General features: G+C 38.4%; 6 protein-coding genes across 12 annotated transcripts; 4 read left to right on the forward strand and 2 right to left on the reverse strand.

Moving 5' to 3' along the window:
* Window positions 1-12528: 12528 nt before the first annotated feature.
* Window positions 12529-15566, reverse strand: wfikkn2b (WAP, follistatin/kazal, immunoglobulin, kunitz and netrin domain containing 2b). Its single transcript, XM_066666543.1, has 2 exons — window positions 15378-15566; window positions 12529-14067 (listed from the first exon to the last, which is right to left on the reverse strand). The coding sequence occupies exons 1-2, from the start codon at window positions 15564-15566 to the stop codon at window positions 12574-12576; spliced, it is 1683 nt and encodes a 560-aa protein (XP_066522640.1). The 3' UTR covers window positions 12529-12573.
* A 9036-nt stretch (window positions 15567-24602) lies between these two features.
* abcc3 (ATP-binding cassette, sub-family C (CFTR/MRP), member 3) lies at window positions 24603-86515 on the reverse strand. 4 transcript variants are annotated; one of them, XM_066665680.1, is made up of 32 exons: window positions 86474-86515; window positions 86256-86340; window positions 69886-70062; window positions 69636-69749; window positions 69145-69282; window positions 67938-68063; window positions 67704-67765; window positions 66257-66388; window positions 59061-59291; window positions 57646-57823; window positions 53962-54123; window positions 51544-51636; window positions 51091-51294; window positions 49575-49721; window positions 49175-49262; window positions 48910-48976; window positions 47873-47999; window positions 47614-47790; window positions 46316-46483; window positions 45075-45258; window positions 44395-44503; window positions 43892-44048; window positions 43114-43324; window positions 38119-38432; window positions 33363-33562; window positions 33028-33154; window positions 32218-32319; window positions 31382-31528; window positions 28607-28765; window positions 27288-27454; window positions 27007-27201; window positions 24603-25367 (listed from the first exon to the last, which is right to left on the reverse strand). In XM_066665680.1, exons 2-32 carry the CDS (start codon window positions 86286-86288, stop codon window positions 25259-25261), a joined length of 4605 nt encoding a protein of 1534 aa, XP_066521777.1. In that variant the 5' UTR covers window positions 86289-86340; window positions 86474-86515; the 3' UTR covers window positions 24603-25258. The 4 variants fall into 4 exon arrangements, with proteins under 4 accessions (XP_066521777.1, XP_066521778.1, XP_066521780.1 ...); XM_066665681.1 differs by lacking the exon at window positions 38119-38432 and adding an exon at window positions 40121-40431 and having other exon boundaries at window positions 86256-86505; XM_066665682.1 differs by lacking the exons at window positions 24603-25367; window positions 27007-27201; window positions 27288-27454; ... (2 more) ...; window positions 32218-32319; window positions 33028-33154 and having other exon boundaries at window positions 33440-33562; window positions 38213-38432; window positions 86256-86509.
* A 5120-nt stretch (window positions 86516-91635) lies between these two features.
* radil2b (Ras association and DIL domains 2b) lies at window positions 91636-125070 on the forward strand. Its single transcript, XM_066665501.1, has 16 exons — window positions 91636-91780; window positions 94605-94922; window positions 98502-98734; window positions 100945-101294; window positions 106063-106752; window positions 107147-107184; window positions 108235-108413; window positions 108515-108627; window positions 116327-116546; window positions 116646-116818; window positions 118490-118634; window positions 119362-119543; window positions 120062-120428; window positions 122021-122118; window positions 123159-123298; window positions 123763-125070. Exons 1-16 carry the CDS (start codon window positions 91650-91652, stop codon window positions 123851-123853), a joined length of 3468 nt encoding a protein of 1155 aa, XP_066521598.1. The 5' UTR covers window positions 91636-91649; the 3' UTR covers window positions 123854-125070.
* Window positions 125071-130937: 5867 nt separating this feature from the next.
* On the forward strand, window positions 130938-147172 carry LOC136692259 (sulfotransferase 2B1-like). Its single transcript, XM_066665502.1, has 6 exons — window positions 130938-131154; window positions 137923-138134; window positions 139577-139703; window positions 144262-144356; window positions 146516-146696; window positions 146812-147172. Exons 1-6 carry the CDS (start codon window positions 131016-131018, stop codon window positions 146919-146921), a joined length of 864 nt encoding a protein of 287 aa, XP_066521599.1. The 5' UTR covers window positions 130938-131015; the 3' UTR covers window positions 146922-147172.
* Window positions 147173-155311: 8139 nt separating this feature from the next.
* Window positions 155312-162136, forward strand: LOC136692071 (sulfotransferase 2B1-like). 2 transcript variants are annotated; one of them, XM_066665147.1, is made up of 7 exons: window positions 156492-156556; window positions 156689-156747; window positions 156935-157146; window positions 159385-159511; window positions 160744-160838; window positions 161471-161651; window positions 161758-162136. In XM_066665147.1, the coding sequence occupies exons 2-7, from the start codon at window positions 156732-156734 to the stop codon at window positions 161865-161867; spliced, it is 741 nt and encodes a 246-aa protein (XP_066521244.1). In that variant the 5' UTR covers window positions 156492-156556; window positions 156689-156731; the 3' UTR covers window positions 161868-162136. The 2 variants fall into 2 exon arrangements, with proteins under 2 accessions (XP_066521243.1, XP_066521244.1); XM_066665146.1 differs by lacking the exons at window positions 156492-156556; window positions 156689-156747 and adding an exon at window positions 155312-155648.
* Window positions 162137-163063: 927 nt separating this feature from the next.
* On the forward strand, window positions 163064-239334 carry wu:fj29h11 (uncharacterized). Of its 3 annotated transcripts, XM_066664333.1 has the most exons (48): window positions 163064-163483; window positions 164681-164798; window positions 167413-167853; window positions 169124-169666; window positions 170738-170884; window positions 171146-171609; window positions 172971-173099; window positions 174721-174918; window positions 175782-175922; window positions 176262-176522; window positions 181665-181848; window positions 185994-186160; window positions 186858-186986; window positions 187667-187842; window positions 190238-190407; window positions 192984-193208; window positions 193931-194034; window positions 195291-195491; window positions 196504-196639; window positions 196712-196931; window positions 198532-198679; window positions 199273-199450; window positions 199852-200029; window positions 202492-202618; window positions 203207-203326; window positions 203932-204079; window positions 204391-204503; window positions 204895-205048; window positions 206118-206366; window positions 207420-207614; window positions 212459-212637; window positions 213224-213410; window positions 215450-215592; window positions 218292-218476; window positions 221568-221827; window positions 222478-222700; window positions 223812-223989; window positions 224075-224201; window positions 224307-224387; window positions 224755-224955; window positions 228050-228324; window positions 228465-228610; window positions 228700-228784; window positions 231119-231230; window positions 232801-232932; window positions 233416-233637; window positions 235757-235952; window positions 236400-239334. In XM_066664333.1, the coding sequence occupies exons 3-48, from the start codon at window positions 167421-167423 to the stop codon at window positions 236965-236967; spliced, it is 9138 nt and encodes a 3045-aa protein (XP_066520430.1). In that variant the 5' UTR covers window positions 163064-163483; window positions 164681-164798; window positions 167413-167420; the 3' UTR covers window positions 236968-239334. The 3 variants fall into 3 exon arrangements, with proteins under 3 accessions (XP_066520430.1, XP_066520433.1, XP_066520431.1); XM_066664336.1 differs by lacking the exons at window positions 163064-163483; window positions 164681-164798; window positions 167413-167853; ... (2 more) ...; window positions 171146-171609; window positions 172971-173099 and adding exons at window positions 174019-174051; window positions 174201-174294; XM_066664334.1 differs by lacking the exons at window positions 163064-163483; window positions 164681-164798; window positions 167413-167853; ... (2 more) ...; window positions 171146-171609; window positions 172971-173099 and adding an exon at window positions 174019-174294.
* Window positions 239335-260097: the final 20763 nt, after the last annotated feature.

Consider the following 260097-nt stretch of genomic DNA (forward strand, 5'->3'; position numbering starts at 1 on the left):
ATTACATGTGCCGCATCATCCACAGATAGTGTCCTTGGCACTGAGGTCTGCTCACATTACAGCATTAGCAACATGCAATGGAGGATCATTTTCATTTACGGCTCTGAATAAATGGAATTTGCTGAGATTGCTGCTGCAGCTTTGAGCAGTCGTAAACACCCATTGCTTTGTAACAGCACATCTATGCTACTTCCATTGCTAAGCTGTAAGAGAGGCATAAAGTGTGATGTGTGCTTAACTGGAGTGTGGTTGGTGTTGTTTAGTGTGTTACACCACTTCCTTATACAGCAAACTAGGGTTCAATTCCCTGCCAGAGGAAGTGTGCAACACTATACTAATAGGGGTCTAAACTCTTAACACTACCTTTCTCTACATTTGTAATGTCATAATAGAATTTTGAACAGAACACTCTGGATAAAAGCATATGCCACAAATGTACACTTTTTAAAGTAAAGACTTTTATTCTGGAAAATAAAGCTAATAAAAATATTGCCAACAGTTATGAGAAATACAATAATGAGCAGGCCCAATATAAAATAAATAGGCTGAAAATTGTATTATGCTAAAAAAGTTTATTATGCTGGATTCAAATGATTTACTAATCTAATTTACAAAGAATAACAAAATAAATTTTGAATTGAAAAGTCCTAAAATGTGATTTTGTCTAAAATTCTGTTTAATAACCAAGTTTGGTCCACTGTCTTCTGACTATCAGGCCTGATCAGCCACAAAATTAAAATGACAGCTGTTTCTAAGCTCAGCTCACTATTTAGGTGCAGTTTGCATATCTACAATGACAGGTTTGTAGTTCATCTTTTGCCCTGTTCTTTAATGGTCAAGACCTCCGCAGTGCAAGTATTATTATATGGATGTGGACAGTTCTCAGCAGTGCCGTGACACTGATGAGGTGGTGGCATGATAATATGTGTTACACTGAAACATATTACCAATATGTACATGATGACTGTTTTCATGTACAGCCTTGAATAAACAGAATCAGCTTTCGTAGCCAAGCCACTCACAAACACCCAAAGCTGTGCGACAACATGTCCAAGCTGCTTACTCCATCAAAGTCCTATTTCACCTGGCAAATGTACTCAGGAGGAACTCCAACTTCAAAGCTATTTTTGTGAAGAAGGACCTCCCCTACAGCTGCCTCCAGCAGCTTCTCCTGGGCCTAAAGTGAGAGGACATGGGCCATCAGAGAGTGTCCATGGAGGAGCAGGGGAAATCAGGGTTTAACAGGCTTTGCCTCACCGTAAAGGAGTAATTTCTTTCCAGCTACCTATCACTAAAGTAGCACTAATAAAACCACAGCAAGGATTCTCTCCATGTAGGAGCATCTGTGCTATAAAAAGCTGTGGGTACAGCTAGTCAGATACCTAGTTGGATATAGACATTACATAATATATACACAAATATGTTCCTTTTTTTTTTAAATAAAATGTGTAGTGCTAACAGCTAAATGGGAGCTGGGCTAAGCTAACGGTACTGTTTCATAAAAAAACACAACAGGTTTGAATTCTGTTTCTGTTGCTCTGTGCTGCTGTAGTCATAATGAAAACTTGAAACAAATCCTCTCTTTGTAGCAGGTAGCAGTGAAATAGAACAGAGTTTTGAGTTAGCCATGGGGGCTAATCCTGCAGTTTCATATATAATACACATACAAAGATATATTGTCTCATTTTATCATTATCATTTGCTAAATTCTGCTGTATTAAGCATAAATACAACCTCAATAGATTCTCTTTATGCAGCAATGCTGTTTAAAAAATGTTGAGTAATTAAAGCCTAATCTTTTCTGTAACAGAAATTACATAACACACACACACACACACACACACACACACACACACACACACACACACAGAATGTGTTTTCAGTGCTAATAACCTCAGAGAGGATTTACTCTATGTAGCATATAGCACCAGTGCTATTTAAAACCCTAACCGAGGAGGGGACTAATACAGGACTAAATTAAGTATCCTGTGTAATGGAAATGACCTGAGACATACAAGGTAACATGTCCTGTATTTTCAGGGTGTTTTTGTTAATAATGTTTATTTCAATGGCATTATATTGATACTTTATATGTCTGTATCACCTCTAAAACATATTTTTACTATATTTATCTTCTAATGTGATTGTCTATGCTGGAATATTAGTAGTCTAACCCATAAGTGGCTGGAATCAGATGTGCTGTTGCTTTAATAAATAATTGAATGAGTCATTTATGACTTTTTCTTTCATGCATGTTTCAAAGTACTAGCTTTGTTCAGCAGAATTTTGAGTTAAACATTAAGCCAAAAAGCTTCTGAATAATCTCCCTGGTTAAAGATATGGCACCCATAAATCCTGGGTTTGAGAAACATAGCCATTAAAACAGCTGAGGTATCACAGAGGACACACTCCTAGCTGCAAGACTGCTCCAAATTTAGCTCACACCAGATCAGACCTCCACTAACAGCAGTTTCTTTCCTATGCTGCAGCACAGCACCAAAATTATTTATACCAGCAATTAGGAAAAGGGGCTGAATAAAGCATAACTGAAAGAAGTGCAGAGATGATTCCAGAAGGTCGCAGCCGGAGGCGATGTGACCGCAATTTGTGCCAATATACATCAAAGAAATAGTAAAAGAAATCTCACTGTAAGAGCAGGACATGTAGTGCATGTTGAAACAATGAACCAAATATAGCATGGTAAATAGCATGTAGCATTGTTCAGGTATATGTAGCACCTGAAATGTTTAAAAGTATAAAAGAGAAAGAGTATAAGAGTTTAAGAGTATAAAACTAGTACAAGCAGTCATATAAAAAACAAAACAAAAAAAACAAACAAAAACAAAAACAAGTTGAGTTCAGGTCAACAAATCCTCAAGCACCAGCAGGGAAACTAGTCAGAAGATCCAACATGTATCAGCAGAGGAAAAAAAACTTTGTTTGCCGTTATTTGCGTCATTTTGGGATCCTTTGGGTTTAAAAAAAAACATTGACTAAACCCAGAGCAGCACAGATTTTGAGTAAACTCAATAAAAATTATGTTCAATAATTATGAACTGAATTGATATTGATGAAAAGTACAATATTTTCCTCACAAACAGAAATTACAAAAGAGTAGAATCAACATATTTATGTAATATTAATAGAAACAGTAAGGTGTGTGATATTAGCAGTAATGGACAAAGGTACATATTTATGCCAGTAGATTATTAACAGTACTGTAATAAAAGAAGCAATAATACTGATGGTACTGGCATAAGCATTAGTATTATTAGTACTAATTTTTTAAAAGTTGGAGATTATTTAATAATTATGTTTACAATGTAGATTGAAATGTTCAATCAGCTGGAACAGTCCTAATCCATTTGGTTATTTATCATTTAAAATATTTTCAAACATGGTATACACACTACGAACAAATTGCTATACACTGTAAATCTCCAAATACCTCACTATGTATAGATATAATGTTAGACCCATAAGGCATGATATAATTTTTATATTGTCAAAACAATGTCAATTTAAAGACATTTATTTTGATTTCTTAAAATATATTAGACATGATGCGTACATTTGAATCAATACATTTGAAGCATTACATGTTCAAAGTAGAACCGAGTACTGTAATGATATTCTTCTAATGACTATAGTTTGCTGTGAACCCGAATGTGTCACCACTCTGTGGGAAGGTGAAAGCCGATTGCATAAAGGCTAGAACTGGGGTAGTGGATATTTGGAGCACCTTTACTGCTGCCACAGCGTCCCTACACAAACAAACACACACACACACACACACACACACACACACACACACACACACACACACACACACACAGGAATTACATAAGACTCCAGCAGAGAGAAATCCAGGTCTGGGCAGAGTCACAGCCGAAGAGAAAAGAAAGGACAGCTAAGAGAGTGGGAAGAGAGAGTATGTGTGATTCAGAAAGCTAGACAGAGAGGGGTCTCCTACTGAGGGGTATCCTACAGAGGGGTTCCGGGCTTTGAGCTGGAGTAATGGAGGATTAACCCGGGTCTGCCCCTACCTCAGCAGCATTACACAAGCACAGCAACTGACCACTCTATTCCTGAACACAGTGTGCGCTGATCTAAAAATAAAACACAGTGGAAGCTTTCACAACACACAGACACACACACAAACACAATACGGTGCACACAAACCGACTGTGTTTGGCTGACGTCAAGGTAATAAACCCCTCTGCCTAAAGATAATGGGTTTGTAGAGATACTTCAATAAAAAGAACATTAGCTCCACTCACTGGTGGAAGGTATATAGTGTAAACAGAAAACAAAATATATTTATTTTTATATGTTCAGTATTTATCTGGATAGAAACCAGTTACACTTACTCAGTTAAGTGGGCAGTCAATGCTTTTAAGTGTGTAGGATTTTAAGTGTAAGTGATTTAAGTGTAAGGAGTGTGTAATTTTAAGCATGTAGAAGGTGGTTAATTCACTCAGTAACCTGTAATTAAATATATAGCAACAACAAGAAACTGTAAAAACAAGAAACTTTTATTGAACTAATAAAATTACCACAAAATTTAATTTAATTTAATTTAATTTAAAACATTTAAGCACACTAAGGGAGAGCTTCCTTCACAGGGGCATTATGACGGGAAGGACCTCTAAAGATCTGGCTTAGATTCTTTAACATTACTGCTCTCCTTATTTTTTTTTTTTTTTTTGAATTTCTTTGTTCTTCTGCCTGCACCATTTAAAGGCAATGTTTTCATCAAATTTTCATCAAAAAAAGATGAGGATATTGCTCTATTCCTGCTCCATTGACCCCATTGTTGGGTAATATTGATTTATTTTTGCTCTTTCAGATTACCTGGAAATGTTTCTGGAAAAGTCTCTAAACTCAGGAGGTGGCTAACTGCATTACGCAAAGTGCTACAAAGTGTTACAACTTGAGTAACAAATGCAATTTTGTGGTAATTCAAACAGTGAATAAAAGCTTACAAACAAGTTAAACTTCAGCCATGTACAAAACAACAGTATTTTTTCCCCTCAAACATATCATTCCATCTTAAAAGATGCAGAGCTTCTGAACATAAACAAACAAGAGACTACAGCCTTTCCCTACAAGCGTAGACTTTCCACTTTAAGGTGGAATGGGAAAATTTGAACAAATAGATGAGTAAAGACCTAAGTAGCATCATAATGTTAAGGAATTAGGCAGATTTTTAGAGGTGCTGTTTGACATAAGGCCATGCGGAATTAATAAGGGGAAAATCTCCCTTAACATGCTAAGTAAAGAACCCAAACGGAAACCATGGTTGTATTGACACAGAGAAACCGAAGGCCCAGGAATTTGCTCCATGATTACCAAAATTTTCCTAAACCTTGGTCACATATCTGGATTTCATATAACAATGTCTAGATTTCTGTTGATATGATTATGGTTATATTTTATTAATCCTTAAGAATGATGATGCTAATAATAACTGAGGATTTGGTCCCACCCCCCAGTTCATGGCACAGCCTTGTTATTTCCAATAACATCTATCAGTGTCTCTGATCTACTTCCCCCAGAGTCACATGCTGATCAGTATTTCTAAGAAACAATTACATTTATGGAATCAGAACTACAGCGATCCTGCTGTTCTTGTGAACGAACTCTAATGATGTGCATTTGTGTAATAATAAAAACTTTAATGACAAAGGGTTTTTTTTAAACATTTTTTTTAATGAAAGTAACCATGTTCCTTCTCTATTGTGTAGATCCCACTTTAGGAAAATATTTTGTTTTAATAATTAATTTTATTACTCACTAGACTGGTTGGTCAGTAAAGAGAATATATCTGGTTTTACGCTGTCATATATCTAAAGCATATGTTACTGACACATTAATACACACACACACACACACACACACACACACACATTATTAAAAAGTTTGATTGGAATGAGCTGCAGTGGAGAGTGTTGTTGAAGAGATCAGAAATCTTACACAATGCTGACACCTTGTGGTTGACACAAACACAAGCGATAATAAAAAATTAATCATTCACATTATACCTTTGCAAACATTTACTGAGTTAAGAACTGAGGTAGATCTTGAAATTGAGCTGAAATATCTTGACCTTTATTAAAGAAAATCCTTTGTAACAGTATAGATCTGTGCCTTTTTCTATCTTTTTGATAGATGCGCTCCTGTCTTTTGTGCCTCAAACAGAACAAGATTTTCCACATCTTTACGTCACTTTCACAACTCGTCATAAAGTCTACTTTAAAAGATCATTCATTCATTATCCATAACCGCTTATCCAAGTCAGGGTCGCGGTGGGTCCAGCGGCTACCTGGAATCATTGGGCGCAAGGCGGGAATACACCCTGGAGGGGGCGCCAGTCCTTCACAGGGCAACACAGACACACACACACCCACATGTTTTTTGGAGCACCCGGAGGAGCACCCAGAGGAAACCCACGCAGACACGAGGAGTACATACCAACTCCTCACAGTCAGTCACCCGGAACGGGAATCGAACCCATAACCTCCAGGTTCCTGGAGCTGTGTGACTGCAACACTACCTGCTGCGCCACCGTGCCGCAATGTATCCATTGCTAACATATGTGTTGCGTGCACACACAGAGCAAGTATAATCTCCATAGATTAATATAGACGTTAATATTGCCAGTACTCAGCTGCATTTCAGTGTAAACTCAACATGCCCAAAGCCAGGTGTTGGCTAGAGTAGTAAAAGCCCCTCACTTTTGGGCTGTGGTGTGGTGGAACTGCATTCTCTGAACTAATGGAAGTCAATCTAATACCATTTTTTTTTAACCCAGAACAGTTAATAAAACATCAGGACTAACATTTACTAACACTAACATTTATTTGGCTATAAGTATAGAGGAACATACACCATACTGATATCCTACGTTTCAAACATAGTTTGAAAATGCCTCTAAAAATTTTAAAATTTGAGTTTGTAGTTTATATATGGGTTTTATTTATTTATTTATTTATTTCTATATTCTTTTTAAGGCTTTGTTTAAAGGAACACTAGTTTTTTTTTTTTGTTTTTTTTTTTTTGTTTTTTGTTTTTTTTTTGCTAACAGTTTAACAGAGTCATATGTCACTGCTTTGGAGTCTGTGCATTGTCGTCTGTTTTTCCTGAGAAAGAGAAAAAAAATTTTACTGGAATATTTGCAAATTATAAGATCACAGTCCAATGTAGTATTTAATAAACCTCTTGTGATAAAAAGGAAAACCCAGTGTAGTATTTATTTATTTATTTATTGCTCAGCACTGCAGAATCTGCACTATGTAACTTTTGGAGGAGTTACATAGGAAACCACCCCTTCCCTCCCCCTCCCCGCCAATTTCAGTACAGGGCTGTACAGGGGGTGCCCCAGGAGCAGAAAAAAATCTTACCCAAATCTTACCTAGTGTTCCTGCGTAAGTAAAAATCTATGTTCTGGTGCAGAAAACACATTAAAGGCCAATTTATGCTTTTTGCATAGACTATGCCACAGCCTGCACAAGTGTACTAAGCCATTGTCCTATGCCATTGAAAGTTAATATTTTTGCGATGGCCTCTGCATTGCTTTGTAATTACACCGCCAAACCACATTTACATAATGTAGTGGTGTAGTGGTATTAGATTTACAAATCTTTAAGGTGCACTATTTAGGGAGTGTAGTGTAGAGGAGTTAATATTTCTGCACTTCTTGACGTGAACCATGTTTGTCTGCAGACAAATCACATTTGTAGTGGTCTGCGTAGACAGGACAATTTACATTTCTAGAGAGGTGTGCATGAGGTCACGCTACCTACAGCATATATGTTCAACACAGAAGAATAAATATTTTATAATACTCAGGAGACAGCGACCTCTGCTGGTTTGGAGGGGTAGCAACTTGGGTGAATGTAATAGTTGATATTAGAATTAGAATTAGAATTAGAATAACTTTATTGGTCACTGTGTTTGCACACAGAGTTTTTTTTCTCCACATTTCACTCAAACCTTGCAGTGAAACACACATTTATACACAAACTATTGAACAATAGGGGGAAGTATTCTTGGGTTATTATTGGGGAAGTTTTCTTTGGCCATTTCTGCTGTTCAGTGTCAGACTAATTTTCTATTAAAAGACTGGGGAACCAAGAGTGACACAAAAGTATTTTCACCTACAATGTGTTAAGCATGAGTTTGTTACAAAAATTATAATAGGACATTAGAAACATAACACGTCATGGTACTTTTACTTTCAATACTTAAGTACATTCGAAGGTAAATACTTTTGTACTTTTACTCAATTCCACTGGCAATATATCATTGATGTGTATCCTCAGTTTGAAAATTATTTAAAAATGTAATCTTCAAAAAGGTTCATGTAGCACATAAACCTGCCTCTATCCTGCCATTTTAGGCATGTGTTGCAGGTTATTGTTTTTACAGCATTTTACAAAAGATACAGCATACAAAAGCAGTATAATTGAATCATGTTTAAGAGTTTTGCACATATTTACTCTTATTCTTATTATTTATAAAAAAAGTCATGAGGTACTCTTTAAGCTTTAAGGGGAAATGGAAATTTTGTGTCACTGGAGGCAACCACAGCTAAGAAGACCAAATTCAAGCTGTACTGAGACATGCTGATTTTATTTCCTGCTCAAACTTGTTATCTGAATGCCTATGTATAATTGATTTTAAAGAGAAACAGAAGCTGTTTTTGGGAATCCATAAATGAATATGTATTATTTTCTTGAATGTTACCTTGAAACTATTCCTGCATCTTGTATATAACAAGTGTTTCCAGCAGTATCTGCAAAATGTTGTCTAATATCGTGTTTGATCAAAATATTTGTCAAACAATTAGATATGTTAAACATTACATTTAAATTAGTTTTCATTTTAATATATATAAATGCATATAAATATATAAATGCAGGGGTGATGCTTCTTTGCTCACCCTGTGGCCACCATGAACCTACAATGGATTAAGTGGAAAATAAGATGATGAAGGTGATGATGAAGTCCATTTAACTGATTAATTAATAAATATGAATTGTTTTTCATTATTATATCATTTTATTAATTATTTGCTCACATTCAACCACATAAAGCAGCAGCATCAATAGCTTTTTAGTAACAACTATACTCACCACAGAAATAAACCACATTCTGAACAAAATTGAGCCAGTAGACAATGTAGAACCAAAAATCCACATTTTGTAAAGAACAATGTTCTTTATGGAGTGATTCGGAACAATAGCAACTCATCCACAAAGGTGCAGGCCACGTAAAATGACAGAGCAGGGTCAGCAGCTGCTGAGGCTCATTGGGCGCAGAGGTAGTCAACTGTCAATTGCTACAGACCTCCAAAGTTTATGTGGCCTTCAGATTAGCTCAAGAAGCTTTCTAACTTTGTGGAAACAGTTCGGGGATGACCCCTTCCTGTTCCACCATGACTGTGCACCAGTGAACAAAGCAAGGTCCGTAAAGACATGGATGAGCAAGTTTTGTGTGGAAGAACTGGCCTGAACAGAGTCCTGACCTCAACCTGACAGAACCCCTTTAGGATAAATTAGAGGGGAAACCACAAACCAGGCCTTCTCGTCCAGCATCAGTGTCTGACCTCACAAATGCGCTTCTGGAAGAACGGTAATATAATATTTATCACAGTTCATATTTCTTAGTATTTCTCAGAAAAGTTTAGATTTTTGAAGAATATTTTTTAAAAAGTAGTTTTTGCTCATCTGGAGAGCACAGTATTCCAGCATATTTCAGTATTACATAGGGCCCCTTAGTTTTTGATTCATGTGGTTTTTATTCTCTGTCTCTCACTCATTCACTCACTCACTCACTCATAGGCTGCATCATTCCATGTGAGAGTGACTGTGTTCATCTTCTTGTGTCTGTGTGGGCTAGATTGGAGGAACAGAGACAACTGAACAGGAACTGCCAAGCTAAATCCATACAACAAGGTTTACATAACCTTACATGCACTCGGCAGATCATAAGAGGAGCACTTGAGGCTCCCATAAAGCAGAGCTGGAACGGCACACAAGCGGCAATAAATTTTCTTTTATGATGCCAGGAGGATTTGTTGGTATAATGAACCATTGCGGCTTAACGATATTTAGGATTGGAGAGTTTCTAATAGAACAAGGAAGCCAACATGTTTACTTTTGTTGGATGAAGGTATTCCCTGATCCCTCTTTACTCTGTACAGGACCTACCCCCGTCACATGAGCAAATGTCATATTTCTTCTTGCCAGGCAGCTAGAAGGATTATGAGTGACACTATTACTGTCTTTATCCTGAAATACTGAGTGCCATAACGTGTAATAGACCAAGTTATTATTTCCCAGTACTTTTCCATTGCTGGCTTTACTAAGAATCGGACGAAAGAATGAAGGTCCTGCTTTGCCATGTTTTTTCTTTCTGCCACTCCCTGCCTCTAAGGTCACGGATTTGCTTTCCACCACCTGCAGTAGCTGTCTTTTGAAGCCCACCCTGGAAAACTATACGGAAAGCAGCTGGTGGGACTTTGGATCTCCGGCTGTGGAAGTCCCAAATGTTCAAACCTCATATCCAAACATCTTCTTGTGCCCCCCAGCACTCCCCTACTCAACCCAGCATGACCCTGCATTCGGGGTGTGTGTGTTTGAGGTGGTCTGCAGGAATAAAATGAGGGGCCCCACTCTGGCCTTGGACCATTATCAAGAGAATAGTTTCAGACTCTATCAACCTTTATTCTTAGAGTTTGCCTGCGGAAGTGAGGAAAGGGTCAGTGCAACAGTGGCCATAGGGTCATTACTTACTGGTATTTCATAGTGGAGACTTAATATATTACTTTCCCATTACTCATAAAAGCAATGTAAGAAAAAATCGCACACCACAGAGACACTGATGCATTGTAATGCATCAATTTGGAACCAATATTAATAAATAATAATGAATCAAATCTGTTTATCCTGAGCAAAGTATTGATCTGTTAGCTATACGTCATTTGTAATCTTTTGCTGTCCAAATAATTTTTTTTTTTTTCAGTTTTCAGATTCATCTGATCACCATGTGTTTGTCCCATCATGTGAAAATTATAAATGCTCAAAATTAATTTCCATTGTCTGTATTATTTGTATTTTATACCTTGTGTATAATGTCTATAATCTATGCATACAGTGTACATTTCTAAACACTAGAGAGACACCAATTGCCAAAAATAATTCCAAACATACTTGGACAATAAAACTGATTAATTTTGATTCTGATATCTGTCGTCAACATTTAGTAATAAGCCTTACCATTAGGTAATGTCACATTTATTAAATAAGTAATGATAAAAAAACAAGAACTAGCAATAACTAGGATTTTAAAATAATGCTTGAACTTGATTCTCTCATTGCTTACTAATTGTGATTTTACATAATCCTTTAAAAATTTTCCCTTAGTGTGAAATCCCTGCCATTTACACATCCATAAGAAAGTGGAGTCAGAGAACTACAGGGAAAATAAATCTAAAAGTTTTGAAAAACATAAACTAGTGACTCAATTTTTAAACTTTTATTTTGTCAGTGACACTTTGTGTAATCTTGACAAATATGAAACAAAATCAGTATAAAATAGAAAATATGCAAAATATGTATCCTTTCAGGAAACAGCAAAGTTAGTGATTTTTATCAAGATCCAAACACATTAAAATAAATAGAGAAAAAAAATTATATCAAGATTGTCTTTGATTTCCTACCTGTACATTCAAATTTCACCTTTACATAAAGGTGACATGTATAGGATAAAGATATATACGCTTTAAAAAGCTGCAACAGACTTTAGATCGAATATAATACAACTTATCCAAGTGCACAGAACACACCTAATTCTACAGTATATTACAACAGTTTTACTGTGATGTGTCATTAACCATAAAACAAATGTTTCCAAGGGTAAAGAACTAAATGCAGAGTAGCAGACGACATGCAGTTCACTGGATTCCTCAGATGACTCTGAGCTTGCGAAAGCATGAACAAACTATATTTCCAGTAAGAACCAACCTGAATTTATAGGGCAGGCATGGGGTTCCTTTTGAAGCAGGGGGAGAGAGAGAGCGCTGGGATTTGGCCTACCAGATGGATTTGATTAATGCTTCCTATGTCCACAAATGTGTTCTTTCACTTTAACCTGAGAGATGCTTTAGCATGTTTCCTATGTAAACTCCAAAAGTTGATGTTGTCCAACCGGTGGACATTTCCTAACAAGCTGCAGAAACAGAGCCATGTCTCATACTGTATATTCAACCCTGTCAAAGCAAACATCTAAAGTGGACTGGAATCTTTTAGATATTACAAGGTTACTGTATATAAAAGTCCAGGAAAAAAAGAAGGCATTTAAACAATAGCTTTTAGCAAAGGTACAAGGTACAAGCAGAAACATGTGGACGTAGTACAGGTAAACTGAAAATCAAGAGCAACAAAAAGTTCTTTTCAGTTTCTCCCATTTGACCTTGCATATTCTTACACTGATAGACATTTGACATCTTTTCAAAAGGAGTTTTAAAAGGATTTAAAAGGCAGTCAGTTGTTAGGTAAGGGCAACGCACTATTGGATAAACTCTTTCAGAATGTCACATGTATTCTTATTGATGACCTCGCGCAGTCTGCGCACCCGCCGGACACTAAACAGGCTCACAAAGCTGTCTGGCTGCAGGACAGCCATGCCATTGTGCACGTCACCCATGATGATGATTTGGACATCTGAAACGGTTACGTTGGGACACGGGCATTTCCAGTCCATGTTCTGCAGCGTAACCTCCAGGGGTTCCTTCTGGAAGAACTTCAGCCCCATCTTCTCGTCCTTCAAGATCTCCTCCACAGTAATCTGCGCCCTGCCTGTGTCATCCTCCTCCACCAGCTCTGTCACACGACCCAAGATCACAAAGTCACTCTTGCAGAAGCTGGCCACCATCTTAAGCCGTGGCTTGCATGGCTTGCAGCTGTGATTCTTGGGGAATGGACAGGAGTCCTCACATGCTTCCCTGGTTTCAAAGTTGTTCTCATTTCCACCACAGCCACTGAAGATAAATGGCTGGCACTGGCCCAGGGCACCACTGTAGGCCCAACGTGGCTCATATGCCTTGCAGGGACCCTGCAGGCTGGGAAGATTGCAAGGTGCAGCCAGTTCCCCCTGGCAGGATAGCATACAGGATTCAAAGGTATTGAAGTGGTTTTGGTTGCCATGACAGTTGCCGTAGGTAAAGGTAAAGCAGCTGTTTCTTTTGCTGTCATAGTACCAGCTTAGCTTCTCTTCACCACAGTTTCCACTATCAGGGACCTTCAGACACTCTTCAGCAGGGAAGCGAGTGGAATTCTTCAGCTCTTCTTTCTCAACCTCCTCTTTCTGGACGACCGAGAGTGGAAAGTGTGCTTGAATCGAACCTCCTGGGTTTGTGGCTGTGCAAGTGTAGACTCCCGTATCTTCCAGTTGGGCATTGTAGATGACTAGTTGTCCAACATTTGTAACCACTACATTACCAAGTACATGATTAGGTTTCATAACAACATTCTCCTTGCCCTCTAGTTGTTTTTCCCAAGTTATTTCAGGCTTTGGCCAGCCAGAAACTTCACACAAGAAGCTGGCCGTCTCACCCACAAACACGGATTGTTGAGTCGGACTTCCCACAATGACAGGGGCTTGCACATCCAATGGGGTGGTGTGCAACAGAGCGGTCGTGGGTAAGGCTGTGGTCCCTGGAGGCAGAGGGCTGGTGTTTGTAGGATGGGACCGGCAAGTTACTACTGAGAGGGAAATGCCCTTGGTGCATGCTTCTGCATCCATGTAGCACTTGTTGTAGTATGTCATACCGTCTGAGGCGCAGGTGAAGTGGGGCTCCCTCTCGCAGCGATCCCGGCACTTGCACACTGGCTGCCCATTCCAGATATGGCACTCAGAGCCCTGCTGATTGCAAACAAACTTGTCACAGGTCACTTCTTTGGCCATGGGACTCTTCTTCCCCGTTGCATCTAGGTGGCGTGCAGCTACACAGCTCTGGCTCCCGCAAACGTTTGAGCAGCACTTTTCAAATGCTTCACATTCCTAAAATACATCAGAAAGAACAGTACTGCTAATTTTTTTAATACCTTTGAATTCCTACTCATTTACTCCATTCACATATTTAGTGACTTCTGTCACTATGAAATATGCAATAGACAACAACTGACAGATATAATGTAACTTAAATATTCAGTGAATGTTCCTCAACACCACCACAGTTCAGATCAAAAGTGATTTCTCAGGCAGTGTTCACAAGATCATTTGGCAGTCATTTTTTTTTACCTCTGCCATTTTTCTATGCTCTTTCCCTTTGACTACACCCCTTCATCCATTTTCCCATTCAGTTAATTTGTAATCATTCACACTCACTTCATCTTTTCATTCACAATCTCTCATTCACCTTATCCACCTCCCATTCACATTCACCTTATCCCAGCATCCCCATTCACTTCATCCTTTCATCTATTATTTCATTAACCATCCACCTTAAACATTCATACTTTTTCATCCCTTCATCATTTTTTCATTCACTTCTTGAGACAGTGTCAGCTGTGAAGTGTGTAACAATTTAAATAAAATAGATTTTCATAATTTTCCAGTTAACTTCAAGCCTTTCATGTCACATCTATCATGTCATTTCCATTATTTTCCCTTTTTTTTACGTTTCCCCATTTACTTTTTTTGCCTTTCTATTCATAAACATGCCATCTTTTCACCTAATTTCTCATTCACTTTGGTTTCTTGTAAAGTGCTATATAAATAAAATGTATTATTATTATTATTAGTTCAATTTTACTTTCTTTGTTCCTTTATCCACCTTATTATTCCCATAATTTTAGACTTTCATTCACTTTCCTACTCACTTTATCTACTTTTCCCTTTATTTAATCTATTTCTCCTACATATGTGAATACATTTCCAGTTCCCATTCACTTCATTAACCTTCGCATTCCAATCCACTGAAGACTTTCATTCACTTTGCCCCTCATTTCATCTGCTCTCCCAGCTCTTTCATCTTTCTGTGCATTTTCCCATTCACTTTATCCAGCTTCCATTTATCATTCATCACATTCACCCTCTCATTCACATTAATTTCATCTCTTTGACCACTTTCCCATTCACACTCACTTCATTCACCTTCCCATTAACTGCACTTTTATTCACATCACTATCACTCACCATATTTACTTCCCAATTTATTGGAAACGATCCCGTTTCTATTATTTTCACTCCTCCTTTTTCCTCCCATATTTCTCCCATTCTCGCCTTCAAATTTACCTCAGATGGTTTAGCTAATGCTAACTGACTTTCTGGCGCCTACGTGTGTGCCGCAGTGTGGGGTCAGTTCTCACCTGGTCAGACAGACACTCTCGGGTGCAGGTGCTCATGGCGTCCACCCACAGGTTTGGGTTCACCTCGTTGGGACAGAGCCCCCCGTGAGCGCGCGCGGTGCCGTGCACGCTCATGGCTTTTACGCAGCGGTGCGCACACAGGATCAACAGCTGACCGCAGAGCAGCCACGTCCAGCGAGGAGAGAGCATCTCTTGTTTTCCTCCGGAGGTCACCGACCACTCTCGCTGAACCGCGGGCGCGTCTCTGTGGCTTGGAGAGCGTGCGCAAAAGAACCACGCGCGTACAGCTGTGCCAGATGTGTCCAGCTTCTTCTCCAAAGCGGCGCTGAGTCCAGTGCGCGTTTGTGGAGCAGCGAGGCAAGGTGCTGCTATTTATACCGGACGTCTTTAAATCTGGCTACTCGCTCCTGACCACAGGACTCGCCCTTACGCGCACATGACAGTTATGGATTGCTGTGCAGTTCAGGGGTGTTTAAAAGGCAGCTGCTGCGCTACCTGCCTCTCTTCAGCACATCCTTCTGCCCCCCCTTAACCCCTCAGCTGCCGGAAACTCCCGAGCTGTTCTTAATCAGATCATACACACCTTAAAATAAGTCACACAGTGTAACGGTGTATTTTATTTTACTTTCTTTCACGTGCATTCAGACGATCTTAGTCCACAACTTCAGTTTCTTTGTTTGGTTTAATATAAATAAAGTCAAATTGTACCATCATTTTTGTGCATGCCACATACTTTGTGCTGCATTCCCTAACAGTAACTTTAAAATGTTAAATGATTCATTTACTCTTAATCAAAACTGTCATTTCACATTCTAAACATTTGCACACAACTCTATTTAATACAAATATGCACTGACCAGTCATCAAGGTATGTGCATTTTGTATGTGATTGGTGTATGATGAATCTGATGTATTTGTAACCAATGGAGAAGGTAAAAGAAGATCTGTCATGAGATCAGTAACCAGTGAGATCTGAGGGTTAACAGCAGAAATGGACTTGAGATCACTATTTGGCAAGATATGCCATTGTTGTCCTTCTTATTCGAGTGCTATAAATGCTTATTAATGATTCTAACTATTGTGATCTAATTAATCACCAGTAATATACAATCATACTATTATAAAAAAACGTATTTTTAATACATGAATTAAGCACTGATCCAAAGCATATTGCCAATTTAATGTGCTAAATAAGTGCACTGGTCACAATCTACATTGAACACACTCAGAATACCCACTGTTCCTGTAGCTACAGTTAGATACTTACTGCTACTATGGTGATAGAGAAGAAAGGTATTATATGTGACCCATAGGAAACATAGTTTATTTTAATAGATTGAAATAAATGGAAATAAACATTTGAGACAGAAAGGTTCTGACAAAGGAGTTGGCGCAGGTCTCCGATTCTACAGCTCTCTGATAAGGAGGTTATTTAATCTTCTTAGTGTTGTGGCAGAACCTGAGCACATGGTGCAAAGGTTGAAAATAGAAAACACATTTCACATTCCAAAGAAATTGTTGCAAAGTACGAATAGTACAAGCACACTCCTCTGGATCTGAGTAGATACAAATCAACAGCTGCACAGCATCATTTGACACAGAGTTGAATGGCATTAAACCTGATTGTGTACATTTCGTTGAAGCATAGCATCTGCTTTGGAGAAATGCTTCTTGTTCCTTTACAATTTATAGATGGCCCAACAACATTGTCAATTACCCATTTTTAGAATTGGCACAGGAATATATACAGAGGCTCAACTGGTAAATATACTCCTGATATAATAACACAGTGTACTCTGTATTCAGTGCGTCCATCCTTTGCTTCATTTCTCTTTCTTTAGAATATGCTTTGTCTGCTTTTCAAGGAACCCAATGAATCTTAAATAAAAATGTAGCCACACAACCATCCACAGTACCTTATGCCACATCCAGATGCCCAGTTGTCCTGATTTGTTCCAAATTCATTTACTTTTTCTCTCAGGAATGACTGCTTAACAGTTACACATCCTTTTAGACCCTTTGTGTTGAGTCATCTTTTCACAGTGGAAGGAAGGACAAAATCAGAAGACACATTTTATTGTAAAATGTACAATGATCGTGCACATTCATTCATTCATTCATTCATTTGGTCTGACCTGATCTGAGAGTGGAGTCTGATTTTCTCCTGTCTCTCAAAGATGAGTGCTGTAGCTTATGTTTATCTGATGAGGACAGTTTTGGTGTCTACTGAGACAGAAGTGGATAACAGCTGTAAAGTCTGTTGTGAAGTCTGCATGAAGGCAAATCATTCAGGTTTACTCACTACCTACAGTAAAATGACAGCGGTCCACACACTTCAGGCCACATAGTGTGAATATATACACATCAATCAGTTGTAACATTATTTATTTTAAAACCTAGTTTATAGGTATTTAACTGTAACATACTGTAGCAGAGGGCAAAGCCAGATACACTCATTTAGTGCATTAAACTGCAGTGTGCTTTGGATCAGTGCTAAATTAATTTATTTAGTATACTCCAAATCTTAGTATTTGTACATTATTAAATGGATCATTAGAATCATTAAAAAGCAGTTAAAGCACATGAATAAGAATGACAAAGACGTGTCTTGCCAAATAGTTAGACCCGGAATTCCATCGTTTTCAACAACGGTTCTCTGTCAACAACGGTCTGTATTGCTTTCTTGACAGAACCAGCCCGTAAACTACAGAATTGTCCCGTATTTGGACACTAAAAGATGCGTTCAGTTTTGAATCAATATGAGACGTGTTTTGTTACGTATTTTTGAGGTCACACATTTATGTTAGAAACAAAAACACACAGCTCTCTCTTTCTCTCTTTTAGGGGCAGATTCTGCACGGCTCCAAAACAAAGAACGCGCTTTTCATTGGTCGCCACATGTATTTAGCCAATCAGCAGCTCTACAGCTCTTTCTTGAGATAGAACTAAAGTTGTCTTAGCTTTTTGTGGCTTTGCTTAATCTGTACCTCATCAAAGAAATTTGCTGCTATGAGGCAATTACTCCAGACCCCACTGGTTATATCTTAGCCCCCCTAATCATTAATATCTGCCCTGTCTTTTGTTAACCCTCAGATATCACTTGTTACTGATTTCACAACTAATCTTCCTTTAATTCCTCCATTGGTTACAATTACTCCAGTCAGATTCATCATACACCAATCAGCCAAAACATTAAAAAAAAAGACATTGTTTGTACACTCACTGTCCATTTTATCAGTTCCACTGACCATACAGGAGCACTTTGTGGTTCTACTTTTAAAAACTAGTCCCTCTGTTGCTCTGCCTACCTAAGTCATTATCCCCACAGGACCCCACAGAGCAGGTATGATTTGGGTGGTCTATCTTTCTCAGTGCTGCAGTGGCACTGACGTGGTGGGGTTGTGATAGATTGTGTTGTGTTGGCATGAGTGGATCAAACACAGCAGTACTGCTCAAGTTTTTAAACACTGTGTCCACTCACTGTCCACTCTGTTAGACAGCCCTGCTTTGTTGGTCCACCTTGTAAATGTAAAGTCAGAGACAATAGCTCATCAGTTGCTGCACAGTTTGTGTTGGTCATCTTCTAGTCCTTCTTCAGTGAACACAGGATGCTTTCTAGAAGATGCTGTTGGCTGGATATTTTTGGTGCTCAATCAAGCAGTGATTGAAGGGGTTCTGTGAGATGGTCATGAGCAATTAAGAACAAGGAAAAGGGCCCTGCCAACAAAAGGCATAGCAAATGGTAAACTAGATTCTGAAATTATAGAACTACAAAGTGCACCTAGTGGCGCTGATATATGGACTATGATTGTAGAAACAAGGTGACTCTAATATTTTGGCTGATTGATGTGAATTTGTACATATTCACACTCTTTGGCCAAATTTTTTTCAAGATGATACACACTGTTTGTTCGCTGTTGAACATCTGTGTCCACTGCAGAGCTCTGAATAAACATTTGGACGCACCGTCTACTTTTCATTGTTTTTTAAATTATTGTAAGCAGCTTAATTGTCAGAGTCAGCTTCAGCAGCCGTTGTTTGGTCTGGACTGGCTTGTATAGGTTCCTTCATCTCCTCAGGCAGAGTTTAGGAGCTTACAGCGAGCACATAAACAGAGTTAATCACTTTCACAGGACTGTAGCTTAATTGCCATCAGGGAGGTCGGGGTTCAGTCAGAGAAAGAACACCTTCACCTATGATGAAATACACATACTTGGAACGACGTTCCTTCTTTAAGAAGCCTTGCCTAATGAACTTCAGGAAAGCTTTGAACGCCGGCTCACTCTTGTGGAGCTTCACCTCGTGTTACCCCTCCTCACACAGTATAGGTGCACTTTTACAGTGCCTGTTTTTGTGCCACGGATTAACTTTCCAGTTAACGAATTGAGGAGATTTATATAATTCTTGGAAACTCTTTGTCCTCGAATACCCTCTCAGAGAAAAACAACTCGCAGTCTACACATCTGTCAAGGGTGTCAAATGAGGACAAGGAAAGACGCTATTACAACTGCATATCGTAAGCTCATTTTGTTGCCTGTTTTTGAACAAAGTATGCTGACATTCCTTTCGATTCTAAATAGGTCAGTTTGGCAGGGTGAACACTGACCTTTACAAGGGTGTAAATATGTGGGGGACCAATGTCAGGAGGCTGGGGCTTACATACAACACCTCAGACAAGGTAGGCCAACAATTACATAATTACACAACAGATGAGCTACTGTCTCCGACTTTACAAGGTGGACCAATGAGGTAGGTGTGTCTAACAGTGGACAAAGTGTTTAAAATCTGAAGCAGCACTGCTGTGTCTGATCCACTCGTACCAGCGCAACACCACCACCATCACATCAGTGTCACTGCAGAGCTGAGAAGGATTCACTGCACAAATCATACCTCCTCCTCTTATGAGCTTGGGGTTCTAACCATTGAAGAACAGGGTGAAATGGGGATAAGAAAGTATGCAGAGAAACAGGTGGACTACAGGCTGTAATTTTAGAACTACAAAGTGCTCCTGTTTGATCAGTGGAGCTGAGAGAACGAACAATGACTCCTAGTCCAGTGACGTTTGGTAACTGATGTCGTATTGTTATTTCTGGATCATAAACATCACTCCAACTCATCTCAAGGGTATTGAACGGTGCTCCATCATTCCAGAGCACACCATCCAATAGCTCCACAGCCCAGTGGCAAAGTCCAGTTGATGCCTGGGCATTCTCCCTCTATGTTCTGCAAGAATAGCCACTCAGGTCTCCTTGGATCTGGAGTTGCAGTTAGCTCTCATGAGCGTTCATCATCTCAAGGATATCAAAACACATCAGGCTCCCGCTTTGAAACGCATCAGCGCTCTAATAACATTTCAACGTCTCCTCTGAAAGATCTGAGACAAACGACGCTAGATGTCTGCAGTCAAGCGTCTCAGGCTGGAGAAGCTCCAAGATGAGGACAGCGCAGCCTGAGGCCAGGATCAGACTCCTTAATGGCTCAGAATCTAACTGTTGGCACATTTAGAACATACTGAAGCATCAAGCTAGACATTTCAGCTCATGATTGATTACTTAAGGAGTAGCTGTGCACACTGCATTCTTTCCTATCTCTCACCTCATCTGCCCTTCCCAGTGGCAGCACATCAGCTATTTGTTGAATGAGATGTTTCATTCGGAGCTAAAATTAATAAACTGTTGTCAATACACCAGCTTGTAGTGAAGACGGATGCAGCCCAAGGCCAAGAATTGCTAGACAAGAAGCGGCCTATTATTTCTGGAACTCTCAGGTATAATAAACAGCAAGACGTTCAAAGCAATATTCAAATAATTGGTACCTGTCTGTTCCTTGTAAACAAAGTCTTTGAAATTGAGTGTAATTTTAAACTTGAAAGTTTAGCTTTAGAGTCATGCCAGCTCTCTAGGTCTAATAGCAGACTCTTCACCTCATGGGTTTCATTGAAAAAGTTCATGCTAAGATTTCTGGTTGAAAAAAAAAAAAATAAATAAAAAAAAAAATAAAGACAAAAATGAATTTGTAAAGTCTCAGGTTTGTTGAATGACTGCACTGAGCTGAATGCTTGCTTAATGATTATTTATAATGTTCTTCTTTGCTTGTTGTTGGGCACTAACCATAACTATGATTAAAAAAAGGTGCTGATTTAAAGTTGCAAGAAGCAGAGGGAAATATGGGACAATGACAGTGAAATTGAGCATTCAGACGAGGTCAGCTTTTGGTTAATCCACTCATGTACTTGGCTCATCAAATCTGGTTCAATGGCCAACAAAAACACTCTGACATTTCCAGTCAACTTCAGTCGTACAGTACAGGCTCCCTGGCAACACAACATGAAAGAAGATTGCCAGTGAATAGTTTCATAAAGATATATTGCATGACTGCTGATTTAGTGTAAGAGCAGTGGGACTGTAACTGTACAAGTATCATTCTGCTTTAGAGGGGTGTTTAACCATTAATTATGCAATATCACACCAGAGCGATTTTAAAAGCGGAGTTCTACAGCATCAGCAGCTAAACTGGGCTTCGGGAAGGTTTAATGGTGATGCCCACAATTTTTACCCAATATATATAATTTCTATTTTATATAGTTTCTACTCAAATAAACCATTCCACCTTAAAAAGACCTGGAGCATCTGAATGAACACAAATAGTTTGGGTAGTTTGTTTTGCTGTGGGAACAGCAGTTTTCCAGAATCATCTATATCGCCTGCCTGTGGTAACGTAAACTTACACAAAGTAGTAAGTTAGTGTGCAGGAAGATGTTTATGTGCCACTTGGCAACAGTCCAGTTAAAGAAATATTTGTGTGGACAGAGACTAGATAATTAAATAAACCAGCAAAAATAAAATTTATTTTAGCTTATTACCGTGAACTAATAAATGGTGCTTGTAGAGCTGCTGTATAAAAGCAACATCACAAATCACATTGGCATATTGTTGTAGCTAAAAAAACAGCCAAGATTATCTTTGAATAATTGTGTCAATGTGTAGATCACAGCTGTGCAGAAATTCAGTGCATGATTTCTATATTATTTTGTTGGATGAAGCACCTTACGGTAACTGATTATTTACACATTGACAATAAACAGGAAATAAGTTGGCAGCCATTTGCTATTTATTGATAAACATAAAAATAGCTGATTTAAAGAGAAATATTTGGTTCAGGTTAGTCAGCCTTTCAAACATTCAACTATATATTTAAAAGAATTGAACTAATAATTTGACTATACATCTCATGGTTACAGGAGTTTTTTATCCATGCATGGCCCTAGGAAAAGTGGCATGGACCAGTCCTTTAAACCATGATTTATTTATTTTTTTCAAAATAGTTCCAAGTTCAAGTGTTTGTTTACAAGAGAGCTTTGCTCAATCTGCTTGTAGACTGCCCAGCTTTCATCATGACCTGCGTGTAAACACTAACTGCTTTCTGAAAGTGCCCATATGTCAGAGTCCTGACACCTAGGCAGACGTCTGGAGGGAGTTTCAAGCTTTAGGCTGTTTTGTTCATAAAACACGGCAGAAAGCCAGCTTTTAGTCAGAGCTGTTATGAAAACTTTCACGTCCACCGGCGTCTATATGTGGAAACACAGAGAAGGACCACACTTCAGTAACAAATGCTGGCTTTGTTCTGTTTGTCTGAGTAATCTTGCTTTGTCACTTCTCCCTTTGCTCTTCCCCATTGCCAGCTGCATGCAGTGATCCAGGAAGGAAAGCAGGGGCAGCAGCCAAACTCAGCCATATTTCATGTGGTTTGGCCCGGGGTGTGATGTTCATACACATCCTGTCAATTTGGGCTTATTCATTCATTCAGGTCCATCATCTGTCAGAGGCATGGTGGGCCGGCCCAGGAGTCCTTCTAAAGTACCACCTACGCTAATTAAGAAAATGAGAGAAACCACAGCTCCCCCGCTCTGATCCAAGCACTCTACCACAGAACATGAAGTGTCTTGTCCTGGGCCCTGAAGGGATAATCTGATATTCTGTTAGGGCTCTCTTTAACACTTCCAATGATTGGGACCCTCTGGGAAACACAAGTCAGTGGAGCTTAAAATATTCTTCATCATCCAGGTCTAGAAGAGCAGTTTCATGACTAAGCTGGATTTGACAGGTAAAAATAGCAGGGAAGTACATGTCAGGAATGTTGTGGTCCATGCCGTTCAGTTGGGCAATTTACTTAATGAAAGGTTTGACACATGAAATGGATGTTTTCACTAAATTGATTTTTTTCACAGAGATGGTAAATAGAAGTATTACTGTGAAAGAAAAGCAGCAAGTTTGTCACGTAGCCACTTTCCCACTGTATTCCTGCACGGCTTGTTTTCATTCGACACTAGCGCACAACACTATGCAAAGGATCTGAAACCACCCTTCTTTTATTTCAATTCCAGCTTTTAGTGAGCACCTGGTTTAAGAAAACTTAATCAAACAAGACTTGGGAGTGAGAGAAGGAAAAGATCCCCCTGTAGATTTCTTTGCAAAATTAAAGCCTCAGAAATGATTAAAACTACAATTGAGGCAAGGAGTGGACACTTTTTGGACATGCTGTTTTCCTTGTAGTTCATTGCAAACATTCTTTAGATTAAACTAAAAATTAAAGAAAGTATTCAAATAAAATAAATCAATCCCAAATGTCCTCTCTGAAAAGTTTCTGATAAATGGTTTGATAACAATCACATGGTAATTGCTGCTGAAGCTCCCATTGACTTTGCCTTGCTTTCACTTTGCCCTGTATTTTATATTACAGCCTTTATTTTACACAGCAGGGACTCGAAAGGTATTTGAGGTGACTGAGGCTAAGAATGCTGAGCAGCTAAGACAGCTGCGTCCACTGTGATTGGAATGGCTCCCGTTGGGCTGCAACTCCCTCTGTGTTTTATCTGTCTCTATATGATCCATAGCTTCATATATCTCTCCTCCTTTGAACGTGTCTTGGTTTTCAGGTCAGGACTCAATGCTGACAGCTTTAAAATCCAAAGAGGTTCGATTAAAGACACGGTCATGTCATAAACGCACTGACTGGCCACTAAATCACTGGCAGAACATTAAAAGTTAATGCCATTTATCATCTAGTGGCGTACAGTATGAGAAACAACTGTGAGTAGTCAGATTTTTGTTAATACACTCAATTTTCAAGTATTCATAATGTTTGATAAAATATGTTATTATTGTATCTGTTTACAAATGAAATATGTATAAAAAATACAAACTCAATGCAGATTTTTTAGGTGTAGGTGTAGAATCACGTGCAAATGTGTGGTAAAAATCTAAGTAAAAAAAACAATCAGTGATTTGTTAATTCTCTTGAAAGTTTATTTCAATTTTATATATAAAAATACAATCAAGTTGGTCAGTGAAAACACTGGAATCTTTTTCATTGTACATTGGTCAGTTAAATAAAGCTTGAAGAGAATTAACAAATCACAGACTGTTGTCTTTTTTGCATTTTACAATATGTCCCAGTTTTTTTTCCAGAAGCGGGGTTTGTAAAATGCGTCAGGTGCTACGCGGTTCCCTTATTTGCAGTGAGAAATACATACACTTATAAAGTAGTACAGTCCAGTTTGATAACAGAATTCATGTCTTTGCACATGTGATTTACAAAATGGAATCAGACATTTATTTCAGCAGTAATCTTCCCTATTAAACAGCCTCAAATAGTAACTTAAATAATACAGTACAAAAATAGTCGGGTTCATTGTGAAGTAACAGTGGCAATGCAGTTTATAGAAAAACAAATAATGCAAAAAAAAAAAAAAAAAAAAAAAAAAAAAAAAAAAAACTACAGGTCCTGGATACAGCTTTCAGAGTAATAAACAAAGATACATTCACTGGCTCTATATCACTTAATGTATGAAGGCACTGTTGAATTTATACAGCATTGGAGGCTCACGCCAAACCTGCATCCTTAGCCATACCATAGAATATTCCTTTCTGTGCAATAAGTTTCACTGGTGTGTCAAACTCTGCGATCTCTCCCTTGTCCAACACGAGAATTCTGTGAACAAGACAAGCAAGGTGGATTAAAAACTAAAAAGTAAAAAGTGTTGAAGGAACACAGGTCTGCTTACACCTGGATCACCTGATTAAACAGCATATGCATTTGTGAAATCGACAGGGGTTATCCCAGGTCAAGTCATAGCAATAGAGGATTTTTGAGTATCTTTTAATATGGTTAAAATCATACTATTTTAGCTTCCCTGTGTTCAGCATTTCTTGACAGATCTGTTACTATTCTAACAATGCTAATACTGCTGAATATAGATTTACATGTTCTGTATATCTTCCTACCAACAGTGATGTGGAAAATTCAGAAGATTGACGGAGGCGAACGCACTTGCTAAAACACTTGAACAGGAAACAAAACGACATGACTTGGAAAGAACGAAACGACTTGACTGGGAAGGTAACAACACAAAACAAATGACCGATCAAAGGAAGTGACACAAGGGAACTTAAATACACGAAGAGACGAGACACACCTGAAACAGATAACGAGTGTTAAGGACAAGGAGGCGGAACAAAGGTGGGACAAGGGCGGGGACATGGACAATAACAGACAGGGCCATATGCTGAGAGAGCACATGGCGGAGAAAACAAACAGGACTGGGCCAGGATGTGACAGACATATCAATATTTTATCTTCATTATGTATAAATAAAATTTATATAGCTGCACAGATAAAAGAAAATACCCAAAACAATAAAAAATGAACAGAAATGCCATTTTATTCTGTGAAACTAAGTACACCCCTGGATCTAACAACTGGTATTGCCTGCTTTGGCAGAAACAACTTCATGTCTGAATGTCTTTGACATAGACTGGGAGATACTACCAGTCCTCCTTGCAGAATTTGGCTGTGAGGCGTTTGAGGGGTTTCTTGCTTGTACAGCCCATTTCAAATCCCCCCACAGCATTGCGATGGGATTTAGACTTGGCTTTGACTTGGCATTTCCATAACTATCAATTACTTCCTTTCAGGCTATTCCTTGGTGAATTTACTTGCATGTTTGGGATCATTATCCTATTGGAGGGTCTGCTACTTCAGCTTTAACCTTTTGATAGATGGCCTCACATTCTCTGGTATGAAAGAGAATTCACAGTCGATTCTATTACTACAAACTGGCCAGGCCCTGAGGCAGCAAAGCAGCCCCAAAACAATAACATTTCCATTAACATACTTTACAGTTCGTATGTGGTTCTTCTGATCTCTGCTGTCTTTGTTGTTCCTGCCAAAGTATGGCTTTCTGGTATTGTAGCCAAACAACTGTATCTTTGTAAATTAACAAGTATCTGAATTAAAAATAAGGCTGTTTACTCCAAGATCCTCTACTATTATGATCTAATCATTTGAAACTAATCGGAGACACCTGATTCTGATTTTACGTATTTAACATATTAGGGTTGTACTTACATTTTCCACAAAAAAAATTTTGTATTAAATTTCACAGTAGACTACAACATGTAATGTTGCATGATATTGGATATATCATGTTTACATAAAAATTCGGTTGATTAAGTATTGTTTTAAGGAACATTAGATATCTATGTTGAATAGTATTAGATCTGTTTAATCACATCAATTTATTTAATTAAGTTAGTCAGTCTTTAATTTAATTTAGTTAGTCTTTCTGTACCTTGTGTAATCCATGATGGTGTTCAGTCGGTGAGCTATGGTGAAGACAGTACAGTCCTCAAACTGTGTGCGAATGGTTGACTGGATGAGGTCATCTGTCTCTAGGTCAATAGCCGCTGTGGCTTCATCAAGGATGAGGATTCTAGTCTTCCTCAGCAGGGCTCGGGCTAAACAAACGAGCTGTCTCTGTCCCACGCTGTATACATCAGTAAATTAGCTTGCAGAGAAAAAACTGCATTGCAACTGCAAATTGCAATTTAATATGGGATATATTTTTCATACCTTAGGTTTTCTCCTCCTTCTGCGCATTCCAGGTTGAGTTTAGCTGGGTGATTGCTGATAAACCTATGAAGGTGAGACTGTCTGACAGCACTCCATATATCATCATCACTGTATCTACTGAAGGGATCAAGATTCATCCTCAAAGTTCCTGAGAACAGGACGGGTTCCTAAAAAATAGACCACACACATTTATTACATGCAGAGTGCCAAAAATACCTCCGCTGTCCAAAGAAACACATGCATCTCCAAAACAGTAAATTATAGGAGATGGGAAAAAACCCATTGATTTTCAGTGGAAGTCAATGTAAAAGTAATTTTGAAACATTTTTATTGGTCCATTCATCTTGAAATTTTGACACAGACTATGAAGCTTGTGTTCAAATGATGTAGTAAACAAAAATCCACAAAACGCTTTTCTTTGCACAACGACAATATGAGAAAAAGAGTATTTAGTAAGTGAGTACAGTACATTAAATAATTAATTAATTGGGAGGTTGTCCTCTTTTGCTGTCCTCTGTTCTGTGCTTTACAAGAGATATATTAATATTTTGCAAACATAAATATAAAAATTCTGCTGCTCTTCAAGACCAAAGCCCATTTTACTTGACATCAAAAACTAACAACTGTTAACTTTAAATTTTGCATTCTTTTACAGCTCTAAACATTTTTATGCACATCAACTACAGCTATTCTTCCAGGCTGTCTTACTAAGGGCTAAGTGGGTAGAAATATACATACGTCTTAATACAAGAAAGCTAGTCTGGCTTGGGTTATACTATACACACTAATAGAATATGTGGCAGATAATGTGGCAATACATAACTCGTGTTCATGGTACTTTAAAGAAGCTCTTGTAGCTGGTCACACTCCTTAAGGATTTAAATGCTGAGATCAACTATGAGGGGTAAATGAGGCCAAATCACATTTCCTCAATGTCAGAAGTGAATTAGCACAAAAAAGAAAAGCGTGTTAAAAAGTGAATTAGGGTCACCGTCAAGAACAAGAAAACAATAGACGAACCAAAAATGTTAACAATCTGGATGCAAGCTCACAACAAATTAAGCACAGTTGTGTTTGGAATCAAACAAGCTAATTAGCCACTGAAGAACAAGCTGTTTCCAGCTGTTTTGTGGGTGTAAAGGTGCTTTGGCCCCCTTCACTCCTTTAAAAAAAACACTACCTTGAAATACTTTATGGCATTCAGTGTGAATTCTTATTCTCCTTTTTTTGCTTACACCGTAAACCCCACATGAGAGAGATATTAATATGCTGAAATGTGCTTAAATTAAAACAGATTGCATATTAAAGGCAATGCAGACCTGAGGAATAATGGTGAGTTTGGATCTCAGGTCATGTAAGCCAATTTCTTTGATTTTCACATCGTCTATAGTGATCTCCCCTCCAGCTGCCTCCAGCAGACGAAACAGGCAAAGGGTCATAGAGGACTTTCCTGCACCAGTCCTACCCACAATGCCAATCTGTAGACAAACACACATTACATTGATATTAGAGGTATATTCATATAAGCGTGAACATTGATACAAGCCCCATTGCCAAAAATGTTGAGGCACTGGGCAAAATATAAATTAAGAACTATTTAATTATGTTCAAATCATTTAAACCAGCGGTCCCCAACATTTTTTGCACCACGGACCGGCCTTCATATGCTCAGGCCTACATTTGCTCATAATCGTTAATGACGTAATTTAATAATAAATCATCCGCAGTGGTCTTATGTCAAATGCAAACATCAACACACAATAAACAACCTTTTGTTCATAAATTAATAATCAACAACATCTCTGTAAAGGAAAATATTTATTTTAGAACGAAAATCCTTTCTAATAAGAAATAATTATAATAAAAAACTAAACTTGATTCAAGTGACAATACTGGTCATTTCTCTATAAAAGGGTGAACACATCAATCAAATAATAATAATGTCAATTAGTGAGAGCCTTGAGCTTGTTTCTCTGCAACGAGCCGGTCCCATCTCGGGGTAATGGGAGACGGTGACATCCGAAGTGTGTTCCGTACGTTCAGTGTGTTCCGTAGTTTCGATTTGGTTGCGGTCACTGCAGAAAATCCTGCTTCACAAAGATAGGTGGTTGGAAATGGAAGCAGGGCTTTCAATGCGTTTTGGGCGATCTCAGGATTGTTCTGCCTTGATTTTAACCCAGAACACTGGTACAGTTGTTGTTTGAAACATACTTTTAAGGCCACCGTCATTTGCAATGTCCAGCAGTTGATCCTCTTCTAGCACGGACAGGCTCCATTCACCAAGTTTGTTTACAAATGGGTCGCGGATCCATTCTTTCGCCGTCCATGGGTTACGCATGTATGCATCTGTGCGTCATTCCGCACAGAAGTCACTTTTCAAAATAAAACATCAACATTTAGACTGATAATCAATTAAAAAAAAGAAAAAAATCACACGTTCTGTGCGGCCCGGTACCGGGTCGCGACCCGGTGGTTGGGGACCGCTGATTTAAACCCTATATTTAACTCAAAATAGCACAAAGGCACAATTTTATATGTTGAAACTGAGAAAGATCATTGGTTTATGCCCATTTTGTATTTAAGGCCAGCAACGTTTATTGGGACAGGGACATGTTTACCACTGTGTTGTTCTACCTTTTCTTTTGAGAACCCTCTGTAACGTTTGCAAACTAAAGAAACCAACTGCTGTAGTTTTGAAAATAAACCATTTTCCCATTCTTGCTTATAGAATTTCAGCTGCTCAACAGCTCAGGATCTCCATTATAGTGTTTTCCTTTGGTGAACTGTCTGGACTAGTTTAGCTCTACCCTTTTACTACGGCTGTCAGGATGCAGCATGTTGCTCCAAAACCTGTAAATATCATTCAGCATTAATGGTTTCTTCACAGTTGTACAATAAACTAGACCAGTGCCTCAGGAATAGGTTTTTTAAACAGGTTTTTGTAATGTCATTGGATTTTCACACATAATGCTATTTATTTGTTTGAACTAATTTGCAGCTTTTTAAATGTTGTGATTGTTAAGGGGTTTGGAATGCACAGCAGCCACTGAAGGTCACTGGGGGCACCAGAGACATGAAAGGAAGTAAGACATGACTGCAATTTTTTGGAGGGAGGTGCCTCAAACACCACCAATGTGCAGCATCCACGTGGATAATGTGATGGGAGGCAATCTGCCCCCTACATAGCTACTGCATAGAGAGGAGACACTCTACCTTTGCAAAGCAAGTCTTCTTTTAACCTTCAGCATTTAAACCTGTCCAAATCTTTTGCACCTCTCAAACAGTGTGGCTTGTGGAACTGACAATACTGACTGCTGCAGCTAAATGCTTCCACTCAGTAAACTTGCATTTATTGGTGATCCCACTACTGAGGTTACTCAACAACACTTTTCCTATCATCAGTCTCTGGCTTGAGAAATTCCAACCCACATTCTGCAAAAACCCCCTTCTTTGCCTTGCACACCACTGTTAAATGTGAGACCCATTTAAATATTCATAGCTCAGTTTTCGTAACACATTTGTGGATATTTGTAGGCTGTAACAGGCACCGTTTCAAGATTATGATTCATATGGGTCTAAGATATTCAAAGATAATAAATTAATTGTTTCATACCCTTCTGGGAAAGACTAAAACTTAATGACTAAAATAACTATTCATTTTTTAGAAAGCCACATTTATATACATGTAAATTATATAACAATTTTTTGTTTATTTTAAAAATGTGTGAGGGACATGTCCCCACTTTCATATATTAATGTGTTCAGTTCAAATATTAAATAAAATGGGTATTTTACAAAAACTGATCTTGGGTTTAGGAATGAAAAATAAGAATAGAGATGTACTAAGATGTACTACAGAAATACTACATTATGGGTGTCCAGTCCAACAGAACTACCACCCTGGAGAGTTTTGATCCAACACACCTGGGTCTAATAACCCGTCTCTCAAAGGCTTTCATTACCTGGATCAGTTGTATTAGATTAGGGCTGGAGCTAAACTCTGCCATGTGGTACATCTCTGGGACCAGGCTTGTACAGCATTGCATTACACTAGAACTGCAATAGCTGAGAAAGTTTCATATGGTCCTGCTTACTTTCTCTCCTCCTTTGACCTTGAGGGAAATGTTTCTCAGCACCAGGTCCAGTCCCTCTCGATATCGCACGCTGTATTCCAGAAACTCCACATTGCCCTCAGAAGGCCAGTCATCATGGGGCTTCTTATCTGGCACTTCCCATGGTGCCTGCACATATACATCAGTAACATCTTATCATTGAGATAATGGAGACCGTAATACCCCATAAATCATGTGTATATACAGAGTATGTTTGTATAGATGAATATTTATAATATTTAATTGAAGGGTGTAAGCATATATATATATATATATAAAAAAAAAAACAGGAGGAATCCTAATGGGAGGGGATTAAAAAACTGTCCCATGCAGACTTAAATTAAACTAAATAATATATATGAGGTAAATGGATGTTTGAAAGTGGGACATTTTGGTTTTCGTTTTGAATTTTTTGTATAGAACTGGTTAAACCTACACTCTCAGAAAAATGGTACGGTAGAGGTACATTATTTGTCACTAAAGGTAAAATCAGTGTAAATATACAAAGATACAACAGTGGTTTTAAATCTAGTTGTGTTCCCTAAAGGTACATTACGCTCTGTTCTCCAGAAGGTGAATATTTGTAAGATTTCATTATAAAAGTGTGTAAAACTAAAGAACATATTATTAATCCTAGAGATGAAATGGGGTGTATGAAACCACAAAATCTACAACTATAATAGAAGAAGGTACAATTATTTTCCCTAATTAAAGGTACCGAATATGTACCCTTTAGTGTACTGATCCTACAAAATTACCTACTCCAGTTTTTATTTTTGTGTCTGGTAACTGTGTTTATGTGTCTATGCTAGTTGTACCTCAGGTGTTGTCTCTGAATACTCCTTCACTCTTTCTACTGCAACAATGTTGCTTTCAAGGTCAGAGGTCATTCTCACCATCCAGTTCAGGGACATAGTGACCTATACAAAAAGAAAAGATGCCACCATGTTTCCAACCAGTAATGTGTGATTACTAGATTAACACATTCAATGTAGACTAATGTTAAGGAATTGTAATTTAAGTTATTTTGAATCATATTTGTTGGTCTGCTAATCAGTTTAAAGGCTAGCGGAATTATCTTAAGCATATTTTGGCTATAGGTTTGCTCTTTAAAGTAGTGCAATTCCATTATTAAGCTTCTATATATCATTATATCAGTGGCATACAATGGTCTTAAAATGACAATAGTACTGTCTATCTCATTTATTTCTGCTACAATATGAAAATAATAAATAAATATAAAATTGCTATCCTGACAAGACTACCTACAATTACAGACAATTACTGTTGGTATGAGTGGATCAGGCACAGTAGTGCTGCTGGAGTTTTTAAACACTGTGTCTATTCACTGTCCACTATGTCCAGTTTATTTCTGGTGCCATGATGGGCTTCTAATCATTAAGTGAAAGAGAGAAAAATATTTACAGAACAACAGATGGTCTACAGTGAGTAAAGTGCTCCTGTATGTTCAGTGGAACTGAGATAATGCACAGTGATTTGCTGAATGTTTAGTATTTTGTTTAGATTCTAAAATATAATGTCAAAAATAGTTAGTCAAATACAGTCATGAATGTGTTCCAGTGATGAAATAAATTATGCAATACATGCATTACTGGTTCATTACTTACCTGCAGGGCATAAGACACAGAGAGCCCCACCAAACTCGGGTTCAACGACTCCTTCCCAATCACAGCAAACAGAGCAGCAAACAGAACAATGCAGTTTCCGATAAACTCAATGCGGACACCCAGCCACCTGAATTCATCACAACACAATCATGAAGGCCCCACAACCTTCCCCTTTGTGTCAGTGCTAAATGAAGCAAAGGCCACTCGTGCCTCTGAATAAGACATTGCTGAAGTGTATTTTTATATACAACACATGTACAGAGAACATGTGGAGAGTCTGAGGCTTAACATCTGCAGACAATCATGCATCCAAGAGTGAGTGAGGCCAAACCTACCTGTTGGAAACAATACCAGGGTAGTAACTCTTTTGGTTTTCATCCACTTTCATATCACTCATGAGTACAAAGGCACTGTTGCGCCCATAAGCACGGATCACGCTAGTGCCAGTGATGGTCTCCGAAAAATGAGAGTATATGGGGGACCTACTGACCGACTCCAGTCTCTTTAGCTGCCGGGAAGTGGCTACATAAAATCTCTACAGAGGATATCAGGGGAAAAGAGACAAACATGACGTTTAACCACAAGGGATTAAATACAGTGTAGAAATGACACATACAGAGCAAGGTACGGCCTGGTGAAGACTCTAAAAACACTAGCAGATTGAACTGGGCCTTTAAAGGAATTACTGTTTCATTTAATTTTTAATTAGATCAGTTTTAGTCAAAATTAAATTTAGTAAGATGCCCATTATTTGTATTACTGTGGCCCCTTAAACAGATACACCCTTAAAAACAACGTTTAAATGTTCCAGATTAATTGAATTGTACAATTCTGCCTTTGTTTCTAAGCATTGAAACCTGTCATTGCACATCAACTATGTTTGTTTTCAGGTTTGTTCCAATGGTACTTAAAACAAATAAAAACAACCCAGAGATCCGTTGTTTAGTCTTTTTTGTTTTGACACACACTGTAAAAAAAAAAACAAACAAACAAAAAAAACCCTGTAAATGTTTTTATTATTATTATTATTTTTAGAAGTGCCAAATGTTCAACTAGGAAGACAAAGCGTCCATGTATGAGATCTTTTATAATGTGTACTTTGCATAATATGTTAATTGTCTTTGTATATGTCAGTGTTTTTAATCCAGTTTCTAGAATCTTCACCATTCCGAGCTTTAAACATTAAATGCATACATTATATATTTAATTACATGACTAAATCTTCAGAATTACACAGGATCTGAAATAAATCTAATTTACATGTGATTTAAATTAAGCATTATCTATGATTATCTTAATATAATAAATATATAATCTATGAATATCAGGGGTGGGGACCCTTTATACCACTGGAGGCCAAATTAATATGTATGGTTGCGGACCACTAACTGCAACAATGTTTTATATATAGTCAGCTAATAAGGACATTATACTCTTTCATAAACACTATATATGAAGAGTGGGATAATTTGCGTGTTTGTTTTAAGATGTCTTTTAACATTGCTTCTCTTGAGAACGAATGTCCCTCTACAAATTAAGGCAAACTGATTTTCCTCTCATTTCAGTGCCGAAGAACTCCATGGGCCATTCTTTTTTTAAAGACATGACACTCGTATTTTTCTTTCCTTCGCTTAGCATTTTTGCAAACTAGACCTAGACACAGCCTTTGGATGAAACGGCAGTCACGGTTGTCACAGCAAACTGGATAATTGCATAAACACAAATGGTTTTGCATAAAGCTCTAAAGCTGTAAGATATAAACAATAAAAATCCAGGAAATATCTGCCAGGTCATTTATGGCTGAGCAGTGGGCTTTATGTCACCCGTAGGCCGGAGGTTCCCCACCCCTAATGTATACTATCAAAATGTTGTAGTGTACAGTGTTTGACTTTTCTTAATATTTGTTCATTACCTAGCTATTTCAACAACATGCCATATATGTAATGATACAAACAAACCCATTTCCAGAAAAGGAACACTTAATTGCTTGATCTTTTGTTTCAACTGATAAATGTACAATCGTTTTTAACTGACAAACCTAACTGTACTTTGTAAAAAAACAAAAGCAAAAAATAATACAATAATAAAAGAAAAACCTAAAAACAACAGAATATGGTGCCTGCAGCAGCAGCACACTCAAAAAAGAAAGATGGGACAGAGGATAAATGTGCAGTGTTGATTGTAAAGCCTAAATAAATAAATAAATAAATAAATACATACATACATAAATAAATAAATAAATAAGACTGAAAGGTCGATTCAGGGAGTCATGGAAAATCTCTGTATGTAAAGGCCAAGGGTGGAAACCACTGCTGAATGTGCATGACCATCAAGCCCTCAGGCGGTACTCTTTTGACAAACTGTCATGCTACAGCAAATGTCACAGCCACATGGGCTCAGATGTACTTTGTAAAATCCCTGTCAATTAACACAGACTACTGCTGCATCAAGAAATGCAGCTTAAAAGTGTATTATGCAAAGAGAATGCCATATATTAATTCTGTGCAGACTTTTGAGAGTTCCCTGGGCCCGAATTCAACTGACATAGATGCAAATACAGCACAAATGGGTTCTGTGGTCTGATGAGTCCACTTTTTGACTCGAATAGGGAAAATTTACACTTGCAACAATTAGTATCTTCAATTCCTAAAAAGTAAAAAAAAAATTATAATAAAAAAGGTGATGTGACTCACTGATAAACATGCCCCTGTCCCAAATTTTTAAGTGTGTTGCAGGCACCAATAACTAAATGTGTTATCTGTTTGCCATTAAACTAAAGATCTTTTCTTTGTCCTTTCATCTGCTGAATGAAATTTCAAGCAAATAAATACATTACGGATATCAATATTGTTTTTTTTTTGTTTGTATTATTTCTTTGGCATTATAAGGGAGTGTCCCAAATTTTCTGGAAATGGGGTTTGAATATCAAAGTTTTGGACACTCAACAAACTATTTGAAGAGAGATTCATAAACCCCAGAAAGAAAAACAGAGGGAGGCTGGAGGGTTTTAACGCCATGCAAAGCTGAAGCCAAATCAAAGGCATTGTTTGATAAAGAAAGAATCTATAATGGTGGCATAAGTTATGTCAATGTAGTGTAAAAGTGTTGGTAATTGGGTTGTAACAATACACTCAGGCCACAATTCAATATGATCATATTCTAAGGATATTTAGAACATACTTCATCTCCATCTACAATAAGCAAACCACACTCCCATCTCATTATGCAACATAAGAGGATCAGTTTAGCTAAAGTTCAGCTGGCTACGCTGTTTTCTGTGGCCTAACTGCTTAGATCTTAATCAGTAAAGCAAAGCTTGAAAAATACATTTTAAAACCCAGAACATTTTTAATCAAGAAGACCCTAAGCTGATGTAGGACTGATACTACACCCAAACCTTTGAACTTTTAGCACCAATAGCCTTCCAGATAAGAGCGATGTTGTTTTACAAGCTAAACGGAGGAAGAAAAATCCCACTGTCAGTTAGCTAAGTTATTAGTAAGAATGGCAGTGAAAGCCCAGTGTTAAGAGTGGAACAATGTAAGCCATGATTCAAAAGGAAGTCTGACTGATGGAATGAACCAGAGCATGGGAAAACAAAACATATCAAACCAGAAAAAACATGGCAAATGAATCCTCGTCTAGAGAATCTAAGGCCACTGCAAACTAAGTCTACAAACAGCTGTTCTTTATGTATTTCCATTGCAGGTATTCTCACCAAACGTGAAATTAATTGAGACAATTAAAGATACTCAGGGCCAGATTTACAACCACAAGAAGACAGTGTAAAATGGTGTTGTATGTATGCGTGTTTGTGTGTGTGTGTGTGTGTGTGTGTGAGATATACACTGATCAACCCCAACCACCTGCTTGTTCACAATCCATTCTCTGCTAGATATATTTCTTAATTTTGGTCGATATGATATAATTCTGATATCAATATAAACAATGTATAATCCACTGAAAATATTCCAAAAACATGACATCACCATCAAACAAAAACCTATTAGCTTTGTAAATATTAATATTTTTAAACTGTTATAAATTGAGTGTGCTGAACTGACGACAGTGCCCTGTAATGAAAGACAATCAGTGACAGATGCTGTTAATAATGTATATTAAAGTATTGAAAATGTGTTTAAAAATCATAATCATAGTTATTGAACAAATTTTATATTGTGACGTATATTGATATTGAATTATTGTCCAGCCCTATTCTCTCCACTCCACTGACCAGACAGGAGCATTTTTGTAATTCTAAAATCACAGAGAATAGCCCATTTGTTGCTGTGCATACTTTCACCCTGTTCTTCAATGGTCAGAATCCCTACAGGACCAGAGCAGTTATGATTTGCAGTGATACTGACGTGGTGGTGGTGTGATGGTTTGAGTGGATCAGACACAGCAGTCCTGCTAGATTTTCTAAAGCCCTCAGTGACACACCTGGACTGAGAATAGTCCACCAAACAAAAACTGCTCCTGTCTGGTCAGTGGAGCTGAGAGTATGGACAGTGAGTGCAGAAACAAGGAGGTGGTCATAATATTATTGTTAAATAAATTAATTCATTCATACTAAGGATTTTTGCAGAGAAAAAAAATCACATGAATTTGGACACTAAAATGATGTACTGAGCTGCATATGTCCACTCTTTTTTCTCAGAATCCTCTCAAGTTTTAAATAATCCCCCAAATGCAAAAGTATGGAGAAAATCACATTTTTGATTTTTCTATGTATGCAATGTGTAAAATGTGTTTTAATGTTGTGTGTACAACATTTCATGGTATAATACGACGCAAACAGAGGCATTATTTGGCTAATTCCCAGGGTGTAAATGTCTTAGTACATCTGGCCCTCAGGGTCTAATATCTTCAGGTTTTAGTAATCTTTTGCTCCAGTACTTGCTGTTTTAGCTTGGATAAAGAACAACTGTAACTTAAATTTGCAGGGAGTCATATGACCAAACCATAAGAAACACTATTACAGTGGCAATGCAGCTAAATACAACACATCAAAAATCAAAACAAAACAAAATCAAACAATGACACGTTAGCATGCTGTATTAATGAGTTAGCAGACTTGTTCCTATTTACCTGGACCCACCAATAGAACAGCATTAACGGCACTATGACTATGAGGAACATAGGGGTGAGGGCAGAGCATACGAGCAGCACATTTACTGTGTACCAGAAAGTGCGCATCCAGATATCAATATTGTCTGGAATGAGAGAGTCTATTGTGTCCACGTCTTTGCCGAAGCGGTTCAACACGCGCCCTGAGGGAGTGGCCTCAAAAAAGGCCTGCGGTGCCCTCAAAATGGCGGTGAGCATGATGAGGTGGGTGGTGTGGGCTGCCTTCAGCATACTGTAGGCCCGGCACAGTAAACAGTTGGCCAGAATCAGCACACCTGTGAGGAAAGGGGCAGCACAAGCGAAAGACAACCAGGAAAAGTTGTGTTAATCCCTGCACTCACAAACACTCTCTTGCTCTACATCTGGAAGTAATGACCGGTAAACAAAGACAGATACTCAGGCACAGTCAACAGCACCAATAGCAAGTCACACTGGAAAGTGCTGTTCATATTTCTGAAGCTCTTCCTCTTTCAACAAACCTACACAGCCAAGTACTTAAAGCTGGTTTTGCAAAATGTCTGGAAAAGAAAAAACATTAAGAAACTCAGAAGTTCACTTGCTGGGACTGCAGTCCAATATGACAAGCAAACTACGAGGTCTAATGCTGTAATACTGCTGGGTTGCTGCATCCAATCAGATCAAAGATCCATTATCTGCAATGAGAAGTCTCTTCTAAAGTCATGGCTATTTACAATGACTAGATACGTCAAATGAGCATATTGATATTAGACAAGCTCTATCTATAAGCCAAAAGAGCTCTGCAATACTGTTTTACAACAACATTTGCAGAGTTTCAAGACCTACATAGACCTACAGATATATTGAAGAGCTACTTTAATGTTTTCTCATGACCTTTGGCTATTAACACTATAGACTCCATATTTTGTTCTATGAATGACACAGCGCTGATTACTGAGTCCTGGTATATTGGCCAATTTTTTACATATGAAACACCTCAAGCCACTGGCTCCTGGAACTGATTTGTATCTCATTCATTCATTCAGTCACTCACTCACTCACATGTTTAACAAAATGCTCTACAAACAAATTCTATTCTGTGCTTTGCATCACTGTTTTTTTTCTGAACCCAGTATTGCACAACAAACTCATTTCATGTAATTCCATATTTCCAATCTTTCACCCCATCACCCAAAGTCTCAAAAGATTACGTTTCGACCAGTAAGTTTAATCGAATATAAAGTGAAAATCTAATGTGAGTGTTACAAGTTACTGACATTGGTTAAAGTTAATTGTTTTAAATATATGACCTCTTTAACGCAATGTATATTATATATGGGTGATATTACTTGGTTTGGAAGCTCTGAATGTAAGGCTTACTGTTTCAAGGATTTGGCACTTACCTTAACATATCTTATATATCAACATATTAAACACTTCCAATTACAGGATGTAATGCCAATGTTTTACCACAAGAGGTCGGTAAAATATCATATATCTACACAGTCCTACTGGGGAGGCTCTGATCATAAAATCACAAAGCCTGGAGCTAGTATCAGGCATTAAAAACCAATGTGCGACTGTATGAGTGTTTGTGTGGGTGTGCCTTTTTGTGTGAACATGTGCATTTATGAATGTGTTTATGTGACAAAGAATGTGAAAGCAAACGGGCAGAGCAGGAAGTGGGTGGGTAGGCTGCTGGTGGAGAGAGAGAGAGAGAGGAAGTGAATACTTGCTTAGAAAGGGGAGGGGGGAAACAGCGCAGAGAGAGACATAGAGAGAGAAAATGGGAAATGAAGAAAGACAGAAAACACAAGCAGGAGGACGGAAACAGAAAATGAGGGAGAATTCACGATCAGAACTGTGCTGTCATCTGCTTTGCTGCAGCCTGAAGCACAAATGTTCCAACCTTGAGAAGTGGGGGGGGGTTAATGAAAATTAAAAAAATATTCAGAATTCCACGATCTTTAAAACCTGCAAAAAACCCAAAAAAACATCACAATACCTGTACAAAGAAGTAAATCAAAGCCAAGGGGACAATGACCACGGCAAAGATGGGTGTGCTGGAAACAATAACGATCATTGTAGACAAGGAGGCAAAAAAGGTGCCCAGGAACATGAGGATAGTGGAAGGGAGAGCTTCATCAATCACGTAAATGTCTTTGGAGAAGCGGTTGATGATACGGCCTATGGGGGTAGTGTCAAAGAAAGCCTGGGGAGTGTGAAATTTGTTGTCCAGTAGGCCTTGGTGCAGCTTACGGGCAGCCTGGATTTTCCCCATGGCAAGAGTAAAAGCAGAGAACATGACCAGGATGCCTATTACAAAGAGAGGAGAGTATGAGGGAGACCGTCACTACACTATGGTGACGTGCTCAGGAGTAAAGAATGTGTGAAAGGGAGAAGGTCTGGATATCATGGAGCAGGAACTCAAGCTAAAGAAAGGGGAGTAGCCCTGGCTAACATACTTACTGATATTACCATTCAAAGTACACCTTATGAAGTTTTCACACTAGAGGAAAAACTTGATATACAAGATAAATCAGGAATGACTTTGATAATACTTTTGGAGCATATTTCATATACCATTCATGATAAACTTTAATAATAATAACCCTTAAAGCACACCAATAGGACAAATTAAACACAAACCAAACCCTTCAAAATGTAGAAACTGTAGAAAACTATATCAAACATGATAATAATACTCAATTTACTATATCTGTTATCAGTTTTGATGTTTGTTACTCTCATAATAATAATAATAATAATAATAATAATAATAATAATAATAATAATAATTAGCAGGATGCACTAAAGATTTCAGCCACCAAAGCTTTTTTTTTTTTTTTTTGCAAAAACAACATTTCATTTTTTGCCTAGTTAAAAATAGGTTGAAAGGCTGAAAAAGGTCTATAAAAGATAGACAAAATCTAAAACTATTTCACATTTTCTTCTAGGGGAATTAGAAAAGCCATGTTTAACCAATGTTTTATGCTGTGTGAGAGAAGATACAGAACTCTAGAACTTCTAGACTCTGAGTTTGATAAAATCTCGCTCTCTGCTGTGGTTTACATCCTCTGTACTAGACCCTGGTTTGTCCAAGATTTAGGTGCTATACTCCGACAGAGCTACATGGTTCAATAACTCAATTACCTCTCTAAAGCAGCTGCTGTAAAACAGGTATATTGCCCTGATGGCCTGAAACAATGCCGCAGCCGAATTCTACACTACCTGGGAGGCTCTAACATAGGCTCATCCTGGACTCCATCTCCCACAGTTGCTCATGATATGTGTCGTACTGCCAGTCTGGGTAACCTGCTTCTGTAACTGTAACTCTGTGCCTCCTTCTCCTATTGTCTCCTTTGCACTCTTGAATAATAACGTCTCATCCATTTCTACTCTTACCTCCTTCCTCTTTTCTTTCTAAGTTTATCACTGTTGATCCATCCTCCATTGGAGAAATCATAATTAATTTAAAACTACATGTTCTCTTGATCCTCTTCTAACTACCTAACTAAAGCTTGTTTCTAAGCCCGGTTCCCTCATCTCCCAATTTTCGTCAATACATCACTTCTTTTTTGACAGGTACCCTCTCTCTTTACAAGACATCATTAAAAAAAAAAACTGGTCTTAACCCATTACATCTGAGAAATTACCAACCCATCTCTAACACCCCTTTCCTGTCCAATGTATTTGTACAAATTGTGGCTAGCCAATTCCATTGCCATTAGTATCAGCTAACAGCCTTTTTGATCTGTTCCAGTCCGGATTCTGTCACTTCCATAGGACAGAAACTGTCAATCAATCTTCCTATCAAGGCTGCATAATCGGAGCATCAGGGGCACCTCCCTGGATTGGTTCACATCATAGCTGACTGACAAAAAGCAGTTTGTTACCCTTGGTTGCCTCACTTTTCTTTTATCTGTTGTTACTCAGTGGGTTCCTCAAGGCTCTGTAATTGGACCTCTTTTATTTAATCTGTACATGCTTCCATTGTGCCACATAATACCTAGCTTCAATCTGAATTTTACTACTCTGCAGATGACACTCAGATTTACCTTAGCACTAAATCTATTGAAGCCACTCTCCTCATTCATCTAGAAAACTGCTTATCAGAAATTAAAACCTGGAAGAAACACAACTTCCTTATGTTAACAAGTGATAAAACAGAAGTCACAGGATTTAAATCAATCCAATATCCTTCCAAATTGTCAGATCTACCTAATACCTACAAACCGATTCACACTCTGAGGTCTTCTTCTGATGGATTACTCATTAATATCTCATCATCCAACCTACAAGGGTTTGGCAATCATACTTTCTCTAAACCTGAAACAGTCTAACTATATCTCCACATTTAAATCTAAACTTAAAACCTTTCCTCTCCTGCTTATAGTTGTCCTCGCCAAAAATCTGCCTGCTGCCACATCCTGTCATGCGTCTGTCATGTTATGATTTGTGCTTCCTGTCGTTTTGTCTGTTTTTATTGCTTTGTGTTTTGAAAATGTGTCTTTGAGATCCTGAAAAGCACCAGATAGGTATAACATTATTATTATTATTATTATTATTATTATTATTATTATTATTCAGCCATGTGAAATGGACTAAAAAGTCACAAAAAACCTGTGACAAATGGTATATAAAACTAAACCAATAGTGGATTTTTTCTACCTGTCAAGGAATAAATTTGTTTTAAAGGAGACTAAATGGTAAAAAATGTAATGTAAGTTTTATATAACAATATTTTTATATTTCTATGTGTTATATGTTTTAGTGTGTCCTAAATATTTAGTATTATTGTTATTACCATATTCTTTCCACTGTGATTTTATTCTGTCCTGTTCACCCAACCTTATCAGCTGGCTCAATATATGGTCAATATTATTCATTCTAATAATATTCCATTTGATTATGGAACCCAAACCCAACGGTCACATGCAGATTCTGTACACCATAACAGCAACAAGGATATCCATTTAAACTATCCATGTTCCGTACCTTGTGCAATGCCCAGCGCAGCGTACACCCCCACTCTCATCTGCACTTTCTCCTGTGCATGTGTACTGTTCCCGGAGTCATTAGTCCATTGGCTCAGCCAGATGTTGGCTCCGATAGCAGCTGCACTCTGACTGGCGTACAGGAAACAGATGAAGACGGACAGCATAGGTCCTACTGCTTTTGCATATTCCCAGTAAACCTTGAACTTCACCTAAAAATATGGTGTAGAAAGTAAATACACAGTGTGAAAGCTCTGTAAAAATAAAGATAGATAAAAACATCACTCTCTGACAACAAATGTTAGTCCAGCTGTGAATGATTTTTCCAAAACTCTATCTGCAAAGTGTAAAATATACTTCCTTTGTACATTTAAGACATGTCCATCTCACCTACTGGGTATTCAGCTTACCTTGAACTACTGAAGTAGAATACAGAACAAAAAATTAAGCTCCTAATAAGTATATGCAAAAGATTTGGTGCCTCTGTCATATTACATGTCCTGTTGATTTTGTAAGTTAAAGAATGATTTAAAACATCTCCAACAGGGAGCAAACTGAAACTGATTTTTTTTAACAAGTGAAGGGCAGACTCCAACTTTCATTAAATAACAGTAATTATGAATTGTAATGCTTCATGCTTCATGTAGAGAGTAAGTTAACATATTAACACTTAGAAAAGCTTAAAAATCTGAAATTTAAGCAGGGTTGCCTTGATTTCCCATGCCACTGAACATGTAGTATTAAACCTGTTCAGATGGGGGCACTGTTGAACCACCTACCCGCCCAGTCTCTGTGGTCTCGGCCTGGATGAGCTTCTCCCCTTTGGCCTCCTTCTTCTCCTGATGTGGATCCCCATGTCTCTTTTCGCTGCAGCGGCGTCGGCGGACAGACTTAGTCTTTGGGCTCTCCACATCATTGGACATGACGCTGAGCTGCCTGCCAAAAAAACAAAAGAAAAGAAAAAAAAAACACCTCAGCAGCACAAACATTTCCATGGGCCATGACCCGGGTGTCTAGAAATGTTTATGATGTGCTTTAAGATGCCTTTTGTTACTGGAAGCATCTGTTTTGCACATTAACCATGTGTTCACAATGGCCGCAGCAGCCCACAAACCCTGCAGCACTCTAGTAATTTGCACAAGGAAAGGCTGGCCGGAACGCCTTGAAGCCCTTCCTGGAGTGGCAAAGGCCAACTTTTATTCTGATTTGAAACAGACACAAATGAGGGACAGGAAAAGGGGATAATGCATAAGAGCAAAATATGGGCAAGCGTTATTTTTACCTCATGAATTGTCTCCGGGCCTCGTTGACTACAGGCTCATTGTCCACCATATCAGTGTGGTTGCTGAGAGCATCATCAGGAAACGTCTCATCCTCATCAATCAGCATCTCTGGAATGGGCACGCACATGAACAAGCAATAAAAATAAATAGAATGAGTATGATAAAATATTAAATTTGACATAATATAACTACTGCTATTGTTTTATGTGGTGATTTTCATTTGGCTTGTTCAGTAGTGTGTAATATGCCTTTAATGCTGAAGATTAGCACCACACTATATGAATAAAAGTAATTGGAAAAACTCCTAATAGCATTAGCTTCCCTCTATGACATGAATGAAGTCATATTCTATAAAGGTATATGTAAAGGTTCTTGTTATGGTTTGCACTCATGTGTCTTAGTTTGAAGCTCCTTGCTGTGTTTGTTTCGCCATTTGCTCTTGTTTATGTTTTAGTTCCTGTTCTCTAGTCACACCCTGGAGCTGTGAGCTCTCAGGAGCACATGACCAAGCTCACAGGTGTTCCTTTTCATCTTAGCCCTTATGAATCATCCATTGTTCCTACATTTTCACTTTTGTGTTTTCTAGTTTGTTTGTTCACTTAAATGTTCATTAAAGCTCACGTTCACACATGCATCTCAGCTTCCTAGTCTCTACTAGCATTAATATCCCATTCTTTACCTGTCACTTCATCGTCCTCTACAATGTCTTCTAGTGAGTAATTCCTCAAAAACTCAGCAAAGGCTCCATTCTGTTTCAGCAAGTCCTGGTAGGAGCCCATTTCCGACACCATGCCATCCACCAGCACCAGTATGTTATCCACCTGAGGCAGGAAGCTGATGCCATGGGTCACCAAGATCCGAGTCTGCACCGCATTACAAACAAATTTACACATGTGCATAACAGTAGTAGTAGTAGCATAATTGTAGTGTAGTACATTAAAAGAAAATCTGTAAATTAAACACAAAAAGCCACAAATTTCCTCAGAGCACACACCTAAACATCACCGAATGCACGTGGAACTACCAGGCTATTGAGAATTAGTTAATACAACCAGCTTCTAAGATTAAACTTTAAAGGTGAAACAAAACATCCTAGGAGATTTTTTCTGAAAATAGGTCCTCAACTACGAGAATACATTAAATACTGAAATAATTATACTATTATATTTTGTTTTGAAGCTTCTGTTTAATTCTTTGTTTTTTTTTTTTTTGTTTTTTTTTTTGTATACTTACAATAACAGGAAAGCCATTTACATTGTAAACCATTTAAAACTGAGATATTTTGTAAGTTGTATAATATGGTACATTCAAGTAGCTCTTAAACGTGCAATACGTTTTTTTTATTAATATTAATGTAAATTATAAGTTGCATTTTAAATATACTAGTTTTGCTTAGTTTAGAACAAAGTATGTTATGAAGAGCATAGGAGTCAAAATGTTGTGACAGGGAAGAATATACCAAGGCACATATGTATGTAAGCGACCTAAATTAAATGCCAGGTGGTCAGAGGTATGACGGTTTGTGTCTGGTACATATAGGACAGATAACCATCTTGTTCCTGAGAGGGATCTGATATCATTGGACCGTTGTCTTCTGTGCCTGTCTGGATATCTAGTGTATGATCCAGGTTTAAAAAGAAAATGAACATTTAGAGCAGTACTCCCCCCACCTCAGAAAAAGACACTATTTCAAATTGCCTGTATACATTCATACACTGTATGAATATTTCACAATGAACGGACCAATTAAAACTGATTCAAAATGACTTGAAACAAAAACCAACAGTGAAGATTTTTTTATATAATATATGGTCAAATAAACAAGGTTTAGATAGAAGAGCATCAGTACAGAGGTTAGAACTTGAGTGGACCTTGTAGCAAATGGACCATTATGTAATATATAGTGATGTTTATAATTACCTTTCCACGGAGTGCTCCCTCTGGACCAATGACATTGTCAAAGATGTGTTTGGCCACATGGGCGTCCACCGCAGACAGAGGATCATCCAGTAGGTAAACATCTGTCTCACTGTACAGAGCTCTGGCCAAGCTCACCCTCTGCCTCTGGCCTCCAGACAGGTTAATACCCTGACCAAAAACATTCCTCACATTCACTAACCCATCCACTAAGCACAAGTGATTTATTAAGGCTTAACATCAAAGCAAAACATCATGATACTAAAGCAACAGAATATAAGAGGGCGCTACTACTCTATCTTTACACCTTGGGATGATACCATTATCCGATATTTTTCATGTATGTATCTGCTGATGTATACATAGTGATGAATAAATATTTATTATTAGTATTAACTGGGACTAGACCTGGAATTAAATTACAAAGAAATACGATATTTATAAAATGCAGAGTGCCCACTATGCCTAAAATTACACCTGGAGGGGGCACCAGTCCTTCGAGGGGCAACACACACACTCATGCATTCACTCACCATGAGGCAGTATACTGTGGGAGGAAGGTGCAGTGTCGCGTCTGTGTTTAAAGCTTATTTAAAATGCTCTTCAAAGTTGAGCACTAGTGTACAGGTGCCCTGGCAATGTGCTGAAATATTGAATACACTCTAATGTGACTCGGTTACAAACCTTTATTTCAAAATGCTGCCTTGTGAGGCAAAAAGAGCACAAGGTATCTGCTGCCTTCTGTTTCAGACACAGCCCTGGTGTGTGAAAAACTCCCACCTGCTTTCAGGGTGTAGCATTTTGGGAGAAACTCCTGTGAGGAGTGGAGCTGTCTGTCGGTGTGTGTTATCAGAAAGTTTTTGGTGGTTAATTCAGGGAGGATCGTTTGGGTACTAACAATGATCAAACACAAACAAAACTGTGAAAACAGTCTTTATGTTTGGGGTGTCTCATATTTTCAACATTGGTAGTGTGGGCCAGGCATTATTGAATAAGGATACTTCTTAATGGTGGTGGTTGGAACTATTCATCTGAAGAGTTTAAATCTCAGAAACCTGTCTGAATAACCTTGAAAGATGGTGAAATTTCCATCTAAAGTAAATGTTACATATTTGGTATTGAATAAATAGTGGCCAATTGAATTATAGATATTGTGTACAAATGCAAAAACATACATATTGGAACTATTTTTGATATTACACATGCAACAAATAGCAAATTAATAAAGTGAATTAAAAACAAGGCTATTTTTTACAGTGGAGAGTCCAGCATTTCAGCAACTTCAGCAGAAGCAGAGGTACCTTCTCTCCAATTTCTGTTTGGTCACCTCCAGGAAGCACTTCCAGGTCAGGCGTGAGAGCACAGGCCTCCAGCACACAGCGGTACTTCTGCTCTACGTAAGGCTTGCCAAACAGGATATTGTCTCTTACTGTTGCATTTTGGATCCATGCCTGCTGGGGCACATAGGCCACAGAGCCCTAACACAAGAGAAAAAAGTCTCAGTACACTATGATAAGCCATCTAACTCTCATTAACTGTATGAATTAGAAGTCCACTCACTCTTACTGAAATCTGTCCGTCCATCTTTTCCATCTCCCCAAGCAGAGCAGACACCAGCGAAGACTTTCCACAACCCACAGGACCCACCACTGCCAACAGTGAACCCTGAGGCACCAGCAAATTAATGCTGCAAACAAAAAGACAGACAATTATTTTAACAATAAATAACATTAGCTTGAATTCAGGTTTCTGTAGGCTCATTTATATTTAAAATGCTTTTGATATGTTTTGAGAAACGTCTGTTTTAATTATTTATTCTTCATTGTTGAATACAATATGAATTCACACTTTTAGTATTCACACTTTTAGGAAGCTGAATATCTTACTGCATCCATAAAACTGAGGAAGCAGTCTACAAACTTTCATTACAAGGGAAATAACTCATTTTCAAAGAAAGAAATACTTGTAGAAATAGCTATAAGAAAAGGTTAACTACTGGCTAGAGGCTGTACCTCAATTTAGTGGTTAAACTACGGGTCAAAACTAGGGTATGTTTCCTGAAAGCTTTGTTAAACAGCTACAATTCGAATGATGAAAAGATGAATTTGGAGATTCTTCATGGTTACGATAGCAGGGAAAATGCAGTCCTGGTTGAGACCACAGGAATTCCAAATAGTTGTATGAGGTATTGCTGGATAAAGTAGTGAGGGAACACTGGTGAATGTGTCTTAAGAAGGTTTAAGAAAGTTTTAAGAAAGAATGCTGCTTTAAATATGTGTTATGTTTTAATAAACAGACACTGTATTTAAAATTAATATAGGGTACATTGCAGTGATATACACAGAATATATTATGTTTTTTTTTTAATACACCTCATTATAAATAATATTTTGCATATATTTTATTATTGGTGTGTGTTGGAAAAAAACACTGTACACAAACTTTTGAAAAGAACACAAACCAAAAGTTCTGTTTAAATAAATAAATAAATAAATAAATAAATAAGTAAGTAAGTAAGTAAGTAAGTAAGTAAGTAAGTAAGTAAAATATCCAGAAAATACAATGGGAGAACGTTTATTGAATTTTGTTATGCTTACTTTTGAAGTGCAGGCTGATCTTTCTTTGCCCATGAGAATTTTCCATTTATAACTGTTACTGCGTAATCTGGAAGAATGAGTAAGTGTGGGTGACTCATCATGACCCAAGTAGAAAACTTTGAAGCTGAAAAACAGCTGTGTCATTACAAACAGGCAGCATGCCAACAACAAAAGCAGCACCCAAGACTTGACAGAACAGCACTGACACACATGCAAATCAAGACCTGTCTGAAGTGTTTTAAGAAACTGGGGCTTCCTGCCTTACCAGAAGGTGCTGGCTTTCTGTCAACATTTTCTGGACTCAGCTCATCATGGGTCAGGAATTCTTGGATGCGCTTGAGAGACACACTCGCCTGTGTTCCAGGAACAAAAAATGGTAAGGAAAAGAAAGTTCTTGAAGGGTCAGGAGTGTCTGAAAATGGCACTGAAAATAAAAGCTTGTAAACAGTGTGCATTCTACTGTTAGGGACAGCAATTTATTCATTTTCAGACAGGGCCATAACATAAAATATGGACTAAGAATTATCTTGTTTATACCATTAAAATAAACAATGACACTGCATTTGGACAAAGGTTACAATGCTGTGTTATAAAAAACAACAATGTGGTGTGTAAAAACATACATCAAGGACTTCCATAAACAGTAAAAGGAAAAGTGCACTCACTTGCACAAGGCTGCTTATGACCTGCGGAAGCATGTTGAGTGGAAATCTTAAGATGTTGAACAGAGACAGCGAGACAAAGGCCTTCTTGGCGTCTAAAATGTTGTTTTTGTCCACACTCACATATACAGCAAATGTTGTCAAGGCAACCTGAGGTAACATTTCAAGAGGAGTATCCATTAGACAACTCCTACAAACTCAGACATTGATATCACTCCATTAGCTCATGGCAGGGGTCACAATACATGCTGGGCAAGGCTGCAATGCAAGTAAGTTGTGACTAATGTCAACACAAAATGTGAGTCGCCTACATGTTGCCTTGTATACAAAGGTCTTTTAAGTCCAACTTGTGCAAACTTGAGGAAATCTGGACTGGTGGTAAATTTATTTATTTATTTATTTATTTAGCTATTTTAATATCTGCATTTTAAAATAAACTATTCAAATATCTCTCAATAAGAAAACACATTTTATTATGTTATAAACAACAAAAAAAAGGAAAGTTTAAAATTTGTTAACCTTTTGATTAAGGACCAGATTTAACATATTTTTCCAGTCTTACACAACAATATTTTAGAGTTAAAGGAGGGTTTGATCTGTCATCTGTTTGACTGAAATATTTTTGTATGTAAAATATATAGTACCAGTCAAATATTTGTACACATTCTCATTACTCATTAGTGGAGTAGGGTTATTTACAGTATAGATCTGTGTACCAGCCCTACCTCTGCACAACCCAAGTTCTGGTCTGATACACATTAAGAAGGCGAGCAGTTCTACAAATTAACTTATGACATCTGTTCACTGAAAACCATTCCAGGTGACAACCTCATGAAGCTGACTGAGAGAACACCAATAATATATAGATTTATATATTTATATATATATTTATATATAAAATATAAAACATAAACATTCTGTTTTTGTTTTGTTTTTTTTTACACTTTTTTGTTTACTACATAATTACATATGTGTTCCTTCATAGTTGTAATGTCTTCCAAATTCATTTACAATGTAGAAAATAATAATAATAATAAAAGAAAAACCATTGAATGAGATGTGTCCAAAATTTTGACGGGTACTGTACATTCACAATATGTGGAAAATGTCCCAAAACAAAGGAAACTCTACTTGAGTGGGCGTATCCAAATATTTGACGTGTACCGTACAACCAAAAGTATGCTGACACATTTCTACCTTTGTGGTTTAGCAAAATTATGCGACATTAATTGTGCTGACTAGCCACTTGACTTTAACTTTGTTACCACTCTTTAGTTGATTTGGTCAGCAGGAAAACATGATCTTCCTAAGTTAGATGGAGGGCTGTTTTTCATGATTCGTTCCCTGTACATAATGTGATATGCTAAACCTGCTCCTTCTGTGGTTCTATTTTGCATTCTGAACTACATGTGCTTTATCTGAATATTCAATTAATACAACAGTTGAATTCAGATATCCAAATATTGCAATAAGCTCTGTGACATCAAGTTGGAGATTATAAGATTATAAAACACTTCACCAGAAAGGGGGCGCTGGTCCAGGCCATGGTGGAGAGAGCACTGAGGTAGGCAGTTTTACGCAGCACACTGAGCTCTTTTTGGCGAATCTGAAGAATTTTCTCCTTAAAAGACACCTCCCAGGCATAGAGTTTGAGAACCTTCATTCCATTCAGAATTTCATTCATTAGCTTGATGCGAGCGTCTTTGTGTTGCATTTGTTCCACCTGCAGACAACAGAACAGAATCAAAAACTGAGATAAAGACCTGAAGGTGATTAATACACTGCAGAAAGGTTAAAACTGTTGTGGAAAACAGATGTTTATCAGTAAAAACATTCACACATTTGTGTGGAAATGCATTATTCGGTTAGGACTTCTAATCATTTGATTGCTTCTACTGTTATTTAATAAAGCTTTACCACAGACTGCATGAATACCACCAATTAACAAAATACAAAAAACAGACAGACGGACCTGGTAAGCTCTGGTTTTCATTGCGATGAAAGCATTGAAGGGAATCAGCAGGACCATTACAGCCACACCTGCCAGGACAGAGGGCCCCAGAGTCTATTAGATAAAATAAACAGTTAAAAAAAACATAGATAACAAAATTAGGAAAAATCAAACACTAATATTGGTACCTCTCATCGTGTATCCACAGCAGCGCTTGAGTTATTTGGGCTTTTATTTCTAGCAAAACAGCTTCAGTTTGTACCTTTCTGTTCATGCACTACATGCCAGAGTCATCTCTGGAATGTGCACGGATTAAGCTTCTATGTCTTATGGTTCGGAAAAAAAAAATTGTTTACTAATGAAATACAACATTAAGTATGTATAAGCCCCATACAGGGAAGCTCAATTCTAAGGTGCAAATTCATCCAAGGTGCAAATTGGGAGCCCAACAAACACTTGAAAGACAATGCACACGTCTCTATCAGGTGCAATTACTTACTGTAAAAAATACCAGCAGAAAATTTTAGAAATACCACATTCCTGTTTAACAGACTTTTAGTCATAAACACCTATCATATCGGTGCAATATGTAGGTTTACACTTGCTGCACTGTTGTTGCAATATTTATCAAACACCTCTGCTCCATCAGTCACTACACCATTCTCTAAACAGCAGAGATATTGACATCATAGTGTGTGTTACACTTACAGATGTTTAAACACAGAAGCGGTCCTAGGTATTTTTAAAAATCCCATCACTGCTGGCTTGGGGAAGATCACACTCACCCTTGTTAACTTGGTAGATTACTTGGCTAGGAATAAAGGAGACCAAACATCAGTTTGTAGCTATGTAGGTTTTAGTCAGGCCTTTGGTAGAGTCTGTTATAACATCGTGTTTAACAAGGTCCCGAATAAGGAAATACGGTCTAAAAATAACCTATGGATTTATTTCATTTCTAACAGAAAACAAAGAGTACACTCTCTAGGAAACCTGTCAGACCAGACAGCTCTTACGATCCTCTGCCTTGTTTTGATAGATGATGCCATTTCCTAACAACTTTAATCCAGCTTGGAAATATGTACATTATGTCAGTCTGCTGGAGTCCAGAAAACTGAAAGAACATTCATCCCTGCGATATGTACATAATGGGCTTCTCAATTAAAAGAAATGTACATAATGTACATAACAGGCAGTCACAACTTCAAATGAAATACATCCCTCTCTTTATGATGTATTTCTTTATGATGTATGTCTCTTTCTAAGTTAAAAAAAATGGGGCTAAATATCCAGCAAGCACTTCAGTGGATGGTCAAGTAAATGCTATGACAGAAACTGCCAGCAGGAACTGTTTTCTCTTAAAGCACATTAAATGCTTTTTGGTGGCCAAAATTACCTTTTGAGCATTTATAACAATTACAGTACTGTATACCTAAGATTATTACTATTATTTAAAATAATTTATTTTCTCAGTGGTGGTGCCTGTATAAAATTACATAGAATTTAAATAAATACAAATGTTGTACTTATTGTATAAAAACTGTAAAAGTAATATTTTCTAAAATATATATATATATATATATATATATATATATATATATATATATATATATATATATATATATATATATATATATTGATGTGTTGTGAGTTAATAAGTAGAAAAAAAGTGTTTCCAGATAGTAAAACAAGGTATTGGATGATCTGGTTGAAACAAGTTAAACCAACACATTCACATACAGTATATCACTACTTCTTGTAATATTATTTGTTTTTATTCAAATGTTATGCTTTTTTTATTTTTATTTTTTTAGTCAATTAACTGCTCACATATACAGCTTTGTAAATCTCATTTGCTCAGGTGCATAAAACCTTTGCACTGTAATGTATATTATCATAACTGGAATGTGTGCAAAAGAGGACATGCCACATTATTAAGGGATCATATCAGTTACCAAACGGTCCTACATATACTGGGCGTTCCTTCACTTCAGACGTCAGCAAATTAGCATGAAATTTGTGCAAACCTTGCAAATTTCCACATACTCTCTCACCTTCCTGAGAATAAATATCAGAATGGAACTTGAGCATTATCCATAAACAAAACACCCCATTTGCAAGGTCTAGGCGTTACTATATTTCTCCTATTCCATGTCTTACAAGACCCAATAATAAATATGCAATATATGGTATTGTATTAAAATATATCTCCAAAAATATATCCAGGATTTTTGGTAATATAAGTTCATTTAGGATCTATTTATTGTAGTTTATTTTAAAACCTGTTTGGACATATTAAGCAAACTAATTAGGTAGAAATATGACTTTGATTGATGTATCATTATATTTGTAAACAGGTGTGTTAAATGAGTTTTCAACTGCAAAAGCCTAGTAAAATGTACTACTATCTTGTATAACACAACTACAGGCTAAAATACTGACCTGCCAGAGGAAGAAGAGGGCCAGTATAATCTGCAATGGTGCAGACCACAGCATATTAAGGAATGTAGTGAGGTCCATGAAGCGCTGTGCATCCACAGACATCAAGTTGACCACTTCTCCCACTGTGGAGGACCGCTTTGCTTCATTCGTAATAACCAATGACTGTGTGAAAAGAAACAAGAATTACAGTGAGAAACTCTTTATTTTTGTGCTGCAGTGTTAATGGATTCTTCTTCTTTGTTTTTTCAGTAATTATTCATGTACATAACAATCCTGCAGTATTGGGGTAAGGAGGGTGGGGGTGGGGGGCTCATTTAGGCTTTGTTGTTTATTCTGACTATTTGTGGCAGGAGATTAGGCCCCATTGTGTACAAAAAGCAATGATGCAAATATGACTCACTCACCTGTGACACAGTACAATAATTGATACATAGGAGGATACAAAATTAATGTGTCACTATTGCCAGGGACATGGCCGTTTAGAAGATAATTAGTTGCCAATCACATATTGTCACTGTCCATCTTCAAAATAGCAACTTTAGAGAACTGTCAGTGGAAGTCTATGTAAAAGATTTTATTCCAAGTAATTTAAAAGCATTTCCAATGGTCAATTCATCATGTAAATGTGTTCAAATGATGTAGTAAACTAAAAACTGATAAAATAAAGATACATGTTTTCACTGAATGGCAATGATACACTTGATGTTTCTGAGACACTTCTGAATTGACAAGATGGCAACTTTTGTTCACTTGGAAAATATTACTCCTCTGTTATCCCGTTCTTCAGACAATTTGTGATTTGGTTACATTTCACTGGATGCCTGCTCGAAGCCATGCTGCATTTGAAGGATGGTGCAGTACTATACCAAAAATATCAACTGTTTGGAAATATTTCAAAGTGTGCAATTAAATATAAATATATAAAATGTAAACATTTTAACTTAGCCTATGGTGGCACGGTAGCGCAGCGGGTAGCTAGGGACCTAGGTTCGAGCCCTGCTTCATGTGAGGAGTTTGGTGAGTTCTCCTGTGTCTGTGTGAGTTTCCTCCCAAGCTCCAAAAAACCATATTGGTAGGTGGATTGGCTATTCAAGTGTGTCCATAGGTGTGGGTGTGTGAGTGAGTGTCGCCCTGTGAAGGACTGGCGCCCCCTCCAGGGTGTGATCCTGCCTTGTGTCCAGTGATTCTGGGTAGGTTCCGGACCCACCGCAACCCTGAACTGGATGAGTGGTTACAGACAATGAATGAATGAATAATTTATCCTATAAAGAATGAGCTACGGGTAAAAAATAGATAAACAATGCTTTTGTTTCCTTGCTGTCTATTGAATAAAGAATAATAAAAAAAACCCTTAAAATTCACTAAGGCTGCAACAATCATTTGATAATGTCCTTCCATTAAATTATAAAAACACAAAGGATATTCCAGAAATTGATACTCATAATAATCAACCCTTTGTACTTCTGAGGGGTCATCAATGGTGCAAAATTAGAGTCTCCTGCAAGTCCAAGTGATAGTATTAATTGTTTCTCCAGATTAACTTGCTATCATGTTCTTAGTTGCATTTATTTCCCTGTCTAAATGACAGCACACATTCTATCTGTACCGAGCTGTAAACAGAGCCACTCAGTGCTGCTCAAACAGTATCAGAAAGACTGGGCAGGGTTCCTTGTTTAGTAACTTGGAAAGTAAATATCAGTGCTGTGTATTCATTGTCCTGTAGTTTTATATCTTATAAAAAAAAAATAATATATTATAATATAATAATATTATGCAGTTTTGTAAAATAACACTAATGACACAAAAATTAGAATTCTTATTAATGTAATGAAAAACAAATCTGCGATAAGGAGAACAGCAATAATAATAATAACGAGATGCACACAAACTACATCTACTCTCCAAGTGGGGAGTCTGTACGACCTACGGTCTCTTCCGCATAATGACATTTGTCATTTGGCACGGTGGCGCAGCAGGTAGTGTCGCAGTCACACAGCTCCAGGGGCCTGGAGGTTGTGGGTTCGATTCCAGCTCCGGGTGACTGTCTGTGAGGAGTTGGTGTGTTGTCCGCGTGGGTTTCTTCCGGGTGCTCCGGTTTCCTCCCACAGTCCAAAAACACACGTTGCAGGTGGATTGGCGACTGGAAAGTGTCCGTAGGTGTGAGTGTGTGTTTGTCTGTGTTGCCCTGTGAAGGACTGGCGCCCCCTCCAGGGTGTATTCCCGCCTTGCGCCCAATGATTCCAGGTAGGCTCTGGACCCCCCGCAACCCTAAATTGGATAAGCGGTTACAGATAATGGATGGATAATAATAGGTGTAATACAAAAGAAGAAATAAGTGGTACAGTTCACAGGATCAGTTTTGTAAGGCTTTTGTAAGACCAATATTTAGAATTTGATATGGGACACTGCATATACTATTAACAGTACAGCATTTTTACTTGAGTACTCTCATACAGCGCTCTTCCACAGCATGACATTAGCTTGGCTCAGCTTGACTTGGCTTGGCACTCTCAGACTCTGTGTACCTCACTGCCTGACCAGTTTTATTCCTCCCTAAAGCAGTAGAACTTCCAATACAATCCACATTTCCATCCTTTTGTAAATACAGCGTATGAATCAGACAGGAGCGGTCCAACAATTACTTTTACACATTACTGTGTAAAAGTGCACTAGAGCAGCAAAGAAATAAAAACTTACTCACACCCAGTGAGTCTTTTTAAACATACATTCAACAAAGCCCTAATACAAAGAAACCTCTGCACATGGCAAGTCACCCAAACTTTTGTGTCCTATGAAAGCCTTCTGACTCAGCGTTTTTGTTCAATGCAAGACTCTTCAATCAGCAGCACATATCTACTCAGATCAACACAAGACATCGCTGACCTTTCACACAGTCACCACGTAGTGGTTAACCTGCAGGTTATTTCATTTGGCCCTATTCAAGAGTTAAGACATTTTTCATAGAGGCAGGCAACATTTACCACATAAATATGATTAATATGATAATATGAGGTGCTCTGTGCCCTTGCAGCTCACTGCTGTTCAAACTAAAAAGATTTGATCATGTGTTAATGTTTTACAAAAAATAAAAAATAAAACTATAGTATTATAGTTAATAATAATACTATTATTAATAAAAATGATAATAATAATAATAATAATAATAATAAATAATAATATCCAACAAAAATGTGTTGTTAAAATGTAAAAAAGAACAAAAAAATCACAATGTAGTAATTAAATATAATATATATTGAGTTTTTGTTATTATTTAATAATATGCTACTATTCAAAATACTGGTTATACATAATAATAATTAATTATATTTATTAAAAAACAATCCTGTCTTACAATGAACTCAATTTATAGTAACAGAGGGAACCAGTTGTGTAACTTATCCATTACTGAACAGACTTGCAAGTAAGTCTCTTAGGAAAATAAGGTTGTATTAAAAAACATGTTGCAGAAGGCATAATGGGTGTACATAAAAAAAGCAAGAGGACATGTGTACAATATTCTAGCCTGGGGCATTTGTGCCTTGTAATTTTAGTATCAGATTCACACAAAGAGCAGGGTTTGCATCAGAACTTTATGTTGTGTTGCTGAATGTCTCAGAAACATCTGCAAACAGCAGTGATAATCTGTTACATGTAGTGACTGTATGTATCTGTGGGTGGGTTTACCTTCCTGTAGATGGCTCCAATGATAGCGGTTCGCAGTCTCATGCCTGTTACAAAGCAGTACTGAAAGTGCTGGTGGAGGATAAGCGTTTGAAGCAGGGCACAGCCAAACATCATAAAGGCAAGGGCAAAGCCCCACCATGAGGGAGCCCCCTTCTGTTGGGTGAACTCAATCAGCAACCTGACAAACACAGACAGCACGGGGGTAATTCACAGAATCAGAATCAGCTTAGCCTTTCAGTATACAGCCATTCTGACTTTTGCAGTAAGCGTTTGCACTGCTGTTTGCCTCAAGCATGTAATAATACCAAACCACTAAAACAGTATACAATATTATTGTATAACCCCATCCCTAATATTATTAACACTACTGCAGGGGCTCATTTTACAAAACAAGGCCTGGCTGTGACATGGTCCAGTTTGAACAGATCTTAGACTCAGATCTCAGAGAGAAATGTTACATTTCTGTAGTAAAATTCTTTCTTTACTGCATTGCATGTGTGCCTTCAGGAAAAACACTAAATTAGTAACAAATATGCATATGCCTTTTGCTTTGCAAATATCTTCAGACCAAGTGGAGGTTAATGATAGCAACAAAGCAAAAACAACATGCAAATGCTGCCAGGGGCATTTACGCAAAGCAGCACAACACACTTGCATTGTTCTCATGCTGGCCATCTAATCAGCATACACAGCTCCATATGAACTACAGTCACCCCAAGCAAACAAGATAAAGGAGCTTGGTAAAATTTGTGTGGGTTTTTTTTTTGTTTATATGGTCTACAGCCTTTTTCTAGTCTAGGATTCAATGGTACAAAGTCAGAGGTTAACATCATGAAGGTTAATCTGTACTTCACAGTTCCCATACAATGGATTTTACACAGGCAAACACTGCACTGAGATCTGCTCCTTATCCAATTTTCCTTCGGTGCCACTTGATTAAGTCTCGCTGGTGCATGTTTAATGTCTTTTTAAGCAGTAGATAGCAGCGTTGCAGGAAACCCAGCAACGGCAGAGTCACTGACTACGGCTCATAAATACTCCAAACCTAGAGATAAGGCTTATAAAACAGCATTTATCACCTCACTTCATCTTTCAAACAACTATTCATCATGGCTGCTTGTCAATGGATGCCACTGTCTTCCCACTGTAAAGTCCTTATGACTCACAGTTGCTCTATATGACATCTGTCTAAATATAATAGTGGGAGAGCCAAGCAACTCTATATTCAAGTACTAAATGTCTTTAAAAAGTGACTGAAACACGTATTTATATTGAAGCATCCTTTAAGCATCCTTTAATATGATTGTAACCTTCCAAACCATTAGTATTGTTTTCATTATCTCGGTCTATCTGTACTGTGCATGAATATGTGTCTTTGCTGTTTTTACATTAGTATAATGGCCACTGGCCTTCACCTGAGCAACTGTGGGTTGATGAAAGTGATGAGATCTTGCAGAAGTTTGAAGCCAGAGCCAATGAGGAAGTAGGGACCAAATGCCCTGAGCAGAGCACGCAGAAACGAGGGCTGTTGGGACTTTTTCTGGTCAGACAGCAGCACCTCCACCTCCTCAGGACTGACTGCTACATGATTGGCCTCTTTTCCGGATTTAGAATACACTGCCTGTCCATTCACATCCTGCGCGATGCTGTGGAAGAAGGGAAATGACACTTGCTTAAATGTAACAAACTGAATCGTGGCACAGCTGTGTTCTAAAATGAAGGGTTTTAAAATGCAATTTGTCTGCTGTAGTAACTATTCCTGAAATTCTTTACACTAGATATTTGTGGATACCTGTGGATACTTGATGGCATTTATCCTCAAGAGCATGAGTGAGGTCTTGTGTTGAATGAGTTGATTTGAATCACAAAAGTAACTAATTCAAAGCAAAGATTTTGGGCCATCATTCCAGAGAAGCAAAGTTCCACTGCTCCACAGCTTAGGGCCGAAAGACTTTTAATAAAACTTTCTCACACATATGACTTCCCCAATAACAACTTTACCGAGCTGGTAAAGTTAGACTGTGACATTTGAAACCAGCCACAATCTCTTATCAAGCTGCCGCTAACACAATTCCACCAGCAGCTGAATGCATTTGGAGAGCATTAACAGTCCAGATGTCTTTTGCCAGCTAAAAGGTGTCTGCGTTAGCCAGCATGACTCTTGTTGATGGGAGAGTTAGCACTTTTTAATTCATCTACATTTTACAAGGACATTATCAATGGTGGACAAAGTACACAAACCATGTACTTGAGTAAAAGCACAGACACTAAATGTAAAATATTACTCCAGTAAAAGTAGAAGTCCTCATCGTAGATGTCCACTTGAATAAAAGTACAACAGTATTTACCTTCAAATGTAGCTAAGTATCAAAATAAAAGTACCAAGATGTATTATGGCTCTAATGTTCTATAATCATTTTTGTAACAAGATGTTTAAAACATTGTAGGTGAAAAGACTCTAGTGTCACATGTGGTTCCCAAGCCTTTTAAAAGAATGTCATTAATTTGTCTTACACTGAACACAGCAGAAATGCCACCCAAGGTGCTGGCCCTCTAAACCAACAGAAGTCGCTGTCTCCAGAGTATTAAGCACAATTTATGCTTCTGTGCTGAACCTAAGCCATAGGCAGCATGGTCTGATGTGCACCTCTCCAGAAATGTAACTCGTCGAGTCTACGCAGGCCACAATTAACATTTACAGCCCTGTACTGAAATTGGTGGGGAGGGGGAGGGAAGGGGTGACATCCTACCCTCCTCCAAAAGTTTCATAGTGCAGTTTCTGCAGTGCTGAGCTCTATTCTCCTTATTACAAGCCAGAGAAGGATCATAATGATTTTGAAGCTATATAATTTTAAGGTAAAAATGTTACATGGGGTTCTTTAAGTTTTGTCTACACAGATGCAGATTATAGTTTGAGCTACTTCTGGAATTCTGAGAAACCTGATCCTTAAACAGGGTTACAGTTTTGTTTTTCTGACTTTTTGCCTGATACTGTTTTTTTGTCTTTTGGGATTATCTCTCTGTACTGATTTTTGGGTTTGAGTTTAATAATCTCCATCTTACTCTTGCCCTCGGGTGAATGATTTGTGACATCTACAGATCAGTAAACCATATATGTGAATGAATAGTAGTTACTGATGACTCAGATACAGCCAAATACTAAATGGTAAAAATTATATTGGTAATTCATAAGGGTTCTAAGAACTGAAAGTGATTACTTACAGTCTCAAATTCACACAACAGCTGAAAAAAAGTCTGCCTTTGGTGTTACTGGTTTTAGGTGGAGAAACATTTTCACTTGTTTTCACATGGCTACTGTGTTCATTTGTCTCCTAGCAACAATGCCGCTGTGTGTCATGCAGACATTTCTTTGCGGAGCAAAGAGATTTATTCAGACACTTTAAAGTTTTATTCAACACATAAACAGCAAACTTTCGTAATGTAGTGGAGTAAACAGTAAGATGTTTGACTTTGAAATGTAGTGGAGTTAACGTAAAAAGTCGTCCAAAATGGAAATACTTAAGTAAATTACAGATACACAAAAAAGTACTTAAATATATTAACAAATTACATTTCCGTCGTTAGTGTCCACCACTGGACATTATATGAATGGGATAAATATATGTAAAAGGGTTTTAGAAAAACAATCCATCATAAAGTCTCTTAGTAAGAGTTTTAAAGCAACTGACAACGTGGCTGTAGAGGCCATAGCAAATGATTTACCTAAGCATTTAGATAATTCTCTTTCATCATCAAAATATTCAGTGACCCTTCATGCCCTGTGCAGACTCACTTATGCCAAAACCAACAACACTAGAAATAAAGCTAAATAAAACGGTCAAGCTTAGTCTAAATAGCTTTACAGGTGCTGGTCATAAAATTAGAATATCATGAAAAAGTTGATTTATTTCAGTAATTCCATTCAAAACGTGAAACATGTATATTATACTCATTCATTACACACAGACTGATATATTTCAAGTGTTTATTTCTTTTAATTTGATGATTATAACTGACAACCAATAAAAACCCCAAATTCAGTATCTCAGAAAATTTGAATATTACTTAAGACCAATACAAAAAAAAAGGATTTTTAGAAATGCTGGCCAACTGAAATGTATGAACATGAAAAACAGCACTCAATACTTAGTTGGGGCTCCTTTTGCTTGAATTATTGCAGCAATGCAGCGTGGCATGGAGTCGATTAGTCCATGGCACTGCTCAGGTGTTATGAGAGCCCAGCTTGCTCTGACAGTGGCCTTCAGCTGTTCTGCATTGTTGGATCTAGCGTATTGCACCTTCCTCTTCACAATACCCCATACATTTTAAGGTCAGGCGAGTTTGCTGGCCAATTAAGAACAGGAATACCATTGTCCTTAAACCAGGTACTGGTATTTCTGGCACTGTGTGCAGGTGCCAAGTCCTGTTGGAAAATGAAATCTGCATCTCCATAAAGATGTGGTCAGCAGCAGGAAGCATGAAGTGCTCTAAAACTTCCTTTTTTCTACCACATCTTTTCCTTCCCTTCACCTCTCTATTAATGTGCTTGGACACAAAGCTCTGTGAACAGCCAGCCTCTTTAGCAATGACCTTTTGTGTCTTCTGGACAACTGTCAAGTCAGCAGTCTTCCCCAAGATTGTGTTGCCTACAGAACTAGACTGAGAGACCATTTAAAGGCCTGTGCAGGTATTTTGTGTTAATTAACTCATTAGAGTGTGTAGAGTGTGAAGTCACCAGGTGACTTCAATTTTGAACCATTTCACAATATTCTAATTTTCTGAGATACTGAATTTGGGGTTTTCATTAGTTGTCAGTTATAATCATCATATTAAAAGAAATAAACACTTGAAACTTATCAGTCTGTTTGTAATGAATTAGTATAATAATTCTTCTTCCACTTTTTGAATGGAATTACAGAAATAAAGCAAATTTTTCATGATATTCTAATTTTATGACCAGCACTTGCATATTGATCTATAGTGAACCTAACATCGGTAACCAAATACGAGCTAAATGCCCACAGCATAACAGAGTTACCCTCAACATTGGGGTCAAACACCCAGGCCTGTAACTTTCATTCAGCATATGCCACAAACAAACTCTATATTGCAAAAAGTTTACACTCACCCATCTAAATTATTGCATTCAGAAGATCACTTCCATGGCCACAGGTGTATTAAATCACGCACGCATAGGATGCTACCTGTGCAATAAGTCCAGTCATGAAATTTCTTCGCTACTAAATATTCCACAGTCAACTGTCAATGATATTATAACAAAGTGGAAGAAATTGGGAACAACAGCAATGCAGCCACAAAGTGGTAGACCATGTAAAATGACAGAGTTATATAGGTGGATGCTGAGGAGCATAGAGCATAGTGCACAGAGGTCAATGACTTTCTGCAGAGTCAATCACTACAGACCTCCAAACTTCATGTGGCCTTCAGATTAGCCCAAGAACAGTGCGTAGAGAGCTTCATGGAATGGGTTCCATGGCCAAGAAGCTGCATCCAAGCCTTATATCACCAAGGACAATGCAAAGCTTCAGATGGAGTGGAATAAATCATGCCACCACTGGACTCTAGAGCAGGGCACACGTGATCTCTAACGTGACAAATCACAATTCTCCGTCTGAAATCAAATGAATGAGCCTGGGGCTTGCAGTTACCAGGAGAACGGTACTTGTCTAAGTACATTGTGCCAAGTGTAAAGTTTGATGGAGGGGGGATTATGGTGTGGGGTTGTTTTTCAGGAGATGGGCCCAGTGAAAGGAACCCTTAATGCTTCAACATACAAGATATTTTGGACAATTTCATGCTCCCAACTTTGTGGCAACAGTTTGGGGATTGCCCCTTCCTGTTCCAACATGACTGTGCACCAGTGCATAAAGCAAGGTGCATAAAGATATGAAGAGCGAGTTTGGTGTGGAAGATTTTGACAGTCCTGAACTCAACCCGACAGAACACCTTTGGCCTTCCCATCCAACATCAGTGTCTGACCTCGAAAATGCACTTCTGAAAGAACTGTCAACAATTCCCCCTAAACCTTGAGAAAAGCCTTCCCAGAAGAGTTGAATCTGTTAAAGCTGCAAAGGGTAGGCCGACATCATGTTAAACCCTGTCGATTAAGAATGGGATGTCACTCAATTTCATATGCGGGTGAAGGCATACATGTGCTAATTAAAGTGCAATTTTTTTCTGTAAATAAATATCCAGGCATGTATGTATTACCAAAAAGACCAAGTAGAGCTGGCTTTAATTTTGAATGCAAAATGGTGTTTAGTCTTCATTTAGATGTTTGGTGGCCTCTGATTAGTGTAACTCTCTTAGATCAGCTAAATATCTTACTTAAATTGTCTCACCTAACACTTAAGACAATACACTTGATTAAATTGAAATTTGCACTTTTTTAAAATAAATTATTTGTTCAATATAAAAGTCATTAATCTTTCAGCCCTATGCACTTGCTGAGAATATGGAAGAAGATGACTTATCTGATCATACCTCCTTTTTTTCACAGCTTTGTAGACCCGTGTATATTTGCATTTGTCCTGCACTGACATTCTGTCACCTGATAATCAGATCTTATTTTCCATGGCCCAAGGTTCATCATTAACAATGTGTTCAGGTTGCACCACAAGGTGTATCAGAGAAGTAATACATGAGAATCAGTAACTGAATGTGTGCTTTCACCCACATATTTCCAGCTCTAGACTGATGTTTTTTTCTTAGCTCTAAAGCAGATGTCACTTTAGTCACTGCTCCTATTGAACTAACATCCAGCATAGAAAACTCTGTGATTGAAACTCCTGCCATCCGTTCATCAGTTGAGAAATATATGGAATATGTTCAGATAAAATTGGATGAAGAAGATCCAGCCAGAATATATGTAGTTATAGTACTATTTAACATTGCTGGTGTCCTAACTAGGAATGGACAATATAAATGGACAGTATAAATATATATCAGATTATAAACTGTTTCAATAACAATGATATGATTTTTTTAACATATTTGTAATATTTCAATATACATTATTTACAGCATCTGTCACTGATTGATGGTCATTACAGGGCGCTGTTGTCATTTCACTGTCCTGAATTTTAAAATTAGTTTAAAAATATTAATATTGACAAAGCCAAGAGGTATATGTTTGATGGTGATGTCATGTCGCTTTCAGTTCTTGGCAGGTTTTCTGTGGCTTTTTTCATATCAGTATCAGAATTATATTGTATAGACGGAAATTAAGGAATATATGACGATATAAATTTTGGCCGTATCGTCCATCCCTAGTCCCAACTTCACAGAGGTTAATGTGAGAAATGAGAGTGGAATGAGAAATTAAGGCCTGAAATGAGAGCGGAAAACCTGCAGCTTTTTATGCTCAGGTTGACAGGACACACCCAAGTGTCAAGTGCACCAAATGATCTTTTAAAAAGAACTGAAAATTTCCACAATGGTTTCAATTCTTAAGCTGGCAAGAAGCACATCTTAAGGGATTTTCTACACACTGCAAATAAACGTCAAAAGCAGCAAAAATGCCAAGTAACCAAGTTTCATAAATACACACTACTGCCATTACACTAAACAAACAGGTCAAGGAGAAAGTTCCTCTGATCTGAAGAGACTTCAATCCTGCTTCTGCTTTCACTTTGTTTTTCACTTTAGATTCACGTGATACAGACCCAGTGGAGCAACAACTCACTATTCTTTGAGTATTTCAAAATCAGTTCAGCTTACATGAAACTGCAGGAATGCAGTATAACCCTTAGGAACTTAATGTATACAAAAAGTATTATATATAAATACAAAGATCAGCTAAAATTTCAAAATGACCTCAACACTCATTGTGCATTTCATCAGCTCCACTTACCTAACAGGTGCACTATGTAGTTCTACAATTACAGACTGTAGTCCATATATTGTTCTGAATGCTTTGTTAGGCACCTCATAATCCGTTTTTCAATGATCAGGACCTCCAAGACAACACAGCAGAGGTGACTAATACAAATTGTGCATTACCAAATGAGCTATTGTCACATATTTTTATATCTACGTGTCCTAAGGATACGGCAGTGTTTGAAAAAACTCCAGCAGCACAGCTTTGTCTAATCCATCCATACCAGCTTAAAACACAAACTAACACACCACCATGTCAGTGTCACTGCAGACATGAGAATGATCCACCATCTGCTGTGTGGTGGTCCGAACTATTGAATAACAGGGTGAAAGAGCATCAGTTGGACAACAGTCTGTAATTATAGTGACAAAGTGCACATATATGGTCAATGCTAATGAAAAAATGGAAAAGTGTAGAAACAAGGAAGTGATAGACTAATTGATAATGCTAATTCGTGTATATTTAAAAAAAAAATAGCTAAGATTTTAGCTGGATTGTTTATATCAGAATATCACATAATATCAGCATCTTCTCTTGTCCCACCCTTTTAAATGTGTGAGAGATTGTACAAACAGTCTAGTCACAAACAGAAATTATCTTAAATTCTATCCGTTTGAAATGGGGAAATGATTTTAGTCTAACTGTAACACCCATAGAAACTTGTGCTCAAATATTTAAGTTGTTAATAAAAATCTCTGGGCAGTAGCATACCTCTGTGCATTAGATTTTTCCACCTCCCATTCCCTGAGGAGATTGGGCACCACCATCTCTGAGCTGTCCTGCTTGTTTAGGGACCATAGGTCTTTTGTCTCTAATGGGGATTTGTAGCCTTTTATAGCCATGCTGAGAAACAAACGAGAAACAAGTATCAATCTCACACTCTTGCGCATGTGCAAACATACTGAAATACAGTGAAATATCACTGAGCAAAAACTCAACCTTAAGTATGAAACACAGAAAGAAAATGTATTCAGAGGTCAAAGAATTGTATTTATTTAAAAACATGAGTGTGTAAAATGGCTCTCCATCTTCTTCCTTCACTTAGCATGATGCTAGTCACCAGAGGAATCTCTTCGCTCATGTAACAGACCAAGGAAACTAACACTGTCCTCCAAGCATGTTGAGCTTTCCAATGATCACTGGTGTGGTACTTAAGATGTCTGATGCCCCTTTCTCACATGCACAGTAATCCAGAAATGTTCCGGAGTTTACACACCTACTCCTCACAGACAGTCACCCGGAGCTGGAATCGAACCCACAACCTCCAGGCCCCTGGAGCTGTGTGACTGCGACACTACCTGCTGCGCCACCGTGCCACCCATGATGGGAAATCAACCATGGCAAAAGTGAGGAAAAACATATGGTGGAAAATGTAGATGCCATTTTACACAAACATATAAGCTGGAACTTTTATTATACTTAAGGATTTAATTAAGTTTTGGAAGTTTTCCCCAAAAATTCTTAATTCCAGCTTCTGGCTCAATGTTCTTCCTTGGAAAACAAAGATGAAAGAGCAGTTATCATTAGTCAGTATTAACCAAATCCTGCGGTTTCTCTGAAGAAATACAATATTAAAATATTTATTTCAGCTATGTACTGTTAGGATGCAAATGCTTTGGAGACTTTGTAAAAGCTATTTTGGTCATGATGCGAAAATGTGATAAATTAGAGGTATTGTCTAAATATGCGTGACTCCAAGTTATGTATTCCTAATGGAATGACAGGATTAGCTTCTGTAACATCAAATTCTAATGTATTCAGATGAAAACATACCACTGTAGATACTGCAACAGAAACCACTGTTCACAGGAAAATTGTTAACATTCACATTTCACCTTGACATAACTGGCATGATATATAGCACCAGACATTAAACATTAGCTTCACATTTAAACTATTATTTTTCCTGTATATCTAGTGTGTAATGTCCTTCAGCACAAACCCTAAAGGACAACTACAACAGAATATAAAACTTGGGAAAATCAGACACATTGGATCATTGGATCACTGACCAAAAAGAAACTGCAAAATCTGATGAATTATGTGATTATGTGAAGATGAATATGACATTTCACCCTCAGATATTCACATCAGAAAAAAGTACACTGAGGCAAATCTCCTGCCCTGAAGATGTACAACAAAACAGCTTCATCTGTACCTTGTAAACCACCAAAAGGTCATTTTTGAGAGGAAGCCAGCAGTTGATTCTGGACATGGATTCTAGGAAATAAACAGATCATTCACCAGGTGCAACAACATATGCACATTCTACAGGATGTACATAAATTATTAAACATGCATGGACAGACCTGTCATTTAACATCAACAGTATTTGCCAGACCTAAGCAAATCCCACATATTTATTTTCCACCAACCTCCCAAGCAGACTTACAGGATCTGTGACCACGCTGGAGAAGAGAGGGGGTTTCTCGTTGAAACAGGACAAGATGAGTTCTGCCAGGGTGAGGCCGAAATACATGTAGAAGGTTGTGAAACGCAGAGTATCTTTGACAATTCCCTGCAGAGACAGGAGTATGCTATAATGCTAGTTGAAAACTCACAAATACTGCATTCTTCTAAACTCTGCTTAAAGTTCTTCCTTCAAAATCACAGCCATCGTGTTGTATTTAATAATAGATTTTTACATTCAAATCATTGGTGTGACGTATGTCTTAATGCCTAGAATTTAGATCCCTGCAATCCTTGAAACCCTTTAGTTAGATAAGTGCATTAGGAGATGCACTACTCTCTTTCACTCAGCAGCAGCACAAGCAGAAGCAGCTCTGTCCTCATCTGAACTCCACACAGAGTTGAGCGCTCGACTTGCAGCGTGGGAGGGTCGAAGGATAGGAGAGTGACAAGGGGGGGGGCAGCTAATGGGGATAAAAGTGGAAATGTGAGAGTAACAGATGTGAGAGACCAAAAAAAAGAGATTGTGTATAAAGGAGTGAGAGAAATGTGTGAAAAGGTGCATAAAAAAAACATACAACAGGAATCTGAAAGCTCAGACCTGCCCAGCAGAGACTTGCATAAAAACATAAAGGATATTAAATATGTTCAGCTGATTAATACAGAATAATTAAAACAAAACCACATTAACTATTTACAACTTTACAAATGTTGTGACAAAGCACCTTTACATTAGTCCTGTAATATACAGTTAATCAATAACAACAAAACAAAACAAAACCCCAGGTGAGCAAGCCAGACACAACAGTGGCAAGGAAAAACTCCCCCTGCAAGGTGAAAGAAGAAACCTTGGGATAAATCAAGACTCAATATTAATACTTTTAAATGGAAATATGATGAGGTAATTAATAATTGGAGTCCATGTGAATGTTATTGATAATGGTGGGTGGGGAGCTAGTTCAAAGCAGGTAGCAACAGATAGTAATAGATGCTCTGTAATTACAATATCTATTTATTTTAGCGCCATATTATGTCATGATTTTCTGTGTAACGGAAAAAAAATCAAAATACCAAGTTATTGATACTGAAATTACCACAACAAGCTAAATTTCCATTTTGTTTATACTGGTGTGTACAATTTCAATCTGTAACTGAACTTTAAGTATTGGCTACGTGACATTGGTACGCACATCATTGCTGGCATGGATGATCTTAGAGCGGAAAGGCACGATGGCACACAGCACCGAGAGCAACCAAAATATGAAAAGCACCCCAGAGGACTGTACCCCTCGCAGCCTTTCAAACTGGATAATGAATGTGGCCAACAACTGAAAAAGAGAGAAGCAAAAAAGTAAAGTACATTCAAAACTCAATGCTCAAATGTATTGTATATGTATATACATATTGTGCTCAGCTTCACATTCACATTTACTAAATGAATAAATAAATAAATATATTTGTACACAGAATATGGGTGGGCAGTCTTTGTTTAATATCTATATAGCAGCAGTGTTGTAACAGTATTTACAGTGATAAATACATTTCTGCATAGGGATTACATTTGGATTTCCTCATATTCTTGATTCTTGATATGCTTGATTTACTACAAATCTTTTTTTTTTAAAACATTTCCCACCCATAAGCTTAAATAATTAAACCATACTATTGTTTTTATATTTACCATAGTCATGCCAAGTATTAATGGAGTAATAAAGTATATTGGAGGCATGTTTTGTTGATGAAAAGAGGCAAAGAGGTCTGTCCAGCATACAATCCATAAAATAAAGCCAAAAACCTGAGAGAGAGGGAGAGAGAGAGAGAGAGAGAGAGAGAGAGAGAGAGAGAGAGAGAGAGAATATTATATACTATGAAAGCAGCATAATCTGAACTGAGATATCTCTATAGTGACTAGCATCTCAGAAATCTCTTACCGTTTTGACTCTATTTAATAAAGACATCATTATGTAGCCTTTGTTGTTCCTCTTGAGGTAAAAGAGGTAGAGAGGGGAGACAAGCCACAGATAAATGCAGGGGATCCATGACAGCACAGACAGCTGAAAGCACTCAGGCAAGTCAGGGATGTCTGTGTAGAGGGTCAGATTGGGCTCCTGTGAACAGAGAGGGAAGAGAGGAGAGAAGAAAAGGCTCATTACAATTTTGGCTTTAGCTTACTAAGATGATGCCTGCAGCACACACAGACTGGCACACATAAGAGCTTTCTGTACAGGTGTGACCTGACGAGACCTACTTCAGGTTTAGGCCAACTCCTGGTCCAGCAGAGTGCAGCCAAGGTTGCTGCTCGGCAGCAGCAGGTTTTCTGGCTTTAATCCTGGCTGGACACTACAAGTGCCTGGCCTAATTCCAAAAGGCTGCAGGACTCAGACCGAGCACTACTGAGCACTATGTCTGTGTTAGCAATACACAGCCAGCGGTATACCCTCAATAAAGCTTTGGCAATACATGCATCAATAAGCATACCTATATCTAAGAATATAATTAGACAAAGCATAACCAACACTGTTGACAGAACAAACTTAATTATAATTTTCCTGCAAATGTATGAGTAGGATTTCTAATTATAGGCTAACAAATCAGCATAAGATTTTTTTTGTCTTTGTGTTTGTTTATTTATTTGCAAGTACTTGGGTCATTGTCTGTGAGGAATTTGGTGAGTTCTCCCAGTATATGCATGGGTTTGCGCCAGGTGTTCCAGTTTCCTCCAACAATCAATTAATAGACATTAATACGGAACAACAGAATGTGGCGGTGTCCGCATGTGAAATGAAGAGGGTAACTTTTAAGAATAAACATCTATGTATGTCACTCTAGGTACTGCTAATCGGGAGGTGAGATTACCGTGTTTGTTACAATGAGACATACTCAAAAAATTACTTACTTAATTATTCTTTTTTTAATGTCAAAGGGTTGCATGAAATTAAATCATCAACATTCAGAGATATAATCCGAGTAACATGGATTAATTGTCAAATTATATATCTGAATGCATATGATTTAATTTTAAGCAACCCTTCGATGTAAAAAAACTAAGTTAAGAAAATCCAAAGTGTCACTTTTTTAAGTGCAGATGATGAGTGTAGCAAACATTTTTTTTGTAAATGATACCAAACCCTAGATAAAATGCACCCAGATGCATTGTTTTGGTTACTGACAGTGGTAAATGAGAAAAAATCACAAGAATCTGTGGGACATATCAGATTTAAATGTGAATACATTGTTTAGAACAGGCAATACTGAACAGCCTTATTGCTTATTATATGGATCTGATGCCCTGTTTAGTGTCATTGTGTACTAAATTTGGAGACTTCTTTTCTTCATTTTCCAGACATCAGTCAACCTTACTGAGCACAACTCTCTAAGTCCTGCATTTTATGATCCAGATGTTATATGGTAACTTATAGTCCCTGACTAGAGTGGTCTTGAAAAAGCGAGAACTGTTCTCTTCACTCCTACACAGAAATAAACAATGGCTTGGCAAAAAAAAAAAAAAAAAACACTGAATTTAACAAGCAACACTGACGCAAGCTCCAAGCTGGCATCTGACATTGTGCCTTGGTAAGAGAGAAACAGCGGAGAGAAGGAGTATTCTCCAGGCTATCAACTGCATACAGAAGAGCTCAGCAATGGCAATCCCCATGAGAACTCCTCTTTTCTATTTCAGACTGGGAGCTTTACTGCAGGCTTATTACAACATAATCTGTTTGACCAAGTCGTCCAAACAGCTGTAATACCGAATCCATGCAAATCCATAATAAAGATGATAGCCATCATTACGGAAACTGAATGGGGCCCTGTAATGCTGCAGATATATGACTCAGCATCATAAAGAGAGTAAAAAATATTTGTGTAAATCTGGGTGAAGAATGGGAGTCTGTGAGTAGGTGAATATGTACATGTAAAAAGAGCTGGGCAATATGTCATCTGTGCAGTACACTTCCTTTTAGCTTTACACTGCCATATATTCAAATGCTTGTAGCACTCTTGTATACACAAAGGCTGTGGCCTTTGAAGCAATAGGAATGTGTTCCTTTGAGTGAAGCACCATCCAATACATTTGGAATAAGTTAGAACAGCATTTATGATCTGGAACTAATTATCCAACATCAGTACCTGAACTCACTAATGCTTTCATGTATATCATTGTAGCTAAAAGGGTCCAACTCCCTATTGATATATTTTTAATTGCAGAAGAAATACTGCATCAGAAGAGCACAAACCTTTGGACAACTGATTAAAAAAAAAAGACTGGAACGACGCTAGCAGATAAAAGAGAGTTTTTGCAATGATACAGCAAAAGAGGTAAATCAGAGAATAGCCCAATGTCAAACCAGGACACAGAAACCATCAAAATGATAGCATGGGAAACGCAAAACATAATGCACAATGAAAGAACTTTGCAGCAACACACCTAAAAAGCTTATATACTGACGGCTAGTGATATACAAACAGGAGCAGGTGTGTTAGAACTTAGATGATTGGGAATGCTCAAAAGCTTTCAGATTGGCTGAACCATCCATGTGATTCTCCAGAGGAAACTGGGTAATATAGTCCTCTGTGAACCTGGGTGAGTTTGGTGAGGCAATCTGAGACAGAGTGAGAGACCTGATTCTCCTCAGGAGACGGCATGATAGTTAATGACATAGTCAATACACTTTGCTTGAAAATATTGGGGTACGAATTTTTGTCAGCCACACCGTACATATGGAATACACCAGAATATATTAGAAAAGAGGCAGTATTAGAAAAAGCAGCAGTACAGGAGGGTTTTGAGTCTAACATCCCTACTTAAAGTTTCAAAGAAAACCTGCAACTTGAGCTTGAATTTCTGACTGCTGTTCAAGGTGTTAGTTTCCACACATTTCACCATTCCCCTTCACTGGAAATTGCCAAGGAATTTAAAGAGACCCAATACAAGCACAACAGGAATTTCAACACTTGCCACTTGAACACACCCAAAAGGTATGAAAATCCCTGCCATGCATTCCATTACTCCATTGCAGCTTTTTGCACACTCTGAGCACTTGAGAAAAAACTCGTTCTGAATGTACAAACCACTTGTTATTATTATCACCAGTTTTAATCTGCAACTGTTTCCTCGGTCTCAGACTAATTAGCCACCGCATCACTTTTATGTGACCTCGAAAATTTTGAAACCTGTAGAGCATTTTCTACATTTTTTGTTCAAAGTGAGCAAAGTGAGCAAGCTGAGGTGACAACAGCGAGGAAAAACTCCCTCAGAACATGAGGAAGAAACCTTGAGAGGAACCAAGACTCAAAAGGGGGCTCTATCTTCCTTGTGATCGACACCACATCAAAACAGCTATACATGACACACTTAACACACTCCCATACCCCATAACAAACCACTATATCACTCTTTACCTTCTTGTTTCACATGCTGTTAAATGTGACATCAAACTGCATCAAATGAGATTTAGCAATGTACAGCTACTTTCAGGAACTACTTATTTGTAACCAGCAAGGGCTGGAATATTAAATGATGGCTTTTGCCAGTGATAGTGCTGATAAAAAAAAGACTTGATGATGATTACTAAAAAAAATGAGAAAGTAGCAGAAATCCTAATAACAAATGCTCAGATCTGATTGATCAAAACCTGAGTAAGCAGGACGTAATTAGCATGATTGACTGAGAACTGTTTACAATAAGAAAAAGCCATTCATTCTCTGGTTTGACAGGTATAAAAAAAAAACAGCACAGACATGTTGAAATACACTTTATGGTACCAAAGGATGCTTGTTAGGTTTTAATGTAGCTGTTGGAGAAAGGAAACTCGTTTCATGAATTTCCCAAGCTGCTGTTCATGTGCTGCTCCTAGAGGCAATACGGAGGTCTTTTTTGTTTGATGCAACAGAAAACAGGCGATATTTATGTGCGATGTGCTTCAACACTCATCAGATCTGCTCAGTGAATTTGCATGGTCTACTGCTTAAGGTCTAAGCTGTTGTCATTCATAGATGCTTTCATTTCATTATAACAGCAGCTAAACTTCCAGATGCAGCAGGGCAGAACTGTCATATTGGACTGAGGCAAAGATGGCAGTCTCTAAGATCTTCAGTATGACCCCAGAGATCGCAAAGCTATGTGCTTGATTTTCTGTTAGCGATGTGTTTGAAAATAATTAGCAGGAGTGTTGTATATATGCCCACGTATATGTCGGGCATATATAAAAATAAGTCTATAAATCTGGTCAAAATATAATCGAACCATTACACTAGGATAATTTAAAGAAAACTATCATTTAAATTGCACTTATCACTGACCATTTTAGTTAGTGTTGTGGTTTTCAAACTGTAGTTCGCATACCACTGGTGGTTAGCAAGATGACATAAAAAATGTACTATAATTAATGAATTAATAAATAACTTAAAATCTAAAGTTTTCATGTGTAAATACCATATTGTTTCACAGTTTTCATTATTATGATTTATCAAAATCGTTTGGGTTAAAAACAAATAGAACATGGACACAGCATACACCGTTATGTCTGTAAGGGAAGGTGGTGGTGGTGGGGAGTGGGGGGTGGAGGGTGTCTGGACAGGTGTTCCAACGCTTTTTTCCAAGGAGGGAATACGACCCCCCTATACCAGCGCCCTGAGTGGCTTTGAACACCTGCTACAAGCGCCTCGCTGTTTTCACCTATACTCAAAACACATAAGTGATAATAAATTAACCTATATATAAAATCTTTATATATATTTGTCTTTTATATATTTATTTATATTCTCTCAAAATTTTTATAGAATTGTGTGAGCGTTTCAAGTAAAAATGCATTCATTCATTCATTCATTATCTGTAACCGCTTATCCAATTAAGGGTCGCGGGGAGTAAAAATGCAAAAAAAAAAAAAAATAAAAAAAACCAGAGGAACCAGGGGTGCACATGTTTCTGTGGTAAGACACATACATTGTACTTTGGGGTTGTACTTGGTCTAGTTTGAGAACAAATGTTCTAGAGCAAACATATATTTGCTGATAAACGAATGGAAGGTTTGTAAGCTCTAACTGAAAGGGGGCCCAAGGAAATGTGGGCTTTCTGTAGTGAACGCCCAGTGAAAGATAAACACAGCTGCCTGGCTTTCTCTCCATCTGTCAGCACGGCCCTGACTGTGAACATGAGAAGAGGACACCCACATTAACCACCAAGAAATCTCGTACTATCTAAACCCAGAGCCAGTAAGAAGCTTTTGGATTCAGACTGGTCATCCATTTTAGTTGTGTCTGTCTGGTTTCCCAAGATAGGAGTTGAGCGTATAATAGTGGGACAAATAATCTGAAGGAATTCAGGACACGAAGAAGCAACAATTTATATTAACCGGTAAACATTTACCCAGAAGGGAAATCTGGACTCTGCCTGAGACAGCATCTTCTTAAACATTGACCAGGGAGAACATTAAGTTCAAGCCCACTGCTGCCATGACACTCCATGGATAGTGTGGTTAAGACTCAAAAGACTTTGGCTAGTGTTTATATGAGGTGATTATTGATTTCCACAGGCTAAATCTCATTTGTCATAAGCTCCACCTTCTAGCAGGGCCTAAGCAGGGGGCCACCTGGGCTGTTAACTCTCCTTGTGGCTGGTTGAAGGACAGGCTTTGTCTCACAGTGTCCCATTTACCATAACTCCATCTTAATCGATGATTTCGCAAACAGAGGAAAGCAAGCTGTGCACATTAGTCAAAGTTTACACTTTACTTCCAAAGGAATATCTGATTACAACAGCATAATGTGAAAGTACAATAGGTTAATATTGACTCTAGATGGAGTTTCATGGTTGAACATAAAAGCTCCAATAAAATCTACACAGACACTGTATTAGAACTTGCTACATGATAAAAGGCATAGATTATAGAGGAAGTGTTTTTAGTTCTCAGAAAGTCCCTCACACAGCTATACTGAGAACATGCAATGAATAAAACGGTGGGGGGAAAAAAATAATAATGGATTCTTGTGGATAATGCTGGTTGAAATATCTAAGCAACTGGGAAGTCAAAACAAAAAACTGAAAGAAATTTAGTCCTGTACTAAAGTGTAAAGAGTATTCACCTTTCTTGGAAAAACTCTAGAAATAATAGCCTTTTCAATTTTTTTTCTTTAATTGCAGCACACACGCTTTCTTACTGTTCAACACTCTTACTCATTCTGAGTATGAGTAATACCTATCTGTTATGCTTATGTGTCACTTACAACATCTTCTAGTCTGCTCTTAAACAATAATTTCTGAAATAATCAACATTTAAAGATTCAACAAACAAAATGCACTTTTGTGAGTAGGTACCTATTAGTTGTCTGTAGCCAATCTATTCAATCCAGGGTCACTGTTGGTGTAAAGCCTACACAGAATAACTGGGCACAAGGAGGGAAAGCACCCTGGAGGGGGTATAGGTAGTTATAATGTTCTTAAATAAAGTAAATGTTACATAATTATAGTATTGTATATATTGCATGTACATATTAAATATTGTAGTTATACCATATAGAAACATAGAAGTATTTCCTTTAACAGAGTAAAATTATTTCCCACACTTTTATTAAGGAAGTACAACATTTACCACATACATCACACTGTAAATGATTGCCAAACCCAGTGTGTTCCTTTTACTGATAAAATCTACTTTACTTCTACAGTAAGTATCTACAGCCCTTTCCTGTAATTTTTTTGTGATATAAGTAAAATAATCAATGTTTCATACAGACATGTATGCAACTTGGGTCCGTAGAAATCACTTGATGAACTCCCACCCACCTAATGGAGTGGTGTCAGCTATATGCCTGGGCTCTTTAGCACCCGTACAATTTCTCTGCAAATATATGTTAATGTCGCTTTCAACTTTCAGTAAAAACATACCATGTTAATCATTATTCGCTAGCATTATATTTCATTCCCCTAGGGGTACCAGAACAAATGAGCTAGAAATGATAATAGAGGTGTTTGTCACTTAGGCAACTATTAGGTATCACTAAGCCAACTACCAGGTACGGGGCCAATATCAACAAAAAATGAAGGATTGGACATCAAAAGAAAACAAAGAATGACTGAAATAAATGGATCCAATCTGACCAATACAAATAACAATTAAAAATGTAACATGAAACAGCACACATTCACCGTGTGTGATGACTGTTTATTTTGTCCTCTATGGTAAGAGAGTTTGAGTAGTTTTAGTGAGATAGGCCGTGTTTAGGTCTTCAATTCAGTAAAATATTTTATAGGTAAGTAGACGAATTCCTTGAATGGTATTGGCATCTGGCAAATACTTAGGTTTTGTTATCAGTATGCCCACAACCAACAAGCTATGAGGGTACAATTAAGCAGCTCACTAAATTCAGAAGTCAAAACAACAAACAAGTTTTCTGTGATGAACCTAAAATACTAATGTAAGAGACACATATCTAGTTTGTTTTCACCCAAATCATGTACAAACACAGCCATAGTAAGACATCAGTAGCTCAAATGTTCAAATTACACTGCCCACCAACACAGTGTTTGAAAAATTCTTGCTGACAACAGCAAACTGTTCCTAGCCAAACACTCAGCAGGCTCTCTGTGTGTGTGTGTGTGTGCGAGAGAAATACACTGCTGTGCCTTTGTTTAATCTAATCCAGACAGAGGCAGAGGTCAGTTCTCCAGATCAGCAACATTTTGTTGAAGTAGTGTATGGGGAATACACCCTTGAGGGTGCGCCAGTCCTTCACAGGGCAACACAGACACACACACATTCACTCACACTTTTGCGTCGTCAATCCACCTACCAACGTGTGTTTTTGGACTGTGGGAGGAAACTGGAGCACCCAGAGGAAACCCACATGGACACGGGGAGAACACACTAACTCAGTCAGTCACCCGGAGTAGGAAACGAACCCACAACCTCCAGGCCCCTGGAGCTGTGTGACTGCGACACTACCTGCTGCGCCACCGTGCCACCCACATTTAGACATGTATTTTAAATTTCACACCTTTTAAGGAGGTTGAAAGTTACAAAATGCAATTAACATGTCAATACCATAGCAAAGATCATTTCAATATATATTGTTATATTAGCATATAAAAAATATGTTACCAGGATTTAAGAAGCATATGTTTTACAGCCATTTATAAGCTATCACAAGATTCTCGTATGGCTCAGTCACAGGAAAAAAGCAGTGCTAACTCCAAAAGGGGTCCCAATCCATGACTGTGCACCTATACTGTATATGTGCTTTTCCCACAAAGGGCTCCTTTCATGTGGGTTTCTTGACTGAATTTAGTAAAAACACACAGGCCCTTATTCATGAACGTAAAAACAAGCGCAGATTCAATCCGACTGAACATTGTGCAGACCATTAATAAACTGATTAACAAAAATTTCATGAGACATGAAAGCAATCAGAGTGCTTGAAATCAATTACTGTATTTATAGCCTACAACTAGCCCAACACTGTGTGATTTTAAAAAAGCACCATAAAATATGAAAGATCCATGTTAGATGGCAGTTATAAGCAAAGATATTGTCCAGTTGAATTCTAATGCAGCACAATGAAACTGCTATCTGTAGGGCAATACAGTGCAGAAACAATTCCATCATTATTAAATATCAGGAATTATCATTACATACATTGCACTGTCACAAAGCAAAGTTTTGCCTTCTAACACAGAAGAAAATATTGCTGACAATGACAAGTGATGTTCAGAAAGAGGAAAAGGAACACAAGATATCACTTTGCATTTAGGCACATAATATAGCATAATAGGAAGTAACGCAGTTCAAGCTCCGTTTTACTTTCCTAACACTACCTTCCCTGTTTCCTTTCTGAGTTCTTACGACACTTTGCCAGCAGAGGCTGATGATCATATGAGTGGAATCATCATAGGGAAGTGAAAGCCTGTAGGTTAGTTTGGTATTTTCCCACATTTTCTAAGCTTGTTTGAGGAGGAAATGACAATTCATTATTGTTAAATTGAGGACCTCAAAAACTTTGGCTTTCCAAATACTAGCATTTTCTTTCACTTTACCTGAAGTTTCAGGACTGTGATACAATCTGAGCTGGTCCTGGACAATCTAGTCTAGTTTATCTCTGTTTCAAGTGATGATTATCCTGTGGAAATGATTCATCTTGTGATAAATACATTCTATTTACCTTTGTTTCTTTATAAAAGACTCATAAACCAAATACTTTATTAGATTTGAGGCTAGTAAAAAAAACTTGATTTGAGTGAAAAGTTATGACAGTTCCATTTTGTGAAATGCATATTCACCTGGAACAAATGACTGATGCACTCCTTGATTCTGACCTTAAATGCTAAAATGAGCAGAATAATTTTGACTATAGTGTCTACTGTAAACAGAAAAGCTGAATGTACTGCTAACACAGAACAGGGAGGGTTGAGTGTAGAATTAAAATAAAGGTTTTTAATGTAGTAATTATATTTTCTACAAAACCTTTGGCAAAACATTACAATCCTAAAATATCCAAGGGAGAAAACAGGAAGAAAATAGTAAATTGTAGTTATCTCATTAAAAGCTGAGGGGTAAATTCAATATCTTCATTTTAGAACAATATTTTTGTCATGTCACACTCTCCTTGCCCCTTCAGTCCTACTCAATCTGTTCCTATGCTGTACACCAAATAAAATTCCCAGAATCCTCATGGTTTTTGACATTTGTATGCTCTCATTTTCCTGTTCTGTATTGTCTTCTTTTTTTTGTCCTTACTATTAAAGCTACGCTATACCATTTGTCTTCTGCATTATTACCCTGCATCCTAACAATTTTCAGGAAAACATTTGCTGAAATATCTTTCTATGCATCAACCACATCTCATCTTTGCATTTCTGATCATTTTTCATGGAGGAAAAAATTTAGAAACTAACAAAATCTAAATATAAAACATTTCAGATTTGTCAAAGGTGTTGTATATAGAGGCAGAGAGTATGTACTTTTCTATATGAAGTCTTAGTACTGTAGTTCTGGCACTTGTGTGAAGGAATCATTTCAGATTTACTGCTGACCTGAAATGACCCAGACTCTAATACAGAGCATGCCTTTAAAACCTTAGAAAGCAAAGGGTCTACTTGATGCCATTCCAGGTCACTAGACAAAACCCAGGAAACTGAATTTGCACACAGCTTTCTCAAAGAAAAAAAATGTGAGCAACAATACTGCAAATTGGGCCAATACTGTAAATAGAAGAACACTGCACCTCATTTGCCAGGATTAGCTGCTTACCTTGAGTGACATTTCACTCCCGCATTTAACTGCTTTAGTTACAGTAATGTTCGGTATTGAAGACTTTGTAATAATCCATTCCAGCTTAAGTAGCTAAACCCACTTGCACTCATTTGAAATTAGGGCATAACATTTCTACAACCTACTGATCTCATTGTAAGAATGATGGCTGTCACAGTGCCGACCATAGTCCATGACTGACCCATTTGTCCCGAGTTCTGTAAGAGGAAGTTTACCTTAATGTTTGTTCATTTATTAATTCATTCATTGTCTGTAACCGCTTTATCCAGTTCAGTGTCGTGGTGGTTCTGGAGCCTCACTGGACACAATGAGGGAACATACCCTGGATGACACCCTGGGGGTGCGTGTTTTTTGGACTGTGGGAGGAAACCCACCCAGACACAGGGAGAACATTTTACCTTGACATAAGGTACAGAATAAAGATAATGTTGAACAGCAGCCCACATGACTTGTTGACACATCACAGTTATCCTTTTAGCATGTGCAATGTCTGAAAAAGAAATTAGGTCACATAAATGGCTTAGGTTTTAATTGTGTTTCACAGCCAGCTTAGACGTTTGACTGAGCACTGTTAATGTTATCTACAAAGCAAATTATGGTGGAAACCCTTAGTGCAAGCCCTGTAAGTCCATACCACTGCTTCACAACACTGTACCATATTATGTGAATGAGAGCTGGTGTTATGGCTACTGAGTCAAATCAGGTTTGTAACATACCCACCATTTCCATTTTGTAACAGCTATTTTCAACATTTCATGTCAATTCTGAAAAAACGTTTTCATCTTTTCACCAAGAAAATAAATAAATTAGGAAAGTGCAGATGCCTGCTCCATCAACAGAGTGCCTAGGATGTTTGAGGACACAAACAGATTGTGCTGCATGGAGAATAGATCAGGAGCATGCGAGAGAGAGAGAGAGAGAGAGAGAGAGAGAGAGAGAGAGAGAGAGAGAGAGAGAGAGAGAGAGAGAGAGAAGAGAGAGAGAGAAAGAGAGAGAGGTTGTGTGGAATTCAAAGTACAAAATTACACCACAATGTATTCTGCAATTAAGATCACCACTAAAGCACCTTGTGAGGAGTGTGGTGACCAATGGAGTGGAGAGAAAGAAACCTCCACTAAGAAATGAGTATAGACTGCCCGTTACCTTACATGCCCCATGCCTCTGGGCGAGCTAATCTGAATGGGACTGGGGAGAATAAAATGGACTCGCTCAGAGCTGAATTCAACCAGACAGCAGCGTCTGAGCCTTTTGAGTCCTGAACCAAAGAGCAAGAGCTTCAATCCACTCACACAGCATAATATGTCTATATGTATTCAAAGCAGCACTCAGCACAAAATACAGATGAATCATAAAGGCATCAATTATGGGTTGAAGAAAATAAAACAATAAACTTGGACAAAACAGTAAACAGTGGTGGAATGCATGAGGTTTGTCCACCAAACTACCCTTAGAAATAACTTGAAGTGAATACGTGCTTTAAAAAAATCTGCACTAACTGATCGGGTGTCAGCTTCTATTACATGTTAGCTACTCTGTGTCCAAAGGTTTGAGGTCCTTACTTCTAATTTCTTTAAGATACACAGATGTTCATTAATGCACACACAGCTAGGAAAATCTCCACAGGAAAGCACTGTCAAATAGAATAAACACTCTGGAGCAGCTGCACTTCAGTTTAACAACACCATCAGTCTATAAACTTGGCTATATAGTGTGTGTACATTTGATTTTTTAGAAACTGTTTTATCATTTGTTCTTCATAAGAAGGCTAATCTCTCAATGTCAGTTTTGTCAGACATTTGCCACTACTCTAACTCATTTTCTCAGTACAGGAGGTGTGGTTTAGATCCATTGCTCTGGACTGCACAGGTAAGATATACGTTTGATATTTTTAAGATGGTTAATTCTAAATAATCAAATGCAGTCACAAATTCAGAAGCTTGTATTAGCCAAGCTTGCTAATATAGTGCAATATTCAAAGCAGACACTTTATAATTCAGTTTAATAGTATATTTTGTATTTCCCATTATACCAAACTTCAAGATTCCCTCCAGGGAAATGAAAGCAAAGAGCTACATATAAGTCACTTTTAAATATGTAAAGCTGATGGACATAGATGAGTTTTAATTGATGACAGGAAGGCTGGTCATGAAAAAATATATTTATCTGTTATGTTTGCATCAAGTTAAATATTTGTGTTTTTAATAGTGTCTCCAAATTTATGAGGATATCTGAAGTTTGTAACAGTCTTTATTGGGTCCTGAGCCTACATTGAATCACTGGACTTGCCCACAGCTTGTGAGATTAAAACAAAAACACCCAGAGGACACCAACGCAGACATGGGAAGAGCACACCAAACTCCTCAGAGGCAGTGACGTTAGGCCTGAACCCACATGACAGGAACACTACCTCTTGTCACACAGTGCCACCCTTGTTAATTTCAGATTTTGCAAATATGTATGTAGTGTGTCTGCAGTATTCAAAATTTACAGTACGTAGGCTAAGCTAAGTTGGATCCTTGCTTAATGCACAATCAAGAAGTGAATCCCAGTGTTCAAAGTTTATGTGAAGTAGCAAGCAAAATTCACTTTTGATTCTTAACAGCAAAAAAAAATAAACAGCAAAATATCACCAGGTGACATGCAACGTGCTATTCTGAGCATAATCTCAAAATCATTAGTGCCTAAAAAGCTCTGAACAACTGCATGTTTCATTGTACTGTGATGGACTGGCACTTTGTACAAGATGTGTTTCTGCTTTGTATCCAGTTATTCCAATTAGGCTCTGGAAAAGCAGTAAAATATTACAATTTAATTACAAGTAAAGCATCATTAATTGGATTTGCTGTATGCACAGTATACGAAATACTGAATAAAATTCATGGTATTCAATTGTCATTTACAAATCTCAGTCTTATTTTATTAAGATCATATCTTCAGGTAGATCATTCATAAATACCAGTATTAAAAGTGCAGGCTGTTCTACAGGAAACTGTAGGTTTAAAATTAAAATTTAATTAATTACAATTGTTTTTGTATGTAAACCTATAAAAGTTCCATACTAGGACGTCAGTGTAAAATATACAACAAAAATAAAGGCTAAACGCCCTCTGAAGGTCAAAAAATATTGCCTAGTATAATCACATAATTTAGACAATACTGCCCTAACTAGCATGAGTCTACACAAACTGAGTAAAAGGACATGAAATGTTTCCCCTCAGTATTTTCAAATGGTCAAGTCACTTCTGAAACCAGTGTGACATCATGTTGAGCAGAAGATCTGTTCATGAGTATCTGCTTTAAACAGGGTCAACCCACTGAAAAAATCTACTGTTGGTTGCAGTAACCCTAGGTTTATATACAAGTTCAGGATGTGTGGGTTTTTTGGTGAGTCTATCATGCACAAGTAATGCACACTTCCTCATCCATTCAGAATTCATGTAACTCTTTTTCTATACGTCAATTTTCATTTAGCTGTAAATTAAAAGCAAGATATTAACAACCCTTCTGTGTTAACACCAATGATTCTAAACAATTTCACCATATTTCTGTCTCTGAACATTCACAAGCAAAAAAGTAGTGTGTTACTATAAAATAAAATAAAAAAATTGAATTGTCCTTGGTGTTTTATAGAAGTTGGACAGCTTAAAGCACACTGCAGCCTGGTGTGGTACTTCAACACCCCACCCCATTTATTCAGGCAGATGGTTTAGAGCTCTAGTTAGCATATCCCTGCATTCAGGAGGAGTGCTACAACTTTTTTGTGAACTAAATGCCCTTATAAGACTAAAAATGCATGTCTTTATTGCCAGCCACTCAAGTCAAGGTAATAGAAATATTTCTGTGGTCGAGGGTCTTTTACAAAGGCTACAGAGAAAGATGTAGTTTATTGTTTGTATTTTTCTAATATTTTTCTGTTATTTAAAATAATTCTTTAAATGGCGGTAATGTATAAAGTATTAAATTATATTTATATGATTATTACCAACATATTACAATATTCATTTGAGTTTATCACTTAGCGCAGTAAGACTTGTGGAGAAACACCTACATAATTGTGTTAACTGCCCACCTTGTATCTACAATCACTGTCCATTTAATCAGGTCAGCGTACCACAAAGAACTGTATAGGTTTATAATCACAAGCTGTAGTACATTTCTGTGCATAATATGGTCCCCTTTCATCAATTGTCAGGAACTTCAGAGGACCACATCTGTGATTTGGTTTTTGGGTGTTAGGTGTGACACTAAACTAAATAGTTGCATGTTGGTGGGTGAGTGTTTTCTGCACAGAGTGGGTGACACAATATAGTTGCAATAATATTAAAACACCTCAGTGTCACTGCTAGACTTTAAAGGGTTATAAGACAAATATATCCACCCTACAGCATCCTGTGTAACACTGTTGGTCTACAGGATTACACAAACTGTGCAGTGACAAATGAGCTATTGTCTCTAAGTTTATATTTACAAAGTGGGTCACCATGGTATATTTTTAAAAAGCACCTTTCACACATGCAAGGCAATCCAGACGTTATTCTGAGGAGCTGTATGTATGAAGGGAAACATCCGTAAAATTTGTCCTGGACATTTCCCAGAAGTTATACTGCTAGCCCCCTAGTACGCTAGTAATTAGTCCAGTTAATGTCAGAGTGAGCCCATTTATAAACAGAGTCGGGAATGTTCCAGAGATTTGCGCTGTATCTCTTGCACAAGCTACACAGGCGCCGCATTATTCCTAAAGCACGCTGAATTCCCGGCTGCGAGAATTTCCAGCTGCATCTGATTTTCATCTGTGCCTCACATGTGTGACAAAACAAACAGCTCTGGAAAATCTCTGGACCCGGTTCTCTTGACTTTTTCTAGAATTCATATGTGAAAACAACTTAATAGATGTGGCGGTAAGCAGACACTTTAAAGAAAATAAGCTCCAGTAAAACACTGTGTCTATGTGTTGAGAATGACCAAAACAATATCTACTCAGTGCTGTACCTGATCACTGAAGAACAAGCTAAAAGTGTGTCTTCCAGACAAAAATTAAGAATGAGCAAATGCAAGGTAGATGTGGTGGCCATTCCTCAGACACGCGTACTTGGCACTGTTTTAAAGTAAGGTCTCTGTGTGGAAATATAACTGCTTCCATGTGAGTGTACAGCAGGCCAATACTGTATCTGTAATGCTGAATGACTGTAAAGTTTTTTGAGGACTCCGGTGACCACGAGAATATTAAGCTTGTTTGCTTTGTCGCCTACAAGAAGTAGGCCATGCACAAGGATGGCCTTACCTGAAATAACCTCGTAAACAACTGAAATTCCTCTCAGAAACCGACGGGGACAGTCAAGTCTGGGCTCAGCTAAGCTCACCGTGTTAAGACCTCGCTTATCAATAGGCTTGCCATCGTGTGGCCAATTTTGAAACGACAAATGTCCAAATGATGCCTAAGAGTAGAGGTCGCTATGAGGCTTTTCCTCAGGACAAGACTTGCGTACATTTTCTGGACACGTTTTCTCCATCAGGGAAACTACTTCAGTCCAGCGCCAGGAAGATTTAACCACGGAGCCTGAAGATTGTCTGATAGAGATAACGTTAGCACAGACTCAGACCACAGCTACAGCCATGTTAGCTAGCTTCTCGTACACGAAGTTAAAGTTACACCTTTATGTCCAAGCAAATGCGTAAACAGGCTCAATAGCAGACAATTTTTAGCAGTCAATTTCTGCATTATAAACATTGTAACACCTTGTTTCTTCTGTTTCCTTGGTACAAAAGGGAGTTTTAAATATAACGTTAACGTTGCCGGCAACCGTGTACTTTTAAGTTTGGATACTGTGTTTAACGCTTCGGTGTTGGTAAAAAAAATAACATACGGACTGTAGCTACTTTGAACGATGGAGGTATGCCTGTTTTTATTGTGCCAATTACTTACAGACTGTAAGGTTAGTACATACTGAATTACACGCAGACAGTGTGTGTAAACGTTAACGCTGTCAATGAAGAAAAGAGCGAGAGAAACCGAGAGAGACGGGGGGCGGGGGACTTACCCAGAAAGGTCTGTTGCCACATAAACGCTCCATTTGGGATGGGTTCTTTTTCTTCTCTACTTCAGTGGACCTGTATTTTTTCTTCCTTATGGGGAACAGAAAAAGACGGGTCTTCGTTTCTCTTTCTTCTTCTTCTTCTTCTCAGCTCTGTTTCTCGCTCGTACAACACACACATGCGGACAAACACACATGAAGGAATTAAAGGAACTTGTACCCACCACCCCTGGCCGACCGATACCGTTTTGAGTCGAAAATACCTGTTCTCCGCCCTGTTGTTGTAGTGAAGGAGGAGAAGTCACTGGGGGTTGTCATGACATGCAAAAACACGCCCCCTGTACCGCCTTCGCTTATCAGACCGACCGACACATGTACTAGATTCAGCTAGATATACACACAAGTGGATAAAACTTCATACGTCTGGTTATTATCACCAACACTAACTGTGAATATGGGAAAGTCAAGAGGTAAAAAATAATAGGCTGCATTTCTTAGACACTGAAAATCAAAGTGTGTGAATAATACTTAACTCAGTTTTGGGGAAGGTTGAACTTCTACATTGTTAGTGTTTAAAACGCAGTTAAAACAAGAATCCTTAATTTGTTCAATCTCTTGAGTCTGTATTTAACTGACAAACTGTACATGTAAAGGATTTCCAAAATTTTCACAGACCAACTTGATTTTATTTTGTAAATATAAAAATGTTATCAATTATTAACTGATAAAGGACAGGCATGTTTTCCACAATACGTTTAATTTACAGTTTTTAATGATGTGGAAAATCTGAAGTGGATTTTTTATTTATTTATTCTCAAGGGCAGCAGACAGAGAAGTCTATGGCAAGTCTTTTTAACAGTAAATTGTGACTTATATTACAGAGATCTATAATTCGTTTATGACTAAGCATATTACTGAATTTAGATATCTCTAATTATATTCTGACTTGGTGAAATACCAATTTGATATATCTGTAATTACATTAGTGTGAATGGCATCACATTTACCATTGAGTTGTATGCAAGCTCCAATTCATGGTATCTGCTATTAATTACTATCTGAAAAGTAAATTTCAGTAATGATTAGGCAAAGCTAAGGAATATTCAGAAATGTTCTTATGCCTGGTTTTTAGATAACTAAAACATTACATTTAGATAACTTTATTTAAATGTAAATTATCTTGAACAAAATTTAGCTCGACTGTTCAAAGGTCTTGAACCACAATTAACATTTACAGACACAGCAGATTTACATTATGTTATCATGCCAAGTTTATACAAATAAGCACTTGTTACTGAGTAAGGACATTAGAAATGCTGAATATTCTAAATGTAATTGTTACTAGTCAAAATCCAGTTTTAGATATATTACCTGTATGTTTGGATAATCATATGAAAGCCATTAAAGGTTAAAACAGCTGGCGATACAGGTTTAATATTAGTGTTTTGTTATGTTGTATACATTTAAGGTGGTAAAATGTTATATCAACTAATGTTCACTGGTCACCGACACAAATGCAGCCTTGTCAATTAAGGCAGCAGGGTATGGTTATGATACTAAATTTGCTGTTTTTACAGGTTTTCTATATTTTTGGAATGAGATACCCTGTATGAATCTGTTATAAACATTGCAGATAGTAGTAAAAAATATTACCCAAACTACTCCGATAAAACTAATCCTGTCCAAATAGGGCTTTAGATTTAATATGTTAAATACAGAAATGTGTTGAAAAAAAAACATGATAATAACGTTTACTGAGTGATGATAGCCTCTAATTAGTGCAAAATTCCAATATGTACAAAAAAGTGTTTCAGGCTGAATTTCTTTATGCAGAGGCACACTGTTTTACGTGACAACAGTTATTCTAAGTATTATATGGAGAGGTGGGAACACACCCTGTGCATGGTCCCAGGCCATCACAGGGCATCACACACTCACACATATAAGTACACTTTCGAATTGCCAATCCACCTACCACCATGTGTTTTTAGATTGTGGGAGAAAACTTGAGCACCCAGAGTGAATTAGCAGATCATGGGTTCTTAATTTTACTGCATTTTACCAAATATCTCAACATTTTTGTAAATGGGTTTGTGCTTATTATTCTGTGATGATGCCCCCTCCTGGCCCCACAAAGAATGGAGCTAAATGTCTGACACATTACAAATGTTACAACCTGTCTCCATTTTCCAGGAAAACATACAGATCAGTCTCTTTGAAGGGAGTCAGCTACAATGTGAGACCAGCTTCATTGCTGTGTTGCTTCATTAGCTGTTAATTACATTTCTATAATTCCAGAAGCCCCACCAGTGTGTGGAAGACACAAAACATGACAAACACTCAGCGCTGTACTGAACACTGAAAATGTTTTTGCAGACAACAAATAAACTTATGCTGCATTTCAAACTAAAGGACAGATATCACACAAAACAACACCTTTCTCTCTTTAAAAGTGCTTGATATGGATTGTAAAAAATAGTATGAAAATGACAACATATTACTCCTGTTCAGAAACAGCTGGTTTAATTAATCGTTCTTGTGTAGTCATGCAGAAATTTGGTCTACATTTGTATCTCTGTCAGTTTAGCTCAACCCATTCAACCTGAAGGTATAAGGATTCAGCTTAGAATATGTTTCTGAACTAGGCACAGCACAATGCAGCCAAACCAGATCTTATAACGTACATTTTTCTCTTAAAGTCACAGCCTGAAAAACTTGTGCTTTGTCACTCCAGCATAATCCACTGCTCCACCCCTCAATGCTGGAGGTCTTTATAATACTTTATCCTTTCTTGTTTGTAGTTGTTCCAGACTGTTTCACTCACAGCTGGCATTTATATCTTCAATAAGAGCACTTTAACAGTAGAAAGGATAAAATTTCTTAAAAAATGAACGTGAGTCCCATTTTGCAAATAACAAAGCAAGAAATAATTTTGGAATAAAAAAACATTTATAATTATTCATCTAAATGAGCTGGCTTAGGGTCAATATTTTAATATATAGAGTCAAATATGATAAGACTGAAATATGCGCTAATTTACAAAAATAAATATATTACGTTAACAAAAATGTCTCAATTTCAATTCAGTTTCCAAATTGACCACATTGATATTTCTAGTGTAATAGGAGTTGAGTTCATAATTAGAAGTGTCAGGACGTTTCTGGCCTTATATGTATAAATTCTTACATATTTACTATTGGGGCCGCACGGTGGCGCAGCAGGTAGTGTTGCAGTCACACAGCTCCAGGGGCCTGGAGGTTGTGGGTTCGATTCCTGCTCCAGGTGACTGTCTGTGAGGAGTTGGTGTGTTGTCCGCATGGGTTTCCTCCAGGTGCTCCGGTTTCCTCCCACAGTCCAAAAACACACGTTGATAGATGGACTGGCGACTCAAAAAGTGTCCGTGAATGTGTGTGTGTCTGTGTTGCCCTGTGAAGAGCCCCTCCAGGGTGTATTCCCAATGATTCCAGGTAGGCTCTGGACCCACCGCGACCCTGAATTGGATAAGTGGTTACAGATAATGAATGAATTTTTATTATTTGTTTAGCTTTAAATTGGAAAAAAACACTAAATATACATACATCAGAATGTAGTGTGTAATAACAAAGACTCTTGCTGAGACACAGAATTGTGAAGGCTCTGCTTATGGACAGATATACTGTCCCCACTATAGACTACTTTATTCAGTACGTGCTACCAATGCTAATGATGCATGTTGCACTCTAAGCATGTATTACAGTGAGATGTATGTGCCCTCTAGAGGTCACATTTGCAGGAATTGCCAAAGCTCTGACAGTACAAGCTTAACTCTGCATCACTAAGAGAAGCTGGCATTGTTTTAGCATTAATGTTCTTGCAAAACATTGCTGTTTTAAAGCCTTTGTTACTGGTATCCTTACATCCTTATATACATGCAGGAGGTCTGTGCACAAAAGGACCAATTCTTCCTTGCATTTCACAGCACAACATGTCTTCATATTTTAGAGCCCTATAGAGTCCATTTCCATAATGTGAAATGTATTTTTACAGTCAGGAAAATTTACAGTCATCACCATTAGGATAAAAACATAGACATATATTTAACTGCCTATTTATTTATTTATTTATTTATTTATTTATTAGCTTCTCATGGTCCAAGCAATCAATTCTGGTCACAGGATGTTATAGGTTGGATCATTTTTAGGGGTGTTTTTTGTGCGAAGCAATGCATGTCTACAAACACGTCACTGTTGAGAATGATTCAAGGGTTGAGCTGACTCCAGTTCTTACATCATGAGCCAAATTATCCTTATAATGTCTCTGTGTTTGAGTGTTTATTTTATTAGAACAGTTTGCTCTCTGTTGAAATTCTTTATATTCAGATATACAGGCACAATGAAGAAGATAAATGATGGTGATTTTGACAGTAGAAGGCTTACAGTCATTTTCTATAAGTAAGTGTATAAAAGATGCAAACTTTATAAAGAGGACAATGGTTGGGAGCACAAATTGCAACCGAAGGTGCCCAGTGCTGTTTTGGCCTGTGTAGAGTCAAGAAGTGAGCAGACGGGGGCGCTCTTAAAGTATGATAGACTTTTATAATGGAAAACTTATAATACACAGTTTTAGAAAGCTGTAATTCCCACCACGGGACTCCGTATAGTTTAGAATGGTCCATAAAATTGTAAGGCATCGATTACTGCTTCGTTTAATTTAAACAGCGAGTCCATACACAAAATAGAAAATACAAATTAATTAAAGAAACAATGTCGGACACGGGTTTACAACAGTACAGTTAAAAAGTGTAGTCAAATGCTGTTTAGCTTTGTCTTAACTCAAACCTGATGAATGGCTTCTTATTAAGAGCAATTCTTCTGTGGAAGTCATGGTAATATTGATATTCATAAAAACTATTTAGTACTGTGTAATAGTTACTCAACAGCTTCGGCAGATAAACCTTTGTGTTCAAACGTCAAAAAAACCTTTATACATTTCCAGTTTAAATGAGTGAAGAGCACCAACATTTACCAGTTGACGTGAGGTAAAGACCCTCCTCCCTTTGGCTTTAGCATCACTCCCTTCTTCACACAGAGCAGAGCCGAAAGAGAGACGAGACCAGAGTCAGAAGACAGGATTAAGCATTACATAGAAAAGAATAGATATGTACTATATTCTATCAGTATTAAGTTCCAGAGCTCAGAGAACGAGAGAACCTGCTCGATAATATTTGCTCCTCCGTTAAAACATGACCGTTGTACTTCTTGGGCGCGAGACCGTTTTTGGCGAAAAAGCCGCGAAACTCAACTTACGTGAACGCGCACTGGAGTGGAGAAATGCCTGAGTAATTATTGGATTTCTAAAGGATGTTCGTCTTTAAGGAGTTTTTGACAAAGTGAAGGCCTGAAGGGGTGTTTTAGAGACACAATGATGCCGAGCGAACGAGGTTTGACGGCTCAGAGGAGTCTCCCTCCATCACCGGCGAACATCTCTCTCACCTCAGCGGCCAGGAGACCCTTCTCCAGGACCAGGAGGAAACACAGCAATGGATCTGTCCAGTGAGTGTGTGAAGACACGTCCACACTTATATACTAGAAAAACTCCATTAGAAATGCATTCGATAGCACTTATAGGTTGTTAAGTGTTAATAATATGTAATATTATGTCATAAATGTGTATATGCCTATAAATTAAATGTCAATTTCCTAATTCAATATTTCACCTTTTTATTACACCCAAAACAGTGAAGTAGTTCTGCTGGAACTGTATGATTTTGTTGCTGTAAAGTTTTATTCACGTGTTTCTGCTTATTTTCTAACCTGTGATGTCTTTACATGGTCAGTTACAAGGTGAGGTATAGACAGAGTTAATGCATCTCACACCAGCTGATAACACCAGCTCTGATCTGGGATTTACCCAAGCCGGATATTGAACCCTAGTCATCAATTATTACAGATCTGTGCTTTACCGGAGCAGGGAATCAAACTGCACTCATGAGTTTTTACAGATATGTGCTATACTAGAACAGGGAACTGAACCCTTATCATGTCCTTATTGATCTGTGTAGTACCTGAGCAGGGAACTGAATTCTACACACTTAAAATGACAAGGGTTCTTTATTAAAGGAAGTGGTTCTATATAGAACCCTGAACATTTGAGGAACATGTTGCATCATGAAAGGTTCTTCAGATTGATGAGAGAATATGCTACAGATGGTTCTGTATAGAACTTTTTAGAAAAGGGTTCTATATGACACCAAAAATTGACAAAGCTTGACTTTGTTGAACCATAATTTGTAAGTGTCATCAGTTCTTTATGATGTGTCATTTACCCGAGCAGTGAACTGAACCCTAGTCATCTGATCTGTGTTTTACCCAAGCCGGGAATTGAACCCTAGTTAACAAATCTTACTGACCTGTACTTAACCTGAGCAGGCAATCAAAACCTAGCTATCAGTGCTTACTGTTGTGTGCTTTACCCGAGCAGGGAACCAAACACTAGTCATCACTTTTACTGATGCAGAGCTTTAGCTGAATCAGGTTTTGAGACTGTACCTGACCCACCAAACACAAGCTATAGAAACTACACACATATATTTCAGAATTATATTATGTTATTATATTATGCTAGATTCAGTACCTAAGATTCAAGATGAAAAACTGTGTTTATTGCAGCTCTAATACCATGATGTTTCAGATCAAGAGCTGCAATGTTTTGGGGTTTTAGCATTAATCTTACAAAACTAGGTTCTAGGAGCAATTACTGAATATATTTATTAGGAACAACTAGGATACTGGTATTAGATTAATGGGTTAAACTGTTTGCTACCATATTATTACAGACTTACTGTGAATATATAAAATGCAACCATGCATTCATTACTGCAGTGTGTTTAGCCTTGTTCTTCTGCTTATTCTGTAGAATGAAGCAAGAGTGATTGAGGTATGAAACAATATTTTATAATGTTTTTTTAATCATACTCTCAGTTAAACTAAATTGTTTCCTCTATTTAGTAATTCATTCCCCCAACATCAAAAAATATTTGTAAATTCTGTTTAATATGGTAATTGAGATGGAATCAAAGTCTTTCAGAGTGGTTTGCTGTGAAATGCAGCAACTGTGGTACCTGGTTCACAAATATAGATTTTTAATTTATACTGTCTGAAACAACCAGTTAATCAAACGTTTTCTGAGGTTTAGTGCATAATATTGTTGAAGTACTAGGACTGTAATAATACATTGTGACATTATGATATCACTGTATAAAACTATAATGTGCCCAATGAGGAAGAATGGAGATTCTGATTATCCTAATATAATATATCCTAATAATCTAATATAATAGATTTTTGAACACCTTACAATCAGCACCTTGCTCCAATACTGCTTCTGGAGTCAGAGGTAAAAGAGAAACCATGAGGTACAAACTACGGGCACCTCTTATTTTCTTTAATGGACAGCCAGAGCTTTGTGAACAGAAAAAACATAGGGGACATCCTAAACACTTCTAGGACCTATAGGGAACACACAATCATAGTTTCTGTGCACAAACAACAACACAAACATGCTACAAAGTTAAACAGCACATTATTTCTATTAGCCAAATGGTAGTAGAGCACAACAACGTTAATTAACAGTATGTAAACACTCCCTTTTTGGGAATTTACAGAAGGTATGCTGGGAGCTGATTGGTATGGCTCTAGCTCTTACCGTCCATGTCCATGTGGACTGGGCCAATCATTAACACCACAAAATAGCACAAAAACACAAAATAACAACACAACATCATGAACTGAATCGTCTTACCCTGGTAACGCGGTGTTTAATGTTTATTAAGGTTTTGTGGTAGATATCTGGCAGTTCTGACTTTGTATATTACTCTAGAAAGGAGCATGTCACAACAGAGAACTCTGAATGACTTGGTTAAACTAATCAGTTGATTTATCTAAATTGTACAGAGGAATTTCTCTTTAATTTAAAGTGCTGTACCTTAAACATACATGTTTCAGGTATTGAATATTTAACTAATTTGCTGTAAGGAAATGTGAGGTTTATGGTGTTGATGCAGTCCTTAAGACCAAACACACAATAGCCTTTGTGCTCCTCTACTAAGCAGATTACAGGCTCAGTAGTAATCTACAGACTGTTGTTTGATTTGTTCAGGGGTAGAGTGGTGCAAGGTACAGAGCTTGTGTGTTTTCGAACTTCTGTCCATGCTCCAGTCTCAGCTACCGTCAGAACCTAGTCTCTTACTGCAGCACTGGAGGCCCCGTTGTGGATCAGCAGGGAGCATGAAGCAGTTCTGAGATGCCACAAACAGATGTGGTTCTGTACGTTTGTGCTCCCAACTCTCTTTGGCCACTCTTGCCCTCTGTTGCCCAGGTCCAGTTCCTCCAGTGGCACGGCACGGTCAGCAGAGAGCGTGGGCATCAGACAGCCGGCCAAGAGCAAGATCCGCCGGCACCAGCACCGCCTGTCCTCCGTGTTCAGCCGCAGCGTCCTCAGGACCCGTGGGGAGATGACCTCAGCGGGAGAAGAACTGGCGGTGACCGACGACCCCTCCGAACTGTCCAATCACATTACAGCACCTGGGATTCTGAAGATCTTTGGCAACGAGATCTGCGAAGGTGCCAACTATAAAAGTGTCCTGGCCACGACCCACTCCAGCGCCAAAGAACTGGTCAAAGAGGCGCTAGAGAGGTGAGAGCAGACTTACAGTTGACATGCAATTTATCATCACTCAAACTGTTAAATGATCAGTCAAGACAATTTTGGTGTTGGCTTTTTTAGTTTTGCACTGGAGATAGTTAGTATTGTGTTTTTATGGCACAGTATGACCTTTAGATATATATAAAATATTAAGCTTAAATACCTGTTTTCTGCATTTGTCTCATAGCTCCAGTGGAAAACCTAATACTCAAGTTTACAAGACCAAGCATGTCTTCATTGACTGACTACATATGAGTATAAAAAAGCTGTGTAAATACGTTTAAAGACAGAATTTTAAGAATTAAATGTAGATTTTTGATTTTTTAAAAACTAGAAAACATACAAGAGATGTTCTCTTTATTGCAGTAAAAACCAACAATCTATGACATTGTTATTCAATGTAGTGTTAGATGTTGCAAAATGGTGGATTAGGATTATTTCTGAGTCATAAAACCACACAAATATGGACATCACAGTTGAAATCTGTATTGCAGCACAGAGGCACATCAGGTATGTCACTGTAGCGCCTGTAGGATACTGGACTTGTGGGTTCAAGACCTGCCTCAGGTGACACTTGGTGAGGAATTTGGCGTGTTCTCCTCGTGTCCATGTGGGTTTCTTCCAGGTGCTATGGTTTCCTACCACAGTCTTAAAGTACATGATGGTGTGTGGACTAGCCATGCAAAACTGTCCTTAGGAGTGAGTGTGTGAGTGAATGGGGGTGTGTGGTACTCTGCGATGGACTGGTGCCCCATCCATTGTGTGATCCTGTCTTGTGCCAAGTGATTCAGGGTAGGCTCTGGACCCACCACAACCCTAAAGTGGAAAATCTGTTACAGATAATGAATCCCAAATTTTGGAAATGATTGTAAAGTAGCTTTACAAACCGCACTGAGTTATTATGGTAATAGCTGAGATCATTCCAGCAACTGTGGGCCGTTATTTAAGTTAGTAACTATAAATCCCTACATGTTGCTATATTATCTGCTTATATCAATTATAAAATTACTCCTTGGCTTTACATTTCATAAAGTCCAGAGATGGACAGTGACACTACACCTTTAAACTTCAGATTGATGGCTCCCTACTCACTATTCCCTACATTACTCACTATATAGTGCACGATTATTGGGAAGTGAATTCAGGGGGGTAGTGAACAATGTTGGAAAATACCTCATGTGGGTTTTTAGCAACACAGTAGTGTATTATGAACATCTGCTCTCTGCAAGGGGGTATCATTCATACAGTGCATTGTGGGATTTTTTGAGTGCACTGATTTGGATACACATACAAAATGTTAGAAGTAAAAATTGTGCATTACAAAGTAAAAAGTTTCAGACAGCATTATAAAGTGTTATACAGTAACTGCCATGATTTTTAAGTATTATCTATATCTATGTTCTAATACGTCATAAATGTAATGAGCACTCAGTTGAAATAAATTTCAGAACATGAAAACAAACATAGAAGATGTCTCTTCACATATGCTCTTAAAATTGTACATATTCACCTTAAAGTACAGATAAAGTAGATTTGTTTTAAAAGCCATATATAAGTATAATATAAATTTATGAAACATGATAAGGTTAATACGTGTCTTTGAGGTTCTCAGCAATGTAAAATTCAAAGCTGTGGAAAATGAATGAACATTGAGGATTTCAAGCTAAATTCAGCTAAATATTCAGAATAAAAAAAGCATGAAACAGCCCTTGTGTGCATGAGAAGCCGTCTGTTAAAGTTATGATGAATGTCTCCTTTGCATTGGAGATGTGGGAAATTCTAGCTGAACTGAATTCCTTGGTGAATGCAAACCACTAATATGCTGACTCTGATCTTTTAGGAACTGGATTTCTTTCCGTTTTCACATATTCCCCAACCAGATGTATTCATGTCTGCGTATTTGTGTGGCTTTCTATTACTTATTTAAACTGATTTTTTACAGTTCTGACAGACACAGTTATCTTCCCCAGTTTTTTAAAAAATCAGCAAAATTAATTTCTTAAGTTTTTACAAAGTCATTTGCTGTGGTTTAGCATGGGATGCTCCATTCTACAAATATATATATATAGTAGTGTCAGAAATGTTCACATTAATGGTAATAGAAACCAGATTGTCTGAGTCATTCCAAGCCCCAAAAAGTTATCACAAAGCCATTTACATTTACTTTACATTACAAACATTTCAGTGAAGGCATAATCCCCTTGGAAAGCAAGACCCTTTTTTCTTTATCTCTTTTACGTTTAAAAACACAAAAGGCACATGTGGACACAGATATGTGGAGATAGTTTGTGTAAAATGATAAATGTTAAAATATGACAAAATGTCTGTGTAATAGACATTATGATCGCTGATTTCTGTCTCAAACCTATGATAAAGTAGAAAAAAAATAGAAAATATTTAGGACTTTTCCCTCGTTTACCTCTTTCTGCAGTGTCCTGAATGGCCACCATTTCATCTATTTTTCTTTGTAGTGACATACTACTTGTTAACACAATGTTGTGAAAATGCTTTGTTTGAAATGTAATGAACACTATAAAAACTGGACTTTTATAGATTTTATATTGCTGGTGTCATTTTGTAAAAAAATTAATATAACATATAAATACTTGAGATTGAGTTTATTGATAAATGAATAAACAAACCATTTACAAATTATGATATTAAAAAGTACTCACTCACTCAAATAAAAGTCTAAAGCCTTGTCAGTCATCTGTGCACTATGGTAGGAATGGTAACACATAATAAGCTCTTATTTTCCTGTGATTTCTTTCACTCTATGCAGCTTGAACATGCACATGCTGTGACTCCTCTATCAGCAGATTTAAAGCATGATAAAACAAATAATGCCAGTATATGTTCATCCCAACATACTGGATCCCAACCTACAAGATACAACTGATATTTCTGCATCTACTTTAGCTTCAGCAAAGTTAATAAATGACAGTAAAGAAGTACATGCAGATATACATGACCCTAGGTTTAAAGGATCCAGTTGTGTTGATTTCATACAGTTGCAATGATCAGATTCAGATGTTTACAATGAGATTCCAGTACTAGATGTGATATAACAGAAGTGTCTCACAACAGCAGAAACTAAACCCTAAGAAGTTCTTGTAGACTCACAGATTCAGAGGCACCTTCCTGCTCCATCATGGCTGTGCCACTTTGCAAAAAAGCAAGGTTTGATGAGGTGTGGAATTCCTCCAGTGGCCTGTACAGAGCCCTGACCTCAACTCACCTGAAAACCATTAAGATGAATTGGAATGTAAACGGCAAGCCAAGTCTTTTAATCATCATTGCCTGACCTCACAAATGCTCTTTTGACTAATTTATCAAAACCTCCCACTGACAAAAAAGTGTCTGTAGGTGTGAGTGTGTGAGTGAATGTGTGAGTGTGTGTTGCCCTGTGAAAGGCTGGCACCCCCTCCAGGGTGTATTCTCGCCTTGTGCCCAATGATTCCATGTACGCTCCACCACGACCCTGAACTGGATAAGCGGTTACAGATAATGAATGATTCAAAGTCATTCATGGAGGCTGTAAGTTGTAAAGGTTTTGATATGTTTTCACAGATACTCACTGAGCAAGACTGATGCTGATGCCTATGTTTTGTGTGACGTAATCGGCTGCATCGGAGAGCAGGAGTGGAGGACTGAGTGTGTGCGTGTCGTCGGGGACAATGAGCGGCCTCTCCTCCTGCAGTCGCTCTGGAAGCCCAGGGAAGGCTACGCTAGGCGCTTTGAGATACAGCGCAGAGCCAGTGTGGAGGAGAAGAGCTCCAGAGACAAGGACACAGTGACTGCAGGTATCTACAGGTGGCTGGACCATATGGGGAAAATATCTAATTGTAGTCTTAAAAAAATACAGGGAATCCTTCTATCAGTCCTTTTCTCAAGTGATTCTTGTTCATGTATAGAAACAACCTTAACACTGACATCTATTAGCCTGAATGTATCCGAGTTTCTTTTCTTTCTTGTGTTAATATGGCCACCCAAATGTGGTGGACCTGTACTACAGAGCATGAAGCGGTTCATTCAGGGATTACAAAGCAATCTGATTATTCTTCTCATGTGAGTTGTACATGACAACAACAATTTTATTATAAATCAAATCAAATCAAAGTTATTTGCCACATACAGAGTCGTGCACACTACAACAAACAGTATAATGCTTTGATAAGTTTTACTTCTAGGAGAAAGAAACCAAAATATGATAGAATTTGTAAGATATGAGATTAAAAGCTAAAATAATATAAGATAATAAAATGATGAAATGATAAGAATAATTAAAAAAACATTTGTAATTATTGTTACTTGTTTTGGTAAAAATGTACAAGCCTGTTACTATTGCCAAGTTGAGCAACAGATTTATATCAGACTTAAGACCTGACAACTCCCAGTTACTACTGGTTAACTGTGGTTATGTCATCATGTACAGATTTCCCCACCTAAAACCTAAGGCAATAACGTTAGCCTTCATTTCTGCATATTTCCTTGAATTCATTTTTAAATGAATTTGATACCTGTCAGATTTATCTTAAAATTTCAGACCAACCTCAGTTATCTCCATAGTGAGGCCTCAGTTGATCTAGAGCCCTATGAAAAGAGATCACTTGAATATGAAAAACTGAAATCTCATACATATTTATCACAAAGATAGAAATAAAACCAGCTAAATTTGATTATGGGTGCATTTCTGAACCCCAGAGCACCGAGGCTGAAAATTACGGCTACAAGTTGACAGTAAGGTTCATATTAAGGGCTAGAATCAGAGCTACATGTTTAACATTTTAACCAGTCCATTTAGTGTGGATCCCCTTCAAGCGCCACAGTGAGATTCCCAAACATAGAACATGTACAGCCCCTTCTACTCCATCATTCTAGGGGGCTTTACATATACACATATATCTCTGTTTCCAAGCAACCAACCCCTCTGCACACTTTTAATCTGTGTTTACATGTTTATTTTTCTTTGCTCCATCAGATGAGCTTGCTTCCTGCACACAGTCCATTTCACACTCTTAATGACCTTGGCTCATGCACAAGATGCCACTTTTCAGACCCAGTTTGGTCCCATCCCTGCAACAGAAAAACACAGTCCATGAAAGGTTTAGACACCTTGCGTTGTTTTTAATTTTTAATTTTTGCACCCTCAGTTAAAACTGAATAAGACACATCAAGTTATATATATATATATATTTCATCAAAATAAATTGCTTATTCTGTAATATGTTCAGGCGAACCAAAAAGAAAGCAAGCCCTGTTGTATTAAAAGCATTTTTTGAAAAGCTAGGTGTCCCCAAGGATTGACAGGTTGCAACCATAATTATTAGATGTATGACTCTTTAGGACAAAAGGCACATTAATTCATTCATTAATTATCTGTAACCGCTTATTCAGTTCAGGGACGAGGTAGGTCCTGAGCCTACCAAAAATGTCTGGGCACAAGCCAGTCCTTCACAGGGTGACACACACACATTTACTCACACCTATGGACACATTTGAGTCACCAATCCACCTAACCAACGTGTGTTTTTGGACTGTTGGAGGAAACCCACATGGACAACAAACCAAACTCCTCATAGAAAGTCACCTGGAGTGGGACTAGAACTCAGGTCCTTGGAGCTGTGTGACTGTAACACTACCTGCTGCGCCACCTTGCCACCAATGAGCAAATGAATTTGTTGAAATTATTCATTCAAATATTTTTTGCTTCGTCTGCTGGGATTGGAATTTGGAGTATCATTATTATAAACATCATCATGTAAAATGGCTACCAAACCCTAAATTAAAAGAACATGAGGCCATCTGTGTTTCAGATTTGTTACAGTTACAGATTTACAAGAAAACTCTGTTTCTTAACTTTTTGCAATATTTATGCTGCATGCTCACATATGACTTAATAATTTTAAAAATAATATGTCGATTACTGCTCTCATGATACTCTTGGTGAAAAATAGTCCTTGGCTTGACTTCTATAAATACTCAAACATTTTTCCTGTTTGGTGTTCCACAGGGATCAATGCTCAGGCTCGTAAGCTGCAAAAGACACGCTCTCGAGGGAAGTCCATGGCCCTGGTGGCAGGTATGTGTGGAGGTGGGATGGACGGTGGTCTCTGGAGGAGCCGTAGTGAAGCGGACCTGAGGGCAGAGAGCCAAGGTCAGCACGGGACCTCCCCCGAGTCCCAGAACAGTCTCAAGAACCAATCACAGATGGAGAAATCAGATGCCTACAAAGCGCCTCACTGTCCAGTCACAGAAAAAGAAGAGACAGAGAGCAGCGATGACAACTGCACACAGTATTCCATTCACCCACCCCTGCACTTCCCCTACTTCCTGCTACTGCAGGGCTTCAGTTACACACAGGTAGTACAGATCTCACATGCAGGCACCATGCACACTTAGACATACATACACACACACACACACACACACACAGACTCCTTTCTGCGTTTCTTTCCCCCACCTCTTCCAATAAAAATGCCACTGTTTTTGTGGAATTTATGGCATGTTTTTTTTTTTGCCAGTGTAGCATGTTTTGGAGCACCCATCTCACACTATAACTAACACTACTACTCACATACACATTTCCATATGAACAATAAAATCACTTTTTATTATCAATAAAAAAAAAATCATCCATAATGACACTTATTCAGGAGAAGGCAAACACATCCCACGGCATTTCTATTGGTAGAATAATGAAATATTTACATAGAAAATAAGTTGAACACCACCAAAAATATTTTGTTTTTATTCTTAAAACTACAGTAAACTACATCAAACAATTTGTTCTTTTATTCGGCAAAAATTTGCTGATGTAATATTTTCAAAGTATTCAAGTGCACTCAAAAGTTGAATTACATTTTTCACTTTTTGATCAAGCCCCCCCAGGGTGTGTTCTGGCCTTGTGCCCAATAATTCCATGTAGGCTCCAGACCCACTGGATAAGCGGGTACAGACGATGAGTGAGTGATTCAGTGAATGAATGATTTAACTTTTTAGTCAACAACTCTATAAAGTGAATTAGCTTTTTGGTCAACAACTCATATAAATACTCATAGCACTGGCTTCTTTTCTGTCTTGTGCAAGGTATTTAAGCGCAGGCCAATCAAACGGGTGCTGTGCATATCTCGTCTCAGGGGGGGTTTGACATTCCAGCGTCGGGTCAGCACAGCTGATGTGACGTCAATGTGCCATGGAACAAAGCTTTATTCCATAACACCTCCATCCCTATGGAAAAGCACACAGAAAGATCATGAGTACCAGGCAGAGGGAAAATCCCCTGAAAAAACAGCCCTGTGTGCAAAATCAGCTGGATATTAACACAGCACAGGAAGTAGAGTTTCGAATGCGGGGTGTCCAGAGGGTGGACACATTTCCTGACAGATTAACTTTGCCTGTTGAGTGATCAACAGGGCACCAGTACACACACAGACACAAACATAGAGAGACTGTATAAAGTATGCTTGCTAGATGACATGGGTCAGAGGTGTGTTTTAGGTTTATAAGTAATAATACCTACAGCACATATTAGTTGTTGAAATATTTAACTGTCGTTTAAAAATACATGTCACGAAGTGCAGGGATTTAATTAGGATCCTTTTTACATTAGTGTACATGAACACAAAATAGCAGATTCACACTTTTGCTTTTCCTCAATTGAAATGTTGCTTTTCATACATGAATGTGCTGTTCATATCTGGTATATAGTTTGCATATTGTGGGACTTTAAAACAGGTATGTTGCATATACATTTATAGACAGGTGAAAGACTGTATATTCTTTGCTTGTATTTCCAGAATCATAATCTGAATTCTGAACTTCATTTGGCATATTTTTGCTCCAAAAACACAGTTGACCATTGTCCAGATTATTATTTTTATTCGGGCTCATCCTTGTTGCAGTTTTAATGCAAATAATGCTCACACAGGATTTGAATGCTGCTACAGCTATTCCACAGTGTAGTATTATTTATATGTATGACTTATGATTCCCATTTGATGCAACATTTTATTTGAGTCATATTATTTTAATAGTCAAATGTTATCACGATTTATGAATTTAAAACTCTTGCTGAGAAAAAGAGTGAGATAACCACACTTTTCATTCAATTTTGTTTCATCTGTGTCTTTTTAAAGTACATTTTATGTCAGGGTTTTGCCCTTGCTCTGGTCCTAGATTATTTTTTACCTACCTAAGGTAATTTTCCAGCACAGTCTGGTAATGTCCTGCAGTTCACCTCATTAAACACATAGTCAGTCAGTGGCCAGATTGAGTGACTGTTTGAAGATGGGAATAGTACAGTTATAGTACAGTTAATAGTGGTCATTATTTATACTGTTTATTGACACCTGATCTTACTGGTCTCCTCATGGTTTAATGTAATCAACTCCTCACAGCAATGTTTCAAAATGTGATACAACGCCTTCCCAAAAGGCTGTGGTTATGACAGGAATAAGGGACACATTCCAGACGTCAGGTGTTTTACCCTATTTTTTCTATTTTACGCTGCACTCAGCAGAACGTGGAGTTCTAACAAGGTATTTAAAAACTGATGACTTAATACGAATTCAGTACAGCAAAGATGGAAAATAGTTGTTTACACAAAGTGTGTCCCGCTTGATTCATGACTGACAAATGCTGCGGCCTCCACAGGTTCATTAGCAGGATTCAGTTTGTGTTCTGTTCAGAGAAATGCGCCTCCGCTCCAGCTTATACTTGTGGCAGAACTTAGCTTTACATCTGAATGGCACACAAATCATTATTCCTGATGCTTCACTGCTGCTGCCTCTTTCCACTCTGATCCTCCTACCAGTCCCAGTTTCATATGATGACAGAACACAGTGAGCTTCAATCAGAGCACTCATTATGAAGAAATATGTTTTGTTTATATTCAATGTGAAACCGAGTTCATATCCTCACACAAATTGTAATGCTCCATTACTTTTCACCACTGTCCAAAGAAAAACTTGTTTCTCCGTTTTTGTGGACTTTTAGTTTACTACATCGTTTCTACACAGCAGCTGTTCTTCAGAATGTGTTAAAAATTCATGATGAATGGACCAAGTGAAATGCTCAAAAATGACTTGGAAAACCATTTTTTCATATCGACTTCTATTGAAAGTTAAGTTTTTTCTTTCTCATATAAATCATTTCATATAAATTTTGAAAATTTATTAATTTTGGACATACATGATTTCTTTGGGGGTGGCACTGTGGCGCAGCAGGTAGTGTCGCAGTCACACAGCTTCAGGGATCTACAGGTTCAAGTCTTGCTCCGGGTGACTGTTTGTGAGGAGTTTGGTGTGTTCTCCCCATGTCCATGTGGGTTTCCTCTGGGTGCTCCGGTTTCCTCTTGCGGTCTGAAAGCACACATTGGTAGGTGGATTGGCGACTCAAAAGTGTCCATAGGTGTGAATGTGTGAGTGTGTGTCGCCCTGGGAAGGACTGGCACCCCCTGCAGTGTGTGTTCCTTCCTTGCGCCCAATGATTCCGGGTAGGCTCCGGACCCACAGCGACCCAGAACTGGAAGCGGTTACAGATAATGAATGAATGAATGATTTCTTTGGACAGGGATGATATATGTCCAGCTCAACAAATAAGTAAGGTCATCATGGGCTAAATTCTAGTCATGGTCTAAATGGGTATAAACCCCCACAGGACAGTGGAGCAGTGTCTTTTGGAATAAATGAGCACCACTCAATATCTTTGGGAACAGTCAGACTGGTGTTGGTGATTCAGAATGAATCATCCAACATTTCTTGTGGCTGAATGCAAACAAATTATTACAGCAATGTCCCAGCATCTACTGTAAAGAATTTCCAGAGGAGTAAAAGAAGTTAATACAACAAAGAGGGAGAAACTCCCTGTTAATACCTTTAAACCCAGTAGAATAATTGGATGAAAACATGTCTACAAAGATTTGTTTGTTATTTTCCCAGTAGAAGATGTCATATGACTTGACCAAGCGTGTTTATATTTAGACACCCCATAGTAATTTCTGTCTGCCATGAGGGCTACATAAATGCATGTGGCATTTACCCATTACAGCGTTTCCACCGTGGAAGAAAGTGACTTGTGGTGACAGGAGTAATAACACATCACTGTATTTAATAAAAGTCTTTATAAATTACGATACATTTAATTAATAAATTATGACTTATTTAATGAATGAGCAAGATCAGCACGTGTATTTGTATTTACATTAGTAGTATTTTTTGATTAAAAAAACGCATTCACAATAGTAAATGTAAAATGCTATTTTGGGAGGGAGATAAATGTAGTGTGATAAGCAATGACAAATTGACAAACTAGAGGAAATGAGAATCTCTTAATTTGCTGAGTAAGAGTTTCAGGAAGAGCTTTAGCATCGCACACACAAGCTGTAACAGAAAAAACACTACAGTGAGGCTCGTACATCAAACATCACAAAACAGGAACTGTGTGTGTGTGTGTGTGTGTGTGTGTGAGAAAAAGAGAGAGAGAGACTGGAAGGGTAAGCATTAAAGTTAGTTATGATATTTCATACATATTTCAGTATAAATAAAGTTTAACCTTCCTTCTGAACTCAGCAGTAGAGACCATGTATTTACATTGCTAAATTAAACAGCTAATACGTCTCTGGACTCAACTTATGGGAGGAAGTTGTGGCCAAATTTGGCAAAGGTTTAATCAGCATTTAAAAAAACAGTAGTAGTGTTTTTGTGAGTAGTCAAATTCTGCTTTTCCACTTACATGATGTTGGACGTATAAGGCGTGTTTATTTACAAATTTGGTTTTATAGTTTTAAAGTACACTGGTGCTATGAGGCTCCCAGTGCTTACTGTACTGTCAGTTTATAGTATTGTACTGTGCAGTATTTCACAGCAATTGAACTTCCTTTGCATTAAAATCCTAGAAAATTCCTAGGAAATGTGAGACCTTGTCCACCCCAGCAACATTTACATAATTTTCTGCGTGATTTACTCTATAAATATTGTAGCTATAGAACCACCCACAACAAAAATTGCTGTAATTTTAGCTTGAGTAAATATACTAATTTCACACAAGTCTGAAATAAAAATTGGACCCATCTGTACAGTAGATTTATTTCTACTACTTCATCATCACCCAAAAATGTTTCTCTTTCCAGGATTTCGTAATTTATTCACTAAGTGGGAGCAGCACCATTTTTGGCCATAACCTTGAGCAGTCCGATCAGGAGAAAGAGTGTCCAGCTCTAGACGTGGAGCTCTGGGCTCCAGATATTCAACAGCAACACTGCTGTGTAGAGCGACTCGAGATCAACCCCGCCTCAGAACCTGAGCAAGAGCTGAGGGGAAGAGTGGGGGTTACAGTGCTGAAGCCCCTGAATGGAGCAGCGGTCAAGAGGAATGGAGCCTGCATCAATGAACAGACAGAGCTATGTTCAGGGGACGTTATAGGCCTGGGGGACCATTATCTCTTCATGTTCAAGGACCCACGCACTGAAGAGTTTAAGCATGACCATCCTGCTATGACCCTTCCATGGCTCACCGAGTCGAACCAGCTCCCTCTCCTATGCAAGTCCTGTGTGTTATCCATGTCAAAAGGCCCAGCAACCACACTGTCCAGCTTGAGGGATGCTGGCGGGAGAGCAATAATGCTCGTCTATGATGTGGAACATGAAGAGAATATCCTGAAAGAGATATTCACAAGGGTGGACAGCCATGACGGCACACACAAACTAAGCCAGTCCTTTCTGCTGTGCTTATGCCTCCAGCGGTCAGCCACATATTTTGCCATGGCTGACCTGAGACGACTTCTTCTACACATAGCCAATGAGGTTCAGGTGTCTGTGTGGGTAAGGCTCCAAATACAATTGACAGCACGTCTAACTCAGAGATGGTCTCTATTTGTTATCCATTACTTTCAGAAATCTGGGTCATTATTAAACATTATTATGTGGAATTGAACTGGTGACATAGTAAACAATTTATGACACATTATGCAAATTAGCTCATTAGAGTATGCCATCAAGGTCATGTGAATATTTAAACTGAACATGAAGCACATTATAGATGTTTATTGTCTACTAGGTGCATCTTTTATACTCTCCTTATTACTGTTTACATGTTTAATCACCAGTAAAAACAGTTCACTTTATTGTAAATTTTACATTTTAAATTGTAATTTATTGTTACTTCTGTCTGTGAATATTTTTTAAGTCTGCACATTTCTGCATTCGATTTTCACAGGAAAAGGCAAAGGAACTGGCAGCAATTCAACCAGAAATGTAGGCATCTTTCTCTTAATGGTATTATCATAGTAGAATACTTCATCTGCATTAGGGCTGCACAGATAATGATATATAATGCTTTCATGCAATATTACAGTTCATTCATTCACCCATCCTTCTCAGGATTGTGGTGGGTCTGGGTCCTAACTGCAATCATTGGGCACACAACATAAACATACCATTGACAGGGCACTAGTCCATTACGGGGCATCACTTGTTCACAAAGTAATTCTAATGGGTCCAAAGCAACTCGGATCAGGAGTGGGTACAGAAATGGTTACTGAAGATGAATGAATAAATGAAGTATCATAAAGTTGTGTGACTATACCAAAATAAAATTTTTGATTAATTCATATTTAACAGGTGGGAAATATTTATGTTTCAATTGTTGGGACTGGACAGAGCTGTGTTAGCTTTTTAAAGGAACACTAGGTGTTGTTGTTCCTGGGGCTCCCCCTAGTGTTATTAATTTTTTACAGCACTGTTCTGAAATCAGGGGAGCGGGGCAGGGTAGTTACATAGTGAAACTTCTGCAGTGCTTAACTCTGTGTTGTAATGGCAGAGGCTCAGAGGAGTATCACAATCATTTTGCAGCTGTAACTGTAAGGTAAAAATATTAAAAAATGTGTTCTTTTAAAGGAGCCACTGAGAAAATAACTGCCCTAATTAAAACACTTGTGAGAATATCTGTGAACTGTATATTCCAGTATTGTCCAGTTTAGCTGCAGCAAAGAGGACATAAAGGGCCTTAAACTCCAATAGTTTAATCATGCAGGACCTTATCATAAAACATTATGATTTAACACATATGGTTTAAATATATTTGCACTAATAGTTCCTCTGTTCACGTCTTGGGGACTGACTACCCTTCACATTTTAACACAGTTTAACAAGATTTTATTCCAAAGTATTTTGGCTGTTTTTATTGGTCCATTCATCATAAACTGTTCAAGCATTGTTAAAGACAGATGCTGTTTCCAAATGCTGTTTGTGTTAATGTGACGGTGAGAGTATGGACCTCCACAGATGTGTGTTTTCTCTTAACAGAGGAGGTGAGGAGGACCCTGTGGAGCCAGACAACATTGAGAATCTCCTGAGAGGGCTACAGCCACTTGTTCTGTGGATGGCCAACTCAGTTGAGCTTCTCCATTTTGTCCATCAAGAAGTGCCTCACTTACTGCATGGGCTGTCGAAGGAGGAGGAGGAAGAGGAAGAGGATTGCATGGGTAATTACTCAGTAACATGAGCTAAATTCTGAGAGAATTCCTCATTAAAGCCATTTCATGCATTTCATTAACAATGTCTCACATGGGTTTTTGTTTGTAAGCTGTGCTGGAGTTGCGCTTGTCCACTGTTCGTCCAGCCAGTGAGGAGGCCATGACTGTCCTGGAGGAGGTCATTATGTTCACCTTCCAGCAGTGTGTCTATTACCTTACTAAGGTCAGTGGTGCTCCACTCACTCACTGTTTAGCTATAAAATGGCTGCACTTACTAAAAGCCTGCTTGCTAAAAACAGCTGCTTATTTCCTCACATAGGGCTTGTTGTTTTTGTAAGAAAAATAATCCTGAGCTAACCTTACCACAGCAAGAGCTTGTTTTGAGTCATAGTGGCTGTAATGAATGAGACATTATCAGGAAAACTTAAAATCAGCTCAGTGAGCAGCAGCTACAGCAGTGGCATTGTATGTTAGGTAAATATGGTGTGTTTATGTAGTGCTTAAGGTCTCGCAATTTACAGATCCATGCTGTTGGCCTTGGGTGCTTCCAGGTTGCACTTTTACAGAGAGATCTGTCAGAAGCATGTTGACTGATGTTATTCCAGCTCAGACCCCAAATGCCATATATGCAATCATCAACCAAAACATTAAAATGACCACCTTGTTTCTAAAATTATTGACTATTTTATAAGCTGCACTTAATATATAGGTGCACTTTGTAGTTCTACAATTGCAAACTTTAGTTCATATGTTTGCCCTGTTTCACCCTGTTCTTCCGTGTTGAGGACCCTAAAGAGCTGGCATATTTTGGATGGTGGATTACTCTTAGCACTGATGTGTCACTGCTGTGAGTGGATCAGACACAGCAGTGCTCCTGGGGTTTTTAAGGTTTTAATGTCATAGCTAATTGGCATTTAACCTGAATGCCTCTGTTTGCTCTACGTACTAGCCTGATTACACACTAGTAGGGATAATTGGCATAAACTGAGAATGCTGGTTCTTATGATGGTTCATTTTGCTTAGTCTGTTAAAATTGTAGTTATCACCCGTAATTAATCTTTGTTTGTTGTTATAATCTGTTGTAATCACAGCAAAAATAGAATTCAGTGTTGTGACGTATTTCTACCGCACCATAGCGATTAGAGTGTAGAGCTGTCTCAAATATCATTTTTAGGGCTTTGGAGCCTCGAAGCTCACCTCAGCATTGCTTGCTATCCTTGTCCTAACTCCTGTATACATGGTACCACTAAGTGCACAGTGTATGACCAGGTAAACAATAGCTTAGTGGAGGTGGTCCTATTCGAGGTATGAAGCTGATAAAATGAGTTGATCTTTATTGATAGCCTACATTTTTCAAAATAAATAAACAAATATAAAATAACAACAAAAACAAATATCTGAATCACAAAATTAAAAACCAAGGACCTACACAACGAATAAATAGACGAATATACGGGGCCCAGCCACAGGAGTGGTAAAATAAATACAGGCTATAATAAATCTAAAGCAAAAATATTAAAGGTTTTGCATCAAAATGAAAAAAATGAAAGAATTAGAATTTTTTTTTTCTAAAAAATAAACATGTATCTCCATTTTTGTCAATAATCTTTTTTTACCACATCATGTTAACACAGCAACTGTCCTTCACATTGTGTGAAATTTTCATTATGAATTAACCAATTGAAATACTCCACAATTACTTTTTATATTGACTTTCATTGAAAGTTAAAAAGGCTTTTTTTCCTACTCTTTTAAAATTACTGTTTTGGAGATAATGTGTTTTTCTTTGGACAGTGACGATATACAGATTTGGCCTGTCAGTACAGAATGCAAATCAGTTGCCCACAGGACAACACACACACATACATTCACACCTACGGACACCTTTGAGCCGCCAATCTACCTACCAACATGTGTTTTTGGACCGTGGGAGGAAACCGGAGCACCCGGAGGGAACCCACACGGACACAGGAGAACACAACAAACTCCTCACAGACAGTCACCCAGAATGGGACTTGAACGCACAGCAGTGACTGTGACGGTACCTGCAGCACCACCGTGCCACCTGTTGTTCAAATTCAGTACACAGTGGAAAGAAACAGTGTTCTTCCAGGACCAGCTCATTTGTTGTATCAGGTTTGTTGGGAGCAGAGGAATCTCTAAAATGTGTTTGAGAACCACGGATGTAATTAGGCACTAGTATAATCCAATGTGTAACTGTAATTACATTGGCATAGTTTAGCAAAACAACACGAATAAGTAGGGTTTTTAAGGGTTGAAGTATCTGTATCAGTGATATCAGTATCTCTGCAATGCTGTGAAGAGAAGGAAGAAATTAAAGACATATTTCCTGTCCTGGAAAGTGGTTATATATGTCCATACACTGAGAGGCATGTTCTGGATCACTAGGCTGTTCAGTAGTCATTGTTATACTCTACAGATTCGAGATTGAAATAGAAGTCCTGGCTCCACTGCTCGTTTTGATTGAGGTTGTTCCATTGAGTCATTGCCAGGGCTTATCACCCTTTCCTGTCCCTTAAGCACAGAGGTGAAGCATGTGTTTTCGAATGATAACTGAAGATGTAATTTTTATGTGTTTTTAAATGACTTTCACTTGTGAATGTGTCTCTGGCCCAGTGGGTAATTACTTGGCTTTGTTGTAGCCATATGGAATGAATGAATATTGTTGAACTGTATCCCGTGTAGTTTTTTTTTTTTTTTTTTACTATCCTACATTAGGAATTTTGGTTTCCAAGTTTCAAACCTCCATCCGGCCTTGAGGTGCCAATGAATATTTTGCTTAATGTTCAGTTCTTACAATCTTTCTGTCTCCTGTTTGTCTGTGTTAAAGATGATTATGTCTCCTATAACTCCACTGACAGCCATGTTGGCTGAAACAATGTGAGGAATTCAGGCTGACAGTGCCCTAGCCCACAAGTTTTAAACTCTCTGAAAGAATGGCTCAGAAAGCCACAGTCTGAAGGAGAGCGCTGCAGCTCTTGCCTGTAAGTGCCATTATGAAATATAAAGTTAGAATAAATCATTGCTGGTTTGTTACCACAAGAAACATTGGGCATAGATGTAAAGTTTAGGGGTAAGAGGAGATGTTTTATGGTAGACATTTGCAAATTCCCTTCTCACAGGAGTAGACCTTTTTTTTTCTTCCTCCAACCCCACCCTCCCATGTCTTCCAATTGTGCAGACATAATTTCATAGAGCCTGGATTTGGGGCTGATCCATGTTCCATTTGTGAAGTACCTTGAGGCAACACTTCTCTGGGAAAGTTCAATTCATCTTTGGTCAGGGAGAGCGTTGTTCATGGGAAGAAATGATTTCCATGGGCGTAGGTTGATTTAAGGGGTTCGAAGGCCCAAAATGTGGACATGCCTTGCCTTGGGAAAATGGCATTCGAGCCTTTGACAGGGCTGTGAATGGAGCAAAGCTGTCGTCATCCGCAAGCTAGAACCAATGTGGCAAATGCGGTTGCTTGAGGAAAATCAGTCTAGTAAATCATAAACTTGGCTGTATTTTTAGCATTAAACCACATGCACAGAGTAAACAAATCCCAAATCTGTTCATCCAATTAACACTAAATCTGTTTTATTTAAATAAGTTATGGCGAAGTGTCTTGTGTTCAATATGCTATTGGACAGCACCTGTATTTCTTTTAAAGAAAGCTGTTCCCTCAGGCAGTGTTGAATTAGCACTAAATTAACAACATCACACCCTCTATTTCCACAATAATGTAATAAATACCACAGATTGTATAAAATAGCAGTCAGGCACTAGCTGTGGTCAATATTTTTATTAGGAAAGTGTAACAAAATGCAAACATGGTTACTAGGAAAGCCAGATAACACATCTGGAGCTATCTCTCTTGTTTTTTAGGCTTGTTCTGTCGTTGTATCCCACTGAAAAGGAAGCAGCTGCTAGCAGGCTTAAGAAAATAAAAGCATGGTGTGTTTGTGGGTTCAGGAGTCCTCAAGGCAAACATACACTAACCTGGGGGCTTCTGAGATCATCATAAACATTATGAATGAGAACTCTGTTTGGTGTTTTTGAAAATACACTTCTTGTCAGATTGTAAGGGCAAAAATATAGGTCTACCTGCAAATATAAAACACCTACTAATAGAATTTGCTTTGCAGTCACTAAAGTGCTTATGTGACTAAAGACAGTATGTAACAAGTGTAACTATAATCAAAACAACATGGAATTCACAGTTCATGTAATGTTTTGAATAATGAAGAGAAATAATGATTACAACTGTAGCATCCCCTGTAATGTATGTATTATTTATCTCTACATATTGCTGTATGTGCCCTGTACTATGGAATCACAATCTCACAAAGTGATTACACACTAAAAGCTAAAACACTTAGCTTAAATAACTGAAAGGACTGAGTGCTGACATCACAATAAGGGGATAAAATGTGTGAAGTAAGGCATTAGTTTCAGGCTAGTACTTTTGTCTGCCAGGAAATGGCAGAAGTGGTTTATGATGTTCTCTCAGTGTGCAGAAAAAGCTGAATTTCTACTAAAACCAGTATGAAAAGTGTGTGTGTGTGTGTGTGTGTGTGTTCTCAGACCTTTGACAGGCTGTGTAAATATTCAATTCTGACATGGCCAGCAAAAGTCTAATTACTGATTCTTGGCATACGCTTTTAAGGACTGAGGCATTGTTGAGTAGTCACTCTTCCTTTTCTTCTTTCCATTTTGTGCTTGGAGATGAATGAGATGCATGATATTTTCAACACGAGCAAGTTGCCAAAGCAGTCAGCGGTTGCCAAGAACATGTCCATGCCTGAACGCTAAAGCTTTTTCAGAATGTAAGCTATACTGTACATATGATGTGTTGGGCACTGGCTGCCAGAAGCCGACTGGACACAGCTGTCCGCGAGCTGAAACAAAGGCAGCGTTGTGGGGCGCTGGCACACGGAGCATAAAGGAGCGTTGAGCTGGAGAAAGTGGAGGCAGCTCAGAGGCCAGTGGAGATGATCTCTCACTCATGCGAGACCCTGTTCTCTGACCTCCTTCTGCTGGTCAGCTGCCAGGAGGAGTGACATTCCTCCAGCGGTCTCCTCATGAGGGACTCTCCTCCGTTTTCAAATACACCACCCCTGGCCAGATACTTTTCACATTAACTTTATTAGCCACCATCTGATTGGCTGAAAGAGTTCTATCCATCTAGACATTATTTTTAACAAACTTTATTGTTTACTATAACCATATTATACAGGAGACACAGATTGCTGATAACAGCAATGTTCTCTAAGTTTATAAAAAATACTTTTTGGGTGTAGGGATGGGCAGTATCCACATTTTTCATACTTTTTCAAAATATTATCATGGCATACGGTATTACTGTTATACCGCCCAACCCTGTTTGGGGGGCTTTTTTTTGGTGTATAGTAAAAAATAAACCTCGCCCAAAGAACACTTAACAAGCTTCCAGTATACTTTGATGTTTCTAAAAAGCGTACTTGAATAATACAACCTATGAAAAGAGTTCAGTTGTTTCCGTTTTCAAGTTTTCACCCTATAAATAAAACAACTTACACATTTTTCCATATAGTTTCTTGGAGGTAATATATCTTAGATGGACAGACATACAAGTTGTTAAGAATATGCACTTGCCAAGATATTTAAATGTTTTATGTTTTCAATGTTTTAAAGCTCTGTATTCATAACATAATGAAATATGCTAGAAGTTTCAATATTGTCAACAGTGAATGCAATATAAATTATAAATAAATTATAATAAAACCCTCTAAGCCTATGGCAATGGGGGTCCTAAATACTTGAGCATTTCTTTATAATTTTTTATTATTTGAGATAATTCCTATTATTATTAATATTATTATTATATATTACTGATAGTATTATGCTCTCCCCGTGTTCACGTGGGCTTCCTCTGGAGAATTCCGGTTTCCACCCATGGTCCAAAAACACACATTGGTATGTGGATTTGCGACTCATAAGATTGTCTATAGGTGTGAGTGTGTGCACCTAACCACTGGAATGCATCGCATTGCAGTGCCAGTCGCAAAGCCTGGATAAAAGAGGGAGGGTTGCGTCAGGAAGGGCATCAAGGGCGTAAAAATTCTGCCAGTTCATCATATTTATTCCTGTTCTATGTATTCTTAGCTTAGTTTTTGTCAAGTCTTCAGAGAGATAGTTGTTTTTAACAGCTTTTAATAATAATAATAATAATAATATTTATATAGCGCTTTTCTAAAACCCAAAGACGCTTACAATCAAAAGTACATAGACAGATATGTAGAGACACTCAGCACATAGACAATACAGTTTCAGTAATTACATATTATAATAAAGGTTTACAAAAATGTTTATCATGATGATAAACATTTACAAAATCATTTATCATAAAATGAAGAGAAATGCATGGCATAAGTGTTGAAGCACTATTTCAATGCACTTCTGTGCAATGACAGTAAGAGCATGTTTCATTCCTTGTGGAAGAATCAAGCAAGATGAGTTTGTAAAAGATATAGAAATATATAGTAAAAACTAAACAAAGGGAGAGGCAGATTAACCCTCTGTAGTCTATGAATGCACATATTTGATTAACATCTTATATAATATAATATAATATAATATAAGATAATATTGCATTTAAATACACTGCCCTTTTGATTCCATCTCATCATGAAGTCATACATAAAAAGGGGGTTGAGATACACAAGATAAATGTATGCACAAGAGCTAGGAACAAAATTTGACTTCAACTTTGCAGGTTTAAGACCCAGATTATTTATTCACAGTGCTGTGGATAAAATCAGGCCTCATAGGAACCCAGGGCCCTAGTGTCACAATTTAAATCTTCTTTGCAAACTTGTTGTCTACAAGCAATAAAACATAAAAAAAGTAATAAAGTCACCCAGGACATAGTTGTGATATTATTTGTGATAACTTGCTCCTTCCCTTGATTTATTGCTTTAATGAATGGCTAACAGATGGCTTTATTCTCCTGTGCACATGTAGAACTCCTACAGGTCGGTTTTTTGGCATGTGTCTGGACACTGAAGGGCAGTGGAGAACATAGGGAAGGGAAGATGAGCAATGAAATGGAGGGATGTGCATTGTGTTTTCCTGTGTGGGGGGCTCCTTTGGTCAGCCTGACCGTGAGGGTTACTAACAAGAGCAGCCTCTACATGCACATGCCTTTAATAGGTTAAGTAAAACAGGGAGGATCCTTAAACCCTGCCAGAGATGTGGTATCTTCTGAGAAAGAAGAGGAAGTTCCTGCATGTTCTCTGTCTGTGCTTTCTTTCAAAATTTCTTGGAAAATCAATAGCCCTCTCCAAAAGGTCCATGAGTTAAAGATTACATGTACATTTTTTCCCCACAAGTTAAAACAGGTTAAAACAGATTTTAAATGAACATCTGTGACATGCTTTGGTCAAAATAATACAATGATCTAAGAACACAACACTGTTCTCCCTCTGTCTAAACAACCTTGTTCCAAACAAGTGGTTTCTGCACCTGTCCCTTTAAATGAGAATGAGCCACCACTCACATTCAGCACGAGTGCCCAGGAGTTTGTTTCGTTTGGTTTTACCTAGTCTATGTACTCATATAAATGTGGGTCCAGCAATGTTACTGCAGAGATGAGGATGTCGAACAAATTAAAAATGTCTTTTATTTATGTTGGAGGCAGCAAAAACAAACAGAACAACCCTTTAAAAAATCATGTGCAGCTGCTCTGGGGCCTCGCATTTTTATCCCAATTTCAGGATATTCTATGGAGGTTAAGACGTCAGCAGTGAGTGCACGTTACAGAAGCTGAATTCACTAATTATAAGGATACAGACTTCTGAATAGGGTATTTTTTTTTATTCTCATATTGATATCATTTGAATACCTTAACTTTTGCTGTGCATCATCCTGTTTCTCCCCAGCTCCTGTATCCAGTACTGCCAGGTCTGTTAGACAGCAATCCATTCTCAGAAAACGGGCAAGTGCAAATATCTGATGACGTTGGCAGTGTGTTGGGCATCCTTACAAAGGCACTGAATCTGGCCAAAAACTTCCACCTGCATCCAGATATCTCTTTACAACTCTTCACTTATCTCTTCTTCTTCATCAATGCCTTCCTCTTCAACCTGTTCATGGAGAGAGGTAAAGATTTGTATTTTTTCTTGAATATTTCTAAATGAATTGACTGCTTTACTCAGCTGAATGAGGCTGATTTCTCTCTCACATGACGTCTGTACACAGGATCAGGAGGGAGCTTTTACAGCTGGTCGTGTGGAGTTCAAATCAGGGCTAATATGGATCTGGTAATGGACTGGGCATACGCAGCTGGAGTCAGCGAGGTAGCACATAGCTACCTGCTTAAAATCTCTTCGGCCGTCAACCTGCTTGCCACACCCAGGGAAAACCTGCTACAGGTCAGAAACACTTGCTTATTTGCTTAATGTGTCAATATACTTAACCCCCCCTAAAGTCCTACAGGGGAACAGAGTGTCAATATGTCTCACTTAGAACTCATTTAAACAAGTGTTGGGAACTAATCTTTTGAGATCTAATCTTTTAACTGATATCACTTTTTTGTTTGTGAGTAGAGGAGGAGTTATTGTACTTACTTTTCTTCAACACAGAACCTAAACCTGGTCCTAAATCTAACCCTAAACTGTTGCGTTTCACATTTGTTTCTTAACATTTAAAATTTCTGTCGATAATCTTTAAAGGAGTACATGTGACCCATGTCTTATTATGATACAAATTTTAGGAAAGAGTTTATTACTATTCATTATTTAACTGTTTTTATAAATTTCAGAAGATGTTTTTTCACCATCTTCACCATTTGCTAGCTCTCCAGTCTGTTTGCATGCTCGAAACGGTGTTTATGAAACCGTGGTGTCTGTAAATCAGTATTTAAAAAAAAAAAAAAAAAAAAAAAAAAGTCTGTGTCTCTCTCTCTCTCTCTCTTCCTCTAAACTTTGAAAATCACAAACCAAGATGACGATATTTCTTCATTCCTGCTCTGGGTAATATTGACTTATTTTTGCTTTTTTGGATCACTTAAGGTGGAAACTAACTGCATTACTTTTCTAATGTGCTAAAAAATACTAAACAACTCGAGTTACAAATGAGTTTGTGTGGTAAATCAAACAGTGAATAAAAACTTAGAGACAAGTTAAACTTCAGCCACGTACACACAACAGTTGTCATCCCCCCCCAAAACACACCGTTCCACTTTAAAAGACACAGAGCTTCTTAATGTAAACAACAAGAGAGAACAGCATTTCCCCACAATCATAGATGTCCATTAAGTGTTTTGACATTAAGAGTAAAGTAGATTACGTCCATCCAAAACTATATGTTTTTTTTTTATTCTCATAATAGTGTAACACAAAGCATACAGTGTGGAAAAGAACACAGAGAGTAGAGTTTTCAGGGCAGTGCTGCTGTGTCCTGAACCAATTCTAAGTTTACATCAATCTTCTTTCCGAATTATCTCAGCAGACATCAGGAATTAGTGCAGTCTTCAGAAATGATTAACAGGAAGTATTAATCATTAAAGGATTAAGACTCATGGACACAGAGACTCGTTCATTCCAGCAGATAAAAATGACAAGGAGGATAAGCCTTGTCTGGATGTGTAAAGCTGGGTTTTTTTTCTGATCTATAGTGTGCTGACATTGTTCAGTTATGAATGTATCCATTCATACTCTTTAATTCTACATTCTAAAAGCTGTCAATTGGGCCAAGCCTGCCATCTTGGGATAGTATAAAAATAGCACATTTCTCACAGTTTGAATATTTTAATGCTTTAATGACCCATTTCAAAATGTGTCTATATCTATAGTCTATAGTCACTGCCAAAAAAGGTGGTACTCTGCACTTAAGTGACTCCTTTTCTTAAAGTAATTCCTATTGCTTGGACCACTCAGGTTTCAATCAGAAATGAACATAAGACAATCCGACACCATTTATACTCAAGTTAAATCATTCTCTGCCATCAGAATTCAGTTCATTAGTGTCAGTTATGACACATTGATACAGTTCATTAGTGATTAAAACATAGAAGATAAGTATATGTTTGTTTATCTTCACAGTCTTCTTGGTCTTCTTTGCGGGTGGAGTTTCCCTCACTGAGCCCCGCCCAGCTGCACCACATACTCAGAGAGTACAGCCCACGCCGGCCCTGTCCATCCAACTGGACACCAGCCAGCGATGAGGCCAGTGCAGCCCTCCGTACTGGTGAGAAATAATACAAACTTATTGTCACTCTCTGAATAAATTTGTAATATTATAATAATTCTGGAAGGCATTGTTGGACTGAATATCTAGAGTGCTTATCTACACAGTTTAGAAAATCTATAATTTCTTGAAAACCAGGCCAGAAAATAAATTCTCTTCAAAAAATTACATCTTATCCAGTTTACCTGTTTCCTTTTACCTTTTGCAGTAACTTTCATTAGCAGCAATGCAAAATGATATGGTTTCTTTTAGCTTTCAATAAAAATAAGCTAATAATTCCGCTAATAATCTCATTCATCTTAATTCAGCAGATTATTGATATTATTTAATAACTGCAGCAAAACTAATATTAAAGTCATATTAATTAAAGTCATGAAAATGTTATGTACATTTAAAATATTAAACAAGATTAAATTTTTGAAAATCTTGGTATCACAGATAGGTTTGATTTCCCATATTTCCTTATTTCTTTATAAAGATTTAGGTTCTCATGTTTAGTTTTAGATTTTTAGTTCAAGATCAAGCTTGAGTGGTCCAGTAATTGTGGAAGGCACTGTTAACCATGGTGCCATGCAGCTACTGACTTTGATTTGCAACAGGACAAGACCAGTCCAGTTTGACTGAACCAGTTTGGCTGTGTGTCCAGACATCTGCGTGTGGGTATGTGGAAGAACGCTGTTTTGACTGTTGTATAACACACAATGCCCCTTTTTCTCTGCCCTTCTAGCTGATATTCTGGAGAGTTTTGACGACCATCCTCCTCTCATCCTGCCTATAGATGGCTTTCTGCTCGACCTAAAAAGGCCCATTGAAGACACAACTCTTTTAAAACAGCTCAGACAACTTCAGGTCATTATCAACAAGCTAAAGGACCCAGAGCCAAGCGCACCAACAATGACGACTTCTCAGGTAAAAAAGGAATCATCCACAGTAACATCAGGAACATTAAGTATCTCACAGCATGCAGTAAAAATATGATTGGATAGAGAGCTCATTCCCATATTGCAGTTATCTGTGATATTATTATTATTATTATTATTATTATTATAAGGTATATCACTACAACAACAAACATATATTGGAGGAATATTTAAGTTGCATCACACTGATCTGATTTGAGTCGTGATTCTCTGGAGTGTATATGTGTCGTGTTTGTATTTGCTGCTGGGATTGTGTCTAACAGAAGTAAATCCCTTTCAGAAGAGTTTCATTAGAGAAATCTTTTATACCAAAGGACAAAACAGAGGCGCTCCATGCAGGAAAAGTAGTGTATAAAGAAAAGTGGGAAAACAGATTTTTAAAGGACTGTTTTCATGCCTTAGATCCTGTTTGAGTCACAAGTCAGTCAACAAATGACTCAAGTCTCAGACTCCAGCATATTTCATAGCTCTACATCTCACAGCTTGTTTGTTATTTGTTGTTTTTAGAGTGAATCTGTTGTACCACTGGAGGCCAAACGCACAAAAATGGAGGTTCTCCCAAAAGCTCATATTGAAGTGGGCCACACAGAGGTGGTTCTGCCTACAGACAGTGTCCCAGCATGCACTTCACGAACAGGACATCTTGGCAGTTGTGAAGACCTTCTCACTCAAAAGCTAAAGGCTCTAGAGCTACAAAACAAGCAACCAAATTACAGCGGGTGTAATAAGCGCCTAGCACTGGACCCATCGTGCTTGCTGACCCCTCCTAACACACCACAGAGCGTGGATCTGGTGGAGTCGGAAACAGAGAGCCAGGATCCAGATTCAAACCACCAGAATGTCCAGTGCTCTGAGGCATTGAAACCAGAGAAAGGTAAAGAAGAGCAGAGTACATACTAAAGTACATAGCATTATGCTGTAGATTATGTCAACACTAAGCTTCTGTTATGTACACATTCACCACTTCATGCACCACACCTACTTTGAAGTTCCACTATATTCATTATTATTGTTATTTAAAACAGTTCATCATTGATCATTTTTTAACTCTTTTAAAAACGGTCTTTTTAACAGTGGCTGAGAGTGAGTTTGGGATTGGTGAACATGCACCACTGTAAATGAAAGAGAGGCACTAGATGTATAACACAAGACATTGTGAGATCATCTTTGTGAAATGGATTACCACAATTACCTCGTTCTCCTAAACATTGAGAGGGAACATTGTAATTGTAAATATTTTTATTAAAAAATGAAAATTATAAATTGCCCAGCCCTAATATTTTATGTATTATGTAATTTGATGTAAAAATCATGCTATGGCAGTGGTTCCCAAAGTAGAGGTAGCTGTTGCAGGGTGGGCACAGAAAAGCAGATGTATACATATAATGCATGTGTCTTGCAAGAGTCTCACTGTAAAGGTGATTTAGCACTTTATTTTGTTTTGTTCAACAAGATATTGCGGTTTTGTGGATGATGGGAGCACTGTGTGTCAGAATGGGGGGCCTTTTTCACTTTTCTCTTCTGCAAAGAGGGGGCCTGTAGAAAAGTTTGGGAACCACTGTACTAATGCATGGAGAGTGCATTGTGAAATGATGTCATCATCTTTGATGATCTGCTGTAAATGTTGCTGTCTGGTTGATTATCTCCTAAATGTGTGGCTTCTTTAGACAGAGCTCCTCTGCCTGTATTGTTTTATAGGCCAAGGATTAAAAAGTAAAGGAAAATATATGGCCCACATTTGTGTATAGTATCAGATATCTGCACATTTATGAATTTATTCATTCATTCATTCATTTATTGCTGCAGTAACATTCCTCTCTCCTCTAATAAGACTTTTGAATGAATTATGTATCATTTCTGTGAGGTTGACACTGTGAGGTAAGATCAGATACTGATGGGAGATGGTTAGTTTTAGATCACAAACACTACTCCAGCTAGGGCTGGACAATAATTCAGTATCAATACATATTACAATATAAAATGTTTCAATGATTTCTTTTTCTTTTCTATATTTCAATATACATTATTTACCACATCTGTCACTTACTGACATTCAGTACAGGGCACTGTCATCAGTGTAGTGCACTAAATTTAAAATTTAGTATAAAATATTAATATTTACAAAGCCAATATGTTTATATTTGATGGTGATATCATGTTTCTCATATGTTCTTAGAATTTTGTGAATTGTATGCTGTTCATATCAATATTGGAATTATATCTTATCGATCAAATTTAAGAAATATATCATGATATAAATTTTGGCCATATCGTCCAGCCCTTACTCCAACTCATCCCCAAGTGTGTAAGAGTGCTTCAGTCTCTAGCACCAGCAGATTTCTAATAAAGTGGTCAGTGAGGAGATACAGTCTGGATTCCAAAAGCTAAGCTCAGTGAATGATCACGTGCAGATGTAGACAGTTTTATAGTTTTTACATAATGACTGTAAGGTGTTTTATTTTGTAGGTGTGTGCGAAAAGCATGAAGTGGGACACGATGAGGTGTTTGTAGTGGAGCTGCAGAGGGGTCCTGGAGGTCTGGGTCTGGCTCTGGTTGATGGGATGGTGAGTCCTAGTATATGTAGTTTGATTAATAATATTTGGGCACCTCTTTGTTTCAAACGTTTAGAACTAAAACAGATTAGCTCTAAGGACATTTTCCTTTCTTTTTTTTTATGTAGCATTTCTCTGAGAGTTTGTTAGTTTTTACATGAGACACTATATGACTGGTGTCCTATGAAATAATGGACTTGAAATAAGTGATATGAAATAATGATTTTATAGGTCTGATGCTTTTTTAACTACTGTTCAGAGCATTTGTGTGTGTGTGTGTGTGTGTGTGTGTGTATAAATGGCTCCCCCAAGTGCTTGAGGACTGTTATCTAATGTTTCTATGTTTATTTGGTCATGGCAGAATTCATAGTGTTAGTTTCTCAGACTAGGGTTAAACCTATTCCATTTTGTCATATTTCCCCAATAAGCTTTTAGTTTGTGATTTTGGCTTTAAATTAGGGCTGGACTATAAATCAATATCAAAATATATATCGCAAAATAAAATGTTTCAATAACAATGATATGACTTTATATACATTTTCAATAATTCAATACACATTATTTACAGCATCTGTCACTGACTGATGGTCATTACAGGGTGCTGCCATCAGTTCATTGCACTCAATTTTAAAGTTAGTGTAAAAATATTAATATTGACAAAGCCAAGATGTTTTTGTTTGATGGTGATGTCATGTTCCTTTCAGTTCTTGGCAGTTTTTAGTTGTGGCTTTTTTATTGTGCATGTCAAAATTGGAATTATATCTTATCGACCGAAATTAAGAAATATATTGTGATATAAATTTAGGCCTTATCATCCAGCTTTAGTTTAAATGCCCCTTTCCATTCAGAGAGTGGTCTTGTGTGACTGGAAATCAATACACAGGAGTGCTGCCAAGATGGCCTTTAAGTAGACAAACCTTTATGTACTTTGCTCAGAAGTGCCAACTGCAGAATTAATGTGTAGATAGCATTATGTGGTTTATGTTCTAGTATAAACAATGTATTAAGTGCCACTGTCTATGTCATTGTTTTCTTTTTGTCCTTTTAAACAGGAGACACCATTACAGATGAGTGGAATTTATGTTAAGTCTGTGATCCCAGGGTCTCCAGCAGCCATGAGCCAGAAACTGAGAGCAGGCGATCGAATTCTAGCAGTGAACGGTCACAGGCTTGTGGGAGTGGACTACCATACGTGAGTAGTATTAAATGGTAACGAATAACAGTAATAATATGTAGATTTCTTTATGCTTTGGAATTTTTTTTTTTACATTTATAATCAGGAAAGTGACAATTACATCAATGTAACACAGCTAAATTAAATGATGCTCCGCATCCTGTATCATTACCAGTATCAGAATGTTAGAGCACTCATTTCTAATCCCAAATACATTAGCTCCTACTAGTGGCTCCTACCAGACAACACAGTGGTTCAAGTTGCCATTACACAGTGGTGATTTATCCCCTTGCTTTGATGTTAAGCAGTAAACTATTTATCAATTTCAACTTCTAAAACCTAAGTGTAAATGTTTTATGCTTTTTTCATAATATATTTTCTTAATATATTTTCACTTATTTCAATGCGTATTAATATATAGAATTAAAAATACAAATATACATATGAAAACTAACACCGTTGTTGTTCTCTTCTCTCTCCAGTGGTAGGAAATTTATTCAGAAATCTGGGGAGAGGCCTCAGCTCCTGATTTCCCGGACTGAACCAATTCACAAAAACAGAAGATTAAAGTAATGAGTGCCAATACAGCTCCCTCTCTAATAAGTGCACTTTGAAACACAAGTGGGAAAATGCAAAGCATGTAGTGTCCTGGTTGTACCCACACTCTGAGACCTGTGCCTAAATCGAGATTATGAAGATTGCAGTTTTTTTAATGTATTTTATTTTATGTCATATGTATTGATTTATTTTATTCCACTGACACTTGTTATTGAATTCTCCTTTTATATCAGGTTCTGTTTACCAAATTAACTTAATTGTATTTCAATGCAAATGATTATTAATCAGTACAGCAATATTCATGCCTCAGGACTGAAGGACTGTTCACTGACACTTTTACTCAGCTATAAATAAATATGTTTTAAAAAGTGTAAAAAAAAAAAAAAAAAACAGACAAAAAAACAAAAAAGGGTTGCATTCCTGCCTGCTTTTTAAAAGACAAACTGTATTAGACAATGTGACCATTTCTTATAGCGCTGAGGCTCAAGATGGGACCTGAGGAGCAGGGGCGTCTCTACTTTGGAGGGTTGTTGAGCCTAAGACCACCAGATATCGCTGTAAAGCAGTGCAGGACAATCTAAATAATTCAGCATTACAAAAAATATGTACATTTTGTTCTTAGTAAACAACATTGTTGTGCATTTATTATATTTATTTAGGGTGACTAGACGTCCTCTTTTACCCTGACATGTCCTCTTTTTTAGACTTAAAAAAAATGTCCGGGCGGAATTTCACAAAAGTCCAGGATTTTGTTTTTCTAGAGTTTACATAGAATTTCGAGAAGCATTTCGTTCACAAACTAGTCCCGCCCTCCCCTACTCCGATTGGTTCACTTGAGTGAGAAGGGGGCGTGGCGAAGCAGCCTAAAATCTGATTGGACGGTCTGACTGTAGAGCTACCGTTATTGGTCGATAACTTTCTCTGCAAACATTTAATTGGTCAGTCTGCACGTCAGTAGTTCTTCTTTACTTCAGGCAAAGCTCATGTACCCACCCTCATCTCGAGCAGCTATGCCAGAACGTAAATGTAAGTTCTCGGATGAATTAAAAAAGAAAAAGGTGTAAAGGACCTAAAAGCACACATAGGTTCAGCTAAGCATACAACGGCAATGCCCCTGGAGGCGTGTCCTCTTTTTCACCATCTCAGATCTGGTCACCCTATATTTATTACACAGGTAGAACTGACCAATACATTCCAGATGTCTTCTTGTCTGTCGTGTAAAAACCAGTACCCCCACCCACCCACCCCCCCCCCCCCCCAGCTTTTTTATTTTTATTTTTTCATGAGCATGTGGCTGGACCCTCAGGAGATGTTTAACCAAGCAAGGAGTTGAGAAACACTGTGCACATGTTCAGTACGCTTTCAGTATTAAGCCGTGGGGCATAATTATATTGGCCTCATGCACAGAGCAGCCAATATCATAAACATTTAATAAATAGCACTCACAGCCTCTGTGTTGCTACACAGGCTCAACGGTTGCTAAGCAGTTTTTTAAGATATAGGGAACAAAAACAGGGTCTTAAATAGTTGTGTAATAATATTACAAAAAAAACTCTTTTCCTTTAGTCTCCTGTGTGTTTATTCTGCAATTACATTTTTTAAACACCCTATTTTTCTGTTTATGCTCCTTTTTTCCTCTTGCACTCATTTTCTTTCACATTTTGACATGGGGTGGGGCAACAAGAGAGGTGTGACCTGTGTCATGATCCACAGTTGGTCTCAAATATATGATTGAAAATGCACATCTTTTGCAGCTCTTCTTTTTGGAAGTCACTTGCCATTTTCAAACTACTTAATTTTTTAGGACATATCATTTTTTTATACACATTGACATTTTTATTCCTAACAGTTACAATAAAAATGTTAAATGTTCACAAGAAAAAAAACTCTTTAAAAAAGATTATTTGAATTCCTAAATTGTTTAAACTGTGGGAGAGCAGGAAGCATCAGATGTGTGCAGCGAAATACAAAAATTTGCAAAACAGGCTAAGGGAGAGGCTATAATTAATATTTCTGCTTGCCCTACCACATGCACATTAGTCTCTGTGACTAACAACCAATAAGAAGCTGCCACATATATGCATATGGGCCAAACTTTCTTTGCTATCTGGGTTACACTGTTGCACAGATCATGACTAAAATACATGAACAGCATGCCAATTAATGTTTGGCAGATAAAATTAGAACTAAAACTCTTCACAAACCATCCTGGTTTCAAGCAAAATTTACTGTGGCCCATCGAGAAGAAACAGCACAAACAAAAGAGACTCAGCACAAACAGTGAGAGAAAGAAGGAAATGAGATAGAAAACTGAGATAAAAGGGCAAGTGTGACGTTCACTTAATGTAAGAACTCAAAGTTCGTGGTACTGTAACAGAGCTCAAGCAATCTCTGAAGGCTGTGAAGTAATAGCCCTCTCAGTAAGCAGTGTGAACATGACAGAAGCAGACTTATTTGTTGAATACAAGGGGATTTATCTCCCTAAACATCTCCACCCGGCGGAAAGCCTGAAATATTATGAGGAATTTATTTTTCGACCAGATGATGTGATAATTGTGACCTACCCAAAATCCGGTAAGAATTCACCTCCAACCAGTCACTGACACCAACAAGAGATTTAACACAGAGCAGACACTACAGGCTATAATACAGTGAAGTAGCTGTAATGTTTCAAACGATCAATGTCTAATACTGTAACTGTGGTTATCTTACAATGTGAGTGTAATGTGGGCTGAATATGACTTTATACAGTAAAACAATGACCTATGAACTCTATGAAATTTTAGGATAAAAACACTACCTATGGTTGCTTTAAGCCTAAAGCTGAGGACTGTCCAATATGAATCTCCCTTAGCTCTGTTGTGTTATGTGGCTAAATCATACACCACCCACCCCTCATCTGGTAGAACTGAAGCTATGGTAATGGGTCTGTTTATCTCTGTATACAGCACCAGTCAAAAGTTTGGGTCTGATTAGTCATTGGTGGAATAGGGCTATACATTGTAAAGCACTGTGTACCAGCCCTGCCTCTGCATAACCCAAGTTACGGTCTCAACCAGATTAAGAATGTAAGCAGTGCTACAAAATAACTCTTAACAAAGCCACAACTGTTCACTGAAAGCCATTCCAGGTGACGACCTCATGAAGCTGATTGAGAGAATGCCAAGACTGCAAAGCTGTCATCAAAGTAAAAGGTGGCTGCTTAGAAGAATCTACCGTTTAAAACATATTTTGATTTGTTTAACATTTGTTTATTACATAATTCCATATGTGTTCTTTCATAGTTTTAATGTCGTCCATATCCATTTAACAATGTAGAAAATAATAATAAAAAGAAAAAACACTGAATGAGATGATGTGTCCAAACTTTTGACGGGTACTGTACATTTATTATATGTGGAAAATGGCCCGAAACAGAGGAAACCCTCACTAAGTAGGCGTGTCCGAATATTTGACCGGTACTATATGTCAGTATATGCAGTCGGACACACATGCATTTCAAACAAAATGTCTGTATCCGTTTAAAATTACGAAAGAAGAAATTATTTCAGTATCAGGTCTATCATTCAGCAGCAAATGTCACACATGCAGGATGTTCTGTGCATACACATTTCCAGTAAGGCAGGAATTCAAATTTGTGTATGAGAAGATGTACGAGAAGATTTTTGCTGCCATTTGTATTCAGTTATTCTGTGGTCAAGAGTGGGAGATTATCAGTGTCAGATGAGTTCTCACAGTGGGAAATGTTCTGTGTGTTTTAAGCAAGGAGCAGTGCCTGTGCAATGCGTGCAGGGGGTACTCCGGAGCATTAATAGCTTCATTCTCACATGGGCTGACACAGACTTTACCCCGAATCTTTACTAGAGGTATAGAAGGATAAAGTCCAGTGACTGTGTGTTGCCCTGCCAAGGACAGGCACTCTCTCCAGGGTGAGTTCCTGCCTTGTACCCAGTGATTCTGGTTAGGCTCTGGACCCACCCCTACCCAGAAACATATAAGAAGGTACAGAATGAATGAATAAATGAATATCCCCATAGTTTTTATGTGCAGTATAGACAAACTTGCATTTCTTTGCATCACCACTAGTAGTGGCTTGTAGAATTTAAGTAATCTGGTAATGGTGCTGGCTGTTCTTAAAGAAAAAAGTCAGAAAAGGCTGGAGAACAGCAAGTGGGAGGTTTACACTAAATGAATGGTTAGGGTTAGGTTTAGAGTTAGGATGTACCCCCGACTTGGAGCTGGCTTTGGCCTGCAGATGTATACATCTCAGAAACAGCAACAATCTTAGAGCTGGACACTGAGGAATATGTGGAGAACAGGAGCTTTGCTAAGTTTAGAACTGCTCAAGAAATGTCACGTTTCCTCTCTCAGTAACACAGGCGGAATAGTCTGAATAAACCTGGTGTTCTGTAAATCTGCTGCATTGTGACAAGTCAGTATGATTAGTCAAAATAACGGAACCATCAAGCTCAAATATGTCAAACATACCTGTTATTTAGTTGGATATATATGAATAGGACCCTCAACTATGCATAAATACACTTCTGGATATCCCTATCTCCCAGCATGCAAAGCAGTTCCTTTTCGTTCATTATTTGATCTTATTATGGGGCTTTTATGTTGTTGTTCTTGTGTTATATGAGTGGGTTGTTCGTTGAGATTTTGTGATGTTTTATTCTGCTTATGTGTGATTTGTATATATTTGGGCTTGGTCTGTGCTGAGTGTTTGGTTGGCAGGCTCTCCATGAGGGTCAGGTCCTCACTGATCTCTTCACCCACACCACACCCAGATACTGCCTTTCTACTTGTTCTCTATGTATTTTTCATTAAAAGCAGTTATAGGTATGTTTAGTTTTACCTGACACTAGCTGTCATACTATTTTAATTTTTAAAGGAGCAATCACTAATACTGAAAATGGGTACTACAATACAGATTCAAAACAGGGAAAAGAGCCATCTGCCTCCTCCCTTCCTTCCCAGAAGCAAAGCTTGATCAGGTTGCCAGTTTGAAGAAAACTGAACCTACATGAATAAGGGCAACACCAGTTTAAGTATCTATTTACACAGAAGTGTGCATCAATTCACTAAAACAGTGCTCACCAAGCTTTTTAAGATTTTTTAAATCTGAACAAATTAAATATCTACCAGCGTAAATGCCAGGCTTATGCCAGTAAAACAAATTAAAAAGCTGTGTACGTCTCCATTGCCTCCAATTACATAACATTAAACTGTTTACTTACTTCATTAATGTACAGCTGAGTGTTGGCTGTACTTGGCTGTTAGTGACTGTGGCTGCCCGTAGAGCTAAATAGGTGTTCTGACATGTTGTGCTACCTATTGATAACTAACCTATAGCACCTTTGCGCATGCTCATACCCAAAACTTTTAATGTTTTGATGTGTTTTTAATGGGAAATCTCCCATTATTTTTTGGCGCATTATCCAATTTTAGCTTACTGTTATTTGCTTCAGGGCTCCAAAACTGAACATGCTGAAACAAATGCTCAGAATAATTATACATTCATAATCAACGGATTATCATTCTTATTACCTTCAAGTACCTTATCTTTGCCCTCATAAGGGGATTTACACTGTGCATAGTTCTGTTGGGAGCATTTTCTGATATACTTCTTTTTCTAAATAGCCTACATGTTATTTAGGTGGCTGTACAAAGTACACTATTGTCACAACTCAACAGAACACCAGAGTAAAGTGCAACTCTCGCTGTGTTGTAATTTGTAATCTGCATAAAATATTTGTGTAATATCTCTTGCACTGAAACCAAGACCATCAGCGCTGCCGTCATGTCGGCTCAGAGAGGGCAAAGACAGAGCAGCAGCACTCAGGTCAGGGTCTCGAATTTGCATGTCAGTATTTATATTTATACGTGGTTTTATATGTCCTTGCTCAAGTAGCTCAGAAACCACTGGGAATACAGAATGAAGCAGCTATAGTAACTTAAATGCCATAACTGAAGCAGCCATGATTTATTGCGATCAACTTGCATGGTCTTGGAGATCAACCTATCAAATGCGTGCGACTGGTTGGCGACCACTGCACTAAAACATCTACCTACAATATGGTTGGCACGATGGCGCAAGGTGGTAATGTCACTGTCATACAGCTGTAGTGTCTTGGGCTTGTGGGCTCAAGTCCGGGTGACTGTCTGTGAGGAGTTGCTGTTCTCCCTATGTCTGAGTGGGTTTCTGCCGGGTGCTCAGGTTTCCTCCCATAGTCCAAAAACACACGTTGGTAGGTGGATTGGTGTCCATAGGTGTGAGTGTGTGTCGCCCTGCGAAGGATTGGCACCCTCTCCAGGGTGTGTTTCTGCTTTGCACCCACTGATTCCAAGTAAGCACCAGACCCACCGTGACCCTACACACGGTTACAGACAATGAATGAAGGAATTAATCTACCTAAGCTAGAAAAAGGCAAAGAAATTGAACAAGTGGCCTGGGTCGGTTTATGAGTCTTATTGGCATTGTATTCCAGGTTCTTATTCAAGTCCTCTATTCCACCTTAAGAGCTTATGCATGGTTTTTTCCACAATGTAACGATTTGTTAATAATACATTGAACTGGAGATATAGCTCAGGTGTGATACAAAATATTTACAGATATCTGTAATGTAAGTCTGGTTACACATAGTAACACTCAATCCAGTAGAACTGGAGATGAGCTTTTTTTAATTACCCCATGAACCATGTTTCCGAGGCGTAGCAAGTCCCGCGCATCTAAACTGGACCAAGAAGCAATTGCACCTCCTCTTCTCGCTCTGGACCAACGACACCCTCACCTCTCTATCTTCGTCGCTATAAACAACCGCGAGCAACATCTCCCAACCTTGTTACACCCGCGCGGCTCAAATACACGTCTCTTCGCACCCAAAACAAACCCCTTTCTTTTCATCTCACTCACTTTTTCAACTCTGAAAACACTCAGCCACTCGCCCATTAGAGGCACCGCCCCCTTTCACTGTTCCACACCCTTCACTCACTACAGAACTCCACGCCCCTGCTGCGGGTGAAAAAGAGACGCAGTAGGAGAAAAAGGAGGAGGGAATTAGATTTAAAAAAAGATAAGAGGGAAGAAATTCAGAAAACCAAAGAGCTCGAGGTTCGTGAAGTTCTTGCAGACTCTTAGGTCGAAGACTAACTCTCGGTCAGCTGTAACAAAATCATGACAGAAGCCGATTTATATGTTGAATACAAGGGGGTTTATCTCCCTAAATCTGTCCACCCGCCAGAAAGCCTGAAACATTATGAGGACTTTATATTCCGACCGGACGACGTGCTGATTGTGACCTTTCCCAAATCAGGTAAGAAATCACATCAGTCCTGGAGTGTGGAATGCAATGGTAACCTGAGCTGAATATATTGAATATACTGATATATTAAAAAGATATATATTATGTTTTCTGTAAATAATCTGAATATATTTAATAACTTTATGCCCATCTTGGGCATCCATGTTCGAGCATATTGTAAATGAAATGGAATTGTTTCCATTAATGTATAACTAGATTTATAATGAATCAGAAATTGTATAAGTAGGGCAGTACAGTGGTGCAGCAGTTAGTGTCTCTGTCACACAGCTCCAGGGTCCTGGGGCTGGGGTAGTGGGTTTCGAGTCCCGCTCCGGGTGACTGTCTGTGAGGAGTTTAGTGTGTCCTCCTTGTGTCCATGTGGGTTTCCTCTGGGTGCTCCGGTTTCCTCCCATGGTCCAAAAACACATGTTGGATTGGCTACTCCAAAAAAAAAAAAAAAAAGTCTCTGTATGTGTGAATGTGTGATGCCCTGTGAAGGACTGGTACCCCCTCCAGGGTGTGTCCCTGCCTTGTGCCCAGTGATTCCAGGTAGGCTCCGCACCCACTGCAACTCTGAACTGGATAAACAGTTACAGACAATGAATGAATTCATTAATTAATTGTATAGGTGTATTGTTTAATTGTGCTGATACATGCACGTCTGGGTTCAAAATGAAAATTCATTTATTCATTCATTATCAGTAACCGCTTATCCAGTTCCGGGTCGCGGTGGGTCCAGAGCCTACCTGGAATCATTGGGAATACACCCTGGAGGGGGCGCCAGTCCTTCACAGGGCAAAACACACATTCACTCACACCTACGGACACTTTTTTTTTTTTTTTTTTTTTTGAGTCCCAAATCCACCTACCAACTGTGTTTTGTCCTCCAAGACATCAGTAGCTCAAATGTTCAAATTACACTGCCCACCAACACAGTGTTTGAAAAATTCTTGCTGACAACAGCAAACTGTTCCTAGCCAAACACTCAGCAGGCTCTCTGTGTGTGTGTGTGTGTGCGAGAGAAATACACTGCTGTGCCTTTGTTTAATCTAATCCAGACAGAGGCAGAGGTCAGTTCTCCAGATCAGCAACATTTTGTTAAAGTAGTGTATGGGGAATACACCCTTGAGGGTGCGCCAGTCCTTCACAGGGCAACACAGACACACACACATTCACTCACACTTTTGCGTCGTCAATCCACCTACCAACGTGTGTTTTTGGACCGTGGGAGGAAACCGGAGCACCCGGAGGAAACCCACACAGACACAGGGAGAACACAAACTCTTCACAGACAGTCACCTGGAGCGGGAATCAAATTCACAACCTCCAGGTCCCTGGAGCTGTGTGACTGCAACGCTACCTGCTGCGCCACCCTGCTGCCTAAAATGAAAATTCAAATTCAATAATTCCATTATTGATGATTTTGGATAAGCCTATGGGGTTATTGTGTTTATGAAATAATGTCTACATTTTATCATTACACTTATGTAGTAACGCCTTTCTAAACACCCAAGGACGCTTTACAATCTGCAGTGCGCAGGACAGCATTCCTTACAACATTCAATCCACACACACACACACACACACACACGAGAAGCAGCAGCCAAATGCCACAGCGTACTCTCGACTAGGAACAACAGTCCCCCTGGAGAACTGCATCGGGCACTAGGGCTTCACCCAGGACAGAGCACCAATCCATATCTGGGCTCACACACATGCACTCACAACAGGACAGTTGTTACAGAAGCCAACTCACCTAACCTCCATGTTTTTGGACTGTGGGAGGAAACCAGAGACTCTGGAGGAAACCCACATAGACAACATGGAAACTTTAACTCAAGATCCCAGCACTGAGAGGCAAATGTGCTAACCACCAAGGAGGGAGGGAGGGAGAGAGAGAGAGAGAGAGAGAGAGAGAGAGAGAGAGAAGACAGAGAGAGAAGACAGAGAATGTCCATCAAAGAAACACTAAACCAAGGGAACTTAAATACACACAAGGACACCTGAGACTGATAACGAGGGGACAGGATTACAGAGGAGACACTGATGAGGTGGTGGAGCTAAAGAGCAGACAAGGAACAAAACAAAAACAGAGCCATGTGCTCCTTCAGCACATGGCAGGCAATGGAAAAATAAACAAAACAGGAAAGCACAAGCACAGGGCCAGAGCATGAAAACATACTTTGACCAAAGTGTTGTACATAAAAAATATGAATGTTCACACATGAATACAAAGGTAAAAGAAATCAGATAAATAACATATTAAACTAAGTAACAAGAAATAAAACAACAAAACACACAAATCAAACAACCATAAAAACCTCATGTTACCACAGTCTCTGTTCACTGTTCAAAAGCAAGTTTGTATAAGTGAGTTTTTAGACCTAATTCGAAAACCAAGAGAGGTACAAACCAGATTCCAAAAAAGTTGGGACACTAAACAAATTATGAATAAAAACAATGCATTGATGTGGAGGTGCCAACATCTAATATATTCAGAATAGAACACAAATCACAGATCAAAAGTTGAGCCCTAGGAACAACCAACAATTCTGTGATGAAGATCTCAGAGAGCACTGCATGATTGTGAATGTCAGCAGATCTGCAATATAAGAAGGGGACAGACCATTTAGTGCTTTACAAACAACTACAAGCGCTTTAAACTGTGTCCTATTTTGTAGCCAACGAAGTGAGGTGAGGACTGGTGTAATATGTTCTCTTTTCTTGGTTGTAGTCAATAATCTGCATGCAGTATTTAAAGAGGAAATGGTGCTTTTACAATTTGCAGTGACATCATCACCCTCTTACTGTAGTCAGTCTGCACCAAATATGTTTGTGGAAGTACAAACCGAGCAGACTTCCTTCACATTACCACAGATTTCCACATCTGTCAATCCTGTGAGCGCGACACTTGAGCCTTCCAAATTTCTGTGTAAATGAAATGTCAATAGTAGTGTACAAATGTAAATGGAATTAATTTGAATACTGAGCTAACCTGCATGATGATTCGATCCAAGATGGCGGCTTCTCTCTCTCCTGAGTATACAGTTTACAGCGTTTAAAATGTGTTTGTCTTGTAAGTTGCAGTGGTTTTGTACATCTCCGTCGTGTGCTCACGTCCCGGAGCACTCATACAACCGTAAATCCCTGCTTGATGTCGGCAGAAGCTCGCATTTGGAACTTAACCCCGAACTCCGCGAAGAGCTGCGAATCCACGGCTTGCTCAGGATACCGGCACCATCACTGACCCCCAACGCTGCACCTCGCCCACAATGGAAGTGCCACAAGCGGAGCGAGAGGTTGCAGAAGAGGGGGAAACGTGGAGGTATCAGAGCGAGGCTAGCGGCCACACAAGCCAGCCATCCCCACCCTGATACTGGCCAATGTACATTCGTTGGATAATAAACTGGACTAAATCCGCTTACTTCAGTCATCTCAGAAGAGCGTGAGAGACTGTTGTGTTTATGTGTTCACAGAAACTTGGCTCAACAACAGCGTCCCGGACCACACCGTTCAGCTCGAGTTGCTACCAGGCGGACCGAGTTCTCACTGAATGTAAACACGTGGCGGCGGGTGGTTATGAAGTGCCGACCGTTCTATCTACCGAGAGACTTCTCAGCTCTGCTGTTAGCTGCTGTATATCTTCGCCCAAGCTCCACCAACATCAGGAATAAGGCGCTAAATGAACTGTATCAGCACATCAGTGAGCAGCAGACAGCCCACCCGGATGCTTTTCTTATCTGGCTGGAGATTTCAACCACGCAGACCCAAGGGCTGTGTTTTCTGGACTTTATAAACACATAGACTTTCCAACACGGGGCAACAACACTCTGGACCAGGTCTTCACGGAAAGCAGCTTACAAAGCCCTGCCCCTCCCCCACCATGGTGCCTCTGATCACCTCACTATTATGTTAGTGCCAGCTTTTAGACCACTGGTTAAAGTCATCAAACCAGTTCTAAAGCAGGTACGGGTGTGGCCGGAAGGCTCATCAGAGGCACTTCAGGACTGTTTTAGCACCACAGACTGGAATGTGTTTAAAGTGGCTGCTAATTACAACAACTCCACAGATATTCAGGAGTACACAGAAACTGTCTCTGCTTACATCACTAAGTGCGTTGATGATGTAACTGTCCTCAAAACCATCACCATTCGTGCTAATCAGAAGCCATGGCTGACAGGAGAGGTCCAAAAGCTGCTGAAGGTTAGAAATGCTGCCTTCAAAGCTGGAGACCAGGCAGGCCTGAAGACAACTAGGGCCAACCTGTCCCGTGGCATCAGAAAGGCTAAAAGGCAGCACTCCAAGAGGATAGCCCAATGCTTTAGCGACAGCAGAGACACTCTGAGCCTGTGGCAGGGAATTCAGTCCATTATGGATTACAAACCCCCGCCACAGACCTGTGACAGCACCTCCTCTCTGCTGAATGACCTGAATGGGTTCTTCGCTCGGTTTGAGGCACAAAACCACACCCTGGCACATAAATCCACCCCCCCTCCTGGAGAACAGGTGCTCATACTGTCCTTAGACAAGGTGAGGAGTGTATTCAGCAGGATCAACGCTCGGAAAGCTCCTGGACCTAACAGCATACCTGGTCGTGTGCTGAAGGACTGCGCTGGCGAACTTGCAGAGGTGTATTCTGACATCTTCAACACCTCACTGAGTCAGGATGGGGTCCCTGTATGCTTCAAAGCCACCACTATAATCCCTGTCCCAAAGAAGTCAACACCCTCCTGTTTCAACAACTACCGCCCGGTTGCACTTACCTCCATCCTCATGAAGTGTTTGGAGCGGCTAGTCATGCAACACATCAGGTCTCCCCTCCCCCTCATTGGACCCCTACCAGTTTGCATATCGATCAAATCATTCGACTGATGATGCTGTCTCCACTGCTCTCCATTCAGCCCTTACTCATCTGGACAAGAATGACACCTATGTCAGAATGCTTTTATTGATTTCAGTTCTGCATTCAACACAATCAGACCACAAAAAAACCACAGGCAGTACGGGTTGGCAGTAACTCGTCTAGCACCATCACTCTGAACACGGGGGCTCCCCAAGGATGTGTGCTGAGCCCCCTTCTGTTCACTGTGCTAACCCATGACTGCTCTCCATCACACACCTCCAACCTCTTCATCAAGTTTGCAGATTGTGACACGACTGTGGTAGGCCTCATCAGCAACAACGATGAGTCACACTACAGGAGCAAGGTGAGCCGGCTGGCCTGTTGGTGCAAACACAACAATCTCTCTCTGAACACTGAGAAGACCAAGGAGATTTTTATGGACTTCAGGAGAACTCGCACACAACATGCCCCTCTATCCATCAACGGGGCTGCTGTGGAGAGGGTGAGCAGCACCAAGTTCCTGGATGTGCACGTCACAGAGGACCTCTCCTGGACCATCACCACAGCATCACTGGCCAAGAAGGCTCACCAACGGCTCCATTTTCTCCACAAGCTAAGAAGAGCAAGAGCTCCCACCCTATCATGATCACCTTCTACAAGGGGGCCATCGAGAGTATCCTGACTAGCTGTTTCACTGCATGGTACGGGGTCTGCACAGCATCCTGCCGCAGAACCCTCTAGCTTATTGTGAGAACTGCTGAGAAGATCATTGGTACCTCTCTCTCCCCTGCCTTCAGGACTTATACAGCTTCTGCCTCCTACAAAAAGCCCTCTGCTTGGCAGGTGATCCCACCCACCTGCTACACAGCTTCTTCAGCCTGCTGCCATCAGGGCGGAGACTGTGTAGTGTCAGGACTAGGACCAGCAGAGTGAGGGATAGTTCAATCCATGTACATCCAGTATCCTACCTCCTCCTATTACGATTATTTTGCACTACTGTTTACTCTGCCCTGTACATCCAGTATCCTACCTTCTCCTATTACGATTATCTTGCACTATAGTTTACACTGCCTTGTACATCTAGTATCCTACCTCCTTCTATTACAATTTTTTGCACTATTGTTTACACTGCCTTGTACATCCATTATCCTACCTCCAAATCAGGTTATTGTCTTCAGTTAGAGTCCCATTGTCTCATTTATGTCAGTGAGCTGCTGGTATTGTATGTCCTGCACTTGTCTTCTGTTTGTTAACTTTCATATATTTATATACTTAGCTTAGTTGAATTTTGTCTATTTTTTGTTAAATGTTACTGCATCTTGGAGAGGAGAGTAACGTAATTTCATTCCTTTGTATGTCCTGTACATATGCAGAATTGACAATAAAATTCGCTTGACTCTTGATGTATAAATAGGAAATTTCAATTCAAACATAGGATTACATTGCCATTTTGCATATAATATTTAAATTTTAATTTATTAAATTAAAACTGAGATGCTTTAATTTTGATACTGTTCTGACTCTCAACAGAGCTAAACCCACATTTATGCGAGAGGGCAAAGACTGGGTTAAACTGAGCAAAATATACACAAGCTTGGACCTATCAGTCTGCTGATTAAATATAAAGAAAAAGAGAATGGAGAATAAAAGAAAGTGGACTAAGCTTTGAGCAAGAGGTATATTTAGCACAGATAATAGTATTTTAGTTGGTATGCCACAAAGCCTTATATTATGCACAAAGGAAGTGTTAGAGCAGGTGTGTTTAGTATCCATTAATCATTTGTGATCAGAGCTCTGAAACTGGATGATATGGGCTTAATCATAACCCATGACAAACCATGAAACCATGACACCAACCCTTCTTGCCCTAATAATCTTGAACTGAAGTATATTCCTGGGTGAATGAATGCTTTTTGCTGTTGTTTCATTTGCTTTAGGTACAACATGGATGCAGGAGATCACACCCCTGGTCCTCAGTGAGGGAGACCTCTCCTCAGTTCAGAGTTTACCCAACTGGGACAGGGTGCCATGGCTAGAAGAGCATCGAGCAATTTTACTGAATTTGGAGCAAAGACCCTCCCCTCGAGTCTTTGCCACCCACTATCATCGTTACATGATGAATGAGTCTTATTTTAAAGTGAAGCCAAAGGTACGCTAATTGTGTTGTTGAGCTGTCTGCTGCCACCTGTTTGTCGCTGAGCATAGTACTTCTTATTACACTAGAAATGCTTTGTGTTTGTGGACACCTTTAATATTCACTCATTATGAAATTGACATTCAGCAGTGCATATATGGTTTGCATAATCTCCATAGTGAAGCATTGATAAAACCTTGTAAATACCACACATGGTCACAATGCCAAGTATCAGAGGGATGAGAACGTTCCAGCACTGGCCTACAAGGGTCTGGAACAGCATTTCCCAATATCATTACCTGACCTTACTAATGAATATTTGAATGAATGCAGTCAATTTATTACAGCATTTTTCCAATAATAAAATGCCTTTTATTTATCTATTATTATTATTATTTTTTTTTTTTTTTTTTTTTTGCTGCTTACTCTATTAATAAATTCAATTGAATAGAATTTCTTTTCTGTATAAAATGTAATTTTGTCTCTCACAGTGTTCTGGTCAACTCTGTTCTAGTAAGATGCATTTGACCTGAACCTAGTGATGTCACTTCCTCTTATACTACATGTGCTTGTTGTGAACTATGATGTGAATTTAAGCCTCTTATTTTCTGAATTTTTCATAAGGTAATACTACAGATGGAGCAAAGATGGTTTTCGAACAAGGTCTAGGCAGTAAAAATCTTGTCTTGATTTGTTTTGGCTTGGCTCAGGTATTTGTGATGAGAAGATTGCAGCTTAAGCATATTAGTTGTTTTGTTTTTTTTTAATCTGTAGCCTGCTATATTCAGTTTTTGGACAAATGTTGTGGTCTTTAAGTTTTCAAAAAATTCTTATTTGAAATTATTTGGACATAAAGATGCACTTTGTTATTGAGTAGAATGACCCAACTCTATAGCCATGGTTCAATTTTGAAACATTTGTTCATAGTTTTATAAGTTTTATAAATGTTGTTTGTGATCTTCTTAACAGTTAAAGAGCTTGATATTTTTTAACTGTCAAATTTAATTTTACCCCAAATATATATATATATTGTTTGTCATTTTTTTTTTAGATTTTTAGTCAGATGTCCATTCTTCTCAGGTCATTTAGATTTTTATTTTTAGCTGTTATACTTTTAACAAGTGAAGTTTGAATAACTACAGGATTAATTTTGGAATTGCTTCATAAGGGGATGCCATGTATCTTAGAATCTACATGACATGTAGACATGATTTGTTTGGAACCACTTCACATGACATGTTTATGTAAACTGAAAATAACCATGGTCAGTTAAGAGAACTTAAGCAATGTACTCACTTTGTATTACTTGAATTCATTCAGTACATATTACTCAGATTTGTGTCTTAGAAGCTAAGTATCAAAGTTGTATGAAACCGCTTGACAGTTTTAAGTAAATATAATGTTTACATTTTTTTAAAATATCTTTTAAATTGATAATCTTTTTAATTGTTTTCCAGGTACTTTATGTAATGAGAAATCCCAAGGATGTGTTCACATCCTCCTTTCACTATTTTGGAATGGCTTCTTACCTGGTGAAGCCAGGCACACCTGATGAGTTCTTGGAAAAGTTTCTCAATGGCAAAAGTAAGGCTTATTGTCTTCCCATCTCTTTTCCCATGTCACAGTATCAATATGAAATTTAAAATCTTGACTGAAAGCTGTTTTAAATATATTGTTGCTGTTCAATGAAGAATCTCAATTTTTGTGGATTTTTAGTTTGTTACATTTGAACACATTTTTGAACAAAATTTAAAAAGGGCCAATAGAAATGATCCAAAATTACTTAAAATTTATACCGCACACTGTTCTAGTGCATATTTTCTGTAGTCTTGATATGGTAATATACCCTCAATTCATAGCGTTACACAGTGTTTTTTTTTTTATTATTTAAGTTCAGTTTTTAGTTTAAGTTAATTTTCTTAATTAGTTTCTTACTTTTATTGCTTGGCTGGGGCTCTCACGACTGGCTCCGTAAGCTCCCAGATAACACTAAATGTGTAGTTCTTTTTTTTTTTTTTTTTTTTTTTTTTGCTGGGGGGTGGCGGGGTTCTGTGTTCACCTGTGTTTTGCAGGGGATGAGGGGGTGGGTTATACTTGGCATTCTATTATGGTTACTGTTTTTTGTAAATCCTTTTACACACATTTAAAACAGATCAATGCAGACATTATATCCTTGCAGGAGACCCACTTACATACATTTTCGGCTAAGAAAGGGATGGGTAGGGCATATGTTCCATTCAAAAGCTAGGGGGGCTGCTAAACTGATTAGTAAAGATGTGCCATTCACAGTCTCAAGTGTAGAGGCAGCTTCAACAGGGCGATATATTATTGTGGTGGGGTAACTATATACATTTCCAGTAATATTGGCCAATATATATGCACCAAATTGGGACAATCCTAAGTTTTTCTCAAATTTTTTCTCATCCTTACCAAACACATCAACTCAATTGTGCCATCTCTCTGCGGTGACATTAATTGTGTACTCTCTCTTCTGTCTGCAGTTCATTAAAGCGGGTGTCCACTCAGTTCACACTATCCAGTCATTTCTGGAATGTTACTGAGTTTTTATGACAGTTTTGTAATCCCACTTTCAGGGGATATTCCTCGTCATTACAAACTGGATTTGATCTCCTGTCGACACGACAGGCTGAATATCTGATTCATAAATCACATCACAGGAGTTATGAACATGTGGAGAAAGTTGGTCGGTTACTGTTTGTTTATCAGCTGCAGCCAAGAACTGCTAATCAAACAATACCAGCAATTAATGATGATCTAGGACATATCCACAGCGAGAGGCTTAAAAATAATTCATGTTTTAAATGTTTCTACCAGTTATTATACACTTCTGATACAGGTTCTAATCCATCTGAGCTGGAGGATTTTTACAAGACCTTGCATATCCCTTCTTTAGATTTAGAGACGGCTGGAGGAATATCTCTTAGTAGAAGAAATAACATTAGCAAATCAATCTATGCAGAGTGACAAATCTCCAGGGCCTGATGGTTACCCTACAGAGATTATTTTAAATATTCTCAGAACTACTCTCTCCATTACTACTTTGAAGAATCACTTTCAGAACAGTCCCTACCTTTAACCATGAGACAGGCAGTTATTTCCTTGATTCTAAATAAGGATAAAATACAGATGCTCAAAGTCCTAGCTCACCGTTTAGACTTCTCTTCCCTATTATTTCTCAGGATCAAACAGGTTTTATTAAAAAACATTTATCTTTTTTTAACATTAGACGCCTGCTAAACAGTCCTATTCTTTATACTCCTTCCTCGCCTGGTATGTCTGAAGTAGTGCTTTCACTTGATGCAGAGAAGGCCTTCAACCGAGTGGAGTGGGTTGGGTTGAGTTCATGAGTCACAAGTGACATTACAGTAAAGATAGAATATGCTACTGGTGTTGGTGTCATACTGTGAAGGTATACACATATTTGTATCCCATGTCTTACAGCAACATTCTTCAATGCAGTTTTACTCTGCTGGTTTATTTGGCAATTTATTAGACAGACATGTAACAGCAGTTTGTCATATTATCATTTTTGTATGTCATCTACTGTACTCCATATACCATATTTCAAAACTGGACATTTTTCCAATACCGCTGTATACTTCATTACTGTCATACTGCCCAGCTCTATGCTCTATTATGAATAATTAATAGAAAATGTTATAACTAAAATGTGAGAATTAAAAATGAATAAAGTGTTTTCCATTATACATGATCTGCATATTTTTCAGAAACCTGCCTTATTCAAAATTTATCAAAATTAAAATGCATATCTTTTTAATGAAACATTAACACAAACATTAATATAGCAGCATATAATTAATATCTATGTAAATATATAGTATAATAAAGGCAAATAAAGTCACACATACTCAAAGCCAGACTATGTAGAACCACTGGCTGACTACGCATTTTGATTTGCCACCCCAAGGAGACAAATCAAGGATTTGTTGAGGTGAATGCGAATCTGCAGATATTTCACCACAAAAAAACGGAAAAGGTTCACCAATTTAATAAACCAAAAATTTAATATATGTGAATATTCCACTAAGTTTTCAATCTTATCTTGCCTCCGTCCAAAATTTTCTTGTATATTTACAAAATAAATTCAGTTCCGTTAAAAAAATATTATTTCTGCTTCTTCAGTTAAAAAAGACAATGGCACCGGATTGTGGAATATGAGTGTAAGGGTTCTCAGCTGATTGAGGGCTTAATAGCCCACTATACTAGAGACATGGCAACATTTTGGGCTTTGTTAAAACATGTCTGTACTGGATCTCTGCCCTGGAACAAGCTGGGCCTCAGGGAACATGTTTATACACTTCTTCATACTGGATGTTTTAGGTATTCAGCACTGCAGTTATACCATGTGTGTGAAGCTCAGAAAATAAACTTTGGGTCTCTTTTTGATGCATACTGTGTGCAGCAGTCTAACAGTTTCTCTGCAGAAACAGTACAGATCTACACCAATAAACATGTCAACAAACAGATTTATTTTAACTGTTATCAGAATTTCAAGAATTCAACTCCTGACCTTGTACAAGTAATGAGACCAACAGCCTAATGTGGCAACAAATCTGTTTTAGATTCCTGAATCTCTTTCACACTAAAAACTGCTTAAATTTTGAAAACATAAAGCTTATTTCAGCAAAATACCCATAGTAAAGACTATTGTAGACAGGAAAATCCAGGGCAAACAGAAAACTATTTCATCACGCTACTTCAAGTGTGAAGTAACAATTGTTGCAGAATGGTTCCGATGTTCTTTGTGAGCCACACAGATTCTGGTATGTCATCGGCATGACTCATATTGATGGGTCTCTAAGCTGGGACCTTTTGATTGGGTGGTGCAATCCAGGAGTAATCTCTCATAGTGAAACTCAGAATGAAGGTAGACAAAGACTGCTAGGAAAGAAAATAGAAAAATATTTCTAATGCATTCTAATACAATAACCTGCCTTCATAGATACAGGGAGCAAGATAGACAAAGCTAAAGAGTGTCAATCACACATGAAGGATGCTTCTGCGCCCCAGCCAGACTGCTAGACACAGAGGTGTTGGCCTTTCCCCTGGTCTTAATACAGAAAAAGGTCAGAAAGTCAAAGTTCTTTTGAAGCACAGCAGAGCTCAAAACCATCAGAATTTGGGGAGGGTAGAAATGTCTCTGAAATTTTAATTTCTGGAAAGTTGACCATGGTGAAGCTGCAGGGGCGGAGCTCAGTCACAGATAGACCTGTCTGTCATGGACAAACGTGATGCAGTTGGAGCGACCCTTGTTGGTCATGCCCAAGGCAATTTCCATTGTGAAACACCTCACTGTTTTATGAAAGAACCAGGGATTACTTTACATAACCGAAAATTTTGTTCATGTCTATAAGCAATTTGTGTTAAGCAGCAGTGCCATATAAATAAGATGCATTATTGCAGCAGGTAGTGTCGCAGGGTCGCACGCTCCAGGGACCTGGAGGTTGTGGGTTTAAGTCCTGTTCCGGGTGACTGTCTGTGAGGAGTTTGGTGTGTTCTCCCCGTGTCTGCGTGGGTTTCCTTCCATGGTCCAAAAACACACATTGGTAGATGGATTGAGACTCAAAAGTGTGTGTGTGTGTGTGTGTTGCCCTGTGAAAGACTGGCGCCCCCTCCAGGATGTGTTCCTTCCTTGCGCCCGCCACAGCCCTCAACTGGAAAAGCGTTTACAGACAATGAATGAATGATAACTTTAGCTATGTAATGTTAGATGTTACTAACATTATGAATATTGGGAATATTATAACTCCGCTGTACTACTATATTTCCCCAGCATCTCAATACTGACCATTCTGAAAACATGACAGGATTGGGGAGCCGTGTCTGCAGGGAAGGGCATGGCTAAATACGAAGCATTTGTTTTGGACTGAGATGCTGGTGCTCTAATGAAGTATTGTAATCTGATGGCAGAATATCAGAGTTGGCACCTTTTTAAATTGACAAAGTAATTATCTTGACTCTTACATGCTTCATTTGAAAGTACTTATTTCACTCCAGAGTGAAATTGTGCTTATACTATAAAAATAAAACTCAATTTCACTTATGTTTACATAATTATGTACCTATACATACATTAATATTAACCTTTCAATGTTTACAGCAATGTTTGGTTCATGGTTTGACCATGTGAAAGGATGGCTGAAAGCAAAAGATGAAGACCACATTCTCTATATTGCTTATGAGGAAATGATCCAGGTGGGTTAATATTACATATCATTGTTGTCCAGTGAAAAACATTTGTCTCTTAAAAATAGCAACTTTACAGAAGGAAAAACCCTTCTTAACTTTCAGTGGAAGTCAGTGTAAAAAGCATTTATTCCAATTAATCTGGAGCATTTCTACTGATCAATTTTTGTCATTAAATTTTCACACAATGTGGAGGACAGCTACTGTATTATGTAGTGTGGTATGATGAATGTGTATTCATTTCTAATAAGAAATGTGACTTTTTGGGATGAGTACTACTGCGTGAAATTAATTCCATTTAAACAATCAAAATGAGTGGAATTAATTTACATGTGTTTAAAATCACCTTTTTATATGGACTTTTGTAGGAACCAATGAAGCCACATACTCTGTGTGTTATTTGGTTAAGAATGATATAAAACATGGCTTTTTCTGAATAATATTACTTTGTGTTAACATAATCCTTTATATTGCAAAAGCATGGTTCAGAATCATTGGATATTATTTCAACAGGAATCCTCCTTAAGTCTTTATCTTGTCAAGTGTCATAAATTGGGTACAGAAAACATCCAATCTAGAACAAAAGATGCTCCAATCCTCAATCCCTGAGGACCAATCAGGCCTTAAAGGTGGGTTTCCTAAAATCTGCTTAAAACCCAGTGGCTCCTCTTAGGCTCTTCTCAGTCTATAACAGACTCTCAGCTCTCTTCCAGAGAGAATACAGACTCTCCTATGGCTCTTAAACAGTCATGGGCTCCTCAAGCAGGGTCCAGACAGCAAACCCACAGCAGGGAAAGAAAATGTAGAGAGAGAAGAAAAGAGGAGGGGTGGAATGAAGGAGAAGGGTGAATCTGCTTTCAGCCCAGAAGCTCAGCTAAGAGATTCCAACCAGAAGTTTTATTTTATTTCTGGTAGAAAACTATAGTTTAAGAAAAGCAATAGTTTAAATCCAGCAAAGCTCAATGCCACGCCCAGAGCATGAAGGAGACCTCTGACCCTGAAAGTGGTGACAAGAGCTTCAGGATCAGCAACGAAGAAGAAGGCCACATGCTCCCTCAGAATGATCTTCTGAGCAAAGGCCCAGGAGAGACCTGCATGGCCGTGTCTCTCACCAGGAGGCAGCGATGACGGAGAATCCCCACAGAGACCTTCAGAATGTCACCAGCTCTGACAGAGTGGTCGCTGTATCTAAGACTGTGTCTCTGGCCAAATGGGAGAATAAGAACGGCTGCTGATGCAATGCTACCAGGCCTGAGTCTAAAATGCTCCAGAAAGCCCAGCGCCGGAAGTCCATCTCCAGGGATACGTAAGGTCACATGGTTTCATTTGTTTCATACCTCGGGCGATTGGTGCTGAATGCTTTGCTGGGATAAACTATGGCCTTTTTAGAATTTAGGATAATTATCATAGAGAAATACCCTCATATATTATTGTCCCTGTAACGATTATATTCATTATATGAATGTATAATCAAAATTCATTATTCGATATAACATTTAATAAACCAGTTGTGTGGTAGAACCTGTTCTTGGTTATTTGTTTGTGTGTGCATCTTTCTTGTACGGAATTATTACCTTTAGTTCAGATTCAATTTCGGAGCCAAGAACCTACAGCGAGTCCATGAGCATAATTCATTAATAATAATTAATTCTAGCTAATTATGCTATATAATATGTAAGTCTTCCAATATGATGACCTACATGTCCAAGTTAAAATTGGACAGGAATAGGCACTACATATTATTTAATGGCTCCCAACCAAGGAGCTTAAAATTAATTAAATAATTAATAATAATTAATTATCACTGACTCAGCTATATATGTGTGTGTATATATATGTATATGCTGCAACTTGTGACATAATTATTTTACTACAGTTAAAATCATATAGTACCTTTAAAAATCAACAAACCTAGATACAAGTTTTTTATGCTGGACAACGAAAATATATTTGTGTGCTAATAGTTCTGAATGCTACACAATTCATATTATAGCAGCTTGATATTACATGAAGGCGTTAATGACCCTCTTAAGCAGTGGTTCTCAGACCATTCTTCATAATCCCTCAGACATGCTGCATGGCTCTGGGGATTGTTTTGAGTATCCCTCCTCTAAAACATTATGTAGCATGTCTGAGATTGCTTAATGTTATCTGAATTTATGCCGCAGGATCTGAAAGGGTCTGTCTCGAGAATTGCACAGTTTCTTGGAAAGTCACTGAGTGAAGAAGTGGTTGAGAAAATAGCCGACAGTTGTGTGTTCCAAAACATGAAACAGAACAAGATGTCCAACTATTCTTTGGTTCCGGAAGAGTTCATGGATCAGAAAAAATCAGCATTTCTCAGAAAAGGTAAATCACTAAAGAAAACAGTTATTTCCCAAAATCTGTTTAAAGTGTTCTGTTTAAAGTTTTTTTTCCTGAACCAATTTGCTCCAAAATTCATAGTTTACCTGTTGTTTGTCAGGAATCGCTGGCGACTGGAAGAACTTTTTCACCGAGGCTCAGACAGAACGATTCAATGCTTTTTATGAAGACAAAATGAAAGATGTGGAGTTTAAATTTTGTTGGGATTAAAGGAACTCACCAAATCATTTAAAGCTGGATTTAGCTGCTACTATGATAATATACCTGGGCAGTGGGGTTGAGAGGGAAGAAGAAAAGATTCTGGATTCTGGAGTGAAATGGATATGCACCTGGTTGTTAATGTGTGATAGTCTGATGAATGAAGGTTTTTTCCCTTAATATCTGAAATACAAACCGGATTCCAAAAAGGTTGGGACACTAAACTAATTGTGAATAAAACTGAATGCAATGATGTGGAGATGGCAAACGTCAATATTTTATTTGTAATAGAACATAGATGACAGATCAAAAGTTTAATCTGAGTAAATGTAACATTTTAAAGGAAAAATATGTTGATTTAAAATTTCACAGTGTCAACAAATCCCCAAAAAGTTGGGACAAGTAGCAATAAGTGGCTGGAAAAAGGAAATTGAGCATATAAAGAACAGCTGGAAGACCAATTAACACTAATTAGGTCAATTGACAACATGATTGGGTATAAAAAGAGGTTCTCAGGGTGTCAGTGTCTCTCTGAAGCTAAGATGGTAAGAGGATCACCAATTCCACCATTGTTGCGCAGAAAGATAGTGCAGCAATACCAGAGTGGTGTTATCCAGTGTAAAATAGCAAAGACTTTTAAGTTATCATCATTACCCCTGCATAACATCATCAAAAGATTCAGAGAATCTGGAACAATTGCTGTGCGTAAGGGTCAAGGCCGTAAAACTCTACTGGATGCTCGTGATCTCCCGGTCCCTAAACGTCACTGCACCTCAAACAGGAATGCCACTGTCAAGGAAATAACAGAATGGGCTCAGGAATACTTCCAGAAAGCATTGTCAGTGAACACAATCCACCGTGCCATCCGCTGTTGCCAGCTGAAACTCTACAGTGCAAAGAGGAAGCCATTTCTAAGGAAGCTCCACAAGCTCAGACGTTTGCACTGGGCCAGGGGTCTTTTAAAATGGAGTGTGGCAAAATGGAAGACTGTTCTGTGGTCAGATGGGTCAAGATTTGAAGTTCTTTATGGAACACTGGGACGCCATGTCACCCGGACCAGAGAGGACAAGGATAACCCAAGTTGTTATCAACGGTCCGTTCAGAAGCCTGCATCACTGATGGTATGGGGTTGCATGAGTGCTTGTGGCATGGGCAGCTTGCATGTCTGGAGAGGCACCATTAATGCAGAGAACTATGTTCAGGTTCTAGAACAACATATGCTCCCATCTAGACGTTAGAAACTAAAGTTGAGAAACTGGTCTCCTCTGTCCCCAGACAGTCTATTGAGTGTTGTAAGAAGAAGGGGGATGCCAAAAAAATGGCCTTGTCCCAACCTTTTTGGGATTTGTTGACACCATGAAATTTTGAAACAACATATTTTTCCCTTAAAATGATACATTCTCTCAGTTTAAACTTTTGATCTGTGATTTGTGTTCTATTCTGAATAAAATATTAGATGTTGGCACCTCCACATCAATGCATTCAGATATTATTCACAATTTGTTTAGTGTCCCAACTTTTTTGGAATCCGTTTTGTAGATTGACATATGATAACACTCATGGTAACCAATGGAAAATGTACTTAACATCTAATTATTCCAAAGTTATTGTTCATTAAACAAGACAACAAATATACACAAAATTCACAGTGTCCACTCATTGCTACCACCATTACAAATTTATAGGCTTTTAAGGTGCAATACCTTCTGATCCACCTCTATCCTAGTGACACCCTGTGACATCTAGCTATACAACTTTATCATTCCAAGAATATTGAACTTATCTGGTTGGCTTGTACATTCAAAAGCAGAATCTCTTCCTCGTATATACTGCAATGGTGTTAGTGGTTAGTTTTCCCATGCCAGAACAAAACATCATATGAAAAAAAAAGAGAGACAGAAGATAAAACAGAATTTTACTACAAATCACAACATATTTGGATTTTCATGACCAAAAAACTAGGTCTTTTTTTTAATTTAGAGAATGCATTCAGCAAATGAATCCTGTGGACTTTTCAAGTGTTGAATTACAACTAGAACTTGTCCTTGAATATCATAATTTATCAAGATTTATTATCTTCTAACTGATGGATATAGCTGATTGGGCATGGCTACATCTTGTAGCTGAAATAGATAATATATTTACATATAAATATATAAATAAACAAATATTTGAGATTATTGATGCACTTTATTTTTTGTTTTGCTGTAATTATACTGACGTCTGATTTAAAGTTTTGTGTTTTCAGTTAATTAGATATCTGCTTTATATGTTAAATTGTCCTCTGTGTTTTGTATTTATGTCCTAATATTTACTTATCCTCTGTTCTATGGTGGAGTAGTCTAATCCAAATGATAATCGGACGTTAATATATTCACATTCCCAAAGAGATATTCTGTGTGCCATGGGGGGAGTTTAGGCAAAGTAATAAGTCATATTGCTACCAAAAAAAAAAAGACAGTAAAAGATATCGTTTAGCTGCTTGTGTGTTTGTGTGTGCATCAACATCTGTTTACACAGTCACATTAAACTGCATGTACACCATTGGACCACCCAAATTACTGTCCTGTGTACAAGATGTAACTAGTTTTTATCTCCTCAAATAGATTTTACATTCACAGAGACTTTAATTCTGGAAAAGAAAACAAATAAAAATATTACCAACATTTATGAGAGATAGCCTGAATAAAAATGAATGCTAAAAATATTGACACTGGTCTGGATTAAAACTATTTACAAACTTACACTAAGTAATAAAAATTATTGGAGTAAATATCAGTAAACTGAATAGAAAAGTGCTAAAATGCAATCTTTTGTCAAAAATTTTGTTTAACAACTGGTGGTCTGTCCAGAAAATGCTGTGCAAAACACCAACAAACCTCCAAATTTGCCCTCAGTAGACCGGTCTGCTGGATTCTTACTATCAGGGACAGAGTGGCACCAGCGTCTCAGTTTACTAAAGACCAAGCTGGTTGAGCTGCATATTTTCCAAAAAGTAAAGGATGTAGTGTGTTTTTCAGATGTGTCTCTACACAAAAAAATATTTTAGATCCATCTGTCACATGGATGTGTCACAATAGCAGTTTGTTGCATTAAAAACCATGAAAATTAAAATAAATCACATTTAACATGTAGTAAATGATTTTGTTTAAACATGTAGTGTTTTTCAGATATATCTCTATACTACAACTGATTTTACATCTGTGTATCATACCAATATGTTACGGTAGAGATTTGTTTCTATTGAAAATACATTCAGATTTTGTCCCATTATAATGCTTATAGCATGTTATGATAATGTGTGTCTCTTTGCATATGTTATGTATGTCATGAGGATGTTTAACAGCAGCAATCTGTAGCTTTAAATTAGTATATTACAATTAAACTAAGGCATATATTACCAAACTAAAGGTTGTAGCATATTGCTCATTTGAGTCAATTTAGATCTTAATATCAAATTGAAGTTTTATATTAGAAATTTGTTACTTTAAAAGTTTATTACAATGTAATGAAGACATATTTTACCAAAGAAAAGTTTGTAGTATAATTGATAAATGTGTCCCTGAAAACTACAAATGATTTCATGAAGTGGATCATATACAGTAGTGATTTATTTATTTTAAAAGTTAAATAAAATTCTACAAAACATATTTTTTCTAACTAAAGGTTGTAGTATATTTGACAGATGAGTATCTGTACACTATAATTGATTTTATATCTGTATGTCATATGGATGTCTCACAGCAGTGATTTTATTCATAAAAACATTTGTGAAAATTTAACCAAGTTATATTTTTAGAAATTGAAGGTAATTTGTTGGTCAGATGTGTCTCTATACACTGTGTTTTTAGATCTGTATATCATATGGATGTCTCACAGTAGCGATTTATCTTAAAATCTTTATAAAAATGTAACCAAGACATATCATAAAAAACTAAAGGTTGTAGTATATTGGCCAGACATTTCTCTGTAGACTACAACTGATTTTAGATGTGTATATCATAGATGTCTAACAGTAGCGGTTTGTAACTTTAACAATTCCTAAAAACTTCACCAAGATATTTAAAAAAAAAAACTAAAGTTTGTAGTATGTTGGTCAGATGTGACTCTATACACTACAACTGATTTTAGATCTGTATATCATACGGATGTCACATGTAGCAATTTAACTTTTAAAAAAATTATCAAAATTTAACTAAGACATTTAAAAAAAACTAAAAGTTGTAGTATGTTTGTCAGATGTATCTACAACTGATTTTAGATGTGTATATCATACGGATGTCTCACAGTAGCGTTTTGTTACTTTAAAAAAACTTATGAAAATTTAACCAAGACATTTTAAAAAAAACTAAAGGTTGTATGTTGGTCAGATGTGTCTCTGTAGACTACTGATTTTAGATCTGTATATCATATGAATGTCTGAGACTATCAATTAATTTTATGGAAAAAAACATTAAAATTGAACTGAGCTACATTTTATGAAATAAAATGTGCAGTATATTTGTAAGGTATATTTCTGTGAACCACAATTGTTTTAGAATTCGTAAGTGATATAGATACTTCACTGTTGCAGTTTATTTTCTATAAAAGCACTACACGTATATATTTACAATGTCTACATTGCTTAAAACTAAATATACATATGTATAAATAAATCACATTTGAGGAGGCTGTTAAAGTTGGCTATTGCTTTTTAGCTCTTGCTTGGTTTACGTTATGTTTTGAGTCTTTAAGTATCACTAGTTCGCTCCTCATCTATGTGCATGGTTTACGTTTTTAAATAGGTTGCGCACTTTGCCGACGGTTCCTTAGCGTCTTGGGCGCCCGCTGTAGCCATTCCAGCTATTTTCAGTAAATGTACCCCGCGCAATGAAAATATGTGGTATTTTGGCAAAATAAAATAATTGTTGTTTGTTCCCCGATTCTCCACGATTAAGAAAATAACATTTTTAGAGATTTTAGGACGTTTTTTGTGAACAAGGGGAGGGGCGAAATCCAATATAAAACTAACTGTACCGACCAGTCAGAGACTGAAGTCAAGCCAGCCTCCACTTGGAAAAGCTTGGTCAAGCCAGCCCCCACTTAGATTTGGTGGAACGTCGTATTCTGAACATTACGGTAATAGCGTGCAGAGGAACAAATTTCTAAATAAAAGCCAAAAGTCAATGACAGGAAATGTATGTATGTAATAAATAATTTTCTAAACAAATAATAAATGGATAAACAACAAATATTTGCTATTTTGTGGAAATGATGAAGATTTTAGGACATGACTCTCAAGTCACTCTGATGTGCCATTTAAAAAAAAGGCCCTTTGTGTAGTCCTATGTCTGTAAATTTATTTCCAAATTTAAATAATTATTAAAAAGAAACCTTTAGTTTGTACAGAACAATTTCACTTCATAATCATAGTACAACACCTGATTATGTCACTCAATTAATATAATGTCATTCTGATATGTCATTTCAAAATAAAGGCCCTTTGAATTGTCCCATTTCTGTAAATTTAATTTCAAATGTAAATAATTATTAAAAAGAAACCTTTAGTTTGCACAGAACAATTTCACTTCATAATCATAGTACCACACCTGATTATGTCACTCACTTAATATGAAGTCATTCTGATTTATCATTCCAAAATAAAGGCCCTTTGAATTGTCCCATGTCTGTAAAATTAATTTCAAATTTAAATAATTATTAAAAGGAAACCTTTAGTTTGCACAGAACAATTTCACTTCATAATCATAATACCACATCTGATTATGTCACTCACTGAATATCAAGTCATTCTGATGTGTCATTTCAAAATAAAAGCCCATTGAATTGTCCCATTTCTGTAAATTTAATTCCAAAATTTAGATCATTATTAAAAAGAAACCTTTAGTTTGCACAGAACAATTTCACTTCATAATCAAAGACTGACGGAGGCGGACACACTTGCTAAAGCACAGTAATTTTAATGAAACAAAAGATATATCAAAACAAAGATATCAAACAAAGACATATGAAATGAATTGAGGAAAACGACAGAGACAGACCGAACTAAGAAACAAGACACGGATACACTGGAGGCAAAACAACAATACTTGGAGGAAAGAAATGACAAGGCTTGGGGAGAAAAACGAAATGACATGACTACAAATGAGAATTACACACACCGACATGACTTTGGAAACAAAATGAAACGACTAGGAAACAAAAACAACCTGACTTGAAGTGGGAGAGAAACAACACCACATGACTATGAAAAAGGAAGAAACAACACGAATGGGAAACTAAACGAAACGTCTTGACTAGGAAGTTAACAACACAAAACGAAATGACATGACTTGACTGGGAAACAGCAAAAAAAATGACATTTAAACAAATACAAACGAGACACACCTGAGACAGATAATGAGGACAGCGGACAAGGAGGCGGAACAAAGGCGGGACATGGGCGGAGACAAGGACAGCAACAGACAGAGCCATGTGCTGAGAGAGCACATGGCGAGGAAAACGGGCATGACAGGACGAGGGCGTGACTGTGAACCTCTGACAGAAGCTTTATTTTTAAGAGTGTACAAGCATTTCACTAAGGTAAAATAGGAACATGACCATAAAGCCAATTTAAAAAACATTCCTAAAATATATAATGTAGTCTTACCAATAACCAGTTCAGTGACTGACGTTCAGGTGTAATGTAATCCATTGTTTTCCATCAAGTCAGAACCTTTACAGCAGCATATTGGACTTGCTTCATTAGCATAATAGAGCACATTGGGAGCACATATATCAGTAATGTGATCTGGATGTAATGAGTGGATGAACAAATTAGACACACTACAATAGTATGACATTAAATGATTGATGCTTGCATGTGCTGTACTATCATTATGAAGTGAAAGTAGTGTTTACAAATTGGAGGATTCCTTTTATTAACAATCTCAACATCTACAGTGAATATAATTAAAATCTGATTGATTACAGTGGTCCTAATCTGAAATGGCACACAAGAATGACTTGATATTAAGTGAGAGACATATATTTAGGGGGTGTACTTTCATTATAAAGTGAAAGTGGTGTGTGCAAACTGGAGGATTCCTTTTAATAACAATTCCAACATCCGGAGTGAATATAGCTGAAATGTGATCATTTACAATAGTTCTTTTTTAAAATGGCACACCAGAATGACTTCATATTCAGTGAGTGACATAATCAGGTGTGGTACTATGATTATGAAGTGAAATTAATCTGTGCAAACTAAAGGTTTCCTTTTAATAATTATGTAAATTTGAAATTAAATTTACAGAAATGGGACAATTCAAAGGACCTTTATTTTGAAATGACACATCAGAATGACTTGATAATTAATGAGTGACATAATCAGGTGTGGTACTATGATTATGAAGTGAAATTGTTCTGTGCAAACTAAAGGTTTCTTTTTAATAATGATCTAAATTTTGGAATTAATTTTACAGAAATGGGACAATTCAAAGGGCCTTTATTTTGGAATGATAAATCAGAAAGACTTCATATTAAGTGAGTGACATAATCAGGTGTGGTACTATGATTATGAAGTGAAATTGTTCTGTGCAAACTAAAGGTTTCTTTTTAATAATTATTTAAATTTGAAATTAAATTTACAGAAATGGGACAATTCAAAGAGCTTTTATTTTGAAATGACAAATCAGAATGACTTCATATTACATGAGTGACATAATCAGATGTGGTATTATGATTATGAAGTGAAATTGTTCTGTGCAAACTAAAGGTTTCCTTTTAATAATTATTTAAATTTGAAATTAATTTTACAGACATGGGACAATTCAAAGGGCCTTTATTTTGGAATGATAAATCAGAATGACTTCATATTAAGTGAGTGACATAATCAGGTGTGGTACTATGATTATGAAGTGAAATTGTTCTGTGCAAACTAAAGGTTTCTTTTTAATAATTATTTACATTTGAAATTAAATTTACAGAAATGGGACAATTCAAAGGACCTTTATTTTGAAATGACACATCAGAATGACTTTATATTAATTGAGTGACATAATCAGGTGTTGTACTATAATTATGAAGTGAAATTGTTCTGTGCAAACTAAAGGTTTCTTTTTAATAATTATTTAAATTTGGAAATAAATTTACAGACATAGGACTACACAAAGGGCCTTTTTTTTAAATGGCACATCAGAGTGACTTGAGAGTCATATCCTAAAATCTTCATCATTTCCACAAAATAGCAAATATTTGTTGTTTATCCATTTATTATTTGTATAGAAAATTATTTATTATTACATACATTTCCTGTCATTGACTTTTGGCTTTTATTTAGAAATTTGTTCCTCTGCACGCTATTACCGTAATGTTCAGAATACGACGTTCCACCAAATCTAAGTGGGGGCTGGCTTGACCAAGCTTTTCCAAGTGGAGGCTGGCTTGACTTCAGTCTACAGACAGGGTGAAATAAGAGACAAAAACAGTAAAAAGGGAGGGGGGAATCAGGTAAAAGATGAGACAGGAGGGACGAAATTCAGAAAACCAATGAGCTCGAGGTTCGTGAAGTTCTTGCAGACTCTTAGGTCGAAGACTAACTCTCGGTCAGCTGTAACAAAATCATGACAGAAGCCGATTTATATGTTGAATACAAGGGGGTTTATCTCCCTAAATCTGTCCACCCGCCAGAAAGCCTGAAACATTATGAGGACTTTATATTCCGACCGGACGACGTGCTGATTGTGTCCTTTCCCAAATCAGGTAAGAAATCACATCAGTCCTGGAGCTCCACCAAAGAGAAAAACAAGAAGTGTGGAATACAATGGTGGCGTGAGCTGAATTTGGTGTTTAATGAACGGCAACAGAGATGAATGTGGTTTCATGTATTGAAACAAGAAAAGAGCAAAGTCCTCTAACCCCACCGCAATGTCTTATTTACTAAAGGCAAACTCGGCGTGTGTCAGTAACGTGCATGTCGGTGAGACTTTTAAAGTGTAATTTTAAAGTGATTCAGCAATGATTTTAACCGGATAAAACACCTGATGTCCCCATTGTCGCACTTGAAAGACATTTTAACGGAAAGAATGTGGAGAAAATAATAATAAACACACAGACAACAGAAATAAAACTGCCCTATCATTATTGTTTTGAACATACATGTTACATCCGTGAAAGTGTACATGTGCTGCCAGTGTTTATAACTATCATCATATTTTATAGTTGTTCTTACACACAGAAAGAAGTGCACCCTCTTAAATTTGGCTACATTATTAATATAATCATGATATTCATACAGATATTTTTCCCCATGTATTTATTAGAGAAAAGTGTCATAGTTGTGTGTCAAAGGAAGGAAAGTTATCATTCTCTGTAAGCGCTTATCCAGTTCAGCGTCGGGAATCATTGGGCGCAAGGCGGGAACACACCCTGGAGGGGGCGCCAGTCCTTCACAGGACAACACTCGCACGTATTCACTCACACACACGTTTGAGTCGCCAATCCGCCTACCAGCATGTGTTTTTAGACCGTGGGAGGACACACCAGGCACAGACAGTCCTTCGACCTCACGTTGTCACCCGGAGCGGGACCTGAACTGTGACGCTACCTGCTGCGACACCGTGCCGCTCTCATCTGACTACACACTTATTTAATTCTTGACACATTTACAGGTCTCTTCATATATTAAAGGGATGTATATTGTTCAAAATAATTTGAATATATTTAATATAGAGTATCTTGCTTATGAAAATTGTTCTTAAATAAAAATCAAAATGTGGTGTTTATGTGACATGGGCTTTTAGAAGGATGCTGTGACAACTTGATGCCCATCTTCAGTTATGAGACATGGTTGGAGCATATGGTAAATGAATGAAATTTTGTGTTTACATTAACGTATAATTATATTGATAATAATGAATCAGCAATTGTACAAGTAGATGGTTCTTGGAAACAAACCATGACACCAACCCTTTTTGCCCTAATAATCTTGAACTGAAGTATATTCCTGGGTGAATGAATGCTTTTTGCTGTTGTTTCATTTGCTTTAGGTACAACATGGATGCAGGAGATCACACCCCTGGTCCTCAGTGAGGGAGACCTCTCCTCAGTTCAGAGTTTACCCAACTGGGACAGGGTGCCATGGCTAGAAGAGCATCGAGCAATTTTACTGAATTTGGAGCAAAGACCCTCCCCTCGAGTCTTTGCCACCCACTATCATCGTTACATGATGAATGAGTCTTATTTTAAAGTGAAGCCAAAGGTACGCTAATTGTGTTGTTGAGCTGTCTGCTGCCACCCGTTTGTCTCTGAGCATAGTACTTCTTATTTAGCAGCAGTAGCTTAGAAGGCACTTAATACACTAGAAATACTTTGTGTTTGTGGACACCTCTTCTTATTAATGTGATTTCTGCTTCTTTAATATTCACACATTATGAAATTGACATTCAGCACTGCATATATATGAATAAATCAAATCAAATCAATACAGCAATTTTCCAACAATAAAATGCTTTCCCAGAAGAGTGGAGACCATTACTGCAGCAAACAGTAGACAAAATCCTCACTAATGCCCTTGACTTCATAAGAAAGATTGGATGTCTACAAAACTTAAAAAAAAAAAAAAAAAAGTGCCACTAATCACATTTAAGAACAAGAAAAATCAGCTTTCGTGTTACCTTCAGTTCCTGGTTTTCAATTTACAAACCCCACCCTGTGAAGGACTTACACTTCCTACAGGGCGTGTTCCCGCCTTCACCCAGTGATTCTGGGTAGGCTCCGGACCCACGAGACCCCAAACTGGACAAGCGGTTACAGAAATTGAATGAACAAATGAATCTTCATAAAAGTTGGGACATTGTTCATTCATTCAGTGATACATACAACTCATTTAAACCACATATTTAACTGAAAAAAAACTGTACAAAAACAACATTTCTAATGTTGAAACTAATATATATATATATTCCGTTCATGGGTTTCATTGCACCTCTTTTTGCTTTAACAGAACATTTTTCTAATTTGGTTACATTGGTGAAATGCCCAACATGTGACATTTTGCTCAGAAAATTCAAGACACCAGAGTCAGAGTGAAGTTAACTTGGTTTACTGAATAACGGCAGCTCATCCAGACACTTATTTTTGTTCCTTTGATACAGTCTCACACCCTCTTAGGCTGACTTAGAATGCTTACAGGAGAGTATATGTCGACGTGTGACTTAATAGGAACAGCCTTATTAATATGTAAAGTAGGACAGGGAAGGTAGATATTAGGTTGCATGTAGCTGATTCGCAGATATGAACACTGACACGTCTAACAAGTATAGCATATAACTGGTTCCTTACTTCACTCAGCTTAACAAATGTATTATTCTTTACATAATGGAACACTTACTACCTAACAAACTAAGACTGACTCATAAAATGTCATGCACGCATATCAGCGATAATAACAAGGCTCATTCAGCTGCCCGCGATGCTGTGCTCTCTCTCGTGCCCCCTGGTCGCTGCGGTCCGGCAACTAATTCGGTCCGGGTAGAAACTGATACAGACTCCTCAGCCCTAATAACACAAAATGTACTTCATTCTATGTTAATCTTGTAAAATCAAATTAAATGTTAGACATTTTTGATATTCCACTTCACCCACTTAAATATCTGTGGGATTCGAACCTAGTTCCTAGGTCATTTCACAGGTTACTAATCATTGTTTAAGATTTTGCCATTACTATGAACATCAAATGTCTTTTCATTTTTTAATATGTTCCTGTAACGTGCTCCTGTTCCTGTTCCAAAAATGACTTTTGAACAGTGGACAGCCCCATTTTGAGCCTGTTGAAAGGATGGAGTAATATTGATTCAAGCACAATTTCTGCAAGTATTTCAAATACTTTGGATTATTATCATTATAACAAAATGCTCATTATTATTATTATTTTTAAATTGGCATTATTATATTATATTATTATATATTATATATTATTATATTATTATTAAATTGGCATTTTTCTAACTTTCATTAACTGCACATAAATGATCCACTTTCATAATGGACATGTATATGTAAAATTGTCAGGCTTGGTGCACTTTTAAAAAAGATATAAACAAGGTATTATATTGCACAAGGTAAAGACACAAGAAGTTATTCTGGGATTTCTGAATAGCACAACCTTGAGGTTGATTGATGTGGCATTTTACAGGCTATTAAAAAGTGTGTGTGTGTGTGTGTGTATGTATATAAGCTGAACATAACCATGGCCAGTTAAGTGAACGTAATGAAAAGTGCTTACAAATTAATAATTCAGTAAATTAAAATGTACTCACTTTGTATGGATGTTTATTGAATTAATTCAGTACATATTACTCAAATGTGCGTCTTAGAAGCTAAGTATCAAAGTTGTATGAAACCGCTTGACAGTTTTAAGTAAATATAACGTTTACATTTTTTTTTTTGAGTCAAAGAAATATCTCTTAAATTGATAATCTCTTAAATTGTTTTCCAGGTATTTTACATAATGAGAAATCCCAAGGATGTGTTCACATCCTCCTTTCACTACTTTGGAATGGCTTCTTACATGGTGAATCCAGGCACGCCTGATGAGTTTTTGGAAAAGTTTCTCAATGGCAAAAGTAAGGCTTTGTCTTCCCATCTCCTTTCCAAGGTCACAGTATCAACAATCATACCATAATATGACATTTAAGATCTTCACAAAAAATATTTTAAATATATTGTTGCAGTTCAATGAAAAACATGTATCTCCATTTTTGTGGATTCTTTGAACACATTTTTTGAACACTATTTAAAAAGGTCCATTAGAAATGTTTAGTTCCAAAATGCTTTAGCCACCATTTGTAAGAATTTACAAATTCTTACAATTTGGGGGTGGGGGAGGGATCCTGTCGTACTGTGAAAGTATACACATATTTGTATCCTTGCCTTACAGCAACATTCTTCAATGCAGTTATTTATTAGACAGACATGTAACAGCAGCTGATAATTAAAATGCCAGAATTAACTGACTTTGAACAAGGTTTCTCTTGTCACTCCTTTTATACCCTTTCAGATGCATATTCATTTGCAAACAGCAAAGGTAAAAAATAAAATTACCTGCCTTCATAGACACAGGGAGCAAGAGAGACAAAACTGAGGAGTGTTAAACACACACACAGGACGCCCAGTCACAGATAGGCCTGTCTGTCATGAACAGACATGATGCAGTTGCTACCCTTGTTGGTCACGCCCAAGGCAATTTCCATAGTGCAAAACCTCACTCTTTTTTATCAAAGAACTTTATGTAACACAACATTTGTGGATGTCTATAAGCAATTTGTGTTATGCAGCAATGCCATATAAATAAGATGCATTATTATGGAACATCTGTCTGGAACAATAATAATCAATAATAATGGCAGATTTTGTGAGTGTTTAGAGTAGGCATGATATCTTTAAGGGCAGCACAGTAGCGCAGCAGGTACAGTCGCAGTCACACAGCTCCAGGGACCTGGAGGTTGTGGGTTAAAGTGCTGCTCCGGGTGATTGTCGGTGAGGAGTTTGGTGTGTTCTCCCCATGTGCGCGTGGGTTTCCACCTACTTTCCAAAAACCCAATACGAAGCATTTGTTTTGGATTGAGATGCTGGCATTCTAATGAAGTATTGTAATCTGGTGGCAGAATGTATAGATTTAGCACCTTTTAAATTGACAAGTAATTATAATTTCACTACAACCAAAAAACAAAACAAACAAACAAACAAACAAACATATTTTTGTGCTTATACTCTAAAAAAAACTCAATTTAATTTGTGTTTATTCATCATTATTTACCTGTACATACATTAATATTAACCTTTTCAATGTTTACAGCAATGTTTGGTTCATGGTTTGACCATGTAAAAGGATGGCTGAAAGCAAAAGATGAAGACCACATTCTCTATATTGCTTATGAGGAAATGATCCAGGTGAGTTAATATTGTAACATGACTAGTTTTGTGTTCTGTTTTGTATTGTTTCTTGTGTGTGCTCCCCTTGTCATGTGACTGTTCCCCCTGCCTTGTGTCTGCTGTGTTTCTGTTTCAAGGTCTCTGTGTTGTATCTTGTTCTGTGTTAATCTACTAGCTCTTTATGTCCTTGCTCTGGTTGTAAATAATGTCTCCTGCACTTATCTCCATTCCTATCCCTGCTCCTTGTACATTTTCTTTGACCACCCCTACACCTACATCATTACAAATATTACATATTGTGGCTGCCCAGTGAAAAAATGTCTCTTAAAAATAGCAACTCAACAGGATCCCTTACCTTTCAGTGGCAGTCAGTGTAAAAAGCATTTATTCCAATTAATCTGTAGCATTTCTACTGATCCATTCATCATGAAATGTGCACACAATGTGGAGGACAGCTACTGTTAAAATGATGTAGTTAATTAAAGATCAACAGAAACTGAGATACATGTTCAAATGTCAAATATCAAATATATGAATGCCTTAAAAGCAGAGTAAAAATATGACTCTGGGGATTGTTTTGAGATTCCCTTCTCTAAAACATTATGTAGCATGTCTGAGATTGCTTAATGTTATCTGAATTTATACCGCAGGATCTGAAAGGTTCTGTCTCGAGAATTGCACAGTTTCTTGGAAAGTCACTGAGTGAAGAAGTGGTTGAGAAAATAGCCAACAGTTGTGTGTTCCAAAACATGAAACAGAACAAGATGTCCAACTATTCTCTGGTTCCGGAAGAGTTCATGGATCAGAAAAAATCAGCATTTCTCAGAAAAGGTAAATCACTAAAGAAAACAGTTATTTCCCAAAATCTATGTTCTGTTCTAAGTTTTTTCCTGAAGCAGTTTGTTCCAAAATTCATAGTTTACCTGTTGTTTGTCAGGAATTGCTGGCGACTGGAAGAACTTTTTCACAGAGGCTCAGACAGAACGATTCAATGCTTTTTATGAAGACAAAATGAAAGATGTGGAGTTTAAATTCTGTTGGGATTAAAGGAACTCACCAAATCATTAAAGCTGGATTTAGCTGCTACTATGATAATATACCTGGGCAGTGGGGTTGAGAGGGAAGAAGAAAAGATTGTCAGTCTTAACCTTATCAAAGGTCTGGGTATGTAACTGGCTGTTAATGTGTGATAGTCTGATGAATGAAGGTTTTTTCCCTTAATATCTGAAATAGATTGACATATTATAACACTCATTGTAACCAATGGGAAATGTACTTAACACCTAATTATTCTAAAGTTATTGTTCATTTAACAAGACAACAAAAATAAATATATATATAAATATACACTGTGTCTGCTCATTGCTATTACCACCGCCCCAAACGTATAGACTTTTGAGGTCCAATACCTTCTGATCCACCTTTAACCTAGTAACACCCTGTGACATCTAGCTATACAACATTATCATTTAAAAAACTCATCTGGTTGGATTGTACATTCAAAAGCAGAATCTCTTCCTCCTGTATACTGCAGTGGTGTTAGTGGCTAGTTTTGCCATGCCAGAACAAAATATTTTATAAAAAAAAAAAATACTGTAGATAAAACAGAATCTTAAGATAAATCACATCATGTTTGATGTTTTAATGCAATGTACTTTATGACATTCAGATAATGTCAAAAAAGCACACTGCTGACTGTAGGTCACTGTGTGTACACCATCGGACCACCCAGATTACTGTCCTGTGTACAAGATGTAATTAGATTCTCCTCAAATAGATTTTACATACTTAAAACTTTCTTAAAAGAGGACTAATAAGAATATTACCAAAGATTTTGAGAAATAGCCTGATATAAAATGAGTAACAAAATAAATTATTCAATGAACTATAAGTAAACTGAATAGGCTGTGAATAGAAAACACTAAAATTTAACATCTGGTAGTCTGTCCAGAAAATGCTGTGCAAAAGGCGAATGGACCTCCAGGTTTGCCCTCAGTGGACCATGGTCTGCTGGAGTCTTAATATCAGGAACAGATGTTTCGTTTGTGTGGCTGTTTAAACATTAAAAAATATTTAATTTCAGATTTTTCTGATTGGATTTGGGCCACAGTCAACGGAATGGTTAGTGTACGTCTAATATTAGTAAGGGTTAAAATAAGGTATCAAAATAGAAGGTCATAGAAACGTACGTGTGTGTGTGTCTCCAGTTCGGTGGGGGGCGATACTGAGCGTTAATTCTGAGGTGTTAACCGTTTCCAAAGAGACCGGTCTGAAGATAAGCGGCATGAGAAACAGGACAATAACACACTGGAGCTGGAGAGACACGAGCGAACTGCAGTTACACTGAAAGAAAAAGGGGACTAAACTTGTCTCCTGTAAATTTCGATCTCGCCCACGGTTCAGTTTGACATACAGAGGCGACAGAGTTTAACACGTGAGCTAGTCGAGGTTTATTAAGAGAAATATGAGCCACATAAGCCTTTCATGGCGGTTTGGATCTCGGGTGTTTAACTTCCTCTCGTGCAGTTCTTCCAATAATTCAAATGAACATGTGTACGTTGTGTAAGAATGCAAATAATATAGCAGTCCGGCTCGGACCCAGACTCTCTCCACTCCTTCTCCAAATTAGAGGAGGATTTACAACCGTCCAACAACATCAACAGGTACACAACACTCTTACACCAGGGTCGGTTCCACAAAAGGGATTTAGCAGGCGTTATCTAGCTAGGGACAGAATCCTGCCTTGGACTATACCCCCAATCTATTTATTTTTCACACGGTCTACATTTGGTTTCACACAGATAACGATGCACCTTTAAACTTGTAGGACACTTATTCTTCTGGTTAACGTTTAACAAAAATCTAAGATTATTATTCAGATATTTGGCAAATAACTGTGTGAAACTGTGTTATTTCATATGCTAGCCTGTATTTTACTCTTGAGGCATGGGGAGCAACGAAGTGACCTCATAATTCTTTAAAGAAAACTAGCTATATACACGCAATCCAACATACTCACATAAAATCTTGTACTTTATATATGCTTTTATATAGTCAAATGTGTGCACGTTCTTTAATGCATCAACAATACGTTGCCAAAAGTATGTGATGTTTTATATTTTATTTATGCATACTTTGAGTAGTTGTCAAAGTCAAAGAATGTATATTGAAAAGAAAGGAAGATATTGGTGCATTGCTGTTGGTACATGTGTATATATATCAAGACAGTATATTGAATTGTGATGACTTGTGAACTGGTACAGTTTAATGACTGTTTATATAATTTTGACTTGTCTGTAGACATACCTCTGTATTTATAATAATGCAAAAACATGTTAAGAAACAGTTTGAAACAGTTTCTTTCTTCATCAATAAGTAGTTACTTTGTATATCAACAGGTTTTGTGAATGGGTAACGCTTAGTTTCATTGTCTGAACTGTACAGGGTTAACAGACCATACCTACTTTAAGTCTCGTATTTTAGGAACTGCAAGCATTATCTTAGGCTTCAGATGGGAGCTAAACAGCTCATGCTTCTGCTGACAGCTGTGTCATGTGACTTCCTCAGTAGTGGATCAGCTGAGAGTCGGAGCAGGAAAGTGAAACCTAAAAGCTAGAACAGGCTTTCGTAAAAACCTCAGTTACCATGCGAACAGGGTCTTCATAGATCAGTATATCACTCTTTGGTGAGGTGGATATGTTGGTCATCATAAAAACAGTGACTGAGACCTAGTGAATAAAAACACTTTTTTCACTCTCTGCAGCTGAAGAGTGCCCCTCACTTCTCTATTTCTCTGAAAATGAGAGTTAAGGAAAAGAGCATGTTGCTTACTTTCTGTTTCTTATCCACAAATCTCTCAGCTCAACTCTGACTGGCTGTTCATAAAGCTAAAGGGAGGAGAATGCTATAAGCCGACAAGTCTATTACGCAGTTGTTAGACAGACGTAAACAGCATTTTACACGGATCCCTCAAATGTGGTAAGTTAGTTATTCTCTTATTCTACTTGTGCTGGTGTTTTACTTCTACTCTGGATTTAATTTTATTTTCCTTTGTTTAACAAGTGAGCTTCAGGGTTCAACTGTTTATCTCTTACATATGAGTTCCATAGTAGTAATTGGATATTTATTAATATATCCTCTGATTTACCACAGATGACCAGCTAACTAAAATATGGTTACAGAATATCCAAATAGTTAGCCAAATTATCCACTTTGTTCATCCTGTGATTTTTACACTTTTTCCTAAGGAAATGTATGATTAAGCAAATAAAAGGAAATTGAATCTTGTTCTGCTACATGTTTGGGAAGGGCAGGAACAGAGTCATGGCAAAAGTAATCTACCCTTTTGTAGGATGGCTGGGTTAAAATGTCTGCATCTGCTAGATGCTTTGTGGGAGCTGAGGTTGATGTGGCCCTATGGTTTGATAGCATTAGTTTGACTCATGACAATGTAATCTGTGGCCAGGAGTCCAAGAGAAGATAATTTGGCATTATGTGTATTTTTATCAACTAATGGCAACATTGTATAGAAAGTGGACCATTTGGAAACAAAATTGTGAGCTCAGGTACTCCTGATGTATCCTGATTAGTTCTGCATCTCAAACAACAAAAAACTTATCTCAGATGTATTTGGATGTAACTCATTGTTCAGACAATGCACTTTCACTGATACCCAACTCAATGCAGGGAGGCTTTATACCACTATATTCAACATTTTGCACTGAGCATGGTGACCTTAAGTTCATGTGCAGCTGTTTATATATTTATAAAGGGCTGTGCCATATCATATCTTTCACGATTATACTGATATTCTGACGTAATGGCGGCATAGTTATCCATAGTATAATGATAATTATATATATATTATATTATATATATTATATATTATTATATAATACATATTATATATTATATACTATTACATATTATTTATATATACTAATAATATATAAATGTATATAAAAATATATATATTTACATTTACATTTATGCATTTGGCAGACGCTTTTATCCAAAGCGACTTACAAAAGAAGATCTAACATTCGAACTACAGCACAAATTATACAAAATACCTTTCATTAAGTGCAATATGCCAGGAAGTAATAAGTGCATTAAAGAAAGACATTCAGTGCAAAAGATACTCTCGGAAGAGTTGGGTTTTCAATGATTTCTTGAATGCGGAGAGGGTTCCTGTTGCTCTGATAGTGCTTGGAAGCTCGTTCCACCAGCGTGGCACCAAAGATGAGTATAGCCTCAACTGACCTGTTGATCGTGTTAGTTGGTGCTCCTTTGAGTAACGGAGAGGGCGGGCGCTAACGTATGGTTTTAAGAGTCTATTGAGGTAGATGGGAGCAGAACCAGTGAATACTCTGAAGGCCATCATTAGTGATTTAAGTTTGATGCGAGCAGCTAAGGGTAGCCAATGCAGCTCAACTAATAGGGGCGTGACATGTGCTCTTTTTGGTTGGTTGAAGACCAGGCGTGCTGCAGTATTCTGGATCATCTGTAGGGGTCTCACAGCACAGGCCGGAAGACCTGTCAGGAGGGCGTTGCAATAGTCTAGACGGGAGATTACTAACGTCTGAATGAGGAGCTGTGTTGTATGTTGAGTTAGGTATGGCCTAATCTTCCTTATGTTGAATAGGGAGAAGCGGCACGATCGAGCTACAGCAGTAACGTGATCTGCGAAGGTCAGCTTGTCATCAACCATGACACCTAGGTTTCTTACAACCTTGGTGGGAGCCACTGATAGGGACTGATGTTGTGGAGAATAGCTTGCTTGGCTGGGAGGACCAGTAGTTCAGTGTGTGTGTGTATATATATATATATATATATATATATATATATATATATAATTATTATTATACTATGGATAACTATGCCGCCATTACGTCAGAATATCAGTATAATCGTGAAAGATATTATATGGCACAGCCCTTTATAAATATATAAACAGCTGCACATGAACTTAAGGTCACCATGCTCAGTGAAAAATGTTGAATAAGTGGTATAAAGTCTCCCTGCATTGAGTTGGGTATCAGTGAAAGTGCATTGTTTGAATAATGAGTTACATCCATATGTATTTTATGAATTACTTTACCAATTATAATAATTTCATCAAAAAATAATTGTTTGTAATGAAAGCAAATTATTAAAAAGAGGTTACATTCAATAAATAAAGCATAATGAAGGCTGCTGAATTGTGTCTGAAGTGTGACAATCCAAATTCTTAAAAGATCTGTGGCAGATTCTCAAAGCTACTCGTTAAAACTACAATCTAATTTATTTATAAAACTTTATAAACTATACCTTGGACTAATATTTAATAAGAAAAAAAAGCATATGGTAGTTACATATAATACTGGCTTTCTTTAGTTTATTAATTTTTGCTGCACATTGTTGTGTTTTTCTTTCAAGTAATAAAGAATTAATTCCATTACTTTTGTCATCTTTACTTTCCAACATCTGTTGTATGTGCCTAAAACCTTTGCACTGTGTATATATATATATATATATATATATATATATATATATTCTTTTTCTGATAATTTATTGATTTGAATTCGCTGACACTTGTTATAAATATTTGCAGATAAAGAAATGGCTAAAACCTGTAAGAATGTCATACGTCTACTGGAAGATCATCCTAATGGCATCCATCTCACAAAGATTGCAGAGGCCTACAGTCAGAGGTACCATCGGAACCTGATCGTAGCAAACCTAGGCTTCAACTCGATATCTGACTTCATTGCCTCGTTATCTGATGAACTGGTGATGCAGGATAAGATCGTCTTCCACAAGACACATTCGCCCAAGAGCCAGGATTCTAAGGACATGGTGGAGGTGGTTAAAAACAACCCAAAAGGCATTCCACTCAACAAACTAGCAGAGGCCTTCAATCAAACATACAAAAGAAACTTCAGCCTGTCTGCATTAGGATTCACAAATATGGCTACCTTTATCGACTCCCTAAGCCAAGAGCTCGTACTGAAGGGTAATGTAGTGTACCACAGCAGCCACATTACACTCCCAGGTAATGACCCAAATGCAGATGGATTTGTTTAATGGCAGACAGATAGCTATTTTTATAGATTTCATTGGTTGCTGTTTTTCCTCTTCCATGATCACTAACGCAACTATCAGCAGTGCAGACTAGTCTCCTAATATCTGCACGCTAATTTACAATCATGAGTAAAATTCTGATATGATTAAACACTAGCACTGATGAGGGTTTCAACTTGGCTGAGACAAGGTAACCACAGGTAAACAATTAAATCAAAGCAAATTATGGTGCCTGCACAGAAGAGGCTAACAGAGCATCAGAAAGTGTGAGTAAGTACGGGCCGACCACAGACGAAAATCCAAGATGGAGGACAGTGTGGGGAATTTTTTACCATTGTGTAGGATGCCATCTTGACAAGTATAAAGATGTACTTTGTTGTCTGGCACACTGGCACAGTGTGTCTGAATATTCTGGTTTGTCAGGTTAGTTTTAGATTTCTTTTAAATGGCCCAAATGTTTTGTTTCCTGCCGTATATCAAAGAATGCAAACTCCACTCCTGCTCCAGGCATTTAAAAGAGTTCTAGACAGACCACAGGTACATGCGCACATGTCCTTGCTTTGTTTATCAAACCCTGCATTGCGAGACAGAAAAAGAAAAGGGTTGCAGGGGATAATAATTATACTAATATAATAAGTATTAAACAACTGAATTTACATGTATACATGTACAGGAACGCCCTCTTGTTCAGCCTTTGTTATTCTGCAACACGGAGGGTGCAGTTTGCTCAGCTGCTGCTGTTCTAACTTTAAGGGTGAATCCCATTACTTATATTTACCCCTACCTCTTGATTTCAAGTATGGGATGACTTGAAGAACCTGATCCATCATCAGAACACACAAAAAACACACTAGTGCTTCATTCCCAGGCTACTTGCTGTGGCTGTGCTCTGTAAGCAGCTTCGCACCAATCTGTAGCTATATCTATATATATAAGTAGTGCTAATGGACTTTAGGTAAATTTAGGATTTTATATATGCCACAGTTTAATAGGCCTACTTCTCAACTGTGAGGTCTCAGAACCTGAAAACACATCTCCTGATTGAAGATGTAATAAAGGCAAAGTATTGAAATGTCTGCCAATATGTTCAATATATTTTCTGCTTTTTCCTGATGCTGAAAAAACACAAATAATTTATATTTAAAGGCAGTTTTGACCAGAAAATAAGTCAATGATTGGCAGTGTCTTCACAGTCCTGTGCATGACCTAAAATGTTTGCTTGTAATTTAATATCTTTCCAGCTGCAGACAAGAAGATAATTTCTCAGGAAGTTGTGGAACTGGTTAAAATGAACCCCCATGGCATCCCCCTGAAGAAGCTGGCTGTATTTTATAGTCAGCAGTACAAACGGAACCTGAGTCTATCAGAGCTTGGTTTCCCATCAATTGGAGCTTTTGTTGATTCTTTATCCAAGGATTTGGTTGTGGAAAATGAAGTGGTCTTCCACAGGATACACAAGGCAACCCCTGGTCCATCAGCACCGTTGATTAAAACCCCACCTTCTTTGATGTCGGCTACTGGAATCTCATTTGGTGCTAGTCCTGCACCGAAAGAAAGTGAGCTGACCCAGGACAAGCTGCTCCAGAATGTTAAGGAGGTTATCCGCATCTACCCATCTGCGGGAACCTCTATTACTCAGTTGCAGAACGGCTACTTCCTGCACTTTGGGCAAATTCTGCCACTGAAGTTGTATATGTCACTGTATGACCGCCAGACAAACAGATCACAAACATCTACTAGCCAAACACCTCCTGACACACCATTGGAATTTAGAAGCTCTGCTGGTATGTATTAGAAAGGCTTAAAACCTCTCAGTGGCCATTTGCTTTTACACACTCTTGCAGACATTCAAATTTTTTACTCTTCAGTTATCCCAAGTGGATTGGCCATTAGTGTCCCAAAATCAACATATTTGAAGTTTGCTTCTGCTTTGGAGCTACAAAGCTTATATAAAGAAATCAAAATCAGGTTTATTGTCAGTCACATATAACAAGTGTAAGGTGAGTCAAATACATATATATATAAAATCTACCTATAGAGCTGAGTTATAGAGAGAGTTATATATAGAACACATAACACATTGTTCCAATATTTTATATATATAAAAAATGTGTCACTGTCCAATTAAAACATGTATTTCCCAGAATGCCAATCTTTGAGAAGGAAAAAAACATTCTAAAATTTCAGTCAAAAATATGTAAAAATAAAAAATATGTAAAAAATATTTAATTTCAAGAAATTTTGGAGCATTTCTATTGATCCATTCATTATGACATTTTGACACAGGGTGAAGGACAATCTTGCTGTGTTTAATTGATATAGTCAACTAAAAATCCACAATAAAATGGATTGAGATACATGTTTTTAGTTGGACAGTGACGAAAATTGGACAGAAAAAAATAGAGAGATGAAATACAATTCAGGCTTAACAATACCTGCAATACACGTCTAGGACAGCAGTTGTGGCTTTGTGTTGCCGTGCTAGTGTCCATGTCTCCACAAATATGGCCATACTGAGATAAAACAGAAGAGGGTCCACAATATCCCACAATAAAATAATAGGTTTTAAACACATTAAACAGAGATTGTTAAATGATTAATCATTTATTTAAAAAAATCAAATACAAATACGAAAGCAAGATCAAATTTGTTTTGTAAGTTGTACAAATTTTTGTTGATATATTTTTCATTGTTTGGCAGCAGTGGTAGACATTACATTGGTAGATCCATTGCAAAAAATAAATCCAAGGCATGTAGGGCAAAGAACATGTAAAAGTTAATTGAACTAATTTACTAATGCTATGACTTCTATTTTCATTTTCGACTTAATTCCCCATGTATTCTTGGCCTTACAGCAGCACCAGTGAAGATGAGCACTGTGGCCTCAGTGAGCCCAAAGCCTGCGTTCGAGGTTAACGGAACAGCTGAAGATGTCCGTTCCAAGACTGGCTCTCCTCTGTGGCAGCTCCAGCCCACTACCACTTCTTCTGCTTCTAATTCTGGTATGTATCAGAAAGGCTTAAAACCTCATGGCGGCCAGTTGGTTTTTCACACGCTTGCAGACATCCTGAATTTTTTCAGTGGAAGTCAATGTAAAAAGATTTTATTTCAAGTAATTTTGGAGCATTTCTATTGGTCAAAAATGGATTGAGATGCGTGTTTTTAATTGGATAACGATGAAAAGCTAATAAAAAATAGACATATGAGATATTACTTCTATTTTCAATTTCAACTTAATTTCTCATGTATTCTTGGCCTCACAGCAACACCAGTGAAGACGAGCACTGTGGCCTTAGTGAGCCCAAAGCCTGCACTCGTGGTTAACGCTGGTGAAAAAGTGGTCCGTCCCCAGACTGCCTCTCCTCTGCGGCAACTCCAGCCCACTACCTTTGGTTCTGCTTCTGCTTCTGCAGGAGCTCCTTCCAGTGTCTCACTGGAGGACTTCCCAGCTCTGGGCACCAGACTGTCCAGATCTGAGCAGAGGAAGCTGAAGGAGAACCGGGAGGCCAGTGCTCTGGTGTTTCGTGAGGCTCACCATGCCCAGCTGAGGGAGGTGCATGGAGCAAATGTTCGGGCAAAAGAGGCATTGGAGAAGGAGGAGGAGGAGGAGGAGGGGAGTACGGGGAGGCGCAGGAGGAAGGTCATGAATCCAGATGATGTCAACAGCCTGGTCGAAGATACCATCCGAGCCATTGCAGTGGACGGGGAACACGTCACTGTTGAGAAGGTGCATCACTTCATAAGCATGCAGCAAAGCAAATATGCGGGACACAGATTTTGTAAATGCTGTTTGCTATTTGTTAGTGGCAGAAATATCTGTCTGCTCGTTGAGCTTGCAGAGAGGAGAAAATGTTTGGGAATGTGTGTTTGTGTGACCTAACTTCCTGTATGATGGTGTGCTTTATGAGGACATTGCTTATTTTAAAAGCAGGGTTTCCCGCAGTGCTTTACAGTTAGGGCAGGCACCTTGACAACGCCGTCCACCCCTTCCCCCACCTCCATTGTAAACATTTAATAATAAGAGATATTTCAAAGTTCCACAGGCATTCTGTGTTTAATGCGTTATTCCTCAGTTTTCAGTCACAAACAACGCGTTCTGGAGTATAATCCAGTTTAAGGCGAGCTGTGTGTCGTGTCTGAGTTTCTCCTCGGCTGTGTGTACAATGTTTTGAATCATTGATTTGAATTTGCATTCAATTCGTGAACAAATTCACTCAATGAGTTGACTCAACCATTGTGTAAGTTCCTCGAAGCGTCCAAACACGACACAGAGAACATAATTCACGAAATATCAGTGGATTTTTAATACACTGTGCGATGACTCAGTTCGTTTCTTGAGGATTGATTCCCAATGCGAGCGCCCATGGGGGTGGGGCTGATGACATCACTGTTAAATAAATTAGTTAATTATTATTATTATTATTATTTTAGAGATTTTCTATTTAGGTGGACGTTGTTGTAGTTCTGGCACACTGTGTTACATGATATTGTTTACTAGCACATTTGTTATTATAACAGTTATTGCACTTTAACTGCTTTGTTAATTTCTAAATAAAGTGTAAGCAATGTTAAAAGGTTGTTGACTGACCCCGCCCCCCCACCACCACCCCCAACAACAGTACCACCTTAACTAACGGATTTTCTGCAGGAAACCCTGAAAAGTATATTTTTGATTCTAAAGGGTGTGTTCCAACATTTTTTACAATTCAAATGCGTTAGACACTGGTCCTGTGTTAAATAAGACACAATGATTCCATTTCAGGAACAAAATGTTGAAATATAAGTTACAAAATGTTTGCTGTGATGCTTGTTACACTGGCTTTTTAACCCCCAAATAATTACAGAATATGGAAAAAAATGTTAAAAAAATGTGTTCCATGTTGCTTCTTTGGTCTGTTTTATATTTCTCTTAAATTGACTTTATGGTGAACTGAGTCTCTGCTCTTATGGGTTAATTTTAGATATAGACAGATGTTAAAACTAGTACATCATTTCCAAAAAATGTAAGAACTTGTGGCCAGAATTATAGAAATGTTTATATGTCATATTTGACTGTCACCACTGAGTTGACTTGTTTTGTTTTAACAGGTGATAAGTAAAGTGTGCTCACTTCTGCAAGTGTCCTCATTGCACAAGGTGAGGATTGACCCTCATTGGCAGCTGCCAGCTATTAAAGAACTGAAACGCACCATTAGAGAGATCAACCTTTTCATTGAGGTGAGGATAAGTTCACAGTAGGCCCACTGCCCTACCATGTACGAGATCTAGAACAGTGGATTTTTAAAGACAGAATTTCTGGAAAAAGTGCAAATCTTGAGTAACTACTTACTATGTATCAATGTATCAACACAAAAATAAAATGATAAAGTACGGTAATAAGATAAAGAAGCAATCAGTTATTTTCTCTACTAGTTCTCCTTCATGTCTGAAACAGCCATTAGGCCTATTATACTGAGACCTAGGGGCCTGGATCAGATATGCTATACAAAACCTAGTTTAGAAATGGCCACCCCCTGAGGGAGGACCTGCTCCATGGAGAATAAACCGGTTCAATCAAAAACAACAAATTAATTTGATAATACGTCTTCTGTCAGTTCAGCTTTAGAATGAGAGAATGTTAAAAAATGAATAATTCTTTTTTTGAATATTGTTTTCTTTGAGGTGGTGACAAAATGGCTCTTTTAATTTGATCTTGTAATTTATACTCATGCTATTTACAAATATATCTTTTGATGTTTGTGTGTATATTGTTTTTAATTGTACAAGGGTGTAAAGCAGGAAATTTAGTGTAATACAGCCAAACTCTTTCTGTTTCTTTTTTTTCTTGTTTGGTTTAAAAGTGGTATGAACAGACATGGGGTAGGATTGGTGCGTGGTGGGGTAGGAGTTCGTTCTGATCATTGATAGAATATGTTACACCTCTAGTGCAACTTGATGTGCAATTGTAAAAACACATTTCTCCTTGATCTCGCTTTGCAGATACTTCATTAACCACATCTTTTTGTTTTCTCAGTTCGACTTTGATTACAACTTGACTCCTTCTTTCTGACTAGGGTTGATTTTTGACTGTTTACCTAGTTTGCTGTCAAATAAAGTAAAAATACATACCACCGAACTGTACGAGTGTAAAGAAATCAAAGGCTGACAAACAGCAGCTACTGGTCTTAAGGTTAGAATGTTAAAAATGTATTATACTTAGAGATGGCTTGAAGCTAGGAACATTTGCTCACATTCTGAGTTTCATGTTTATTTACTGATACATTTTTATGTTTAATTTCATTCTGTTTTCATGGTGTACTGCTTTGTGCTTGGTTTCAGATTCACACTTTAGAGGCTGAGCATTATCTTTTGGACTCAAATGATTCAGAAAGTTCAGCTGTCACTCAGAATGTAAAGGGGGAAAAAAGAAAGGGTAAAAAAGTACATATATTTTAGAATAAATATTCAGAAAATAGGTAGGTTTTAAGCTGAGTTTTGAAGATGGATAAAGAGTTAGAAGAGCGAGTAAATGAGGGTAGAGACTTTCAGAGTGTGGGAGCAGCAACACTGAAAGACATGCTATCCATAGGGGAGAACTTTAATTCAATTACTTTCTTCTTAGTACCTTTAATTCTAGTTCCGTTGTTGTATATAAAAAAATTGTAGATTTTGTAGTTGGATTGATTTGGTAAATCGGTACTTTTATTTTAACTGAGTCAGTTATTTACCCGAGCAACAGTGTTTGTGCCTGACTATGGATTTAGGCTTCTCTGTCCTCCTGTGTATATTCTGTATTTAAGAGCGTAAGAGTTTAACTTGTATTTGCAGTACTATGTTTTTGTTTTCTCTGTTATATCAGTCTGTAGAGGCAATCTCCTCCATGTGCACTCTGTATGAGATGGGTCAACATATTGCCAGCCTCAAAAACAAGAAGCGCTTTGAGGAGCTCCACCTTGGTCCTCTCTGCAAGTTCCCACTCATCCACCGGCTGTTTAAAATTGACAGCAATATCAAAGATGATGACATACAGCAGATTGAAACTGTGGATATTCTTAGGGTGAGGCTTATTTTTTGGCACTGGTATATAGCGCAAGTTAGATGTGGTGCAAGAATCAAGCTACTCACTCAAAGTTATTTACATTGCATTCTGTTTTGTTCCTGTTTGTATGACCTATGGTTTACAAGACCATCATATATATATATATATATATATATATATATATATATATATATATATATATATATATAGTCTTAATAATAATTTACATATTTAAATATTTTACATAAATCCACCCAGCATTTTTTTTTTTGCTTGTTTGACTGTGTCTACATTTGTTTTACTTACTAGTGGCTGGTTACGTAAGCTTCATAACATCTGCCTGTGCTGATGCTTATGTTTTTAAATGCAAAAATAGGGCATTGCAGTCAAATGAATCTCTGAAGTAGCATGAATACTGAGTGGCATGGCTGTAATTAAGCTGTAAACAACTTAGCTTTTATTCCAACTTAGACATTCATTCATTACAAACTGAATGTCAGATTTAAAGGAATGAGTGGAATTTTGAAAATTATTCTTACTTCACTGTCAGTTACTTCACCTACATTCAACAGGAAGAAAAAATGTCCCATCTAATTCTTCTGTTAAATGTAGGTTTACTAACTGTGTATGTATTTATAATGCTAGTAATTGCCAGGCAGATTGAGATGTCTGCTGTACACTGGAACAAACAGTGCTTTGAACTTGTGATTTACTGTATGTTTATACATATCAGAAACAACTAAGCTGAAAGAGAAATAGTATTGATGTGATTTTTTTTTTTATTCATTTGGCAGTGTACACATTTGAACAATATTACTTCAGTGTATCACTTTTTATTGCTTATTTCTGTTCTACATTGAATTTATTACTTCTCTCTGTAGAGTCTTCGTAACTTCAGAAAAACTCAGGGCAGATGTAAAGTAGACCTTGCTGAGTTCATGAAGTACATTGCAGACCAGTACAACTGTGAATCACCTTATGATCTGGGCATTAGGATCCAGAGTGTTGGGCTGCCTATTTCGGTAAGACATTGAATTATATACAAGGCCTAGCTGTAAAAAAAAAACAAAAAAAAAAAAAAAACTTTAAACCCATTTCCTGAAAAGGTTGCTATACTAGATAAAATGTAAATAAAAACAGAATGCACCAATCATGTAAATCCTACTTTTAATTCAAAACATTAAAACACTAATGCAGCTGTGAAACAAGGATAATGAAACATGGGCAAAAATACAAAAATGTTTAAAAAAACAATGTAATTTCTCAGTTTAAATATTTGATGTGTTGTTTTTGTATTATTTTCAGAAACTAAGTTGTCTGCTTGTATCTATCATTATTTTGTCTCCTCTTATTCTTTAAAGACGTTGTCCAGAGCATATAGCTGTGAAAATGCTTGCATGGACAGAGCAAGACAGGGCATTCAGAAGGAGATTGAAGAGGAGGTGCAGGCCAGAATGTATAAAATCAAAAAGAGCCTGCTGGAGCCAGCCCAGGGAGCACCACTTTACTCCTCCACTGGTAGCCTGGAGCTCAGGAAGAAGTATGCCAATATGACCGCTGCTGAGGCCATCATGGAGGTCTTCACCAACTCTATGGGCATTTTTAGTGAAAGGATGACCAAGGTGAATATCTTTTTATTGAGTTAGAGAATGAAAAATGCTGTATTTTGTATTATTACTTTTTGAGAACATTTCAGAACAGGCTCTGTAGTAAGATACTGGGGACTAAGGGGTGCTTTCAGATTTAGAGACTAGAAGGAGGTAGGCAATGTGATAATATTTTTCAGTTGTTATAGTAAATTATTTTATTGTAAGTATTATGGTTACCTGAACACATGCTTTTAATGAGGCTTTAAGATTTGCATTTAGGGATAGAAGATTGGGCATTTTTTTATATTGAAATTGTGATTTGAAAGAGTGTAATATTCATATCATATTTTTTTCATAGTCTACATGATCAGGATTTCAGACTATGCTATGTTTAGTACCTAATAAAATTGGTCCACGGAAAGACTCATACAGAATAGGAACATCCACCAATGACCCAGTTGCCGGTTTACCATATTGGGAATGCCCCATAAGACCTGCTGTTTTTTAGATGCTCTGATCAAAACCTGATGACCATTACAAGGTGGCCCATGTCAAATTCCCTCGGATCCTTCTGTTGTCCGTTTTTCATGCTTCCAAAGCACAAGCTTATATAACATACACGGCTAGGCAATAAATCAGGTTTACTTTACAAAATAAAGTTTTAGCAAAAGTTTTAGACACCAGAGGTTATGAGATTTAAAAAGCTATTTATCTGAGCAGTAAGTGCTTATTTGCTAAAAAGCAAGCAAACAAATAACAGCCAACATTAGAAAAAAACCAAATAATATTATTCCAGTAAGTGTGAAATTCTCTGTGTGAATGTGATGGTTTAACCTTTTCCAAATCTCTCCTTGTGACCATCCATAGTTTTTGAAGTTATCATCCAATACCTAGTTTTAGCAGTTAATAAATTATGATTTTAAATAATGTGTGCTGATGATTTAACAAATTAATGCAATCAGAGAGAATCTGAACAAAACATTGTTCTTCAAACACACTCACACCTACTACTTTATAGAAAATAAAATCTTATATTTCTTATTGCTCCCCGTGTCCGCGTGGGTTTCCTCCGGGTGCTCCGGTTTCCTCCCACAGTCCAAAAACACACGTTGCAGGTGGATTGGCGACTCGAAAGTGTCCGTAGGTGTGAGTGTGTGAGTGAATGTGTGTGTGTCTGTGTTGCCCTGTGAAGGACTGGCGCCCCCTCCAGGGTGTATTCCCGCCTTGCGCCGGACCCCCCCGCGACCCTAAATTGGATAAGCGGTTACAGATAATGGATGGATGGATGGATGGATATTTCTTATTGTTTTTTATTATTATTACTTTTTTGTATTTACTGTGATTATATATAACTTTGTACAAGCACCATGCTTACTGAGAAGACATTCATTTATATATATATATATATATATATATATATATATATATATATATATATATATATATATATATATATATAATTATCTAAGTATTTAAGAGCGAACAAGAAACATGACATCACAGTCAAACATAAAAAATTGTCTTTGTAATTATTAATATTTTTAAACCTACTTAAATACTGACTGCAATAAACTGACGGCAGCACCCTGTAATATGAATGTCTGTCACTGACATGCTGTAAATAATTTATAGTGAAATAATTCAAATCAGTGGCGATTGCTCTAAGACTGCAAGGGAAGCTCAGCTTCCCCTACAATGTCAAAAAATAAGTGATTAAATATATACTGTTGTGTGTACATGTCATTGAATAAATATGCACTACAACGCGATTAACTTTTGTTCAGAATCAGCTTCTTATCACTGGTAAAGACGCGGCTTTCCTCTCAATCATTCGCGCAGATTCACAGTGATTTAAACAGTGAGGACGCTGAGCGTCCACAGAGTTCAATGGAGAAGCAGCGAAGTGCAGAGAAACGAGACGAGTCATTGGATAAATGCTGGGCTTTGTCCCGCCCATCGGACGCTCAGCGTCTCTGGGGGTCTATGGGGCAGTGGGCAGGCCTCGGCTGGCCCGGACGCTCAGCTTCTGCATGATGATTGGATGATCTGTCTGAGGCTGAATACCTTTTTGATTGACAGCGAAATGAGCGAATCAGCGATTCTTTTGTGTAAAGATCCAAGGGAGCATTACATTTTTATCCTGTTCTGCGTTGAACCAGACTTTCTTAATCCTCTTAGCGGCATTTTCTTTGTTTAAAACGACTAGCGACAAATCGAGCTTCTATTTCTGGGAGGTTTTTTGTAGCTGCTTGTGTTTGGAGACTGACTTCTATCACTCTTTCTGACTTCTATCGCAGTTTCTAGCGGGTGCTGCTGAGCCCCTCCACCGTCACAAAGCACTCACAGGCGGACACACTTCACATGGGCCAAGGCCGTTTAAGCAGCCTAGCTCTGCTGGCCATTGAGAGGACACTAGCCAAGTCCCTGGAAAAGACGCCTTGTTGGTACGACAGGGTCACAGATCATTTTCTTGAAATGGAACGGAAGGTAGAATTTATGTATAAATAAACCGACACATTTTATGATGTAGGCCGAAATTGAACTTCCCCTCCTTGAAAGACCAGCATCCTCCACTGATTCAAATGTATTTAAAAATCACATTGTAAGTACGGAGCCTACCTGGATTCACATCCTGAAGCGAGCACCTTTCCTTTGCAGGGTGACGCACACTCACACCTTCACTCACACGCTCACACCTATTGAGAATTTGAGTCGCCAATCCACCTACCAATGTGTGTTTTTGGACTGTGGGAGGAAACCGGAGCACCTGGAGGAAACCCAGGCGGTCACAGGGAGAACACTGCATAAGATTATGTATTGTGAAAATAAGTGATTTTAAATATTTTCTTACTCCGTTTTAGGCCAAGTTTGATTTCATTCGGGTCAAAGAAGCTAGTACACATCACGGCATTTGTTATTGCACTGGATATTATAGAGCATATAGTATAAGTCCCTTTAATTCTTATGGCTTATAGGCTATTACTTTAATCACCAACCTCACTGTAGTAATGTAGTCTGACTTCCAGAGTGATATTTCATCAGCAGGACAGATTGGACTCATATTTCATACTGGAGTTTCCAGTACCCAGGCTTAAGTGAATGCTTCTATTGACTCCTATCATGTTTCTAAGGGCTTCTACATTTCCTCATTATCCCATTCTGACCTTCTTTTCTCTCATGCGTAATGAGTTTTCCCCAGGCTTAATTCACTTTAGTCTACAAGATAGGTGGGTGTCTGTTGTCAGGGATTTTTCTGCATTATCCCTAAAAAATAAATTAAAGAATAATGTCACAACATGCATGCATCTTTATTTAATGCTTTATTTTTCAATGAAAGCCAGGGTATAAATTTTTTCAGCTTCTGGTGTGGATTTTAAAAATGTAAGTGGGTGGCAGGCGAGCACCTGAGAAGGAGCACAACGTCCTTGCCTCATTAATATGATGTCACTTGTAATCTATTAATCCGGACCAGAATTCATAGACTGGTCATTATCTATAGCGCTGCTTACAGCCTCAGCTTTTAGGCTTTTCCTCTTTAAACCTTTGAAGATATTGTCTCCCACTTAAGTGTAGGGCTTAATAAAGTGTCTGGCAAAGTTTTCAGTTTATCCAGTGGAGCAAAGGAACATGCCCTTTCCATGATGTTTTGGCTTGGCTGGCTGTGTTAAGTGCTAACTGTTGTGCTGTGTGTTAAACAGGTGTAATGTTTCTTATCGTTATGAGGGTCAGGCCTGTTGTGTTATTCTGGAACTAGAGTAAATGCGTCTGTGCAGAGCTGTTTTGATACATATATCATTGCCAGTCATCTCAGAATCTCTGGTCAAATAGTATTTGTTGTTTATTTTCCCAAACAATAATTGTGTGTTCCAATAGGTTTTAATGTGTTTTTTTTGTGTTGTTTTTTTATTATTGTTATTATAGTTTTTTATTTATTTGTTTGTTTGTTTTTGTTTTTTAAATTTTTATCATGTACAAACATTAAACAAATCAACAAACAAAAAGAAAATAGAATAAATGGCCCCACCCGAAACTAACAATGAGCACTGCAATATGTATCTATACATATATTCCCTAATATACACGTGCATCCACATATAATTAATATAATAAAGAGCAAGGCAACAAGAGACAGGTAAATGTATATCAAATATAAAATAAAAAATAAAAGGAAATTTAGCCCTTTTCGAGGGACAGATGGGACATAAGAAGGAATGCAATGGTTCCCTGATCCTCCAAAACTTGTCAGATTTGTGGTTAAGGTCTTAAGTCAACTTCTCAAGAGGGATAAGGGCAGAAATATTGACCGTAAGGACCTGGGGAGTTGACCACCACAACAAAATATATATTTTTTTGGCAGAAACGAACGTTATCAACAGAGATTTAGTGTTCGTGTCAAAAAAATTTTCTGGAGTATGATTAAGGAGACAAAAAGAAGAAGTCAGTAAAAACTGTTTGCCAGTGACCTCCTGTATTACAGAATGAACCCACTTCCAGAAAGCCTGGATACATGCCCACAACACGTGGATTAATGTACTATTAATTGTGTATTTTACATTCCTAACAAAGATTACAGGTGTCACGGAACATTCTCTGGAGGTGAACAGGCGTGTAATAAGTTTGGTAATAAGTTCTGTTCATGTATAGAGATAGAAGTACATTTAGGGAAAACCCCATTAAAGATCTCGTCCCAGTCTACAGGATTAAACATCACCTTCAGATCACAATAACATGTGACATTTTTAATGTTGTTTATAACATTATATAAGTATCATTTCACAAGTTTTATTTAAGAACTGATATTTGCTATAAACTACATTAAAATTTCTTCCCTACGGAGTATGTAGGAACTTATTTTCACTGGGAAAATCATCAAAGCGTGTAATCTCATTGAGTGCCCACAATGTACACTGTTATGTTTTATCAAAATCACTTAATTTAGCTGCATATGTTTCATATGCTATTTCTCTTGGTAAGTCCACCTATGTGTGATTTTGTAACAAACTGAAAAAGGACAGTACAAGGACAAAGGCTAGTTGCAATATTCAAGAAAAAAGAAATTAAGCTATGTTCATGATTTATTTGACAGTTGTACAGAATGCATGCACACTTACAAGCATTTACAGAAAACTGTAGAGGACAAAACCATGAAAGAATGTTATGTTTTTGTGTCTCCAGCGGGTTCAGGACTTTCTCATGTGTGTGTCATCGGACCGACTAGCCAGAACGCTGTTACAGCTGGCTATCTGTGGTGGATCCCTCGCTGTCCCTAATGACCTGGTATCAAAGGAGAAATCCCAAAAACAGAAGCAGGAAAAGAAACCGTGCGAGGACATTTCCAGCACAGCGCCCCCTACTGAAGGTGTCTGCTTTATCTCATTATTATACAGACTTATATGTCCAAAAGTTTGAAAGAATAACAGTGAATTTAATTTCTTAATTTTACCCCTATCCCTTTTTACAATTGTTAAAATTTTCCCCTCCGAAATAGAAAAACACTTCAAGTGCCTGGTACTGCATCAGAACACAAAAAAAGAGAAGCACTTCAGTGGTGGTCTGCTGCCTGTCTGCAGTGTTAATCCGAGAAGTGCTTCTGGACATTAACATAGTTAAATTTAGGACATCATGCCTTCAGAAGTGTTCGTCAATCATATAATATCACTCTCTCCTAACTCTCTGTGATATGAAACTGAATTCAGCTCCTTATTTGTAAGATTTTTGGTCAAAATTTCCAGTTCCACATTAAATAGCAGCAGGCATTATAATGTAATTGCTTCTGTGTTTAAGGTGGAACAGGAAGTACTAGCCAAATTTTATGCTTGGATGTGGGGATGTAATGCATTGAAACTAGGGTAATACAACAGTTATCATAGTTTATTAAAAGGGCAAATAATGATATATGTGCCTTTTTTTGGTTGCCCGCACCACTATCTTGCCAGTGATTCACAAGGCATTAATAGGCCATTGTTCTGAATTTCCCTCTCTACGTTACACCTTTTCCAAGAATTGAGACACACCTACACCTATGCCACTTTCGCACATGAACTCTGAGTATTTCTAGAGAAACTCTAGAGTATTGGGTCCAGAGTTGTGGTCGGTCACACATGCAGCTCAGAGGGGAGATTTTCTAGCTCAGGAGCGCTCTTGTAGTGGGAGATGAAACACGTGGCTCACAGCGCGTGCAGGAAAAACATTTCCCATGTCATTCTCACATGTGCTGACTCGGACTTTACCCAGAACATTTACTAGGGTTAGAGCAGTATAATGTCCGGGTAAGGTTGGCGACGAATATATTCCAGGTGTTCGTGTTCACACATACAACTCCTCTGGGCAAACTCCGGAACATTTCTGGATTATCATGCATGTGTGAAAAGGGCACTAGGCAAAAAGGAACTGAAATGGGATTCAGTCTAGGACTCTCTGAAGATGCTCACATGACTGAATGTGATTTAATCCTCATGTCAGTGTTTCAACATCAGCACCTTTTTTTATATGAACAATTTTTTATTGTTGAATTACACAAAAACATAGAAATCAAAATATCATCAGCTTCTCACCATCATTTAAAGAGTAGTGTTGCACGGTATACAGATACTAGGAAAGTATCTCAATACTTTGTTATTAAAAATGGTGCAATACCCTATATAATTAGTACCGGTACGTTAAGAAAGAGGTATGTCCAACGAGTGCCACAGGGGTGTAGAGTCTGCAGCGATTTGCCTCCTCTCCCTCCTTTAATGATTTTGCCGCTAGTTTTAGCAACTTTTCAGACCTTCTAGCGAGTTATTTAAAAAACGAAAAAACAGACTAGCACCAGCAACTTTCAGAGAATCACTGGTAGCACAACTCGTTAGAAAACAGGGACTAACTGTGAGTGGGAGAGCTGAGAATGTGCAAAAAGTGCTGCCAAAAACATGTTTGCTTCCTTTTATGATGAATTTGTTCCTTTTTCTGAACTGAGATCACATCATATATTGAGGCATTCAGCTTTATTCAAACAGTAAACAAGTCTTATGAATGTATGACATAGGGTTAAAGGTGCGATTGGACCCAGAAATGGTTAAACGTCACGTGTAGCATCACAAGTTAACAAGCAGATACCAGCGTTTTTGCCGACCGCCCTCAGCTTTGGAGAACGTACATTACTTCTGATGTTTTAGGTTTTTGCCATGGTATCGTTTCAGTATTGGTATCGATATATTCAGGCAGGTGTCGTATCGAATGCCGTAATTTTGGTATCATGACAACACTATTAGAGAGAAAAAAACAAAACAAAAAACAGAGATAACACACTCACCCCACACCCTGTTGGAGGCATCAGCAAATAAGTAACAGAAGAAATAATAAGTAAGCAAACAATAAATTAGATGACATTGTCAATAATGTCAGTCAAAATGGAAAGTGTAACAGCTGAGAGTGGAGTTCACAGGGAGGAGAGAAGTAGCTTCAAGTTTAGGGTCCAGGTGCATCTGTCCAGTGAGCATAAGTGCAGATAATAATAGCTTTCTCTGCCATACCAACAGCTGGAGAGTCAAAAAGATGTTCAGAAAATATTGATCTGGAGTTAAATGTAACTTTATTTTAGATCAGTATCGAAACATCAATAGAAAGCTGCATCCAGAATATAGTTTTGGACAGTACCAAAAATAATTCATAAAGTCCCAAGTTCTCCTTGTGAACATAAGTCCCATAAAGGTGAGGCAGTCAAGTGCATGTGGAACCATTTCAAAGGGGTTAAATAAACTCTGAGAATGAACTTCCAGTAAACTACCTGGTGGTTTGGATTTTTAGAAGACAAAAAAGTTAGACCCCAAATATCATCAGAGAAATGCTCCTGTATATTAAAGTCAATATCGTTTTTCCAAATTAAAAAAATACCTTATAGAACATAAGTAAATTTGAGTAATAAAGAAGATATATTACAAACAAAATTAGGGACATGCTCGCTCTGCAAAGGAGGTGCCATGCAAATTATGGGTTTGGAGTTCCGGAAACGATTTTAGGCCTTTATAGTTGTAAAGGTCACCACGTTTTGATGTTCTTTTGAGTCCACTGTGGACAGCAAAACGGAGCATTAACAGAAAGGAGATTATAGTTATAGAAAAGTGGAGAATATGTATTCCATTAACCATTATATACAGTTTACTATCTAATAGAGGCTGAATATCTGATACTCCAAAGTTAGTGGGGCAACTAGAGGCTCCTCAATGTACCGCCATGACATACAATACATTGGAACTAACCGCACTGCTAAAGAACACAAGACAAAAGCTTGAACATACAATTTGACATTAGGGAAAGAGAGACCACCCTCTGATTTGCATACATACATTGCTCTACATAGTTAGTAATTTAATACATGGAAATTTCCCCTTCCACATATAGGAAGATAACTTGGATTGAAGTTTTTTCCCAATAACCAATTGATGGAGGAAGAGGAATCATTAAGGAGTAAAAATGCATAAGAAGAAGAATGTTCATTTTAACCGTAGATATGTGGGCTTCTAAAGAATTAGGATAATGAGGTCAGTTTGACAGATGACCCAACGGTGGACATCCCTGAAAAGTTCCCCTTACAGCTGCAGTTGGAAGTCCAGGACTATAATCATGTTAATAAAGTTAGAGCCGATACCCATTTTTTCTAACTAGGCGTGCACACCAAAAACAACAAAAAAGTGACACGGCAACCGGAAGTCGTTCAGTTTCGGAACCGATTCACTCGCTTTAGATCCTACTGAAGATTTGTTCAGAATGTCCCTTAAAGGGACATATTATGCAAAACTCACTTTCTGAGAGCTTTTGTATTTCCACTTGGGTCTCTTCAAAATTTAATTCCACATTAAATGCTGCTGCTATATTCACACTAACACCAGCAAATTTGAAGTTTTCATTAAACACTGTAAACAGTGAAGCAGTTACAGGCACCTGGACAAAACTACTGCATCATTTAAGGTGACAAAATCTGCAAGCTGGAGAATAAACAGCTATGTTTGCACCTTTTTATTCTATTCAACCTTAAGGACTGCAGCTGTTACAGAATCAGACATGCATGGGCTGGGTGGGACGTGGCCAGCAGCAGCTTATTTGCATAAAAGGGACCGAAAGGGACCGAAACTGGCAATAATAGAGATGGTGATATCTCTTTATGTGAGAGTGATATATATATATATATATATATATATTTTTATTATTTATTTATTTTTTTTAATCAAACATATGCTCTTACCCTGGTTGCTGTACTTTGGGGGCACTGCCTGCGTTGCTGGACATGCCCACAAGTGACACATTGCCAGCAGCACGGGCAACGCTGAGTGATTTTATCACTCAGTTTCAAATGATTGCTTATTGTTCTTATTATTCTTATTCTTATTAAGTTCCTCTGTCTGCCTTTAAACAGAATTTTAACATTTATGTTTTGAAAACAGAACTATGCACAACTAACTTTTCATTAACAAAATTGACTTTGGTGTTGCTAAATAGCTTTTAATTGCTTTGTTGTTGCCACAGCTGCAGTGAAGCTGTACTTCCAGGAGTGTGTTTCACGATTCATTGGTACGGTCACTCTGTCTTACCTCTGCCGGCTGGAGAAGAAGGTGGCTGAACATTTTAAGTTTAAAGAGTTCCAGCAGCTGCAGAAAGGCTCATTTCTTGAGTTCCTTCTCAAAAACTCACAGGCAAGTACAGGCCATCATGCTGAAATATTTTGAGGTGCGAGTCAGTTATGTTTGGGTAGATCCATATATCTGTTGTTATTACGTGGATCTCTTGTTATGAATTGTGTGTAAAATATGAGTCTCAGCATTTGGATTCTAGGTATTCAAGGTTTTTGTGATTGAACTTATTTACTAAAATTTAAAAGTTACAATTTCACTGTCCCTGTTGTAGTTGTGAAACTGAAGGATTTGTTTATTAATTTTGAACTGTTGCTTGGATCTTCTATAAAAATCACCTGAAATATGCAAACCCCATTTCTGGGCAAATTTGGGATTTCTTGTAAAATGCATTGAAAAGAATTTTGTTTATTCTCTTGAACTGGAGTGCAGGCAGGAGAGTCAGGCACACACACCATGTGTTTACAAAGCCATGCTATTGTAACACATTCAGTGCAATAATAGCCATGGGCTTCCACTGGACAGCTAGAGAGAAAAGCAGCTAACCTGATAATTTGGCTGCTTTTTTGGCATGTGCTTTGATATTTGTGTGAAATTAACAAGAGAAATATACATTGTTAATTACAAATTAACAGGACAATAAATTGTCATGATTAATACAGACTATTAACCATTGTTCATAACATATTAGCCTTTAATTAGAGCATTTTTGGTTGGCCATTTTTTAATAGTACTGTTATCACTTTTAATTTGTGTGCAGGTGCTCCAGGATGCTGCAGGTGGTGCCGTGGCAATCAGTAACCAGGAGCTCCGAACATGTGGCTTTAGACCCAGTCAGCAGGATGTGTATGAGTTTATTAAACAGTGTGGCGAAGGAGATCCTGCACGAGTGAGTCTTACATTTTCCCCTGCCTGCAGTGGGATGTGTTTTTTGTAGTTGCAAGTGTTATTCATAATCTCTGTTTATGAACTGAGGCATTTCTGTGTGATGAAAAAATCACAAAAATTATGAAGGCAGTGATTACTTATTATGGGTTTCTGCAATAAACAGTTGCACTCAAAAAGTTGTCCAACGATCCTGTTACAGTTGTTTTTTCTTTATTTATTTTTTCTCTGCTAAAATGAATCAGCAAGGTTAAACCATACATTGAAGCCAAGACAGGTTTTAGTAGCCCTTTCCCATACTTATGCAAACAACATGATTCTGATTAACCTCAAGGGGTCATCTTATGTCCATCTTATGCATTTATTACAATAGGGGTGATTTTTAAGCTGTGTCTGATCAAGCTGAAATTTGGCATGCTGCATATTGGTATTATTTATTATTATCCCCAAATTAGGGATAAGGGATAAATTAGGGAACCAATATTTAAAAAATTGTGACTGCCATAGGGTAATTAGAATACAGCAGGTGTTTAACAGGCTTATCACAGATCATTTATAAGTGTTTTTCCCAAAGGTTTCACCTACAGGTATAGAATATGAGGTGTTTAGTTTGATTCATAAAACATGGCTGTTTGTTTGTTTCTTTTTTCTGTTTTTTTTTTTTTTTCTTTTCTCCCCTCCCAGCTTCCATTTATTGAAGTTGCTCTTAGGAGTCAGTACAAGGTGAGAGACAGCAGAGAGCTGGGTTACGGGCAGCTGCGCACCCTACTGGACTTTGCCAAGCGTCAGAGAGAGCTGAGTGGAGGGGTCATCAGCACCAATATCCGCTACGAGTGCCCACTGCTCCCTAAAGACCCAGGGTGAGGCCCCATCTTCTTTTAGCATGGGCATGCATCTGCATAGCACTCTACTGCAGTTCATTTCCTGCTCCAGCAGGCCTATGCATGAATTTCACGCTTGTGAATTTGCCTGGGTTGTTGGCATTTAACACTTTCAGATCTGGAGTCATTAGTTTGTAGTGCTATGGGATTAATCGATAAAAATATTTCAGCACAATTTCACGATTCTTTTATGAGTAAGTAATAGTATCTCATCACACCTATCATAATTATGAGTCACAAAGATTTCCGTTTGGTTCAACCGTGTGCAGTTTATCAGAACAAAACTTCACGTTCAAAATATTTCCCCCAGTACCACTGAGATGAGTGGGGGCAGCATTTGTGATCAGGACCACATCATGAGTAATGTCCCAACGTGTAATAAAAAGCCCTCCCGGAAAAGTAGCATCAGGTCACCACAGCATAGTTGAAGAGACATTTTAATACCCTTGACTTCATATTAAATATTGGACAGGCTGCTGCTGTCTCCATATTTGTACACATTATGCTTAATGCATTTCTAACTTGCACTATTCCAGTGACATTATTTTGATCTGAATATGTAAAACATGATTTCCATGAAGCAAACGCAGTTTCAACTACGTACATATTCCTATTGGTCTTACTCTCTGGGAGTGTAAAATGGCCTTATTGACGGCATGTAATATAGCGGGTTCTGGTTGAGTGAACGCTGGTGCATGTTTGCTGCCAATACTCTCCGGCATTTGTTTTGTTTGGTTGAACAATTTTAATATTCTAGCATTTTTTCCTAAGTTACGGAATGTCATTGTTTTATTGACTGGATTTATACACACTCTGGTACAATCCAGTGAATATTGTATAAAACTGGAGCTCCTTGGATTTTGCCTCGCCCATTTTTTTATGCATCTAACACAAGTCTTAGCGGCTGCTCCACTTTTTTTTTACTTGGTCAGCTGTCTGAGTAAGTCTTCACTTTCTCAAGCTAAATGTTGTCAATTAGGTAGTGTCAACTAATTTTCCTCTACACTGAATTAGAGTGGTGGCTCGCCAGTTTTGCTAACGTGCTTTTACATGGTTATCGGAAAGCTATGAGGTTGAGCTATGAGCCTCTTTAAAAAATAAATAAATAAATAAATAAATAAATAAATCCAGGTCTGTACTAAATTAATTGAAATAAATTTAGGCCAAGTTCCAAACTACCTTTCTTGTAAATAATTTTGGAGAAAGGTGCTTTTTCTCAACTTTCTACATTCATAAGTACACACAATATCTTGGATAAATGCCAGTCAGGTTTTAGAGCATACCATAGTACCGAGACTGCTCTCCTTAAAGTGTTTAATGAACTGCATTTAGCCTTCTTAATTCTTTTAGATCTTAATATGGCCTTGGTACCATTGATCATACTATCCTGTTGGGCCATTTAAAGTGCTGTGTTGGCATCCAGGGTTCTGCTAAGAAGTGGTTCGCTTCTTATTTGGAAAACAGAACCTTCTTCATCAAGATGGGAAAATTCTTCTCCTCTGTAGCAAACGTTACCTATGGCGTTCCTCAAGGATCCATTTTAGGCCCCATTCTGTTTTTATTATACCTGCTTCTACTTGGGTCCATCTGTCAGAAGTACAATATCCCTTATTATTGCTAAGATGATGATACTCAAATATATCTTCCACTTACACCAGGGGATAATAGCTCGCTTGATACCCTCACAGATTGTTTAAGGGATATAAACTGTTGGATGTCAAATAACTTTTTAAATATAAATCAAGACACAACTGACATTGATATTTTTGGCAACTTTGCTTTTACTAACACTATAGCAAAAGCACTGGGCCATTGTCTGTGAATGTTCACATGCATGCAAAAAATCTTGGCATCATTTTTGATTCTGCCCTTACTTTTGAAAAGCAAATCAATAGTGTTGTACACAGCAGTTTTTACCATATGAGAAACCTTGCAAAACCTAAGCATATCCTTTATGCAAAAATCTGGAAATTGTCATTCATGCATTTATTTATCGTCTTGATTATTGTAACGTTAAATTACGCCTTTATTAGTTCTATTTTAAAATAGGAAATCTCACCTTGTCTCAATTTATAATTTATTCTTATCTTGGTTGTCTTACTGTACAGCAGTTTGGCTGACACTTGTCTTTTAAATGTGCTGTATAAATAAAGTGATCGTGTCTTGCCTTGTCTTACAGATGTAGCCAGTCAATTTACTCCTCCAAGTATAATGAACGTTCCTGTGGGCTATGTAAGCAGCAGTTTGTAAAGAAGTCTGGTTGGACTTCTGTGGACCAATTGAAGTGTCAAACTAGTAAAATTAGTTAAAAGAGGTAGAATATTTGAGTCATTAGTAATTTAACATGTTTATGTGTGTGTGTGTGTGATTTCAGGGATGCTGTGGGGGAGACGGTGGGTTTATTGGGTGAGGTGAGCCGTGAGCAGGCACTAGCAAGCCTGCTGACCGCTCCACTGTTGCAGGATCTGAGAGAGTGGAGCCAGTGGGAGCTAGTCTTCCAGCCCAACCATGGACCTCTTAAAGACTTCATCGATAAATACTGCAGTACGTCACCTTGACTACACATGAACACGATACTGATCATTTAGGGGTGTGCAATATGACGATATCAGATCATGAAGGATATGAATTTGTCCACGATACACCATCACAGGGAGATTGTTGGATTGTGCTAATGCGCATTCAGTCCACTGCAGTTCTTAAGTTGTTTACATACTGTTTACCTATTACACAACATTCGAATGGGCAGACTCTTTGGACACCAATAATGTAAGTCAGTACTCTAAAATATATGACTACCGAATTAAAGCCAAAAGAATTTGTTATTCCATACATGAGATCTCTTCCTCGCAAAAAAATAAAAAAAAGCAAAATACTATGGTGCCAAGAAGCCTGGAAAGCCCACAAGTGATTCACACACACACACAGCATACCAGCGCTTACATAGGTTGTCCACATCAAAACAAGACCAAATTTGAGTCTTTACTTCAATCTACTTGTTAGTAATCCTCATGTTTTTGTAAAGAGTACTTGCAAAATGAAAAACAATACAACAATTAAAAATAAGTACAACAAATGAAAAAATAATTTAAACATGTTCCCCGTGGATCTCCTCTACCAAGTAGTCAGGGAAGCAATTATGCTTCAGCACCTAACAGATGGAAACAGCAAACAAATAACAATCATTCATTCATAAATTCATTATCTGTATCCGCTTATCCAGTTCAGGGTCGTGGTGGGTCCAGAGCCTACCCAGAATTATTGTTCACAAGGCAAACAGCAATCAAAAAACAATTAAGTTTTTTTTTAAAGCTTAGATTCCTTTCACTGTCTGCCCTTTCCCTACTGAGACCATTTTAACAAAGGAGGGGAATGAGGGAGGCGGCCTCAGTCCACAGCCAATATGGGAAAGCTCCCTCCTTCCAATGCATCTGGCTTTAAAGAGGAAGAATACTGGGTTAGAAACAAGACTAAATATCAGAATAAATAAGGTGAGTCAGTGCTTTTTTCCCTGTTTGGTGAGGGTAAAAAGCCATTTGGAGAGGTGCATGATTAGTTAGATAATACATTTTTATTTCTGCAGTAAAATTAATCATTCTCTTTATGGAGAGATTGGGGTCTTTGAAGATTCCAAAGGAAGATTTCAAAGAAGATTCCAAATTAAATTTAGAAAAGTGACTAAAATGTTTTGTTGCTTTGATCATATTTTGACCACTAAAGATTCATTTCCATCCATCCATTATCTGTAACCGCTTATCCGATTTAGGGTCGCGGGGGGGGCCAGAGCCTACCTGGAATCACCGGGTGCAAGGCGGGAATACACCCTGGAGGGGACGCCAGTCCTTCACAGGGCAACACAGACACACACACATTCACTCACACACTCACACCTACGGACACTTTCGAGTCGCCAATCCACCTGCAACGTGTGTTTTTGGACTGTGGGAGGACCCCACAGCACCCGGAAGAAACCCACGCGGACACAGGGAGAACACACCAACTCCTCACAGACAGTCACCCGGAGCGGGAATCGAACCCACAACCTCCAGGTCCCTGGAGCTGTGTGACTGCGACACACTACCTGCTGCGCCACCGTGCCGCCCTAAAGATTCATTTCCATATCTTTAAAAATTCTGAAGGATGTTCAGTAACATTATTTCATAAAATTGTCTCTAGTTTATTCACCGTCTCAAGATTTTTGCCATATCGCCCACCCCTATGATCATTAATATCATACTATCATAAGTCTGATAGAGTTGTCACTGTCATTTCATTACATATGCGTTATGAACATACAGTTATACCAAGTTATGCCAAACTTGATGATTTGTTGATGTTCTAAGTTTAAAAAAAACGCACATTTAAAATTACAAATATAAACTAAATATAAACATGTACATTACAAATATAACTATGTAAACTACAAATAAACATGTGAATTACAAATATAACTTAAGCCAAAGTTATCGCATAAGTATGATTTATGTCTTACATCGCTTAAATTAAGGGGGACAAACAAAAAAATAAAAAGACTTATTTTGACTGAGCAAAACTTTAGTATAACACCAAGGATGTTCCAACATTTATATACAATTTACATTTTACATACATAGACTGAGATTAGCTTAGGTGTCTGTTTGGATGACAATTAATGACACAAACATGACAACAAAAAAAAAAGTAATTGTAATGTAAGTAAAAGTAATGTTTAACATTTTATTTATCATTTTATTATTTTCTGTTTTAAATGAACCATCACACATAAAACAGAGAAAACTAAATTCACATCAAGTTCTTATGAATTTATTATCAACTCATTTGCTTTCAAATTCACATTACATCACACATCATGTCACACATGTATCTAAATAGAGGCTCAATGTGTGGTAATTCACATCATTTTATGATTCCAGGGGCTTTGCGTTTATATAAATCATCGAGTTTCATCTTAAATGTTTTCTTCAGATAAGCCTTTGCATTAGAAACTTATTTTGACATCAAATTCTTGAGCTATCAATTATAGATTATACATAAAATTCCACCTATGATTTAAGTTCTGTGCATTAACATGTTTTATAAATAAGCCCCACGTTTTCATGAATTGTCTTTGTCTAATATAGGTAACACAGACCTGCTGGCTTTAGAGGTTTCTCCTGGAGTTCTGCTGAGGGTCACGACAGTGACTGGTGATAAGCTGTTCTCTGAAGCAGCTCAGGCTCTAGACCCTGTTGGCACAGCTGGACACCTTGTCTCCATTGTGGTGGCTGATGGGATTTCCAACGCCCCCACAGCTCTGCTGGCCAATCATATGGAGAGTTCACTGGCCACAGCAGTGGCTCAAGAAGGTAGTGTATATCCACCCTGTATATGTAAATTCAGAGACGGTAGCTCATTTGTTGCTGCACAGTGGTCAATGGACAATGCCCACAGGACACTGTTGGCTGGAAATTTTTAGTTGGTGGACTATTCTCAGTCCAGCAGTGACAATGAGGTGTTTAGAAACTCCAGCAACACTGCTGTGTCTGATCCATTTTACCAGCACAACACACACTAACACACCATCACCACGTCAGGGTCTCTGCATCATTGAGAATTATCCACCACCCAAATCATACATGCTCTGTAGTGGTTAGGGTGTTCATTGTGCCCGTATGAGTGGATCAGACACAGCAGTAAAGCTGAAGTTTTGAAACTCCTCTGTGTAACTGCTGGACTGAGAGTAGTCCACCAGCCAGTAATATACACTTTTCAAATGAGGAGGTTTTAATCTTTTGAAGAACTCAGGTGGAGTGACAGATGGACTACAGTGTGTAATTGTACAACTACAAAGTGCACATATACATTCAGTGGAGTACATAAAAACGTACATTTTATTTTGACAGGTTTGTGTCCTTTGTTACATTTGTTAATTCTGCCAAAAATATTCAGAATCTGCAATTTCAACAGAATTTTCTACTTGAATGTGCTTTTTGTAATCATATGTGAATATGATTTTTTGCTTATTTTTGTTAACACCAATGAGTTGTAAGAGCTGGTACTGAGTGTGTTTCTGGGTTCTTGTCCTCAGATTTCGCCTGTGATGAAAATGGTTCTTTCAGCACCGTAGCCAAGTTCGTGCTTGAGTGTATAACTCGCATGCCTACAAGAATCTGTAAAGATCTGCTACAGCAGGTGAGAAGGTTGTCCATGTTCAGAGGCATTATGAGATTTTAACAAGGTTGTTTCTGTCAGTTTGAATGGCAGGAATTGTCATTGTGCCTCTGGTTATTTGTGAAACTCATCAATTCCCCTGGGTACAAATGTTGTTCATGATACATGCTTAGTTGTAACAGTATAAAGAAAAGTGAAACACATAAGCAGGTGGGTGGCTGAGTTTTCAGGGCGGGTAAAAAAAACAACAGAAGAAACAGTAACTAGGTGGTTGGCATGACAACCTTGCCAAGTGTCAGTTAGCGGGTCTCGTTGTTGGCAGGGTCAGAAGATCAGTGTCCTGTCAGGCCATTAGCCAGCTGCCTGGGGTGCTGCTTTTCCACACTCATTATAGAACTCCCATAGCTGCACTAAGACTCAGATTAGAGGCTGAGACTTTGCTTTCTTTCTGTGATGGCTGATTAATTTGATGGAAGATTCCTGACTCGTGTACCACTCCATTACATTTTGATACACTCTATATGGATTTTTGAATTTATGTTTTTATTATTTGTGTATTATTATTATTGTCCTTCAGCATCAGATCTTGTTGTTCTGTGAGGGCTTTACACTAGGTTTTGGAGCATGTCTGTGAAGAATTCAGCCTCTATAAGGTTAGTTAAGTCAGGAACTTGCAGAAGCTTCTGGATCACAAACACAGATGGAGCTCCATAACCCCAAGAATGCTGTTTCACTGTTCCACGACTTAAGCTCATGTGCTGCTTTTCCAGAATACCTCATTTATTTTCATCCACATTTAAGGAGATTATATAAGCTTTGTGTACATAATTATGTCTGCAATTTTTGAACATGGCAGTAGCTGACTTTTTTTGTAAGCATTGCCTATAAAGCTTTGGACATACAAGCTGCTTTCCAAAGTGTAGACTGCAGCCTCCAAAGGATGGGATCTCAGTAGAATAGCTCTTAGATAGATTAGAAGTCCCAAAGGAGCTGATAAGTCTCAAATGCAATGCAAATTTTGTTTTCCTCACAGAAATGAAGATCTAAAATTAAGATAAATATGTGCTATATTTTCCACTGTAATGTATCTGCACAGTGAATTGTGTGTATGCGAAGGGTACGTTGAGACTATTAGAAGGATTCTTCATATTGAAGCCGAGTTCAGTTAAGCGAGAGCTGAGAGATTCAGTCTCCTAAGGCTGCAGCCTAGGCATTGAAACACAGCTGGTGTGTATTTAACTGCAAAATAATTACCTTCCTTTCACTTGATCGTGAAGGTGTTTCTGGAGCCTATCTCTAAAGTGCTTGGCCAGGCCAAGTCTAAAACCATCCTCCTTGATGCAGCCAAGTCTGAGACGAGGTTCCTCAACAAGCTCCATCAGATGGGCATTTTGCTGGGCATCACTGAGTGGGTGAGGGACTTCCATTCCAAGCTCGTCTTACCAGCTCCACCTGAAGTTCCCTCAAACACAGTCAAGGTATGGAACCCCCCCACCCCACCCCCATTGTCCTTACACTAATATACATGCTTTAGGGCAGGGCAGTATATCAATTTACTAGAGTACTGGCCTCAATATTAATATTACAGGAAAGTCAATCTATTATGATATTATACCCATGTTAAACTATTATACTATGGTTTAAATGCTGAAATCAAATATAAAATTAGAGAATAATCATTTAAAGATTTTGAAATGTAAACATTTCACTGTCAATAATATGAAACTAATTTGCCTAAGCCATGAAATAATAAATGGTCAATGGATGAATACTGAATTGTACTTTGATGTTATTTTACATTTTTCTATATTATTACTTTATTATTATAATTCAAATGTGATGCTAGTCATTCACAATTTCTGAATGCAAGAAAATTTGAAATTTTAATTAGGCTCTGGGGCGGCACAGTGGCACAGCAGGTAATGTCGCAGTCACACAGCTCCAGGGACCTGGAGGTTGTGGGTTCAAGTCGTACTCTGTGTGACTGTCTGTGAGGAATTTCGTGTGGTTTCCCTGTGTCCGTGTGGGTTTCCTCCGGGTGCTCCGGTTTCCTCCCACGTTCCACAAACACACGTTGGTAGATGGATTGGCGACTCAAAGTGTCCATAGGTTTGAGCGAATGTAAGTGTGTATCACCCTGCAAAGGACTGGCACCCCTTCCGGGGTGTGTTCCTGCCTTTCGCCCAGTGATTCTGGGTAGGCTCCGGACCAACTGCAACCCTGAACTGGATAAGCGGTTACAGACAATGAATGAATAAATAATTAGGCTCTATAACATCAAGAATATAATAATAAAATGCCTCATATTTTATCAGTGGTGTTTGATTTTCCCAAACTAATTTTTTTTTGTCAATTAAATACCTTCTAATATTTTTTTCCTGTGATTATACAATCTTTGTGAGCACTACTGAACTTTAAAGCTGATTTCACTTAAAAGAAGTGATTATGCAAGTTTCTCCTCATTCATTTTAAAGTTTATATTTTCTGCAGAGTGCAGTAGCTGACTCTCTGAGTGACATGTCATCAGTGTTGAGTCTGGCTGATAGTGAGGATTTATTGGAAGAGTCTGTGCTCGATACTGTGTCCAGTTCTGGCTGCTCCAGCCCAGCTAAAGCTTCTCAGCAAGGTGAGTTTTTTTAACTAAATCTGCTTTAATGCTTAGAGGTCAGAGTTTAACATGTGATCCCTGTACATCCAGTTATTAATGACAGTGCCAGGAACGACAGCCATGACGATAACAGTGATGGCGACTATGATGAAGATCTGTTTGAGTTGGCATCTGAGCTGAATGGGGAGGGCAGTATAAGCGCTGAGTGTAAAGAGGCGAATGGAGAAGATGAAGAGTCTCCTGATGAGCCAGAAGAAGCTGAAACTAGCGAGCGCTTCAGTCAGAGGAGGGCAATCGTCGAGGATATCAGGTTAACAACCCCTCTCACAGTTTCGCTGTTTTAACTCCCATTGTCAAGAGCATTTACCTTCAGGTATACTCCAGACTGGAAGTATGTACTAATCAACAATCTCATGAACTCTCCCTCCATCCCTCCCCTTACACACTTCCTAAAATAATGCACATATTCAAATATAATATACAGGGGTTGGACAATGAAACTGAAACACCTGTCATTTTAGTGTGGGAGGTTTCATGGCTAAATTGGACCAGCCTGGTGGCCAAGCTTCATTAATTGCATATTGCACCAGTAAGACCATGTGCATCCAATGTTTTAAATATTGTATCCTGAAGGCGGTGCTGTGTATCAGGATGATACACACAGCACGACTGGTGAAAGATTGGTTTGATGAACATGAAAGTGAAGTTGAACATCTCCCATGGCCTGCACAGTCACCAGATCTAAATATTATTCAGCCACTTTGGGGTGTTTTGGAGGAGCAAGTCAGGAAATGTTTTCCTCCACCAGCATCACGTAGTGACCTGGCCACTATCCTGCAAGAAGAATGGCTTAAAATCCCTCTGACCACTGTGCAGGACTTGTATATGTCATTCCCAAGACGAATTGACGCTGTATTGGCCGCAAAAGGAGGTCCTACACCATACTAATAAATTATTGTGGTCTAAAACCAGGTGTTTCAGTTTCATTGTCCAACCCCTGTACCTCAAGTATCACACACCAGATCATGTTTCTCCCCCTGTTAAAACAGCCCTTTTCCAAATGGCTTTTTATTTATTTTTTTTAAAGAGGAATGAGCCCACTGTGAGAACCTACAAGTGAAGAGCGAGGAGCGAAAGCTCTGTTTCTTAGTCACTTCCGTTTCATCTTCATTCTTGTTTTTCCTCCCTATTTAATCACTACACTTATTTCTCATTTTGTTTGTTGAGCTCTGTTTATCCTCGTGTTTGCCTTCTTGCATAAACGTGGATCCAGCGCTGTTCCTGAGACTGGGAGTCTCACTGAGGACTATCTAAAGTTAAGACTATGTAAAGACTCATATTACTCCATGTTTTCACAATAATGCAGACCACAAAGGACTGACTGGGTTGGTAGGCCCTCCAGTTTTTAATTACTGAAAATAGAGGCAGGTCAGAAAACCATCCATTATACGAATTATTAAATGCTTTCAGTCCTGTAAAGTTTGAACCATACATTTCAGAATAGAAAAAAGAAAACCTTTGCTTATTTTTTACTTCATTACATTTTTGCATTGTCAATATTACATATTTTCAGTGCAATTCTGAATGATTTTCTTCTACTGATATCCAATTTACATTGTGATTACATTTCATATACATTTCATATTTTTTGAACAGTTTGAAGACATTTCATTTTATCGAAATTATTTTAATTCATCCTATTATATTTCCCCCCTTCTTTTACTTTGAAATACAAATGTTATCATTTCTTATTTACCATTGGCTTTTTCAAGAGAATCCCTCCTTTTGTTTCACTGGCTGAGTAATAATTAATGTAAATGGACATGTAAATGTTATTGTTATATTAACTATTGATTAATTAATGTGGAGTCTGTAATTTTTTTTTATTTCTGCTGTTCTGTCCTGAGCAGAAAGAGTGAGTTTGGTATTGGAGTGGAGCTGAATGAAGAGGGTCGAAATCTGATGAATAAGCACCAGGCCAGACTGGGCCGCAGTCTGGAGCGTCTCTCCACTGAACTCTACAGCAAAGACACACACTTTGTGCTGGAGCTCATTCAGGTCACTCTCTGCTAGAACAGACACATTAGTTATTTATAGATCCAGTTGTTGTCAATGTGTGAGGAGACATAGCCCTTCCATGCCCCATCACTTAATGCCCTCTGTTGTGTTGTACCCACAAAGGAAGTAATGCCAAATGTAACGTAGATCATGTGTATCTTTTTTAAATATGTAAACAATCAGTTATAATGATGCACTAAAAGAATTATTGCTTAAGTTGTATTTCTTGATTTGTTTGCTTATTGTATGTTATTTTTATGTTTATTTATTCATTGATTTATTCAGATTATTACAGTACAATACAGACTACAGTCAAGGCCACAAAATCCAAAATTCTTGACAACAGACAACAGTCATCCAAGGCAATCAGATCTGCAGTTTTGAAGCTGCGGCAATTCTTATTTACTTCCACATTATTTATTGAGTTCCACATTAAATTGGACAGAAGTTATATTACGGTGCCACAGGCAACATAGGCAAATGGTGAAAAGGAAGCTGAAGTTTCTCTTGAACATTTAAATTTTGAATTAACCAATGACTTGTTTTTTCAGCCAATTAGAGTTATGTCTATAATTATTTGTGTCTGTGTGCAGAATGCTGATGATAACAACTACCTGCAGGATGACAAGGAGCAGCCTGCTCTGGCTTTTGTGGTTCAGAGAGACTGCATCACCATCCTGAACAATGAGAGTGGCTTCCAGGAGACGAATGTACGTGCCATCTGTGATGTGGGCAAGAGCACCAAAGGAAAACACACCTGTGGCTACATAGGTAAGCTGTCATAGGCAAAGGGTTTAAATAGACAATGCCATTTTGACTCATCCCATTAGCTTTGTATGTAGTGTTCCACCACTCCACAGCCCAATGGCAGGGGGCTTTATAACCCTCCAGCTCACACACAGCATCGGGCATTGTGACCTTACATATATTATTATATAAAGCTAAGGAAACATTCAGAAATCACAGAACTGGTAAGCTTTATTTATATTATACAGTAGCTCAGACAAAATTGATTTTATGTCTTAAAAGTATTGATTCCAACATTTGAACAGTAGGATATGCTTCTTAGAAAAGGCATGCTGTTCTAATAGGTACTAGATATCTTAGAACCTACCAATGTTTTTCACTAATGTGACTCTACTGAGTTTTTTCTTTTCCTGTTCTCAACACAGGACAGAAAGGTATTGGCTTTAAATCGGTTTTCAAAGTCACAGATTGTCCTGAGATCCACTCCAGTGATTTCCACATCCGATTCGACAAGACCAGTGGCCCCATGGGATACATTCTCCCTCATTGGGTAGAGGAAGAGAGACTGCTGCAATGTGTTGCCAAGGAGATCGCAGAGAAGAGGTAAAGTGTACTGTAAGATCTTTCCGTCTGAAAACTGCATACTGAAGTGGATTTGTATAAAAATCTGAGACCACATTTTATTTATTTGAAGTAAATAGGCTACTCAAAATTGTCCATAGGTGTGTGTGTGTGTGTGAGAGAGAGAGAATTTGTGAGTGTGTGTCGCCCTGCGATGGACTGGCGTCCCCTCCAGGGTCTGTTCCTGCCTTGCGCCCAGTGAATCTGGGTAGGCTCAGGACCCACCGCATCCTTGAAATAGCTGCCTGGGAGAATGTTAGCATCACTTTGAATTGAGACGTAATGTAGATGAAAGTTTTGGCAACAGATATTGTTGCTACTACACTTTTGTAACATTTAATATTAGAAGAATGCCCTTAATGTGGCAACAGTGTGCACAAAATAATGGACAGTTGCCAAATACTGATGGTATTTATTTATTATTAGCCAGCAGCCACACCCTATGGAGAGAGATTAGTCTCAAAATACTTTACAATGTTAACAAATACTATGTAAATGTTAAACCACAAATTAAACACAAGTCACAAATATGTTTCACTATTCACAAATGAATACATCCCAGTCTGTGTCTCACGGTCTGCAAATTGTACAAATACAGTTAAATACAGTAATTGTTTTTGGTTTTCATAGATAGGTTTTCAAGTTTATGAAAATATACATTTGTTTAAATTTACATTGCATTTGTAAAGTCGAAGTCTCAAATTTAAAATGTAATTGTAAAGTGTAGAATCTCCATTTCTGCACCAAGTTTTTCATGACATGTATTTGTTAATTTCCTCTTGCGGGTTTTTGAGTTTTGAGACTTTTGCATTTCACCGGATCAAAATACAAATGCAGTATGGCAGTCATACAGCTACAGGGACCTGGAGGTTGTGGACTCACTCCAGGGTGCATTCCTAGGCTCCGGACCCACCACGACCCTGAACTGGATAAGTGGTTACAGATGATGAATGAATGAATGAATGAATGAAAATACAAATGCGGCCTAATCCACAAATGTGGCCAGCAGGCGAAAGAGCAACTGCTAGGTGGCACTGTTGTTTTCCCAGTGTTTCAGGACTGACATGGTGCTCTCAGGGCCGTAGCAAAACAAACCCCTGTAGGCGGGACTGTGATTCCATTGGCTCCCACAGTAAACGATGGACAGCTAGCTTTGGCTGCGGATTGGTTAAATAAAAGTGATGACCAATGAGAAGCATATTGTCTGTTTAAGAGCTGTGGCTGAGGGAGAGCATCTCTCTGTCTGAAACAAATCACCTGTTTTAACAATTCAATCTCAAAAACACGGAACACAACGCCTCCCGTATCAGTCCAATACGCATCACAGCTTTTAGTGTCCAAATACGTATTTTGCTTGAGAACCCTAGTCTGCAGCGACGTTAGGGATGTTCCACTAGACATTAACGTTGTTAAATTTAGGACACCTTTAAAAGCATTCCACAGTGATTACTCCTGTAATATGTAAAATGAAGCCGAATTCAGTGGCTTGGGTTGCTTTGTGATTTACTTCCACATATATTTGGATCATTTGCAGACCGTGAGGCACAGATAGGGATGTATTCGTTTCTGAATAGTGAAACATCTTTGTGACTTGTGTTTAAGTTGTGGATTAACATTTACGCATGTGTAAAGTATTTTGAGACTAAGCTCTCTCCACAATAGTCTTTGAACATCACAACATGCTAATCCACTGAAGCTAAGTAGGTTTGGACCTTGCCTGTAGTTGGATAGGAGACATCCATAGTGAAGCTTTGGGGCATTGGGGCAAACTCCCTAGGGGGTGCTCTCCCTCTGGTCCCTGTGGATCTCACTGCAGAGAGTAAGAGGCAGTAACTCAGTGTCTCTAAAGCCCCTTTCACACGTGCAGCGTACAACATAAGATTGTTATGTGTTTTTCATAGCAAAAATTCTCATGTGCTTTAGGCATGAGGCAGTGCATGCACGAGAAACTCTATAACAAGGCAGCGTTCACACATTCTCTCACTCAGATTTTACTCAGGGTCTTTGCTAGGTAAATCCATATAAAGTCTGGGACAAATGTTGTGGGTGTTTGCATTCACAGCATGTGTGAAAAGGACTGTATATAGGAGTATATGTAGCATGTGTCCATTAGTATTTCAGCGCACTTTTTTAAACAGGAAAATATATATACTTTTACATGATTAATACACAAGTGTGATTATCATTTGACAGAAAATTATTTGGGGTGTGTGATGAATAAAATGTAAATTCATTATCTGTAACCGCTTATCCAGTTCAGGGCATCTTGTATGTAATTCTTTTTTTGTGTGGATATTGAATAAATAAAGTGTGGCCTATGAATTGCACAGTACTGTAGATGCACTTTGTAAGTTCAAAGTTACTGGAGCTTTGTTTTCTGGTATAGGTTGCTCTTTATCATGTTAGATTTAGTCTTTTTCGTAACCCTTTTATTTTTCCTATAGCTGGACGACAAAAATCTTTCTGCCTCTGCGATCAGAGAGCTGTCAAACAAAAAACTTGTTCCATGATGTGCATCCTTCACTCCTCCTCTTCCTCCACCGCTTGCGTTCCATCACCATCTATAACGAGGTGAGCATGGTTCATTTAAGGTTCCCACCTACATCTGCCAGCAATACAGGATTATCTTTTGAGGGTGGTTGCTTTACTGCCATGTTGTATGAACTGTTCACACTAATAATAAAAAAAATCTCATAGATTTCATAATTACAAAAAAAAACCATACATATATTAATGATTTATTACAATTAGACTTAAAGCTAATAGGTGAGGATTTCCAAGTGAGACTGCTTGGTGCAGTTTTATACTTTATGGTGTTTTATTTGTTTTGGAAGATTATTGTTTAAGTTGCAGTGCCACAGGTTTCCTCTTTAAAGCATCTGATGTTCTTTCTATATATTACATATGCACTTGACACTGTTATTTACTGGTCTGACCCTCCCTTAATAGAAGCTGTTTTAACATCAGAATGCTTATGATATTTCATTGTATGTTTCTGTAACAAGCCTTTATTTTAAAACAGTAATTCTGACCTATGAAATGTTCTCACAATGCAAAGAGATCCTGTTGTTTTTTAAGTGGTGTAGAAAAAAGTTCAGAGGTTTCAACATGACTGTGATATAATGTATGTATTGCAAATATTTGATGTGTGTTCATCAGGTTGAGAAGCGCCTGGTGTCGATGACCCGAAGAGATCTGAGTCACAACATCCTAGAAGTGGACCACACGGGTGGTGTAGAGCGCTGGCTGGTGGTGAAGAAAATTCTTTATCCCAAGAAGGTAACACACAAACAGATCTTTGCTTACTGCCACCATTTATTTATTTATTCTTAAGTAATAGCACCATGTCTGAACTGTGTTTGGGTTTTGTTTTTGCTGAGTTTTCCTGTCCCACTTTCCCTCTTCCTTAATTGGCTTTTATTGAGGCTTTTGAAAAGTGCATTTTTTCAATCTGCTGTCTTTACTGCTGCTGTCGTATATTGTGTAAGTGTTTCACAGCTCGTACCCCAGGGACACAAACACATTTATTCTGCTTCTTCTCATCTCATTCAAACGCCATGCGAGCGAGCTTAACAAGGAGAACTGAGTTCATTTCCATTGCCTGGAGAACTTTATTGATGTTCACAGACAGGCAGGGTACCTGCTGTTGTTGGATGCCTTGATGCAGTCGGTTTCCCTATTCTCTCTCTGTAATCCTTCTCTGTGCTTTATCACTTTTCCTTCCCCCCCCTGTTAGGAATGCAGGTGGTGGGAAAGGCTATGAACTCTCACTCAAACCTAGTATGATTTTAGAACTCATACATTGTTGGGACTTTGCTGGCTTTTCTTAGCCTTCTGCAAAGGTCTCAGTCTAAGCTGAATGATGTTTCTTTGTATGCTTACAGATTAAAGAGGATGTGGAATCTACAGAACTTGCCCTTGCTTTCCAGCTCAGCGATGGCTCTGGCTGTGATTTGAAGGTACAGCCTCAGAAGCAACCCGTCTTTGCCTTCCTGCCTCTGCGAAGCTTTGGCTTCCGCTTCATTGTCCAAGGTTCGATTCCAGTTCATACACTCTGAGAGTATATAGTGTCATTGTAGTCATCTAATTTCCGTGTCATATTCAGATAAGATTTAACCACATTCAGTTTACACTAGAATTGCCACTGATCCAGTAAAGGCATTGGTACTGAGCAAATATTGGTGAGAAATGCAGGATCCTTTTGACAATATTAACCATAATACTGAGCACACCACGTCTAAGAATGGGCCAGCGTAATATTTTTGTAATTGATCATTGTTGTAAATCAGAAGAAAATAATTTGTTTTGCTTGAAAATCTCTGTCACTTACCTTTTTCCTGCAGGAGATTTTGACATTCCTTCTTCCAGGGAAGATGTTGATAGAGACAGTTCGTGGAATCAGTGGCTTCGCTCTGAGATCCCTCAGCTCTTTCTGCAGGCTATGGACGTCTTCAGTGTAAGCAAAATTAGAGTGGTGTATTATGCTGATGGAAATAACATTGTATATGATTGTGGCAGAGTTTCACTGTGTATTCTTGCATATTAGATTCCAAACAGTATTTAGATTCCTCAAGCTCTTGGATGATTTATGGCAATCAGCTTAGTTTCTAGACAAGGGAACTACCAAAAATTTTTGAATTGATTCTAGATGTGGCAGTTGCACTAATATGCTGAAACATGATCAGTATAAAACCATAATTAATTTTGGTAGAGTATGAAAACTATGACTTGTAAAAAAAAAAAAGAAGTATGAATCTGAATGTATATTGTAAGTATTTTCTGATACATTTATATACATTTATATTTATATTATAGATTATACTAAAGCATGTCTGTGATTGTTACAGAAACACCCAGATTTCACTGGGCTGCGAGGGCTCTGCCACTTCCTGCAGTTTATTCCTCAGTCCAGCGAAATCTTGGACTTTTTCAATCCTGTGGCTAATCAGATCATCCAGTTATTGAAGGGTAAAGCCTTCCTGCCAGCCAAGGAAGACAGCGGTGCGTCCACTTCACGCAGACTCTCTGCTACTCTTTAAAGTTTAAATATATGTGTTTTTAGCAATTCTTTGGCTATATACAGAGCTGGGGACTTATGTTGCGCAAACAATAACTTCAGTCTAACATCAGGCTGAGTATTTATTTGTAATTATCTGGTTAATTTAGCCGACAGCTGTTTTTCTTTTTTCGATGCTGTCTGCAGTGAAGCACAATCTACTGAAATAAAGGTACTATATATTTAATCTGGCTTAATGTTTATAAAAAATTAACAGCCCGCATAATAATAATATTAATGTCCCCTCAGCAGTGGCATAGCCCAAACCGGTCCAAATTCTAATTTCCTGTGTGAGAGTACACGTGCGAAGATGCGCTCTTCTTAATTATTCTACAGCTCTGTGAGTCAGACTCGATGCTTGAGCACAAGGCACAGGAGAGGCAGTCACCGCGGTAAACATGCAGCGTGAGGGGGTGCAATATGCAATGTAGCCAGTAGCATAAAGCAGGATTTAAAATCGGTCCTACGCCGACCTATATATCTTTTCTTCAAACACTGAAAAATGTTATGCATGAGATGCCTGCACTACACAGCCAGCTAATAATTTGTCATAACTAATGCTAAACACAAACAACTCCATGAATCCAGTGATTTTTGTGGGGTTCTACACATTGTATTGAAATATATTTATAAAATCGACCATACAACTGATCAGTTTTGATACTGTAGTGTGTTAATAAATGACTCTACAGTATATGCTTTAAACTCATAAATAGCGGTGCAGTGTTATGGGACAGAACAAAAATCATTCATGGTTTCACCCATAAGAGACTTGAGACACGAATTGGACTTGTGATAAAAGACTTGAGACTTGACTTAGACTTGCTTATAAATAAATTTATAAATTCATAAATTGCTTGAAATTAAGATTTTTCACACTGAGATGAATAAAAAAAAGAGTTTTCCTACTCTTGTAAACATTCTATTTTGAAAATGCAGCGTTTTTGTTTGAAATTGATGTTATGCTAAAGAGATTTTTCAAAATATCTAGTAACAACTAATCCCACCTTGCAGAGGGCAGGGTGGAGTTTAAATTACCCTCTCAGGTGGCTGTGTGTCAGGACCCTTTGATCCAGGAGGTTATTGGAGGAGAGGAGCTGTGTAAACACTTGAATCTATCCTACCTTCATCCTGCTCTTCAGTCAGCTCTGTCACAGTCCCTTCTCACAGCTCTGGGCATCCACAGGCTCAGGGGTCCTGAAATTACTACCGTCATCTGTGCCATGGCCAGGAGCCTTGCACAGTCAGGAGATCTGCACTCAGGTAAATCAATTCTTTTGAATTTTGAGACACCTTCTGTTCTTGGTAAATATTTTTGTCAGTTTCATTGCGCCAGGTAAGTATACAACTTTTGTAAGGTAAGAATACAACACCACAAAAAATGGTTCCCCCCTAATACCCCACCTAATGTCCCCTAGTTTGTGGTTAATAAATGTCTCTCAATAATAAAAGCAAAATTCATGACGAGTGATTCATGAGACACAGTCTGTACACACCACAATAAGTATGCGTTCCCCGTCAGCTTTAACTCCAATTGTATCATGATTGTCTCCAGACGTTCTCATAACGAGATTATTCATGGCCCCTGGAGAGTAATATTTTCTCACAGTTACCTGACATTTTTAACGTTTTGTTGCAAATAGCATTTGATTATTCCTTGCGGCGCTCATGAAGTGTCTTCCTCTGTGTGAAAGGATTTTATCTAGAGCATCATTTGACAATTGTATGTTTTTTTTTTTTTTCTTTCAAATTGTTGTCGAAAGCAAATATGCCTCAAAGGTGTTTTGAACAGCAGAAAGATTTGAGCCCTAATAAAAAGCATCACAACTTGAAGATTTTTTTTTCATTCTTCTGAAACTTAAAAAGCTGTCAAGAAAATAAGACTTAAAAAACAGTCAAGAAAGTTTTTTACATATTTAATGTTTTTTGTCTTAATTAAGATTGCTGTGCAGTTATACACAGCTTGAATAATCTCTATAGGAAAACAAGAAATTAAATGTGACACTAAGACGTGGAGGTCACTGTATTTAATACAAAGTGTATAAAGGGTATAAATCCCCCTCAGTAATAAGTAATAATCTTTGGGATAAACTGGAGTGGTGTTTTTGATCCAGAACAAATCAGCCTATATCAATGCTTTACCTGACTCATGTTTTTATGGCAAAATGCAATCAACTCTTCACAGAAATATTCCAACACAACACATTTATTTGTATTAAAAACATTATGGCATTAACTAAGGGCATGCCATTCATGAGTGTTTAATCATCCCTCACCACGCCTGCATCATTAGACCATTCTCACTTGTTCTTTCAGACATGGGGCTGAAGAAGCTGGCCAAGCTGCTGGCCTGTAATTTCCGTGCTCTGGAGCTGGAGTTTGGGGAGGTGGACGACCTGCTGCAGACCCTCAGAGATGTTCCTATGGTCCCTCTGGCTGATGGCCGTGTGGTAGCTCTCAGTGCAGAGGGTGTGTTCTTTCCTCTCAGTGACAACAAGAAGACATACACAGGTAAGATGAAAAATACACTCCCTAAGACCCTTCACTCTGCTCAGTCCCTCTTATTTATATCAGTGTCTCCTGGAGGACATGGAGGTTCTTTGTTTTCCGTCCGGTTGGTTGGTGTAGAGTGGTGGGTGACTTGGTTGCTTTCTAAAAGCTCATTCATACTCAATACACAGACACAATATTCAAAAGTTGAATATGCCTATAGTCTTTCAAGTGTCCTCTGTGTTGGCAACAGTGTCAAGCAATACATCCCCAAGAGGGCTCAGCACAGAGTCAGGTTTCTGACAACAATCAACATGGTATTAGTGGAGGAGGATGTGGTGTGTGAAGCCATTAAATACATTGTGATATGTGGATGAAGAATTATTTTCAGTAATATTTACAATGAGAGAATTTAAAGACAAACTTTATTTCCAGATCTTTCAGATGGCAATCGATGGCTTCCATACCTAGTGTCAGTACACCAGTCCGAGTTTTGGGGTACGACTCCTAACAGTGTATTCACTTACTTCTATAGCATTCAATAACATGGTTAAACTATAAGATGCTGTGAGTAAGAACATCTGCCAAATGCCTTAAATCTAAATGTATGTATCTGGCTTAACTGCTGCTTATTCAGACAGACTTGGAGAGAGATAGAGAAAGAGAAGTTCCTCCTCATTTCGAGAGCCTGTCTTGAATAAATGCACTGAGTCACAGGAGAGGCTGATAGTGCAGCACAGCACCACCTGCGTCATCACTTTCACGCAATTGCAGGAAAACAGTTTTTTTTTTTTTTTTTTTTTTTTTGAATGGTGCATAAGCCATAAATAAAGCATGCATCTGCCCTTTGAAAGCTTCAGAGCTATATTTTCTTCAACCTCTGTGCCGTCAGAATCAGGATCTTATTTTATTCCACAAGTACAAAATGTCTGAGAACCTACAACATAAATTTCAAACATTTATTCATTAAGTAAGATGTACAGAATCTCGACTTGTTATCTGACTAGGGGTTTCCAAAGGCTTGCATGCAAATGTATTTTCTTAATATACCTCAGCATCAATGAGCACAGCTTAATATTTGACAATATTTTTTAAAATGTAAATACGTCAATATGAACATGTCAAAGACACAGTCGTTTGGAGAATTGGGGTGATTCTAATTAGTTAGCTAGATTAAAAGTCAGAATCAATGCGATAGTATTAAATTAGTCATTTGTAGCTTAGCCTTAATTTACCAGTAGTCTGAATTGGGTCATCAATACCAATGTATAATATCAGTGTGTGTGTGTGTGTATATATATATATATATATATATATATATATATATATATATATATATATATATATATATATATATATATATATATTAATAATAATAATAAGTTAGATTTATATAGCATCTTTCTAATACCCAAGGTCGCTTTACACAAAGAGGAGGGGGAGAAAAAAAAAAGAAAAAAATTAAGAAGAATTAAAAAAAAAAATGTAATTAATTAATTAATTATTAAAAAAAAAATAAAATAAAAATATATGCTTGGGTGCCATCACACTGAATGATCTACCACCAGCGGTAACCAATTTAAATTTTGGTACTGAAAAAAAGACAGCTCTCAGAGGACCTCAGTGATCTAGTAGGACATTAGGAGTATAAAGTTTCAGAAAGGTAGGCTGGCGCCAGACCGTGCAGAGCTTTGTATGTGAGCAGGAGAACTTTAAACTGAATACGGAGTGAGACAGGTAACCAGTGGAGCTGATGAAGAACAGGGGAGATATGAGCTGATTTTTTAGAATAAGTGAGGACCCGAGCAGCAGAGTTCTGAACACACTGAAGGGAGTGTATGGTCATAGAAGGAAGGCCAATGAAGAGAGAATTCCAATAGTCTAAACGGGAGGAAATGAAAGCATGGACCAGAATTTCAGCGTCCTTAACAGAAAGCAGGGGACAAAGGCGAGCAATATTACGTAGATGGAAGAAGGATGTTTCGGTTAGGGCATTAATATGAGGTTTGAAGGACAGAGAGGAGTCAAGAAGTACACCTAAATTGCGAACAACTGGAGAGGTCTGTGTGTGTGTGTGTGTGTGTATATATATATATATATATGTACACAGGGGTTGGACAATGAAACTGAAACACTTGTCATTTTAGTGTGGGATGTTTCATGGCTAAATTGTACCAGCCTGGTGGCCAATCTTCATTAATTGCACATTGCACCAGTAGGAGCAGAGTGTGAAGGTTCAGTCAGCTGAGGGTAAGAGCACAGTTTTGCTCAAAATATTGCAATGCACACAACATTATTGGTGACATACCAGAGTTCAAAAGAGGACAAATTGTTGGTGCACGTTTTGCTGGCGCATCTGTGACCAAGACGGCAAGTCTTTGTGATGTATCAAGAGCCACGGTATCCAGGGTAATGTCAGCATACCACCAAGAAGGATGAAATACATCCAACAGGATTAATTGTGGACGCAAGAGGAAGCTGTCTGAAAGGAATGTTCGGGTGCTGACCCGGATTGTATCCAAAAAACATAAAACCACGGCCAAATATATATAGCCAAACCTTTGGTCACTCATGTCAATGCCAAATGTCAGTTTCAATGGTGCAAGGAGCACAAATCACATTGTGGACAATGTGAAACATGTATTGTTCTCTGATGAGTCCACCTTTACTGTTTTCCCCACATCCGGGAGAGTTACGGTGTGGAGAAGCCCCAAAGAAGCGTACCACCCAGACTGTTGCATGCCCAGAGTGAAGCATGGGGGTGGATCAGTGATGGTTTGGGCTGCCATATTATGGCATTCCTTTGGTCCAATACTTGTGTTAGATGGGCACATCAACCAAGGACTACCGAACCATTCTGGAGGACCATGTGCATCCAATGGTTCAAACATTGTATCCTGAAGGCGGTGTTGTGTATCAGGATGACACCAATACACACAGCAAGACTGGTGAAAGATCGGTTTGATGAACATGAAAGTGAAGTTGAACATCTCCGTGGTCTGCACAGTCACCAGATCTAAATATTATTGAGCCACTTTGGGGTGTTTTGGAGGAGTGAGTCAGGAAACGTTATCCTCCACCAGCATCACGTAGAGACCTGGCCACTATCCTGCAAGAAGAATGGCTTAAAATCCCTCTGACCACTGTGCAGGACTTGTGTATGTCATTCCCAAGACGAATCGACGCTGTATTGGCTGCAAAAGGAGGTCCTACACCATACTAATAAATTATTGTGGTCTAAAACCAGGTGTTTCAGTTTCATTGTCCAACCCCTGTATGTGTGTGTATATGTGTGTGTGTGTGTGTGTGTGTATATATATATATATATATATATATATATATATATATATATATATATATATATATATATATATAATGTCTTGGGTGGCCTATCATTCTGCAGTGCTGCTGGAGTTTGTAAAGCCCTCAGTGTCACTGCTGGACTGAGAATAGTCCACCAACCAAAAACATCCAGCCAACAGCATTCTGTGTCCAAAAATGAAGGGCTAGAGCTTGACCAACACACACTGTGCAGCAACAGATGAGCTACTGTCTCTGACTTTACATCTACAAAGTGTGCCAATGAGGTAGGTGTGGACAGTGAGTGCAAAGTGTTTAAAAACTCCAGCAGCACTGCTGTGTTTGATCGGCTCATACCAGCTCAACACACCACCATCACTTCAATGTTACTGCAGCGTTGAGAATGATCCATCACCCAAATCATATCTGCTCAGTGGGGGCCCTATGAGGGTCTTGAACATTAAAGAACAGGGCGAAAGGGGGAAAATAAAGTATAAAGAGCAACAAAAGGACTTTAGTCCGTAATTATAAAACTGCAATATGCTTCTGTGTGATGAGTGTTAAAACAAGTAGGTAGTGGTTAATAAGGTTGTGGTTGATTGGTTTAAAGAGTGCATATGGAATAAATCCAGAATTCAGAAAGCAGAGGCAAAAAGTCTTTTTTCGGCACATGTGCATTATTCTGAGCACCTGACTAAAGAACGTGTCTTTGTTTCTCATGGCTGTGAAATAAGCCACGAGAGATGGTTCCACGTGGGAGACGGTTGAAGTAGGTTCTATAGAAAAACATTAACCCTGTATCACGGTTGAAGCAAAGGCTTGGCTAAAAGCAGAGGTCGGATGAATTAAACATCAGCGTTGAGGTCTAAAGAGATCAGACAAGCGCCAGAGGAAGTGGGTCACAGTCACTCATGTGAATTAAAAAACACACGCACACTCACTAGGAATGGGCGTGATTGTACCAGTATATAGAGACTCATGCTCATTAAAGCATGTGTACTTTCTGATAAAAAGCTTGAAGGAATACTAGGAATTATTTGGTATTTTTGCTCCTGGGCTCCTCCTGCAGTTGCAGAGTTACACTGTCCTGAAATCAAGGGGGCAGAAGAGGGAGGCGGTGGTTCCTACCCTGCTTCAAAAGTTACACAGTGCAGTTTCTGTAGTGCTGAGCCTGGAGTAGGGATGACAGAGGCTCTGTTTCTCCTATTACAGGTCAGTGAAACATCACAGTGATTTTGAAGTTGATTTTAGCTTTTAATACATTGGGGTCAGAGGGATCAAAAATTCACAGCCATTCTATTGGAGATTTTCTTTGCACATTTGGATTCTGTCAATATTTTTGATGATCTCTTGCCCTGTAGAGCATGAAACACCTACCTTCTTTCAATCGATCATTGAGGAGCATTGTGATGCATTTTTAGCAGAAACAGTTCACCATGAGTGAGAATGGGCCAAGATTTTTAAGTTTAGCCTATATCCTTTTTTTAACTTTTCAAACTATTGGGATTTTTTATTTTTATTTTTATTTTTTTTTAGAAATCTGTGTTTTCTGTGCTCTGCTGCAGGTCTGGGGGCTCTGTATACGGATCTGAGCATCGTGGAACCTCGTCTGCTGTCCTGTTTGGATGAGCTGGGGAACTCACAGGTGCGAGAGCTGCTTCGCAGACTACAGGTGCACAAGCTGGAGCCGCAGCAGCTTCTGCAGCAGCACATCTACCCCATCCTCGAGAGCATGGCTTGGAAGGTCAGAACACAGCCTGCAGTTTTTGTTGTTGTCTTACTAAGGGGGTTACATCAGCAGAAAGTATTCTTCTCCTTTTATATTTTGAAAATCTGTTTTTAATCTATTGAAATCCAAGGTGTTTCCATTGCTCTTCTAATTCAATACACATTTGGCATGTTTGACCTTGAGCATAGGCTCGTGGTACTGCTCCAGCATGTCCCAGTTCATTTACATGTGTTTGTGTACATTTAAGCATGCGTCCACAATTGGTGCACATTAGTTATCGTCAAGGACATTAAGCCAATATATGTATGCGCGTTATTTATGTTTAAATTTGTTTGCCTGTTTGTTTTAGAGGGAATACCTTAACATTAGCTCAATTAATTCAGTCAATGATTATTATTAGTATTGTTATTATTTGTTTATTTTTAATCCAGCTTGTAGTCTTAAACAAGCAGTTGCTGAATAATAAGCCTTTGGATTAATAACTGAACACAAAGCCTGCAGATTACAGAGTTAAACAATATTCATTTTCACAAGACCATATTAACATGACGTGACCTTACAGCTATTTGAATTCCTGTACCACAATTCTCTCCCTCCACAGGCAAAGACAAAGGACATCACGGTCAGCTACCTGGTGTTTATTAAGCAGCACTCCCAGGAGAAGGACTACAGGGCACTGAGGGCAATCATCCCTGTTCTGACCAACAAGGGCTTCCTCTGCCCTGCCCACAGCAAAGTCCAGTTCTCCAAACAGTATGACAACATTGACCTGCCGTCCAAGCTGCCGGGTAAACAAAGCATTCTCCATTCAATTCAGTTCCTGCATTCAAAATAAAAGATACTCCCAGCTCTAAGTTCTTGTATCTTTTATCATGAAAATGTATCTCATTGCATAACATTCAACGTTTTTGGGCCTCCGCATTTAACCACATTTAATATTCAGTTGGGAGGTGTATAAACTGGATTGATTTTAATAACTATAATGTGCTTGAAGTGTACACATTGCAACAGTAATATCTATAAAAATACAAGTATCAAACCGGGTCTGGGTATCGACAGATACTCAGTATCAGATCTGGTCCAGGGTAAAAAAAAATCTCGATTGGGGTATCCCTATATTTTATTTTTTAATTTTTTGGGACAGCGACAATTGCAATCTATAGGTGAAATGATTACTATTAGTTGAATTAAACATAAATATTAAGCATAAAAAATTATTGTGTCTGTGCTCTTTTAGGCACCTATTTGGCTCAGTTTTCTTGATTCTGCACACTCTTGATTTACTGTCATTTTTGTGCTTTCACATAACAAATGGTAAGCTCACTCCATAGAGTCCTTCCACTATGAAGGCACGACTGCGCTAATTAGAAACAGCACCCCTCAAACTTTTAGACTAAGGCCTCGATTAGTAAATGCTTTGCTTTATATGATGGCATCAAATCCATGGGGAATGATATTTGATGTCTTTGGACTTGAGGCTTGAGCACTGAGGGTGGTGTGATAGCTCAGTTTAATTAGTTAATCATTTCCCAATTATCACTTTTTGAATATTGTTATGAATGTTAGTAAAATTGTGACTCTTTTTTTCACATTTATATGAACGCGGTTAATTATTCAGCCCCAACTCCTAAATCCTCAACTATCAGCATAAAGAGCAACATAAATAGCCATGTTTCTCTGATTCACTGTTCATCTCTCCCCTCACTATTGCGTGTTGTTCATTTTTGGACAGAGCTGTTTAGGTATGTCTGGATTCAGTGTGGGTGGGTCCATCATGCTGAGAAAAAAATAAACATGACAAGAGCTTTTTAGAACCAGGGCAGAGTTTGCAGAGGGAAATGGAGAGAAATGCTGGCCTGAAATAGCAGCAGCTCTCCAGCCTAGGGCGAATAAGGAGTGAGTAAGCAGTGCTTGTGGCTTTTGTGCTCTGTCTGTCCCACTTAATTGATTACTGATGGTCTTCTTGTTAGGCCAAAACATTAAGGGGTAGTGGACCCTGCATCAGCACAGACAAATTGTGGGGAGCACTAAAAGTTATGTAAGAACCGAGAGTGAATGTGGGATGAAAAATGTGTTGGCGTGCTTGACCTGATGCTGACCAGTTTCAGACATTGGCTCAAAAAACAACACGGACCCATTTTTCTCGCTGTCTAAACAGCCTGGTTTAGAACTGGTTCCGCACCTCCTATAAATGACAGAATTGTTTTTTTAGCCAATTAAACTTCACATTTTCACTCTTCTCATTCTTCTCTGCTCTCATGTTGGCCTTTTTCTTGTGTGTTTTTTATTTTATTTTTTTAACAATCCTAAAGTCTCTGGACTTTAATCTCTTGTCAGAAGTGGAGCAAAATCAGAGCAGCTAATTTTATCCCTTCACTTTCTGACTCAGAAAACTACCACAAACAAACAAACCACAAACAAAAAAAAAATTAAATCAAGTCAAATATCTTGACTGGGCTGGCTTGTTCACAGGTTGTGGAAAATCTTTAATGTGCACATGCACTGAGAATGTGAATTGTTCATATGTTCCCTTAATAACTTTCATAACTGTTCCATATTCCCTTGCAGTCGTAGATTTTTAAGTTGATATCATATTCCTCTTTTAGATGTATATGCTTTTATGCTTTTCCTTCATTATCTAATTGCCCTGACAGTAGTCAGTTTTGTGCTTTAAAAATATCATGCTGTGTATTTGTTGTGGTTGTATGTTTTAATTTAGTTTAAATGTTCTGGTAGTTTCACCTTAGGCAAATGCACAGCTGTGAACCATTCCTATCAGCTTTCTTCATTTTTCTTATATTTTGTCATTTTCCTTCACCTTTTCCAGGAGTGGACTGGGTGCTGCTAGACCCATGCTATCTGCACACTGATGGTGACGTGTCTGGGTGGAGGGAGCTTTTAAGTGAGCTGGGGGTGAGGGACCTGATGATCTTCAGGAAGGAGAGACGCACCCTCACAGCCTCAGAGCTGGTAAGAGATCTATGCAGCCCAGCCAACAATGTGACAGGAAGCTCCAGAGAGCCTGGAGTTCAGCATGCTGAGGCATCACCCCCGAGAGTGTGTGTGTGTGTGTGTCTGTCTGTCTGTCTGATTGTATGCTTAAGTGGGTGTGTAGACTGGGCTGGCATGTCTTTGCGTGTCAGTAAGAGTTCTAAATAGTCCAAAGCCTAATGAAGCTTGCCAACATTCCCTTTTGTCTTGGTACTGTACCACTTGAGAGCAACTGAGTTCAGAAGCCAGGGTGCATATATTATTCCAGTCCATTTCAGTGATTTCTTTGACCAATCAGGACAATTTCTGCTTTAGCTGTTCACTTTTTTTATTTTTAAAAATGATATTATATTATTTTGTTTTTTCTTCTTCCTCTTCTACGTTTTATTCTTTATTTATATTAACAGCCAGATCAAAAGCCAAAACCATGCATGCTAAATTAAACAGAAAGGAGAAACTGTGATCAAAGGGCTAATAATAATAATATTTTAATCATCATCATTATTATTATTATAGCTAGCCATAAGCCATAGTTTTTTGCTTTTAGTTGATTTACAAAATACAAAACATATAATGTATATAGGGCTTCTGGTTGTAGTTATTTTGAAGCTAGCCTAGCTTCTAGGTTACGTATGTGAGAATGTTTCTGTGTTCTCCCTGTGTGGGTTTACTTCAGGTCCTCCTGTTTCTTTCCACAGTCCAGAAACACACATTGGTAGGTGTTTGCCTTTGTTGCCTGAGTTCTGTGTGCCTTAAAAAAGAGTGAAAGGCTTTCTACATTTACAGCAAAAAATTGGGGGAACTGCATATTTTGACCATGATGGGAATAGCTGTCAAATTTTAAATATATAAATAGAGTAACTTCTTTCCTCCTTATGAGGATAAAGCCCATATTTAAACCAAATTATTGTCTTAATCCAGTGACCTCTGAGTGAGAAATAATAAAACCAATCCTACATTTCAAATCAAAGCATATATGTTTTTCAAAGCATATATGTGAAGGGGTGCCTGGGAGAATTCACAGCAATTTTCTTCATTTCAAAAAAGGCTTTTATGATATTTATGACAAAAGTAAAGTGACTGACATATGTACTGTACGTCCATGAGCCATTTCCAAACAGTTGACCACCACAGAACAGCAGCCAAACTTGAATGGACTGCCAAACCTCTGGAGCTCCTATATGGCATTAACTCAAACTCAAACAATGACCACACATGTAATCCCATCATTACTGCCGACTTTGTGCGGCTCATTCTCTCTTAGTGCTTGTCTGTGTGACAAAAAAATTAATGACCTGGTTCTCTGAATCCAACAGTTGTGCTCATATAGTGTTGGGAATCAGACAAAGGAGTAGAAGTACAGACGGGAAATTATAGCTTTTTTAAATCTGCTGAAATTTTGTTGCACTTGCTGATTTGACCCACATTTCAGAAGCGTGTTTTTCAAGTGGTTCTTCCTGTTAGAAGAGCTCTGAGTGCAGCTGTGAGTCCTGCACTCTTCTTCCCTCCTCTCAGCACATTATCACTACTTGAAGTGAGGAGCTCATACAGTGCAGTAGCTGGATTTAAGACTGCTTTACCAACTTAATCCCACTGCTACAGACCCTCAATCCTGCTTCATCCCACAGCCCTGTCTGCAAGCCTTTCTAATAATACTGGATTAATGTAACACGTTCTGTTGGCAGCAATAAAAAAATATATATATACTCATCAATATCAAATTCAAATTCATGCTCATATTAATTCATATATTCATAAGTAGCTAAAGGTTTTAGTCAGTGGTTGTAGATAAGGAGAACACAGACTAGTTGGGGAAATGCACTGTAGAGATGTGGTTGTGATTGTTGGTGATGTAGCACGTAAAGTTTACATGGAACTGGTCACACTGAGCATGCATTAACGGTGCCAGTGGGGCTAGGTACAGCCTTAGTCACCAGGGAGGCCAGTGTGGATTTAGGGTCAAGGTGGTCAAGGGTAAGGTTGAGCCTCCTGGAGGTGTCATGGGCTTAATTCAGCGAAACAACAACGAGAGGAGGTGCCTACCTGATGACCCCTGTGAAGAGCTAGTGATACAATGGGTGGTTTGGGTACTCATGGGCTGGGCTCATGACATAAAATTATGGTATTAAATATTGTTGATCTCTTAACACAACCATGTATCATTAATATGGCAACTTTACAGGGGAATCCAGCTTTACTTTAGTGTAGTAAGATGATGATTCCAACAATAAAAAGGAGTGGTTGTGCTCAAATTTCAGTTTATAAATTGAAGTAATATATTATATTTTAAGTTAATTTAATGAATTGAATTTTTAGGGCTGGCCAAATCATTAATGTAAGTTTGGTGTGTTGATATTTGTCTCTCTCTTTAGATTTTTATATCTGTCTTATTTATATTCAAGCCAGGGAAATTTTCACATATTTTGAGTTGAATCTGTAAGAAATGATCAACAATATTATCAACAATAATGATGAAGACATTGACATTGAAGCAAGAGGTGCCCTGATAAGTGTTTCAGGCATGTTGGTGGCGTAACTGTAATATATTTTGTAACTATGTGATTATTTATGTCATTATTTATTTTATAATAAAATCACAACTTAATCCTCAAGACTTCAAGGACTGTTCATTTGTCTCTTTCTTTTTATCATCTCATCTCTTCCTCCCTCTTTTGCAGACATCCAGCCTATGGGCTGTAGAGGGCGAGCTGTGGGCTAAGCCTGCAGATGGAGTATATGTCATTGAGGATCAGAACTGTGAGGAGTTTCACACTCTGGTCACTGCGGATCAGCTCCCTGCCCACCTCAAACTCCAACAGAGACATGCTCTGATCACCCTGCTGGAGCACAACTGGGACACTGGGTAATCACACTCTCGCCCACTGTACGGATCCTACACATCATCACTATACAGGGCGTTAAACTAGTAACCTGTATCTCAGACCATCATCGGTTAAAAGTAGTTTACAGTAGATACTGTACATTTTCTTGGTGAAATTATGTAACTTGAATCAAGTTTAACATCAAATTAAATTTCCTAGGATAGAGGTACATTATACTTTTTTTATTACCCTATATTTAAAATAAAATAAGATCCTGGATTAAATACAAGGTCTATGTAATCATTGCAGTTTTAAAATACAGACCTGCAATTGAATATGGTGCAATCATGTTCACTACTCAAAGCCTACCCTTAAGGGCACCATCCAAGTGGGAGTTTATTACTTTTTTTTTTTTTTTTTTTTTTTTTTTTTTTTTTTTTTTTTTTTTTTTTTAGAGTGTAGAAGCAAAGGGTTATTTTGCTGCGATTATATTTTTGTCAATATCACATTATCCTAGTTTGACCCTACAACCCCTCCATAGTTCTACTCTAAAGCCCAAGGTGATGCCACTGTAGTTCACATGTTCAAATACAGCTTTAATTAATCACTAAAATTGATTATTTGTATTACCCTAAAATTTGTACTTTTTGCTTCAACTAGCAAATGCATAGAAATCTAAGGGTTAACCATAGTGGCCCCTCTGTGCATGGACACACAATTCCTGCTGTCTGCTGTTAGATGCCCTAATCCTAAATCCGAAGCTGATTGCGAAGCAAATCCATTTGTCTTGTGGGCAATCTGTTGATTGAGTGTGGTGTCTCCTCCAGTCCACATTTCCTCTGCACTGGCCTAGTTTGAAATGTCCTTTATCCCCCTGCTGGTGGTTAAGAGTCTCTCTCTAGTAGAGCCATGATAAACAGTTGGCTGGACAGTAATGCGGCCATTGTCAGCGCATTATCCCCTCTGATCTCCTAAGCTGAGAAGTAGTATTTTGCATTGTTTGGGTCACTTTCAGTGTGAAGCTTGCTGTGGATTTGTGCAATCTCTTTAATGTGTTCTTGTTTTTAAGTTTACTTTCAGGCAGCCAAATTCAACCAGACTGTATCATGATAGAACTGAAACTGGACTAGACACAGGTCCTATTCTCAGCAACTCCAGACAGCAAAGTGCTCACGCTGAGAAAGATTTAGCACCCACTACATTAAGAACAGAGCTGTAATAAGGCTTCTTTTAGCTTTGGCTTCCTTCATTGTTTTAAGTCCTATATAATGGCCTCTGTTAATGACCAGCAAAGACAACTCTACAATTTATTGGCATGGCAACTTTAGCAGACTTCTGATGACCTTTGAAATATGCATTTTAGCGTAGCTCTCAGCTCGTCCTGTCCCTACTGTAGAACATGATTCACTGAGCAGTGAAACCAGGGCAAACAGCACTCACCCAGAGACTCATTTGTAACTCGAGTTGTTTATTTTGGTAGAACCTTTGTTCTGTTTACTTTCATGCTGTTAGCTGTCTCCCAAAGAGTAGATTCCTATGGAGCAGGAATAAAGCAACATCCTCATCTTTTTTCATGATTTTCAACATTTGGAGGACTCTTTGCCATTTCTTTACCATGAGCAGAGAGAGAGAGATACATATCTGAATTTTACAATAAGTGATTTTTGTTTACAATCATGAACGTAGCCTTTTAAGTCTGAAAACAAAATGTCTAATGTCTAATCTCTAAAGTCTAAATGGCAGTAAAGGCCTATTTACACAGTGTCTGATTTTTATAGGTGAAACTATTATACCTTTGTTTTTTTGGGGTTTTTTTTTTGGTAAAGAAACACATGAATATTATCACGCTGAGTCCGAAACTGATGGACTGCAACACTGTGTCAATTTTTCAATTAGAATCTGCTCTATATTCTGTGCTGTATAGACACATTCAAATTAAACTCACCAATGAGTATCAAGATGGTGGCAGAACAGATTGTCTTGTTGGTAGCAGGGCACAAATGCTTAAAGAACAACGAAACATTGTTTGCCACTACAGTTCCACTACTTTAAAAATTAAATTCATACTCAGTGTATAGGCTTTAAGACTGATGCAGCACTTTCCCTACTCTAGACTTGGTTCAATTTCTGCAAAAGTACCTGAAAAGAAGCTGATAAATGACCAGGAGAGTTGAGTAATTTATTGGTTGCTGTTGTTTTGTGTTCAGTCGGGTTCAGCTTTCACATGAAAAATGTTGCAGAAGCTTTTGTATAGTTTGAAAGAACAATTTATTGGAGGACATTGCATCCTTTTTAACTGCACATCATGATGGGATATTCATCACAGAAACATATTATATTTTTATACTATGTACATTTACCCTGACATGTTTTCGTAGCTGTTCAACACTGAAACTAACAAAAAAAGTATGAGTCCAATCTCATAAATGCATGTCTGTAGTACATGTCAAAACGAATTATAATATATCGATTACAGTGCTGTGCAGATCTCAGAGGTTTGGATTTAATTAATTTCCAGTCTGAATGGCCAATAAAATTTATTTCAATGAGATTCAGAATAATATAATTCACAACTGGCTTTCAAAATATTTTTTAAGTTACAGAGAAAATGGATCTATTAGAGATAATTAAAGAACAAATTACTGAGAAAATTAAGTTTATAGGTTTCTTACAACAAATGACCATACCTCGACACTTCTGATGACCCTGGGTTACTTTACTAGTGAGAAACATCAAATTAATCCCTTTTTATGACTTAACAGTAACTGTAAAGTCTCCACAAAAACAAAAACATTTCAGTCTATTTGGATACTGAGCTAGGTGGATTGGCGACTCAAATTGTCCGTAGGTGTGAGTGTGTGAGTGAATGTGTGTGTCTGTGTTGCCCTGTGAAGGACTGGCGCCCCCTCCAGGGTGTATTCCTGCCTTGCGCCCAATGATTCCAGGTAGGCTCTGGACCCACCACGACCCTGAACTGGATAAGAGGTTACAGATAATGAATGAATGAATGGATACTGAGCTGACATTTCTTGTGTGTTTAATTTTAAGTGAGTATTTCACCACATATTTGCTTGGATTGCCATTGTCTCTGTATTCATCTTTGAGCATTTTTTTTTTTTTTTTTTTTTTCAGAGAGAAGTATTCACAGTACCTTAGAGCTCAACTGCTGGACAGCAAGGAAAGAATTATAAGAGACACCAAGTCCTCTTTCTACCATTTCCTGACACAACTAGCCTGGGTTCCTGCCTACAAACCTGCTCGGGATGGCGAGCGCACGGTGTCTTACCTGTGTCCAAACACAGTGTATCTCTTTTCGGCTGAGCTTCACAGTCTCCTGGGATCTCATGTCCATTACATTGATTTGGCTCCTAGTGAATTTTCCAGAGTTATAGGTAAGCAGGTGGTGCCAACAAGACTGTCAACACCTTATCTTGCCCTTGAGTGATGAAATGATTTACATCATTACAGGAGTTTTAGTCCTAGTAAAAAAATAATGATATCAACTAAAAGCATTTTTGAACTAATACATATTAATAACATGGGGGGAACATCTCTTTGGAAGCTGTTGTTCAAAATACTGTGTGCTTAGGTCTTTTAAACAGATTACTTACATTGACTCAGTTGATTTGATTCAAACGCAGCTGAATAGCATTTTTGCACCCATCCATTTTGAATGAAATTAAAAAATAGATCAGATTATTATATTTTTCCTGTGTTTTCTCTATATTTACTTGGATTTTAAATCGATTGTCTACGTCTTCAGGCTCTGAGAAAAAGCCTTTTGTCCTTTATTAGGCAGGGACATTTTTTAAGCCATTTTTGAAACACAGAATATTATCCATGATTCCAAATTTCTCTAAAGGCTTTTTTTTGGCAATTTTTGATTAAGTACTGTTTAATTATCTTTACTTTCAGTTACATTTTTCTAAAAACCAAATCTGAGGTATTGGAAGCTTAAGTTTTTGGAACAAAATGTCTATTTTATAATTCATGTCCAAACCTTTATTATTGATTCAGAATCTGTGTGTCTGTGTGTTTGCAGGGATGAGACACAGTGTTCTGGTGGATGAAATGGTGAACTATCTGAAGCGCTGGTGCACAAAGCCCACTGAAGGGAATGAGACAGGCGAGGCTGAGGGGGCGGACTTCAGCACCAGCGTCCAGCACATCCACACAGTCTACTGCTACCTGCAGGCTGAGTGCTCCTCCGCACAGCTCAAAGAGCTCTTCCAGCACTCGCCTGCTGTTTTCATCGAGTACGACAGGTCAGACTTGCACTCACTTTCTAATTCTCTCACAATAAAAAGCATTTTTTTTTTTTTATTTATTTATTTATTTATTTATTTATTTATTTATTTATTTAAGTACACTGAGGTCATGGTGTTCTCTGCCTTCTGACTGTGGTGGTAGTTCATGACTGCTTTTAAAATCTGAGCTGAGGTCAATACTGCACTCAGACTCTACCTTGGGCCAAGAATATGAAATCAAGCATTCCTTTTTAAAAATAAGTCTCAATAAATGAACATCATATGGTTATTGATATCTGGCTTAATGTTTTTAAAATTCATGGTTGGCTTTTTCTATTGCAGATATAGTATTATTGTAGCATATTATTACCTCAGATACAGCTATAATATATGGAGAAAATGATTTACATTATTTCAGTATTCTCATTAAACCTTTAGTTCCCTGTGGATTTGTACGTTGTCATACTAGAAAGAAGGGTCCTGTCATACATTTGATTCATCATAAATGTGAATATTCATTAATTCATTCAGTGTCTATAACCGCTTATCCAATTCAGGGTTGCGGTGCATACCCAGAATCATTGGGTGCAAAGCGGGAGCACACCCTGGAGGGGGCACCAGTCCTTCACAGGTCGACACACGCATGCACACACACACATTCCACACCTATGGACACTTTTGAGTCACCAATCCATCTACTCACTGTATTCCTCTCTTGGTGTACAGTACTCACCCACTTTGAGCTAATTGGCAGCAGGTCAATAACATGATTGGGTATAAAAAGACATTATAATAATTGGATTTATGGTTATCAACTATAATACGGTGGCACAACAAGTAGTGTCGCTGTCGCACAGCTCCAGGGTCCTGGGGTTGTGGGTTTGAGTCCTGCTCCGGGTGACTGACTGTAAGGAATTTGGTGTGTTGTCCCCGGGTCCACATGGGTTTCCTCTGGGTGCACTGGTTTTCCCCCCACAGTCCAAAAACTCTCATTGGTATGTGGACTGGCTACTCAGAAGTGTGTATAGGTGTGAATTTATTAGCAAATGTGTGAGTGTGTGTCACCCTGTGAAGGACTGGTGCCCACTTCTCGCTGTGCATAATATTGTTGTAATATTTATGCCGTCAGGAAGGACGAATGGTGTTCTGGACGGTTTTATCATCTCAAAGATGTGTGCTGGAGTGATCCTACAGGAATGTTTGTCAGATATAAGGAGCTGATCCGCAGGCCTGAAAGTGGGATTCAGGAGCCCAAAGTCCTGGCTCCATTTTACAGCCAATTACAGCACATGAAGGAGCTGTTTCGGGTGAGCCTCCTGTATTTCAGTACAGGTACAGTTGAAGCTGTTGAAGTCTAGATTCTGAAAAGGGTTTTCTGGCTTGTTTCTCTAGTCTTTGAATGTAGAGCACAGTCCCTCTATGAAACAGTATGTGGACCTACTGGAAATTATGTGTGATTCATCACCATTACCTACAGGGGAGATTCTTCAGGACATCTCTGTTGTCTTTGCCAAGCTGGGTGAGTATTATAAGCAATAATTTGACAGTTCTGTCTGTTTTTGGATATGGATCTCCTAAATGGAACTCTGTTGATGTTTGTGTTTTGTTTCTTTCCAAAAAAAAGCTGAAAAATGTAAAAGAATATTGCACGGAGAGCTAGATCAAGACATTGAATTAGACCATCACTACTGCAGGTCTTTGAAAGGTGAGAAAATGTTTGATATTTATATGTTCTGCATTGTACTGCATCTGTAGCAAACAGTGAGGTACAATGTCCAATAATGTAGCATAATCTTAGAAAAGAACAGTAGTACATTACTTAAAATAAGATTATAGACATCACTGGGCAGCCAGTAGCCTGGCCATTCAGCTGTCCCACTGGGAAACTGTTATAATGCTGCTATATTCTATAGCAGTATTTCTTGCCTGTAGTCGTCTCCTCAAACTGCTAGCACAGCTCGGAATACTGTCCAAAGTATAGTTTGTTATAAAAGAGGCAGGCTGAAAACTGCGGGAGTTCTCTTTCAAGGTGGTTTTCTGAATGGACCTCTGTGTTTGCTGTTTTCTCCCAGAAATGGTGTCTTGTAAGAGGGTGTTTCCTACCAAAACTCAGGGCTGGGTGATGTTGGCTCGTAAGCCAATGATAGCAGACAGTCCAAGCCTGGAAAAGATCTTCAAATCTCATAGTGAAGTCTGCCTACTCAGCCTACCCTCCGCTCAGAAGAAATCAGGGAACTGGCAGAAATATAGATCTAAACCTACTGCCCATAAAGGTAATTGTTTAACAAAACAGATTGATGCATATATTGTATGTGATTGGTATTTGCTTCATTTAAAACCACTTGCTATTGAACTTATTTGTAGTTTGCTTAACACAGTTAAAACTACACCATTTGCTGTTAAGATGGGCCTTGACAAAACTGAGGGTGCTTTCACACAAGCCTTGTTTGGTCTGGATTTTCAGGCTTTTCAGTTTAGTCCAAAACTAAACGGCATGTGTTAAAGGTGCCTCATACCACAGGCTGGACCAAAGAATCAAATTTTGGTCTCACCAGAAGAGGCGATCCAATCCACTCAAGGTCTGGTTCATGTGCAGTGTGAAAACACTTCTTTGGATGATTCTGATTGGACCAACTACAGTAGGTTGAAGCAATATAAAAAAACAGAGATGGACATGCCAGGTGATTTACTCACTGCCTTCATGTAAATCCTGTATGAAGCATATAATAACTTTGAATATAATTGTAAATATGTAACAATAACCAGATCTTGCTGCTTTAAGTAAAAACTGCATCACCAGTGAACCCCTGAACGTCGTTTGATATAAAACGTGTCTTGGTGTTAATCCTTGTTTTAAAATAAGAATAGCTGCTATTGTGATAGCCGCTAAAGGGGATCCAAACAAAACAAAAACGTTCAGAGTTGTACACATCAGATAAAACATCTCTCCAGTCACACATTAGTTTTCTTGGTTTTTATGCTTTGTTACTGTAGGAATCATTAATAAAAGCTCAAATTTAAGCAACTGCTTTTTCTACAACATTGCTTCTGCTTTATTCTGAACCACACATGAGCACACTATATATAAATAGTGGAACTGAAATGTGTATATTAGGTGGAACTGAAAATGTGAATAAGAAGCTGCTAAATAAGTAAGCATTGCAAAACTAGGCAATGTGTGTGTGTCTTGTATGAGGTATATCTTGGTCTGAGCCACAAGTAGTAGTAGTAGTAGTAGTAGTAGTAAATAGTAAATGGCAGAAATGTATCTGTTCATTCAGGCCAGACACATGGCCTTCTACAAAGCCAGTCAGTGTTAAGTATTAGGACATGCAAAACTTTCGTGATGACAACAATGTAACAAAACATGAACCATGGTTTGAACCTTGCTGCAGACATTCATGTGTGAAAATGCCTTGCATCTTTGCATAGAAATACTTTGGATTCAGTCAGTCATTCAAGCTGCAGACAATGGACTTGTGGCAGAAAGCGTTCTTTATTCACACTGTATTTTAGTGGTTTATTATTCCTGAGTGCTATTAAATACAAACTTCCTACCCTATAGTATGCTCATCTGTGTGCTTATAGATTTTCTGAGAATCACTACGTAGGCTTGGCAAGGACATAAATGTAAACAGTGGTATTAATAATTAATTAATGTACAAACCAGATTCCAAAAAAGTTGGGACACTAAACAAATTGTGAATAAAAACTGAATGCATTGATGTGGAGGTGCCAACATCTAATATTTTATTCAGAATAGAACACAAATCACAGATCAAAAGTTTAAACTGAGAGAATCTATCATTTTAAGGGAAAAATATGTTGTTTCAAAATTTCATTGCGTGAACAAATCCCAAAAAAGTTGGGACAAGGCCATTTTTTACCACTGTGTGGCATCCCCCCTTCTTCTTACAACACACAACAGACGTCTGGGGACAGAGGAGACCAGTTTCTCAAGTTTAGAAATAGGAATGCTCTCCCATTCATGTCTAGTACAGGCCTCTAACTGTTCAGTCGTCTTGGGCCTTCTTTGTTGCACCTTCCTCTTTATGATGCGCCAAAATATGTGAAAGATCTGGACTGCAGGTTGGCCATTTCAGTACCCAAATCCTTCTCCTACATAGCCATGATGTTGTGATTGCTGCAGAATGTGGTCTGGCATTATCTTGTTGAAAAATGCAGGGTCTTCCCTGAAAGAGATGACGTCTAGATGGGAGCATGTGTTGTTCTAGAACCTGAACATAGTTTTCTGCATTAATGGTGCCCTTCCAGACATGCAAGCTGCCCATGCCACAAGCACTCATGCAACCCCATACCATCAGTGATGCAGGCTTGTGAACGGAGCGTTGATAACAACTTGGCTTATCCTTGTACTCTCTGGTCCAGATGACATAGCGTCCCAGTGTTCCATAAAGAACTTCAAATCGTGACACATCTGACCACAGGACAGTCTTCCATTTTGCCACACCATTTTAAAAGACCCCTGGCCCAGTGCAAACATCTGAGCTTGTGGAGCATGCTTAGAAATGGCTTCTTCTTTGCACTGTAGAGTTTCAGCTGGCAACGGCGGATGGCACGGTGGATTGTGTTCACTGACAATGCTTTCTGGAAGTATTCCTGAGCCCATTCTGTTATTTCCTTGACAGTGGCATTCCTGTTTGAGGTGCAGTGACGTTTAAGGGCCCTTAGATTACTAGCATCCAGTAGAGTTTTACGGCCTTGACCCTTACGCACAGCAATGTTATGCATGGTTTGATGATGATAACTTAAAAGTCTTTGCTATTTTACGCTGGGTAACACCATTCTGGTAATGCTGCACTATCTTTCTGTACAACAATGGTGGAATTGGTGATCCTCTTACCATCTTGGCTTCAGAGAGACACTGACACTCTGAAAAGCTCTTTTTATACCCAATCATGTTGTCAATTGACCTAATTGGTGTTAATTGGTCTTCCAGCTGTTCATTATATGCTCAATTTCCTTTTTCCAGCCACTTATTGCTACTTGTCCCAACTTTTTTGGGATTTGTTGACACTGTGAAATTTTAAATCAACATATTTTTCCTTTAAAATGTTACATTTACTCAGATTAAACTTTTGATCTGTCATCTATATTCTATTACAAATAAAATATTGACATTTGCCATCTCCACATCATTGCATTCAGTTTTTATTCACAATTTGTTTAGTGTCCCAACTTTTTTGTAATCTACAGCTTTTTCATCTTTAATTTTAAATGAAACCAATGAGGAGCATGTTGTCAGTCAGTTATTGTTATATTGCATACCTTAATTTTATATTGGGATTTTGAATAAAGACTGAGAAGAGTCTTAAACACAGTACATCTGGCTTGTATTTCTCTCAGGCAAGCTGCATGTTGTCGAAGAGAAGCCAGCTTTCAGTGAGAAAGACCGAGAACTGTTTCTGGAGATCTGTGGGGTGAAGAGACTCACCCAGTGTGTCACCACTGAAGCACAGACTGAAAACTACAGGCCATGCCCTACCATGCAGGCCCTGGTGCATGACCTCATCCCGTACATTCAGAGGTTCATCTACCACCATGAGGAGCTGTCAGAAATATATCAAGATCTGAAAGAGAATGGCATTGCCCGGGAGATTAAGTCCCTGAGTTTTGGTCAGGTAGGTGTGCTGTGTCCTAATGCTAGATATTTGCCATCCCTGGCTTTGTTCTAGAGTCTGCTGAGTCATTGCTCGCTATTGCATCATATGTTTTAACTGGAGGCCTGGAGAGAGACTGAACCGAGTCTGTGTTTTTGTAGGTAGGAAAACTCTACATTTATTACCGTCTGGAGCAGGCAGATGAAATGCCTATTGTAGAGAGCGAAGACATCATATGTCTTCTAAAAGACAAGAAGGAGCTCTACATACAGAAGGACCACCAGCTTCCGAAACTGGATATCTGCAGGTATAGCTATCGTTCTCTGATTAGGCACCATCTCATAATGAGATTTGTTTTCACATCTGATTGGTGACTGTGTTGTTCTGATTTTTCAGAGAGCTGGTGAAACTGTTCACATCCGAGAAGGACTTTGTGAAGGAGCTGGAGCACTTTCTCGAAGGCCTAGTTGCGTGCATCAATGTAAGAACCATAGTACATCCGGACTACAGATGCATTACAATTGAATTCAGAAATAATTGGTTTTGCATTAAAATTTTGTGTTGTAGTTTAAATGCATCACTATATATATATAGACACACACACACACGCACACACTCGCACAATATACACTCAGGGTAGGTGGCATGGTGGCACAGCAGGTAGTGTCAGTCACACAGCTCCAGGGACCTGGAGGTTGTGGAGTCCTGCTCCGGGTGACTGACTGTGAGGAGTTGGTGTGTTCTTCCCGTGTCCGCGTGGGTTTCCTCTGGGTGCTCTGGTTTCCGCTCTCGGTCAAAAAACACACGTTGGTATGTGGATTGGCGACTCAAACGTGTCCGTAGGTGTGAGCGAATGTCACCCCGTTAAAGACTGCCGCCCCCTCCAGGGTGTGTTCCTGTCTTGCGCCCAGTGATTTTGGGTGGGCTCCAGACCCACCGCGACCCTGAAATGGATAAACGGTTACAGATAATGAATGAATGAATATACATTCACCAGACACTTTAAGGAACACCACTGTAGTACTAGGTAGTACTCCTCTGACTCCCCTGCCTAAATATTTTGTGGCCAGAATCCCATCCAAGTAAGGCTTTAATCAACACCATCTATTGATAATAACACTAAAGACTCTGGCTGAACATCTGAGCACAGCCAGATGAGTCACTGAAGGTGATGCAGCAAGGTCATGATAGTTAATAAGAAATGTAGTAGTGGGTTCATAATGGTGAATCTCTCAACTTGTGCTCCTGAAGCCATGTGTTAATATGCAGCGTGCAGAGTTGGGCGTCTGGTTCCTCAGCACAGGTGAGTCATCCACAGATGAGAGAGAGAGGCGTGCTGCATTAGTGGGTCATGTCTCGGGGGGATTAGTCACAGCTGTTTGGCAACTGGAACTGATGTGCTGATTGAACGCATTTTAAGATGTTCTAATTAGCACATCAGGCGACCATAGAAGGAAATATCTTGAGGAGATAAGCTACATGACTGGGCGTAAACCACAGTGTGACAGCCTTTTGTATCCTCCACAAATTCAGCAATCTGTTCACAGCAGTCATTTTAGTCAAATTTCTCTTTTCAACCAAATCTCCACTTTAGAATAAGACTATACCCTTATAACCTGTTTATGAATGGTTTAAAATATCTTTATTAATGGTTATTAATTAGGTTGTAAATGCCTTAAAAGGTTTTAATAATATTTTGATAACACATAAAAAGAAAGGACCTGCTGTTTGTCTGATAGAGAAAGTGTCAGATAGCTTACTGAAAATGTCAATATAAAGTATAAACAATGACTTTTTAATATGAACTTACTCATTACATATATTGTGGCACACCACATTATCGTTGAAGTCTAAAAGGCCATTCTGTTTGTAGTTAGTAGATTAAACTTGGTGGTTAAAATGCAAATACACAATGAAGCTGACAGGCTTAATGTTGACTGATGAAAGAAAATGGATCTGTCACAAAAGAAGTTTTAACAGTATAGATGGATGTGTTCACTATTTGGCAAACAACAGGTCACTGTTCTCTTTTCTGTCTGTGTGTTATAACAGATTATTAATGACTAAAATGATTTTTCAAACTGTTTATAAATGTAGTTTTATTCTAAACTGGTACCAAAACCACTTAAACCACTTTATTTTTCAATGTATTACATTTTCTAACTATTTCTAGGTATTATCCAAAAGTGTGAGGGCCAAAATTTAAAGTACTTGGTGCAGTTCCAGGCTCTACTCTTCTGGAAAGGTTATACACTAGACATTGGAGTATTTCTGAGAGAATGTGATGGCATTCAGCTACAGGAACATTAGTGGGCTCCAGTACTGATGTTGGCATCTTTAGTCCTTCATCACTAATGCCACGTCATGTCATCCCAAAGGAATTACCAAATGTATGACAACCCATCACTCAAGAGAAGCCAGTTCCACACCTCTACATCCCAATGCAGGGGGAATTTTTACCCCTCTAGCTAATGATTGGCTTTTAACATGGTGACCAACGTTTCATGTTTTTCTGTATCAGGGCATTCTGTTCTGTTGGCAGTGTTTCTCTATGCAGATTACACTGTGTGCACAGACATGTCTCTGTCAGCATTGGCTTCATGTTCAAGTAACAGAAGTAACTCATTACAATAGGTGTCCAAACTTTTTGTACATGGTGTACTTTGTAGTAGTTGCACTTTTATAGCTGAAACATAAGAGGTCGTACAAGTGTTACCTATTAAAAATGAAGTAGTTTGAGCCATGTGTATCGCATACTGATGGTTACGTTTTATATGATGTTATATTATGTATATTGATATTTTGTCTGATCCAGGATAAAGCTGCGCTGGGAAGATTCCTAGAGAGGAAAGGCATTCAAGAACTTCCAGAAGAAGAGGAGCTGTGGGAAGTCCCAGTGCCGGTGGAGATCAAACCAGAGCCAACATGTAAGTTCCAAACCCAGTCTGAACCAGAATAAAAATGTGTTATATTTGTATGTTCTCTTAATATTTCATGGGGTTTTTGAAATCTCATCTGTGGCCCATTTACAATGCTGACGTGCGCTAGTGTTTTAATCCCAGAAATTCTCCTCTTATTTCCTGTTATTTTCCCTCATTTTCATCTTCTGTTCATGCGTGCACACGGACACCCATGCTACACATGCTAATTTGGGATTGTTCATCGCTATGCTCGCTGACATGAAAGAGCAGCTGTTGCCACTGCTGCAAATCCAGTGAAGGGAAACATTCCTCCCTCAGTCTCTACAGACACACACAGCTCTGTGGCACCAGAGCAATTAAAGGTGTACCAAGTATTGTTCCCTTTGATCATTATAGTGATATCTCTCTTTGTATATACTGATGTCTCAGAAGGCTACAATATGCAAATGAACCTCTAACCTGTCTCTGTAGTTGTATGTTGTGAGCATCCTGATCAATTACATAAGAGCTTTGAGTGTTAGAATTAATCACATGGTGAGTTTTGTTCAAACAGCTGTTCAAAGAGTTCACACTAAGGATGGGTGATATGGCCCTAAAATAATATAATGATATTTCAGCTTATTTTTTGTGATATTCTTGACTATCACAAAATATACGCTGAAAAATAGTTTATCAATTTCAGAACCATACTGTTGCAACAAAATATAATTTTTATTTTAGTATAAATGTAAGTTTTAAACCTTCAGTAATCTGTAAACATTTTTCGAACTTACCAAGATTCTGATTTTATATAAAATAAATACTGCAACAAATAAATCTAAGTCACAAAACTAAATTTCTGAAAATGCAGTGCAAGCATATAAACAACAAACATAAACAATTATACAAAATAAATACCCTTAAAGATCCACAGTAAATAACAAAACAAATGCAAAGGGGATGCAGTGCTGAGTCAGTGTAGTGTCTGCTTGGGTTAGAGCTCACAATGTCTGCTGAGCTCTCCTCATTGCATTTTTGATTTTCCTCATACTCAACTGGGTGCTTCTGCTTGAAGTGGTGAAACAGAATATTTGTGTTTTGTTGGCATTTTTCTAGTGCTATTCTAATACTAGGTCACTTTACACAAGGACACCAGAAAACACACACATGCACAGACACACACAAAACAACAACTGCATGCTGTCATTATGTACAGTCAGAATATTGCTAATATGGATATTTATTGTATGGATTTGTTTCTGTATTTATTTTTTTTAATGATAGAGTATGGCACAGGTCTAGTTTCCACACAATTTAATTTCAATGAAAGGATAGCAAGCATAGCAGGCACTATGGAGCCCTCCAGAGCAGCTGCACATCAACCTGTGAACTCTAGGCCCAGTGCCAATTGTCAGCTGGAGCTGTATTCACGATCCAGAACAAATCATTCACCATAAAAACATGACCACATTATTATGTGTGTATATTATCGTGTATATGCATTTATACACATTTCAGTCCACTAATCAGCACTAAACCAGGTTTATATAAGGACAGCTCCTATTAAGTAATATCTGCTGAAATAATCTTTTCCCAGTGCCTTCCTCTGAGCGCATATCTGGAGCAGTGAGTGTGCAGGAAGTGGAGAAGAAGACTGAGGAGGAAGATGACAAGCTGCACTGCTGGCCTCCCAAAGCCTCCATTACCAAAGCAGGAGGCAGTAGCACAGGTACAAGCACTGTCTGCAGTTTTCTGCTGGATTATATCAAAGAAGTGACACATTTGTAACTATGTGGTTTAAATTCATCATCCTGTTTATCACTTCCACTTGAATATTGAAATGTTATCTTTGTCAGAGTCAGACACAGTGTATCCCAACAAAAGTACCTTACATTATGAGGAAAAAAACATTCTTAACTTACAATGCAAATGAATATTCTGAGGTTCAATAATTCAGTGCAGAAATACAGTTCAGATATTTTCCTTTCTGTTCCAACTTACCACACTATTGTAAATAACACACAGATTTCTGAGGATATGAAGAGGGGTTGAGATACACAAAATACTTGTGATCTGCTTCTCACATTATATAATCATTGAATTTGTGCATCCATCTACATTTTGATAATCTTTACTAATCATATCATTCTTCATCTATGTGTGCTCTTTGGCTACTTTTGTGCATCTAACCTGTGCAGTTCTGTCTATGCAGGGTCAGGAAGTCAGGCACTGGATGCAGTAATGAAGATGTGGCCTCCTCCAGCTCCTCCAGCTTCATTAGCAATTCCTGCAGCTCCTCGTAGCTCTGGAGCAGAGAGAAGCTCCGGTGTGAAATCTAAGGAGTCTTCTGAAGAATTCCAGAAAAACGGACTTCCACCAGGAGCTCTTCAAGTTCAGACACCAAGGCCAAGCAGCTCTGCCCCACACCCTGCAGGTTAGTGCATGTAACTTTCAGAAATGTTGGCAGAAATAGGTGGTATTCCTGATTTGAATGATTGAAGACTATGTTATATAAGTATATACTGAGGATAATTTCCCTGTTACTGAAATATAACAGTAGTACAGCTTGTGTATATACAAGTAAATTAATTTCAGATTTAATTATACACATTACATGTGTCTTGGTAGAGACATATAAATATGTAAATATCAATATTTTATATATATGGCTATTTACATTAAGTATATTACTGTAATCCCTAACTATGAAAAGATCACCAGTAGTTAATTGTCACTAGTAATATTAATATGAAAGTACAAATTTATTACAGACACAGTATAAAGAGGAACCCAGTTTAGTGTGAACAGTATACCATTTGATTACTTGCTGTCTACGTGTACACTCATTCACTAATAACACCATAAAGAACTATAATATTTAAAATGTATCAAGCTATTAATTTTCTCATATTCTTTAAAGTGTTATATATGTTAAACACCCTTCAAACGGTAGTGCTTAGTATCGGACCATAACATAGTTTTAATGTGTGTTACATATACAGCACCTCTGGGAAAACAGTGCATATGTGAATGGGGCAGTAACACCCCAGTAAAGACTCCAGGTAAAGTTTGAGTCTGCGCATGTGAGAACAGCATGGGAAATATTCCTGAGTTTCTCCTGCACGCACTGCACAGGCGCTGAGACACGTCTAAAGTACGTGTTTCATCTCCTATCTGACATCGCACATCTGACATGGAAAATCTCCCTCTCTTAGCTGCATGTGTGAAAAACTACTCTGGGACTAACACAGTGAGGTTGAGAATGGACATTCATAATATTTTCTACGTTTTCGATTTTGGTTTTATACATTTATACATTTTATACATTTATGGAAACAGATGGCATGCTCCCTTCAGGTAAGGGGTGAGAACCTGCCCCAAGTGAAGGAGTTCAAGTATCTCGGGTTCTTGTTCACGAGTGATGGGAAGAGGGATGTGAGATTGACCGTAGGATAGGTGCAGCGTCTGCAGTTATGCGGTCACTGTACCGCACCGTTGTGGTGAAGAGAGAGCTGAGCCATAAAGCAAAGCTCTCAATTTACCGGTCAGTCTACGTTCCCACTCTCACCTATGGTCATGAGCTCATGACCGAAAGAACAAGATCGCGGATACAAGTGGCCGAAATTAGCTTTTTCCGACGGGTCGCTGGGCGTACTTTCCGTGATCGGGTGAGGAGCTCAGTGACTAGGGAGGAGCTCGGAGTAGAGTCGCTGCTCCTTCGCATTGAGAGAAGTCAGTTGAGGTGGTTTAGGCATTTGATCAGGATGCCTCCTGGACGCCTCCCACTGGAGGTATACCAGGCACGTCCAACTGGAAGGAGGCCCCGGGGTAGACCCAGGACACGCTGGAGGGATTATATCTCCCGGCTGTCCTGGGAACGCCTTGGGATCCCCCAGGAGGAATTGGTGGATGTTGCCAGGGACAGAGACGTCTGGGCTTCTTTGCTCGCCCTGTTGCCACCGCGACCCTGAAATGGAGAAGCGGAGAAGAAAATGATGATGATGATGATGACATTTATTTATTTATTATTTTTTATACAAAGCATTTTACTTTGTAGTCAAATCTGTATCTTTGCACTTGTTTTATGCTGCTTTTCCACTGCATGGTACCTACTCTACTTGACTCTACTGACAGTTTTGTGCCTAGTACCAACCCCCCTTATGAAGCTACAACAATAGTGGCAGTAATGTATAGCGCTGTTTACTAATCGTGTTTTCGCATGTTGTTACTGTTTTTAGGAATTGAACACGTCTTTGCCATGCCCCTGTTCAGACAGATCAGTAGTGTTTCTTTTTCATTGTCCGGATTCTTTCGTCAGACACCATAGAACATTTGAATCTCTGAACAAGACCACAGCGTAATTTTACAAGCTGCGGTTGTGAGTCTGATGAAAGTAAATGCGATCTCTACAGTAGACTGGAGATTTTGCAAATGCCTTTTGTGTCATGGAGGTCTGCATTTCATTATGCCTAATGGAAGAGAAAAAAGCCGAGCAGAGTCGAGTAGGGACCATGCAGTGGACTCAGTACAGTTTTCCCTGTGTCATCATCCAGGTCCCCTGGAGAAAATACCTGGAGAAGTCTCTGTGCAGCAGATGGATGTTTCCAGCGAAGCCCATGCTGGGTCCAGTGTGACTCCTGTGTCCAGTGGAGCTCCTGTTGAGCAGCCTGACCCTAATGTGAACATGATCACCACCAGCAGCAGCACAATAGCTACAGCAGAACAACCCACAGCGCCGTCTGCACAGCTGTATGTTACTTTGGTTGTACACTACATGGGCAAATGTGTTCCCCTTTTTGACAACTGCTCATCCAACATTTCTTCTTTAATTAAGAGCATTGATTAGTCCAAGCAGTGCTGCAGTAAAAGCCTCTACTCCTCTGGGAAGGCTTTACACTCAAATTTGGGACACTGCAAATCAAAAATCGATTGCATTTAGCCATTGCAATATTAGTAAAGATGGTATCATGAGCACTATTCCTTATTGATTAATTTCTCCACAATATTCAGCTCCAGGCCTCCTCAGTCCACCGCTTTTCATTGAGCATGGTAACCTTAGTGTGGAATGTGCAGCCATTCCAGAATATCTCAGTTTGTTTCATGCATTTCCTGAGTTTACACCACCTAACTGCTGCATTTATTTATTTATTTTTATTATTATTGTTATTATTTAAATTAATTAATTTATTTTTTAAGGGGTCATAAGCCAGTCCAGCCTCCAGAAATCGTGGCCAGTCAATTCCAGGGAGGCAGTCCTCAGCGTGTACCAATGTCTCTGGACAGCGCGGTGTGGAACAAACCAGTGGAAGACATCCTGGAGGATCTACAGTTGGATTTCAGCATCCCTCAGTACCTGCAGCTGTCCCAGGAATACAAAGACACGGCAGACATCGGCAAATGGGGAGAGCAGCTTGTCTACTCCTTCCTCACGCACTGGAAAGAAAGTGGCAGTGGACCCCAAGAGATCACATGGTACAATGAAAGTGGTGAAAGTGGACAGCCCTGTGACTTCAAACTGACCTTCATCTGTGGTCAGGGCACAGTGAAAGATGTTTTCGTGGAAGTCAAGACCACAGTGAAGCGGGAAAAGCACTTTATCCACCTCTCGGCCAATGAACTGGACTTTGCGTTGAAGGAGAAGGAGAAGTATCACATTTACAGAGTGTATGGTGCTGGAGATCCACAAAATGTCCGCCTCTGTCGCATCAAAAACCTCGCCCAGCACCTGCACACCAAAACACTGGAGCTATTTTTGTTTGTCTAGTGCATATTTTCCTAACTTTGTTTTGCTGAGTTAATGCACTGTTAAATATATTGTTTTTTTGGGTTCATATTCTGAAGTAATACCTTTTATGGTTTTTAAATGTAAAATATAATTCTAGATGTGAATTTCTTTTAGTAATCTGTGTTTTTATTTCATTTTACCTAAGCCACTTTTTAAGATTTTTATATTAAGCCTGTCCAGTTCTGTGTTTTTTAATCATTTTAACTTTAATCCTTGTTCAAAGTAATTTTAAAAATGGGCCCAAAAAGTGCATGCATTCATTACTCAGCTGTTCCATTGCCATAACTTATTGATTGTTGTAATTATCTTCATTACATTTTACAGCATGGAATTTTTTTTGTATACTTTACATTAATACAATCATTTTGCATATATCCACCTGTTCAGCTTACACGTGTTTACCCATGTTACGAAGTCATAAAGAGTGTTTTGTTCTGACTGCTTTTTTTGATTGAGGCACAATACAACTATTAAAATGGATCAATTGGATGTGTTATGGGTTTTTGTATATAAACACACTTTAATATTACTAGTAGAGGTGTGTGATATGACGATATCAGATCGTGAAGGATAAGAATTTGTCCAGGATACAACATGACAGGGAGATCGTTGGATCGTGCTAATGCGCATTCAGTCCGCTGCCGGACTGTTGATTTCATATTGTTTATATTACACATCAGTCGAATGGGCAGACTCTTGGGACACTGATAATGCCAGTACTCTAAAATGTACAACTACTGAATTACAGTTTTTCTCAATTGCTAAAACGCTAAATCCCATTGGCTGAACAGAGTTCGCAGTTGCTTAAACTCATTTAGCTCAGGGAGAAGTTTTTGTTTGTTTGTTTGTTTGTTTAGTGACAACTTGATAGCATATATGATTTCGAAGGCTTTGTTTATGATTTGAGAGCAGCGTTTGGTTTTGAGCACAGGTAAATCTGTTTTGAAAGTTTGATTTAGCATGTGGAGTCAAGAGGTTTTGTAAATGCTGCTTGAAGATGGGTTTTTGTGTTTAATGTTTAAAGAATTTGTGTTTTAGCAATTGCGAAAAACTAAAACCAAAAGAATTTGTTATAGTTTTTCCATACATGAGATCTCTTCCTCACACAAAAAAAAAAAAACATGAGGCGCCACGAAGACTGAAGAGTCCACAAGTGATTCTCTCTCTCTCACACACACACACACACTCACATGAATCATACCAGCGCTTACATAGGTTGTCCCCTTCAAAATGACCAAATTTGAGTCTTTTCGTTAATCCACTCATTAGTAATCCCCATGTTTGTGTAAAGAATATTTGCAAAAAGAAAAAAAACAACATTTTAAAATAAAAGTACAACAAATAAAAAATGATTTAAAAATGTTCCATATTTAAATATGAATCTCATCTATGGTCGTGTAGCTTGGGCTCTCAGCTTTAACGACATGTCAATCAAGTCTGTAGGCCAGTCAGGGGCGATGCTGAACCAAGAAGGTGGAGAAGCAACCATGCTATCAATGTATGTGTATCAATGTATCAAACGTGGCAATTTCTGCTCATGATAGTCACCATATGATTTAAAGTTTGAACTCTTACTCGTGTTCTATTTGCCCTTTGCTATTATTTTAAATTTTCTATTTCTCCTTAAAAGAAAAAAAAGGGGAGGGGTACCATTTTAAATCTTAACTATTATGTTCTGCTGTTTAATTGTTTAAATGTATGTAAAGCATCTGAGTATCCTGAAATAATAATAAACAATAATAATAAATTGGGATCCATTAAACGTGTTTTGTCATAGCACCCTCAAAAATCTCAAAACAATGCCTTAGGCAGCACATTTGATATAAAAGCAGACATTTTTCTGGTCCCTGTCAGCAACACTCTGTGCAGAACATTTTACATTCACTGGCTCTGAAATATGGCTTCTCTTAACCATCCAATTCAACCAATGGAATTCCAAAAAACAGTCAAGTTCCTCTTTAAAAAGGTTGGATTTTACATTTCTGAGCAAGCTCTGTGTCTAACCATTGCTCTATGGAAGACCTTGTTCCAGGTCTGAAGTAGCTCGTAGCTTATGGAGTGGAATTAAAATAAGGGTGGGAACACTGATATACTCACAATAATGAGAGCATTTTATGAGCTGAAAGGAGTCTGGCAGCACAGACCAGCTCATTGCTTCACCATCACCATAAAAAGTCTGTGTGTGTTTGAAGACTTTGGAGCTTGTTTTAATGGTTTGGTCTATGTTTAGTAGCTTTAATGAGTGCAAAGGTTTGGACAGAAATGTGCGGTGAGGACCACCTTAAAGACGATTCATGTGAATACAACTTTTCTTCTCTCTAATTACAAATAAACAATGTCAAAACAAACTGGAAATAGGGATGCTCTTTCAGAATTGCCAAATGATCTTTGAATTTATGAATAAAGTGATATTTGAAATGCAGTCTGGCTACTTGAACACTTCAGCAGTAAACAAGGCATATCACTGGTTTCATCACTTTGACAGGGCGTTTAATTTCTGAAACTGTAGTGTCCTTATTAAGGAGATTCTAATGCATTTGAACACATTATTTTCCCATATTTTTTCATTTACCTGGTGTCCACTGAGCCTTGCTGTTACAGGGTTAATTAAGGTGGTTAATTATCCTGTTGATTAACATGTCAGATCAGATTGTCTCATTTAAAAAAAAAAAACACTACGTAACAATTAGCTTTTTTTTGGCTCCTGCTTTCCCTCTACAGTTACTGAGTATAATTCACACATTCACATTTACAGCATTTTCATTAAATCAAGTCAAAAACCTCCCACACTACCTTCTAACAAACTGAATGAAGATAACATAATGACAGAGTTTTACAGACGGCAGGTTTGCTCGGTTTGAATTCTGAGCCTACTGTAGAGAATATGTGAAATTGAATGAATTGTTAACTACAAGCACTCTCCAAATATGCACTGGACTGTTATTAGTAGATGGGACAGATCTGATCATATTGGTCTGATGTACACATTATTCACTTAATTGGATGTCAGACAGAGAGGGTCGATACTCTTACAATCTATATTCCAGTTCAAAGCTTGCTCTGGACCATGAACCAGCTGTAACCACATAACGCAAAATGACATGCCGCCAATCCACATTCCAGTGCACTTCTCACCATGAGCCCATAGCAGCTTCAGTCCCTGAAAATGCATTTATTTATTTATTTATTTCTGGGTGCTGGCCTGCAGTTTGAGTCACTGAAACTGAGGTTTTTTAGGTGGAGATATATATATATATATTCTTTTACTCTCATCAGTGTGGCTGCCTTTTGGAAAATGCTGCCATCAAATTGATCGGCACTGCTGCCAAAATCAGCAGTGTTTTTACTATGGTGGGGGACCTTGCACGAAAGCTGAATTAATTTATTATTTACATGAGCTCCTATGCGTTTTGGGCAATTTGACTGTCTCTACAGTCTCTCTGAGGGATTTGCACCTGCTTTGCAAGAGCTCTTTCAAATAAATTTGTTTTGGATGAAACAAGTTACAGGTGCACGACTGTGTACAGGGACCTGGCGCGGGGCAAACGCTCGAGCAGTGATTGCCTCATTCTGGGTCACACACTCTTCCGACAGTTAAAGTGAGTCAGCTTAACATTTTTGGATGGTGCTGGGAAAATTAAGCGCTAAAATTCCTGTCTTAAACATTCCCGCGTGCAGCACAGCGAGCATCTGCACGGGTTTGAGAGCAGCACGGCATCTGCTCAACTCTTTTTAAAGCTGGCTCTAAATTGCTGCAATTAAGAAAAGTGGATTTCGGCAGTAAACAGCAGCTAACCATCACTCGGCTAATAAACCTCTATCGTCTCCAAAGACGCTACATTTCTTGCTGTAGAACTGTCTTAAATTCAGCACATCAGACGTTACACAGGTGGGTGATATGAACTCTAAACACTTACCAAAATTATTTCAATTTAGCGACAACATTTAGCAAACAACTGTCTTTTAGTTCATGTTATTTGCTCTGAATAGTAGTCTGTATTAGGAAGAGAATTATTGTGAATTTTTTTATATTACTTTACTTAGTTCATACATTTTAATATTTAATTATATTTAATTAAAATTCTCTCCCACAGTCCAAAAACATACATTGAGGTGAATTGGCGACTCAAAAGTGTCCGAGTGTGTGAGTGAATGTGAGGGTCTGTGTTGCCCTGTGAAGGACTGGCGCCCCCTCCAGGGTGTATTCCCGCCTTGCGCCCAATGATTCCAGGTAGGCTCTGGACCCACCGCGACCCTGAATTGGATATGGGTTACAGATAATGAATGAATGAATGAATGAATAATTAAGATTCAGACATGTCAAATGACAGCCTTTCAAACTTTACACATTTTACATGCGTTTTCAGGAGCAGGTGTAAGTTTTCTTTGTACCTAAAAAAAAGTGAGTTACAAATGATGATCGCCAGTGTGTGTGTGGATTGAATGTTGAGTGTTTCCTTGGGTTTCTAGAAAGAAGCTATAGGTGTAACATAAAATAAATAAAGAATATTTTTATTAATTTACACTCAAACTCATTCTGCTAGCATTTCATGAATAAGGCCCTTTGTGTTTATATTTTATTCTACTAAAAAAGTGCTGTGTGGTCCATTTCACAACACAAACACAAAACCACTAATAATTATAATATTAAAGTAAAAAGAGCTCATGTCATAATCAGTATCAGCAGTTATGTATCTGTATTGGATCAGAACTGTAATGAAACAGACGTTACCATTCCCCAACAAGGTATGACTTACTTTTTTCAAAAGAAGTTACTTTCTACTGAAGTTTTACTTTCAGAAAACAATACTTATCAAATTCAGAGGAGGATTTCTTCACCATTTGCTAGCTCTCCATTCTGTTTGCATTCTGGAAGCAAATCTGATCTTTGCAAAGTCCTGTGTCAGTAAACAGATTAAAAGCAAAAACCACACCCTGTCACCTTATATTTTGCTATGCCCAATTAAAATAAGCATAATATTTTGACATGTCCCTATGGTCTGGCACTAAGGTCTGTGCCCATGACCTCTGACACTGATCCAGCACATTGTTGTACATTAAATATTTTGCACATTACCTCTTGTAACATATTACTGTCCCATGGTTGTTACAATGAAGGCTGCTGTGCAAATCTTCTGCAGATAACACTGTACATTTGTGTCTACAATTTGTTTTACTATCTGTCTGTGTGCATTCTTGAATCTTGCACTCTATTGATTTGAATGAACTGGGCCTACACCTCTGGACCAGCAGGTCAGAACAACCCATGGCTGGACTCTTCCCTGTCCCTGACACTTTGGTCCATACATTTGGTAAATACATTACAGCATTACATTACAGTCACAGTCACACAGCTCCAGGAACCTGGAGGTTGTAGGTTTAAGCCCCGCTCCGGGCGACTGTCTGTGAGGAGCTTGTTGTGTTCTCCCCGTGTCCATGTGGGTTTCCTCCAGGTGCTCTGGTTTCCTCCCACAGTCCAAAAAACAAATGTTGGTAGGTGGATTGGCTACTCATAGTGTCCATAGATGTGTGTGTTGCCCTGTGAAGGACTGGTGCCCCCTCTAGGGTTTCTGCCTTGCCCCCAAAGTTTCCGGACCCACTGCAACCCTGAACTGGATAAGCGGTTACAGACAATGAATGAACAATGTAGTAAACTGAGACAAAAAGAACCTCAAAGATTCATAGAAAGAATCACTGAAAGCTGTAGCAGTAGGTGGCTTTGGAAAGTTTAGTCCACACAGTCATAGAGACTTTAATCCCTCTAAATTCGTTTATATGTCCCCAGTTCAATTAAAATAGCCCTTTATTCTATTTTAATTGAACTGGGGACAGAGTTATTAATGAGCTCATTGCTTAGGTGTTGCCCTGGGAAACCTTTTACAGAGGGCATCAGGACCAATGATTTCCCTGCTGCTCTTTCTGTCTGTGAGTTTAAGAGAAATACTCCAGTGGCCCAGGCTGCTGTTTGTTTTGTATTTATTTATTCCCAGCCCTGATTGGAGCATGTCTGCTCCACAGCACAGATAAGAAAAGAGAAATACTTTTCCACAACAATTCCACATGCTCATGACCAAAGCAACACTGCATTTCCTAAGAGATGGTTTTCACATTAATCATCATTTTGTTGTTTACACACCTGGAGTCTGTAGTTGGTGGTTCTTTGTGTTTTTAAAAATTAGGGTAAGTTTGCCCATTAAGCCTATGTGCTTCTGCCACGATATTCAGTGAATATTCGAATATTCGGGGAGTGGGGTGGTGTAAATTGTTGTCATTAAAAAAAAATCAGCATCTGACCCCTGCTTTAATATCCCACGCGTAGCTTCGCTTCTTACCTATGCTAACCTGTTAGCTAGCTTGCTAAATAAGGGCACAGAGTATACACATTTTAACCCATTTGAGCAGAGGTGCTCGAATTTCAGGCACAAAGCTGACAAAATGAATTGTAGTGTCATCTCAGTTTGTTGCAAATGTGTTGTTTTATGCTAGGCATACATTAGACAACTTTGAAAAGACTTTTAAAGACTAATGTGTGACACCCACTGACATCTAAAGACAATATCACAGAGTTTTTGCAAAGACTGAAAATCACTAGTTGTCACTAATTACAATACTGCAATAACTAGATTCCTCAGGCTCAGAAAAATTTATTTATATATTATGTACTTTTAGGTAGGGAACATAATTGTACCATATTCCATATTTTGCTAGTACGGACCACGCCTGTAGAGGCTGAAATGGGGAGGTGAACTCAGAAGTCTTCGGGGAGGAATTCAGGTTGGTTTATGAATGCGTATGTAGCCAGACCCCCCCCCCCCCCCCCTTGGATTAATGAATATGAGAAAAGGGTGGAGAAGGGGTGGATGTGGGGGCAAGTTTAGGTAGGTGAATTGGCAACTCAAAAGTGTCCATAGATGTGAGTGAATGTGTGTGTGTATGTGTGTGTGTGTGTTGCTCTGTGAAAGACTGGCGCCCCCTTCAGGGTGTGTTCCTGCATTGTGCGCAATGATTCCAGGTAGGTTCTGGACCCACCGTGACCCTGAACTGGATAAGCGGTTACAGATAATGAATGAATGAATGATTTAAACACCCTATTTCATCTCCAGGTCTTATAATGTAGTATTTTATTTTGCACGTACTATAACAAAACCTTACAGATCTTCATATCTCATTCTTAGAGAACTGTGAGGGTGTAAGGTACTCCGCAGGGGTTTACGCATGGCTTCCTGGCCAGGTCTGTGAGGGTAGGGAGACCATAAGTTGGATGAGACCAAAAAGTAGAGTGCTCAACTGGTGGATTTTTTATTTACACAGAAAATACACGGACATAGACTGAAACAACAAGAAAATAAACGCATTTAGAACACTTACACACTTAGACATCAGACTTAGACTATTATACATTTATCCCATCCGATTACTCTAACACTAAGGAGAGCTAATGCCAAACAGAGTTGCAGGGCCAACCAAAAAAAAACTTAATTCCCAGGGAAACCTTGAAACATTAAACCCAAAGCCCCACCTTCAGAATTTTCCATCTAATCATTGAGGTTGGGTCAACATGGTCTAAACATCATACATTTTAATACAATGTATACAACAGTTATCCTAGGACAATTATTCGATTACCGGTAAATATTTCCTCATTATTGCCATTTAATTAAATTATAACAACTTATTTTTTTCCTCTTCACAGGTTACTCAAAGAAGAATGGACCCCACCTTCCTTTCCCCAGCAGTGGATCCTCCCGACAAGGATAAGGTAAGTAGGTATCTATGTTGCCCCCTTTTGCTATTTCTACTTCACAGGTGAAGTCAGGCAATTACATTCGCATACACATATATACAGGTGCTAGTGATAAAATTAGAATATCACTTATTCTAATATCAGGATATTATAATAAGTGAAACTTGTATATTATACTCATTCATTACACACAGACTGATATATTTCAAGTGTTTATTTCTTTTAATTTGATGATTATAACTGACAACCAATAAAAACCCCAAATTCAGTATCTCAGAAAATTAGAATATTGCTTAATATTACAAAAAAAGGATTTTTAGAAATGCTGGCCAACTGAAAAGTATGAACATGAGAAGTATGAGCACGTACAGCACTCAATACTTAGTTAGGGCTCCTTTTGCCTGAATTACTGCAGCAATGCAGTGTGGCATGTAGTCGATCAGTTTGTGGCACTGCTCAGGTGTTATGAGAGCCCAGGTTACTCTGATATTGGCCTTCAGCTCTTCTGCATTGTTGGGTCTGGTATCTGCATATTGCATCTTCCTTTTCACAATACTGTAGATTTTCTATGGGTTAAGGACAGGCGAGTTTGCTGGCCAATTAAGGACAGGGATACCATGGTCCTTAAACCAGGTACTGGTAGAGTGCTGTTGGAAAATGAAATCAGCATCTACATTAACTTGGTCAACAGCAGGAAGCATAAAGTGCTCTAAAAGGTCCTCGTAGACGGCTGCGTTGACCTTGGACCTCAAAAAACAGTGGACCAACACCAGCAGATGACATGGCACCCCAAATCATCACTGACTGCAGAAAGTGAAGGAAGAGCGAGGGGAGACAGGAAAAGGAGGGTGGGAGAGTGTAAAAGAAAAAAAGTGATGATCTAAGCAGTGAAGGGGAGTTACTGTGATGTCCAGCGCAGGAGTAGGTCTGCTGAGGATCAGACCCAGAGTGTTGCCAGCTTTATGAATCTGAGGAGACTGGTTGAGGATAATGTCAAAGGATGATGCCAGTTGTTCAAGGCAGGATGACTGTAGCTTGACAACAGACTGTGTCTGTTGGAAGGTTGAAGTCACCAAGAAGAAGGGAGTGGGGATCCATTGATGGGGAAGAGACATGGAAGAATATCTAACTTGTCGATGAAGTTGCTTAGAAGAGAAGGGGAACGATAAATGACAATAATATGCAGTTTAATTGGTGAGGACACAGTAACAGCATGGTATTCAAAAGATGAAATAAAAAGAAGAGGGAAAGAGCGGAATGAAGGTCCACTTTCTGAACAAAAGCAAACGTGTGCCACCACCTCTACCAGTCTGTCTTGGAGAGTGGGAGAAGTTAAAGGCAAAGGTTAGGGCTGCTGGAGTCGCCGAGGTCTCAGGGGTGATCCAGGTCTCAGTCAGTGCCAGAAAGTGCAGAGAATGGTGTGATGCTAAGGCTGAGATGAAGTCTGCCTTTTGGACTGCTGAAACCCAGACCTCCTTCTCCCCAGCCACTGCTTCCAGCTCCCCTGGTTGGTATACCTCGGTGTTCCCAAGCCAGTCAAGACATGTAGTTCCTCCAGCGTGTTCTTGGAAATGCCCAGAACACCTCACCAGGAAGGCTTCCAGGAGACATCTGAACCAGATGCCTGAACCACTTCAACTGGCTCCTCTCTACGTGGAGGAGCAGCGGCTCCACTCGGAGTCTCTCCTGGATGTCCGAGCTCCTAACCCTGTCTCTAAGGGAGAGTCCAGACACCCTGCAGAGGAAACTAATTTCAGCTGCTTGTACCCACAATCTCATTCTTTCGGTCACTACCCAAAGCTCATGACCATAGGTGAGGGTTGGGACATAGATTGAATGGTAAATCAAGAGCTTTGCTTTCTGCTCAGCTCTCTCTTCACCACAATGGACCGGTGCAGAGCCCTCATTACTGCTGACACTGCACTGATCCATTTGTCAATCTCCTGTTCCATCTTTCCCTCACTTGTGAACAAGACCCCGAGGTATTTGAACTCCCCCAGTTGAGGCAGGATCTCACTTATGACTTGGAGAGAGCACTCCACACTTTTCCGACTGAGTACCATGGGCTGAGATTTGGAGGTGCTGATTCTCATCCCTACCGCTTCACACTTGGCTGCAAGCTGGTCCAGCAAGAGCTGGATGTCCCAGCTCGATGAAGCCAACAAGACCACATCATCCGCAAAAAGCAGACATGGGATCTTGAGACCACCAAACCGGACACCTTCCTCCACTTGGCTATGCCGAGAATTTCTGTCCATAAAAATTATGAACAGAACCGGTGACAACGGCAGCCCTGACGGAGTCCAACTCTGACTGGAAACCAGTTGGACTTACTGCCAGCCATAAGTACCAGACTCCTGCTCTATTTATACAGGGATTGGATAGCTCGTAGCAAAGAACCCAGTACCCCATACTCCCAGAGCACCCCCTACAGAATATCCAGAGGGACATGGTCAAATGCTTTCTCCAGATCCACAAAACGCATGTAGACTGGTTGAGCAAACTCCCATGAACCTCCAGGATTCTAGCAAGGGTAAAGAGCTGGTCCTGTGTTCCACGACCAGGGCAGAATCCGCATTTATCCTCCTGGATCTGAGGTTCAACTATCAGTCTTCTCCAGTACCCCCACATAGACCTTACTGGGGAGGCTGAGGAGTGTGATCCCGATCCCACTTCTTAAAAAGGGGAACCACCACCCCAGTCTGCAAGTCCAGAGGCACTGCCCCCGATGTCCACGCGATGTTGCAAAGACGTGTCAGCCCTCCCCTGGATCCACAAACTTTACTTCCTCTGTGGAAGACATGCTGGTGGGATTGAGAAGATCCTCGAAGTATTCCTCCCACCGCCTAATGATGTCCCCATTTGAGGTCAATGACTCCCTATATCCATCATATACAGTGTTGGTGGAAAACTGTTTTCCCCTCCTGAGTCGCCTGATGGTTTGCCAAAATCTTCTCGGAGCCGACTGAAAGTCGTTTTCCATGCCCTCAACGAATTCCTCCCACACCCGAGTTTTTGCCTCAGTGACAGCCAAAGCTGCAAGCCACTTGGCTCTTCGGTACCTGTCAGCTGCCTCTGGAGTCCCCTGAGCCAGCTAGGCTCGAAAGGACTCTTTCTTCAGCTTGACAGCCTCCCTCACCCAGGGTGTCCACCATCGAGTGTGGGGATTGCCACCATGACAGGCACCGACAACCTTGCAGCCACAGCTCCATTCAGCCGCCTCAACAATGGAGGTCTGAAACATGGTCCATTCGGACTCTATGTCACCGGTCTCCCCGGGATGCAGTTGAAGCTCTGCAGGATGTGGGAGTTGAAGATGTTTCTGACAGATTCCTCTGCCAAACTTTCTCAGCAAACCCTCAACACACGTTTATGCTTGCCTGGCCTGTCCGGCATTCTCCCCGCCGATCTGATCCAACTCACCACTAGGTGGTGATCAGTTGACAGCTCAGCACCTCTCTTCACCGGAGTATCCAGAACATATGGCCACAGGTCCAATGATACGACTATAAAGTCGATCATTGAAATGCGGCCTAGGGTATCCTGATGCCAGGTGTACTTGTGAAGACCCTTTTGCTCGAACATGGTGTTTGTAATGGATAAACTATGACAGGCACAGAAATCCAATAACTGAACACCACTAGGGTTCAGATCAGCAGGGCCGTTCCTCCCAATCATGGCCCTCCAGGTCTCACTCATTGCCCACGTGAGCTTTGAAGTCCCTCAGCAGAATAATGGAGTCCTCAGAATGAGTACTCTCCAGCACCCCCTCTGGGGTCCCCAGGAAGGCCAGGCACTCTGAACTGCTCTTTGGTGCATAAGCACAAACAACCGTCAGAGCCCTTTTCCCAACCTGAAGGCACAGGGAAATTACCCTCTTGTCCACTGGGGTAAACCCTAATGTACAGGCGCTTAGCTGGGGGGTTATGAGTAAGCCCACTCTTGCCTTATGCTTCTCACCCTGGTCAACTCCAGAGTGAAAGAGCATCCAGCCCCTCTCAAGGAGATTGGTTCCAGAGCCCATACTGTGTGTCGAAGTGAGCCCAACTATATCTAGCCAGTATCTCTCAACCTCGCGCACCAGCTCAGGCTCTTTTCCCACCAGAGGGGTTACATTCCATGTTCCAAGAGCCAGTTTCAGTAACTGAGGATCAGAAAGCCAGGGTCCCCACCCTCGGCTGCCACCCATTCCACAATGCACCAGACCCGCATTACTACTGCAATACCAACAAACTGAATAACAATTACGTGTATTCTAAACAAATGGTGAGAAAAATGAGTAAGAATAAGAATAAGCACATCTCCTGCTTATACTTCTGTCAGCAGTGTTTTTTTTAATACGGTTTATCAGATTATGTGTCTTATTTAAGCAACTGTAAGTAAAAAAATATACTATGTGGCACATTGTGACAAGGTAGAACAACTCATCAGAACAGTCAGATTTGCTATTAAACGGTGTCTGTAAAAGGTGCCTGAACTTGGGAAGACAACGGAATCAACAGATTCTTCCTGGCAGCTGGCCATTCCGAAGGCTCTTTGGTAAGTATCTTAGGCTACTTTCACACAACAGGTAAAAGTATATCAAATCTGATTTCATGACCAAATCAGAGTTTTTGTTCTGCTATTCACACTGTCTATATATTATGACCTATATCTGACATCAGTGTGAACAGATCATGTGCCTAAACTGACTCACATGCACAAAGAATGATGCTTCAGGCGCTGACCAGGAGGAAATGTCCATCTGTTTCATATAAAGCACTTTCTTTTTTTTTTTAATCGAAGGAATGGGACCGGACTGGTGTTTTACTGCAGTGCTATATCACAAAACCTCCCCTTTATTTATTCCAAATGAGTTCTATGTTAAAAACAGAGTATTAATTAAAGACTCTAAAGTATATTAAAACATGAGCTGATTTTTCTTTCACTCCAAGCTCAAATTTCCCGGGTCTCTCACATGAGTCTCAAAAGAGAAGATGACCAGCACAGACATAATGAGTTTAATAATGAGACACATTTATACAGCTTCATACCAACATGAACAATATCAAACTGATATAGAACTACTAAAAAACGTCTTCTCTTGTTTGTTTTATTAAAAAACACCTTTATACAAATTTCCATGTGCTTTATTTTCTCATAAATGGGAGATAGGAACCTGGTTTCAGGATTTCACAGGTTTTTCGTTTCCCAATATTTTTTTACAAAACGGAAATCCTGGCCATTTCCACCCCCTAAATACCTCAAATTAAAATGAAAAAAAAAATGCTTTGGACCGTAGTTCAGAGATTATTCTCAGCAGCTGGAATGATGTACAAATCATATGAATTCGTCTTTCAGACAGAGTCGAATTTCCACAGATGGACATGGATCATGAAAGTGGCCCAAATCTGATATGAATTGTCAGATTCAATGCCATTTGTGCTGTTCACACAGCCACATGAACGAAACATCCATGTCACATATGACTGGGCCTCTTTACCTGCTGTGTGAACGTAGCCTTAGTATTCCTTCTGCCCAGAATATGCCAAGCCAGTAAATAATAAATGTTTAAGTCAAAGTACATTTGATTTGATGTTTTGCTCATTTTGAGAATTTGCAAATATCGTTTTCAAACATATAATTGTCAGTTAAAATTTCATGATCGTGATAGCCCTATCTGGACGCCTCCGACTGCCCCAGGGTAGACCCAGGACACGCTGGAGGGATTTTATCTCAGGAAGAGCTGGTGGAAGTTGCTGGGGACAGATGTCCTGAAATGGATAAGCAGAGATGATGATATTCTCTGAGCACATTACTTTGGAGGCATCATCCAAAAAAGTCTGCAGACTAACAATTCCAACAGTTCAGGACAATCCTCAACACTGAAAACATTTTGCTGGAGATTAATTGAATCATACTGCTCTTTAAAGTTACTGAACAAATTCTTACCATCATCAAGAACGCCCTGTTAAACAGTTTGTGGTATAATGTTCTTTTCTCTGAATTTTAGCATAATAAGATTGTCTCTGAAATTTGTTAATAGTGCATTTTTGTTGGGTGATGTATGCACATCAGTAAAATCATCAAAAGATACTTCGTCTAAAGATACATTAAGAACATCATTATCATTTTAAATACATGGCAAAATCTGTGTTTTATGTTTTCTGTAGACATATGTACAAACTGGATTCCAAAAAAGTTGGGACACTAAACAAATTGTGAATAAAATCTGAATGCATTGATGTGGAGGTGCCAACATCTAATATTTTATTCAGAATAGAACACAAATCACAGATCAAAAGTTTAAACTGAGAGAATGTATCATTTTAAGGGAGAAATGTTGTTTCAAAATTTCACAGTGTCAACAAATCCCAAAAAAGTTGGGACAAGGCCATTTTTTACAGGCCTCTAACTGTTCAATCGTCTTGGGCCTTCTTTGTCGCACCTTCCTCTTTATGATCCGCCAAATGTTCTCTATAGGTGAAAGATCTGGACTGCAGGCTGGTCATTTCAGTACCCGGAACCTTCTCCTACGTAGCCATGATGTTGTGATTGCTGCAGAATGTGGTCTGGCATTATCTTGTTGAAAAATGCAGGGTCTTTCCTGAAAGAGATGACGTCTAGATGGGAGCATATGTTGTTCTAGAACCTGAACATAGTTCTCTGCATTAATGGTGCCCTTCCAGACATGCAAGCTGCCCATGCCACAAGCATTCATGCAACCCCATACCATCAGTAATGCAGGCTTCTGAACGGAGCATTGATAAAAACTTGGGTTATCCTTGTACTCTTTGATCCAGATGACATGGCGTCCCAATGTTCCATAAAGAACTTCAAATCGTGACTCATCTGACCACAGAACAGTCTTCCATTTTGCCACACTCCATTTTAAAAGACCCCTGGCCCAGTACAAACTTCTTTGCACCGTAGAGTTTCAGCTGGCAACGGCGGATGGCACGGTGGATTTTGTTCACTGACAATGCTTTCTGGAAGTATTCCTGAGCCCATTCTGTTATTTCCTTGACAGTGGCATTCCTGTTTGAGGTGCAGTGACGTTTAAGGGCCCAGAGATCACGAGCATCCAGTAGAGTTTTACGGCCTTGACCCTTACGCACAGCAATTGTTCCAGATTCTCGGAATCTTTTGATGATGTTATGCACGGTTTGATGATGATAACTTAAAAGTTTTTGCTATTTTACGCTGGGTAACACCATTCTGGTAATGCTGCACTATCTTTCTGCACAACAATGGTGGAATTCGTGATCCTCTTACCATCTTGGCTTCAGAGAGACACTGACACTCTGAGAAGCTCTTTTTATACCCAATCATGTTGTCAATTGACCTAATTAGTGTTAATTGGTCTTCCAGCTGTTCGTTATATGCTCAATTTTCTTTTTCCAGCCACTTATTGCTACTTGTCCCAACTTTTTTGGGATTTGTTGACACTGTGAAATTTTGAATCCAAATATTTTTCCTTTAAAATGTTACATTTACTCAGATTAAACTTTTGATCTGTCATCTATGTTCTATTACGAATAAAATATTGACATTTGCCATCTCCACATCATTGCATTCAGTTTTTATTCACAATTTGTTTAGTGTCCCAACTTTTTTGGAATCCGGTTTGTAAACAAAGTTCTCTGACAACTGTCAAGGCCACAGCTTACAGAAAATCATGAGAAAGTCATGAGAGTGAATTAACCCAATATGCTGTATTAATTTCAACAAAGTGAAAAATCTGCATGAGCAAACAGGACAACAATATGGCCGTGGCATTTCCTACAACGTGAGAAGATTTATGACCCTTGTAGCAACAGTTGGCAGTGGCTTATAACCAGCCTCAAACACTTTGGGCACCTGCTTTTGGATGAATGTTAGTGTGTTTCTATAAATTCTGCAGATTTATAATCTGTCCATTATCAATAATCCAACATTTCTTCTCTCAATGAAATCATTGTTCCAGTCACAGGATTCCATTAGTTGGAAGTAGGTAAGAGTACCAGAGCAGCTCTGAAGTCCATTCCTTTAATGCATGCAAATTATAAGGAGAGAAATGGTAAAATAAATAAATAATTTGTGTAAAATAAACAAGCAAACAATATATTTTAATTAACTAGAAAATTGTGATAAGTTAATTTTTGTTCATAATTCAAATAAAGTGTAATTTTATATTCATTACATGTATATCAAGTAATTTTTTAAATGCTGATATTCTAAATGAAATATTCTATAATCTAAAATACTAGATTTCTGATTTATGTGCTATAACTGCCACTTTACATGTAATGAATATAAAACAGCAGTTTACCTCTTTGAATTACATTACGACAACAAATGAACTTTTCCATGATACTCTAATACACATATGCTCTAGTGCATAAAATATTAACTGAAATATCTTATGCAGCTTTTTAACCTCCTCATGACTGACAAGTGGAATAAGTTCAGGGTTATATTTTCTTTTTAAAGACACACGTATGTTAGGAGTACAAAAGACACCTTTGTTCCAGTTTCTAACTTGAACCAAAAACCTGTTTTCTTTGGGCTTCAGATTTTCTGCAGTAATCCAAAGCGATTATTTGAAGCTTTGCCAGAGTGGGGTGGGGCCTAGGTGTGGGCAAAATTGTCCAGATAATCTGACACTCATGCTGAAAGCACATCTGTGGTTTCATCCACATCTCCAGGCTAGCTGCGTTTAATTTAACATTGACAAGGGCTTTATGTCAAAGAGCCTAAAAGAGGGACTGGTGGCTTTTATGTAGTATACCGGAAAGCTGTGTTTTTAGATATAACCACTGAAAACAAATCCCCCCCCCCCCCACCCCCCTTTACAATATACATAAAAAATATATATATATATATATATATATTTATTTTTTTACATACATACATACATACACACAGACTTTCCAATATAAAGAAATACCTTAAAACCAACCTAAAGTACAAATAACCAAATGGCTGTCAAATTTGAGATTTTTGTTTTGCCCAGTGTCCAGCTCCTTCATCTGGCAGTGGTAAATACATTCATACTCTACAAAAAAATAATACAGTAATACTACAGGAAATATACTGCTGTAAGATGGCATCAATGACATTACTTACTGTTAACATTAAGTGATATATGCAATAGAAAACATTTATAGAACTCTGGTGCTGGCTAGTCATTTTGTGTTGTGAGATGCATGAAAGCGCTAGTTGTAACGCTAATGTAACTGTGGTTCTGTGAAAGCTAGATGACTGCCAAAGGGAAATTTAACCTTGTGAACATTCCTATGGGCACGCCTACTGGACCGAGTAGAAATACCAAAGTCACATGTGACCCAGCCCCTATAAGGGCCACCGCACATGTATGTACATCCTCTGACGACACCTCGCACAATCACAAACTAAACGAGGAACAAATGACTCTGGTGATCATCCAGCATTTATAGAACCACAGTTACATTTGTAACTAGCATTCTATTTCATGCCTCCTGACCGCCAGAGAGTGGTTTAGTCTTGTGGATGATTCATACCAACCTAGTCACGAGGGCAGCGCATCCTACTGTAGACCCGTGGCTATTAGCACAGAGGCGCTCAAGCCCAAAGATGCAGCCACATTAAGCCGATAAAATCTTGCAAAAAGGTACTTGGGGATGACCATGTCACTGCCGAACAGACATCATTGCGAGGGACCCCACAAAGCACAGCCCAGGATGTGGAGAAACTTCTAGTAGAGTGACATGTAGCTATGCCAGGAAGCGCCATACCAGATGCCATATAGGCTGGAGTAATCATTAGATCACCCAGCATGAAAGCCTTTGCCTAGAAAGTGGCCTGCTGACAGAAGGTTGATTACAGTTGTCATCCATAAGTGTGGACAACTTTAAAGACTGGCTAACAAAAGAGGGTGTCAGCACTTTAGGCAGGAACACAGGATTTGGCCACAGAGAAACACCAGAAAAGTCGGGCCACCAGGGCAAACATTGAGTCATTGAAACAATTGCCAAGAAAAAGGCAGTTAAGAGAAGCCCACTTAACATCCGCATGAGAAAGCGGCTCAAATGGGGGCTCGTGTAGATAATCCAGCACACAGTGCAAATCCCACTATGGGCTGTGAGGAGCCCTGAAAGGTCTGATATGACAAGCAGCTTTGAGAAAACTGCAGATCAGTCTATGGGCACCCAGAGATAACCCATTTATCCCCACATGTTGGGCAGAGATGGCAGCAACATAGACTTTCAATGTAGATGGAGATCTCCCCACATCCAATAGATGCTGGAGGAAATTAATCACCACAGAAATGCCACAAGAGGCAGGAGACATCAAAGCACTGCACTATTCAGAGAACAGCTTCCAGCGATTTCTGTACAAAAGGCATATAGACGGTGCTCTTGCATTATCCACAGTGTGTTTCACTGAAGAATGTCAATTTGCACACACAAAGCTGAAGGTGTTCTGGGTGGGTGTGCCAGACCTGCCCCCTCTTCAGCATGAGGAGGTCCCCCTGCAGGGGGAGAAACCAAGGATTGTCAGTAAGGAGAGAGAAGCAGGGCAAACCACAGGCCACTGTGGAGCTACTAGCAGAACCCTGTGTCCGCATTGGCGGATCCAGAGAAGAAAGTTCAAAAGGAGAGGAATCAGAGGAAAAGCATACAGAAGGCAGCACGGTGGAGCTGTACCCATCGCTCCTCATTTGTTTGTGCGAGAAAACCACTGCAGGCAGTGAGTAGTGGTAACACTAGCAAAGAGGTTCACTGCAGCCACAGCATAGCGGTACCAGATTTGATGCACCACCTTTGAATGCAGCCGCTCTCCCGCCACCAAGAATCCGCCAGCAGGTTGAGAGTCCGGACAGATGAACTGCCCGCAGTGTTGCCAGCCTCCTTCACACCCAAGTGAGAATACAGCTTGTCAGACGGAGGGTAGACAGGGAACGAGTGCTGCCCTGGTGGTTGATAATATAAACCACTGTCACATTGTCTGAACGAACAAGAACATGTCGTCCACTGAGGCGACACTGTAACTTGAAGGAGTTTATGTGGTTTAGGGGGCTCCACCAATCCTGCACTGCTCTGTACTACCATACTGCATCCCAGCCTGTGAGAAAATCATCGGTGGTGATTATCTCCTGGCATATGACTATGCTGTGAGAAAAGAATGTTGCCTCCTCACACATTTGATCCATCATCACCATCGTGTGCCTGTGACAAATCATATCAAGCTCCACCCAAATTACTCAAATCTAAAATGGGCACTGTTCTAACAAGCCAAGTTGTAGAATACACACAGCCAATGTAAATATCCCCAGCAAGTGCAACGCACATGGTAGCCTGTGCAGACTCGTGAATAAGACCAGGATGTTCGTCACATGCTGGGGAGACATCATTGCCGTCATTGACTGAGAATGCAAATCAGCCAATCATCTAGGTAAGGTAAGATTTTCATACCGACTGCATTAAGGTGGACAAAGCTGCCTGCATGCACCTGGCAAAAACCCGGGAGGGCCAGAGAGTGACAGAACGAGAGGACTCATAATTGGTACAGGCAATTCAGAAATGCAAACTGGAGAAAACTGCAGTGTGCACTCGTAACAGGAATGTGGAAATATGTATACTTCAGATCCAGAGTGGTGAACCATTCTTGCATCTGAATGACTTGAATTACATCCACTGCTCAGAGCATGTTGAATGGGAGGCGTTTGAGAAAGCAATTCAAAATCTCAAAAACCAGAATTGGACAGAGGCTGCCATTGCTTTTGAGCACCAGGAAATATTCTGAACAGTGGCCCTGAAACAATGAGGGACACATCACCTCTTCTATGGCCCCTACAAGGGTGGGAGGCTTGGAGCGACATTAATTCCTGAACTGGAGTCGATACCCTAAAGTTAATTTTGAAAGAACCACCCACGGGTCTATAGACACTGTGTCCCAAGCGGCTAGCTGGGACTCTGAACAGCCCAGCTGGTGACCCACGCCTGTAAGCACGAAGAGCATGATGTTTTGGTAACATTGGTAACAACCAAGAAGGAGCTGATGGGTGGCAGAAAGACAAAGAATTGTGCGGTAAGGATTGCCGAGCTGTCTGTGTAAACGCACACCTGCTCTCAGAAGAATGTCCGCACCCCAGTTGCGAGCACTGAGGAGAGCTGAAACAGCTGGCGTTGCTGTCCCAACTGCTGCTGGTGAACTTCAGTTACACGAGCGTGTTGCTCCAACACCTCCTTAGCTGTTCAACAGCTGGCCTGGTACAAAAGGAAGCTCCCTGAGCACAGCTCTGCAAGCATCCGAAAGAGGAGCTTGTGAAATCCACAAATGTCACCGCAGCCGAACCAAGCACGCCATAAGGCTGCCCAACTCCTGCGTGGCAAAATCCATGCCTTGAAGAACCATCTGAAGCATTAAGCATGCTCTCCAGCTGAGGTGAGGAGTTAATTTCCAAGAAGAGATGAGAAAGCGTATTATCCAGCCGCCCTATGCGCGCAGTGTGAGCATAAAACTTAACAAGCCCGTCATCAGTATGTCTGCACACCTTGCTAGTCCAGCGAGTCTGCCAAAGAAGAGACACCGACACCGCTTTCGGATGTGAAGTATCCGTAGCGGCTGTGGAGAGCATGTCATCATTCAGAACACCAGCACTGGGGAGTGGAGGAGAGTCGCTCCCAATGGAAGGAGCATCAGCGAGAGGGCTGGTCCGTGGCCAGCGGTTGCTGAGCCTGGAGCTGCGCAAGTAAAGCCTCCACATGCTCCAAGCGTGTAAGAAATATCCCTGGTCTTATCTTCGATCCGGGTGCAGTCGGCAGCTGTAAGGAAGACCGTTTTATTCAACACAACCACCGGAGTGGAGGGGTGGAGCATAGCATAAGTGTTGACTAGAACAGACGCCAGCGGAATTGTTGTGAAGTACACACAGGGATCAGAGTGCGCTTTGCACAGGTGGAGCACTTCGGTCAGGAGGGGCACAATATGTGTGGGTCATCTGGCTGTAAAGGCATGAAACATACATGACATGCCAGGGCACCCATAACACTGCAGTTGTAGTGGACTTGGGGAAGAGGCGGCCTGGGGTACAGACCGTGCAGCCCAAGAGCACTGTATTTCGTGCCCAGGGGCAACAACGTGAGGATGAAACAGAAGAGGCAGCCAGCGGAGAAGCAATAAGGAACCCAGGCGTGCGGGGTAACTGAAACACTCACCAGCCCAGGCACAAGCGTTGGCCGGCAAAGTTAAAGCTGAAGTAGGTGTAGCAGAGGACAGCTCGTGACTACAGGAAAAAAACTACAGCTCCGTGAGCTGTGAACGGACCATACCGCGAGAGGAAAAAGAGGACGTTCATACATGTGCGGCGGCCTGGGCCTGGGTCACGTGACTTTGTTGGTATTTTTACTCGGTCCAGTAGGCATGCCCATGGGAATATCCACAAGGTTAAATCAACCGCACTCTGGCGGTCAGGAGGTATGAAATAGAACTCAAATTTACATAATTAACACTCACCCTCAAAGAAGCAAAAATACACAGCAAATTCACCAATGTTAAATTAACACTATTAGTGTTAAATTAAAACAGATTGTTGACAATTTTACATTTTTACACGAATGGTGTTGATTTAACACTGGTGAATTTGCTGTGTAAGCAAAACAAATTAGAGGCGACGGCAACAAACAAGACTGTCACCGTCGACTTTTCAAATCGAGGATGTGAATGATGAATTTGATTCAATTAACATTCAGTTCTGCTGTGTGAACCTCGGAAATCCAAGACAGTAATTTTAGAAAAAGAGAAAGGATGCGTGCGGACTCCTCATGCTGCTCATCCACCATAATGACGCTTACTACATAAAGCTGAAAAGCCAAGTTAATCGTTCACACCATCACCAACATAGGCTTCGTCCACCCCCAGATTATTTAGTCAGAACCACTTGTATTTCTAATAAGTACTCCACCCAAGTTTAAACAGCAACAGCAAGGCCACAAGCCCTACAATCAAACTCCACATCTATAGTGTCAAATAAATAATCACGAATTTGTGAGAAGCTGACATTTCACAAAAAGTATAATGCTCTGTAAAGAAAAAGAGAGGGAGAGAAAACTCACCTCTGAATTTGTGCTCTTCTTCTGGTGTTATTTCTATGCCTCCTTCTACTTGTTTTTATAAAAGTTCTTCAGCGAACATGTGTAGCACATTATCGCTGTGAGAAATAGCAACTGAAATGGCAACTGAGTTTCAAACTGCAACTGAAGACTGATTGGTTCATTGGACACTACCAAGTTTTTTTTCTCCCTTTTTATATTGCAGCTGTAGAAACGTGTTCCTTACTCAGCTTTTGACTCTTCGTTAAAATTCCCTGTAAGTGCTTATGAATACTATGCTATTAAAAAATATGTATAATAAATACTAACCAAAAGTGTAGTATTCAAAATGTACTTTTCAAAGCTTTGTACATAACTGTACCATACAGGGTCAGACATGTACCATTAGATGTAGGGGTAGAGTTTTGTACTTCAAAGTTCAGAATTTACATGTACCTTTATTTCTGAGTGTACACACTGAAGATACTAGTAGTTGCAATTGTGCAAAGGAGAGTGGATGTTTTTGTCTAATTTTGCTGTATCCAACACTTGAGTTGCTCAACAGTCTGTGCTCGCGGATGTCTGACAATTCTGATTTATAATGATAAACCATTTAAAATGGTACATTTCCAATAGGAGACTGATCAAGCACACACTCAAGCATACTATATTTACAAAACCATGCTATTGTAACTCATGCGGAATGAGTGGCAGACTGTGTCAAGTGAGGTGATTTTCCAGAGTGCTCCTAATCCCATGTGGCTTTGTGAATCATGGTAGTGTAATAGTTTCTCCAACAGTGCCACTTGAGGGCTCAATGGTCACGCACATTCAGCAGCAGTTTCCACCCTTGGCTTTTACCTGCTGTGATATCTCCTGATTCCCTCAATCATTTCATGACATTGAAAAATATTAATGTTAAGAATCCTAAATACTTGCACCCAGAAGCTTTGTCTTTGAACTGATTGACAAATCTCTCAAGTTTGGTACAAAGTGATGAACCTTGCAAAAACAATTTTTTAAGTATTATTTTCTTACAAATGCAGTTAGGTTTCTTAGTGAAAACACTGAAAATGTTTTGGTTATTTATTTATTTATATTTTTTTATCAGTTAGATAATTTTTCCAACAATTTAAAAACTTTATTAAAAAGCTTTTAATAAAGTTATATTAACTTTATTAAATGTTATAAAAATCTTTTTTTATGACCTTGTGTTTCTGTTGCTAATTTCATAACATAATTTGGCTCCAATTTCAGAGAACATAAACAAAGAAACCTGAAAACATAAAGATTGTTTCCTTCATAAGGTGTCGAGCTGAGCATCTACATAAT

This window comes from Hoplias malabaricus, chromosome 3 (genome assembly GCF_029633855.1).
Source record: "Hoplias malabaricus isolate fHopMal1 chromosome 3, fHopMal1.hap1, whole genome shotgun sequence".
Classification (NCBI taxonomy): domain Eukaryota; kingdom Metazoa; phylum Chordata; class Actinopteri; order Characiformes; family Erythrinidae; genus Hoplias; species Hoplias malabaricus.

Coding starts and splice junctions, on each gene's coding strand:
- wfikkn2b (XM_066666543.1), bottom strand. CDS start 15,566: ATGCTCTCTCCTCGCTGGACGTGGCTGCTCTGCGGTCAGCTGTTGATC. Junction 14,068..15,377: donor GAGAGTGTCTGTCTGACCAG/GTGAGAACTGAC, acceptor GATGTATTTTAG/GAATGTGAAGCATTTGAAAA.
- abcc3 (XM_066665680.1), bottom strand. CDS start 86,288: ATGGAGCGTTTATGTGGCAACAGACCTTTCTGG. Junction 69,750..69,885: donor TATTAAATAGAGTCAAAACG/GTAAGAGATTTC, acceptor CCTCTCTCTCAG/GTTTTTGGCTTTATTTTATG. Junction 48,977..49,174: donor CAGAAAGCCAGCACCTTCTG/GTAAGGCAGGAA, acceptor TCATTCTTCCAG/ATTACGCAGTAACAGTTATA.
- radil2b (XM_066665501.1), top strand. CDS start 91,650: ATGATGCCGAGCGAACGAGGTTTGACGGCTCAGAGGAGTCTCCCTCCA. Junction 94,923..98,501: donor GTCAAAGAGGCGCTAGAGAG/GTGAGAGCAGAC, acceptor ATGTTTTCACAG/ATACTCACTGAGCAAGACTG. Junction 116,547..116,645: donor CAACCTGTTCATGGAGAGAG/GTAAAGATTTGT, acceptor GTCTGTACACAG/GATCAGGAGGGAGCTTTTAC.
- LOC136692259 (XM_066665502.1), top strand. CDS start 131,016: ATGACAGAAGCCGATTTATATGTTGAATACAAGGGGGTTTATCTCCCT. Junction 138,135..139,576: donor ATTTTAAAGTGAAGCCAAAG/GTACGCTAATTG, acceptor ATTGTTTTCCAG/GTACTTTATGTAATGAGAAA. Junction 144,357..146,515: donor CTTATGAGGAAATGATCCAG/GTGGGTTAATAT, acceptor TTTATGCCGCAG/GATCTGAAAGGGTCTGTCTC.
- LOC136692071 (XM_066665146.1), top strand. CDS start 155,510: ATGACAGAAGCCGATTTATATGTTGAATACAAGGGGGTTTATCTCCCT. Junction 155,649..156,934: donor TGTGTCCTTTCCCAAATCAG/GTAAGAAATCAC, acceptor CATTTGCTTTAG/GTACAACATGGATGCAGGAG. Junction 157,147..159,384: donor ATTTTAAAGTGAAGCCAAAG/GTACGCTAATTG, acceptor ATTGTTTTCCAG/GTATTTTACATAATGAGAAA.
- wu:fj29h11 (XM_066664333.1), top strand. CDS start 167,421: ATGGCTAAAACCTGTAAGAATGTCATACGTCTACTGGAAGATCATCCT. Junction 186,161..186,857: donor TCCTTCTCAAAAACTCACAG/GCAAGTACAGGC, acceptor ATTTGTGTGCAG/GTGCTCCAGGATGCTGCAGG. Junction 205,049..206,117: donor GCCAGCCAAGGAAGACAGCG/GTGCGTCCACTT, acceptor CCCACCTTGCAG/AGGGCAGGGTGGAGTTTAAA.